At 46.0% G+C, this 249,556-nt stretch overlaps 3 protein-coding genes across 6 annotated transcripts; 1 reads left to right on the forward strand and 2 right to left on the reverse strand.

Moving 5' to 3' along the window:
• Positions 1–44,414: 44,414 nt before the first annotated feature.
• Positions 44,415–56,481, forward strand: LOC147112243 (uncharacterized). 2 transcript variants are annotated; one of them, XM_085996329.1, is made up of 3 exons: positions 44,431–45,060; positions 51,918–51,970; positions 56,123–56,481. In XM_085996329.1, exons 1-3 carry the CDS (start codon positions 44,551–44,553, stop codon positions 56,223–56,225), a joined length of 666 nt encoding a protein of 221 aa, XP_085852455.1. In that variant the 5' UTR covers positions 44,431–44,550; the 3' UTR covers positions 56,226–56,481. The 2 variants fall into 2 exon arrangements, with proteins under 2 accessions (XP_085852457.1, XP_085852455.1); XM_085996331.1 differs by lacking the exon at positions 51,918–51,970 and having other exon boundaries at positions 44,415–45,060.
• A 7,612-nt stretch (positions 56,482–64,093) lies between these two features.
• Positions 64,094–83,788, reverse strand: klf11a (Kruppel like factor 11a). Of its 3 annotated transcripts, none has more exons than XM_085996333.1 (4): positions 83,545–83,788; positions 67,384–67,641; positions 65,968–66,931; positions 64,094–64,803 (listed from the first exon to the last, which is right to left on the reverse strand). In XM_085996333.1, exons 1-4 carry the CDS (start codon positions 83,593–83,595, stop codon positions 64,499–64,501), a joined length of 1,578 nt encoding a protein of 525 aa, XP_085852459.1. In that variant the 5' UTR covers positions 83,596–83,788; the 3' UTR covers positions 64,094–64,498. The 3 variants fall into 3 exon arrangements, with proteins under 3 accessions (XP_085852459.1, XP_085852460.1, XP_085852458.1); XM_085996334.1 differs by lacking the exon at positions 83,545–83,788 and adding an exon at positions 73,871–74,693; XM_085996332.1 differs by lacking the exon at positions 83,545–83,788 and adding an exon at positions 68,821–69,040.
• A 14,427-nt stretch (positions 83,789–98,215) lies between these two features.
• grhl1 (grainyhead-like transcription factor 1) lies at positions 98,216–225,152 on the reverse strand. The gene is made up of 17 exons (XM_085996335.1): positions 224,882–225,152; positions 195,635–195,821; positions 191,793–191,860; positions 188,360–188,482; positions 177,068–177,449; positions 170,077–170,153; positions 166,723–166,879; positions 165,704–165,815; positions 158,516–158,610; positions 126,277–126,435; positions 122,359–122,446; positions 121,199–121,326; positions 119,923–119,960; positions 117,153–117,238; positions 112,687–112,772; positions 109,974–110,038; positions 98,216–102,363 (listed from the first exon to the last, which is right to left on the reverse strand). Exons 1-17 carry the CDS (start codon positions 224,899–224,901, stop codon positions 102,249–102,251), a joined length of 1,986 nt encoding a protein of 661 aa, XP_085852461.1. The 5' UTR covers positions 224,902–225,152; the 3' UTR covers positions 98,216–102,248.
• Positions 225,153–249,556: the final 24,404 nt, after the last annotated feature.

The following is a 249,556-nucleotide window of genomic DNA, read 5'->3' on the forward strand; positions in this document are numbered from 1 at the left end:
CAACATGTAGATGAGAAATAGGAGGGAGCCAAGGATAGATACCTGGGGGACCCCAGAGGTAATGGTGCGGGAGCGGGAAAAGAAACCATTGCAGGTGTTTCTCTGGCTATGATTAGATAGACAAGAATGGAAGTGGACTCCACCCAGCTTGGGTGATCCGATGATTTAATTAACAATGCAGGTCTCTCCAGCCTGCTGCCCCACCACCCCCCCCCCAACCCCTGGACCATATCTATCTCTCTACCACTTCCCCTGTTCTCTATTTTACTTTCTCCCACTCCTTCATTCCTCACATTCCTTCTCTCTCCTCCATAATTCCCTCTCATGTCTCCGTAGGGCAGGAAGTGCTTGGGCAGGCAAGATGGAAAGCACTTGGAAGGAGTAGGAAGGCAGGTCAAGATGCACTCGGGTTGGGTGGGTAAGTGAACTAACAGGGAGGCCAGAAGTACTCAGGGCAGTAAAGGGGACAAGCAGGCAGGCTGGGAAACACTCAGGGCACACAAGTAAATGAGCAGGTTCCAGTGGGAATGACTCCAGGCGGGTGGGGCAGGCTGGGCAGCAAAGGCTTTTTTAAAATTCGTTCCTGGGATGTGGGCATCGCTGGCAAGGCCGGCATTTATTGCCCATCCCTAATTGCCCTTGAGGAGGTGGTGGTGAGCCGCCTTCTTGAACCGCTGCAGTCCGTGTGGTGAAGGTGCTCCCACAGTGCTGTTAGGGAGGGAGTTCCAGGATTTTGACCCAGCGACGATGAAGGATCGGCCGATATACCTCTAAGTCAGGATGGTGTGTGATTTGGAGGTAGTGGTGTTACCATGCACCTGCTGCCCTTGTCCTTCTAGGTGGAAGAGGCCGCGGGTTTGGGAGGTGCTGCTGAAGAACTCTTGGCGAGTTGCTGCAGTGCATCTTGTAGATGGTGCACACTGCAGCCACGGTACGCTGGTGGTGGAGGGAGTGAATGTTTAAGGTGGTGGATGGGCAGATTAGTGAAGGATTCTGAACTTTTCAATACCGGTTTTAAGGAAACTAAAGGATTGGCTAAATTACCTGCTGAAAGAGCTTCAAATACTAATTCAGACTGTCTGGAAGGCTGAGAATAACGAGGCTTGAGAGAATGTGAGAAACAGTCGTAAACACCAGGTGTTGTTTTTATAGCAAACCATGGGAACGTGAAAGAGGAAAGTTACTGAAAAGCTTGTTTTTTCCAGCAAGAATGGTGTAAGGGATGTAATATATGTGGGTCGAACAAATGAAGGACAGAGACACCATGAGCTGCTCGTCCATGTGTTTGCTTTACTCGTCCAGAGTGAACTGAGCATGCTCATACCAAACCATGTGACAATACATTACACTGCTTTCCCCCTTAAAAAAAATGTACATATTCCCCTCTCAAATACAAGAAAACTATGGTCCCACCTTTCCCAGCATTACATGGACCACATAACAAAAACTCCCGGCTTTTTTTCTTTTAAATGAACTACAAATCCAGTTTAATAACAGGTTTGCGGAGCCTCCCTGATCTCCTTACAGAAGGTTTTGGTGTTGAACCAATTTTCAGGCTGTTTTGTTTTGGTTCCGAACTCAGAGATGATTCTGTTTCTATCTCAGACATTTTTGAACCTGGTACTTCAGTTACTGAAGTCTGAACAGAGTCAAACTCATGTATGTGTTCCTGAGCAATTGGCTCAAGATCATGTCTTGGTTCATCTCCAGCAGAGATCGTTTGATCTACATGAACACTTTGGATGTTGTCACCAATTTCAATCAAATATCTCTTGGGTCCACCAACCCCTACTATGGTTCCTATATCCCACTTGTGTGAACTCGACTTGCCAGGGGGACTGAGAACACAAACACACTCGTTTTGTTTGAAACTGCGTTCTTTCTAATTGCTGTCATAATAACGTTTCTGACTCAACTGTTTCTGTTCAACTCTTGAGGTCAAATTCTGTTGAACAAGACTCAATCGTGTTCTCAATCTCCTCTTCATCAATAGTTCTGCTGGGGTATGTCCAGTTGTGGTGTGCGGAGTAGTTCTGTACTTCAGCAAGAAATTTGCCAAACCTTGCTTCATGCTGAGTCCCGATCAACCCTGCAACACTTGCTTTTTGAGAACTTCTTTTACTATTCTGACTGACCTTTCGGCTGCTCCGTTTGAAGCTGGATGATACGGTGGAACGAGAGTGTGTTTGATACTGTTCCATTTCATGAACTCTTGGAATAGAGCAGAACGGAACTGAGGGCCATTGCCAGAAACAAGCTCTTCAGGTAAGCCATGACATGCGTAGATAGACCTCAACTCATCTATGGTGCGTTCAGTTGTAGTATTTGAACTCATGTGTTTCACTTCAATCCACTTTGAGTGACTATCTACAAGTACCAGGAAATAATCATTGCTTTCTCACAGAAATCTACATGTACTCTCTGAAAAGGTCTACTTGGCCATGACCAGGGTTGTAGTGGAGTTTTGGGTGGTTTGTTTCTGCAATTTTGGCAAACACTGCATTTGCTGACAAATGATTCAAGATCACTGTCCAATCCAGGCCAGTAAATAAAGCTTCTTGCAATTGATTTCATACTGACGATCCCTGGATGTTCAGCATGAAGTTTGGCTAGAATTCTATCTCTCAAAGAAGTAGGTCCCACCACTCTGTTTCCCCACTTGATACAACCTTGCTCACAAGACAATTCAGTACGACGGTTATGGAATGGTTTCAATTCTGTGTCCATACACTGATCAGTTCATCTATTCAAGGTGTTTTCATACACTCTTTTCAGTACTGAGTCCTTTTGAGTCTCACCTGCAATCTCAGTTGCATTCACGGGAAAGTCTTTGTCAACTGCAGCTAGCGTGAAAATCACACCTTCACTCCCAACATATGAGTCCTCCTGTGGCAAACTGGACAAGGCATCTGTGATTGCGTTTTGCTTTGAAGTGCAATATTCAATCGTGTAGTCATATTGTGACAACAACACTGCCCAACATTGCATTCTTGATGCGGCCATTGCTGGGATGGCAGATTGGGCCCCAATATTGCTAGGAGCGGTTTGTGATCGGTTATCAGGGTAAACTTTCTGCTGATCAGGAACTGTTGGAATTTTTTGATTCCAAACACTATGGCGAGTGCTTCCTTTTCAGTTTGCGTGTAGTTTCTTTCGCTCTTTGTGAGGTTTCGCGATGCAAACGCGATTGGTTTCTCTTGGCCGTCATCCAATACGTGGCTTATGACAGCTCCCACACCATAGCTGGAAGCATCTCACACTAACTTAAACTCACGCTCTGTGTCATAGTACACAAGTAGAGCATCGCTAGAGAGACTTCTCTTACAAGCGTCGTAAGCTTCCTGTTGCGCTTTTGTCCACTTCCACTGGACATCCTTCTTGAGGAACACGTGCAATGGAGCTAACATGGTCGCTAACTCAGGTAAGAAACGTGCATAGTACTGGCCCATTCCAAGGAAAGATCTTAACTCAGACACGTTCTGTGGCTTTGGAGCATTGATGACAGCATCAAACTTTTCCCTAACTGGTTGCAAGCCATTTGCATCAACTTTCAGACCAAGGTTCACAACCTCGGGCTGTACAAAAGCACATTGGCTCCTTTTCAATTTGACATTGTGGGCATTCAACCTTTGAAGCACTAAATCTAACACTTCTAGATTTTCTTCCTTGCTTCTTGTTGTGATCAGCACATCGTCTTGATTGCATAAGCAATTTGGAACTCTTTGCAAAATCTTATCCAGCGTAGCCTGGTAGATTTTGGGGGAGGACTTTACACCTTACGACAGCTTGGTGTATGAGTACAGTCCCTTGTGTGTGTTGATAGTGAGATACCGTTGACTCTCTTTGTCAATATTCAGCTGAGCATAAGCGTGCAATAGGTCAAGCTTGGAGAAAACCTTTAACCCAGAGAGTGCTGCATACAAATCTTGCGATGTAGTTAACGGGTACTGCTCATTGTCAACTGCTTGGTTGATAGTAACTTTGTAGTCACCGCACAAGCGGACAGTTTTGTCTGCTTTGGGCACTACCACAATCGGGGTAGCCCATTCACTTTTGTCAGTTTTTACTAGCACTCCGTTCTCTCTGAGCTTCACTAGCTCTTCCTCCACCTGACTTTTCAACGCATAGGGGACCGGCCTTGCCTTACTATAGACAGGCTTCGTGTTGGACTTGATGCAGATATGCGCGTCATACCCAGGGATGCCCTCATAACTGTCTGAGAACATGCTTTCGTACTTCGTCAGCATTGAGTCAAGTCGCTTCTTTGAAGCATCTACACTGAAGATGTTTTTCCAGTCTAGTTTTAACTTTCTTAACCAGTCTTTGCCCATGAGGACTGGCCTGTTGTAGCTACAATAATAGGCAGCTTTACTGACTGGCCATTGTGTTGAACTGTACATTCCATTTGTCCACATGTCTCTAGGATTTCTCCAGAGTAGGTTTTTAACTCTACGGTACTCTTTGTAAGTGGTACTTGATTAAACTTACTCTCATATGTGTCCTTACTCATGATAAAGCAATCCGCCACCGTGTCAATACACATATCAATATATTGCTCGTTGATCAAAAGTTTTGTACGGAAGTCTTTCTCACGACAGCTGCCGTTGCCACTAGTGGTATAGAAGTTGTAGATGCCTAGTTCTTCAACATCAACTGTGTTCACTTCAATATTGTAAACTCTTCCCTTTTGTTGTCACTGCTTTGCATTAGAATGGTTCTTACTTCCTGGTTTCGATCTCGCTCTGCAAGCTGTTGAAATATGGCCTTGCTTCTGGCAGTGAAAACACTTCGCATTTCTGTATTGGCAGGACTGTGGTGAGTGATTTCCATTGCAGCGATAACAATTCACTGAACTGCTCTCACCAACATGCTTTTGACCCGGTCTCACAGGTTTGGCAGTGGCTTTGTGACTGTAGACCTCAGCTGCACTCGCCACTTGAGTTGGACGGAGCTCCCTAGCATTCTTAGACACCATCTCCATAGACAGGGCAATTTTGCATACTATGTCAAACATTAGGTTCAGAGTGTTCAGTAACTTGGACTGTGCGCGCTCATCCACCAGTCCACACACAAACTTATCCAAAAATCGATTGTCCCGACCCCGTCGAACAGTGACTCAGCACACTACCTGTGTACATGTGAGAATCAACGATGCTGTTGCTGCGTATACATACATGCGAAGGCGAAACACAAACGATTCTGTACAAGCATTAACAGTAAAACATCGCAAAAATTCAGTTTAGGTGTCACAAATTCACCTTAAACTTGCCCAATGGAAGCTTGAATTGTGCTTCCATGATCCCTAAAAATGGCTCTGGGATCCCATCCTTGTCACCAAAATGTAATATATGTGGGTGGAACAAATGAAGGACAGAGACACAATGAGTTCTTAATCCATGTGCTTGTTTATTAGGCCAGAGCGAACTGAGGATGCTCATACCAAACCATGTGACAAACCATGTGATAATACATTACAAGAGCAGCCATTCTAAAATCAATGAACAAGACTGTCCACAATCAGACCTCAAAGACAGACCAGAAGAACACCAAGGAGGACATCAACAAAGAATTAACCTCTCAGTCTCCTGAAACAGAAGAATTGGCCATTCTGAGTATTGAGTTGCACTATGAATCTCTATCTGTTTGTTGTACTTTAATGTTAATAAAACCATATTTTAAAGCCTTAGTTGATCTTGCATCTGATTACCTTAAAGAATAAAGAGAGTTAAAACAAAAGCCCTACATTAGGTTGAGGTAGGGAGGTTGAGGTAGGCAGGTAGGGACTGGAAGCACTGAGGGCAGGTAGGTCTGAAACCACTCAGGCAGACCAGACAGACCAGCAGATGAACTGGAAGCATTTAAGGCTGGCAGGCGGGAAATCTAGCAAGTACTCAGGACAGGCCAGTGAGCTGCTGGTCTTATTGGGGCAGGTCAGAAAGCACTTGGGATGGACAAGCAAGCAGGTGGGTCAGCAAGCACTCAAAGCCAGGTGAGCAAATAGACATGCCAGCAAGCTGAGTGAACAAAAGCAGGTAGGCCAGGAAGCTTCCAGGCCAAGCAAGCATGCAGGCCAGAAACACTCACGCCGAGCAGTCTTGCAAGTAGGCGAGTGAAGAAATCCTACCCAACGTGTCATTCATACTGTTCTGCTGTACTCGTTTACTGCATATCACAAGTGCAGTCAACACATACGGTAGAAGAGCCAAAAAACAGCAACAGCTAATGAGAAAACCAAAGGTGGGAAGAATTGAAGTGGAAATAGCTTCAGGCAAGTTAAGATAGGATAAAATGGGTGGCGAAGAGCACCAGGTAAGATAGACCAAACTGCTGAAGGGAATATGGGAGACTGGGTCATTGGAACTTCAGCAGAGGCAGTGGGGTCGAGCTAAAATAAAGCAACAACGAACTTGCATTTATACAGTGACTTTCATGTCCTTGCGATGTCCCAAAGCAGGTCACAGCTAATGAAGTATTTTTGAAGTGTAGTCGTGTGTGCTAGGCCGATGTAGCAGAGCCTGGTCTCCAATCGTCTTGGATCCCCTTGCCATTGGACCGAGACCTCGCACTGTCAAGCCCCGTGTGGTAGCTGGTGTGCAACGGCCACCCCACGTTAAAAGAATTCACGCACAGGCATCTTCCACCCTTTAAAATGAAGTTCTGGACCTGGAACGTCAGGACCCTCATGGACAACCCCAACAGCGCGCCCCAACCACTCGCCCCTTCAGCCACCATCTGCCCCACCTGTGACAGAGACTGTAGGTCCTGCATTGGACTCATCAGTCACCTGAGAACTCATTTTTAGTGTGGAAGCAAGTCATCCTCGGTTCCGAGGGACAGCCTAAGAAGAAGGTTTCCCTACATCACTGTTGTAATGTAGGGAAACCTGGCAGCCTACTTGTGCACTGACTGCAATGAGATAAATGACCAGGTACTTTTAGTGGTGTTGGTTGTGGGGTAGGCTTTACATGGTTAAAATGGACTGAAGCAGGAGGAGCCATTGTATTTGCAGAAGAAAGAACATTAGCCAAGCTCGTTTCAATAATTAAAGCACCAATCAAGTATTCCACGTAGATTGCAAACTCCTGACATTGGAGTAGGCCTCTCCAAAAAAATATTTTTCAACACTGTACAGAATAAGTATGAGCATTTTATCCTGAAAATTTTATTTTTTTAAATATGCATTTATGTCATACATAATGGGCCGGATTTTCCGATCGGAGGCTTCCTGCAGGCGGACGCCTCCGATCGGAAAAAATCTACGCACTTACCTGCTGGCTCCGTAGGTCCCGGGGCTTCCGATCCTGGGCCTCTCCCGGTCCGCGCGCGCAGAGGCCCAGGTATCCCAGGGGCGCAGGCGGTTCGCAAGTGGCCCTGGGATCACGTGGGCCATGGGGAACCAATCAAAGAAGAGAATCCCCCATCACACTTTTGACAGGTCTCTCCGCACAGAACTGTCAAAAGTATGAATGGGAATCACTTAAAAAAGTTAAACATTAAATAATTTTTTTTTAAATCACGTATTTAAAATTAGTTAAAATAACATTAAATTAAATATTTTAAACAAAAATTAAATTTTTATTGAAAAAAATAATTGAAGTTTTTTATGGGACTAAAAATAAACTTAACTTTTTTTTAAAGTATTTTTAAATTATAAATGAGTGAAAAATGTTTAAATTTTTTTTTTTAAACTCTTATGTTGGTAAAAGCAGGCCTTATGCTTTTACCAGGCGTAAGATTTTTAAAGGTTTTCAGCGGGCGGAGGTTGTGCAGAAAGTGGAACTCTCCCCCCGCGGAGGCCCTTCTCCCTTCTCAAGAATTCTTGACAGAAGTGCCCGGTTTTAGCGTATGCGCTTCGCACGCCTGAAACCGGCACGTGCGAGGCCCCTAGGGTGCGTACACACCTCGTACACACCCGTGGGGGTCGGAATATCCGGCCCATTACTTTTACTGGTATTTTTTCCAGATAGGTGAAAAAGTCAAGCTGATGACTCAATCCAACTTCACAAAATTATTTTATTGGCTGTTTCCTGCTAGCTGACAATTTCAGATCAGTATTTCCTGTTACTTCATAGAATCATAGAATGGTTACAGCACAGAAGGAGGCCATTCGGCCCATCGAGCCCGTGCCGGCTCTCTGCAAGAGCACTTTAGCTAGTCCCACTCCCCCGCCCTTTCCCCGTAGCCCTGCAAATTTCTTTCCTTCAGGTGCTTATCCAATTCCCTTTTGAAAGCCACGATTGAATCTGCCTCCACCACCCTTTCAGGCAGTGCATTCCAGATCCTAAACACTCGCTGAGTAAAAAAGTTTTTTCCTCATGTCGCCTTTGGTTCTCTGGTTCTCGACACTTCCGCCAATGGGAACAGTTTCTCTCTATCTACTCTGTCTAGACCCCCCATGATTTTGAACACCTCTATCAAATCTCCTCTCACCCTTCTCTGCGCTAAGTGGAGAATAACCCCAGCTTCTCCAGTCTATCCACGTCACTGAAGTCCTTCTTCCCTGGGACCATACTTACCAGTTCAGGATTGACAGCCTGCAACAAAAGAAATGGAGAAGCTTGATTGCTCAGCTTTCTGGTGCTCATTCCCTCCTCATCACTGCTTATTGAACTATCTTTGATTCATTCACATTTAGTTCATCAGATATTTGATTAGTGGCTTACTAATCAATCCTGATTTCAGGCAACCACTAATTTTTTGCCCTGAGGTTTGTCACTTTCAGGCGTGGCATCTTTGAAAAGAGTAACGTGGAAAGAGTGTGATTAATACAAGACTTTTAATTATGTAGGTTGTAATGTGTTAAAACTGAATTCAATATATTTATCATAAATTCGAAGCATTTTGTGATAGTTTATAATCAGCTCAACACGTAGGATCAAGACTGAGTTCACAACTCTCAATCTTTGTTTTGTTTGTAATCTCATCAATCATAATTTTCGAAGCGTTATCAGGCGCAGCGGCAACATATTTGCTGCAACAACATAAGGTCAAGTATCCCAGTGCCTTTTGAAATACTACAAACAGACCTCCATTTAAATGTAAAATGAAGACGGGCATTACTTTAGTCTTTTGGCAGCTGCCATGGAAACCAAACTGTTAAATCACTCGTCATAGAATAGACATTGGTACACAGGGATGATAAAACTGCAAGATCTTCCCTACCCCTGAAACAATGGATGTAACAATAGCAAAGCATTGTTCCTGTTTTCTACATTATTTATGAAAAATGATTTGTGTACTATGAATCTCAACATGCTTGAAATAATTCTACAACTTCAATCATTCAGTTCCAATACACTCACTGATGGTTATACCAATACAATATATTTAAATACCAATTGTGCTCAATGTTGAGATAAAATGCAAAAATGTTTTAGCAGCACAGCAAATTAAAAAACAAATATAAAAAGCAATTTGTCAACTTATAAGCTGCTTTTGGTTTAGCTTTCAGCAATCATCTTGAGCTGGTATTCACAAATGACCCAGACACTGTACAGGAAATGGAAGTTTCCTGTATTGGGAAAGAGCAGGGGGTTAGTGGGACTGATTGGAGAGCTCTTTCAAAGAGCCGGCACAGGCACGATGGGGCGAATGGCCTCCTTCTGGGCTATGTGATTCTAGGTTGTAGCACTCCCGAACATGAAATGAGACCCAATTCAACCTAAGACCATGAACAAGGTTTATAACTTTAAAATTACTAAATTCAAAGAGAGATGAGGGAAATTTAAAGTAATTGGATTGGAGGAGAACGTTTAACTACATTTCCATAGAAGGCAAAGGAATACCCAAGATCAGCAAGCTCCAACTAAACAAGTATAACCTTAAATTGATTAACAAGCAGGTTAAAAGTGAAATAATGAACAAAAATTACTCTACAAATCTTGCAGCAAGGAGGGACTCACTGTAAGATCACGCGGAAAGAAGTTAGAAGTGTGATCAGAGAGGCCTAGAAAAAAGCATAGCTGCAGGGGCAAAATTGACAGTAAAAAAATTCTATCAATACTACAACAGCAAGAGAACAGTAAAATGAGCAAATAATCTTGAAACTGAGGATAAGCACAGGATAGTAAATATTCTGAATGATTCTTCCCTCCATGTATTTATAAGGGAACATGTAAATATTATGCCCTCGCCCGCACCCTACCCCTCCCCCCAAAATCAAATGAGAACCAAGCCAAACTTCAGGATTTCGATATAAATGAAATGGAAGCATTAGACAAGCTGTTGGGGTTTAAAACAAGTAAATCGTCAGGGATAGATGGTATTTATCCCAATAGTCAGTGAGACTAGTGAGGAGCTTTGCAAGGCACTGACAGTAATTGTGAGCGAGTCAATGAGTATTAGAGAGAGGTACCAGCAGATTGAAAGCTAATGTGGTGCCTGACATGAATCTTGTCATTCATGTGGAAATGACTTATGAAGTAATACTGGGCGGCCTGCTGGTGGCGCTGTCCAGGGAGAGTATAAATACTCGGACATGGGCCCAGCTTGCTCAGGACATTCTTTAACAGGAACTAGTGAAGGGCACAACTAGATCTCCATGTTGTAAAACAGTTGATTAAAGCCTTGTTTAATACTTGGACCAAGTGCCTAGTAGTTTTCCTACGTCAGTGCCAATATTCAAAAAGGATAACAAAACAGACACAGGCAACTGCAGACCCAATAGTGTTACTTCAATTCCATGTTAAATAATGGAATTGATCAGGAGTAAACTTGAGAATTATCTGTAAAACAACCATCTAGTTAACAGAAAGCAATACAGACTGTAGGCAGTAAAAGGTCCTGCCTGACCAACCTCTGCTTTCTTTGAGGAAATGATAGTCTAAGTTGACTGTGGTAAATCCTACAATGTTGTGTACTTAGGCTTCCAAAAGGCATTTGATAAAGTTCCACAAGAAAGGTCAAACGTTCTGACGAAAGGTCAGCGACCTGAAACGTTGACTTCTGTTTCTCTCCCCACAGATGATGCCTGACCTGCTGCTGAGTATTTCCAGCATTTTCTGTTTTTATTTCAGATTTCCAGCATCCGCAGTATTTTGCTTTTTGCACAGCAGTTCATTTGATCAGTGGACTCAACATCCGCCCTTTCATTACTGGCTCACAGTGGCTGCAGTATGTGCAATCTACAAGATGTACTGCAGGAACTCACCAAAATTACTTGGACAGCACCTCCCTTCCCTGCAACCACTACCACCAAGAAAAACAAGAGCAGGAATGTCAAGGGAACACCACTACTCCAAGTCACATACCATCCTGACTTGGACAATATTACTGTTACTTCACCAACAGTGGGTCAATATCCTGGAATCCCCTACCGTCACCATTATGGGAGCACCATCACCACAAGGACTGCAGGGGGGTAGAAATTCATCTTGGGCCGTAACGCCAGATGGGCGGTATTGCATCGACCACCTGTTATGTGACCTGATGCACCCACCTAATTTTCTGTTCCATTGAAGTCATGATCAAACTATGCAGTGCCCTGATCAGACTGGACCTTGAATACTGTGTCCAATTCTGGTTGCAAAGAAACAAGGGAGACATTCAGGCAACGTTGCCTCTAAGCTGCACAGTCGCGCAACTCTCTGCCAGTCTCACACAGCCCGGGACCAGCTTTTCCAATGTTAAGTTTTGCACTGTGAATGGGCCGCGTGGCCCCTTAAGAATTAGGGAGAACATTGCAATTATTCAGGTGATGGAGGCAATGCAGAGAAAAGCCATGAGGCATGTCCTGAGTGTCAGGAGTTTTAAGTTATGAGGAAAGACGGAAGAGACTTGGGGGGGGAATTCAGCGGGAGGTTAGCAGCGGTGGTAATTGTTAGCGCCCTGTGGCGCTGCGCCGCCAGCAATGACGTCATTGCCATGCGCAGCACCCCGCTCGCGCCACGATCTTCGGTAGCGCCCCCTGACTTACCGCAGGACGCTATATCCGACGGGGTCGGGGGGGCCTACCTGCGGCCGGGGCAGCGCTATTTAAAGGCGAGGTGCCGGGCGGCCATTTTTGTTGCTGGTCGCCTGCCAGCATCTGCCTCCGCTCCCGTCCCCAGCCTCCTGAGCACCCCCCCCACTGCGGAGTGCCGGCCGCACTCCATGAGCCCGGCACTTCTCTTGAGTGCTGGGCTCTTTTGCCGGCACTCCCGATCCCGGTGGCCCAGCTGGGCCTCGGGTCGCGCTGCGCAAGGCCCCTCCCCTTTAAGAAGGGGAGGAAGGCCTGCAATACCACGGCACGTCGCGCCGCAATATTCCCTCACAGCGCCCCAAGAGGGAGGGGGAGCGCTTCCAGTAGTGCCCCGCTTCCCTCTTGGGGCGCTACCACTCAATTTTGGCCACGGGGGCTTTGGAAAGGAGGTGTCTGAAAGTTGATCTTATAGATTGTATGTAGATAATAAATGGTATAAAAAAGGTTAATCCTGAATGCTACTTTAAATTAAACAGTGGGAGTAGGACAAGGGAACACAGGTTCAAACTAGTAAAAATAACTTTAGGGCTAATATCAGGAGGTCGTCTTCACACAGGCTATGATCAATACTTGGAATGGACATCCAGGTAGTGTGGTGGAGGCAGCCTGGAATCATTGAAGAAACAATTAGATGCAGCAATGGATGGATGAGGGGAGTATAGGGTTATCTGGGTGGATGTAGTAAGATGGGTCAAATGGCCCTCCTCCATAAGGATCTTGTGATCTGAGTCTTACCCTCTGCAAGTCTCTCCCTAAACCTCTTTGCCTTGTTATTTCCCTCCCCACCTCCAGAAACCATTTCAAAATCTTTTCAACCATGCTTTCGGCCAACTACCTTAATTATTCCGCTTCTTACTCCATGCTTTCACGGGTAGCAGCTTGGTACGTTTTATTAGGATCGCTATACAAATACAGCTCGTGTCACTTTACTGCAGAGTTTATTAAAACTCAGTAATGTGAATCATATTGGATGCCTGATTGTCAAAAGGTTTCATTTTTTCTGGAGCATTGCTGTTATTCCTGTTGTATTTCTGCAGGGCTAAGGGGCTCTGAAAAATAAAGTTCCAGGTTTCAGAAAAAAACCAGCCAGATGTGGGATATACAATGATGGTAATGATGCAAATCAGTCATTCTGGAGCAGGAGTGGCAGAATCAAAATAACAGCAAAGGGTCAGTCTCTCAGAGGTGGTACCTCTATCTTATGGAAGAGGTCCTCAAACACGCATAGCTGAAATGCACAGTTCTAAAGTATGAAATAATATTCAGTGTAACTAGATCATATATTAGGAATGTGTGTTACTATATTTCACTCTATAGTACAGTTTAAATTCTACATACACTAGATTTTGAGACTAACCATTATGGCACTTCTAAGCTGGGAATTGGAAAAGTTGACTATTGGGGAATATCCTATCTCAGGGTGGACTTCACAATGGGTCAAAATAAATGATGTTTAAAACTCAACAATATCTAACTCTCAAGAACTAAATCTACACTAATGAGGGCCCATTTTATGAAGTGCAGCTTGAGTTCACAACCTTCTAACTTAGAGGCAACTTTACTACAAACTGAACGAAACTAAACTGGCACTTAGAAAGAAGATTCACAGTGGGACTTGTCTGACTGGTTTGTTTGTTTAACCCTTTGTAAACTAGCTATAGATTATAGTACTGCATTGTGTTGTTGGTTACAGAGGAGAAAATAAACCAGGATTCCTACCTGATCAGGCTCAGTTGTGATGCCCTCTGTGGTCAACTAACCCGCTAACACTCGTTGCAAGGCTCAAACATGAATAATAGCCACTTCAGTGAGGTACCAAAGGTTTCCTTATGTGGAACCTTATCCACCTAGAATGACAAGGGCAGCAGGTGTGCAGGAACATCATCACCTCCAGGTTCCCCTTCAAGTGGGAGCTTACTGTGCGTAAATTGGCTGCCGCGTTTCCCACATTACGACAGTGACTACACTTCAAAAGTACTTTGTTGGCTGTAAAGCGCTTTGAGACATCCAGCGGTTGTGAAAGGCGCTATATAAATGCAAGTCTTTCTTTCTTTCACACTGCATCCTGACTTGGACATATATCGACGTTCCTTCATAGTCGTTGGGTCAAAAATCCTAGAACTCCCTACGTAACAGCACTGTGGGAGTACCTTCATCACACGCACTGCAGCGGTTCAAGAAGGTGGCCCACTTGTGATGATGTGCGAATGAATTTTTTAAAAGTAAGGAGTCAATGCCTTCTGGATAGAAGAGAAAATTGAGTGACAGTTTAGGATAACGGCAGGGCTTAGATGGAGCCCTTGGTGGAAAAATACTTGTTTTTTGTGTAACTGGTATCAGGACCTTTGTTACACATAGTGAACATGGTAATCATTTCCTTGGTCTATTCTGGCAGTCTTGGACCATATAATCAGATGTATGTTCCCACTTGGGTACTCAAAAGAATCCCAACAACTGTACACCAGGACTACAAAGAGAAATCTCCTGGAGGGATCAAATAAACATAGATACTCACAACTGATTTTACAATTCAGTAGACACAGGGTTGATCATTAACATATTTTCCTGGTCATAATTGTAGGCCCCATAGTGTGTACTCTGAGATCTTGGATTAATAAACAACCTATACCTATTGTAGTGTGAATCATAAAATTCAACCAGAAAATACTGAAAATGCACAGCAGGTGAATCAGTAGCTGAAAGAGAAAGATTAGTTGATGTTTGGAGGGGAAACCCGCCCACCAGACTGGGGAGGCTGCAAAATGTGGGGGAGATGCTGAGTTGTCCCTGGAAACAAGCCACAAGGTTACCTATTAGCCCTCTGCAGAAGGGGGCTGAAAAAAAATCAGAAGAGAAAAATGTCTTTGAGGTTCCAGACCATGACCCAGGCCTGGACCCCCAAGTGGGTACGACGTGTGCCCCTGCAGTGGTCGGTATGCCTTCTTTCATTGGACTACTGGTCCGCTATTGTTCCACCAGGCTGGGGATGAGGAAAATCCCAGCCTGTGAGTTCCCCTTCTTTGGCCAAGTTACCTCTGGTGCAGGTGACCTTGTTTCGAGTACCTCATTGAGACTAGCAGAAAAGGCCTTGATGCGGTCATTCCACGTTCTGTTCAGAATCAGTTTTGAGTGCCTCTGTTCATTTAATCCCTCCAGGAGATTTCTCTTTGTAGCCCTGGTGTAAAGTTGCTGTGATTCTTTTAAGCACCCAAGTGGGAACATACATCCAGCACTTCCTCTGCACGCCCGTCAGAATTGTGATGGGAGTACTCCAGAACAGCTGTAGCTTTTCAGCCACGATGCATTAAAATGGGATGGATGCTAAAGTGGAGGAGTTCCATTCTTTCAAAACTGTGACCCATTTTCTGGTATTGGCCGCTTAATTTATGCCACTAAAACAGGCGGCCAGGAACAGGAATTCCAGCCTGCATCTTTAAGAACCAGCTTAAGAAATTAAGTTTACATACAGACCCAAAAGAGGGTTTCATTCATGGTTACAATAAAATTGCTGGGATGTTGAATGAACTTCAATCAGGCAGAACAAAAAATGTAGAAAGGCCAAAAGGAGAATTTATAGATGGACTAAGATGCATAAGCAAAGAGTTTGCAAAAGAAATTTCAATTACTCACTTTTAAAAGAGAAACATTTTACTTAACAAATGCTTTATTTATTGCAAATGAAGAAAGGCATGAAACATAGAAACATAGAAGATAGGAGCAGGAGTCGGCCATTCGGCCCTTCGAGCCTGCTCCGCCATTCAATGAGATCATGGCTGATCATCCAAACTCAGTACCCTGTCCCTGCTTTCTCCCCATATCCCTTGATCCCTTTAGCCTTAAGAAATATATCTAACTCCTTCTTGAATGCTTGAGGAACTGCACTTTGCAGCCCTCTGGTCTAAATATTCACTTTAACAACTTCAGGTCTTAACTATAGTTTCCATTTTCTCTCTGCAGGAAGTGCTGGCAATGTGTGATGGGTGTTCCAATATTTCTGGGAATGGGGAGAAAAGCGTGGGCTGAAGCTTTGGGTGGGGTCCTCCCATCGGAGCACTGTGCTGACGGAGTGCTCAGCACCTTTGCTGTTAACCTGATTTTTTTTCTTCTACCAGGCTCCTGGGCCGCTGGATCCTGCTCTGACTTGCCAGTTTCTCCTGGTTCTCTTTCACCTGCCTATCAAACATTCTTTTAGCTATTCATACATTCTCTTGTCTCACACGTCCTTTATTTCTCTGACAGTGCCGCACTCCCTCAGCACTGCACTGGGAGTGTCAGCCTAGCTTTATGTGCTCAAGTCCCTGGAGTGGGGACTGTGAAACCACAATCTTCTGACTCAGAGACGAGAGATACATGATTAAATGCAAAAGATTTAGGATAGAGAGCAGCATAAACTATTTTTACACAGAGGATTGTGAGGCTGTGGAATGTACGACCGGAGTTAATGATTGAAGGAGCAACCATGTCAAGATTTTAAGAATAGGTTAGAAAGGTGGTTGAAGGAAAGGGTATAAAGGGATATGAGAACAAGGTGGGCATATGGGATTAGGACTATTGGTCATGTGGAGGATAAACACCAACACTGATTGATTGGGCCAAACAGCCTGTTTCCATGTTGTAAATTCTATGTGACTTCTATCAGTAGTATGAATATCTTTGTATATTATTTCAATGTTTAACAAAGTAAATAACCTAACATTGAGGCAATCTTTGAACATGTTAAAACTGGTTCCCCCCACAGAAGTCTTTATAATTTAGCATTAGTCCGCAAATAATGGGGTTACCATGACCATGGTCTCGTAATGATTTGTTTAGGGAATGGGATAATTTACCTAATAACCTCTCCCTAGAACTCATTCTCCCCAGTCCACTAGGTCACATATGGAAGAACAGGTCTTACAGCCCATTAAGCTTGTTCTCTCATTACACTACTATCATGGATTCTATGAAACATGTTTAATTTTCTGAAGTAGGTCAATGACCACATATATCAACTGACCACTGACCATTGTGTACTTCTCAATTTTAGATTTTCTGAGTTACTTAACTTCAGTATGTAAAGAAGTCTGTACCGCAATGAGATATGAACATAGGAACAGAATTAGGCCATTCAGCCCCTTGAGCCTGTTCCGCCATTCAGTGAGATCATGGCTGATCTGCGACCTAACTCCATATACCCGCCTTTAGCTCATATCTCTTAGTACCTTTGGTTAACAGAAAGCCATCAATCTCCGATTTAAAATTAACAATTGATCTAGCATCAATTGCTATTTGTGGAAGAGAGTTCCAAACTTCTGCCACCCTTTGTGTGTAGAAGTGTTTCCTAATTCCACTCCTGAAAGTTCTGGCTCTAATTTTTAGACTCTGCCCCCAGTCCTAGAATCCTCAACCAGCGGAAATAGTTTCTCTCTATCTACCCTATCTGTTCCCCTTAATATCTTGAAGACTTCAATCAGATCACCCCTTAACTTTCTAAATTCCAGGGAATACAACCCTAATTTGTGTAATCTCTCCTCATAACTTAACCCTTGAAGTCCGAGTATCATTCTGGTAAACCTGCGCTGCACTCCCTCCAAGACCAATATATCCTTCCTAAGGTGTGGTGCCCAGAACTGCTCACAGTGCTCCAGGTGTGGTCTAACCGGGGTTTTGTACAGCTGCAGCATAACTTCTACCCCCTTGTATTCTAGTCCTCTCGATATAAAGGCCAGCATTCCATTAGCCTTTTTAATTATTTTCTATATATGTCCATGATTTTTTAATGATCTATCTACCTGGACCCCCAAGTCTCTCTGGGCATCCACTGTTTTTAGCCTTTCACCATTTATAAAGTACTCTGTTCTATCCTTTTTAGGTCCAAAGTGGATGACCTCACATTTGCCTACATTGAAATCCATTTGCCACAGTTTTGCCCATTCACTTAATCTGTCGATATTCCTTTGTAATTTTATGCTTCCATCTACACTGCCTACAATGCCGCCTATCTTTGTGCCATCGGCAAATTTGGATATGTGGCTTTCCATCCCATCATCTAAGTCGTTAATAAATACTGTGAATAGTTGAAGCCCCAACACAGATCCGTGCGGGACACTACTAGTCACATCCTGCCAATTAGAGTACCTTGTGGCGTACCGATCACAGAACGGACACAATCCGCTTTCCGGTCCGTAGACTATAAATCAGGCATCATGCCTTTAAGAAGGATCACACCTTTAAGAAACTGGATCTGCAACATAGTTAAGCCCAGAGTGGGGGAGGAGCAGTCGAAGCTGTGCACTGATGAAAGAGAGTTGTACTTGGTGTAGTCTGACTCCATTTTGTGTTCAGCATGCAGCCTCAACAATTAAACCTTTTCTGTTGAACCTCTCCGAGTCCAGTATTTTTTGCTAGGAGTACGTAGACTCCTACAACCTACCCATTATCCCTACTGCCTGTCTCCTGCTGCTCAGCCAATTTCCTAACCAGGTCAATAATTTGCCCTCAATTACATGGGCTTCTACCTTAGTTAATGGTCTCTTATGTGGGACTTTATCAAATGCCTTCTGGAAGTCCATATAAATAACATCCATAGACATTCCCCTGTCCACTACTTTAGTCACCTCTTCAAAAAATTCAATCAGGTTTGTCAGGCATGACCTACCTTTCACAAATCCATGCTGGCTCTCTCTGATCAACTGAAAATTTTCGAGGTGTTCAGTCACCCTGTCCTTAATTAAGGACTCCAGCAATTTCCTGACAACAGATGTTAAGCTAACTGGTCTATAATTCCCTGGTTTCCCTCTCTCGCCATTTTTAAATAGTGGAGTGACAAGTGCAATTTTCCAATCTAAAGGAACGATTCCTGAATTGAGATGCCTGCCATTTGTAAAATACCATAACCCGTCCCTGATGTATCTTTTGTTAGCTGCCAGCAGTTCATTGGAAAGATTTAACAGGGGAGAGAACTTCACAGCAGGGTTCTCCTGATCTCACGCTGAACCTTCAGCAGAACCCCTCAGTCAATCTCTCCTGCCTTCCATTCTGTCACAGACCTTCCCTTTGTTCTTTCCGCCCCTCCTCCCTGCCCCTGCTTAAAAATCTCTCTTCTCTCTAACCTTTTCCAGTTCTGACGAAGGGTCTTCGACCCGAAGCGTTGACTCTGTTTCTCTCTCCTCGATGCTGCCTGACCTGCTGAGTGTTTCCACCTTTTTCTGTTGCTCCCTCGGTATTGTTATTATTTTGTGTGGCTGATGTAGATGTAGAGCAACAACTATAATTTTTGCATTTTGGTGGTTAAGGCAGGTAATTGCGTCTGGAGTAATGCTCCCTGTGAGCTGCGCTTTGTTCTGCGCAGCCTGTTTCTTTTAACGAGTGTTCGCTTTAAATTTCTGTGCACGTGCGGCATTTACAATCTAAAAGCTGGTGAGCGGCCTGCGCGGGACCATTTAGATTACTGCGCAGCTGCGCACGTGCCCCTTAGCGGGAACATTAGCCAGGAGTAGCGGAGTGTAGCGTTGGGCCTGTGATGCCTCCTTCGTACTTGTGAATCGGGCATTGAGTCGTTATATGTTCTGCGGTTAGTTCTGGGTTGACCACAGCCGCACACTGGAGAGTTTTTAATTGTCCATTTGCGCATCAAGCATTTGCCACGGTTTGTGCGGATGCGGTTCAGGGTCGCCTATAAGCTTCGCGGAAGGTCGAAGCTAAGGGGCGTCTGTGTTGGATCTTTCACAAGGTGTTTGTTTGTGACTTCTTGTGAACTTCGCTCAGCTTTCCAAGAATCATCAGGGTTGAAGTCGCACTGTCGAAGTTTAAGCACGTGGGTCCAGAAGGGCTGGCGCGACTTCAAGCAGTGGTGAGGGACGTTGTTGAGATCCTGGTGGATGGGGAGATGTTCGTTTTCCACCATTCGCTGGACTTCCCGGAGGGTTGAGGCATTATGGCGACTGGACAGGGGAGCGATGAGCGTCAGCACGGGCAGCCAGGGTGTTGGAGTTGGCTTGAGGGTTCCAGTGATGCACCGCATTGCAGTGTTCAGTTGGACATCAACAAGTCGAGTGTGGTTACTTCTGGTCCACAGTACTCGGCTACAGAGTACACAAGGGCCATCACTGATGTCCGTAGCACTGATGCTGACACCCCCCAGCTTGTGCTTGCCAGTTTCTGGACCAGGTTGACCTTTGTCTTTGCCTTGGCGGCTACCTTCTTCAGGTGGTGGTGGAAGGTTAGTGTGTGGTCCAGCGTCCCCCCGAAATAGGTCGGAGTGGGGTCATGTCGCACAGTGTTGCCACAGAAGGTCACTCATAAGAGCATAAGAAATAGGAGCAGGAGTCGGCCATTCGGCCCCTCGAGCCTGCTCCACCATTCAATGAGATCATGGCTGATCTTCGACCTCAACTCCACTTTCCTGCACTATCTCCAGATCAATCAATACAACTTGCCTTTTGTGTAATGAGACTAACTAATAAAACGCCATACTTCTCCACGTCAGTGGGTCGTCTTACTTGACATAAATAGAGTAACGCCTAATTAACCTCCTGCATTCTCTTTCTGAGCCTGGCGGAAGCTTTCACTCATACAGCTTTCTGTTTGCCGACTTGTCTGACTGCTTGTCCCTCCGTTCACAGCCAGTAAGGCAGGCCTGCCAGACCACCCAGGATCAGATAGGGAAGCGACGTCAGAGCTTAATTCACTAGTATTTTAACCATCTCAGTACCTTTTCTTAAAACTTCTGTGAATGCATTTTGCTTTAAAAAATCCCAACACTTAAAAGTAACTTATTTTTCCAAATCCTTCCTGTGGAAAATTGTCACAAACAAAAGTCCCAAAACGTGCCAAACCCATTGTAAGAAACACCGTACCACCCATTTCACGATGTAACGTTTTAAATAAATTCTACTGGGGCTCCGCCCTTCCAGTGAGCAGATGTAGTGAGAATACCAGCGATCTGCACGGGTGCATGCTCTTCACATACAGACAGAAGCTAAAGGATAACCAGTGCACACTACTCGCAATAACCCAAGGACCTTATTTCCCCAGGGTTTTCGCAGCGCATGTCAATTTAGGAACGTGCAGTTTGTATGATTATGATGCTCTTTCCCCTGGGCTCCTGCCATTCAACGGTATTACCATTACTGAATCCCCCACTATCAACATCCTAGGGGTCACCATTAACCAGAAACTTAACTGGACCAGCCACATAAATACTGTAGCAACAAGAGCAGGTCAGAGGCTGGGAACTCTGCGGCGAGTGTCTCACCTCCTGACTCCCCAAAGCCTTTCCACCATCTACAAGGCACAAGTCAGGAGTGTGATGGAATACTCTCCACTTGCCTGGATGAGTGCAGCTCCAACAACACTCAAGAAGCTCAACACCATCCAGGACAAAGCAACCCGCTTGATTGGCACCCCATCCACCACCTTAAATATTCACTCCCTCCACCACCGGCGTACCGTGGCTGCAGTGTGTACCATCTACAAGATGCACTGCAGCAACTCACCAAGGCTTCTTCGGCAGCACCTCCCAAACCCGCGACCTCTTCCACCTAGAAGGACAAGGGCAGCAGGTGCATGGGAACACCACCACCTCCAAGTTCCCCTCCAAGTCACACACCATCCTGACTTAGAAGTATATCGGCCGATCCTTCATCATCGCTGGGTCAAAATCCTGGAACTCCCTCCCTAACAGCGCTGTGGGAGCACCTTCACCACACGGACTGCAGCGGTTCAAGAAGGTGGCTCACCACCGCCTTCTCAAGGGCAATTAGGGATGGGCAATAAATGTTGGCATTGCCAGTGACGCTCACTGTACTGAAGTCCTTAAAGTTCTCTGAATACACGTTCTCAAGTGGCGTTCATCAAATCATTTAAAAAATAAAAATAGGGCAATATACTACACTTTATATGGAGCCATTTACGCACTCGCCTCTGAGCCAGGAGGTTGCGGGTTCACAGTCCCACTCCAGGGACTTGAGCACATAAATCTAGGTTGACTCTCCTGTGCAGTGCTGAGGGAGTGCTGCACTGTCGGAGGTGCCGTCTTTCGGATGAGATGTTAAACCCGAGACCCAGTCTGCTCTCTCAGGTGGACATAAAAGATCCCATGGCACTATTTCGAAGAAGATCAGGGGAGTTATCCCTGGTGTCCTGGGGCCAATATTTATCCCTCAATCAACATAACAAAAACAGATTATCTGGTCATTATCACATTGCTGTTTGTGGGAGCTTGCTGTGCGCAAATCGGCTGCCGCGTTTCCCACATTACAACAGTGACTCCACTTCAAAAAAGTACTTCATTGACTGTAAAGCGCTTTGGGATGTCCGGTGGTCGTGAAAGGCGCTATAGAAATGCACGTCTTTCTTTTTTCATTTTATAAGTACGGTGCAGAAACAACTGTGATAAATGAGCTATGCAGCTGTATAAACTATTTGACAAGGTCAACATTATCACTCTAAACATTTGTTTAATAAAAACTGGATCGGGCAGTAGATGTCACTCCTTCCATTACCCGCTACAGTCACTCTCGCTCTCATTCTGTTACTGCGCTGAATTCGGGAGTATATTGGCCCTGTGCATGTGCGGGAAACCGGCATTTCCGTTCCCCTGAAAGAAGAGGTTAAGAGGTGGAACGCGTGCACCGGAGAGGCTGCGCGTGCGCATCGAACTTACATTTTTTTTGCAGGTTTCTCCAGGAGGGTAAGTCTCCAGAAATTAGACATGTAAAAAGCAGTCGCAAGGCCTGCTTTTTACAAGGTAAGTGGTGAATTAATTAAAATTAAAACATTTTTTCCACAGGTTTATTATTTTTAAATACTTTAAAGAAAGGTAAGTTTATTTTTAGCCCCGTTAGAAAATAAAATGATTTTTTTCAAAAATTTAAATTATTGTTTAAAATAGTTATTTCATGTAATTTATAGTTTATTTTAAAAATGTGATTTAAAAAAAATTTATTTCAAGATTTAGTTGTGTTTTGGGCTTATAGTATTTATAGGTTTGACAGGCCTTCCTGTCAAACTTATGAATGAAGCATTCCCTGCTACCGTTGGCTCTCCATGGCCCACATAATCCCAGGGGATGCATCAAACTAACTGCGCCCCTGGGATACGCAAGCACTGCAGTTGGAGGAGGCCCAGGATTGCAATTCCACGGGGGCCCACAGCTCAACGGCCGGCGCGGTAGGTAAGTGCAGGTCGGGGGCTTTATAGTCCAACCCTGGTCTGTTCATGGTCTCGCATTAACTCTCTTTCTCTCTCCACGGATGCTGCCTGACCTGCTGAGTATTTCCAACAACATCTGTTTTTATTATGACCGAAAGAACTGCTGGCGATGAGGATCTCGTTGGCACCGAGTGCGAAGGTTGGCATTGTGATGTGATCTTTTGTCACGGTCCGGGAAGGTAACGGAGGGAACGCGTCCTGCAAGGAAGGGCAGTGCAGGTTGGACTGTGTCAACCCAGGTCCGTTTCAGTCGGAAAGGTTTGTGATCGTCGGCAAACACCATTGACGCACGGCTCCAGCCAACTTGAAAAGCTGCAGCAGGGGTGGAATTTATCTACCGGTTCGGTTGCCTTAGCGTTGTAAAAACAAACTGAATGAATGGCTTTGTCACTGATCTCTGGGATGCCCTTCGTCCCAAGAAGGAATGTGCAACTCTTTCACAAAGAGAAAATTCAATCATTTACCATCGGGACCCCAAGCAACAATTACAATAACTAAGAGCGCACAGCGCTATTTAAATCAGGTCAATAAAAGCCATAAAAGAGAACGATTATACTGAGTATCCTAGCAAGTGTTGCTGGCTGGTCTTATTCGGGTTTAACAAGAAGTGATTCCCGAAAGAAAACACCCCGAAGATTTCTGATTACAATGATAAAAGTATAAACGATTGTAAGATCACACACAGCTGTGGCTGTATATAAGTTAACATTGCAGTTCTATAGAAAAAAAAGAATTCAAATTAGCCATTTGATAACTCAACCATTCCACGCTAAAGCATAGATGTTGGGTTCTATTGTCAGCTACATGTAGCTGTAGCTGCGAAATTGACCTAATACTGGCAGATCTCTTGTGGCGTTGCTTACAGGTAGTGCGGGACCTGGAGGGGAGTACTTGATGTTTCCTGGGGTGCTGCAGTTTAAAGGTGAATGCAATTACATAGGATTACATAAGGCTTACCCCTTCTCTTTAGACTGTGACCCCTGGTTCTGGACTCCCCTGCCATCGGCAACATCCTTCCTGCATCTAGTCTGTCTAGTCCTGTTAGAATTTTATAAGTTTCAATGAGATCCCCTCTCATTCTTCTAAACTCTAGCGAATATAAGCCCAATCGACCCAATCTCTCTTCATACGTCATTCCTGCCATCCCAGGTATCAGTCTGGTGAATCTTCGCTGCATTCCCTCCATGGCAAGAACATCCTTCCTCAGATAAGGCGACCAAAACTGCACACAATACTCAAGGAATAACAACAGAAAATGCTGGAAAAACTCAGCAGGCCAGGCAACATCCGTGGAAAGAAATTAGAGTCGACGTTTCGGGTCTAACCCTTTTTCAAAACTGGAAAGGAAATGAAATAGATTGAAAGGCAGGGCTGGGAGACAACAAAAGAAGTGAAGAGACATTAAGAGGTATTCAAAACGAGACGAGATGGTGATAGGACTAGTGGAGACAAAAGACGGCTCTAGATTAGGTGTGAAATATTCTGGCAGAATGAGAGACAGCTGCCATGTGGGAGAGAGAAAAAAAAGGAAAGGGGGAGGGGGAGGGAAAAACCAAAACAAAGGGGTGGATAAAAGATATAAGTAAAAATGTAATAGGGGCCGAGGTTATGATCTGAAATTGTTGAACTCGATATTGAGTCCGGAAGGCTGCAAAGTGCCTAATCGGAAGATGAGGTGCTGTTCCTCGAGTTTACCAATATTCAAGGTGTGGTCTCACCAAAAATGGCCTCATCTAAATCTATCAGCATAACCCTCTATTCCCTTTTCCTTCATATGCTTGTCCAGCCTCCCCTTAAATGCATCTATACTATTTGCTTCAACCACTCCCTGTGGTAGTGAGTTCCACATTCTCACCACTCTCTGGGTGAAGAAGTTTCTCCTGAATTCCCAATTCACCCATCCATAATACAGTACAGTAAATTTACTGGGCCAATATCTCATATGACTAACTGCAGGTAAAGAAAAAATTATACATCTTATTGATAATGAAAGGCACGCACTTCACAAATCTGTGTGTAATATTATTTACCTACCACTTTACAAAACTTGCTTACGATGCAAGTGACTCTGTTATTCCTTCTCCAAAACTTCTCAAGGGAGATCTTACAAACCCAAATATCTGCTTCTAATGCATGAAGCTCTGTGGCTGGAATGGGAATTCATAAAATTCTGGGATAAATGGGGAATTTTCTGGTTGGCAAACGGTAACTAGTGGGGTGCCACAGGGATCAGTGCTGGCGCCTCAACTATTTACAATCTATATTAATGACTTGGATGAAGCAACCGAGTGTACTGTAGCCAAATTTGCCGATGATACAAAGATAGGTGGGAAAGCAAGTTGTCAGGAGGACATAAAGGGCTGGATTTTATCAGCCCTGAGGAGGCAGGTCTCGAGGCGGGACTGCTGGGAAAATCAAAAAGAATGGGAGCGGGTCCTGAACCCGCTCCCAACCCGCCTCCAACCAATCTTTCCGGCAGCCAGGTCCCCAATTTGCGCAGGGACCCGACTCCTAGTGGCAGGAAGAGGATTACAGCCACTTAACTGCCTGTTAACAGGTAGTTAACAGACAGTTCAGAGGCTTTTTCCCATTTTGAGACTTCTGCTACAGTTTCCCGACATCAGGGAACCCCACCAGGGTAAGTGAGGCGTGCTGTGGGTCTGTTGTAATGTTTGTGTATAGATGACAGCTGCAGAAGTGGTGTGAAGAATGCAATGGGATACTGGTGAGTATCCGAGGTAAGGAAATGTTGGGAAAGTCATTTTTAATGTGTTTAGATTTTTCTGTAGGTGACAAGCTTTGAAGTGTTTGTGTGGCCTCACCTCAATGGGAGAAGTGACAGATCGCTTCTGTACCCTCACCTGCAGCTGCCATCTGTTTTATCCTAAGGACAGAGTCATTGGTGAGCCTGGGTGAAAGGGCTCACCTTTGTACAGTGATTGTCAATGTTTGACAGCACCTCAGTGCTGTCAAACACTGTCAAAAATAAATGGTTCATGTCCCTTTAAGAAAACTGGCAGATGAAGCGTCATCAACTGACATCATCTGACTCCGCCTTTCCCTTAATTGGCCAGCAAGCCCGCAGGGTGGGGCTTAACAAGGCCAATTAGGGGAAAGTAGCGTCTGTGCGTCGGACGTCGCTGGAGGCGGGTCTAGAACCGAGAAGGTAGCAGCCCCTCGTCTCGGCAGGTAAAATCCAGCCCATTGAGTCTGCAAAGGGATATAGAGAGGTTAAGTGAGTGGGCAAAAACTTGGCAGATGGAGTATAATGTGGGAAAAATGTGAGGTTATCCACTTTGGTAGGAAGAATAAAAAAGCAAATTATTATTTAAATGGAGAGAGACTACAAAATGCTGCAGTACAGAGGGATCTAAGGGTCCTCGTACATGAAACACAAAAAGTTAGCATGCAGGTACAGCAAGTAATTAGGAAGGCAAATGGAATGTTGGCCCTTATTGCGAGGGGGATGGAGTATAAAAGTAGGGAAGTCTTGCTACAACTGTACAGAGCGCTAGTGAGACCACACCTGGAGTACTGCGTACAGTTTTGGTCTTCTTATTTAAGGAGGGATATACTTGCATTGGAGGCAGTTCAGAGAAGGTTCACTAGGTTGATTCCTGAGATGAAAGGGTTGTCTTATAAAGAAAGGTTGAGCAGGTTGGGCCTATACTCATTGGAGTTTAGAAGAATGAGAGGTGATCTTATTGAAACATATAAGATTCTGAGGGGGCTTGACAGGGTAGATATAGGGAGGATGTTTCCCCTCACGGGGGAATCTAGAACTAGGGAGCGTAATTTCAGAATAAGGGGTCACCCATTTAAAACGGAGATGAGGAGGAATTTCTTCACTCAGAGGGTCGTGAATCTTTGGAATTCTCTACCCCAGAGAGCTGCGGAGGTCGAGTCATTGAATATATTTAAGGTGGAGATAGACAGATTTTTGAATGGTAAGGGAGTCAAGGGTCATGGGGAGCGGGCAGGGAAGTGGAGTTGAGGCCAAGATCAGATCAGCCATGATCTCATTAAATGGCGGAGCAGGCTCGAGGGGTCGAATGACCTACTCCTGCTCCTATTTCTTACGTTCTCATGTTCTTAAAAACGACATTCTTCCCATTATAACATTTTGGTCTACCTCCCACATTGGATTTGAACTTGCTTCAGATGCAAGTATTTTATTTATTTTGCAAAGGAGATCATTCCCCATGGTTCGAGCCTGGCAGGCTAGCTGACTGTGCCAATAGCATCAGAGGTTAGCATTAAAGTGCCTTACGGACATTGCCCTCTGACCCCCATCACAAATGTCAGTCCCCTTTAGCATCACAAAAAAAAAATCATCCCAAACAACACCATTAACTTGGAACTGGCATGAATTCTTTAAAAGCTGAAATTGTGGGGGGTCAAACCCACCCCATTGATGCCTTAGATTTGTTATTTGTAAATTGTCTGCAGGTTTATCAAAGTACAGGAAACTCTCGATTTACCGGCACGTAAATAACCGGAAATCTCTGTTAACCAGCAAAATTCAGGAGTAGGTTCAGGTAAGTTTTATTTCATATTAGTGGTCGTTCCTGGATCTGTGGCCGTGTAACCGGGGTTCCTGCACCTGTTGCTAAGCAACATAGAAACATAGAAACATAGAAGATAGGAGCAGGAGTAGGCCATTCAGCCCTTCGAGCCTGCTCCGCCATTCAATGAGATCATTGGTCTGTGGCCGGGGTTCCTGCACCTGTTGCTAAGCAACAGGGAAGCCTGGATTTGTTGCTGTGTACGGGGCTCTCGTACCTTTTACTATACCTCTCTGTAATCCGGACTTTTTGATAAACCGGCACCACGCCGGTCCCGTCGGTGCCGGATAAAAAAGAGTTTCCTGTACACTCTGGACATTGTAGTTGCAAAGCCACATTGTGAGAACTGCAGCTTCTGTGATTCATCTTTTTCACGCATACAGCATTTGTCAACAAGAACCAGAACTCTCTAGTTGTTTCCCACTGATGGTCAGGAAATTTCCGTTATCCTTGTGCGCTCTGTCTACAGCAGCCGCACAGGAGCGGGGTGAAAAATACATCTCCCATTGCGCACCTCTCGATCACACACAAAGAAATACACACACGACCCAGGTTCCTGATGGAATTTAATAGTTTAGGAGCTGGGCAATTGGAGGGGCAATGGGTATTGGGGTAGTGGATACTGGAGAGGGCGAGGAGCAGAAGCGGTCTATCCTCGTACTGCACCTAGATGCATTGCTAAGATAACGGCCATTAATTACAATGTTCACATTTTCCGACTATTAACGAAACACTGAGAGGCTTTCAAAATTCAATTACATGTCATTTGTATTTTGTTAGGAAAAAGCAAAATGAATTAAAATTAGGAGCAGGAAAGATACAGTCAGTCAGTCTCTACCTGTTTCTCTCTGTTTAGGTGTCTCCACCTTGTGTTGTCTCTCTGAGCTAAAAATAAATAAACAGTTGATAATAACTGGAATACTGCATACAGTTTTGGTGTCCATACTTAAGAAAAGACATACTTGCTCTCGAGTCAGTACAAAGAAGGTTCACTCGGTTAATCCCGGGGATGAGGGGGTGGTCATATGAGGAGAGGTTGAGTAGATTGGGACTCTACTCATTGGAGTTCAGAAGAATGAGAGGCGATCTTATTGAAACATATAAGATTGTGAAGGGGCTTGATCGGGTGGATGCGGTGAGGATGTTCCCAATGATGGGTGAAACTAGAACTAGGGGGCATAATCTTAAAATAAGGGGCTGCTCTTTCAAAACTGAGATGAGGAGAAACTTCTTCACTCAGAGGGTGGTAGGTTTGTGGAATTTGCTGCCCCAGAAAGCTGTGGAAGCTACATCATTAAATAAATTTAAAACAGAAATAGATAGTTTCCTAGAAGTAAAGGGAATTAATGGTTACGGGGAGCGGGCAGGAAATTGGACATGAGTCTAGGTTCGGATCGGTCATGGCCCTGTGGGTAGTGGAGTGGGCCCAGGGGCCGTGTAGCCTTGTTCTGCTCCTACTGTGTTCTAATTCTGTGTTAGATTTCAGGAGATGGTTTTATTCCTGTTCCTGGCTGGGGTGGAGATCGCCTTTACAGAAGGTAAGTACTGTAGAAAATATAGGGGCAGAGTGATCTCCTGGACCAGTTTCGATCGCCTAGATGGGTCGGAGAGGAATTTCCCAGATTTTTTTCTCCTAAATTGGCCATTGGGTCTTTATCTGGTTTTTCGCCTCTCCCGGGAGATCACATGGGTTCGGGTGGATGCGCAGTGATAGAAGATTTGAGGTTAGGATCAGATCAGCCATGATCTTATTGAATGGTGGAGCAGGCTCGAGGGGCCGATTGGCCTACTCCTGCTCCTATTTCTTATGTTCTTATCTGAAAAATGTATTCTGCAGCTCATCTGGTAAAACTCCAAAATAAATCATGTTATGCCATTAGGATGTATGCTATTCCAGTTATAAATCTGACTGCCATTTACTCTGATAGGATCATACTGATGCATGATAGGAAATTCAGCAAATGCTCAGACAGTGCTATTAAATGTTATGGACAGAAAATCATGCAGGGTGTACTAACCTCCATGCCCAGATTTCTGATATCCATTCCCATTGTCTGAAACTCTGCACTTAGAACGCTAATTTGTAAAATCTACCCCAATATCAACAAAGGACATGGGATGTAATTAGATTTTATCATTGGGGATCATTTATCAGATTTAAACATTCAATGGGTCTTTTAACGCAAAATACACTCAAAAATAAGCTTCCTAGCCTAATAAACACAGAAGACATACAGATTTCACAATTCTATGATTAAAACTGTGCTCGCACAGCTTCTCTTTCTCAGCTTTTATTTCTTTCTTGCTCCCCCTCTCTGTGAAAGATTACCTGAAACGAGTGTTTAAAAAATTCAATCTCCAGAATGATTTGAAAACACAAATGAAGCTGTGAAATCCATTTATTTACACATGGACAGCAGAGGCTACTAGTTGGAGAATTGCAACAAATGATAATTGAAAAGCTAGTGAATGTATGAATCAAATATGAGGAAAACAATGAAGAACTACTAAGTATACATGAAAGCAACAAAGCAGGCATGAGCAGTCACCCAACTCTGCTAATAATAAAAAGAAGCAGGGGGGCCAATAAAATACCACCAAATATTTTTTGAAAATTCTTTTGGTTGCTCTCTCGGTTTCTTCACTAAGCAGAGAACTTACAACTAGAAATAAGGTTAGTAGCATAAAAAAGACGGAAAAAGTACAAGATTTGCAGGAAAATAATTAAACTTACCAGTACTATGGCATTTTCTCTATTTAAAGTAAATCTGAGCAATGGTCCCTGCCGGCGGCCCTGACGTCTCTGATACGCTTAAGCCTAAGGTTTGCGTTTATGGGGTACCCAGAGACCTCAGTGCCAGCTCAAAAGAGGCAACAAGTACAACGCCCAGCATGGAGCTCTGGCTGCAATTCCCGGCTTGCATCAGCACGAGTGTCTGCAGACCATCTCTGTGTTACTCCAAGCCTGGGGAATGTCAGTCTGTTTTTTTTTGCTAAAGATATCAAGAGAAGGTAAATCATGAACTTCATTTGCGCTAAGATTTGACAGGAAAGCTAATTTCAAAGAGTTGTTTATTTACAGAAAGGCAGGGAGCGAGACTGAAGGAGAGAACGAGAGCAACAGTGTTCTCTTTCTCAGCTTTTATTTCTTTCTTGCCCCCCCCCCCCGCCCTTCTGTGAAAGATTACCTGAAAACAGTGTTTAAAAAATTCATTCTCCAGAATGATTTGGAAACAGAAAGAAGCTGTGAAATCCATTTATACATGAACAACACAGGCTACTACTTGGAGAATTGCAACAAATGATAATTGAAAAGCTAGTGAATGCACTTACGAAACCCCAACTGTCCAGCCTTTGGCCCTCCATTCACCATGACATTTCTGCAGCTACTGGTCTGCTCAATCACACCCTCACCACCACCGTTGATGTCCTAGTCCCTATTAAAATAATTACCCTCTCTCACCCTGGCCGTTCCCCCTGGTACGGCTCTCATCTTCGCTCCCTTAAGTCCAAGGGACGCAGACTTGAACGGATATGGCGGACAACTGGTTTAGCCATTCACCGCCAGATCTGGCTGGACCACATAAAGCATTATCGGGTCCTGCTCTCGTCTGCCAAAATTGCTCACTATTCCAGAATCATTCTGGAATTCAAAGATAAACCCCGGCTCCTATTCTCCACTGCTAACAGTCTTCTTAAACCGCTCTCCCCTGTCTCCTCCACCCTCACCTCTGACAACAAGTGTGAGGAGCTCATGGACTTCTTTGTCTCTAAGATTGAGACCATCCGTTCAGCTGCCTCTGCCACTTCCCTTCCTTCCCCTAGCCCACCGAGTCAAACTTCCTCTAAGGGTCCCCCCTGCCCTAGCCCTGAACTCACATCTTTCTCCAGTTTCTCTCCGATCTCCCCTCATGACCTCTCCGCGCTCATCTTGTCCATGAGATGCACTTCCTGCTCCCTCGACCCTATTCCAACGAAACTGCTGACCACCCAACTTCCCTTCCTGGTACCCATGTTACCTGGCATTGTTAACGGTTCTCTCTCCTCAGGTACTGTCCCCCTCTCCCTCAAATCTGCCGTCATCAACCCTCTCCTTAAAAAATCAACCCTTGACCCCTCCGTCCTTGCAAACTGCAGCCCCATCTCCAACCTCCCTTTCCTCTCCAAAGTCCTTGAACGTGTTGTCATCTCCCAAATCCGTGCCCATCTTTCCCGCAACTCCATGTTTGAATCCCTCCAATCAGGTTACTGCCCCGCCACAGTACCGAAATGGCTCTCATCAAAGTCACAAATTACATCCTTTGTGACTGTGACAAAGGTAAACTATCACTGCTCGTCCTTCTCGACCTGTCTGCAGCCTTTGAAACGGTTGACCACTCCATCCTTCTCCAACGCCTGTCCACCATCGTCCAGCTGGGTGGGACTGCACTCATCTTGTTCCATTCTTATCTCTAATCATAGCCAGAGAGTCACCTGCAATGGCTTCTCTTCCCGCACCCGCATTGTTACCTCTGATGTCCCCCAAGGATCTATCCTTGGCCCCCTGTTTCTCATCTACATGTTGCCCCTCGGCGACATCATCTGAAAACACAGCGTCAGTTTCCACATGTACGCTGACGACACCCAGCTCATCCTCACCACCACCTCTCTTGACCCCTCCACGGTCTCTAAATTGTCAGAAATGTTTTCCAATTAAATATTGGGAAGACTGAAGCCATTGATTTCGGTCCCCACCACAAACTCCATTCCCGAGCCACTGGCTCCATCCCTCTCCCTAACATCTGTCTGAGGCTGAACCACACTGTTCGCAACCTTGGTTTCATATTTGACCCTGAAATGAGCTTCCGACCACATATCCGCAGCATAACTAAAAACGCCTATTTCCATCTCTGTAACATCGCCCGTCTCCACCCTTGCCTCAGCTCATCCGCTGCTGAAACCCTCATCCATGCTTTTGTTACCTCTAGACTTGACTATTCCAAAGCACTCCTGGCTGGCCTCCCACATTCTACCTTACGTAAAGTTGAGGTCATCCAAAACTCGGCTGCCCGTGTCCAAACTCGCACCAAGTCCCATTCACCCATCACCCCCTGTGCTCGCTGACCTATATTGGCTCCCGGTTAAACAATGCCTCAATTTCAAAATTCTCATCCTTGTTTTCAAATCCCTCCATTGCCTCGCCCCTCCCTATCTCTGTAATCTCTTCCAGCCCCACAACGCCCCGAGATATCTGCGCTCCTCTAATTCTGCCCTCTGGAGCATCCCTGATTATAATCGCTCAACCATTGGTGGCCGTGCCTTCTGTTGCCTGGGCCCTAAGCTCTGGAATTCCCTGCCTAAACCTTTCCGCCTCGCTACCTCTCTTTCCTCCTTTAAGACGCTCCTTAAAACCTACCCCTTTGACCAAGCTTTTGGTCACCTGCCCTAATTTCTCCTTATGTGGCTCAGTGTCAAATATTTTGTCTTAAAATACTCCTGTACAGCACCTTGGGACGTTTTACTACATTAAAGGCGCTGTATAAATACAAGTTGCTGTTGTTATTGTTGAGGGAAGGGGAGTGAGAGAGAGTGGCATTCTGTGTGAGGGGGAAGCGAATCGGTGTGTATAGGGAAAGACAGACAGAGAGAGAGAAATGGGGATTGCATGAGAGATCATGTGTAAGAGAGATAATGCATGAGAAAGAGACTTGTGTCAGAGAGAGAGAGACATACAAAGAGCAAGGGTGGCATGGAGTTCCAGCCATAATGAGAAAATGAAAAAGAAAGACATACACACTAAAAGAAAGAGAGAGCCAGATAGCAACTGTATGAGAGACAGTGAAGAGAGATTTAGAAAGAAAGAATGAAACAAAGAACAAACAAATGAATTTGCATTTATATAGCACCTTTCCTGATCTCAGGACATCCCAAAGCCTTTCACAGCCAATGAAGCACTGTTGAAGTGTAGTCACTGTTATAATGTAGGAAACAAGGCAACCAATGTGTCCACAGCAAGATTCCATAAACAGGAGTGAGATAAATGACCAGATAATCTGTTTTTGTTTGTGTAGGTTGAGGGATTAATATTGGTCAGGGCACCAGGAGAATTTACGCAAAGGGAATCAGAAGTAAACCCAACAATATGCAAAGTGTGTGAAGTGGACAGATAGAGAGAAAAAGAGAGACAGAACATGTAGAAGACAAACAGGGAGAAGGTGAATGAAAGATTTACAGTGGGAGACAAGCATAAAGACAGTTACAGCGACAGACAATTTTTTCCCAATTTTTTTGCCATGAATAGTAGAGATCAATATAATTAGGGCAAATGATTTATTGTGGCAGAAATTCAGGTCGGTTATGTGGATAAGGCTAAAATCTCAGGCACTTTTTAACACTCACTGCACTTTAATTTTAAGCAGAGGCATGTTTTAAAGTGTCCTTGTTCTACTTCTGTTTATCCAACTGGACGAATTGGCTGCGCAAATAGAGGTAAACGAATATGATTTGGTTGGGATTACGGAAACGTGGCTCAAGGATGGCCAAGACTGGGAACTCAACATTCAGGGGTATTCGATATTCAGGAAAGATAGGCAAACAGGAAAGGGAGGTGGGGTAGCATTACTGGTTAAAGAAGGGATTAATACAATTGTAATGAAGGATATTAGCTCTGATGATGTGGAATCTGTATGGGTAGAATTGAGAAATACTAAGGGGAAAAAAACATTAGTGGGAGTGGTATATAGACCTCCCAACAGTAAGGCGGAGGTTGGGGATGGCATTAAAAGGGAAATTAAAGAAGCGTGCAATAAGGGCACTGCAGTCATCATGGGTGACTTTAATCTACATATAGATTGGGCCAACCAAATGAGTAACAATACTGTGGAGGAGGAATTCCTGGAGTGTTTACGGGATGGTTTCCTGGACCAATATGTCGAGGAACCAACCAGAGATCAGGCCATCTTAGACTGGGTATTATGTAACGAGAAAGGATTAATTAGCAATCTTGTTGTACGAGGCCCCTTGGGTCGGAGCGATCATAATATGATCGAATTCTTCATTAAGATGGAGAATGAAGTAGTTGACTCAGAGACTAGGGTCCTCAATTTAAATAAAGGAAACTACAATGGTCTGAGGAGCGAGTTGGGTAGGATTGATTGGGGAATGGCACTCAAAGGGTTGACGGTGGATAGGCAATGGCAAACATTCAAAGCCGAATGGATGAGCTACAGAGTTTGTTCATCCCAGTTTGGCATAAAAATAAAACAAAAAAGGTGACTCAACCGTGGCTAACAAGGGAAATTAGGGATAGCATAAGATCCAAGGAGAGGACATATAAATTGGCCAGGAAAAGCAATAATCCTGAGGATTGGGAGCAGTTTAGGATTCAACAAAGGAGGACAAAGGGATTAATTAAGAAAGGGAAAATAGAATATGAGAGTAAGCTTTCAGGGAACATAAAAACTGACTGTAAAAGCTTTTATAGATATGTGAAGAGAAAAAGATTGGTGAAGTCAAGCATAGGTCCCTTGCAGTCAGAATCAGGGGAATTTATAATGGGAAACAAAGAAATGGCAGACCAACTAAATTCATACTTTGGTTCTGTCTTCACAAAGGAGGACACAAATAACCTCCCAGAGATGCCGGGGAACATAGGGTCTGATGAAAGGGTGGAACTGAAAGAAATCAGTATTTGTAGGGAAATGGTGTTAGGAAAATTGATGGGACTGAAGGCCGATAAATCCCCAGGGCCTGATAATCTACATCCCAGGGTACTTAAGGAAGTGGCCCTAGAAATAGTAGATGCATTGCTGGTCATCTTCCAGAACTCGATAGACTCTGGAACAGTACCCATGGATTGGAGGGTAGCTAATGTTACCCCACTATTCAAAAAAGGTGGTAGAGAGAAAGAGGGGAATTATACACCGGTAAGCCTGACATTGGTAGTGGGGAAAATGCTAGAGTCTATTATAAAAGATGTAATAGCAGAGCACTTGGAAAGCAGTGACAGGATCGGACAAAGTCAACATGGATTTACAAAAGGTAAATCATGCTTGACTAATCTACTGGAATTTTTTGAGGATGTAACTGGTAAAATAGATAAGGGAGAACCAGTGGATGTGGTGTATTTGGACTTTCAGAAGGCTTTCGATAAGGTCCCACATAAGAGATTAGCGTGCAAAATTAAGGCACATGGGATTGGGGGCAAGGTATTGACTTGGATAGAGAACTGGTTGGCAGACAGAAAGCAAAGAGTTGGAATAAACGGGTCGTTTTCCGAGTGGCAGGCAGTGACTAGTGGGGTACCGCAAGGATCGGTCCTAGGACCCCAGCTGTTCACAATATATATTAATGATCTGGACAAGGGAATTGGATGTAATATCTCCAAATTTGCAGACGACACAAAGCTGGGTGGGAGGGTAAGCTGTGAGGAGGATGTTGTGAAACTCCAGTACGATTTGGACAGGTTGCGTGATTGGGCAGAAACATGGCAAATGCACTATAATGTGGATAAATGTGAGGTTATCCACTTTGGTGGCAAAAACAGGAAGGCAGATTATTATTTGAATGGCAATAGATTGGGAGAAGGGGAAGTGCAAAGAGACCTGGGTGTTCTTGTGCACCAGTCGCTGAAGGTAAGCATGCAGGTGCAGCAGGCGGTTAAGAAGGCAAATGGTATGTTGGCCTTCGTAGCAAGAGGGTTCGAGTACAGGAACAAGGATGTCTTGCTACAGTTGTACAGGGCCTTGGTGAGACCGCACCTTGAGTATTGTGTGCAGTTTTGGTCGCCTTACCTGAGGAAGGACATTCTTGCCATGGAAGGAGTGCAGCGAAGATTCACCAGGCTGATACCTGGGATGGCAGGAATGACGTATGAGGAGAGATTGTGTCGATTGGGCTTATACTCACTGGAGTTTAGAAGATTGAGAGGGGATCTCATTGAAACCTATAAAATTCTGTCAGGCCTGGACAGACTAGATGCAGGAAGGATGTTCCCGATGGCGGGGGAGTCCAGAACCAGGGGTCACAGTCTAAGGATAAGGGGTAAGCCATTTAAGACTGAAATGAGGAGGAATTTCTTCACCCAGAGAGTGGTGAACCTGTGGAATTCTCTGCCACAGAGGGCGGTGGAGGCCAGTTGATTAAATATATTCAAGAAAGAGTTGGATATATTTCTTAAGGCTAAAGGGATCAAGGGATATGGGGAGAAGGCAGGGACAGGGTACTGAATTTGGATAATCAGCCATGATCTCATTGAATGGCAGAGCAGGCTCGAAGGGCCGAATGGCCTACTCCTGCTCCTATCTTCTATGTTTCTATGTTCAAAGAAGTTTCCAACTAGTTGTTTTAACAGCAACCGTTGGGCTCACCAGCACTGTTTAAAATTAGAGTTTGGATTAAATTGTTGGTAAACCAAGTATATGCCGAGTGTGCACGCAATTGTGATAGGAACCAGCTGAGCAGTTTGAGAGAGGCAGAGTATAATGCTGATTGAAATTAAAGTGCCAGTGAGTGGAGAAATGATGGGGAAATTGTGCTCGAGAGTGAAAAGCATGGGCTTTGACAGGGGTTTTGTGCCTCAACACATATTCGCCCTAACCATAGTAATACATGCTACGTTCAAGTCATTATTAACCAACATATTTTAACTTATACAAAAGCAAAAATATTGCGGATGCTGGAAATTTGAAATAAAAACAGAAAATGTTGGAAATACTCAGCAGGTCAGGCAGCACCTGTGGAGAGAAAAACAGAGTTAACGTTTCAGGTCGATGACATTTCATCATCGACCTGAATCGTTGGGCTGGATTTTACGAACCTCGGTGGGTCCGTGTCGGGCGATGTTGGTGGCGGGTCCCGGCCCCGATGTTGGCACCAGGTCGGCCTCTGAAATGAATTTCCCTTGATTGGGCTTGTTAAGCCCGCCCAGCGCATTTCTCAGCCAATTAGAGAAAGGGGGTCTGGTGACGTCATTTGATGATGCGTCATCAGCTGGTTTCCTTAAAGGGGCCACGGCCAACTTTCTTTTGACATTTGTGCTGTCAGTGTTCTACAGCATTGAGGTGCTGCAAACACTGACAAGCACTGCACCGAGGTACAGGGCTGCACCCAGGCTCTCCCGTGACTCCCAGCACACAGAGAGGTCCTCTTCCCTTCCCAGACCTCCCTAGGAGATCAACACAGCCTGGTTGCACATTGCAGAGGAGGACACAAGCAGGGATGTGGTCAGGAGGACCTGGGTGCAGTGCCGCAAACTTTTCAATTATCTCAGTAGATCACGGAACATTAGTACAAAGCCACACTCAACCTCACCCCTGCTGTGCCTCTCATCACATCCCCATCACTCTGCCTTCCCTACCCTACTCTTGCACATCCTTACTCTCACCAACTTACCTTGCACCTCCACCCATCCCTCTCTATCTACATTATCACATCCCCATCTCACTAACCACCCCTCATACTCACCCTCATCCTAGTCCAATCATACCAACTAAGAACACACAAGGGTAGGCACTTGGGGATAGCAAAATACTGCAGATGTTGGAAATCCGAGATAACAACAGAAAATGCTGGAAAAACTCAGCAGGTCAGGCAACATCCGTGGAGAGAAATTTGAGTTGACGTTTCGGGTTGGACCCTTCTTCAAAACTGGAAAGAAAAGAAACTAGATCGGAGGCAGGGCTGCGATCGGACAAAAGAATAAAAGAAACAAAAGAAGTAAAAGAGATTAGAAGCTAGACGAGATGGTAATAGGCTGGGATTAGGTGTAAAGTGTACTGGCAGGGCAAAAGATAGCTGCCAGGTGTCAGAGAGAAACAAAAGGAAAGGGGGTGGGGGAAAGGAGTGGAACAATTACAAGAGAAAATGAAATGGGGGCCGAGCTTATGATCTGAAATTGTTGAACTCGATATTGAGTCCGGAAGGCTGCAGACTGCCTAATCGGAAGATGAGGTGCTGTTCCTCGAGTTTACGTTGAGCTTCCGTGGAACAATACAAGAGGCCAAGGACGGTGAGGTCCGAGTGGGAATGGAGCAGTGAATTAAAATGACAGGCGACCGGAAGCTCGGGGTCACCCTTACGGACTGAACGGAGGTGTTCCGCAAAGCGGTCACCCAATCTGTGTTTGGTCTCCCCAATGTAGAGGAGACCGCATCGTGAGCAGCGAATACAGTATACTAGATTGCGAGAAGTACAAGTAAATCGCTGTTTCACCTGGAAGGGGTGTTTGGGGCCCTGGACAGTGGGAAGGGGGGAGGTATAGGGGCAGGTGTTACATCTCCTCCGCTTGCACGGGAAGGTGCCAGGCGAAGAGGAAGGGCTGTTTGGGGTGATAGAGGAGTGGACTAGGGTGTCTCGGAGGGAGCGGTCCCTGCGGAATGCTGAAAGGGGAGGGGAGGGGAAGATACGTTTGGTGGTGGGATCACTTTGGAGGTAGCGGAAATGCCGGAGGATGATCCGTTGAATGTGGAGGCTGGTGGGGTGAAAGGTGAGGACAAGGGGAACCCTATCGTGGTTCCGGGAGGGAGGGGCAGGGGTGAGGGCAGAAGTGCGGGAGATAGAACTGACACGGTCGAGGGCAGTGTCAACCACAGTAGAGGGGAATCCTCGGTTGCGGAAAAAGGAAGACATGTCTGAAGCACTGGTGTGGAAGGTGGCATCGTCGGAGCAGATACGGCGGAGGCGGAGAAACTGGGAGAATGGAATAGAGTCCTTACAGGAAGCGGGGTGGGAGGAAGTGTAGTCCAGGTAGCTGTGGGAGTCAGTGGGCTTGTAGTAAATATTGGTCGATAACCTATCCCCAGAGATGGAGACGGAGAAGTCGAGGAAGGGAAGGGAAGAGTCCGAGATGGACCATGTGAAGGTGAGGGAAGGGTGGAAATTGGAGGCAAAGTGAATGAAATTGTCAAGTTCAGGGCGAGAGCAGGAAATGGCACCGATACAGTCATCAATGTATCGGAAAAAGAGGTGAGGGAGGGGACCCGAGTAGGACTGGAACAAAGATTGTTCCACACAGCCCACGAAAAGGCAGGCATAGCTAGGACCCATGCGGGTACCCATGGCAACACCTTTGATTTGGAGGAAATGAGTGGAGTTAAAGGAGAAGTTGTTCAATGTGAGAACAAGTTCAGCCAGGCGGAGGAGGGTCGTGGTGGATGGGGACTGGTCGGGCCTCTGTTCAAGGAAGAAGCGGAGCGCCCTCAGGCCATCCGGGTGGGGGATGGAGGTGTAGAGGGATTGTACGTCCATGGTGAAAAGGAAGCGGTTGGGGCCAGGAAACTGGAAACTGTTAAAGTGGCGGAGGGCGTCCGAAGAGTCACGGATGTAGGTGGGAAGAGACTGGACAAGGGGAGAAAAGATAGAGTCAAGATAGGAAGAGATAAGTTCTGTAGGGCAAGAACAGGCTGAAACGATGGGTCTACCAGGGCAGTCCTGTTTGTGGATCTTGGGAAGGAGGTAGAAGCGGGCTGTGCGGGGTTGGGGAACTATGAGGTTGGTGGCAGCAGGGGGAAGATCTCCAGAGGAGATGAGGTCAGTGACAGTCTTGGAAACGGTGGTTTGATGTTCGGTAGTGGGGTCATGGTCCAGATGGAGGTAGGAGGAGGTGTCGGAGAATTGGCGTTCAGCTTCCGCTAGGTAGAGGTCAGTACGCCAAACAACAACAGCACCACCCTTGTCAGCAGGTTTAATGACAATGTCAGGGTTGGATCTAAGAGAATGGAGTGCTGCAAGTTCAGAGGGAGGTAGGTTGGAGTGAGTGAGGGGAGCAGAGAAATGGAGACGGCCGATGTCACGGCGGCAGTTAGCGATGAAAAGATCTAGAGAGGGTAAGAGGCCAGGGGGAGGGGTCCAGGTAGAACGGGAATTCTGCAAGCGGGAGAAAGGGTCAGTTGTGCGGGGGGAAGACTCCTGGCCAGTGAAGTGGGCACGGAGACGAAGGCGGCGGAAAAAGAGCTCAACATCGTACCTCCTTCCCAAGATCCACAAACAGGACTGCCCTGGTAGACCCATCGTTTCAGCCTGTTCTTGCCCTACAGAACTTATCTCTTCCTATCTTGACTCTATCTTTTCTCCCCTTGTCCAGTCTCTTCCCACCTACATCCGCGACTCTTCGGACGCCCTCCGCCACTTTAACAGTTTCCAGTTTCCTGGCCCCAACCGCTTCCTTTTCACCATGGACGTACAATCCCTCTACACCTCCATCCCCCACCCGGATGGCCTGAGGGCGCTCCGCTTCTTCCTTGAACAGAGGCCCGACCAGTCCCCATCCACCACGACCCTCCTCCGCCTGGCTGAACTTGTTCTCACATTGAACAACTTCTCCTTCAACTCCACTCATTTCCTCCAAATCAAAGGTGTTGCCATGGGTACCCGCATGGGTCCTAGCTATGCCTGCCTTTTCGTGGGCTATGTGGAACAATCTTTGTTCCAGTCCTACTCGGCTCCCCTCCCTCACCTCTTTTTCCGATACATTGATGACTGTATCGGTGCCGTTTCCTGCTCTCGCCCCGAACTTGACAATTTCATTCACTTTGCCTCCAATTTCCACCCTTCCCTCACCTTCACATGGTCCATCTCGGACTCTTCCCTTCCCTTCCTCGACTTCTCCGTCTCCATCTCTGGGGATAGGTTATCGACCAATATTTACTACAAGCCCACTGACTCCCACAGCTACCTGGACTACACTTCCTCCCACCCCGCTTCCTGTAAGGACTCTATTCCATTCTCCCAGTTTCTCCGCCTCCGCCGTATCTGCTCCGACGACGCCACCTTCCACACCAGTGCTTCAGACATGTCTTCCTTTTTCCGCAACCGAGGATTCCCCTCTACTGTGGTTGACACTGCCCTCGACCGTGTCAGTTCTATCTCCCGCACTTCTGCCCTCACCCCTGCCCCTCCCTCCCGGAACCACGATAGGGTTCCCCTTGTCCTCACCTTTCACCCCACCAGCCTCCACATTCAACGGATCATCCTCCGGCATTTCCGCTACATCCAAAGTGATCCCACCACCAAACGTATCTTCCCCTCCCCTCCCCTTTCAGCATTCCGCAGGGACCGCTCCCTCCGAGACACCCTAGTCCACTCCTCTATCACCCCAAACAGCCCTTCCTCTTCGCCTGGCACCTTCCCGTGCAAGCGGAGGAGATGTAACACCTGCCCCTATACCTCCCCCCTTCCCACTGTCCAGGGCCCCAAACACCCCTTCCAGGTGAAACAGCGATTTACTTGTACTTCTCGCAATCTAGTATACTGTATTCGCTGCTCACGATGCGGTCTCCTCTACATTGGGGAGACCAAACGCAGATTGGGTGACCGCTTTGCGGAACACCTCCGTTCAGTCCGTAAGGGTGACCCCGAGCTTCCGGTCGCCTGTCATTTTAATTCACCGCTCCATTCCCACTCGGACCTCACCGTCCTTGGCCTCTTGTATTGTTCCACGGAAGCTCAACGTAAACTCGAGGAACAGCACCTCATCTTCCGATTAGGCACTCTGCAGCCTTCCGGACTCAATATCGAGTTCAACAATTTCAGATCATAAGCTCGGCCCCCATTTCATTTTCTCTTGTAATTGTTCCACTCCTTTTCCCCCCCCCCCCCTTTCCTTTTGTTTCTCTCTCACACCTGGCAGCTATCTTTTGCCCTGCCAGTACACTTTACACCTAATCCCAGCCTATTACCATCTCGTCTAGCTTCTAATCTCTTTTACTTCTTTTGTTTCTTTTATTCTTTTGTCCGATCGCAGCCCTGCCTCCGATCTAGTTTCTTTTCTTTCCAGTTTTGAAGAAGGGTCCAACCCGAAACGTCAACTCAAATTTCCCTCCACGGATGTTGCCTGACCTGCTGAGTTTTTCCAGCATTTTCTGTTGTTATCTAGGGTAGGCACTTGGGTGTTTTATGCAATGTTCATGTAAAGTTTCTGTTGATGTGGTGTCAAACATTGAAACCTTTATTTTCAACATTTGCGTTCTTGGACAGATTTGTGTGCACCTTTGGAAGCGGCTTAGTGAGTTGCAGTGAATGGTGAGACATAACGGTAACCCCCACAATGGTGATGAGTGTGAAAGGAATGGCTTGGGCATTGTAGGGATGCTTTATGTTGTTGGTGTGGGGTGGTGCCAACCTGGCACATCATGTGGCAGCCAGGGTGTACAGCATCAAGTGAAGTAAATCTGATCATGGTGAGGCCATCCCTGGTCTCCCGGGCAGCAATGTGGTTGGGTGCTGATGCCCTGTGTCCTGTGCAGCATCAGTTGATTGCGGAGAAGGTTGGTGTTGTTGTTGGTGCTGCTGGTGTGCCTGGTGCTGCTGGTGTGCCTGGTGATGTTGGTGTGCCTGGTGATGCTGGTGTTGGGGCTGATCGTGGTGGGATTCTGAGGACCAAGGTGAGAGAGTTTCAAGGGCACCTATGCTGATGGAATAGATGGCAGGTGAAGTAGAGATGACAGAAGCAATCTGTCAATGGTGGGAGAGGTAATGAGGTCAGACTGGATGGAGACTTGTGTAAGACTTGCAGCATCCTGAATCTGTAGTGGAAATGCAGTTTAGAGAAGCTAGTGGTTAAGGGAACATTTTTCAATCAGCTGGGAGCTTTGACTTGACATTTGAAGCTGTCAATTCATCAGCTGATTCAATGGCAACTGACCTCCCGCCTCAGCTTCACAGACGAGGTCTAGGCACAGCGGGAAACCGGTGGGCGACCTGTCAAATCCAAAAAGCTGGGAAAAGACCATTGATAAGTGGCTGTAAACAAGCCACTAATGATTTTAATTGTCTCCCTGCCGCTGTGTGTCAGGTCTGCTCAGCGCTGACAGACCCAACATTTGGTAAAGACGTGTAGCGGTAGGTTCACAGCGGGGTCCCGACCTGCTGGGGGGGAAACAATTTTCCACCAGACCCCCGCAAAATCCAGCCCTTTAACTCTGTTTCTCGATGCTGCCTGACCTGCTGAGTATTTCCAGCACTTTATATTTTAACTTATGATGAGCAACGCCATGGGAGATAATTTTAATAATCTCGGTTCTCTAAATGAGTTCAGTTTGACTAAAGAAATCTAATTTAAAATAAAAAATATCTCAGCTGGACTGAACGGAAAATTTTCGCCCACCGTTTGAAAGTGGACTTGCCCCGTTAGTTATTGCCGGGAGCCCTGACAATCCGTTAAGTTTGAGAGGGAAGGTCAGAGATTGGGTCAAAAAAGAAGTCTCGGTAACTTCATCTGAATCTCAAATCCGTATAGAAATTCATTGCAGATCTGGGTTCTTGATTGAAAGTAGGAGGCTGAGACACGGAAAATATGGAGCCCTCGTTCATTCGGGTCAGGAACGCATTCAGTGACTGAGATCCGAAGTCCCGCATTCACTAATTTTGTGCATTTTTTCCCCCCTTGTGTAAGTAATTTTTTTTTTACTTTCCCTTTGAAACGCTTTGTTCAGACTGGTGTGTTGGAGAAGGTGACTGCACATACCCTGGGCGCGGAAATACCACATCATTTCAGCCCAGGAGAGCCTCTGAATAATGTGTGTGTGCTGCCGCCGCCTTGTTGAGTGAATGTGATGGAGCCGCAGGGCCAGGAGACTCATCACATCTTGGCCAGAGTGGGAAATGGACAAGTTAGATGTGTTTTCGCGGAGAGGGGGGTGGGGGGATTGGGCCGGGTTAGTTATTATTCTGTCTGCCCCGCCCATGGGCTGGATTGGCGAGCAGAGTCTGACGTGTAGTTGCTCTGTTAAATATCCCCCCTAAAAGCAGAAACAAAACCCACCCCAGTAAAAAGTGAAATGTAGAGGAGGGGGAAGGAATGGAGCGGCGAGTCAGCGGCGCAGCGATTGTAGAATCGCTGTGAGAGAAGAGGACAGGATGGGTGGCGGTAGCAGCAAGTGGAGAAGGATTTCCCTGGGACCCCCGGAGCCAGGTGAGGGCAGAGAGGCGAGCTGGCCGGGGCAAGAGGGCGGTGACCAGCAGCGACCAGCAAAGACCGGCAGGACGGAGGGTGGAAATTCGCAGCTTCACGCCGGGACCAGGAGCGAGGACCGGCGCAAAGGGGACGGGCGCCAATCTCCGGCCGCCGACTGCAATATCGAGCAAGAGCTGGACCGGGTGCTGGCGGAGTGCGAGGACCGGCTCGGCAGCGAGGCCAACCCTCCCAGCAGCGACGCCAACCCTCCCAGCAGCGAGGCCAACCCTCCCAGCAGCAACGCCAACCCTCCCAGCAGCGAGGCCAACCCTCCCAGCAGCAACGCCAACCCTCCCAGCAGCGAGGCCAACCCTCCCAGCAGCAACTCCAACCCTCCCAGCAGCAACGCCAACCCTCCCAGCAGCGAGGCCAACCCTCCCAGCAGCCCCAGGAACCAGCAAAACCTCAGACACGTGAGTTGAGTTCACATAAAAGGGGAGAGAGAGTGGATGCCGAGTGGAAATATTTAAACCATATCAGTGGCTTTAAAAAAAAATAAACGCAGTGATTTCCCTGCCGCATATTTCACTTTTAATGGGAACAGACTGTAGAAGACGTTTAATTTAGTAAAACAATATTCTTAAGAGACTTAAATAGATGTTTTAATTTCAGAAAGACATAATTCGACAGCTTAATAATTGTTTATAACGATTCGAATATATTAAAATAAATTTACTCTTATACTCCAAATCCTCTTGTAATAAAGGCCAACATACCATTTGCTTTCCTAATTGCTTGCTGTACCTGCATGTTAACTTTCAGTGATTCGTGTACAAGGACACCCAGGTTCCTCCGAACACCAACATTTCCCAATCTCTCACTATTTAAAAAATACTCTGCGTTTTCTATTTTTCCTACAAAAGTGGATAACTTCACATTTCTCCACATTATATTCCATTTGCCATGTTCTTGCTCACTTAGCCTGTCTATATCCCCTTGAAGCCTCCTTGCATCCTCCTCACAACTTACATTCCCACCCAGCTTTGTATCGTCAGCAAACTTGGATATATTACATTTGGTCCCCTCATCCAAATCTTTGATGTAGATTGTGAATAGCTGAGGCCCAAGCACTGATCCTTGTGGTACCCCACTAGTTACAGCCTGCCAACCCGAAAATGACCCGTTTATTCCTACTCTCTGTTTTCTGTCTGTTAACCAATCCTCAATCCATGCTAGTATATTACCCCCAATTTCATGAGCCCTAATTTTGTTTAATAACCTCTTGTGTGGTACCTTATCGAATGCCTTCTGAAAATCCAAATACACCACAGCCACTGGTCCCCCCTTATCTATTCTGCTAGTTACAACCTCAAAAACTCTTAACAGATTTGTCAAACACGATTTTCCTTTCATAAATCCATGTTGACTCTGACCAATCCTATTATTTTCTAAGTGCCCTGTTACTACGTCCTTAATAATAGATTCTAGCATTTTCCCCACTACTGATGTCAGGCTAACTGGTCTGTAGTTCCCCGTTTTCTCTCTCCCTCCTTTCTTAAATAGTGGGGTTACATAAGAACATAAGAAATAGGAGCAGGAGTCGGCCATTCGGCCCCTCGAGCCTGCTCCGCCATTCAATGAGATCATGGCTGATCTTCTGCCTCAATTCCATTCACCGGCCCTATCGCCATATCCCTTGATGCCCTTACTAGTCAGAAATCTATCGACTTCTGTTTTGAATATACCCAATGACTGAGCCTCCACAGCCCTCTGGGGTAGAGAATTCCAAAGATTCACTACCCTCTGTGTGAAGAAATTTCTTCTCATCTCAGTCCTGAATGGCGTATCCTTTATCCTGAGGCTGTGGCCCCTGGTTCTAGACTCCCCAGCCAAGGGAAACATTCTCCCAGCACCCAACCTATCAAGCCCTGTAATAATTTTGTTTGCTACCTTCCAATCTGCGGGAACCATTCTAGAATCTATGGAATTTTGGAAGATGACAACCAATGCATCCACTATCTCTATAGCCACCTCATTCAAAACCCTAGGATGTAGGCCATCAGGTCCAGGGTATGTATCGGCTTTCTCCAGTACTTTTTTTTACTAATATCTTTCAGTTCCTCATTCTCGCTAGAGCCTTGGTTCTCCACTACTTCCAGGAAGTTTTTGCGTCTTCTTCAGTGAAGACAGACACAAAGTATTTGTTTAATTTCTCTGCCATTTCCTTATTCCCCATTTTAATTTCTCCTGTCTCAGCCTATAAGGGACCCACATTTACTTTCTCTAATCTTTTCCTTTTTGCATACCGATATAAACTTTTACAGTCTGTTTTTATGTCTCTTGCTAATTTACTCTCATTCTATTTTCCCTTTCTTTATCAATTTCTTGGTCCTCCTTTGCTGAATTCTAAAATCCTCCCGATCCTCAGTCTTACTACTCTTTTTGGCAACATTATAAGCCTCTTTGATCTAATACTATCTTTAACTTCTCTTGTTAGTAACGATGGGACCACTTTTTCCTGTGGGGTTTTTAATGCCTTAAAGGAATGTATATTGACCAAAAGTTCAAACAATGTATCAACAAACCAGACGAATTGTGGTGAGGGGGTGTGGTGGTGGTGGAGGGTAGGCACACTTTCTTTTACTTCTGGAAGCAAGTTGATGCTCACTGTCCAGGGTTTCTGTGTAGCCTCACTGTTGTTGTCGGTACCAGCAGCCGCCGCCAGTAAAGCCGGGGCTCGCCTGGCCGGCAGTGGGCAACGCGCCTGGCGGCTGGGCTTAACCTTCACCCCAGCAAAACTATTCTATCCCCACCTTTGGAGGCATGAGTGAGATCGCTTTTTGACAGCATGGTAAGTGGGCTTAGTGAGTATAAGCACTTTCCATTTTGTTGTCGGAGGTTGTTATTAATTCAGATTAAACTAAAAGGGGCGGGGTTTCCCGCTGTTTACTGCTGGTTTTTTCGCTGGGTGGGTGGGGGGGTGAGAAGTGAGCCGGGGGTCCGTTATCCTCACATCGCCATGCACTTTATCAGCCATCCAATTTTCCAACATCACTTCCGCCCGCTGCTGATAGCACCTGCCCTCCAAATAGGTGAACATATTTAAATCGGGTGATAATGATATATTGACATTTTCTGTCATCACCTTTATCAATGTTGGATGTAAATCATGCTCACTTATAACGGGTGTGCAGCAGTGCTAGGCGCTACAGAAAAGGCAGAAGTACATTTAAAGGGAAGCCTGGTAATAACCCCTGAACTGTTTTCTGCTGCTGACTACTGCTTTGCCATCTACCCTTGTGCTTTCTGTTGTGGAGCTCCCACTCCTCCCCCCGAGCCCTATATTACAGATCGCACAATGGATCTCTCACTGGGAATGTGCCAGTATCCTGTTTTTTTTGTTGGAGGAAGAACAGGCTGGCCAGGCACCATAGGAGCTGCATGATATCCAACCATCGGTACTCCACACTAGGACATATAGACCAAGGTGTTCCTACCTCTACTTGGTGCTTGCGGAGGCTGCGCTTCACAAAGAAAGCCATCAGAGGGTTTTGCCAGATACTCCAACCCAACCTACAGCCCACCTCCTCCACAGGCAGTACACAGCCAATGGCTGTAAAGGCCATAAGCCCCTTGAATGTTTACAATACGATGGCCTTCCAGGCTACCATTGGGGATGTAATGCTTCTTCATGCTAGAGCAAGTCAGTTCCTCCCCCATGCAGCAGCACGACAGGACACTGCAATTTTCACACTGATTGGGTTGCCCCAGATATGAAGCTCCCAGATAACACACACGTGACCATATGTGCTACCTTCATTAGTGCCATGACTTAACATCGACAGGAAAGAATTTACTCTCCCAGTGTCCAACTTGTTTCTAACCAGGAGCACTGCACCAATTAAATGATAGTCTTTTTCTGGGTAGCTGCCACCATGCCTTCATTTTAAGGCAGTCCACTGTGCCGACTGTCTTTCACCCAGAAAAGCAAGTCTCTAGGTGGAGACTGAAAGGTTAAGGCTACACTGTACAACACTGTCCATGTGCCCTGTGTGCTTTTCCGGGTCACCATCTGAGCATTGCTATAACAAGGTCCATTCCGCCACCAGAGTTTTTCATAGAGCACAGTTGGAATGCTGAAGGCATGCTTCAGGTGCCTAGGTCAGTCTGGGGGTGCTCTGCAATACAGTCCAGCGAGGATCTCCGGGATAGTGGTGATGTGCTACCTGCAGCACAACTTTACCTTTCAAAGAGGCCTCATCATTGGAGACCCGGGAGAAGAAGGTCACCCTAGGGCAGGAGAGAGAAGCAGTAGCCTGAAGAGACTGGGGCCAACAGGGAGGGAAAGAAATTTGATTACATTTAACATGTAAAATTTACCTGACTCGGGAGAGAAATAACAAAACGACAGTGTACCTGGGTAAATCAGACCACTGAAGCAGCTAGTGGCAAGAGGCTAGCAACTGCAGTGTGGCCGAGAAATAGAATTTTACCCAAGATGTTTTCCGTTGCAATGTATCGATGTATTATTTTTCCATTATAAGTGTTGACATAAAAAGCATGAAGAAAAATGAGGACAACATGAGGTAAGGGTCAATATGCACAGGATGTGTGCATTGTGTGCAAAACTTGATGTAAAAAAAAAAGACTCCTAAAATGCACCAAATAAATTGTGAAAAATCAAAATGTTCTGTGAGAGCGTGCCCCAGACCTCTTTCCCCACCCACACGCCCCCCCCCCCCCCTTCCCGAAAATAAATATTATACATGAAGTAAACTTAGTCCTACAATAGTCACTAGACTACTGGCGATAATGTAATCCTGAGGTTAAGATCGTTGTCCTTCTTTAGGAAACTCCTCTCTAACTTGAAGTGTGTTTCAATATTATACACACACAATCTCTTATGACTTGGAACCAAGTATTATATTGTAGATGTACACCTTGTACCATTGACTTCATCATTGGCAGCATTTCTGAATTCAGTGTCCTTACCTCGGATGCAGGAATAACATTACCATGCAATTGATCTGCTTTTTGATTTTACTACACGTATAACACTGCATTACTGATTCACTTCAGAATCATATCTGCCAACCAGTTTATCCAACCTGGACCATGCGCTCTGCTCCATCAATATGACAGTGGCGCCCGCCATCGTGGAGGCGCTCCTGACCGCTCTCGCAGCTGCCATGGAAACTCGGATGGCTTCCAGCTTGACTTTGGGGGGGCCACTGTAGACGGGGGGGGGGGGCTCCCAGAGCGTCACATCACTCCTGCGCTCTATTCTCGCGCAGAGCCGCAGGAATGACGAGGTGCAGTCCCAGGAGAGTGGCTTTGGCTCCATGGGAGATGCACCTGCTGGGGTCTCTCAGGATGACGGCATGCCTGCTTCCCCGCCACCAACTCTGCCAGTGCACTTGTTAGTGCCCCACAGCCGGGCCCTCCAGGCCCCACAACCATAGAAGATAGGAGCAGGAGTAGGCCATTCGGCCCCTCGAGCCTGCTCCGCCATTCAATGCGATCATGGCTGATCATCCAAACTCAGTACCCTGTCCCTGCCTTCTCCCCATATCCCTTGATCCCTTTGGCCTTAAGAAATATATCCAACTCCTTCTTGAATATATTTAATGTATTGGCCTCTACTGCCTTCTGTGGCAGAGAATTCCACAGGTTCACCACTCTCTGGGTGAAGAAATTTCTCCTCATCTCTGTCCTAAATGGCTTACCCCTTATCCTTAGACTGTGACCCCTGGTTCTGGACTCCCCGACCATCGGGAACATCCTTCCTGCATCTAGTCTGTCCAGTCCTGTCAGAATTTTTATAAGTTTCAATGAGATCCCCTCTCATTCTTCTAAACTCCAGCGAGTACAAGCCCAATCGACCCAATCTCTCCTCATACGTCATTTCTGTCATCCCAGGTATCAGTCTGGTGAATCTTCGCTGAACTCCTTCCATGGCAAGAACATCCTTCCTCAGATAAGGCGACCAAAACTGCACACAATACTCAAGATATGATCTCACCAAGGCCCTGCACAACTGCAGCAAGACATCCTTGTTCCTGTACTCGAATCCTCTCGCTACAAAGGCCAACATACCATTTGCCTTCCTAACCACCTGCTGCACCTGCATGCTTACCTTCAGCGACTGGTGCACAGGACACCCAGGTCTCGTTGCACTTCCCCTTCTCCCAATCTATTGCCATTCAGATAATAATCTGCCTTCCTGTTTTTGCCACCAAAGTGGATAACCTCACATTTATCCACGTTATATTGCATCTGCTATGCTTCTGCCCAATCACCCAACCTGTCCAAATCATCCTGTAGTTTCTCGGCATCCTCCTCACAGCACACACGCCCACCCAGCTTTGTGTCATCTGCAAATTTGGAGATATTACATCTAGTTCCCTTGTCTAGATCATTAATATATAGTGTGAATAGCTGGGGTCCAAGGACCGATCCCTGCGGTACCCCACTAGTCACTGCCTGCCATTCGGAAAAAGACCCGTTTATTCCAACTCTTTCCTTCCTGTCTGCCAACCCGGGCCCTCCAGGCCCCACAGCCGGGCCCTCGATCCCTCACTACTTTGCTATCTGAAGTGTCCTCAATGGAAGCTCGGACGCCTCCTACCTCCCAAGCTGTAGCCACTGGGAAAACACTGAGACCACGAGGATAGGTAAATGGTTAAAGAAGATGGGCACCGAGGGCTTGCGCTAGGGTGATTCATAATTATTTCTGTTAACTATTCGCTACAGATGAAATTAAGTTGTTTGATCAATTTGTTTTTTGTTCTGGATTTGGTATTGGTGTTTATATTTGTGATGAAATGAAGACAAGATCCATAAGGCTAGACAGAAGGAAGGCAACCAGATGGTGGTAGTAAAGACCGTGGAACGGATTGTGGAGCTGTTGGTATATTAGGGGATGGGTGAAGTGCTCTTCGATGAGCTGCTCTCTCTGAGCTCTGGTAGCTAGGGGCACTGGTGATCAATGCCTCTCCTGCTCTTCCTCCTCCGCCTTCTGCACTTCCTGCTGTCCAGGTGGTGGTAAGGACTGGTCCCTCATGATGGCAGAGTTATGGAGCATGCAGCAGATGACCACGAATCTGGATACCCGCTGGAGGTGCCTAATGCAAATTTTCTCCTAAAGTTTTTTGTTCACCCCTCCCAATATCTCCTCCTTAGGCTCAGTGTCCATTTTATCCTTACGCCTCTATGAAGCGCCATGGGATATTTTTGCTCTGTTAAAGGCACTATGCAAGTTATTGTGTAAATTAAGTGGATGTTTACAAGCTTCATCTAATTTGTGCATAATTATCTTTTAACTTTCCAGGATTTACTCACTATAAGTACACAGGACATAGAAAATAACAACTTTGCAAATGGGTAAGTTGTATATAAACATGTCAGCCTGTAACACTGGTGTGGGACCTTGGAAAGCTAAATATCTTCTTATTCAATTGCCTATCAAATATGGAGATTGGAGTTCAGTCTCTCTCCACATTGTCCTCCGAATTACCTTAGTCCGTGTTAATAGCAAGTACGTTATTAACCATTCAGAGTTAATTTTTATCTCCACAGCTCTCCCAAGTATAAACATTTTAAAATAAGCAGTTTAGGATGAAACTTAAATAAGAAGTTTGTGTGCTTTCCTGCAGTCAATGCTATGCTACAAAAATACAAATTAATTAAGTGCCAGAAAGTTAGGGAACTGACATTTTAAGTAGCTTATTGGCAAGAGTTTAGCACGTAGTCTTGTTTGGGCAGTAATCTAGGCTGACACTCCAGGGCAGTACTGAGGGAGTGCTGCATTGTCGGAGGTGCCGTCTGCTCTCTTGGGTCAACTTAAAAGATCCCATGGTGCTATTTTGAACAAGAGCAGGGGAGTTATCCCTGGTGTCCTGGTCAATATTTATCCCTTAATCAACATAACAAAAACAGATTATCTGGTCATTATCACATTGCTGTCTGTGGGAGCTTGCTGAGGGCAAATTGGCTGCCGTGTTTCCCACATTACAACAGTGACTACACTTAAAAAGCACTTCATTAGCTATAAAGTGCTTTGGGATGTCCTGAGGTAGTGAAAGGCACTATAGAAATGCAAGTCTTTCTTTAATTTTTCAAGATAGAGCACAAAGTCTTCTGGCAAGGGATGGAAATCACTTCACACAAAGATAAAATAAGTAGTGAGAAAGGATCTTGGCTCGGAAGATCAGGAAGTAGAATCAGTATGGGTGGAGATAAGGAATAACAAGCGGCAGAAAACACTGGTGGGAGTAGTTTATAGGCCCCCTAACAGCAGCTATACCATTGGACAGAATATTAATCAACAAATAATAGGAGCTTGTAGCAAATGTAATGCAATAATCGTGGGGGACTTTAATCTTCATATAGACTGGACAAATCAAATTGGCAAAGGCAGTCTGGAGGAAGAGTTCATGGAATGCATTCGAGACAGTTTCCTAGAACAATACGTCATGGAACCAACCAGGGAACAGGCTATTTTAGATCTTGTATTGTGTAATGAGACAGGGTTAATTAGCAATCTCATAGTAAAGGATCCTCTGGGGAAGGGTGATCATAATATGATAATTATTTCACTCTCAAACCCAACGTGAAACTCTAAGTCCGAAACTAGAGTCTTAAACTTAAATAAAGCCAATTACATAGGTATGAGGGGTGAGTTGGCTAAGGTAAATTGGGAAATTAGATTAAAAGGTATGACAGTAGATAAGCAATGGCAAACATTTTTTTAAAAATTCTCAACGAATATACATTCCATTGAGAAATAAAAATTCCACGGGAAAAGTGATCCATCCGTGGCTAACTAAAGAAGTTACGGATAGTATTAGATTAAAAGAAGAGGCTTATAATGTTGCGATGAATAGTAGTAAGCCTAAGGATTGGGAGAGCTTTAGAAACCAGCAAAGAATGACCAAAAAATTGATGAGGGAGAAAATAGAATGAGAGTAAACTAGCAAGAAATATAAAAACAGATTGTAAGAGCTTCTACAAGTATGTAAAAAAGAGAGTAGCAAAAGTAAGAGTTGTTCCCTTAGAGGCTGAGACAGGAGAAATTATAATGGCGAATAAGGAAATGCCAGAAACTTTTAAACAAATATTTTGTATCTGTCTTCACAGTAGAAGACACAAAAAACATACCAAAAATAGTGTGGAACCAAGGGACTAATGCGAGTGAAGAACTTAAAGCAATTAAGATCAATAGAGGAAAAAGTAGTTGAGAAACTAATGGGACCTGACGGCCTACATCCTAGGGTTCTAAAAGAGGTGGCTGCAGAGATCGTGGATGCATTGGTTGTGATCTTCCAAAATTCTCTAGATTTTAGAACGGTTCCAGCGGGTTGGAAGGTAGCAAATGTAACTCCGTTATTTAAGAAAGTAGGGAGAAAGAAAACAGGGAACTACAGGCCAGTTAGCCTGACCTCAGCTGTCGGGAAACTGCTGGAATCCATTATTAAGGAAGTGATAACAGAGCATTTAGAAAATCATAATATGATTGGGCCGAGTCAACATGGTTTTATGAAAGGGAAATCATGTTTAACAAATGTATTAGCGTTTTTTGAGGATGTAACTAGCAGGGTAGATAAAGGGGAACCAGTGGATGTAGTATATTTGGATTTCCAAAAGGCATTTGATAAGGTACCACATAAAAGGTTGTTACACAAGATAAGGGCTCATGGGGTTGGGGGTAATATATTAGCATGGATAGAGGATTGGTTAACCGACAGAAAACAGGGAGTAGGGATAAATGGGTAATTTTCAGGCTGTAATTAGTGGGGTGCCGCAAGGCTCAGTGCTGGGGCCTCAACGATTTACAATTTAAATTTATGATTTAGATGAAGGGACCGAGTGTAATGTTTCCAAGTTTGCTGATGATACAAAGCTAGGTGGGAAAGTAAGTTGCGAGGAGGATACAAAGAGCCCGCAAAGGGATATGGACAGGCTAAGTGAGTGGGCAGTAAGGTGGCAGATGGAGTATAATGTGGGGAAATGTGAGGTTATTCACTTTGGTAGGAAGAATAGAAAAACAGAATATTTTTTAAATGGTGATAAACTATTAAATGTTGGTGTTCAGAGAGATTTAGGTGTCCTCATACATGAAACACAAAGTTAGCATGCAGGTACAGCAAGCAATTAGGAAGGCAAATGGCATGTTGGCCTTTATTGCACGGGAGTTATTTTAAGGTTCCATTTTACCGTTGGTATTTTGTCCTCTTCCTCCTCTGTGAAAACAGATACAGAGTACACATTTACCATGTCTACCATTTTCTTATCCATTATATTCTTGCCCGCTTGTCTTTAATAGGCTCATATTCCCCTTTACCACTCTCTTTCTCTTATCCCTTGCAAGTTTTTTCATATTCCCTTCTTGCATTTCTTACTGCTTTCTTTGCATCCCTTTGTCGCTTTTTATAATTCTCCCAGTCTGCTGGATTTTTGCTTTTCCTTGAATTTGTGTAAGACTTTTCTCTTCGCTTCATCAAACGACCTGTCTGCTGTCCGCTTGCAGTAGCAAAACCTCACCGCCCTCGGAGCAGGGGTTAACGGTCAATAAATCAATAATTCAATCTTGGCATTCAGATGGCAAATACAATCTATTCTTTTACAGAGATCCTCCTTGCCATGGTAGCAAATGCCTATTCTGCTCTTCAGATGTGCCAAGTTCTTTGGCATGTGGCGAGATTGAAGGAGAATTTTCTTATCCGAGTATAAGAACATAAGAAACAGGAGCAGGAGTAGGCCAATCGGCCCCTCGAGCCTGCTCCGCCATTCAATAAGATCATGGCTGATCTGATCCTAACCGCCAATCTACTATCACAGAACCATCTCCTGAATCTAACAGAATTAGACACACGAAATAGGAGCAGGATCAGGCTACACGGCCCCTGGGCCCGCTCCGCTACCCACAGGGCCATGACCGATCCGAACCTAGACTCATGTCCAAATTCCTGCCCGCTCCCCGTAACCTTTAATTCCCTTTACTTCTAGGAAACTGTCTATTTCTGTTTTAAATTTATGTAATGATGTAGCTTCTACAGCTTTTTGGGGCAGCATATTCCATGGACCTACCACCCTCTGAGTGAAGTAGTTCCTCCTCATCTCAGTTTTGAAAGAGCAGCCCCTTATTCTAAGACTATGCCCTCTAGTTCTAGTTTCACCCATCATCGGGAACATCCTCCCCGCATCCACCCGATCCAAACTGGGGTGTTCACATGGTAATATTGGTCTCAAATATGACAGGATTTCACCATCTTGAGATTGCTACTGGCTTTAGAAAAGCAACACAAAATCATTTTGATTGTGAATGTGGGACTACAGCTACAAAGTTTGATAGGTGGGTAAACCTACCCATGAGCAAGTTGGACCATAATATAAAACATTATGGAATTCCAGGCATACTTTTAAACAAATCATCTTTCTTCACCTCCTGAAATTTCATGACTTTAAAAAAAACCTCTTCTAGCCATAAATACAAGTACCTGTACAATTAGAAATGTGTCCCCTTCTCTTTTGCAGATTCCATATCAATGGAAAAAATCCCTCTCCAAACTCAACTCCAATTCTGTACGATTACTCCGAAGAGGAACTGATGGCCAGTATTGAAAAAGAATACAGCTGACCAGGAGTTAAAACAGGAATGAAACCTCGCCCGTTCGACAGAATCCATGCACTTTACCAAAGTGAAAAGGAATGACTTTAAATGTATTCAAGACTTTGCAACAGTGTTGCAAAATACATCAGTAACATAAAAGCAAAATACTGCGGATGCTGGAAATCTGAAATAAAAACAGAAAATGCTGGAGAGACTCAGCAGGTCAGGCAGCCTCTGTGGAGAGAGAGAGAGAGAGAGAGAAACAGAGTTAACGTTTCAGGTCGATGACCCTTCGTCAGAACTGGAAAAAGTTGGAGATGGAACAGGTTTTTAAGCAAGTGTAGCGGCCGGGAAAGGGGTGGGGGGGGGGGGGGGGGGAGGCAGGAGAGATTAAAAGTCAAAGGGATGATGGTGCAAGGCAAAAGGAGATGGTAATGGAACAAGTTAAGAAACAAAATACTTCATCTAGAGCCATCTTTTGTTTCTTAACTTGTCCTATTACCATCTCCGTTTGCCTCGCACCATCATCCCTTTTGTCTCTTAATCTCTCCTGCCTTCCATCCTATCACAGACCTTCCCTTTTGTCCTTTCCTCCCCTCCCCTCCCCCCTCTCCCTGCCCCGACATTTGCTTAAAAACCTGTTCCATCTCCAGCTTTTTCCAGTTCTGATGAAGGGTCATCGACCTGAAACGTTAACTCTGTTTCTCTCTCCACAGATGCTGCCTGACCTGCTGACTATTTCCAGCATTTTCTGTTTTTACATCAGTAACATAATTGTTTTGTATATTATTTTTTTTAAAGAATAAATGATTGTATAAGGAATATTCATTCAGTATTGGACGTTAACAATTACTGAGTATCAGTGATTGTTTTTCTGAAGCTGGATTTTAAACCGGTTCGTGGATATATTGACGATTAGTAATGGCCAGAGGCAGATACACATACTTTGTGAGGGATGTGTGATCACAGTAGGTGCTTTGTACATACAACCAAACAACAGTAAAAAGCCAACAGTTCACTATTTTAAATGTAAAAGGGCAAGTTATCTGCTGCAGGCAGGTTATTACATTCAAAATGCGGTAAGACCTATTGGCAAAGTAGCAATTTAGTCAATAAATATACCTTGATGTTTACTTCAGAATAATTCACAATTGGACAACAGGCAGTCACTTTGGCTAATCAGTAACTAGGCTGTAGCATGCAATGAAACACAGGCCCGTCATTTCCGATAGGATGTTTCCTGCGTGCGGATGCCTCCTTTCGGAAAAAAATCTACGCTCTTACCCGAGGGCTCCTGAGGTCCGGACACTTCTGCTCCTGGGCCTCTCCACAGTCGAAATGCGCAGGGCCCACGTATCCCAGAGGCGCAGGTGGTTCGCAATCGTTTCTGGGATCAACGTGGGCCATGGGGAGCCAATAGGAGAAGGGAATCTCCCTTCATACACTTGACAGATAGACCCGTCAAATATATGAATGGAGATCACCCCCAAAAACACAGTAAAACATTAAATACATTTTTTAAAAACCATCACGTTTTTAAAATGAGTTAAAATTACAATAAATTAAATATTCAAAAAATAATCAAGTTTTTTATGGGGCTAAAAATAAACTTGCCTTTTTTTTTTAAAAAAGTATTTTTAAATTATAAAGGAGTGAAAAAAAATTTCTTTTTCAACTCTTATGCTGGTAAAAGCAGGCTTTTACCAGGCGTAAGATTTCTAAGTGATTTCTGCGGGCGGAGGTTCTGCAGAAAGCAGAACTCTTCCCCCGCAGAGGCCCTTCTCCAGGGCAGGCGGAGAATCGGTCACGAGCATTCTTAACAGATCAGAAATGCCGGTTTTCAGCGCATGCGCTTCGCATGCCTGAAACCGGCATTTCCGATGTCCCTACGTGTGTGTACACAGCTCGTACCCACCCGTAGGGATCGGAATATCCGGGCCAAAATCTTCCTGTTCCTGGGGTGTGTGACCACTCTCCTTGATCTTTTGATTTCTCTCACAAGCTGACCACCTGCAGTCTTTATGGTAGAAGTGTTTTAGGACAATTGAGAAAATGTTACACACAACCTGAAGCTGCACCTTTCCCTTTCTTCCTTACCCCACCTCCCGCCACACTTAAACATGCACCAGCCACATTGCACCCAGCTTGGTGTGCTTTGTTTTGTGGGAAGACCATTTAAAAAAATGATCGAGTACCCCATCACTATTTCTCAAATATGGAAAATAGGGTCCTTTTTATGAAATACTCTGCACATATTGCTCAAATACGAATCTTTCTCTGTCAACAGAGAGCTGACTTGCCTCCGCTGCAAATATTAACATGCAGCAAATGTTTAATTTGATGGAGAAGCAAATCTACCCTTGGATGAAGTGTAGGCCCCTCATTAACATACGCAACGGACTTAACAGTTTTAGTGAGGAAAATTACCACCTCCCAATCTGTGCCGCTCATGATTTTTAGACGCGTTGACATGGAAATGGCATTGCAGTGTCCTAGGCCCAACTGTCTTCAGCTGTTTCATCAATGACCTTCCCACCATCATAGGGTCAGAAGTGAGGATGTTTGCTGATGATTGCAGTGTTCAGCTCCATTTGCAACTCCTCAGATAATGAAGCAGTCTGTGCCTGCATGCAGCAAGACCTGGACAACATTCAGGCTTGGGCAGATAAGTGGCAGGTAACATTCGTGCCAGGCAATGACTATCTCTAACAAGAGAGAGTCTAACCATCGCCCCTTGACATTGAATGGCATTACCATCGCCGAATCCCCCACCGTCAACATCCTGGGGTCACCATTGACCAGAAACTTAACTGGACCAGCCACATAAATACTGTGGCAACAAGAGCAGGTCAGAGGCTGGGTATTCTGTGGCGAGTGTCTCACCTCCTGACTCCCCAAAGCCTTTCCACCATCTACAAGGCACAAGTCAGGAGTGTGATGGAATACTCTCCACTTGCCTGGATTAGTGCAATTCCAACAACACTCAAGAAGCTCGACACCATCCAGGACAAAGCAGCCCGCTTGATTGGCACCCCATCCACCAACTTAAACATTCACTCCCTCCACCACCGGCACACCATGGCTGCAGTGTGTACCATCTACAAGATGCACTGCAGCAACTCGCCAAGGCTTCTTCGACAGCACCTCCCAAACCCACGACCTCTTCCACCTAGAAGGACAAGGGCAGCAAGCGCAGGGGAACACCACCACCTCCAAGTTCCCCTCCAAGTCATACACCATCCTGACTTGGAAATACATCGGCCGTTCATTGTTGCTGGATCAAAATCCTGGAACTCCCTCCCTAACAGCACTGTGGGAGCACCTTCACCACACGGACTGCAGCGGTTCAAGGCGGCGGCTCACCACCACCTTCTCGAGGGCAATTAGGGATGGGCAATAAATGCTGGCCTTGCCAGTGACGCTCACATCCCATGAACGAATTTTAAAAAATTTGACCTCTATTTGAATATATTCATTAGGTAGCCTGTGGGCCACCCGAACTTCAATCTCAACCACCATCCCCACCCCACCACCAGTTGCTGAACAATTTGCACATTAATAATGGCGAGTGACATTAAACTTTTAGGCAGCAAAATCTGGGCCATTAATTAATTTTATTTCAAACTTTGAAAGCTTATAATGGAATAGGTGCTTCTCAATATAATTATTCCATTATAACTTTCGAAATCTGAAGTAAAATTAATCATGGGGGACTTTAAAGGAATTGTGGGGGACTTTAATCTCCATATAGACTGGGCAAACCAAATTTGCAGTAATAGTGTGGAGGATGAATTCATGTAATGTATACAAGATAGTTTTCTAGATCAGTATGTTGAGAAACCAACTAAGGAACAGGCTATTTTAGCTCTAGTATTGTGCAATGAGAAAGGGTTAATTAATAACCTTGTAGCAAAGGGGCCCTTAGGGAACAGTGACCATATGAATTTTATATTAAGTTTGAAAGTGATTTAGTTAAATCCGAAACTAGAGTCTTAAATCTAAATAAAGCAAACTATGTAGATATGAGGGGCGAGTTGGCTAAGGTAGATTGGGAAACTACATAAAAAGGTAAGACAGTAGACAAGCAATAGCTTGCATTTTAGAATTAATACATAATTTACAACAAATATACATTCCTTTAAGGCACAAAAACCCCACAGGAAAAGTGGTCCAACCGTGGCTAATAAGAGAAGTTAAAGATAGTATTAGATCAAAGGAAGAGGCTTATAATGCTGCCAAAAAGAGTAGTAAGCCTGAGGATTGGGAGGATTAGGGAATTCAGCAAAGGAGGACCAAGAAATTGATAAAGAAAGGGAAAATAGTATATGAGAGTAAACTAGCAAGAGACATAAAAACAGACTGTAAAAGCTTCTATAGGTATGTAAAAAGGAAAATATTAGAGAAAGTAAATGTGGGTCCCTTACAGGCTGAGACAGGAGAAATTATAATGGGGAATAAGGAAATGGCAGAGAAATTAAACAAATACTTTGGACTGGACTTTGCCAATGGGGAGCTTTTGAATGTGGGACTCCCACTTGTCGGGTTTCAGTCCCGCCTCCAACAACTTCTGGCCAACCCACGCTATTTTCCCTTGATTGACCTTGTTAAGCCCGCCCAGCAGGCTTAGCAGGCCAATTAAGGGAAAGCCGGTTACAGAGACCGTCAACATATGACGTTTCATCTGTCAAAATTTTTTGACATGAATTGTCATCATTTCTATGTAGTTTGATGAGTTCTTGAATTCAAGACTCATCAAACCTCTTTCTTTTGCAGAAATTAGATGGTTGCTGCATTGGAGAATGCAACGGCCATCTGTCATCTCTACTGCAGAGATGCGAGACTCTCCGCATACCCAACTCTTGAAGCCTACAGGAAGAAACAAAGGTAAGTAAACTTTTTCTATCACTTTCCACTTACCTCAGATACTTACCTCTCCACACTTGGACCCATCACTTACCTTCACAGCGCACTTTTGCACCCCACAGACCCACTACTCGCCTCGATGACCCTGGTGGGGTTCGGAGCCTTCGGGAAGCCCGCACTTGTGTGGATAATCCTCTTATCTGCCTGTTAACTCCAGGCAAGATGGCACGGAGGCGGGTTGGGGGCGGGTTGGGCACCCGCTCCCAGATTCTGCCATTTTCCCGGTAGTCCCGCCTCCATACCCGCCTCCCCAGGGCTGGCAAGATCACACTCTGTGTCTTCACGGGAGAAGACGCAAAAAACTTCCCGGAAATAGTGGAGAACCAAGGGCCTAGCGAGAATGAGGAACTGAAAGAAATTAGTATTAGTAAAATAAAGTACTGGAAAAATTCATGGTACTGAAAGCCAATAAATCCCCTGGATCTGATGGCCTATATTCTAGGGTTTTGAAAGAGGTGGCTATAGAGATACTGGATGCATTGATTGTCATTTTCCAAAATTCCATAGGTTCTAGAACAGTTCCCGCAGATTGGAAGGTAGCAAATGTAACCCCACTATTTAAGAAAGGAGTGAGAGAGAAAATGGGGAACTACAGACCAGTTAGCCTGACATCAGCAGTAGGGAAAATGCTAGAATCTATTATTAAAGATGTGGTAACAGTGCACTTAGAAAATAATAATAGGATTGGGCAGAGTCAACATGGATTTATGAAAGGGAAATCGTGTTTGACAAATCTGTTGTTTTTGAGGTTGTAACTAGCAGAATAGATAAGGGGGGGGACCAGTGGATGTGGTGTATTTGGATTTTCAGAAGGTATTCGATAAGGTGCCACACAAGAGGTTATTAAACAAAATTAGGGCTCATGAAATTGGGGGTAATATACTAGCATGGATTGAGGATTGGTTAACAGACAGAAAACAGAGAGTAGGAATAAACGGGTCATTTTCAGGAAGGCAGTCTGTAACTAGTGGGGTACCACAAGGATCAGTGCTTGGGCCTCAGCTATTCACAATCTACATCAATGATTTGGATGAGGGGACCAAATGTAATATATCCAAGTTTGCTGACGATACAAAGCTGGGTGGGAATGTAAGTTGTGAGGAGGATGCAAGGAGGCTTCAAGAGGATATAGACAGGCTAAGTGAGTGGGCAAGAACATGGCAAATGGAATATAATGTGGAGAAACGTGAAGTTATCCACTTTGGTAGGAAACATAGAAAAGCAGAGTATTTTTTAAATGGAGAGAGATTGGGAAATGTTGGTGTTCAGAGGGACCTGGGTGTCCTTGTATACGAATCACTGAAAGTTAACATGCAGGTACAGCAAGCAATTAGGAAAGCAAATGGTATGTTGGCCTTTATTACAAGAGAATTTGAGTATAAGAGTAAAGGGCCTAGAAATTCGGTGGGCTGCGCCACCAGTTAGCGCCTAAAGAGGGCACTCAGTAGCTTTAGCGCCACTGGCTGCGCCTCCCGCGATATTTAGCGGGGCGCTAATGGTGGCGTTAGCCCGTAGCGCTGCGCTGCCACCGATGAAGTCATCGGTGTGCGCAGCGCCCCACTACCACCCCGATCGCGATATTTGGTCGCGCCTGCCTCTAACGCCGATCGCAAATCGCGCCCGGTTCACGGGGCCTACCTGTGGTGGTAGTGGCGCAAATTAAGGTGGCGGTGCGGGGCCGCCATTTTTTCGGTGGCCGCCTGCCAGCACCTCCGTCCCCGGCCTCCTGATCCTCCCCCCCCCGGGCAGTGCCGGCTGTGTCCCGAGAGCCCGGCACCACTTCTCGGTGGGCTCTTTTGCCGGCACTCACGATCGGTCATTGCGCTGGTGCAGGCCCCTCCCCCTTAAGAAGGGGAGGAAGGCCTGCAGTACCGCAGCGCGCTATGCCGCAGCGTGTGGCGCTGCGGCACGTTGCGCTGCGATATTCAGTTTCAGCGCCCCAAGAGGGACGCGGGGCGCCTCGAGCAGCGCCCCGCGTCCCTCTTGGGGCGCTCAAACTGAATTTCTGGCGGGCGCAACAGCTCCGTTCGCAGCGGTAATTCCGGCGCCCAGGCGAGCTCGGCGCCCCGTTTGGGGCTCCACTGAATTTCTAGGCCCTAAGATGTCTTACTGCAATTATATAGGGCACTGATAAGACCACACCTGGAGTATTGTATACAATTTTGGTCTTACCTAAGGAAGGACATACTTGCCATAGAGGCAGTGCAATGAAGGTTCTGATTCCTGGGATGGGGGGGGACTGTCCTATGAGGAGAGATTGAGTAGACTAGGCCTATATTCTCTAGAGTTTAGAAGAATGAGAGGTGATCTCATTGAAACATACAAAATTCTTACAGGGCTTGACAGGGTAGATGCAGGAAGGATGTTTCCCCCTGGCTGGGGAGTCTGGAACCAGGGGTCATAGTCCTAAATGGCCGACCCCTTATTCGGAGACTGAGATGAGGAGAAATTTCTTCACTCAGAGGGTGGTGAATCTTTGGAAGTCTCTACCCTGGACACATTGTCATGAATGGGATGTTTTAGACAGATACCACATTTTCTGTGAATTATTCTTGTCCTCATTACAGCTGTAAACCAATGATTTCTTTTCTAAATGGATGGCGCATGCCTGTCGCTATGCTGAACAGGATGCTCCATACAGCTACTCGCAATTTGTCTAATTGATAGTCCTACTGAAAACAACATGTATAATTTCATGAGAGAAAAATGTAAATGTTGGACATCTAAAATAAGGTGTATAATTCCATACTGTCTGAGCACCATTAAAATATATAATTCAATTACAAATCTGTGCATTTTTTAAAGTGTATAATTTCAATTTTTCGCCTGTTAATTGTTGATTTCAGTAGGCTGGAGACTTAACAGGAGTGCGCGCAAAACTTTTTCTTAAAAAAGCCACTCCTGGCAAGAAAACAATTCAATGTTCCTCCTGTATTGGGAAAAACAAAATTAAAATTCCTATGTTTTTCATCTGTTATACATGAAAATTGTTTTATTAAATAGAGAAGTATACAATGTGCATAGCAAATACTATTTACAATACACTTAAATGTTTACAATATGATGATTATTTTCCATGCTGAACATTCGTGGAATTTCCGCCCCCCCCCCCTCGTGCATTACAATTGAAAGGAAAAGTCCACCCTTACGCTTGCCAGATTTTCATGTTCAGCCAGTTTACAAATGTATCTTCTTCCTACTCTCATACATCGGAAAGAAAAATGAACTCATACTTGAGAATCCAGTAAAACATGCAGCATTTAGAATTGCTTTAAAAGTCCATCAGACAACAGCTGCTTGTTCAGTTCCTGCTGACAATTTACTCCATTTTAATTTTCTGAAGACATAGTGCAAAATTCGTCTGTAAGTTACCTCATTTAGGCGGAAGTCGGTGCAGGAATCAATACGCTCGTCATAGGGAGGGCAGGATTCCTGACAGGCGCTGCCGAGGTGGCAATTTTATTCAGTTTATTAACCTCAGCCTGCCAGTTGGGTACCTTCTTTGTTGTCATATGACGCCGAGCGTGTTTTGTGAGGTGGTCACTGCGCATGAAGCGTCGATCACAAACGGGGCACATGAACTTCTTCTCTCCAGTGTGAGTCCTGCGGTGTCGGGAAAGCTCATCTGAGCGTGCAAACTTTTTGTCACACCCTTCCCAGTTACAGTTAAACGGTTTCTCACCTGTAAAAAGATAAAAACCCTATCATTAGTGCACAATTCCAGCCCTTCACCCAAGTTTCTTAAAAGGAATTCTGCCACACCATCTATTAAACGTAAACCATGGTTTAGATTAAGGAGCTTAATTTTGCTTTGCTGAAATGCATTTAAAATTGGTTCGTCTCCCGTGGCAATGTTCACGGGTTGCAAAATAAATATAACAGGGGTAGGTGACCATGTCTTGCTGGTAAGTGGCAGAGTTCCTCTAGACCCATTTAGGCCTCTGGAAGTAAACAATAACAGAGGAATGTGGAATATTAAAAGAGGCAAGTGTATGGGTAACTGTCATCGTTTATGGGGGAATTATAAAATGTTTATTGGCTTGTTATCTTATACATGTTATTTATACAGCTACATATTTAACTTAGAACTAAAAAGTGACTGAAACTAATGAAGAGTTAAAAAAAAGTTTGCACATTCTCCCCGTGTTTGCGTGGGTTTTCTCCGGGTGCTCCGGTTTCCTCCCACAGTCCAAAGATGTGCGGGTTAGGTTGATTGGCATGATAAAAAATTGGCCCTTAGTGTTAGGGGGGATTAAATACGTGGGGTTACGGGGATAGGGCTTGGGTGGGATGGCCGTCAGTGTAGGGACCGGGTGCTAGGGTTTGGATGATCAGCCATGATCTCGTTGAATGGCGGAGCAGGCTCGAAGGGCCGAATGGCCTACTCCTGCTCCTATCTTCTATGTTTCTATGTAAATAGAGATGTTTAATATTGTAGTCTTTCAGGTAGTTGCTTTTTGCTTTTCTGTGGTGTATATGTCAGAAAATTGATACGCTTATACAGTTTATTTGAGCTAATGAGTAAAGCATTACACTTGGGTTTTTTCTTCTACAGACAGATTTAGGTGCTACTTTATACATTTAATGTGTGACGTGCAATATATTAGACTTTTAATTACACAGACAGATGTACATGAATGTTATCACTTAAAAGTCATCTAATTTGCTTCTAAAATCAGTTAATGCAATGGAAGTAAGAACTGCATATGAAAAGAAATTGTAATAAAATATACAATCTTTGAGGTTAAAAAATGTATCATTTACATTTCAAAATTGAGATCACTTACATTGCAACGGCGGATTTTATGACATTGGATTATATTATTATGCTCAAATTAAAGTATACCTGTGTGAGTTCGGAGATGTGCTTTTAAGTGTGAACTCTTGAAGTAGGTCTTTCTGCACCCAGTAAAGTTGCAGATGTAATTACGCCTTCTAGAGAAATCCATCTGTGGCATACAGTTTTGGCCTGACGAGACAAAGACTGGAGCAGGAGCAAGTGGCAGTAACTTTGTGTTGCCAACTGTCATGACCGTCTGGTGACCTGCAGATGGTGGCGTGAGTGCTGGCTGCGGGAGCACAAACATCACAGTCCCTTGTGGCATGGATGTTCCCACCAGAAGAGGTTGAGAAACTGGAGCCGTCTGGGTAAGTGCAGGCTTTACACAGTTGGTCTGTGTTTGGATGAATGCTGAAATGACACCTCCTCCCCCTCCTCCATTCACTGGAAACATCTGACAGATAACTGGAGTGTTTGCCACAGGTACCGGTGGTAAGCGTGCTGGTAAAGACCTGACCACGTTCTGATGTTCAGTTTCCACTTTGTTTGGTACACAAGGCAGTGCTAAGGAGGGCACAGCTCGCTGTTGGTCCTTGGTAACTGGGCTGGTGAAATCCTGCTGCAAACAGCATTTACTTTCAAAATCTGTGGAGGTACGCGTGTCCTTAATGTGCTTACATTGGTTCGGTACTTTTCCTTTCACCTCTGTCCTAAGATCTTGGCTACTTGAGTCTAGTCTTTCAATCACTGGTGATGAAGAAATACGGTTGCAAGGAGAATTATCAGCAGTGTGGCGGATGACACTAGTGGCCACCGACCTGCAGTGATGAGCAACAGTTTGTTCAGCTGAAGGAGGCTTCTTGCATGAAAACTCCTGCATGTTCACTAAAGCAGGCTTTGCAGTCATAGTGCATACTGAGTAGACTCCAGTGTTTGCAGTGACTGTTTTTGGCTTTGTGTAAGTAAGTTGTGGCACTGGGGCAGCATTACCTGGTTCAACAACACCAGGACTGTGTGGTGGTGTCATACACTGTAAAGACAAAGGAAACTTTAAGCTTAGTTTGAAGCCAGAACAAGGTCAATGATGTCCCTTCCTCACCTACTATGCACACAAATATGTTCTTATTCTTTTATTACCTTTGCACCTAAAGATATTACATCAACACCTGCAATTGCAATTACAGTTACATACCAGGTTTATAAGCTCATAAATTGAAATCATTGCCAAGATTAACATGATAGCAAAATACTGCGGATACTGGAAGTCCGAAACAACAACAGAAAATGCTGGAAAAACTCAGCAGGCCAGGCAACATCCGTGGAGAGAGAAAAACAGAGTTAACATTGACTATTTCTCTCTCCACGGATGTTGCCTGGCCTGCTGAGTTTTTCCAGCATTTTCTGTTGTTATTTAGCCAAGATTAACATGTTTGTTTTTTGATTCTATAAAATAGGCATCATTTAGAACAATTGTATACTTACAAGTAAGGAAAATGAGTGGTAATCTCTCGGCAACATTGGGGGTACAGATTCACAGTGCACAGAATCTGTGTCTGAAGCAGGTGTAAGTGGTCGAATTTTTAAGAGATCCCCTTTTTGTGTCCTTTGGCCCCAGGAACTCATACAAACAAGAGCCTCCACAGCTTCTATATCATTCTGTTCCAATGTACTGCCAGAGGACCTTTCACTGTCATGACGTTTCCTTTCTAGTATCGACTCATAAATGTCCATGATTTCAACCTGGAGGCAAAAAAAGCATCTCAATTTTTAAAAAAAAATCAATTGCATATAGGACCTTGAACTGTCAGTCTATTTTGATGGAGTTTAAATTTAGGAAATAAAGTATCACCATTTCTCCATCTGTTGCCATCAGTTGTGCGATTACAATAATAACAACATGCATTTATATAGAGCCTTTAACGTAGAAAAACATCCCAAGGTGCTTCAGAGAAGTGTTATTTAGGTTTTTACCACCCCACCCCAAATGGTCAGAAAATTGGCAGAAAAAGTTTATCATTTTAAATGTAAATTGCATTTATAAATATCAGTATAATCTCAAATTGCAATGCAGGAAAATTAGGTACACAGCCTTAGAAGAGAGTACAACAGCCTTCAGATTTCTTTTCAGACCCAACTTAAAACAAACCATTACATTTGGTTACATTAGTTGATTATTTCAAATTCTCTGCTAATAGATATTTAAAGTAGCGCTCCAGGCCAGATGGAATTGCTACGGTAGTGCCAATGTATAGGGAGTGTGACAACAAGGGGCATTGGGTGCAGGCTAGTTTCAATGACCCTGCTCGCCTCCCACTCCAAATATAGAATCCTGCTCACGTCATCGATTAAGCAGCCATGTGAAGTCTGCATGTCTACAGAGCTTCTACCAGGAAGTCCCCTCCTACAACATCTCTTTGTCCAAGAAAACAAACTCAAATACTGATCTAGCTTAATATGAGATTCAGTTTTGTTCACATTCTTTCCCGACGATACCATTACACCACTCTCGTCTGAATGGGAGACTGAAAGTGTTTTATCTGTTAAAATGCTACGTGATACTATCATTAATTGAATGTGTACGAATGCTTTATTATACATTGCATATTCAAATCCGCAAAAAGGTCTTATTTTCGGGCATGAGATAAATAACATTCGCACCACGCTTAAGAAGGGCTGATTTCAACCAACGGATTTGTAGTTACCACTGGCGGTTACACAATGTACACCTATTAGCCCCAAAACAGTGGTCCTTTGCCGTTGTTGCATTCAAAGCCTTTCCTAATTTTTCCTCCCGGTTTAACATCTTTCTGAAAACGCAGTCTCAGAAAGCATTCGGTGACAGACACAACATTCTCACAACCACTGTTTATTTCAATTTTATATATAAATAATACATGGCTGCACATTTAATGTACTTACGTTACGCGGATCTTCCTTTTCTGCAGTTTGAGGTGGAGAATTGCACCGCATTATTTTTTTTTTGTTTAATCAATGGGAAACAATATAACACTGGGGTGTGGGGAGGGCAAACCAGGCAAAGCTCGCCAAATGATAGCAAGCAGAAATAACAAATTCACTTGCAACACAAAAAAATTACATTACAGCTGGAGCTTCCAGCCAATGGGAGACAAAGGTGTAGCAAGCGCCGGCCAATGGGGGCGCGGCGAGCGCGTGATCAGGGGCTGACCGCTGGCGTGGCCGCGCTCTGTCAGCGGCCTGATTGGCTGGGAGGCCGCGGCTGGCCCCGCCCCCGGCCCTGCCCCCGCCCCCGCCCCCCTCAGCTGGTGTCAGTCCGAACCGATTGAACCTGGCGCTGCAAAAACTCGGGGAAAGGTTACGTGGCGTCGGGGCCTGTGTTGTACATGCTGCTGCTTTGTGCACAGTGTAAACATCAAGAGAGCAGCTCATCCATGGGGCGGGGCGGAGGCAGAGACCGACAAATCAGTTTTTTTTTCCCTTTTTAAAGGCTGAAGTCAGCAAGTTCGTTTTTGCATGGCTTTTTTTTAATGCCACTTCCTCACTGCTGCTTAAAGCTGTACATTTTTTTTTAAAGGAAATAAATCCAAGTCCTTTTTAAAAAAATTATGAGTCAGCTGTGGCTCAGTGGGCAGCGCACTTGCTTCTGAGTCAGAAGGTTGTGGGTTCACAGTCCCCACTCCATGGGACTTGAACACGTAAAGCTAGGCTGACACTCCCAGTGCAGTGCTGAGGGAGTGCTGCACTGTCGGAGGTGCCGTCTTTCGGATGAGACGGTAAACCTTGAAGAAGAGCAGGGGAGTTATCCCCGGTGTCCCGGGGCCAATATTTATCCCTCAATCAACACAACAAAAACAGATTATCTGGTCATTATCACATTGCTGTTTGTGGGAGCTTGCTGTGTGCAAATTGGCTGCTGCGTTTCCCACATTACAACACTGACTACACACCAAGAAGTACTTCGTTGGTTGTAAAGTGCTTTAAGTCGTCCGGTGGTCGTGAAAGGCACTATATGTCTTTCATTGCGCCTTTCACGACCACCGGACGTTTCAAATATACAATACAACTCCTCCTCCTTTTCCCTGCCCCCGCACTTGCTTAAATATCTGTGGCCTCTCCAACATTTTCCACTTCTGACGAAGGGTCATCGACCTAAAACGTTAACTCTGTTTCTCTCTCCACAGATGCTGCCTGACCTGCTGAGTATTTCCAGCATTTTCTGTTGTTGTCTCAAATATGCATTTTTATTTCCAATTCAACTGAGGCTGTCTTTATTTTTGATTAATAAATTCTCGTTGGATGCATTATTTTCCTTTCTGCACATATTGCTTCCAAAAGTGGGTGTATGCCAATTGCTGCTCTTTAAATGTCAGGACCTCAAACCCGGCACCAAGCTCAGTCTACAGAGCAGTAGTAATACTCACCCTCCTGTATGCCTCAGAGACATGGACCTCAAAGCACTGGAGAGGTACCACCAACGCTGCCTCCGCAAGATCCTGCAAATCCACTGGCAGGATAGGCGCACCAACGTCAGTGTTCTCGCTCAGGCCAACATCCCCAGCATTGAAGCTTTGACCACGCTCGATCAGCCCCGATGGACGGGTCACATCGTCCGCATGCCCGATACAAGACTCCCAAAACAAGCACTCTACTCGGAGCTCCGACACAGCAAGAGAGCCCCAGGTGGGCAGAGGAAACGCTTCAAGGACACCCTCAAAGCCTCCTTGAAAAAGTGCAACATCCCCACCAACACCTGGGAATCCCTGGCCCAAGACCGCACAAAGTGGAGGAGAAGCATCCGGGAAGGCGCCGAACACCTAGAGTCTCTTCGCCGGGAGCAAGCGGAAGCCAAGCACAAACAGCGGAAGGAGCGCACGTCAACCCAAGCACCCCACCCACCCGCCCCTTCAACCACCGTCTGCCCCACCTGTGACAGAGACTGTAGGTCCTGCATTGGACTCATCAGTCACCTGAGAACTCATTTTTAATGTGGAAGCAAGTCATCCTCGGTTCCGAGGGACTGCCTAAGAAGAAGAAGAAATGTTCCAGGATTACTTTTCCTGAGATTTGCTTTGTTCTCATGGCTGCCGCCTTCTCCGTCTAGTACATACCGTGACCTCTCCTGCACCCTCGGTGGGAGCAGAAATGCATCTCCACCCTTTCATCACCTGGCGCAGTATCTTGGAAAGAGATAATGCAATTACTGGATAATTGAAGAGTAAAGACATGTCGGAAGCACAGCAGGCTCATCAACATTGGGTCTGATAGATACACAAGCTGCATTCTAACAAAATCTTACATTAAAACTAAGCTCCAAAACGGAGATAAATTAAGTCGAAAGTGGTTGGGAGAAACTGACAGAAAAAAGGGAGAGGCAGTTAAGGCCTGAAATAGTTGAAGTAAAGGGCTACAGAATGCCAAGAAGAAAGATGAAATACTGTGCCTGAAGTTTGCATTGAGTAGTGTAGGAGGTCAAAGATGGACCTATCAAGAGTGGGAAAAAAAGGAAAGTTAATATGGTAAGTCACAAAGAGGTCAGGATTGCATTTACAGACAGAACAGAGAAGTTCAGCAAAGTGGTCGCCCATTCTGCATCTGTTCTTGCGGAAGAGGCTATACTGTGAGCACTGAATATAATATACTGGATTGGAGGAAGCTTGCTTAAGTTGCTGAAAGTTTAGCTCCTTGGACCTGGAAGCAGTGCAGAAAGAAGTTCAATGACCTGATCCGGGCTGCTAAGGTAAGACTCCCATTCAAAGTCTTGCCATTGTCAGCACAGCCCTGCCTACCTCTTTGACCAAGCTTTTGGTCATCTGCCCTAATATCTCCTTATGTGGCTCAGTGTCAATTTTTTTTTTTTTTTTTTGCTCCTATGAAGCTCCTTTGGATGTTTTACTATGTTAAAGGTGCTATATAAAGACAACGTGTTGTTGTTGTAATAGCACCAACAGAAATCTTGAACTCCCCCGCTTTACTTTCCTCTCATCCAATCACTGCAACACCCTTCAGTGGGTCTCCTTCTGTTGCCACTTCCAAACTCTGTCGTGGCGCTCGCAATTAATGTCCTCCCTTGCACACACCTGACGCTTCTTCATAACACCAGACCAAGTATTCTACTCTCACACACACAGAGGTTCAGAACTGCACCGCATGCCACTCACTAAAACACTCCCTTTCCTTTTGGGAACACAATGCCAGGGTAGAGGACCCGCACAGGAGAAGGGACTGTATTGTTTCACAAGCCCTCTGCTGCTGAAGAGGCTGCTGTGGATATCCTGGTGTTAGAGGATTTATTTATTAATAATTGGATGACCTATCTATTCCTCATAATTAATAAAGCTCTTGAAACATTAATGTTATACACTTATAAATTTATTAGTATTATACTATTTACAATCCCACTAGATGATTGGGGAATCAAACACGTTATAGTTCTGAGCTCAGTCTTCAGGTCGGTTAACCCTCCGAATCTGAATCCCCATTACAATACCTTACTTTATATACCTTAATTGCTTAAAAGTTTCTTATCAAAATGTCCTTATATGGCATGCTCAGCATGACCTGCTCACATCTAACTTTACATTTCTGAGCTACTGTAGAACGATCAGTTTCTAATTTACAAGGAGCCTATTGACATGGATCAAAATGACTCAACCTTGAGCCAGCCTGTTTTTCTTAACTTGACTGAAGTAGCCAAGTTCCCCTTATCTTTCCTTTTGAAGTCGCCAGACCATTCTCCAATTAAATTTTTAACGAGGTTAGTAACAGGGAGAATAAATGCCAAGTGGGATCTGCCGTCCTCAGGATCGCCAAAAGTGGGATTTAACAGAGACTGGAATCTCTGTTTCTTGATTTCACTGGAGTCAGCGTTCTTCATTTGAACCCTTTTTCATGCAGGTCTCCTTACACTGGGTAGAGGACGAGGCAGAGCTGGTGCAGAGGGCGAGGCAGAGCTGGTGCAGAGGATGAGGCAGAGCTGGTGCAGAGGGCGAGCCAGAGCTGGTGCAGAGGACGAGGCAGAGCTGGTGCAGAGGGAGAGGCAGAGCTGGTGCAGAGGATGAGGCAGAGCTGGTGCAGAGGGAGAGGCAGAGCTGGTGCAGAGGATGAGGCAGAGCTGGTGCAGAGGGCGAGCCAGAGCTGGTGCAGAGGACGAGGCAGAGCTGGTGCAGAGGACGAGGCAGAGCTGGTGCAGAGGGCGAGCCAGAGCTGGTGCAGAGGACGAGGCAGAGCTGGTGCAGAGGATGAGGCAGAGCTGGTGCAGAGGGCGAGCCAGAGCTGGTGCAGAGGACGAGGCAGAGCTGGTGCAGAGGGAGAGGCAGAGCTGGTGCAGAGGGCGAGCCAGAGCTGGTGCAGAGGGAGAGGCAGAGCTGGTGCAGAGGATGAGGCAGAGCTGGTGCAGAGGGCGAGCCAGAGCTGGTGCAGAGGACGAGGCAGAGCTGGTGCAGAGGGCGAGCCAGAGCTGGTGCAGAGGACGAGGCAGAGCTGGTGCAGAGGACGAGGCAGAGCTGGTGCAGAGGACGAGGCAGAGCTGGTGCAGAGGGTGAGCCAGAGCTGGTGTAGAGGGAGAGGCAGAGCTGGTGTAGAGGGTGAGGCAGAGCTGGTGCAGAGGGCGAGCCAGAGCTGGTGCAGAGGGCGAGGCAGAGCTGGTGTAGAGGGCGAGGCAGAGCTGGTGTAGAGGGTGAGCCAGAGCTGGTGTAGAGGGAGAGGCAGAGCTGGTGTAGAGGGTGAGGCAGAGCTGGTGCAGAGGGCGAGGCAGAGCTGGTGCAGAGGGCGAGGCAGAGCTGGTGTAGAGGGCGAGGCAGAGCTGGTGTAGAGGGCGAGGCAGAGCTGGTGCAGAGGGCGAGGCAGAGCTGGTGCAGAGGGCGAGGCAGGGAGAAGAGTGCCACCAGGTGCTCGGCCCTGCAACCATCCATTTCTTTTATCACTTAACTAGCCCCCTCACTTAATCTACATCACAGCTTGCAATAATTTACCATTGTCTCTAGCTACTCACCATTTTCTCTATTCCCTCTTTCCAGGTCCCGATGAAGTCCCAGGCCCATTGGCAGTAGAAAAGGAGGAAGAATCTGCAACTGAAGATGCACCATAATTCACTCTTATACTTGTATGCACTTGCTCAGAAATTGGCACCCGTAACCTTTAGATAGTGACTTAGAGGGGTCAGCACTGGGGGATGCAGTGCATACACATTGCAACACATTGGAGGAGTCGATTTGCAACTTGTGTGTGGCAGTCACACATGGCGTTGAGTCACTGCATGGAGCATATGGTGGCCTCTCGCTGCAGACTGCAGTTGGACTGTTATCCAGGAGTCCCTGGCAGCAGTGATAGCATCTCTCAGGGATGCACATACTGAGGTCATGAAATGGGTCCACCATTTCCTCCAGCTTGCAACAAAGCATGGACAGGGCCTGCCAAGATCAGTGAGGGTGCGGAGGCAGCTCCCCGTGTGAGTGGCAGTGGCACAATGGGAGAGGTGCATGTTGCCCTCTCTCAGGATGACAGCATGTCTGCTCCCCCCCTCACCGCCTGTGCCAGTCCTGGTGCCGTGAAGCCAGCTGGGCCAGACTGTTGCAGCAGCAGCCGAGGTGCCACAGTCTGCAGCCGAGCCGTCTGAGGTTGCCGGCCAATAGCCATCTCAGGTTCCTTCATTGGAAGCCCAGAAGCTTTCTATATACCATGCTGAGACACTTGGGGAAACAGCTAGTAGGAGCACGAGAATAGGTAGAAGAGTACTTAAGACAGGCACTAAGGGTTTGCACCAGGGTGAAGAGTAATTAATGGCAAGTGTAAGGATCACTTGAAATTTTTGTATTCGAAGAGCTCTTGCAGCTGGCAGGATGGGCCTCGCTCTTCCTCATCATCTTCAGTATCTTCCTCTCGCACATGGACCTCCACCTTCACGTCTTCCTCTGCAGTTGGCTTGATGGATTGGTCCCTCTGGATGGCAAGATTGTGCAGCATACAGCAGGCAGTGCCAATCCTGGAGACGCTCTGGTGGCTCTACTGCAGGATACCTCCAGACCTATCTAGGCAGCGGAAGCGTAGCTTCAGGAGGCCTATGGTCTGTTCGAACAGGGCTCGAATGGAGGCACGGTACTGATTGTATCTCATCTTTGCACCTGTGCTCGGGTTCCTAAGAGGTGCCATTAGCAAGGTCCGGAGAGAATAGTCTTTGTCCTCAAGCAGTCAGCTTCTGACCCAATGCTTGGGGTCAAAGAGAGGGAGGGATTGAGGACTGGCACAGGATGAAGGCATCATGGCAGCTACCTGGAAACCTGGCACAGACCTACACGATGTGTTGCATGTTGTTGCACACCAGCTGGGCATTCAGTAAGTGAAATCCATTCCTATTCATGTAGACTGCAGGCTCTTCTATTGGAACACGCAAGATACGTGTGCAGCTAATGATGCCCTGCACCTGGAGAAAGCATGGAATCCTGTCAAAGTCCAGAGCCCTGTCTTCGTGGCATCCATGGGGAAGGATATTGGCTTTGGCAAAGAATGCACCCATCACCTGGAGAATGCAGACCTGCACAGCCGATCAGCTGATGTTGCAAATGTCACCTGAATGACCCTGAGGCATAAAAGTTCAGGGCCACGGTGAGTTTGACAGCCACAGGTAAGGATGTACATGACTTTTTGCTGGGCTGCAGCAGGTGACAGGGTTCCGTGATGGCACCCCGGTAAAGCGGAGCCCTCTCACACACTGCTCCTCGGTGAGCTGCGGGTAAAAAGTTCTGGGCCTGTCCCCTCTTGTGGGGCAAGGCCTTTTGCCAGCTGCTCTCCTTCTATCTCCTCTCTCTGCAGCTGCCTCTCCCTGGACTCTAGCCTGCTCCTCCTCCCCAGACACAATGGCAGTGCAAGTACTAAACCCATTGAAACCAATCAGAAGTTAGCCAAAACTCTCCTGCTAACTCACCAAATTACTTTCACAAATAATTACTGCTGGTTCCAGAAGCCAAAACTCCCAAAAAAGCTCAAAAGCAGCACACTAGCAGTCTGAATAAACTAACCAGCGATTTACCTGTGAGTAGCTGATAATCTCTTTAAATATCATCAGAAATGGTGCCCTCCAGGCTGTTCGTGCCCATGATTTCTGTGACTGATATAGAGTTGTTGAAAAAGGCTAATCCATAATCAGCATGCTTAAATAGCTGGGTGCGCTGGACGCCTAAATGAATCCCCCTTCAAAGTGGCAACTGGCAAATTCTGCGTGTAAAATGGGCACATGACTTTCAGTGCCTTGGTGCTCATTGTTTGGGAGGTGAAACTGGCATTCCCAAGTTGAAAATTCTCCTGTTATTTCAGGAACGCAGTTGTGCAAACTCCGGTCATCAGATGAAATAGGACGGAGTTGGAGAAACTGTGAGAAAAGGATGGTGTCTTTTCAGTAAGTGGAGCTTGGAAAGACACATAATCCAGTTAGTTGTGGGAGAAAATGGGCTTGTACTCTATGACTGTGGAAAGCCCATTGCTGGAAATGGAGAGAGATAAGGCCCCTAGGAAGGGAAGGGAAGGGAAGAGATGAACCGTGTAGATGAGTGAAAATGGGAAACATAATTAATGACATTGTCAAATTAAGAGCAAAAGCAGGAAGAAGCACCAACACAGTCATCATTGTAAAGGTGGAAGAGGCCAGCAATGGTGTCGGAGAAAGATTGGAACAAGGAGTGTTCCACATATCTCACAGAAAAAGCCAGGCGCAGCTGGGACCCACATGGGTTCCCACAGTGACAAATCATATCTGGAGATGTGTGGAGTTAAAAAAAGAATTTGTTTGGGATGTGAACAAGTTCAACCCAGCAAATGAGAGTGGTAGTGGGTGGGGACTGGGTGTTACCTTGCTCAAGGAAGCAGTGGAGATCTTGAAGACCATCCCAGCGAGGGTTAGAGGCTAAGAGAGAATAGGGGCCAAAGAATCTGAAACTGTCAAAGCAGCAGAGAGCATTAGAACAGTCATGGCCGTGGGTAGGTAGAGGGAATGGAGTCAAGATAAGAAGAGACTAGCTCAGTGGAACAGGATCAAACAGGGGGTCTACGGAGACAGTCCTGTTTAAGACTCTTGGAGAGAATGTAAAAGCTGGCAGTGTGATGCTGGGGAACAGTGGCATCGGAGGAAGATCCTCGGAAGAGATGAGAGTGTTGACAGTTGAGAAATGATGATATGGTGTTCGGTACTGGGGTCATGGTCCAAGTGTTGATAGGAAGATGAGTCATAAAGCTATCAATCAGTCCTTAATGTCAGTTCTACATACTGTTTCCTGACAATCTGGCATGCAGTATGCCCGATGTACATCACACCAATGTGCAATGGGTGTCCAGCTTGTGCGTCAGCAGTAAGTACACTGGAGATCATGGAAAGGATATGGTAATATTAATACAAAAAGAAAATACTGCAGATGCTGGAAATCTGAAATAAAAACAGAAAATGCAGGAGATATTCAGCAGGTCAGGCAGCATCTGTGAAGAGAGAAACAGAGTTAACGTTTCAGGTCGATGACCTTTCGTCATGGTAATATTAAGGTAAGCTTAGCTCAGTCATTTCTGCGTTAGTTTTTATTGTTGGTCTTTCTCCCGCTGACACTGAAGACTAAATGAGAACTTTGTGGCCGTTGTGGTGCATGGTTTATTATTTGCCCCAGCACCATTACTGGCACCAATGGGTTTCCCAAACGGAATCCCCTCTGTTACAAACTCGGGTCATCACGGGTTCAGTGGCATCAGTTGTTCTCATAAGCCATCTGAGCATTTTACTTTCATGGAAGTTTACTCGCGCTGCCCAATATCTACTGGCACAATAGCCCAACCCGGGGATGGCAGGGGAGGGGAGGGGGGTTGTAACAATAGTACCCCCTTGTGACCAGAACTGGATCTTCGTGGCATCTGTACGAACCCTCACATGCCTCTCCAATCTTTCAAATGGTGGGTAAACACTTGTTAAGACAAGTCCAGGTATGAATTATTTAGCTGTTCATAGAGTCATAGAACGATACAGCACAAAAAGGCCATTCGGCCCATCGTGCCTGTGCCGGCTCTTTGGTAGAGCTCTCCAATTAGTCCCACTCCCCTGCTCTTGCCCCATAGCCCTGTAAATTTTTTCCCTCCGAGTATTTATCCAATTCCCTTTTGAAAGTTATTATTGAATCTGCCTCCACCGCCCTTTCAGGCAGCGCATTCCAGATCACAACTCGCTGCGTAAAAAAAATGTTTTCCTCGTGTCACCTCTGGTTCTTTTGCCAATTACTTTAAATCTGTGTCCTCTGGTTACCGACCCTTCTGCCCCTGGAAACAGTTTCTCCTTATTTACTCTATCAAAACTGTTCATGATTTTGAATACCTCTATCAAATTTCCTCTAAGGAGAACAATCCCAGCTTCTCCAGTCTCTCCACGTAACTGAAGTCTTTCATCCCTCCAGTCTGAAAAACAATTGTTTACCACAACTCTCTGCTTTCTGTCCCTTAGCCAATTTTGTATTCATGTTGCTACTGCCCCTTTAATCCCATGGGCTTTAATTTTGCTAACAAGTCTATTATGTGGTACTTTGTCAAACGCCTTTTGAAAGTCCACATACACAACATCAACCGCACCACCTTCACCAACCCTCTCCGTTACTTCCTCAAAGAGCTCAATCAAGTTAGTCAAACATGATTTGCCTTTAACAAATCCGTGCTGGCTGTCATTTATTGTTGTGTTTTTTCAGACAACAAATAAACTTACAGAGAACCAGTTGTAATCAAAACCCACTTATTCTTCTCAGATTCACTTTGTTTCCCATTCTTAAATAAAAATAATAAATTCATCACACTATTCCACATGAATGCACTGCCTTATTCATATTTTCAGAATCATCTAACTTTCTGTACAACTAATGGCTATAAGAAACTGAACCGTTGAATTTTGGCCATCAGTCCAGAGCGGAGTCTCCTCTCCATCGCTCACTGACCTACATCGGCTCCCAGCCTGACAACACCTCCATCTTAAAATTCTCATCCTTCTACCTCTGTAACATCCTCCAGCCCTACAACCCTCCAAGATATCTGCGCTCCTCCAACTCTGGCCTCTTGCGCATCCCTGATTATAATTGCTCCATCATTGGTGGCCGTACCTCGTACCTTCAGCTGCCTGGGCCCTAAGCTCTGGAATTCCCTCCCTAAACCTCTCCGCCTGGCTACCTCTCTCTCCTCCTTAAAGACGCTCCTTAAAACCTACCTCTTTGACCAAGCTTTGGCCATCTGTCCTAATATCTCCTTATGTGGCTCGGTGTCAAATTTTGGTTGTTAACGCGCCGATGAAGCGCCTTGGGACATTTTACTACATTAAAGATGCTATATAAATGCAAGTTGTTGTTGCAGTCTTTTTCTTTCATCAGCCTGACTACCTTTCCTTTCCCCCCCAAGAGCGGAATCGTCCTGGTTCATAACTTGGTAATGACCCCTGCTGAGTTTTGTCCATTTACCTCTGTGTCTAATGCTGCGGGGCCATTAATCTTACCAAGATTGGCAATGAATAAGCCCCCTCTTGCGATTTACCCCTTCAACTTTCTACTTCGTAAAAGGCAGCAACTTTAGGAGCTGTTAACCTAACTTTAGGGGTCAGCACCATTCGGAGAGAAGGGAGGAAAACTGGGTGGGGGGGGGGGGGTGAGGTGGGGGAAACTGAATATTATGTGAAAAATATAAAAATGTCTCCCTTCATCACTATGATTACATGAATTCTTTTGGTGGAATGAAAAATTAACAGGAGGACTGAAAAAGAAATATGGAGATAAATGAGCCAAAACTTTCCTGGCTGGAAGGATTGCAGCGATTAATTTTAAATGCACTATTAATAGCATAACGCAGGGTCCAACCGATTGATTGCAGGTCACTCAAGCAGTCTTGCAGATCTGAGTTGCATACATGAGGGACAGTCACAGTCTGCTACACTCCACATATGTTTCATGTCAGCAAGTATATTGTTTGCGGGTTCTGCATTTACATGGGCAGCAATCCAAGTATTAATTTGTGCTCATACCTCTCGACTAATTGGCTTGCCCTCCATGCAGATTGAAGGCATTGCTCCAGACCGGCAGGAATGCAGAAGTGATCTGTTACTGTGTTCAATTCACTGAAAATTGTGCGTGACCTTGAATGGTTTGGCTGCCCCGGAGCCAACGAAAATTTCAGGTATCACCAACACTTACATACCACAGGTTTAAGATTGGATTTTGAAACCCCCCTCCTTTATGGATCTGATCCAGCTAAAAAATTGGCAAAAAATTCCCCCTCTCCTACTGTGTGATGTTGGTAGATTTGCTGAAAGTAAGACACAGGCCGTGAACCGTGCAATCTGCTCCTCTGACAAATGATGCAAAATGCTTTTATTTCTCTCCCTTGACTACCATCCGTAAGAGGATTTGTTTGCTGTAGGTAATCAGTTTCTAGCTTGCTTATCTGCAGGAGCCCAGTGCTAGTTAAAGTTACTGTCACGGAGAAGTGAAATGGGTTCATTGCAATGAGTCACGAGTCTCACTAATAGGGTTTTAGGGTTAGAAATAATAATGCTGATGCTGGGTGAGCTTTTTCACGCTACTTTTCTCTTCAGGAAAAAAAAAATTAAAATCTAAACACTTTACAGGTTGCACTTATACTGCAAGTGTAGAGTCTGGGTGAAGCAGTTATAGTGTAAATGTGGCCGGAATCCAGAGTCACCACAGCAAAATGGAGTGTAACTCCCTGGAGGAGATAGTCTTACTCTGCTTCACTTCAAAGTCAGTTCGGGCCTTAATGCTTGATTTGCACTCTAGCCAAGCTGTTCCAGTACAGCTACAACACTGGCATCTACCCGACAATGTGGAAAACTGCCCAGGTACGTCCTGTCCACAAAAAGCAGGACAAATCCAATCCAGCCAATTACCACCTCATCGGTCTACTCTCAAACATCAGCAAAGTGATGGAAGGTATCGTCGACAGTGCTATCAAGCGGCACTTACTCACCAATAACCTGCTCACTGATGCCCAGTTTGGATTCCACGAGGATCACTCAGCTCCAGACCTCATTACAGCCTTGGTCCAAACATGGACAAAGGAGCTGAATTCCAGAGGTGAGGTGAGAGTGACTGCCTGTGACATCAAGGCAGCATTTGACCGAGTGTGGCGTCAAGGAGCCCTAGTGAAACTGAAGTCAGTGGGAATCGGGGGGAAAACTCTCCACTGGCTGGAGTCATACCGAGCACAAAGGACGTACAGCCCCAGGACATCTCTGTAGGAGTTCCTCAGGGCAGTGTCCTACGCCTAACCATCTTCCCTCCATCATAAGGTCAGAAGTGGGGATGTTCGCTGATGACTGCACAGTGTTCAGTGCCATTCGCAACTCCTCAGATAATGAAGCAGTCCATGCCTGCATGCAACAAGACCTGGACGACATTCAGGCTTGGGCTGATAAGTGGCAGGTAACACTCGCGCCACACAAGTGCCAGGCAATGACTATCTCTAACAAGCGAGCGTCTAACCACCACCCCGTGACATTCAATGGCATTACCATTGCCAAATCCCCTACCATCAACATCCTAGGGGTCACCATTGATCAGAAACTTAACTGGACCAGCCACATAAATACTGTGGCAACAAGAGCAGGTCAGAGGCTGGGTATTCTATGGTGAGTGTCTCACCTCCTGACTCCTCAAAGCCTTTCCACCATCTACAAGACACAAGTCAGGAGTGCGATGGAATACTCCCCACTTGCCTGGATGAGTGCAGCTCCAACAACACTCAAGAAGCTCGACACCATCCAAGATAAAGCAGGCGCTTGATTGGCACCCCATCCACCACCTTAAACATTCACTCCCTCCACCACCGGCGCACCGTGGCTGCAGTGTGTACCATCTACAAGATGCACTGCAGCAACTCGCCAAGGCTTCTTCGGCAGCACCTCCCAAACCCGCGACCACTACCACCTAGAAGGACAAGGGCAGCAGGCGCATGGGAACACCACCACCTCCAAGTTCCCCTCCAAGTCACACACCATCCTGACTTGGAAGTATATCAGCCGATCCTTCATCGTCGCTGGGTCAAAATCCTGGAACTCCCTAACAGAACTGTGGGAGCACCTTCACCACACGGACTGCAGCAGTTTAAGAAGGCGGCTCACCACCACCTTCGAGGGCAATTAGGGATGGGCAATAAATGCTGGCCTTGCCAGCGACGCCCACATCCCATGAATATAAAAAAATATGTAAGTTTAGAATTAGTGTGAAACTGCAACCACTTCACACTGACATGAAACTTATAGAGGGAAAAATTCAGTATCGCCTCATTTGGGGCGCCATTATCGGCCGTGCGCAAAGTTTAGCGCCTGGTGCTAATTATCGTCTCCAACAGCAAACTTGGCTTTTATCGCCCCTGGAGGTGATTGGAGCGCTAAATCAGGCGCTACACACCTGTCTAAAGGTGCAAAGGCCGAGGAGCGAGGCGCTACCTCACAGCGCTGGCGAAGCAAGGAACGGCAAATTAAAAAAAACCTGCAAATTGCTGCTCAGTACTCAAAACTCCTTCACACAGCGTTGAATCTCTCCAGAAGTCTCTCTCTCTCTCTCTCAGAATGCGTGGTGCAAAACTGTCACCGACAAAAAAAGGCAGGAAGTGGTTGCCTTTAAATAGCGCTCCCCCAGTCCCTTCTTGACTGCAAAACGCTCCCCTCAACCTGTCGTTGCTAGCGGCAGGCGGTAAGGCAGGGGGCGCCACTCAATATCTGGTCCGGGGCGCTACCAGGGCGTTGCGCACTCAACTGACATCACGATCTGCCGGCGCAGGTGATCGTGGCGGTAGTGTTTAGCGCCGCCGCAAAATGTCTAGTTAATTTCGCGAGCAGCGCAAACATCGCCGTGCCCGGGCGCTAGTTGCTTTGCGCCCCATTAGCGCCCTCTTAAGACGCTAAAGGGAGGCGCAAACAACTGAATTTTCCCCCCATAGTGTAAATGCATCCACAGATGAATCCAAACCAAGTTTCTATCTAGATAAATTCATCTGTTCAATTTCCCTACTTTAATTATAAAAAGGGCTTCAAGAATCAGCAAATACATTATATTTTTTTTAAGAATGGCACACCCATAAATGATAAAACCAAAATGGTGGCAATATGCAGTAGGTCTGTCAACATCTCGAAGAGTAACAAGCCAGAAATGATCATCTGTCCGATTTCAGACTGGTAGCAACGTAAAATAATTTTAGGCCACTGTTCTCTGATTGCACATTCTCTGCTATTAGTTACTAGCTTACCCACCTTTTAACTAATTTACTAGAATTTTTGCAGCACATTTTACCACTAAGTGACAAAGGGCTAGAAACTGGTTGATACCACAGACGTGAAATGGGCGCCCCAGCATCCAGTATTGCTGGCAGCGTGCGCGCATATAGTCCGAGCCAGAAATGTGCAGCTAAAGGCAGGAAAAGAGGCATCCAGGGACCTGCGCCTAAAACAGGTATTAGACCCTTTTGCGTGTGCAACCAAGGCGGCGGCGGCGGCGGTGGGCCTAACATCTGTTTGGGGCCCCCTTTTGCATAAATGAGTCTGCCCTGAATGCAGCCGGCTGCGTTTTAGGAAAACGTGGTCGACACGTGGCCGAGCCAGCGGCCCTTAAAAACGGCTTCCACCGAAAAGGTAAGTCTGTTAAAAAAAATACTGACCTGAATGTGGAGCCAGGAGCCTCTTTTTTGCACAGAAACAACTCCAGACATTGTCAGTTCCAATTTCTGTCACGGGTCACAAAGGTTGCAGGTCACGTGGCACGTCTGCTGCAGATTTAAGCAAATCTTCAAAAAAATGGCTGAAAATGTGCTGTAAACAAACCTGCGCATTGAAGAGAAACTCCATTATTAACATTCATTTGGTTTAGAAGACAGAGGAAGGCCGAGCATCAGTTGTTGATTGGTTAGACATTTGACGTTGATTGTGACCCCATAACACCCCTAAATTGGTTTCACATTGGAGAGTAATTGCTGGCCATGTTTATTGTCAAATGTTGAGTCATTCTGTTACTTTTGGCACTAAGACCTTGGTTACCCAGGAATGTAACTCTGGGGGGGGGTAAAGTTTCATCTATCCTGTCAAAGTCTGCCTTGGGAGATCAACTATATATATATATATATGTATATACACACACAATGTAGTAACTACAAATAATGCAGATAGAATTGGATGGTGGATGGGGTGACGTAAGAAAACTACTAGGCACTTGGTCTAAGCGTTAAACAAGGCTTTAATGAACTGTTTTTCAACATGGAGATCTAGTTGTGTCCTTCACTAGTTCCTGTTAAAGAATGTCCTGAGCAAGCTGGGCCCATGCCCGAGTATTTATACTCTCCCTGGACAGCGCCACCAGCAGGCCACCCAGTATTATTTCATAAGTCGTTTCCGCATGAATGACAAGATCCATGTCAGGGTGGAGAGGCCAACGTTGGGCAAATCCGTTGTGTGTGATTTTTCAGAGTTGGGTGTCATCTGCAGTCCCAACCCATTGATGTACACCAAAAACATAAACAGGGTGGAACGCACTGTCCTAATAATGATAACCGAGCTGCACCAAGCCACTGATATTCTTCAATTCTCATGAGAGTGACTGGCTGACATTGTGAGGTCTGAAAGATGGCCGTCCGGCAGTTGAAAATCAGGGCTGGGGCAGGAGGGCGGTAACTCGGCCCCTCCATCGACGGCTGATACAATTATCAGACGATCTGTAAATGGGCGAGCAGCCCACCCGCCTGTTTCTGGTGGGAGGCTGTTTAAGAATGTAAATCAGGGACCGGCGCGGATTGTAGGATCCCGATTGTGATTTTCAGGTACAAATGGGTTTGAAATTTTTTTATTTTGTGTGCTCCATTTTGCTGCTGCCCCACCCACCGCCCCAGGATCACCTCCTCACCACCCGCCCCCCCAGCCCCCCATCAGGCCCAACCAACCAGTCAGTTCAGCGTAGGAGCTGGCTAATTTCCTGCCCCATCGTCAACAACTCCTGAGTAAAGTTAATGGCCCAGAAATTAGTGTCCCAACGCACGAGTAAGCACCGTGCACTCACGCGTGGGCCCGATGGAATTGTCGGTTTTCTGCATGCGCGGGAAACCGGCATTTCCGATCCTCTGAACCAAGGGGTTCAGAGGTCGAATGCGTGCACGCAGGAGTCTGCGCGTGCGCGTTGAACTTCCTTTTTTTTTCCAGGTTTGCCCGTGCGTGAAGGCCTCCACTTTTTACACTTTAAAAAAGCAGACGTAAGGACTTAATTTTAAAAGGTAAGTGGTCTATTAATTAAAAAATTAGAATTTTTTTTCCACAGGTTTATTATTTTTAAAGACTTTACAGTAAGGTAAGTGTATTTTTAGCCCCGATTTTTTATAAAATTATTTTTTACAAAATTATTGTTTAAAATAGTTATTTAAAGTTATTTATAGTTCATTTAAATAGTGTGATGGTTTTTAAATTTTATTTGAAGTTTATGTACTGTTTTGGGCGCCCGGAGTTTTCATGAGTTTGACAGTTCTTACTGTCAAACTCATGAATGAACTTTTGCATCCTCCGATTGGTTGCCCAGTACGCCGCTGGATCACGCAAGCACAGCGCGCTGGGAGCTGGACCGGGCCACAGACTGGAAATCCAAGCAGGCCCAGGCTTCAACTGCCAGCGCGCTAGGTAAGTGTAGGTCGGGAGATTGCACCCGCGGGAAGCCCCCGACACGAATTTCTGGGAAAATGTGGGAGAAATGCTCCCTGAATACAGGAAACTCTTTTTTACCCGGCACCGATGGGACCGGCGTGGTGCCGGTTGATCAAAAAGTCCGGATTACAGAGAGGTATACTTGCCAAGGTACGAGAGCCCCGTACACAGCCACAGATCCAGGAGCCCCGTACACGGCCACAGATCCAGGAGCCCCGTACACGGCCACAGATCCAGGAGCCCCGGTTACACGGCCACTAATACAGTATATAGTAAAACTTACCTGAACCTACTCCTGAATTTTGCCGGTTAAGAGAGATTTCCGGATATTTAGGTGCCGGTAAATCGAGAGTTTCCTGTACCTGCTCCTGCGAAGAGCCCTCCTCCCTCTCCTGGCAGTTGCTTCTGCTCTGTGGTGTCTCCCTTGCTGCTCCACCTCATCCTCCAGCTCCCAAAAAGCAGCCTTTGAGACCACCAGTGTCTGCAGTCAAACTGTTTCTGCGACAGACAGCAACAATGCAACACCTGCTTAATATCTGTTCCATTTCCAGCTTTTTCCAGTTCTGACGAAGGGTCCCAGACCTGAAACGTTAACTCGGTTTCTCTCTCCACGGATGTTGCCTGACCTGCTGAGTGTTTACAGCATTTTCTGTTGTTATTTCAGATTTCCAGCATCCGCAGTATTTTGCTATTGTACCAGCAAAGTCTTGCTCTGTTTAGACAAAAGTGAACTTTCCAGAGTGCTAAAACTCGCCAAAAAAGTCCAGAAGTTAACCAGCAGCTTGAAATGTGAAACCTGCAACTAACCTATAAGTACCACACAGTCCCTTTAAATGTTTCTGGTGAGGGGGCCTTCCAGCCAATTCGCGGCATGTTGTGCTGTGCAAGTCCAGTATGTGGTGAGTGAAGCACTGAGACATTCTAATATGGAAAGTGGGCCCTGCAAGACCCTAATTTGCCCCGTTAAATGTTCCTGACGTGGGCTCCTAACACCAATGCAACCACATTCACCAATATAACGGGCGGCGCACTTCCAGCCGGGAATGTGCGCGTGCTTCCTGCCTGCCATATGGGGACCTTAGTAGGCCGGTTAACACCCCAAAATTGGGCGTTGCACGGCCAAATTGCTCAGCCCTTGTTTTATTTTTCTACCTAGTTTAAGGGCCCTCAGGTTACCAGGACAAGACAGGCTTAGATAGCTGGGCCATTAAACTTTGGAAAATCGTAGACTTCGAGGAGATATGGATTGAGGTTTTTGAAATAATGGAAGGATTTTACTTGGTCGAAGTGGATAAGCTATTTGAGCAAAGTAGATTAGGGAAGACCAGCAGGCTTCAGGATAAGTTACAAAAGTATAGAACTAGGTTAGATGCTACAAGGTCACTGACCTCTGGAACAAGTTTCTGGCATTGCAGTGAGTGTGGATTCACTGCAAGCATTCAAAAGGGACTTGGATGAGTTCCTGAGAGTGACAAACGTGCCTACATATGTAAGTTAGGTAGGTCACTGGGGCGGTGCCACCAAGTAACCATGGTCTCCTGGAGTTTGCCTGATTGCTTTTGGGGGGTCAGAGAGGAATTTCCCAGACTTTCCTTTCTATATAGTTTGGAGATTGTTGCGAGGGTAGAGGTGGGGAGATGGGTCATGCTGTGTGGAGGTTACACCATGTCGTGGATGGGACGGGCTCAATAGGCCAGCTAGTCTGTCTATGTCTTAGTTTGTATGTTCGAAGCAGGTAACCATGGGACAAGGTGCTTTCAGTCAGTCAATCACCCATCAGATATCACAAAGAAGTTTCATACCTGGAAGGATGGGCTTCTTCTGTAATAGAAAAGCCATGCTATAAAGCCCAACAAATAGGAAAGCTTTGTGTTGCATCTCAAAGAGCCAGTACAGGCGTGATGGGCTGAATGGCCTCATTCTGTGCTGTATCATTCTATGATTCAATCTGTCTTGTGCTGTACCTGAGGAGGGAATACTTAGCAGAGTCACAGGAGAATGGGGTAACGATTCATTTCCCAGCATTGTTATCCTTACCTTGCTAATGTATCTGTCGATCTCTGATACATATATTAAAAATCTTACATCTGCAGGCACTTCGAGCAGCTTTTTCCATTGTAAATTACTATGTCTGAAACCTAATTCCCACCTGCATTCCATTCCAAGCTACACTTCCTGACATTAAAGGTTTCGATTTTCCGACTTTGCGTTCCCGGTGGGAAACCTCGGCTGCCAGGACCACATATTGGAAATTTTTGGCACATTTGGTGCACGATTTTCCATTCGCTCGGAAACGCCTATGCAGCACAGGCTGGAATTTCCAATATATCCTCTGGGTCCATGAAGCTCCCTCGGCAGAGGCTCAAAGGTAAAAACATTGTCCCTCGACTGTCGAGCATTACAGATGTCAACATTTTCTGAAGAATCATGACTCAAAGTGGCCGTGGACTTTAGTGAACCTTCACTACAGCTAAATACAGTAAAAAGAAAAAGCAAGGCTTGTATTTATATAGCGCCTTTCACGACCACCGGACGTCTCAAAGCGCTTTACAGTCAACTAAGTGCTATTTAAGGAGTGTAGTCACTGTTGTAATGTGGGAAACGAGGCAGCCAATTAGCGCACAGCAAGCTCCCACAAACAGCAATGTGTTTAAAAAAAAGGATAGTGGATACATTGAAATAATAAAAGTTACCACTCAGTAAAAGACAAGATTGGAATCTAATGGAAGTGTTTGGATGGTAGCGTCAACTACAAGGGCAAAGTTCAAATAGTTTATGTTAAGAACATCAGCAACAACAACTTGCATTTATATAGCGCCTTTAATGGAGTAAAATGTCCCAAGGTGCTTCACAGGAGCGATTATCAAACAAATTTTGACACCGAGCCTCATTAGGAGAATTAGGAGAGACGACCAAAATCTTGGTCGAAGAGGTAGGTTTTATGGAGTGTCTTAAAGGAGGAGAGAGAGGATAAGATTTAGGGAGGGAATTCCAGAGCTTAGGGGTTTGGACAGCTGGAGGCACGGCCGCCAATGGTGGAGCGATGACATTTGAGGATGTTCAAGAGGCCAGAATTAGACATTGGCTATTACCTAATTTCGCTGAGTGCTACCTGATGTTATTTATAACTTACCTTGGTGAATTCTTCACCTATGTTTTATTTTCTACACCTTTTCTGTCAATGCTCCCTAATCTTACAAAATCTAGTGGAATGAGGCTGGTTTTTACAGCTTCTGTTGTGCAGGAACGGGTTATAAAAGCACTTTGAAAATTCCAGCGTTGAACTTACCGCCTCGTTCCCGATCCATCCTCCTCCATTTTGCTGGGAGCCTTCACAAGGCCGACTCAGGCACACATCTGTTTAAGGCGGGAGCCTTGTTACAGTATTCAAATCAGGGGTCCTGTGACATCGATAAGGCCCCGATGCCGTTTTATTTTTTATTCGTTCCTGGGATGTGGGCGTCGCTGGCAAGGCCGGCATTTATTGCCCATCCCTAATTGCCCTTGAGAAGGTGGTGGTGAGCCGCCTTCTTGAAGTACTGCAGTCCGTGTGGTGAAGGTACCCCCACAATGCTGTTAGGGAGGGAGTTCCAGGATTTTGACCCAGCGAAGATGAAGGATCGGCGATATACTTCTAAGTTAGGACGGTGTGTAACTTGGAGGGGAACTTGGAGGTGATGGTGTTCCCATGCGCCTGCTGCCCTTGTCCTTCTAGGTGGAAGAGGTCGCGGGTTTGGGAGGTGCTGCCGAAGAAGCCTTGGCGAGTTGCTGCAGTGCACCTTGTAGATGGTACACACTGCAGCCACGGTACGCCGGTGGTGAAGGGAGTGAATGTTTAAGGTGGTGGATGGGGTGTAAATCAAGCGGGCTGCTTTGTCCTGGATGGTGTCGAGCTTCTTGAGTGTTGTTGGAGCTGCACTCATCCTGGCAAGTGGAAAGTATTCCATCACACTCCTGACTTGTGCCTTGTAGATGGTGGAAAGGCTTTGAGGAGTCAGGCGGTGAGACACTCGCCGCAGAATACCCAGCCTCTGACCTGCTCTTGTTGCCACAGTATTTAGTGGCTGGTCCAGTTAAGTTTCTGGTCAATGGTGACCCCCAGGATGTTGATGGTGGGGGATTTGGTGATGGTAATGCCGTTGAATATCATGGGGCGGTGGTTAGACGCTCGCTTGTTGGAGATAGTCATTGCCTGGCACTTGTGTGGCGTGAATGTTACTGGCCACTTATCAGCCCAAGCCTGAACGTTCAAGTCAGGTCTTGTTGCATGTGGACATAGACTGCTCCATTATCTGAGGAGTTGTGAATGGCGCTGAACATTAACCTGGATTTGTGGGAGTCATGTGGAATGCTGGACCTGCCCAGTAGTACTGGGTGGTATAGGCTGAAAGCAGCCATTGGAAACGTTATTTAAAGGGACACTCACCTGCACGAACTCAGATCATTGGTACCCGTCTGGAGAAAAACATTGCTTGATTCATAGTGATGTTGTTGACTTGGACATTACTGGACTTGTGGTACAACTTGCTTCAAACCCTTCAGGAAGCTCAGGGTGCTTCTGGATACTGCACAACATGCCCGTTGTCTTGGCCACTCCGTTCAAGTTGGTGGAGGAGGAGCAGCAGCAGGAGGGAGGGGCTGTTGGGAGTCCACGAGGGAGGAGGTCAGCTCGCTCGTGTCCATACCCAGCCCAGAGGGTCTATAGGCCCAGAGTTATCTGCTTCCAGTTTACTGAGGAGCAGTGCATAAAGAGGCTGTGCTTCTCCAGAGAGACTTTCACCAACCTGCGCGATCTCTTACAGCAAAGACTTACGGGAGAGCAGACTCTAGGAGACCTCTGATGTGAATGAAGCTCCTATCACTGAGTTTCTGGAGCCTTTTGAAGGCAGTGGAAATGATGGAGTTCAGAGCCTGAATGGCACCAGTTTCAGCTTTGATCTAAGACACCAGTGCTGGTGACACAGACTCCTGGTGTAAGAGCCCAGCTGCAGTGTCCACAGAGGTGATCACATGCTCCCTGGTAAAATACAAAGTCCTGATGCCTTGTGCCAGGACACCACGCAAGCTGGAAGCAGGCTCCTCCATACCGTCAGACATGTTGCGGGCAGACTGTCCAAAGCCTCAACTAATTGTTGATGCACATGAAGACTATTCCTTTTGAAGGCTGGGACTCTGAAGTCAGCATCTCTGTCCTATTCAGCCCAGCTAGTGTCCGAGCCGTCTCCTGGGCTGTCCTTTCCACCTGTACCTGTACCTGTACCTGTTCTCTAGTGCTGGGTGATTCACCTTGCACAGACCCCTCGAATTCGCTTTCCCCACCCGGGGGTGCAGAGTTCTGTACTGCTGCTTGGTGGGGATGGAATCGGAGCCGGCGCTGCTTTTAGAGGGCTGTCCCCTTCCAAGTCTTCTGCTGCAGTCTTGGATGGACCTAACAAAAAGGGGGAGAGGAAGAAGGGTCAATAACAGGAAAGTTAGGCAGTAGAGAAAGAAAGAAAGAAGGAAAGAAAGAAAGAAAGAAAGAAGGAAGGAAAGAAGGAAAGAAAGAAGGAAGGAAAGAAGGAAAGAAAGATGGTACACACTTCCATTTAGTTCCTTTCATGAACTCAGGACATCGAAAGCGCTGTACAGCCTATGAAGTACTTTTGCAGTAACGTAGGAAACACGGAAGCCCATTTGCACATTGTGTGGTGCCACAAACAGCAATAAAATAAATGACCAGATTATCTGTTTTGATTGTTGAGATAGGGATATATTGTGGGCCAGGACACCAGAACTCCCCTGCTCCTCTTCAAATAATACCACAGGATCCGTTATGTCCACCTGAGAAGGCAGTTTAACGTCTTGGTTTAATGTCTCAATCGAAAGGCGGCACACCCTCGACAGTGCGGCACTCCCCTCAGTGCTGCACTGGGAGTGTCAGCCTAGATTTTGTGCTCAAGTCTCTGGAGTGAGGCTTCAACCCACGATCTTTTACAGATTACAGATTACAGAAACCCCACAGTGCAGATAGAGGCCATTTCGGCCCATCGAGCCTGCACCGACACATATCCCACCCGATCCCCGTAACCCCTACACCAACACATATCCCACCCTATCCTGTAACCCCACGTATTTAATCCCCCTAACACTAAGGGTCAATTTATCATAGCCAATCAACCTAACCTGCACATCTTTGGACTGTGGGAGGAAACCGGAGCACCCGGAGGAAACCCACGCAAACACGGGGAGAATGTGCAAACTCCACACAGACAGTCGCCCGAGGCCAGATTCGAACCCGGGTCCCTGGCGCTGTGAGGCAACAGTGCTAACCACTATGCCACCGATCTTCTGACTCAGAACCCCGAGTGTCACCACTGAGCCCCGGCTGACACCATGGCAACACACGAGTGCCAGAGCAATCCAGTGCCAGGTTACTACATTGCCTGTATATGTGACTGCTTGAAGAAAGAGAATAGCAAAGAGAAATAAGATACCCTGCTGTACGAGACCTGAAGCTTTGCTAGCACCAGCATTGTCCATTTTGGCAGGAAGAATAAAAAAGTAGCATATTATCTAAATGGTGAGAGATTGCAGAGCTCTGAGATGCAGAGGGATCTGGGTGTCCTAGTGCATGAATCGCAAAAGGTTACTATGCAGGTACAGCAAGTAATTAGGAAAGCTAATAGAATGTTATTGTTTATTGCGAGGGGAATTGAATACAAAAGTAGGGAGGTTATGCTTCAGTTATACAGGGCATTGGTGAGACCACATCTGGAGTACTGTGTACAGTATTGGTCTCCTTATTTAAGGAAGGATGTAAATGCGTTGGAAGCAGTTCAGAGAAGGTTTACTAGACTAATACCTGGAATGGGCGGGTTGTCTTATGAGGAAAGGTTGGACAGGCTAGGCTTGTATCTGCTGGAGTTTAGAAGAGTAAGAGGTGACTTGATTGAAACATACAAGATCCTGAGGGGTCTGGACAGGGTGGATGTGGAGAGGATGTTTCCTCTTGTGGGAGAATCTAGAACTAGGGGTCACTGTTTAAAAATAAGGGGTCGCCCATTTAAGACAGAGATGAGGAGATTTTTTTCTCACAGAGGGTGGTGAGTCTTTGGAACTCTCTTCCTCAGAGGGCGGTGGAAGCAGAGTCTTTGAATATTTTTAAGGCAGAGGTAGATCGATTCTTGGTAAGCGAGGGGGTGAAAGGTTATCGGGGGTAGGCGGGAATGTGGAGTAATCGGATTAGCCATGATCTTATTGAATGGCGGAGCAGGCTCGAGGGGCCGACTCCTGCTCCTAATTCGTATGTACGTATTGAGCTGCTTGATTTAATTATCTGTAGGGCTTCCCCCTCCATCTCGCAGGGGGTGGGGGCGGTGGAGGGACCACTGTGGCAAGGTCTAATGTGAAAAATAGAGGTATCAAGACATAATAATTCTCACCCTTGATGTCCGGGTAACGTCGTCGAACTTTTTGTGGCACTGCACTCATGTACTGGGGGTGATACTTCTGGCATTCATATTCTCTGCTACCTCCCTCCAGGCCTGTTGCAGCCTCCAGCCATCCCAGGGGAAGGGGGCTTGTCTGTTTGGTCCTCACCTGCTCCACCAAAGCCCTCCACCGCTGCGCGTCACTCAACCTTAAATGACTCGTCTATCGTCTCAAGTCTCTGAATCCCAGCTACTACTGCAGCAGAGTAAAATGACACCTCGCTTTAAGAAGTGCAAGGAGGCTTTAAACAGGCTCCATGGACACCTGAAATCCCGCCCTCCAATTCGGTGAGTTGCCCACCATCGCAGAAAATGCTTGGGCTGCTCGCCAATAAGATTCAAATGCAGCCCGACAATCAAAATGGATTCAGGTCTCGCCTTGATGACACTTCACCCACCGCCTGCCTGAAGTCCGATGAAAGTCAAAATTTGCCCCAATATCTTCCTTAAAGTTCACTACTGATTGTGTTACTTTTTTAAAAATTCATTTATGGGAGTCACTGGCAAGGCCAGCATTTATTGCCCATCCCTAATTGCCCTTGAGAAGGTGGTGGTGAGCCACCTCCTTTTTGTTTTGTAGTGGTTTGTTACAACTGAGTGGCTTGCTAGGCCATTTAAGAGTCAACCACATTGCTGTGGGCCTGGAGTCACATATAGGCCTAAAGGACATTAGTGAACCAGATGGGTTTTTACAGTTTCATATTTACCATTACTGATACTAGCTTTTTTTTTTTAAATTCCAGATTTATTTAATTAACTGAAATTAAATTCCCCAGCTGCTGTGGTGGGATTTGAAGTCACATCTCAGGATCATTAGTCCAATGACATTACCACTACACTGTTGTTGCTTATTGGTTAGGAGGTCTTCCTCACTGCTATAATACAACCTGTATGTAGCATCTCATATTTTAGCAATATTCCATTAATCTGGCATGCCTGTCATAAACTTTTTCAATCCATAGACGAAGCTAATGAAGGTGGAAGACGCCAAAGCTGAACAGGATAAGCTGCTGAAGGATTTGAATATACTCGGGAATTGGGCAGACCGGTGGCAGATGAAGTTCAATGTAGAGAAAGGCAAAGTGCTTCACAAGGGGACAAACAAAATAGTGAGGTAATGCTGCCACTTTATAAATCATTGGTGTGACCGCACTTGGAATATTGTGTACAGTTCTGGTCGTCACAGTACAAAAAGGATATTCCAGTTATTGAAAGGATACAGAAGGGGACGACCAGAACAATTGAGAGGATGGAGGGATTGGCTTATGGGGAGCGATTGTGTAAATCGGGCATGTTCGCATTGGAAAAGAGAAGAATCATAGAATCATAGAAAGTTACAGCACGGAAGGAGGCCATTTCGGCCCATCGTGTCCGCGCCGGCCAACAAAGAGCTCTCCGGCCTAATCCCACTTCCCAGCTCTCGGTCCGTAGCCCTGCAGGTTAGAGCATCCCAAGTGCACATCCAAGTACTTTTTAAATGTGGTTAGGGTTCCTGCCTCTACCACCCTTTCAGGCAGTGAGTTCCAGACCCCCACAACCCTCTGGTTGAAGAGATTTTCCCTCAAATCTCCTCTAAACCTTCCCCCAATTACTTTAAATCTGTGCCCCCTGGTTTTTGACCCCTCTGCTAAGGGAAATAGGTCCTTTCTATCCACTTTACCTAGGCCCCTCAATAAGGTCTCCCCTCAGCCTCCTCTGTTCCAAGGAAAACAGACCCAGCCTATCCAGTCTTTCCTCGTAGCTAAGATTCTCTACTCCCGGCAACATCCTTGTAAATCTCCTCTGTACCCTCTCTAGTGCAATCATATCTGTGGTGACCAGAACTGCACGCAGTTCTCTAGCTGAGGCCTAACTAGTGTTTTATACAGTTGAAGCATAACCCCCCTGCTCTTGTATTCTATGCCACGGCTAATAAAGGCAAGCATTCCGCATACCTTCTTAACCACCTTATCTACCTGGCCTGCTACCTTTTGAGAGACTGAGAGGTGATATGATTGCTATTTTTAGGATTTTAAGAGATTACAAGATAATGTAGACCACAACAAGCTGTTTCACCGTGTCCAGAACAGTAGAGCCAGAGCACACGGCCTGAGCTTGAAGGGGGATAAATTCAGAACTAATGTGCAGGAACAATATTTCAGTGAGCGCGTGGTCAATCAATGGAGGCTCCTACGGAGACAGTGGGAGCGGACAGTCTTGATTCATTCAAACATTCAAATGCAAATTAAATAGATTTCTTGCAGAAAATGCTATTTTGGGATACAGTATAGGAGTAATTTGAGACATGGCATAGCATGCTGGAAGGAACAGGCATCTTTGGACCTCTGGTTCCTCAAGCTTGCCACTACTGGGGTTTTCCTGGCCTCATGTCTGGGTCTGTTGTAGACTCATTCATAGAAAGAAAGACTTGCATTTCTATAGCGCCTTTCGCAACCACCAGATGTCTCAAAGTGCTTTACAACCAATGAAGTACTTTTGAAGTGGAGTCACTGTTGTAATGTGGGAAACGCGGCAGTCAATTTGCACAGAGATTGATCGCTGTGATTGGCCAACAACTCCATTATTGCTTTGATAGCAAAATACTGCGGATGCTGGAAATCCGAAATAACAACAGAAAATGGTGGAAAAACTCAGCAGGCCAGGCAACATCCGTGGAGAGAGAAATAGAGTCAACGTTTCAGGTCGAAACCCTTCGCCAGGACTGAGAAAAAAAAGCAGGAAATGGAACAGATTAAAGGCCAGTTTGGGGGCTGGGAAATGGGGATGAGAGAACAAAAGAGAAGTGAAGAGACATTAAGAGGTATTCAAAACCAGACGAGATGGTGATAGGACTAGTGGAGACAAAAGACGGCTCTAGGTTAGGTGTGAAATGCGCTGGCAGAATGGGAGACAGCTGCCATGTGGGAGAGAGAAAAAGGGGAAAGGGCCAAAACAAAGGTGTGGATAAAAAATGTAAAAATGTAATAGGGGCCGAGGTTATGATCTGAAATTGTTGAACTTGATATTGAGTCCGGAAGGCTGTAAAGTGCCTAATCGGAAGATGAGGCGTTATTGTTATAGCAGGCGGCTAGCAGGATGGTTGAAGGCGAACTTGGTCTTTATTCGTCCAGCGATTCCTATGTTCTTACGCTGCTATATTTTCAATGGAATGAGAATTGAGCGGGTTCTACAATGAGGACAAGTGGCTCCAACAGATTACCCCCCCCCCACCCCCCGCCCAGCTGGTGAAGACGAAAACTTGCCCCCACGGTTTTCACCCACTCAGTTGCTATTATGAAAACAAAATATGCTCATATGTGCCAACTGAACAGGCTCAAAAATAAAGATGATCTCATTGAACAAATAATAAAATCAGCTTCATGCGCACGCATGCTGTTATCAGGATTATGGTTGGTAGGAGAGCAGTTGGTTTTGGAGAGTGAAAATCCTGTTCGATGCCAACTCAATGTAAATGATGAAAACAAATATAAATTGGGAAAATGGAGGACAATAATCGCAAATTCATAGAATGTTTAAGTGTTACGCTAAGACAAGTATGATAGGTGAACATTTTGGCTATGTCAGGAACTGCATATTATAAGAATGGTATATTGATAATGCGGGCTCAGTACTTTTATTGCCTCAGATATATAAAGACTTAGAAGAAACACTATCGATGAAGCTATCATAAGCTTGCTAAGTCATTACAGTTACTCAGTTTTTAAAATACTGTGGTGTCAATAAGTGAAAGGCAGTCATAGACAGGAGTGAATGTAACATAAAAGAGGTGGTTCATAACAGACTCCATTTTTACCAGAAGTATAATTTTGACAAATTGCCACCAGTATTGCAGACAGATCACACTGACTTCGATAGACATTGACCTTTGAAAATGGTTAAAAGTGCCAACATACACACTGACTTATCAAATGGAAAAAATTCCAGGGAAACATGGGAATATGTAACTAGAATGATTCAGTAGTGAGAACAAGAAAAGGAATAAAATGTATCTGGGAAGGACAAACATAGAAGCTTACAGCACAGATGATCATTCAGCCCATCATGTCTGTACCGTCTCTTTATTAGAGCAATCCAAAACTAATCCCACTACCTTGCTCTCTCCCCATAGCGCTCTATCATCCTCTGTTTCAATATCTATCCAGTTTCCCCTAAAAAGGTACAATGGTCTCGGCCTCACCCGCTCCCTTTGGCAGAGCAGTCCCTTCTCTAGCAACCCTCCGCATAAAGACATTTCTCCTATCCTCTCTCCCTTAGTGACTATTTTTTAATTGGTTGTCCCTCAATATTGACTCCCCAACCAGAGGATATAACCTTTCTTTATTCACCCTATCAGAACCCTAAATAATTTTTAAAACCTCTTATTAAATCTCCTTTTAGCTTTCTCTGGTCTAGTGGAAATAGTCCCAGTGACTATAGTTTCCTATCCCCGGTGAATTGACACTGAACATGCTCTATGGTTTCAATGTCCTTTCTATAATGAGGCACCCTGTAATCTAACTATGGCCTGACTATTGCTGTGTACAGATTTATCATCACTTCTTGACTCTTGTGCTCTCTGCCCCTCTTTATAAAACACAACATGCTGTTGGCCTTTACTTACCTGCACTTTCTGGGAATTATGTATTTGAAACCCTATGGCTGGGAATTTCCCCGAGAGCTGCTCCTGCTCTGCTGCCTGAACTTGGCCGGAAGTGTGGTGTGAACCCCATTTACATGCCATAAAGAAAGACTTGCATTTATATAGCACCTTTGATGACCTCAGGACATCCCAAAGTGCTTTACAGCCAATAAAGTACTTTCGAAGTGGAGTCACTGTTGTAAGGGCAGCAGGCGCATGGGAACACCACCAACTCCAATGTTCCCCTCCAAGTCACACACCATCCTGACTTAGAAGTATATCGCCGATCCTTCATCGTCGCTGGGTCAAAATCCTGGAACTCCCTCCCTAACAGCACTGTGGGAGTACCTTCACCACACGGACTGCAGCGGTTCAAGAAGGCGGCTCACCACCACCTTCTCAAGGGCAATTAGGGATGGGCAATAAATGCTGGCCTTGCCAGCGACGCCCACATCCCAGAAACGGGAAAAAAAATACGGCAGTTTTTACATTGATACAAAGTGATTACTGCATTGAATCAGCACAAAGCTGGAATAATAACTATGTTGATGGATCAGAGATCGGTCTTGTTTGAAATCACAGTTTAATATTTAGTTAGGTTTTTACATGGTTTAAAAACAATCAATAACTGTGTGACTCAGTGTACAAATGTCCATATAAAATTTATTCCCTTTGGTATACAATAAAGCTTTGAATACATCTTTTCAAATGCATATCAAAAGTCAGAAAAACACTTCAATAATGCAATAAAAGTAGTTGTGAATAAGCCCTTTTCCATTTTCTTCTGAAAAGTTTTGGATTATAATTATAGGATGTCCGGAAGGTGTTAACGATACTCAATTGTAGCATAACCTCTTACCAAAAATATACATATAGCGATGTATGTCTTTCCTTCTTATGTAATTGTATAAAACTGCAATAATTATTTTCCTTAGCTATTACAGGCCAGGCAGTTATTTACCAGACATTGCGTTTTTAATGTTTTCATTTTCTGAGTAAATTGAATTTTCAAGATTTTGTAACCTTTTGTTTGATTTACATGTTGAAGAATGTCAAAAAGTGTATTTTTTTCGTTAATTCTCTACAATAGTGTGCTGGCAAAAGCATCTGCAAGTAAGGGAATTATTTTGACAAAATATTTCACTATCCTTCTGCTGTGGTCAAAAAGATGAGGTTTGATTAAGAATAACTTGTTGCTCTAACAATTGTAGAGCTTTAAAACAGATCATCTTTAACAGGCAGCAGTATCATATCACTATTCTTCCATATTTGTTTGTCAAAATGTTACACAAACATGTTTTAGTGTATTTGTTTTTCCATCCAATGTTCTCCACTTCTAAAAATGCTGATATTGGATATAGCCCCATGAATAAAGGTATCTTTACTGTGGCCACTCTTCACGTATGACCCCAGACAATGAATGTCAGTGTGACATTCGACCATGGGGACCATCACAGTCGAACCACAGCCTCCCTTTATTTCCAGCAGGGGGCGCTATACAGCAATCTGAAGTGGCAACTCCGGCTGATTTCTTTCCCTTCCTTAGCTATGAGGACTGTGTCCAATTGTCGAGCCCCTCACTGTGACTGAGATCAGCTAACATAGCACAGACTAGGGATCAAACTTGGGACCACTGGGGGGCTGAAAATCTGCACTTCTTCAGGCTCATTTTTACCATAGCCATGACAGGGTGCGCTGGAAGGGGGCACAAATTAGGCCGGGACCCAGAGACGCAGGGCCATCGGGGATTTTGTGGAGCCCTGTCAGGGGCGAAGTCTCTGTCCCCCCCCCACCTTTGCAAGGTCAGTGGGCATAGGAATGGCAAGGGTGAGGACTCCCAATGCTGGGACTTCCCGCGTGCCCAACCGCTCAGTCGGCGGGTTGCACCATCAGCGGCAGTACCAGCCGCCAAATTTCAGGTGTGGGGCCCACTTGGGTTTCCAGGCTAGGATCTCAGCTTGGACCCCTAAAGATAAAAGGTGGCCCCATACAAAAGGGCCACTTGGAGTAATTCTTTTACTTATTTATATGGGGGGGGGGGGGGCAGAAACCCCAGTGGACCTGGCACAGTACGCCACAGTATGTGGTCTCGTCAGTGAGCACTCACCCGAGATGTGCCCAGTTGTACAGGGCCTTGGTGAGACCACACCTTGAGTATTGTGTGCAGTTTTGGTCGCCTTATCTGAGGAAGGATGTTCTTGCCATGGAGGGAGTGCAGCGAAGATTCACCAGGCTGATACCTGGGATGGCAGTAATGACATATGAGGAGAGATTGGGTCGATTGGGCTTGTACTCGCTGGAGTTTAGAAGAATGAGAGGGGATCTTATTGAAACTTATAAAATTCTAAGAGGACTAGACAGACTAGATGCAGGAAGGATGTTCCCGATGGCCGGGGAGTCCAGAACCAGGGGTCACAGTCTAAGGATAAGGGGTAAGCCATTTAGGACAGAGATGAGGAGGAATTTTTTCACCGAGAGAGTGGTGAACCTGTGGAATTCTCTACCACAGAAGGCAGTGGAGGCCAATTCATTAAATATATTCAAGACGAAGTTAGATATATTTCTTAAGGCTAAAGGGATCAAGGGATATGGGGAGAAAGCAGGGACAGGGCACTGAATTTGGATGATCAGCCATGATCTCATTGAATGGCGGAGCAGGCTCGAGGGGCCGAATGGCCTACTCCTGCTCCTATCTTCTATGTTTCTATGGATGCTGCCATTGGGATTCAAAGTAGGGAACCTCCCTGCTATGCCACAATGGTCACCGCGACCAGTGGCAGACATTCCCAGCGGATGTAACCCAGTATTTACACCGCGACCTGCATGCTACAGATTTTCAGCCCTCTTTGATCCGTAAGCCTCAGTTCCACACTATATGGTGCAATGGGGTGGAGCCTGCCTCGAAATTTCAATTTAAAAACAATTTTTAAAACCACTAATCATTCAATTAAAAGCTCAGCTCGAGATAACAGGAATTTAGCAGGGTCCTGTAAACAGACTGCCGCAGATGTTTGGATACCTCAGCCGTCGCAGTCGGACGTGCAGCTGCGCGGGTAACACGGACACGACAAATTTACAACGTGGTGAGAGAAAGATGTGCCATAAAAATATTGAGAGTCACTGAAATTATTGGTTCTGAGATTCAAAATCAAATCATCTGCCACAGGTTAACATGTAAAGTAATTTTTCAGTGCACGTTTCATTTTGGAAGAACAATAAAGATTCCTTCGTACCGTTAGGATGTGGTAACAGCCTGTGCTATAACAAAATTAACGTTCAAATTTCTATAATTACTTCATTATGGCAATAACTTTCTAATCATGATTGCAGTGGCCTATTTATTGATGGTCGCTGTCAGAGCGCGTGCACAATCACAGCCGACCATCTGTTTTAAAGCAAAACACTAACCTGGCCTCAAATTGGCAGATTACTGGAAAAGAAAACTACAGGTTTAATAACCCTTTATATTTTCCCAGGAAACCAAAAAATAGTTTTAAATTTACCTCAACTGTTTTTCTAAAACAAAAATATTGTTCCATCGTAAACATTTAGAAATACAGTTGAGGTTCTTTTTTAAAAAATAAAATTAAACAATACAGTTTATCTGTAAAACTTAAAGACCCAGACCCTCATCCTTAGTAAACCTTTTTTTTTTGTAAATGACAATGATAAAAGGTGGCACAAACTTATATATTTCTGTGATAATATATTGCACTTAATATACACAACAAAAAAACATGGCTTTAATTCTATGGCTTCTTTAGCCAGTCACTGCATTTTCCTGTAGTTAAGGCAGTCCAACACCTATACAAAGGAGTCTTAACCGCCATTTGTGTGAAAATGTCACAAAGGACATTCTTTCAAGTGCTCTGTCTCAAATGTTAATTCCTGCAGTTGATTTTTTTAAGTTATAAAAAGGTAACATTTAAAATTTCTAAAATCTGAATTTAAGACAAGACAAGAATTGAGACAAAACAGTATTTACCTTCCATAATAAAAATATAGGACACACAATTACAAGGGTGTAACGCAACAAGGAGTTCTACTGCTATCACCTGAACCCCAAGTGTAGCTCCAGCTTTGAATGACACTGCTATGCATTTTTTATTCTATATAATATATACAAGACTAACAAGGGCATGGTTTGTTTATATTGCAATTTTTCTTTGGTTAAAATATGTTGACATACTTTATGCATTTTGTTTGAGATGTTGTATGTTTATATCAATGTTGTTATCACAGCGCTGAGGGGTTTAATTGAGGAGGTCAGGGAGAATGACTAGAAAAAGTCTGGAGAAATTTTTGGTGGAAGCCCGAGGATCATAGCATGGGATCAATTGGCTGTTACTTTACTGTGATGTCTTACCTTAGGTGATTATGATTGCACACCGCGCTCACTGGAGTATTACACGTTTTCACTTTGGAGCTCGGTATTGACTTTTGCAATGTGTCTGGTATATATTATATTGTATTTCCACGCTGTCTTTTTTTTCCGTTTATTCCTCGGTTCTCACATTGTAGGTGTGCCATTAGCATGGCCAATAAATGCATAAGACTGACAATGAGCTATAAAATAGTAGCTACTAGTCAATTCTCTTCATATCTCAGCAAAAGTGAGCTTGTAGGATCCTGCAGCCTCTTCAATGCTTAGTTGGAACGTGTCTTCATTAGAATAATGCTTCACAACATTATCATCCATATTCACCAAGATGCTAGCAACAGAATGAGAGCATGTCAATATATACCTTTTGATAATATTCCAAAAATTCTATGAATTCCATTCCGGTGCCACTTTAACACCTTCAGATTTTAAGTGGCAATGTGATCACGAAAGTCCCAGACCCTTAAGTGCAGGGCCACGAAGGTTGAAAAGAGGAGACGACTAGATGAATCAATTAGCATTAAGTAACATCAAGCATAGGCTATGAAAGCTGGCAGATTGTAGGAGGGAGGGAGGACTAAAAGGAGGCAAAACATTCTGCACTTTTGAGGCCCTGAGAAAGAATAAAAGTTACTGTGTTGATAAGTCTCTTCATGTCAACACAGCGAGGATACACAAAGGAGGAAGTGTGTGTGTGTCGGACAGTGTATTCAGAAGGATCAAAGAGGCAGGTTAAGAGGTGCAATGGCCAAAGTAGCATCAATAAAATAGATGGAGGCTGCATCAAGAATACAAAATGGATATTTAAAGAACCAGGTTCTATGCCCAAGGAGGTTGAAAGCAGATTGATATTGTTGGTCTGGGGCTGTAGAAATAAAGCAAAGCGGTTGTGTTGAGGAGGCAGAAAGTTCCTTCAAATGCTCCAAGCACAATAAAGGGAAGAAGGCTGAAAATTAATGGAGCAAAAATAAAAACACAACAGTTGAAATTTTCAAGACGGAGATCAACAGATTTTTGTTAGGTAAGGATATCAAGAGACCCTTAATCAAAGGCGAGTAAATGGAGTCGAAGTACAGATCAGCCATGGTCTAATGAAATGGCAGAACAGGCTCGAGGGGCTGAATGGCCTATTCCGGTTCCTAAATGGGGGGAGGGGAGGGGAGGCATAAATAAAAGCAATCAACAACAACTTGCATTCATAGAGGGCCTTTAATGCAGAAAAAACACCCAAGGCACTTTATAAGAGGAGGAAAAAAAGGAATGGTTGTTAAGCTATGGTGAGCAAGGCTAGGCAGTGACTGAAAGCTTGATTAAAAAGATGGGTTTTAGAAGGCTTTTAAAAAGCGGAGCGAGGACAGCTGGAGGGATTTTGGGAGGGAGTTTTGGACAGAGGGGCTGAAGTCTCTGCCTTGGTGGCACGGAGGGAGGAGGGGATGTACAAAAAGGCACAATTGGAGGACCGCAGGATGCACGAGGCTGTGAAGATTGTGGAGGTAGGGTGAGGTGAGGAACCTGGAGGGAATTGAAGATGACTGCAATGATTTTAAATTCAATGCATTGAGGGATTGGGAACAAGTGTAAATCAGCAAGGTCAGGGATGGTGGATGAGCGGGTTAGTGTGGGACAGGTTACGGGCAGCTGAGTTCTGAAGAGTTGGAGTTTATGGGAGGTGCAGGATGGGAGGTCAGCAAGGAAACCGAGTCTATAGGCGAGAAAAGGATGGTTAAGAGTTTCAGTGTGGTGGGGGTGAAGCCGGGTGGTGTTACAGAGATGGAAGCAGTCTTGGTAATGAATTAGATGTAGGGCTTGAAACTCAACTGTGGATCGAACAGGATGCCAAGGTTTCACACGGCCTGAGTGAGTGGCTGAGGAGGGGAATGGAGTCAGTGGGAGTAGAGCAGAGTTTATGGCAGGGGCTGAAAAACAACAGCTTTGGTCCTCTTGATGTTCAGTTGGAGGAAGTTTTGACTCATCCTCGATTTAATATCAGACAACACAGAGCGGTCATGAGGTGAAAGAACACAACGGTGAGGAAGAGCCGAGTGTCATCAACATAACAATCTAGCCCTGTGCCCACAGATGATATCACCAAGGAGCATCACGTAGATGAAGAAAAGGAAAGGATCAGTAGCAGATACTTGGGTAGCATCGAAGGTGACTATGCAAAGGCTGGAACAGATTCCATTACTGGAGATACCCAAGTTGCATCAAGACAGGCAGGAGTAGAATCAAGTAAGAGCAGTCCCATGGAGCAGGAGAAGCGATGGAACAGAACACCATAGTCAACCATGTCACATACTGGGAATGGTGAGGATGACAAGCAGGGATAACGCACCATGGTTGCAATTACAGAGGATGCCAGTTGTGACTGTGGCCAGAGTTGTCCTAGTGCTGTGAGCTGGGCAGAAGCTGAATTGGAGGGATTTGAACAGGAAGTTGTAGGAGAGGCGAGCATAGGACTGGAAGGTGTTGGCATGTTCAAGGACCCGCTAAAGGAAAGGGGAGTTAGGGATTGGATTGCAGTTGAGGAGCATGGACGAGTCACATTGGGCTTCCTGAAGAGAGGGAAAGGGAGAGACAGCATCTGAGCATAAGAAATAGGAGCAGGAGTAGGCCAATCGGCCCCTCGAGCCTGCTCCGCCATTCAATAAGATCATGGCTGATCTGATCCTAACCGCCAATCCACTATCACAGAACCATCTCCTGAATCTAACAGAATTAGACACACGAAATAGGAGCAGGATCAGGCTACACGGCTCCTGGGCCCACTCCGCTACCCACAGGGCCATGTCCAATCCGAACCTAGACTCATGTCCAAATTCCTGCCCGCTCCCCGTAACCCTTAATTCCCTTTACTTCTAGGAAACTGTCTATTTCTGTTTTAAATTTATGTAATGATGTAGCTTCTGCAGCTTTTTGGGGCAGCATATTCCATGGACCTACCACCCTCTGAGTGAAGTAGTTCCTCCTCATCTCAGTTTTGAAAGAGCAGCCCCTTATTCTAAGACTATGCCCTCTAGTTCTAGTTTCACCCATCATCGGGAACATCCTCCCCGCATCCACCCGATCCAACCCCTTCACAATCTTATATGTTTCAATAAGATCGCCTCTCATTCTTCTGAACTCCAATGAGCAGAGTCCCAATCTACTCAACCTCTCCTCATATGTCCATCCCCTCATCCCCGGGATTAACCGAGTGAACCTTCTTTGTACTGACTCGAGAGCAAGTATGTCTTTTCTTAAGTATGGACACCAAAACTGTATGCAGTATTCCAGGTGCGGTCTCACCAATACCTTGTACAACTGAAGCAATACCTCCCTATTTTTATATTCTATCCCCCTAGCAATGAAAGCCAACATTCCATTGGCCTTCTTAATCACTTGCTGCACCTGCATACTAACCTTTTGAGTTTCGTGCACCAGGACCCCCAGATCCCTTTGTACTTCAGTACTTTCCAGTTTCTTGCCATTAAGATAATAACTTGCTCTACGATTTTTCCTGCCAAAGTGCATAACCTCACACTTTCCAGTATTGTATTCCATCTGCCAAATCTCTGCCCACTTACTTAGCGTGTCTATGTCCCCTTGCAGGTTATTTATGTCCTCCTCACTCACTACTTTCCCTCCCATCTTAGTATCATCTGCAAACTTTGATATGTTACACTCGGTCCCCTCCTCCAAATCGTTAATATAGATTGTAAAGAGTTGGGGACCTAGCACTGACCCCTGTGGAACACCACTAGTTACTGATTGCCAGTCTGAGAATGAACCATTTATCCCAACTCTCCGCCTTCTGTTAGATAGCCAATCCTCTATCCATGCTAGAATATTACCCCCAATCCTGTGATTTTTTATCTTAAGCAATAATCGTTTGTGTGGCACCTTGTCAAATGCCTTTTGGAAGTCTAAATACACTACGTCCACTGGTTCCCCTTTATCCACCCTATATGTTACTTCCTCAAAGAACTCCAGCAAATTTGTCAAACATGACTTCCCCTTCATAAAACCATGCTGACTTTGTCCTATTAAATTATGATTATCCAAATGTCCTGTTACTGTCTCCTTAATAATGGACTCCAAAATTTTACCTACCACAGATGTTAGGCTAACCGGTCTATAGTTTCCAGCCTTCTGTCTACTGCCCTTTTTAAATAAGGGTGTTACATTAGCAGTTTTCCAGTCTGCCGGGACCTTTGCTGAGTCCAGGGAGTTTTGGAAAATTATTACTAATGCATCCACAATCCCTACCGCCACTTCCCTCAAGACCCTAGGATGTAAGCCATCAGGTCCAGGTGATTTATCCGCCTTGAGTCCCATTATTTTACCAAGTACCACTTCCTTCGTGATTTTGATTGTGTTTAGCTCCTCCCCCCCTATAGCCCCCTGTTTGTCCAGTGTTGGGATATTCTTAGTGTCTTCTACTGTAAAGACTGATACAAAATATTCATTGTGTTTTTGCCATCTCCATATTTCCCACCATTAATTTCCCGGTCTCATCCTCTAAGGGACCAACATTTACTTTAGCCACCCTTTTTCTTTTTATATAACTATAAAAACTCTTACTATCTGTTGTTATATTTTTTGCTAATTTACTTTCATAATCTATCTTCCCTTTCTTAATCAATCTTTTTGTTATTTTTTGCTGTCTTTTAAAGTTTTCCCAATCCTCTATCCTCCCACTAGATTTGGCTACTTTATATGCCCTTGTTTTTAGTCGAATACTATCCTTAATTTCTTTACTTAGCCACGGATGGCTGTCTTTTCTTTTACACCCTTTTCTTCTCAGTGGAATATATATTTTTTGAAAGTTATAAAATAACTCCTTAAATGTACACCACTGATCATGTATCGTCTTACCCTTTAATCTATTTTCCCAATCCACTCTACCCAATTCCGCTCTCATACCTTCATAGTCTCCTTTATTCAAGCTTAGCACGCTTGTTTGAGATCCAACCTTCTCACCCTCTAATTGAATATGGAATTCAACCATGTTATGGTCACTCATTCCAAGGGGATCCTTTACTAGGACATTTTAAATTAATCCTGTCTCATTACACAGGACCAGATCTAAGGTTGCTTGCCCCCTGGTCGGTTCAGTTACATACTGCTCAAGTAACCCATCCCTAATACACTCAATGAACTCATCCTCAAGGCAGCCCTGCCCAATTTGATTTGTCCAATTAATATGATAGTTAAAATCCCCCATAATTATAGATGTTCCCTTATTACAAGCCTCAACTATTTCCTGATTGATACTCCATCCAACAGAGTTGCAACTGTTCGGAGGCCTATAGACTACACCCACTAGTGTTTTTTTCCCCTTATTATTCCTTATCTCCACCCAAACTGTTTCATTATCCTGATCGTTTGACCCAATATCATTTCTCTGTATTACAGTGATTCCTTCCTTTATTAACATAGCCACCCCACCTCCCCTTCCTTCCTGCCTGTCCTTCCTGATCGTTAAATAACCTGGTATGTTTAATTCCCAGGCATTGTCACCCTGCAGCCATGTTTCTGTAATGGCCACAAGATCGTACCCATATGTAGTTATTTGTGCCATTAACTCGTCTATTTTGTTACGAATGCTACGTGCATTCAGATAGAGAACTTTCAAATATGTTTTGTGACACTTAGTTCCTGCTTTTGCCCTTTTTATTACTTTACTTTTTACTCCATACCTTCTGCCCCTTCCTGACACGCTCAGGTTTTTAATTTCCCCTCTGCTACCTAAGTCTATGACCTTCTCTGTTGTCATTTTTATTTTTTGCTCTCTAGGAACCTCCCCCCCACTAGTTAGTTTAAAGCCCTCTCTACAGCCCTAGTTATATGATCCGCCAGGACTCTAGTCCCAGCACTGGCCAAGTGAAGCCCGTCCCAACGGAACAGCTCCCTCCTGCCCAAGTACTGGTGCCAGTGTCCCAGGAAGCAAAACCCATTTCTCCCACACCAGTCTTTGAGCCACGCATTTAACTCTCTAATTTTATTTGTCCTAGCCAAATTCGCTCGAGGCTCAGGTAAGATTATTACCCTTGAGGTTCTGTTTTTTAATTTGTCCCCTAGCTGCTCATACTCCTTTAACAGAACTGGCTTCCTAGTCCTATCTACGTCGTTTGTACCAACATGGACCACGACAACTGGATCCACCCCCTCCCACTGCAAGTTTCTTTCCAGCCCAGAGGAGATGTCCTTAACCCTGGCACCAGGTAGGCAACACAGCCTTCGGGACTCTCGCTCTCGGCTGCAGAGAACTCTATCTATCTCCCTAATAATACTATCCCCTACCACTACAACATTTCTATTTACTCCCCCCTCTTGAATGGCCCCCCGTTCCATGGTGCTGTGGCCAGGTTGCTCATCCTCCCTGCAGTCCCTGCTCCTGTCCCCACAGGGAGTAAGAACCTCGAACCTGTTGGACAAGAGCAAGGGCTGTGGCTCCTCCAGCTCTACCTCCTGGATCCCCGTACCTGCCTCACTCGTAGTCACGCCATCCTGTCCCTGACCATGGGCTACATCTGAATTAATTAACTTCATAGGTGTGACCACCTCCTGATACACAGAGTCCAGGTACTTCTCCCCCTCCCTGATGTGTCGCAGTGTCTGAAGCTCAGACTCCAGCTCATCAACACGGAGCTGGAGTTCCTGTAGCAGCAGACACTTGTCACAGACGTAATCACCATGAGTCTCAATGGGGTCCACCGGCTCCCACATCTCGCAACAGTAACACATCACCTGCTCCATTCTATGTAATTAATTACATTTTTTATTGTTAGTTATGGACACCCTCTGCCCGATTTTAGCTGCTAGTATCCCCTTTAATTATTGGATTTAAATTAAATCAATCCCTCTAATTACACCAGTTAAATGGTCAACAGTCACTCTGCCATTAGCCTATCAGTCACTCCAGACCAGAAAGGCCTTATTAACGTTCAGAGTTAAGTGAAAAGAGCACCTAACACCCCACTTACCCTAACTCACACTTAACCAAACTCAAAGCACTCTTTGATGACTCGCACTCAGTGCTTGCTCGCACAAGCACTGGTCTTTTTATACTGTTTGTTTGTTTACAGCCAAATGAGTCACCCATGCTGATTGGGTAGAAAACTGGTTTCCACTGCCTGCTGTGCCAATTTACTCCTACTGCAGTGTAACCTTGTTTTACTCTTCTTAAACCAACAGAATCCCAAATATTTAACTTTTCCCCTTTACTTAAACTGCTTAAGTAATCTTATCAAGAATGATTTAAAGAGAAATAACAATTAAAGAACTCTCACACTTACCCAAACTCACAGCACTCTCTGCTGACTTCACTCAGGGGAGCTATTAACAATGTCGGCAAACATGGGCGCTAGTAAAGGTAATTGGAGTGGTCGGAAGTTAGGGATCGAGGAAAGAAGAGGTGGATCTTATAGAAGAGGTGAGCTTGGAGAGGACAGGCAGAGGGAGATGGGCGAGAAACTGCAGAATGCTGGAGCAATGGGGCTGGAGTGAGAGAGGAGCTGAGCAGTTGTCAGGAGAGGGTGAGGGAGTGGGAAGAATTAGAAGCGACTCCGCAGATGGTCTCAACCTTGGAGAAATCTACAAGCTCTTCACACTGGTTGGAGGTGAAGGGGGCAGGGAAAGGAGTTTGATGAGGACATGTGTCATGGAGAAAAGGAGCCCTGGATTGTCCCTTGTCCTCCAGGATAACCCTGGAGTAACACAATTTGACTGAGGAGAGGGAGGAATGGCAGTCTTTAACATGGTCGAGCCAGACCTATGAATGAAGGATTAGACCATCTTGTATTAGGGGCACTCAAGTTTGCAGCTCTCTGAGTTAATGGAGTGAGGATGGAAGCTGTATCGGGAGACTGGCAGATATACTTGTTTTAGTTAATTAACTTATTGTAGAATGATTTTCCCCAAACAACCAAAACTAACTGCAAAGTAGCATTTACTCACCCTTTCTTGCATTTCTTGTAGACTTTTACAATTTTCTCACAGGGTACTTCATATTTTTCTGAAATCTAGAATGACAGACCAATCAGTCAAGCTGGTCCTTTTAAAATCAATTGCGATTTCATTGAATTATACAGCACAGACAGAGGCCATTCGGCCTATTGTGCTTGTGCTGGCTCTTTGAAAGAGCCATCCAATTGTCCCACTTCCCCTGCTCTTCCCGCATAGCCCTGAAAATGTTTCCTTTTCATGTGTGTGTGTCTATATATATAAAGCGGTACTTCTGTCATTCTGTCTGTCTATCTGTCTGTTATTTCCTGTGCGTGTTACGGGTATGCACTCGAAAGTTACAGGGCGTACCTACGCGCGCGTTACCTCCAAAGAAAGCTTACGCTTCAGAGACGGTTTTAAGCGTATTTACTTTTCGGTCAGACGAAAATTGTTCGCGCCTTATGCAAAAAACCTTCAAAATTAAACTCATTATCTGCTAGCATTGATTGACTGACATCAAGGTTCCACCAATCCTGTTCCGTCACGATTGACCAATCCTACAGTACGGTCCCCTGATGGTTGGCCAATCGGTGTGTGTGTGAGCGGGACTATTCCTTTTCATCTCGGGGAGCTGCCAGCCATTGTTTGACTACCAGTTTCCAGCTCAAATGACTTCACCTTCCAGCTAAAACGACTTTCAAAGTTAGTTTCTCTTTTAAAAATAACATAAGATTTACCAAAAACGTTTTATAAGTACTTTCACTTTTATTTTTCAACCTTTTAAAAGGTAGACATACAGGGACACACACAGGGCCCTAAAGCCTGCCACTCGATTTAAAATGTTGCCCAGCACCAGATTCACAAAGGGACACAGACAGCGCCCCAAAGCCTGGCACTCGATTTAAACCGCCTGCCCCAAAACAGCCCCGGCAATGCCGGGCTCCCCAGCTAGTATTATATATATAGACAGTGCATTCCAGATCATAATAGCTCACTGCGTAAAATAAATTCTCATCTCCTCCTGTTTCTTTTGCCAATTATCTTAAATCTGTGAACTCTGGTTATCGACCCTCCTGCCAATGGAAACAGTTTCTCCTTATCTACTCTATCAAGATTCCTCATAATTTTGAACACCTCTATTAAATCTCCCCTTGTCTTTCTCTGCTCTAAGTAGAATTATCTCAGCCTCTCCACATAACTGAAGTCCCTCATCCCTGGTACTATTCGAGTAAATCTCCTCTGCACCCTCTCCGGGGTCTCGACATCCTTCCTAAAGTGTGATGCCCAGAATTGAACACAATACTCCAGCTGAGGCCTAACCAGTGTTTTATAAAGTTTTACCACAACTTCCTTGCTTTTGTACCCTGTGCCTCTATTAATAAAGCCAAGGATCCAGTATGTCTTTTTAACAGTCTTCTCAACTTGTCCTGTCACCTTCAAAGACTTGTGTACGTCCACCCCCAGGTCTCTCTGTTCCTGCACCCCCTTTAAAATTGTACCATTTAGTTTATATTGCTTCTCCACATTCCTCCTACCAAAATGAATCACTTCACACTTCTCTGCATTAAATTTCATCTGCCATGTGTCTGCCCATTTCACCAGTCTGTCCGCCTAAAGTCTGCTACTACAGGAAACTCTCGATTTACCGGCACCTAAATAACTGGAAATCTCTGTTAACCGGCAAAATTCAGGAGTAGGTTCAGGTAAGTTTTACTTCATATTAGTGGATGTTCCTGGATCTGTGGCTGTGTAATCGGGGTTCCTGCGCTTGTTGCTAAGCAACAGGGACGCTTGGTCTGTGGCCGGGGTGCTTGCACCTGTTGCTAAGCAACAGGGAAGCCTGGATTTGTTGCTGTGTACGGAGCTCTCGTACCTTTTACTATACCTCTCTGTAATCCGGACTTTTTGATAAACCGGCACCACGCCGGTCCCGTCGGTGCCGGATAAAAAAAAGTTTCCTGTATCCTGTTCACTGTTTACTACATTTTCAAGTTTTGTTTCATTGGCAAATGCTGAAATTATGCTCCCTATACTCAAGTCTAGATTTTTATATATATATATCTACAGATAAATATATAGTGAGAGGAATTTAATCTTTGTAGATGTGAATACATTGATAATATGAAGAAAAACTCACAAAACACCACTGGAGGTGGCTAATGGGAATGATTATATTATAAATGAAGCCTTGATGCCCCCTCCCATGGGGTTAGTTCAGAAGTAGATGAAGTGCCTGAACTCAGCCAGGATGGGAGTAAGTGCATCGCAATTGGCTTCGTCAATGCTGAGTTTGGGAGAGTAAAAGAATAATCACTGAGCTTTCTGTTTCAGATGCTGTGCTTTCTCAGCTTTTTATGTTTTTATTGACGATGTCATGTTTATTGGTCCTTTTCGAAATATATGGAAATCTCTCACAGCTTTAAGTTATCTGTCAGCAGATAGCAAGATGATCACTAACATGAAGAAAGCTTGATTCTGTTTAGTACCTATAATGAGAACTATTTTTTTATGAAATAGATATATTTCTTTAAAAAAAAAGTTCTGTGGACACGGCAAGCACAGCATCATCATCTACTACCAAAGGGCCACTAGGGATCCCTCTAAAGTACAGAAGTGAAAAATATCCACGTCGAGACCTGTATTTACTGCGTAGATGGAATAATCAGAAGAAATAAGCGAAAGTAATCAGATGCCAGAACATCAGAACTAGTTTTCTTTTACTTACCGCCTCCATTAGGCCTTTCAGAGAAGGAGTTTTCAACAAGAGTGCATCAAACACCTCTTCACATTCCTTCCTGACGTAAAGCAAAACTGAAAACAGACGGTGAGAGTCTGAATGTAAAGTGAAAAACAGAAAGACCTTCCAGACATTTGTGATCCCTTCTCTGGCACTGTAACTAAAGCACGATATAGCTTGATACAACATAGTCTATGGCCTAGAAATTCGGTATAGCCGCGTTTGGGGCGCTAGTCCTGGCGATGCGCAAAGTTTAGCGCCAGGTGCAATTTAGCGCCACCTAGCACAATATTGGGTTGCAGCGCCTCTAAAGGTGATTGCGGCGCTAAATCAGGCGCTGCACGCTACTCTTAAGGCGCTAACCCGGCGGCGCAACCCAATTTCGCGGTGGCGGGGCGCAGCGAGGGTGCTGTCAATAATCGCTTTCCCTGAGACACAGTGGCGCCGGCCAGCTCTTAAAGGGGCAGGTCAATTGGCATCACCAGACACACTCACTGCCTTGTAGGCCTTCAAAGCGGTGGGAGCCTACCTGTGGCGCACCAGCCTAGCAAGACATGGAAAGGGTGAGGCAGAGGGCGGAACGCTTCACTGATGGGGCATTGGATGCTTTGGTTGGCGCAGTGGAATCAAGGCCAAGGAAGATGGTTGGAATGTGATTTATGTTTTGGACAGTCTCCCGGGTGTGAGAGCCAGTTATGTGTCAGTGTATTAGTTTTGCTTTCTGTTGCCATAGCTTTCTCATGTTTGAAGGAACCACATTTTGTGTAATGAAACACTTTCTTCATTTACAATGGCCATGCCTGCTATTTACATGCATCTTGCCCTTCACAGGCTTGGGGGTATCAGACCGGTTCCATTCCTGTTCTTGGAATGGCAGCAAGCATTCCGTGAGAGGGGCCTAGAAGCTACTTCTGATCAGCCTCTGACGTGCAGCCTGAGAAGAGCCGCTCGCGTAGAAGTTCAGGCCAGCAGCCATCTTCTCAGCCGCCGACAGAGATGTCCTGCACCTATCTGAGGCTGCAGATCTGGCTGAAGCAGCTGGCACAGCTCAGTCACCACCTCCTTTCTAAATCGCAGCCTTCTGACACACTGCTCCTCTGGCATGTTCATGTTGGAAAACTGCTGTTGGATAACCCTGCCAGCGTAAGGTCTGCTGTGGCGACGTCTGTTGGCCCTCCTCCGTCTGGCCATGCCTGCCCCCCTCTCCCAGCGTCTCAGTGCCCTTTCCAGATGATTCAGCAGCAGGACGTTCCCCTCCAATGCAGCCCCCATAATAAGTGCCCAGAGGAAGGTTCCCGTTGTCAAGGCTCACCAACAGCAAGGTGATGGTCAGAAGGCTGAAGATTGTCTGCCTGCGATGGCTCAGTGGTCAAATGGCTCTCAGTGTGCAGCTCAGCAACTCTTTGTAGCTTTCGAGGAAGTTGTGATCCAAAAATGGCTGCCGCTTTTAAACCACACCAGTCCCCTTTAAATAACGCTCCTCCAGCCCGAGAGCGACTTGGTAAGGCCCAGGTAAGCTGTCACTATTAGCGCCAGGCGCTACGGAGGGGGGCGCCACTGAATTTCCAGTCTGGGGCGCCCAAAAGGCGTTGCACACGCAAATGACATCATAATCAGCCTGCGCCCATGAGCGGGCGCTAAGATTTAGCGCCGGCGCTAAATGCATGCTCAATATGGGGCGAGGCGCTAGGCGCCTTGCGCCCGCCCGGAAATTAGCTAACGCCCCACTTCTCGGCCTCTTTAGGCGTTAATTGGTGGCACAACCAACCGAATTTCTCCCCCAATATATATTTTTTTGAAGAGTTTGGAATCGGGCTTGTTAAAAGTATCAGGATTTTATGATATCTGCGTAGGATACAAGCAGCGAATGACTCACGTTAATCACTGTTGTCACATGTGAGATTTTGGTGGAGACAAAGTGGATGTTTCTACATCAACAGGAAACTACTGTTAATCTGGCCAGCTAAATAACTGAAAAGCGGCGTTCAAACTGAGTGAAGGTCACATAGTTTGGAACTTTCCACAGTCCAAGTTTCTGGGCCAGTGCGGGACCCAGTCTGCGTCGCTGTGCTTGTCAACATAGTGTTTGGGAACAGAGTTCAGATACGTACTTACAAAAGTACACTGCACCAGTGCCAAATGCTCTTTGCTCACCATTGTGCTGCCAGCTACTAATATCCAAACAAATAACAATGTTTATATGAAGGGAGCTTGAATCTACTTCTACGTGGTGCATGACCTTTTCTCCTCTTCTCTCTTAGGCAATCCCTCGGAACCGAGGATGACTTGCTTCCACACTAAAAATGAGCTCTTAGGTGACTGATGAGTCAGTCAAATGTGGGTCCTACAGTCTCTGTCACAGGTGGGGCAGACGGTGGTTGAAGGAAAAAAAGGTCGCTTGATCTAGTCTTACATTTTTCAAATTTATTTTATCCATTTTTTTTCTTTGCTTCCCTTCTTTAGCTCCAAAACAGCCCCAAGTCTCCAACCCACACTCCATGCGAATACAGCTCTCCGCTGGGAGGACAGGCTCGAATGACCCGATATATTCCTGGCGCACTCTGCTCTGTGCTGGGAGGAGTAAGGCAGTGGGCCATATTTTGCGCCCCCCCCCCCCACAGGTGCGTATGAGGCGCGCTCGCGCCCGTAGGGGCCGCGCAAGTGCTGGGTTTAGGCGCGCAAAGCGCACACGCTGAAACCCGGCACTTACGCTCTGTAAAGAATCTTCAGATCCTCCGCATCCCTGGGAGACGGGCCTCCACGGGTGGAGAGTTGCGCTATTTACCCAACTTCCGCCCACTGAATGCCCGTGAAATTCTTACACCCGGTAAAAGCAGGCGTAAGGCCTGCTCTTACCACCATAAGAGTTTTAAAAAATAGAAAATTAAATTTTATCACTCACTTATACATTAAAAACCCTGTCCAATAAGGTAAGTTTATTTTTAGCCCTGTTAAAACATATTTTAAACATTCAAAAAATTACATTTTTATATAAAATATTTAATTAAATGCCATTTTAATTAATTTTATATATGTAATTTAATTTTTTTTTATTTAATGTGTTTGTGTATTTTTTAAGTCTTTCTCCCAATCAAATGATTTATCTCCTTCACAGTCAGAAATGTAATTTAAGTGTTGCCTGCTTCAGCCAACTGAGGTCGCTCACCCATGGGAAATTCTCTAATGGATCTCAACTGGTAGCACAAATGGTGCTCGTTAACCTCACAAATCAATTAAATCGCATTCCATTTGTGGCATTGTCAAATAATTTCTTAATATGAATAGAAAGTTTCTGAACAGGTGCAAGAAGTCTTGTGACAAGTGGTTAGAATGCCAGTGAGGAAACACTCAACCACTGGGCTGTGACCCCAAGAATCTCAGCGAGGCTCACATAGCAACACGACTGAGTCATTCTCCCTCGTTCCTACGGTGTCTGGAGTTGAAAGTGTGTCTGGATTTGTCCCCTCTGCTCTGCTATTATCAGGATGGCCTTTATATAGGGCAAAAAGGGAGCATAATGGAGGGTTCCAACAATGGGCCTATACTCTCGGGAGTTTAGAAGAATGAGAGGTGATCTCATTGAAACATACAAGATTCTGAGGGGGATTGACAGGGTAGATGCTCAGAGGTTGTTTCCCTTGGCTGGAGTGTCTAGAACTAGGGGGCATAGTCGCAGGATAAGAGGTCGGCCATTTAAGACTGAGATGAAGAGGGATTTCTTCACTCAGAGGGTTGTGAATCTTTGGAATTCTCTGCCCCAGAGGGCTGTGGATGCTGAGTCTTTGAGTATATTCAAGGCTGAGATCGATAGATTTTTGGACTCTAGGGGAATCGAGGGATATGGGGATCGGGCGGGGAAAGTGGAGTTGAGATCAAAGATCAGCCATGATCTTATTGAATGACGGAGCAGGCTCGAGGGGCCGTGTGGCCGACTCCTGCTCCTATTTCTTATGTTCTTAAAACAAATCCTTCCATTGTACAACAAAGCAAAGAGCATAATAAAATGTGGAACATACAGCTGCCAGTTGTGGGGTGAAGGGAGGGGAGTTGCACAAAAGGCCAGAGTCAGAAGAATGGAGAGTTTGGGAGGTGGGTGTAGAGCAGGAGGAGGTTACAGCGATAGGGAGAGGTGAAGTTGTGAAGGGATTTCAGCACGAGGATGAGGATTTGAAATCTGAAGCATTGGGGGTCCGGGAGACTCTGCTAATATCGCTCAGTGTCATTTCAAGCCCAGAGAATTTTTTTTTTTACAAGAGTGAAATAGAACAAATTACATCTCAAACCAAAACAGGTCCCACTACTTATTGTTGGAAGTCATGTTCATTGTCTCAAAAACTATTTTTAGTTCACATGGACTACACAAATTTGGTAAAGTTGTGACTTCTACCATTCCCAAGAACATTTTTGATGGAATAATATATGCTCCATATCTCCAGTCCACCAGAAACATTTACCTTTCTTTGGCTCTTCTAGCCTGAGGACCTTACTGCGTGAACCAAAATCTTCATCAGCCAGGTATGGCAGCCTCTTTATCCCTGATCTGAAAGATTAATTGCATGTACTGTTCAGAAGACCAGTGTAGTGGTACATTGCTAATCATTAGGAATTAAATGCACAATTTTCTAAAGATTGCTTGTTGATGGTACAGGGACTAGGGGACACAGATTTAAGGTTTTGGGGCAAGAGATACAGGGGGGGATGTGAGGAAAAACTTTTTTATGCAGCGAGTGGTGAGGACCTGGAACTCGCTGCCGACGGAAGTGGTGGAAGCGGAGACACTCGATGTTTTCAAGGGGAGACTGGATAGGCACTTGAGGGAAATAAACTTGCAGGGCTTCGGGGATAGAGCGGGGGAATGGGACTGACTGGATTGTTCTACAGAGAGCCGGCACGGACTCAATGGGCCGAATGGCCTCCTTCTGTGCCGTTATGACTCTGCTTTTTCCTGCATTTCCCCCCTTATGGATTGTCGAAGTTGCAATTTTCATTGTTCGCAACGTATAAAGGGTTTGTTGAAACTGTGAAAATTGCAGATTTGTTGAAAATTGATCACAAACAGGATACGTATGCGTACTGTCATATCGGGCTCTCTTGAAAGGATTGGGTCTGATACTATTTGGTACAGTAAACCGATGTTGGATTTTCATGGCGATAGCTCTAAAGGAGATGCATGTTCGATACAATAGATGTTTCAAATACTGCCAAGAATCCAGGTTGGCCTTAACCTACCTGAGACTGCTTTGATGCCCTGTCCCACCCTGTATCTTAGGCTCAGCTTTACTTCTGAATTGAGGACTGACAAATACATTCAGTGCCAACTAGTCTCCCAGAGCCAGCTTGGTCCTTCGTAAACTGATCTTTCCTGTTCACCTTTGGCCACTGCATTTGGATCCACATAAACAGTGAGGAGTAAACAGTGGCTAAAACCACACAGCAGAGGTGGGAGTTGGCTTTGGTATTGGCAGTGTTGGTGGAGAAGGCAACCACCTCTTGCTCAAGACACGACTCAAACCATCTGAGCGGTCAGAAACACCCAGCGGGCAGCAGATTGCTACTGCTCCAAGAATAACTGCTGCTTCTGTCAGGCCACCTCTGTCACCAGTAACGTTACCGTACAGAGAAACACTGGGTGCGGGCAGGTATGACAGCTCCCTCCTGGCAGTCTCAGCAATAGCTCTTTATTTACAGGGCTAGTAAGTGGTGGAAAGTTATACACTTGGCAATTTTAATGTTAGCATCAGTTGGAAAAGTGATTGATACCAGTGACTATCAGCAGGAATATCTAGCCGATTGTACAGTGAAATCTTCTTCTCTTCTTCTTCTTAGGCAGTCCCTCGGAACCGAGGATGACTTGCTTCCACATTAAAAATGAGTTCTCAGGTGACTGATGAGTCCAATGCGGGACCTACAGTCTCTGTCACAGGTGGGGCAGACGGTGGTTGAAGGGGCGGGTGGGTGGGGTGCTTGAGTTGACATGCGCTCCTTGCGCTTGGCTTCCGCTTGCTCCCGGCGAAGAGGCTCGAGGTGTTCGGCGCCTTCCCGGATGCTTCTCCTCCACTTTGTGCGGTCTTGGGCCAGGGATTCCCAGGTGTCGGTGGGGATGTTACACTTTTTCAAGGAGGCTTTGAGGGTGACCTTGAAGCATTTCCTCTGCCCACCTAGGGCTCACTTGCCATGCCGGAGCTCCGAGTAGAGCGCTTGTTTTGGAAGTCTCGTATCGGGCATTTGGACAATGTGATAGGGGAAGTGTGTATATATACTGCAGAGTGAGAGTGCATGACCACACTGTATGGTGATTAGTCCACATGGTAGTTGGGAAATGTAACTATTAATGAGGAATATGCTATGGGCTTTATCTTCTCAAGCACTACTCTGTAAACGCATCTCTCGAATTTAAAATGACAGGATCACAAAGTATTTAGGCTAAAGGCAGAAAGAAGGAAACTCAAGAGACAACAGTTTGGATAATTCAAATCAATGAAGATAAAAGTCTCGTAAGGTTCCTGTAAAGCTACAATTCCTATTAGATATTTTATTTTATCAAACCACTACTGCCCTCCCCAATTATTGCCCCTGCCAAATCCTGCCCTGCCCCCCACCTCCTGCCCTGCCCCCCACCTCCTGCCCTGCCCCCCACCTCCTGCCCTGCCCCCCACCTCCTGCCCTGCCCCCCACCTCCTGCCCTGCCCCCCACCTCCTGCCCTGCCCCCCACCTCCTGCCCTTCCCCCCACCTCCTGCCCTGCCCCCCACCTCCTGCCCTGCCCCCCACCTCCTGCCCCTCCCCCCAGCCTCCTGTCCCACCCCCCACCTCCTGCCCTTCCCCCCACCTCCTGCCCTTCCCCCCACCTCCTGCCCTTCCCCCCACCTCCTGCCCTTCCCCCCACCTCCTGCCCTTCCCCCCACCTCCTGCCCTGCCTCCAGAATGATGACTTTTCCCCCGAGGTGCTGAAGGTTAGCCACCAGCGGGAACCGTGCTACAGGACAATCAGCACTTCAGGAGGAGAGAGAGAAGAAAATTGGATTGAAAGAAATCTCTGCTTTCCCTCACTCAGCAGAGTTGCTGTATAACCCACACTATCAGACGTGCTGTTGACACTGGCATCTTTATTGCACGGCAGTATATCTGGGACATAGATAAACTCAAATACAATGGAGAATCAAACATACTAAGAGTGAACTATATATCAGCATGAATTTTGAAATGAATTGAATAACAAACTTACCCTTCACCTTCGAGCTCATCTGCTCCAACAGGGTATCCCTGTGAAAAGACACAGGATGCCATCACTAGCTAATCTGACTATAATAAAATTCCAATTGTCATAAAGCTTAATAACTTGGAGTATCCCTGCTTCAGTAATCAACCAACCAATCCACAAGTTCAGAATTAACTAACCAATGGCCTTGGAGAGTTTAAGTTTGATTTGAGGAGCAGAAATCATCTGCTTGAAAGTTCCTGCAATGAAGTATAAATAATTTCTGTAGTTCTAGACACATGGGAGGCAGGTTTTATTTTTATGTGCTTGAGGATATTATATAATATAGGATATCTCTTAAAATCACGTATAAATCCAACTATATCAAGAAAGTATTAATAGTGAACAATTTTTAAGAAAAAAAAGTGTTGTAGCCCACTGAAGTTGAACTCTCTCTTTTTCTGATGAAATAATTGTTTATACCCCAGCTGAAAAGGAAATGTCGGAGGCGATTCTGTTTTTCTTGAAAAGTAACTGACTTTTGCAGCATTGTCAGGTAACGTTACTGCAATGCTAAAAGCGAAATCATAGAAACATAGAAGACAGGAGCAGGAGTAGGCCATTCGGCCCCTCGAGCCTGCTCCGCCATTTAATGAGATCATGGCTGATCATCCAAATTCAGTACCCTGTCCCTGCTTTCTCCCCATATCCCTTGATCCCTTTAGCCTTAAGAAATATATCCAACTCTTTCTTGAATATATTTAATGAACTGGCCTCCACCGCCCTCTGTGGCAGAGAATTCCACAGGTTCACCACTCTCTGGGTGAAGAAATTCCTCCTCATTTCAGTCCTAAATGGCTTACCCCTTATCCTTAGACTGTGACCCCTGGTTCTGGACTCCCCGGCCATCAGAAACATCCTTTCTGCATCTAGTCTGTCCAGACCTGACAGAATTTTATAAGTTTCAATGAGATCCCCTCTCATTCTTCTAAACTCCAGCGAATATAAGCCCAATTGACCCAATCTCTCCTCATACGTCATTCCTGCCATCCCAGGTATCAGTCTGGTGAATCTTCGCTGCACTCCCTCCATGGCAAGAACGTCCTTCCTCAGATAAGGTGACCAAAACTGCACACAATACTCAAGGTGTGGTCTCACCAAGGCCCTGTACAACTGCAGCAAGACAGCCTTGTTCCTGTACTCGAACCCTCTCGCTATGAAGACCAATCAGCTACGGTACAAATCATTCACAAAAAACCTTTTATGACAAACAAGCTGATACCAAACTAAAGGCGAGACGTACCATCACAGGTCTCTGCTGAATGTCAGGAATGAAGAGAACGGGCTGCATGATGAGGTCAGAAATGGATTTGAAGATAGTGGCCTCCGTCTGCTTGTGGTTGGGAATCAACGGTAACTTTGCATCGTGGACTGCAAGCAGGAATCACAAAATGAGAGTAATGAGACAGGATCGTGCAATGACCAACGGCGATGAATTGCATTCGTTGGGGATTTGACCCGTTACATATTAAAGTGACATGGTTGAGGGTTTTTTTCCCCCCAATGTATTTTTGAAAAAGATCAAAAAATCAATCAGCAAGTTTTAAACCTACAGATGAGTAAATGTTAGCTGCCTACAATTAAATGATCATTATTCAGAAGCTGGTTGTTTATAAGATTGTGTCTGTAACAGTACTTTTAATAAGCGGTAGAGCAATGTCCTTAACCTTTGGCATTGGGCCTACGCACTTCTGTAACCTCTCGTACAACAATTTCTCACTGGAATCCCCAACTACAGGAAACTTTCTGGTATCCGGCACCGACGGGACCGAGCTGGTGCCGGCCCATCAAAACTGCCGTATAAACCAGCGCTAATGTTAAAACATACGGAGCTTCTCAGCTCCGTGTGAATCAACAAACCCTTAGCAACAGCTTCAAAACAGTCGGCCGCAGCTTAAAAGCATCTCTGTAGCTAAGCAACAGCTTCAGCTAGACGCTTGGGAGCCACGACTGGGGAAAAAAAAGCAACGAGAAGTAAAAAAAACTTATAGGAAACGGCTCCTGAATTTTGCTGGTAGATAGAGCTTTCCGGACATTTAACCTCTGGTTGAACGAAAGTTTCCTGTATATCCACTATTTATACAATAATCTCCACAAGAAAAATACCTCAAAATCGATAATTATTCCATATGGCAAAGAAACGGAAAGTATGTTTCAATGACCTCCTGGAAAATGCAGCAAATCTACAGTGATAGGTCAAATTGAAAAAAAAGATATTTGCGGAATTCACAGGTGGCTCTTATTTTGAAAACCGATAAACGTCACAATTACCATGTTAAAAAAAATCAAAATGAAATAATCCCCACCCTAAACGCAATCCGCAACCTCAATACCCGTGCACACAATCCAACATGAGACATCGTTCTCCTGGTTTTGTAACTTTTACCAAACTTCAATACTCACAGGTGTTCAGGTGGGAACCGCCATCATTGGATTTGGACTTTTTACGAGATTGCTTGCGCTCCTCATCACGTATCTTTCGCTCGGCACCCTGTCCATCAACGCCATGTGGGGGGGGGGGGGGGTGGGGGAAAAAAGATAATCATCTTACTAATCTTACTGCCGTTTCCAAGATTATTTACGCGGAATTAAAGGAGAAATCGTTTCAAGCAGGTCATCTCAATTCATCTCATCTCAGGACGATTCGCTCGGTTGATTCCTGAGATGAAGGGGGTTGACTTATGAGGAAAAGTTGAGCAGGTTGGGCCTATATTCATTGGAATTTAGGAGAATGAGAGGGGATCTTATAGAAACATGTAAGATACTGAGGGGGCGATGCAGAGGGGATGTTTCCCCTCATGGGGAAATCTAGAACTCGGGGGCACAGTCTCAGAATAAAGGGTCACCCTTTTAGAACTGAGATGAGGAGGAATTTCTTCTCTCAGAGGGTCGTAAATCTGTGGAATTCTCTGCCCCAGAGAGCTGTGGAGGCTGGGTCATTAAATACATTTAAAGTGGAGATAGACAGATTTTTGCAAGATAAGGGAGTGAAGGGTTATGGGGAGCAGGCGGGGAAGTGGCTTTGAGCCCAAGATCAGCCATGATCTTATTGAATGGCGGAGCAGGCTGGAGAGGCCAAGTGGCCTATTCCTGCTCCTATTTCTTATGTTCTTATGTTCTCAATAACACGGCCACCCAACATAGCTCCCTTCACATAGTTTTACTGCAGCACCGGCCCCCTGCATACAGGAGTTTAGTTCACAACACGAGTTACTCAGGGAGCCTTCCTCCCTCTCCCCGAGGTTTGGACACCATTCACACCTTTGACTGCTGTGATTATCTCTCTGCCGAGGTGTGATAAATGGCAGTTGGAAAGGTTACCTGTAAACATCTGACATGATTCTCTGACTATATAAGCTGTGTCGTTATGCATTTCTCCACTTCACCTGAAGAAGGAGCAGCGCTCCGAAAGCTTGTGATTTCAAATAAAGCTGTTGGACTATAACCTGGTGTTGTGTGACTTCTTACATTTGCCCTCTCCCCGAAGTATTGGTAGCTGAATACTGGTCGGATTTTCAGTGAAAAAGTCCCAGGTATTGTACTAGTTTGCAAAAAAAAATATTGCTCCAACAAGCAACTAAAAAGGCAATATACTCTAAATAATAGCCGATTTTTTTGCATTGAGCCATCTCCCACTGGCCTATTGAACAAAGGGTCACAGGGAGACGAATGTGACCATTTTTTGTGGCACATCTCAAGAACAAAGCACAGATGTTGGCTGGTGAATAACTTGGTCAAATAGACTGGAGGAAATTTTAGCTTTGGGCAAGAGTGTAAAACAGGCGATATTGGATCCACCGGCCACTGTACACCTCTCTCGGTTTTCATTTCTATTGACTCCAGTTGATGTGTAATGGGTGGCCAATCCAATAGCGCCCGTTTTACACTCTTGCCAAAAGTCAAAATTAGCCCCCATTATCTTTTAAATAATGCTAAATTTGCCTCGCTGAGGCTGCTACCTAAACAAAGCTAGTATTTAGAGAAGGGCACTGCATTATTCTCTTCCCGTCTATGTGCATTTATCATTTATTTTTCAATTGTATAGGAATGCAAATATGCAATGAGAAAAGGGCACTTTGATCATCAGATAAAGTGCAATTTACCCTATTACAGGAAACGCTTTGGTATCCAGCACCGACGGGACCGGCGTGTTGCCGGTTGATCAAAAATTCCGGATGACGGAGAGGGTTATCTACCGAGGCTATTTTTAACAAAGAAAAATAAAAAAATCAAGAAATGTGTAGTATACAGGAATTGGGTACTCACCTACAGAATGTTGTGTTAAATGGATGGTGGAAGATGCTTGATTAAGTACAGTACTGCCAGTTGAGGGTAATGCAATGCAATGACTACCAGCAGCGTGGGAGACACACAGTACCCCTGTAAAATGGTGGATCAGAAGGGACTACCGGCAGCGCAGGAGAGTCAGGCTCCTGTTACAGGGGGATTGAGGTGTTCCGACTTCCGACAGCGCCAAGAAGCCGAGTAGTGGCAGTTTGGAGAACTACCCCCACTGACTAACTTGGCCACCGCGGGAGACTCGGACTCAGCAACATTGCCGGTTATTGAGGTGTTGTTTTCGGAGTGAGAATTTTGCCGGTTAATAGAGAATTCCGGCTATTTAGGTGCCGTTTAAACGAGAGTTTCCTGTACACTGTGAGCAATGTGCTGGACAAATTGTAACTTTATACGAGATTGCAGAAGTGAGTCCTTATTATACTGTTGCCTGGCTGCCTTGCTGTTTTACCATCTACTAAACGTATGCTGTACAAAACTTTCTTTAACTTAAAGAAAGACTTGCATTTATTTATGTGGCACTTTTTGATGGCCTCAGGACGTCCCAAAATGCTTTACAGTCAATTAAGTACTTTTTTTTTTGAAGTGCAGTCATTGTCTTACAGGTACTTGTGAAGATTCTGTCACCATTGGGGGGGACTTTGCAAGGTGCCACTCCCGACGTGGAGCAAGCGGGTCCATTAAAAGCTACAGAAGAAAATGTCTCCCTTCTGTGGCCCGTGCAATCCCAGACACAGGAGGGGCTGGGAACTAACCTCTTGGTTGAACATCACAGCCAATCCTCCCAAGCACACAGTACAAAATGGTGGAGGATGCAGTGCTGCGGCTCCGTAAAAAAATAATGCACTCGGTCATTTCCTTATTGCTTCTACGTAAGGAGGTGTGTTATAAATTCACCCTACAAGTGTGGAGCGTTACAGTTTAGTGCTCGGAGCAAACTAACCACATGATATTGTCTGTCTTCATTTGATCTATGTTTGATCAAAGAAAAAAAGCACCATAAAGGGTAAAATTAAGCCCCTGATTCCATAAGCCCCTGAGGAAGAGAGCGTTTGAAGACCAGGTCCTCAAACCTGGCACCAAGCTCATGGTCTACAGAGCAGCAGTGATACCCGCCCTGCTGTATGCCTCAGAGACATGGACCATGTACAGCAGGCACCTCAAAGCACTGGAGAGGTACCACCAACGCTGCCTCCGCAAGATCCTGCAAATCCATTGGCAGGATAGGCGCACCAACGTCAGTGTTCTTGCTCAGGCCAACATCCCCAGCATCGAAGCTTTGACCACGCTCGATCAGCTCCGATGGACGGGTCACATTGTCCGCATGCCCGATACGAGACTCCCAAAACAAGCACTCTACTCGGAGCTCTGGCACGGCAAGAGAGCCTCAGGTGGGCAGAGGAAACACTTCAAGGACACCCTCAAAGCATCCTTGAAAAAGTTTAACATCCCCATCGACACCTGGGAATCCCTGGCCCAAGACCGCACAAAGTGGAGGAGAAGCATCCGGAAAGGCACCGGACACCTCGAGTCTCTTCGCCGGGAGCAAGCGGAAGCCAAGCGCAAACAGCGGAAGGAGCGCAGGTCAACCCAAGCACCCCACCCACCCACCCCTTCAACCACCGTCTGCCCCACCTGTGACCGAGACTGTAGGTCCCGCATTGGGACTCATCAGTCACCTGAGAACTCATTCTTAATGTGGAAGCAAGTCATCCTCGGTTCCGAGGGACTGCCTAAGAAGAGAAGAAGATGAAGATCACAGCCAATCTTCCCAAGCACAAAATACAAAATGGTGGAGGATGCAGTGCTTCGGCTCCATAAAAAAATAATGCACTCGGTCATTTCTTTATTGCTTCTACGTAAGGAGGTGTGTTACAAATTCACACTACGAGCGGGGAGCTTTACAGTTTAGTGCTCGTTGCAAACTAACCACATGATATTGTCTGTCTTCATTTGATCTATGCTTGATCTAAGAAAAAAAGCACCATAAAGGGTAAAATTAAGCCCCTGATTCCATCAGCATACCTTGTCACAGAAGACTTTAATCTGGCAGTAAGCCCTGTGGATGGGCTTGTTGCTTCGGGTGTTGTAACTGTACGTATCGATCTGGATGTTCAACGGAAGCCCTTTGACTCCTTTCTGAGATGAGAAGTCTGTGCTGAGGCAGTTGACGGATACGAAAATCTGTAACAGGAAGCGGCCAGAAAGCTTAAGTTGCGCAAGTCAGAGATAAAGTAGTGAAGCAGGCAAACACTTTTAACTGCGCTGTGACAGCAGTAAACACTGGCCCATATTTAGTTTCAATACCACAATGTAAAAGTGGGAGATAAAGAGGTTGATTTTTTTTTTTCGAGGCTTCCGTTTCCAGCCCAGAGCTTCATTAGTAGCAAGTGTGGTGATGAAGACGGCAGCCCACGCTAATCACGAGTGTGGCTCTGTACCAGGAGCGGTGCCTCGCAAAATGACCTCATCAATCAATAGATCAGACGGTGCAATGATTTATCAGTAGACTTGAACTTATGACCTGTATGTCCCTTGGGTGAGTTTATCACATTCAGTATTTACGCTGGAAAGGGTCGATATCTGTATTGATCTATCCCTACAACTAGCACATTAGATGGGCTGGAACACTGAAATGAAAACATGACCAGCATGTATAGAAAAGCACCATTTCTGGTTTCCTACTTGTGCTGAAAACTCCATTTTATAGACCTGGTTTGGGGGTGGGGGGTGGGGGGCGTGGGCAGGAGGGTGAAAGATTTCCTCAATGGGCTACAGGAAATAATAAAATCACAATCCAGAACTGGAGTACAATTTTGTTATACATACGCTACAGAGGTAATCTCCCATACATTTAAAAAACAATTACTGTCTATGTCATGATCAAAATCCTTTGATTACAGAGAATTAAGAACATAAGAAATAGGAGCAGGAGTCGGCCATACGGCCCCTCGAGCCTGCTCCGCCATTCAATAAGATCATGGCTGATCATCGACCTCAACTCCACTTTCCCGCCCGATCCCCATATCCCTTGATTCCCCTAGAGTCCAAAAATCTATCGATCTCAGCCTTGAATATACTCAAAGACTCAGCATCCACAGCCCTCGGGGCAGAGAATTCCAAAGATTCACAACCCTCCGAGCGAAGACATTTCTCCTCATCTCAGTCTTAAATGGCCGACCCCTTATCCTGAGACTGTGACCCCTGGTTCTCGACACTCCAGCCAGGGGAAACAACCTCTCAGCATCAGCATCTACCCTGTCAATCCCCCTTCAGAATCTTGTATGTTTCAATGAGATCACCTCTCATTCTTCTAAACTCCAGAGAGTATTGGCCCATTCTACACAATCTCTCATCACAAGACAGCCCTCTCATCCCAGGAATCAATCTAGTGAACCTTCGTTGCACCGCCTCCAAGGCAATTCCTTTAGACAATAATGGCCCGTATTTTCCGATCGGATACTTCCTGCGTGCGGAGGCCTCCGATCTGGAAAAAATCTATACCCTTACCTGAGGGCTCCCGAGATCTGGTCATTTCCGCTCCTGGGCCTCTCCAGGATGAAGTGCGCAGGGCCCACGTATCCCAGAGGCGCAGGTGGTTCACAAATGTCCCTGGGATGATGTGGGCCATGGGGAACCAATAGGAGAAGGGAATCTCCCTTCATACTTTTGACAGCTTAGACCTGTTAAAAGTATGAATGGAAATCACTCCAAAAACACATCAAAACATTAAATAACATTTTAAAAATTAGTTAGAATTATATTCAATTAAATATTTTAAACAAAAATATAATTTTTTGAAAAAAAAATAAGTTTTTTACGGGGCTAAAAATAAACTTACCTTTTTTAAAAGTATTTTAAAATTATAAATGAGTGGAAATTTTTTTTTTTTTAAACTTTTTAAAACTCTTATGCTGGTAAAAGCCGGCTTTTACCAGGCGTAAGATTTCTAAGTGTTTTCAGCGGGCGGAGGTTCTGCAGAAAGCGGAACTCTCCCCCCGCAGAGGCCCTTCTCCAGGGCAAGCGGAGGATCTGTCAAGAGGATTCTTGGCAGATTGAAAATGCCGGTTTTCAGCGCATGCACTTGGCACGCCTGAAACCGGCACTTGCGAGGTCCCTACGGGTGCGTACACAGCGCGTGGGGGTCTGAAAATCCGGCCCAATGTGTAAAATAATTATGGAAAGACTAATTGCTTTTTTGTGGCTCCTTCTACACAGTTGTCTTGTCTACAGGTGAAAAATAGAGCCATCAAAGTGTGACACATTTTCATTTACATGCAACTAAAAATTTTATTTTTCAAATCAGACAGAAAACACTTGCGTTTAAATAACTTCTCACATCCTCAGGATGTCCCAAAGCATGTTACAGTCAATGAATTACTTTTTAACCACAGTCACGGCCATTATTTAGGCAGACAGGACAGCCAATCTGTATACTAGCAGGTCTCACAAACAGTAAATAAGGTAAGTGACCAGTTAAGAGTTGGTTGAGGGAGGAATGTTGGCCAAGACACAGGACGATCTTCTTACTCTTCTTCCAATTGTGTTACAGAAACTTTTATGTCAGTCTGAACAGGCAAACGGGGCTTCTGTTGGGAATTTCTTTCTTCCACCCCCTGTTTAGCATTTACTATCTCCAACAATGCAGCATTCCCTCTGTGCACTGCAGCGACAGCCCAGATTCCTTCCTCAAAACCTGAAGTGGGGCTTGAACCCCGAACCTTCTGACTCAGAAAATGACAAAATAGGGCCCTCTTAGAAACTTGCTGCGATTTACTCCAGCCCCAGGCTCGAGTTTCTTCTCGATGGGTCCCTTTCTGCTCTACCCTCGGTATCCTCCGTCGTGCCCACTGTGGCACTCGTGGTTGGTTGGCCCAGAGCATCAACCCAATTGCCTCATCCCCTGTTCCCAGCGACCATCCTGCCCAGCTCATTCAGGGTTTAACCTCCTCGCACCATCACTCCTTCCCCCAGCCCCCCCCCACCCACCCCCCCACAGCATCTATCTGACAATGTGAAAGATTGCCCAGGTATGTCCTAGCCACAAAAAGTAGGATAAATCTAACCTGGCCAATTACTGCCCGATTAACCTCCTCCCAATTATCAGTAAGTGATGGGATGAGTCATCGACAGATGCAGGAGCTGAATGCCAGAGGAGGTGAAAGCAGCTTCCCACAACATCAAAACAGCATTTGAGCAAGTATGGTGCCGAGGAGCCCTAGCAAAACTGATGTCAATGGGAGTCAAAGGATAAAACCCCTCCAGGGGCTGGAGTCATACCTGATGCAAAGAAAAGTGGTTGTGGTTGTCAGGGGCCAGTCATCCCAGTCCCAGGACATTACTACAGGAGTTCCAAAGGGAATCATTCCGAGTCCAAACATCTTAAGCTGCTTACCGACCGAACATCATTGTGGGAGCATCAAGGGGTATGGGGAGAGAGCGGGAATATGGTATTGAGATAGAGGATCAGCCATGATCATATTGAATGGCGGAGCAGGCTCGAAGGGCCGACTGACCGGCTCCTGCTCCTATTTTCCTATGTTTCTATTACAAGGGCTCCAGAGGTACAAGGAGAAGGCCCAGCATCACCTTCTCGGGGCAACTAGGGATGGGCAATAAATGCGGACCTGCCAGTATTACCAACACCCCGAGAACAAATAGTAATTTAAAAATTCCGAGCGAAGGCAGCGCTGGAGAGCCCCACTGAGAATAATCCCGACGTATCTGATGGGATTTTACAGGGCCCGTATCCCCGACTGAACATGGCAGTTGTGGTACAAAACAAGCGAAAGAGTTATATAGAGTGAGAAAGTCTGAAAGGAAGAAAGAACATTCAAGCCATAGCATACAAGGCTACGGACCAAGTGCTGGAAAATGGGATTGGATTAGATAGGGCTTGATGGCCGACGCGGACACGATGGGCCGAAGGGCCTCTTTCTGTGCTGTATAACTCTATGACTCTAAGCTGACAAGCCAGCTCCTTCAAATGGACCACACACAGTTTCTGCTATCAGAGATAGTGGCAGACAAACTGAATGCAAATGGCACCAATAAGATAGAGAAAAAAACAGCTTTTGTTTCCAAGCAGAGTTTAATTAGATATAAAGTGGAGACACCCATGAATAAGGTTATCACATAGATGTCACTTTACAACTTTGCAGCCCTAATTGCTCCGATTATAAATGAAAGAGGCCTGGGATACTGAAAGCCACTCAACGTGTTTGGACAGGTCCGCCAAAGAATGGAAACCACCTACTTGTACCTTCTCTTTCAGTATGTGGTGCCCTCTGCTGACAACATGTAGCAGCAACTTCTTTTCTGCCTATTTGGCAACATATTAGAAAGTTACAACCAGAGAAAATGGTAACGTCTCCCAAAATTGACCCTAGGAAATGCAGGGAGCATAGGGTAGCTCGGAGAAACTGTACAGGGGTACCATCAGGCAATACATTTACCATCAGGCAATACATTTACCATCAGGCAATACATTTACCATCAGGCAATACATTTACCATCAGGCAATACATTTACCATCAGGCAATACATTTACCATCAGGCAATAGCTTTTCCACAACCAGACACCTGTTCCTGTATTCTTGGTTCAGTAAGTGATGGTTAACTCTGTGTTTAACCTTCTACTTATAAAGGGACACCATACTACAGTTCTGTGATGAAATGGACACAACTCACCTTAGTCAAAATGATACACATTGACCCAACTACATAGAATATACGGCACAGAACCAGTCCATGCTGGTGTTTATGCTCCACTCGAGCCTCCTCCCGGCTTTCCTCATCTAAATCTATCAGAATAACCCTCTATTCCCTTCTCCCTCATATGCTTGTTCAGCATCCCCTTAAATGTATCTATACTATTCACTTCAGCCACTCCCTGTGGGAGCGAGTTCCACATTCTCACCACTCTCTGGGTAAAGAAGTTTCTTCTGAAATTCCTCATTTGATTTCTTGGTGACTATCTTATATTGATGGCCTCTAGTTATGCTCTTCCCCACAAGTGGAAACATTCTCTCTGTATCCACTCTATCAAAACCTTTCATAATTTTAAAGACCTCTATTAGGTCACCCCTCAGCCTTCTCTTTTCAAGAGAAAAGAGACCCAGCCTGTTCATCCTTTCCTGATATGTATAACCTCACAGTTGTGGTATCATCCTTGCAAATCCTTTTCTGCACCTCTCCAGTGTCTCTATATCCATTTTATAATATGGCGACCAGAACTGTACACAATACAGTACATATCTACAAGATACACTACAGCAGGTGTATGGGAACACCACCACCTCCAAGTTCCCCTCCAAGTCATACACTATCAAAACTTGGAAATATATTGGCCGTTCCTTCATCGTTGCTGGGTCAAAATCCTGGAACTCCCTCCCTAACAGCACTGCGGGAGCACCTTCACCACACGGACTGCAGCGGTTCAAGAAGGTGGCTCACCACCACCTTCTCAAGGGCAATTAGGGATGGGCAATAAATGCTGGCCTTGCCAGCGACGCCCACATCCCATGAATGAATAAAAAAAATACTCCAAGTGTGGTCTAACCAAGTTTGATACAAGTTGAGCATAACTTCTCTACTTTTCAATTCTATCCCTCTAGAAATAAACCCTAGTGCTTGGTTTGTTTTTGTTATGGCCTTATTGTGTCACAACTTTCAGTGATTTGTGTATTTGTACTCCCAGAACCCTTTGTTCCTCTATCCCAATTAGATTCTTATTTCCCAAGTAATATGTGACCTCCTTATTTTTCTTACTAAAATGTAATACCTCACACTTATCTATGTTGAAATTCATTTGCCAATTTTCTACCCATTCTTCAACCAATGTACCTGTTCAGAAAAAATCTTGCACACTTATATGTGGTGGATATTTCATAGACTGGTGTAGATCAATAGAACAATAATCTGCTGTCTTCCTTATCAACTCATGTTCAGAATCCACTCTTCTCGCAATCTGATGACTGAATGTTGAACAAACCATCTTCTGCTATTAATCAAAACTAGGCCAAAAAAAAACCCCAGCAAATTTATCACCACCGTGCAACTAGTCCATGTGAATAGGGTCATTGTTGCTATCTAGAACAAGATAGCATCAGGAGTTTGTCATGGATATTGCGCTCTGTCCATATTTCCATCAATAGCTTCATTATTTTAAGGTTGGAAATGACCCCAAAAAAAAAATTTCACATGGAATTTTTATTCATTAGTGCAGTAAGTCGGTGCCTTGCACAGTCCAGTATCCTAGGAGTTCTGTCCTGATTTTTATGCCAAATGGCTGACTAGCAAAAAAAAAATCATTCGTGCAAACATACTTTTTGCACCTTGCATTTTTCAGTCCATAAATGCCTGCTTTTATGGTGCACAATATTAATATTAATATTGCTGGGTCAACAGGAGGTTGCAGATATTCTTTAGGCGTTCTCTAAATGTTTAAGTGTTAAATACAGAAATGATCTCATAGGGAAGCACGAAGGAGTTCTGTAGGTCTCAGCTACATGTAAAATAATATGTATATTTAATGCCAAAATGGCAAGTGACATGAATCTGGTCATTCATGTGGGAATGACTTATGAAATGATACTGGGTGGCCTGCTAGTGGCGCTGTCCAGGGAGAGTATAAATACGCGGGCACGGGCCCAGCTTGCTCAGGACATTCTTTAACAGGAACTAGTGAAGGACACAACTAGACCTCCATGTTGAAAAACAGTTGATTAAAGCCTTGTTTAATACTCAGGCCAAGTGCCTCGTAGTTTTCTTACGTCAGCAAGTATGGTATCATTTTTGAAGAAACAATGCAGTTGATGCTTTATTTGTCCTCTCAATATTTGTCTTTGTCAAAGGCCTTTCCTGTTTGTGTAATTTAAAAAAATATATTCAACAACAGCAACATTTTGCACGTGTATAGCACGTTTAACATAATAAACAGTTATGCAGGGCATGGGTGAGACCACCTCTGGAGTACTGTGTACAGTATTGGGTTCTTTATTTAAGGAGGTAAATGCGTTCAGAGAAGGTTTACTAGACGAATACGATAGCAAAATACTGCGGATGCTGGAAATCTGAAATAACAGAAAACGCTGGCAAAACTCAGCAGGTCAGGCAGCATCCGCGGAGAGAGAAACAGAGTTAACGTTTCAGGTCGAAACCCTTCTTCACTAGACGAATACCTGGAATGGGCGGGTTGTCTTATGAGGAAAGGTTGGACAGGCTGGGCTTGTATCCGCTGGAGTTTAGAAGAGTAAGAGGTGACTTGATTGAAACATATAAGACCCTGAGGGGTCTGGACAGGGTGGATGTGGAGAGGATGTTTCCTCTTGTGGGAGAATCTAGAACTAGGGGTCACTGTTTAAAAATAAGGGGTCGCCCATTTAAGACAGAGATGAGGAGAATTTTTTTTTCCACAGAGGGTTGTGAGTCTTTGGAACTCTCTTCCTCAGAGGGCGGTGGAAGCAGAGTCTTTGAATATTTTTAAGGCAGAGGTAGATCGATTCTTGGTAAGCAAGGGGGTGAAAGGTTATCGGGGGTAGGCGGGAATGTGGAGTAATCGGATCAGCCATGGTCTTATTGAATGGCAGAGCAGGCTCGAGGGGCCGAGTGGCCGACTCCTGCTCCTAGTTCGTATGTACGTATAAAACATTGCAAGGTGCTTCACAGGGCAAGAACAGACAAATATTGGGAGTAGGAGAGGAGCTACAGCAGGGGACTGTAGATTTTGAGGAGACTTTTGAAAAAAGAGAGAGAGGTAGCAAGAGAGAGTGATTTAGGGATACAGTTCCAGAATATGAGACCACGGTGGCTGAAGGTTCTACCACTGAGGCTGGAGTGGAGAGACCACGTGGGGCTGGAGGAGTTTGTAGAGGTAAGAAGGGGTGATTTCAGGAGGGAAGTTGTAAACGAGGGCAATGATTTGGAATTTGTGTTCGGAGGTGGGGAAAAAAATGGAGCTTGGCACGGACAAGGACGAAGGGGAGCAGGGCACAGAGTGGACTCCAGAGGAAAGCAACGGTGAAGTCAAACCCGGAGGCGACAAAAGGATGAGGATTTCAGTGACACTAGCGGTGAGAGCAAGAGCTGAGATGGCAGTAGTGTGGAGGTGGAAGTAAACATAGAAACATATGAGATAGGAGCAGGAGTAGGCCATTCGGCCCTTCGAGCCTGCTCCGCCATTCAATGAGATCATGGCTGATCATCCAAATTCAGTACCCTGTCCCTGCTTTCTCCCCATATCCCTTGATCCCTTTAGCCTCAAGAAATATATCCAACTCTTTCTTGAATATATTTAATGAACTGGCCTCCACCGCCCTCTGTGGCAGAGAATTCCACAGATTCACCACTCTCTGGGTGAAGAAATTCCTCCTCATTTCAGTCCTAAATGGCTTACCCCTTATCCTTAGACTATGACCCCTGGTTCTGGACTCCCCGGCCATCAGAAACATCCTTTCTGCATCTAGTCTGTCCAGACCTGACAGAATTTTATAGGTTTCGATGAGATCCCCTCTCAATCTTCTAAACTCCAGTGAGTATAAGCCCAATTGACACAATCTCTCCTCGTACGTCATTCCTGCCATCCCAGGTATCAGCCTGGTGAATCTTCGCTACACTCCCTCCATGGCAAGAACGTCCTTCCTCAGGTAAGGTGACCAAAACTGCACACAATACTCAAGGTGCGGTCTCACCAAGGCCCTGTACAACTGCAGCAAGACATCCTTGTTCCTGTACTCGAACCCTCTTGCTACGAAGGCCAACATACCATTTGCCTTCTTAACCGCCTGCTGCACCTGCATGCTTACCTTCAGCGACTGGTGCACAAGAACACCCAGGTCTCTTTGCACTTCCCCTTCTCCCAATCTATTGCCATTCACATAATAATCTGCCTTCCTGTTTTTGCCACCAAAGTGGATAACCTCACATTTATCCACATTATCGTGCATTTGCCATGTTTCTGCCCAATCACCCAACCTGTCCAAATCGTACTGGAGTTTCATGACATCCCAAGTAGGGGATCTTGGTAATGGATAAGATATGCGGTGGGAATTTCGGCCGGTGTAACTTCAGCAGAAGACCAGTGGAAACCCAGATATACTGCGTAAGGGTGTTTCCACCAATGATACAGTGGCCGGGAACTCACCATGAATTTTTAGTTGGGCTGACCTTGGAAGGTTGCTCATGGTCAACCCTTGTGACAACCAGGGGACGTAATGCTCATCGTGATCCACTCCCTCTGCCTCAGGATTTGAAAGTTTATAATAATAGATTCAAAATATATATATATTTTTTTAATTGACGGCAAAAAAATAACTAGTAGGTGGAAAGTGGGCTCAGGTCAAGAAACAAAAAACACTGATTATAGTCCTGAAGGGAAGGAGGAGACTTGCAGCTAGTGTTGAACGGTTAGATCATGTGTTGGAAGCTGGCCTGGACATCCAGATCCCATTTTCCTAAACTACTCCTCTGTCACTTGAAACATCGTCCTGTGTACTTTCCTAATAACTGGGAAAAACAAAACACAGCCAAAAATATTTATTGCAACATTACAAGTGTGGCGTTACTCTTGCTAAATAATAAGTTAATAAATACAGGAAACTCTTTGGTATCCGGCACCGACGGGACCGGGATGGTGCCAGTTGATTAAAAATTCCGGATGACGGAGAGGGTTATCTACCGAGGCTATTTTTAACAAACAAAGAGTCAGACTCTTGTTATTGAGGTGTTCGGACTTCCGACAGCGCCAAGAAGCCGAGTAGTGGCAGTTTGGAGAACTACCCCCACTGACGAACTCGGCCACCGCGGGAGACTCGGACTCGGCAACATTTCCGGTTATTGAGGTGTTGTTTTCGGAGTATGAATTTTGCCGGTTAATAGAGAATTCCAGATATTTAGGTGCCGTTTAAACGAGAGTTTCCTGTACTCTTTGTTATCTAGTCCTGAGGAAACACCATCCTCCGGGTCGTGCCTAGCCCATTATTACCAAGTTGGAAGCTCACATCCACGGAAATAAACCCAGGCCAGCAAAACGGGGGAAGGGGAGGCGATCTCTCTGCAGAACTATTTTTTAGTGCAGCTTTCCTTTGGGCCCCTGGGACAGCGACCCTGGAACAAAACGGCAACTTCCCTGGATTTCTGCCCATTGATGAAAGCAAAGTACAGGTACACTATCCCTTATCCGAAAGCCTTGGGACCAGCTGAGTTTCGGTTTTCGGAATTTTTCGGATTTCAGAAGGTATTATTATAAGACTGGGAAATTTGTATTTAATATAAATTCAGGCTACCTCTCGCGACTGTTCCGTGTCTCATTCCCCTTCCTGCTTCTCTGGAAAGCCGGATATCGGCTGACTCCTACTAAGCTGGCCCGCAAATCAGGTTGGGGGTCGGGTGGGGGGGTTGAAAAGAATATCGGATGGGTCGGGGGGGGGGGTCGGGGTCGGGAGAAAAGAATATCGGACGGGCCGCTGTATTGTTGGGTTCACTCTCCCGGTACCTCCTTCACACTGCCCGGCTCGGCCTGCAATCTCCTGCCCTCTGTGACCCTCTGCCCTGCTCAGCGTAAGTCGTGCGCCACTCTGGTCATGTCGTGCGCACGACTTACGCTGAACAAAAAAACATTCGGTTTTTAGAGGTTTTCGGAAGTTCGGATAAAGGATAGTCTACCTGTATTTGCAACGGTGTACCTGCATCATGCTGTGTAGGCCATCACACCTCTCTGGCCTCCTGTGTACAACATCTGTGTCAGAGTGTCACTGGTTGCTGAGGCAACTCACTCACTCTCTGAAGATCTCCAGCTAAGGAGTGATATTTTATGGAACTGCTGCTTTACATCAACTACAATTATTATATTTTTTGAGTCATCATACATCCAATATCATTTCATCAAAGTGCACAAGAAAGTACGACACAAATGGAAACTGGTGCAAGAGCGGGGGGGGGGGGGGGGGTAAATCGCTACTCAGAGAGCTAAATATTTGGAATAATCTAACAAGCAAGGCAATTGGGGTAATTCAAAATACGGTTGCTTCTTCTTACCATAATGGAAGAGCTAATGCACGAGAGGGGTGAGCTTCAAAGAGGGCCATTCCTCACCGAGAGTTCTTTCTGTTGTCGGTGTGCATTGTAGGCACTTCAACTGGCCAACAGGGGCCACTCATGAACTATTACACAGGAATGAGTCAATTTGCCATCGGCAAGAACGCCAAGGGAGCTAGTGTCGTTGGACAACCTGGCAATTAGTTCAGTGTTACTTGTGCAAAGCAGGCCGATTAATTCCCCTGCATTTTGAAAGAGAAAAAAAAACTTGGAAAGACCGGCCCGTCTGCTTGTTGCAAACAAACAAAATACTCCACTCCTGTGAATGTTGCCTCAGTTTCTCCTTCCTTTAAACTTATTCCTTTAATGACTCAGATTTATTAGATGAATCAGACTCTGGCGTTTTACAGTCAGATCAGTTTTGTAAGGCCCCAGGAAGCGGTACCACTGCACCTAACTCTTCCCACCCTTCTATTTACCAGCTTCTTTTCCACGCAATCAATTCCCCCAAATTACCTTGATCACGGCATACGACTAACTTGAAAAAAAAGTAAAGGAAATTTGATTTGATTTCTGAAACTGATACATGATTCATCTAAATTAACATACAAATACAATGTTCCTTTTGTATGTAAACAGGATGTACTTTATTACTCCTCACGTCTAGTGGATATAGCCGAGAATAACTTTTTATTAATTCTTGAGATGTGGGCGTTACTGGCAAGGCTGGCATTTATTGCCCAACCCTCGCTGCCCTGAGAAGGTGGTGGGGTGGGCCTTTGTCTTAAACCGCTGCAGTCCGCGTGGTGAAGGTACTCCATCCCCCCCACGCGGTTATTCTTGGTAGCGATTTGGTACCACAGAGTGGTTTGCTCGGCCACTCCAGAGGGCAGTTAAAAGTCAATCACGTTGCAGAACACCCTACAGTCTGGGCTGTAGCTTCGACCCATCTGTTGCCACAGGAGTACAAAGTAAATGACTTTTCAGTGTTGCACTGAATCTCAGCTACTCATCACAGTTTGGCCCAGGTTCTTCTAAGCTCTGGGCATATTTGAGTATAAGAGTAAAGACATCTTACTGCAATTATATAGGGCCCTGGTGAGACCACAACTGGAGTGTTGTGTACAGTTTTGGTCTCCTTACCTAAGGAAGAATATACCTACCACAGAGGGAGTGCAATGAAGGTTCACCAGACTGGTTCCTGGGATGGGGGGATTGTCCTATGAGGAGAGATTGAGTAGACTAGGCCTATATTCTCTAGAGTTTAGAAGAATGAGAGGTGATCTCATTGAAACATACAAAATTCTTACAGGGCTTGACAGGGTAGATGCTGAGAGGATGTTTCCCCTGGCTGGGGAGTCCAGAACCAGGGGTCACAGTCTCAGAATAAGGGACCGGCCATTTAGGACTGAGATGAGGAGAAATTTCTTCAGAGGGCGGTGAATCTTTGGAATTCTCTACCCCAGAGGGCTGTGGAGGCTCAGTCATTGAGTATATTCAAGACAGAGATCGATAAATTTTTGAAAATTAAGGGAATCTGGGGTTAGTGCAGGAAAGTGGAGATGAGATAGAAGATCAGCCACGATCTTATTGAATGGCGGAGCAGGCTCGAGGGGCCAAATGGCCGACTCCTGCTCCTATTTCTTATGTTCTTATGTTCTTATTTGATAGTTGGGAGAAAAAGTGTGCAAATGAGTCAAATTTGCATCAAAATGAACTAGCGTGTGATTTTGTCAGTAGGCTCTGGGAGCCCAGAACTAAATATGTCTTTTATTCAAATTAGAATAAAGTGAAATCACAGCCTCACCAGATTATTTTAAATTGCATATTGGAAAATACCACAGAGCTCAGGAAAGGCCATCCATCAATCCGACCCTCACTGGATCGTTAAAAGTTTCTTCTTACATTTAAAATGATCCCTTGGATTCTGGGGTCCAGTTTCACCATTTTCTGTACTGATTGCTATGTGCAGCGGTAAAAGAAAAGAAAGACTTGCATTTATATAGCGCCTTTCACGACCACCGGACGTCTCAAAGCGCTTTACAGCCAATGAAGTACTTTTTGGAGTATAGTCACTGTTGTAATGTGGGAAACGCGGCAGCCAATTTGCGCACAGCAAACTCCCACAAACAGCAATGTGAAAATGACCAGATAATCTGTTTTTGTTATGTTGATTCGGGGATAAATATTGGCCCCAGGACACCAGGGATAACTCCCCTGCTCTTCTTCGAAATAGCACCTTGGGGATCTTTTACATCCACCTGAGAGAGCAGACGGGGCCTCAGTTTAACGTCTCATCTGAAAGACGGCACCTCCGACAGCGCGGCACTACCTCAGTACTGCGCTGGGAGTGTCAGCTGAGATTTTTGTGTTCAGGTCCCTGGAGTGGGGACTGTGAACCCACAACCTTCTGACTCAGAGGCGAGTGTGCTGCCCACTGAGCCACAGCTGACACAGCGGTGGTACATAAAACATGGCATTGAGGTAAACGTTAGCAATAAAGAGGTGACAGGACTGTCTGCTTTTTAATAATATGTGGCCAGTATACAAAAACCACCTTTCAAGACTACAGGACGTCCCAAAGCGCTTTACAGCCAATGAAGTACTTTTCGAAGTGGAGTCACTGCTGTAATGTGGGAAACGCGGCAGCCAATTTGCGCACAGCAAGCTCCCACAAACAGTAATGTGATAATGGCCAGATAATCTGTTTTTGTTATGTTGATTGAGGGATAAATATTGGCCCAGGACACCGGGGATAACTCCCCTGCTCTTCTTCGAAATAGTGCCATGGGATCTTTTACGTCCACCTGAGGGGGCAGACGGGGCCTCGGTTTAACGTCTCATCCAAAAGACGGCACCTCCGACAGTGCAGCACTCCCCCAGCACTGCACTGAAGGGTCAGCCTGCTGATAAACTGCCGCTATCGGAGCTTTTACACAGGACAATGCGGAAAAATGAGGTGAGAACTGCTCTCCTCCATTGCACATTCTGTGCACAGAACGTGAAAGAGCAGCGGAACATCATTCAACAGTTTGACACCCAGGATTTGAAGAGAGGGTTTTTTATAGAAATGGTCACATCTCTTGTAGATTTATATGCACGTCAAGGATTATGCGGTACTTTTGATTAAAATAATTGATGGATGTGAGAAGGAATATTTTAACTGTGGAACAAAAAATGTACGAGGACGTCCATAGGATGATGTGGTCTGAGGTAATGTGTGTTATCAGTTATATACGGCGGCACCAAATGGGCAAGGTAGCCATTTGACTTTTCAAGTTTAAAATAAAAAACACAATTCAATATGCTCAGATTTTGACATTAATTAAAAAATATAAGCTCTGTATTTAAAAAAACTAGAACTCTTTTTGTGGGCTTCACAAATTATGTTCAGTTTCCCGTCACATATTTTTATTAATAGCCTATCTAAACATAGAAGATAGGAGCAGGAGTAGGCCATTCGGCCCCTCGAGCCTGCTCCGCCATTCAATGAGATCATGGCTGATCATCCAAATTCAGTACCCTGTCCCTGCTTTCTCCCCATATCCCTTGATCCCTTTAGCCTCAAGAAATATATCCAACTCCTTCTTGAATATTATTTAATAAGTTGGCCTCAACTGTCTTCTGTGGTAGAGAATTCCACAGGTTCACCACTCTCTGGGTGAAGAAATTCCTCTTCATCTCATCTCAAATTGCATGTTGGGCAGTCTTTAATTTGTGGAGATAGACCAGAGGCTGTTTAACATTAAAACACGCTCTGCACGTTTAATCCTGTTATTAAGCTGCCTTCACCGCGTTAATATCCTTACTAAATGCTTCCCATTAAAATTAATTGCCTTCAATTTTCACAGGGATTCTCCGGTGGAAGCCTTGGAGAACCAACGGTTAAAATGGATAAACACGCAGCCGTTTTCGACATTTCTCCAGGGTTTCTGTCGATCTTCCGCTGAAGTTACGGCAGGAGATCGGGCAAACCCCGGGGAAATTCTCATCCAATAGAATCAAACTACACGTCATACAACAGCTGCATAAGGCACAGAAAAAAATGAGCTGATATCCTAAACCGAATGTTCAGTTCTCGCCAGAGAATGGTGACTGGCAAGTGAAGTAAAAGCAAATGAAAACACTGATTGGAAAAAAATAATACAATGGGTTTGATGATATAAGCCCTGTTTCATGACCCATTGCTGCGTCTAGTTGTGGAACAGCACCATGATGCAGGCACGCAGCTACATTGAAAGCCTCTATGCAGCATGTACAAGCAGTACTAATCGTATGGCAGTTTGGAAGATCCATGAAAATCTGGGCCTGTAATGCTGTCAGAACTCCTTCATACTTGCACTACGGGGAACCGTGCAGGTGCATTAATGGCAATCGGGAGTCTAACCACCGCCCCTTGACATTCAATGGCATTACCAGAAACTTAACTGGATCAGCTACATAAATACTGTGGCACCAAGAGCAGGTCAGAGGCTGGGTATTCTGCGGCGAGTGTCTCACCTCCTGACTACCCAAAGCCTTTCCACCATCTACAAGGCACAAGTCAGGAATGTGATGGAATACTCTCCACTTGCCTGGATGAGTGCAGCTCCAACAACACTCAAGAAGCTCGACACCATCCAGGACACAGCAGCCCGCTTGATTGGCACCCCATCCACCACCTTAAAACATTCACTCCCTCCACCACCGGCGTACCGTGGCTGCAGTGTGTACCATCTACAAGATGCACTGCAGCAACTCGCCAAGACTTCTTCGGCAGCACCTCCCAAACCCGCGACCTCTTCCATCTAGAAGGACAAGGGCAGCAGGCGCATGGGAACACCACCACCTCCAAGTTCCCCTCCAAGTCACACACCATCCTGACTTGGAAATATATCGTCGATCCTTCATCGTCGCTGGGTCAGAATCCTGGAACTCCCTCCCTAACAGCACTGTGGGAGCACCTTCACCACACGGACTGCAGCGGTTCAAGGCGGCGGCTCACCACCACCTTCTCAAGGGCAACTAGGGATGGGCAATAAATGCTGGCCTTGCCAGTGACACCCACATCCCATAAAAATGAACTTTTAAAAAGATCCCCCAAATGCCACAGTTGCCGTCCCACACAGCAGATAACAGAGGAGTGCAGCGTCCTTTACCCATATAGGTGGCAAAAAAGCACTTCGTTTTAAACAAAAAATTTGTTGCTTAAACCCAAAATAAGGCAGTGGAAAATGAAGGCTAATCGGGTACCGAGGCCTATTGCTGCAGCCCACGAGCACTGACTTCAAACTCCCTCCTTCCCCACTGCAGGAAAGTGGGCCGCCTGACCCCAGGGCACTGCGCGACGTGTAAATTAAACAAAACAGAGCCTTCGCTTTCATTTCAGATGCAAGGAGCAAACAGTCACAGCATTCCTACTGTGTCAAGCGAGCTCTTTTCATCCCGCCTGCTCACCAGGAACTCCAGCACACCAACCTAAGCAGTCAGTTAGTGCCCCAAAATGGCCCTTTTTGCACCTCGGAGTGAAAGAAGTAAAACAATGTGCCACCCAATACGAAGAGCCATCGGCTGCACTGGGAGTCGAATTCCACCCAGAAGAGAAAGACTTGCATTTCTATAGCGCCTTTCACGACCACCGGACATCTCAAAGCACTTTACAGCCAATGAAATACTTTTGAAGTGGAGTCACTGTTGTAATGTAGGAAACGTGGCAGCCAATTTGCGCACAGCAAGGTCCCACAAACAGCAATGTGATAATGACCAGATAATCTGTTTTTTTGTTGTTGATTGAGGGATAAATATTGGCCCCAGGACACCGGGGATAACTCCCCTGCTCTTCTTCGAAATAGTGCCATGGAATCTTTTACGTCCACCTGAGAGAGCAGACGGGGCCTCGGTTTAACCTCTCATCTGAAAGACGGCACCTCCGACAGTGCAGCATTCCCTCAGCACTGCACCGGGAGTGTCAGCCTAGCTTTATGTGCTCAAATTCCTGGAGTGGATTTAAACCCACAACCTTCTGACTCAGAGGCGAGTGGGCTACCCACTGAGCCACAGCTGACCATGGTATAAGGGTATAAACACTAGAGTTTTACTGGTGCAGGTAATGCATACACTCTATCTGAAATTAAACAATAGGAAGGGCCAGCTACTGTGCAGAACCCTAAATTATCATAACAGCCACTAAACTGAAACAGTTTCTGTTGAAGTGAAATAAAAATAAAGATGTATAGAGATGGCTGGCCTCCCACATTCCACCCTACATAAACTTGAGGTCATCCAAAACTCGGCTGCCCGTGTCCTAACTCGCACCAAGTGCCGTTCGCCCATTACCCCTGTGCTCACTGACCTACATTGGCTCCCGGTTAAGCAGCACCTCGATTTCAAAATTCTCATCCTTGTTTTCCAATCCCTCCATGGCCTCGCCCCTCCCTATCTCTGTAATCTCCTTCAGTCCCACAACCCCCTGAGATATCTGCGCTCCTCTAATTCTGCCCTCTTGAGCATCCCTGATTATAATCGCTCAACCATTGGTGGCCGTGCCTTCTGTTGCCTGGGCCCTAAGCTCTGGAATTCCCTGCCTAAACCTCTCCGCCTCTCTACCGCTCTCTCCTCCTTTAAGACGCTCCTTAAAACCTACCTCTTTGACCAAGCTTTTGGTCACCTGCCCTAATATCTCCTTATGTGGCTCAGTGTCAAATTTTTTGTTTTATAATCCTCCTGTGCAGCGCCTTGGGACGTTTTACTACGTTAAAGGCGCTACATAAATACAAGTTGTTGTTGTATTGCTCACTGACCATCAGCACCTGAGACCAGAAGAACTGTTAACATTTCAGGTATGACTTTTCAGTGGAAATGGCCATTTTCCATTTTTATTTTAGATTTTTACTGTTTCTTTTTATATCAATTGAAATAAAATGGAAAAACAGGGCTGGATTTCCCTCCACTATACGGCCCAAAATAAGGTGGTGGGAAATGAAGGAAAATCAGGCACCCAGGCCTGCAACAGCTGCATCCCAGGTGCCCCGACTTCAACTTCCCCCCTCCCCGCTGCAGGGAAGTCAGGCCCACTGGATCCCCAGAAACACTGGGATTGGAGGCAAGGCCAAGCCGCTCACCTCATCTCCCTCCTTTCTACCTCTCCTTCCACTGACCACAGGGACCACCAGAAGAGGGATGGCGGTGCAGCCTAGGACAATGGGGAAAGTCCCGCTATTTTGTTGGTCTGGAGGCCAAGGGGCCTAGTAGGGGCATCTCTCCTTTCGTAACGGCCCCAAGTCATCACTTCAACGCCGCAGTCCGGGCAGAGAGAGGCCTCCATTTAAAAATGGTGTGAAGTCTTCGGGACACTTCTTACCCACTTTAAAACGGCTCCTTTCTCTTCTGTTTGCGCAGCGGCAGATTCCCTGTTGTTGGTGGTGGGGGTTCCCACTGGAAGCCTGCCCGGCTTAACTAATGACACCCAGCCCAGGAAAATGGGTTTTGGGGGGCGGCGGGGGGGGGGGTCGCAGTGAGGTCGAGAGGCAGGGCATAAGAACTGGCCTGACCGATTCCTCTGGTGGCAAACCCACCCCAGGGGAAAATCTGGCCCTCTACACTCTCCCAAAGAGCTGTCTGAAAGTAGGGGAAGTGAATTTCCTCGGCGCTCCTCCCACTCCACTGCCGTAACTTCGGTAGGAGTTTGTCAGAAACCAGTAGACAGGGGCGCTGCTGAACTTACAGCAGTGAAGCAGGAGTAGCACTGAGGAAATTCACCTCCTCGGAGTTAAATGCATTTCTTATTCTGTTAGGGTGTGGCTTGTTCATATCAGACAGTCAATCAGGTTGTGCAGGTTTTTGCATCCAGCCAGCATAACTTAGTTGCAGAACAGGTCCCGTCATCAGCCAAGCATCCATCGGTAATTTATCCTTTATTGAGTTTCTGGTATTTTCATTGTTTAGGAAACCATTCTTATCTCCTGATTGGCTCCGGATAACACTAGGGTGAGGTGTAGATGAGCTGGAGTCAGAACTTGGGATAAGCTCAAAGGTAGTGTCAAAACGCTGAGCGAAGATAGAGCTACAATCTCAGTATTCAGGTGATTCCGATTTCATCCAGCTCTGGCTTCGGACGCCACCGGTTCCCAGTTTGAACTCCAGGATTCACCAATGAAACCGCAAAGGAATCTGTTTTTCCCTCTCCAGAACCGATGTCAGATTCAAAAGTCCCTAATCTATCGTCCGAATCACTCAAGACAAAAAACTAATTCCAAGACATTTTTTTATGCCTGCTCGCTGAACGAAAATGTCAGCAGACTAGCGAACGCTGTTTTCTGTGAAGTTGCAGCTAAGTTTTCCAGATTTTTTCCCCCCCGCTCCACCTTGCAGAATGCATTGGGTAGATATTATAATCTGACAATGGCATGAAGGTCCTTTGTTTTACTAACACACTGTTCCACAAGTAGGTCACAGGTTTGTGCCTGGGATTCTCTGCACAGTAACTGAACCGATGATCGACAGGATGAACGTCTGAATCTACCTGGGTGGGGGACTGGACCTGATCTGACCTGTCCTCTCAGCTGGGGGGTGGTGCACTTGGGGGAAGAGAGAAAATTTAAAAAAAAACTTAAAACGTATTGACATTTCCTGATCCAAGATACTAATGCCCATCATGTCTTTACCTCACATTTCGCTTGTACGGCAAGATTCCTTTCCTGCTAAGAAACCTGCCTTTGTGTGCACAGTTCCTCATTCCTTGCAAATTGTGGAATCAACACTAATCATGTGGAAATGTACGATTTTATTCTAAAAATCTGAAGTAGGAAACCACCGTCTCATTTTCTTATCTGACACCCTTTTAATTAGCAGGCGTGCAGATCACAGAATTTTAATATCCTGATTAGTGAGGGACGCCATTGCTCAAATGAAGCAGGATTGGATCAGCTCCCGTCTTTCAGCACACCTCAGGGATGTTCTGTTGCCAGGCAACACTCCGTCTTTCATAACTGTGGCTAAAATCCAAAAAAAACCTTTGCTCTTCAGAATAAAGAGTTTCTTCCTGCATTCCCTGCACTGAAATAACATTAAGCAACAACCATTTGCAATTCTCATTTAAGTCAGAGGCTGTGAGGCAAGCTACGAAATGAGGCATTATGACAGAGAGGGAGCACACCAGCTCAGGGTTGGGCGTTAACAGGTGGGGGTGGGGGGGGGAACATCGAGGGCATTACAGCTCAAAGCATCCCACCCTTCCAGCCAAAATAAGAACTATAGGGAGGAGGAGGTAAAGGCGAACCTTAACCAAAAACAGAAAATGGTGGAAACACTCTGGCCAGTCAGCATCTACATAGAAACATAGAAGATAGGAGCAGGAGTAGGCCATTCGGCCCCTCGAGCCTGCTCCGCCATTCAATGAGATCATGGCTGATCATCCAAATTCAGTACCCTGTCCCTGCCTTCTCCCCATATCCCTTGATCCCTTTAGCCTTAAGAAATATATCTAACTCCTTCTTGAATATATTTAATGAATTGGCCTCAACTGCCCTGTGTGGTAGAGAATTCCACAGGTTCACCACTCTCTGGGTGAAGAAATTCCTCCTCATCTCTGTCCTAAATGGTTTACCCCTTATCCTTAGACTGTGACCCCTAGTTCTGGACTCCCCAGACATCGGGAACATCCTTCCTGCATCTAGTCTGTCTAGTCCTGTTAGAATTTTATAAGTTTCAACGAGATCCCCTCTCATTCTTCTAAACTCCAGCGAGTATAAGCCCAATCGACCCAATCTCTCCTCATACGTCATTCCTGCCATCCTAGGTATCAGTCTGGGAGTTAATGTCTCAAGGTGTGATCCTTCGTCAGAACAGGGCCACGACTGCAGTTAACTCATCTGTTTGCTCCACAGCCGCTGCCTGACCTGCTGAGAGGCCGAATGGCCTACTCCTGCTCCTATCTTCTATGTTTCTATGCTACGTACCGCGGTACTGCAGGCCTTCCTCCCCTTATTAAAGGGGAGGGGCCTAGCGCAGCGCGACCTTGGGCCCAGCTGGGCCACCAGGGATCGGAGTACCGACAAAAGAGCCCGGCACTCGAGAGGAGTGGCGGCTCACAGAGCGCAGTCAGCACCACATAAAGCATTTCAGGAAGCACCTTAAACACGAATGAGGGTTTTGTGCAGATACAATTTTTTTTTAAATGGAATGTTTTTTCAAACAAAGACAAACCACACAAAAACATACTTCATTTGAAAGTCACTGCAACTGCCTCGTGAGAGTGGGAGGAGCTTGTGACTGTGCAGTCAAACACATCTCAATATAATGGCTGAGGTGTGTAAAATATTTGCATGAAGGATATCCTTTTAACCACGGCCACAAATTTCCTGAAACTTTATACAGTAGTTCTTTAAGTTTTCTTGTTAAGTTTTAAAGAACATGCTCCTCAAATGTCAGTTCGACACACACACACACACCATTTTATACAAGACTGTAAGGTGGTCTGTTTAGGAGTGAATTTTGGCAGGACTATTTAAACAATCTAGTGCGTTACTGTCAGTGTTCATTCTTATAGTCCTCTAGTCACTAATGTGAGCAAAAAAAGTCAGTAGAAACTAAAACTAGAAAACCCCATTTTATATTCACATTTGTGAGGTCAAGTAATGATTGTTATTTATTGCATTCATGGCTTTACATTTTTTATAAAGTTCAAAATGGTACATAAAGTAACACAGGCAGTCTTTCCCACTAATTTAGAAATAATGGTTAAAATATTCACATTCGAATGAAATGCTTTGGATAATGTCAATGGGTTGTAAAAGTGTCACTGCATCGCATGTAACTGGCGTCAACTCAACGGTGGCTAAATTTGTTCTGGCCTGGTTTCAGGCTCGTAATGGACAAGGCGCGCCTGAATCAACAGGCTCGAGGACCGTCCGGAATTGATCCTTCAGCCTTATTGTAATATAATCTGAGTGAGCTGCCAGTGGGGGAATCCAGAACGTGAGGGCATAGTCTCAAAATAAGGGGTCGCCCATTTAAGACTGAGATGAGGAGGAATTTCTTCACTCAGAGGGCGGTGAATCTTTGGAATTCGCTGCCCCAGAGGGCTGTGGAGACTCAGTCGTTGAGTATATTCAAGACAGAGATAGACAGATTTTTCAATATTAAGGGAATCAAGGGTTATGGGGAGCGGGCAGCAAAGTGGAGTTGAGGTCGATGAGCAGCCATGATCTTATTGAATGGTGGAGCAGGCTCGAGGGGCCAAATGGCCGACTCCTGCTCCTATTTCTTATGTTCAGGTAAATCCTTAAAGGAGACCGGGAGAGAGGGGAGGCCGGGAGAGAGAGGGGAGACCGGGAGAGAGAGGGGAGAGACCGGGAGAGAGAGAGGAGAGACCGGGAGAGAGAGAGGAGAGACCGGGAGAGAGAGAGGAGAGACCGGGAGAGAGAGAGGAGAGACCGGGAGAGAGAGAGGAGAGACCGGGAGAGAGAGAGGAGAGACCGGGAGAGAGAGGGGAGACCGGGAGAGAGGGGGGAGACCGGGAGAGAGAGTGGAGAGACCGGGAGAGAGAGGAGAGACCGGGAGAGAGAGGAGAGACCGGGAGAGAGAGGAGAGACCGGGAGAGAGAGGAGAGACCGGGAGAGAGAGGAGAGACCGGGAGAGACCGGGAGAGAGAGGAGAGACCGGGAGAGAGAGGGGAGACCGGGAGAGAGGGGGGAGACCGGGAGAGAGGGGGGAGACCGGGAGAGAGAGGGGGGAGACCGGGAGAGAGAGGGGGGAGACCGGGAGAGAGAGGGGGGAGACCGGGAGAAGGGAGGGGGGAGACCGGGAGAGAGGGGGGAGACCGGGAGAGAGAGGAGAGACCGGGAGAGAGAGGAGAGACCGGGAGAGAGAGGCGAGACCGGGAGAGAGAGGCGAGACCGGAAGAGAGAGGAGAGACCGGGAGAGAGAGGGGAGACCGGGAGGAAGGAAGCGGTGGACGGGATCAGGGAGGGTCAAAGTTGCGATCAGGGGTCCGGGGGGAGATGGAGGTCACAATTGGGGGGTTGAGGAGTGGGGGGGGGGGGGGGGGGGTGGAGAGAGAGCGGAAGAACGGTGGTCGGCAGCAGCCCACGTGGTTTGAATGCGGAGAGCTCCTCTTGGATCCATATTCAGGTAAGTCATTTTAACAAACTGACCTTATGGTAGCAGCGTGCAGCGGTCCTATTTAGGAATGCTCGTCAGACGTACATGGACCTGGTTTTCCTGAAAGCCACAACGGCACCGGCTGCCTCGGGGCAACTGAATCTTGCAGTGGGGACTTCAAACAGGAGTTCGGCCCCTTATATGCAAAAAGCCTAAAGCCTGTTTCCAGTGCACGCCCCGAACGTCTATTTCTTTTTGTCTGTACCAACAACAACTACTTGTACTTATATAGCGCCTTTAACATAGTAAAACGTCCCAAGGTGCTGCACAGGAGTATTTTAAGACAACAAATTTGACACCGAGCCACATAAGGATAAATTAGGGCAGGTGACCAAAAGCTTGGTCAAAGAGGTAGGTTTTAAGGAGCGCCTTAAAGGAGGAAAGAGAGGCGGAGAGGTTTAGGGAGGGAATTCCAGAGCTTAGGGCCCAGGCAGCTGAAGACACGGCCACCAATGGTTGAGCGATTATAATACACCAACATGGCAGGCCGCCCGCACTGCACAGCCGGCTTGTAACGAGCGAGCACTTTCTGCCATATTGGAAGTTCAGGCGCCCGCGTAGCCTCCAAGGAACGGCGCGGCGCCCTCAAATTTCTCGGCCTTGCCATTTGTAATAAACTTTTCAACTTTGCAATTATTCTTTATTGCGGTTTCACACAGCCCCGATATGATGGCCGCAGTATCTAAACAATTTCATGAAAAATACGCTCTATAACCTGGCTACTATTTTCTGAAGCTTCGTGTTGGTTTAGTTTTTCTTCTTAAAGCCAGTTTTATGCTAACTCTGATTTTCCTGACTGACCTGTTTGGACACCATTCACACCTTTGATTGCTGTGATTATCTCTCTGCCGAGGTGTGATAAATGGCAGTTAGAAAGATTACCTGTAAACATCTGACATTATTCTCTGACTATATAAGCTGTGTCTTTATGCATCTCTCCACTTCACCTGACGAAGGAGCAGCGCTCCGAAAGCTTGTGACTTCAAATAAAGCTGTTGGACTATAACCTGGTGTTGTGTGACTTCTTACATTTGTCCACCTCAGTCCAACTCCGGCATCTCCACACCACAACTCTGGTTGAGTTTGGATTCCAGGGGCAGGATTTTCATTGGGCTGTGGAGTCGGGATTGGAGGCGTGCGAGAGGGTTAAAATCCCGAAATCCCCTTCCCGCACTGGGACCCGCCTCCATGCCAGTTTCAAAGGAGGCGGGTACCCGCCCCGCACTGGGACCCGCCTACCCGAGGCGGGAAGGGATTTGTGCCAATTAACTGCCTGTTAACAGGTAGTTAACAGGCAGTTTTTAGCCTAATCCCTATTTTTGATGTTGAAGTATGGGATTCCCGATGGCTCCAAACCACGCCAAGTTAGAGGAGTTGGGCCGTCGGGTTGAAGGGCTTGGAGGGGTCGAGATTTCAGTGTTCAGGTGAGTGATGTGTGCATGAGTGCAAAGGTAAGTGTGTTTGGTGTGTCTAAAGTGATTAAGGAAGTTTAAATGACCTTTTTCTTACCTTTTCAGCCTTCCTTCCTTTAGGTTCCGGGAGTCCCTCATCTCACCGGCACAGAAAGCAGAATGGCTGCAAACTGTCAAAAGTGACAGCCTTCAGCTTACTGTGCAGGAGAGATTTCTAACTGAGTCTGTGGAGAAGGACTCAGGTTAGAAGTAAGACTGTCAGTGATTGACAGCTTCAAACAGCTGTGAAACGCTGATATTTCATCTGTCAAAACCTCTTGACAGATGAAATTTCAGTCTGTGACGTCACCTGTTGCCGGGCGGCCCTTAATTGGCCTGCTAAGCCCGCTGGGCGGGCTCAACAAGGTCAATCAAGTTAAAATCGCGCGGATTGGCCGCATCTCAATGGAGGCGGGACTACAACCCCGAAAGTTGTAGTCCCGCCTCCTACCCAACTCCTGAGTTAAATTCCTGCCCCAGGAGTCCGGACATCCATGAATCAGTTCCCCATGTTTACCCTGCTCAATTCAACGCTCCGATCCCAGCAGCAGGGTTGTGGACCCCTGGAAAAACTGGGGTCTGCAACTCTGCTGCTGGGGATAAGGGATTTAGTAATGCAGATACAGGGAGCTGGTTCACGGATATCCCTGCCTAACAAAAATCTATCAGTCTCAGCTTTGAAATTGTCAATTGCCCCAAGCCTCAACAGTTTCTCCGGGGTTAGATTTCCAGATTTCCACTACCATTGTGTGAAGAAGTGCTTCGCGATATCGCCTGTGAATGGCCGAGACGTAATTTTACAGTTATGCCCTGTTGTTCTGGACACCCCGGCCAGAGGAAATGGTTTCTCTCGCTCTCTCTACCCTATCAAATCCTTTAATCATCTTAAACACCTCAATTAGATTCATCCCTTAATCTTCTATACTCTAGCGAATAAAAGCCTAGGCCTAGAAATTCACTTGGGCGCGGGCAGCTCGCTTGCGCCCAAAAGTTAGCGCTGGGCGGGGAGGCATTAGCGCACGCCGTATATTCGTCTTCTGCGCCCCAATTCGGAAGCGGGTGCTATACCAGGGTGTGCCCGCCTCCGTTTGGGGCGCTGCAACTGAATATCGGCGCGCTAATTGCCGCAGCGCCACCCGATGCGGTGCGGCAGGCTGCGGTACTGCAGGCCTCCTCCTTCTCTTAAGGGGGAGGTGCCTGCAACAGCCGGAGCCCCGATCGCGAGTGCCGGCAAAAGAGCCCGGCACAACGGAGAAGTGCCGGGCTCCACGGAAACCAGCCGGCAATGCCGCGGGGGGGGGGTGGAGGAGGCCGGGGAAGGAGGTGCGGGCAGGCGGCCGCCCGCACCTTCCGCTTTAAAGCGCCCCACTATGGCAGCAGGACGGCCCCGTTTTCTGGTCGCTGTTTGCGCCCGCTTCGGAGGAGGCGGCCGCAAATAAATATGGGGATCGGCGCGGTTTCGGGGCGTTACGGGCCACCGCGCACACCGATGACGTCATCGGTCCCGGCGCAGCGCTAACGGCTACCGCCGCCAATACCGCTGCACTCAATTTCCGCGCTACCACCCCGCCGGCGCAAAAGACCTCTTTAGGCGCTAAGTGGGCGCAAGGCCCACTGAATTTCTAGGCCCTAGTCTATACAATCTGTCCTCATAATTTAACCTTTTTTGGTCCCGGTATCATTCTGGTGAATTTCTAGCCCAGTCGATGACCTGCCTCTTGCAGTCTTTGTTGGAACTGACTGAGCATGTATCTTCTTTTTATTACTCCTCAGCACACCGAGTGGGACCTCACCGTCCTCGGGCTCTTGCATTGTTCCACGGAAGCTCAGCGTAAACTCGAGGAACAGCACCTCATCTTCCGATTAGGCACTTTACAGCCTTCCGGACTCAATATCGAGTTCAACAATTTCAGATCATAACCTCGGCCCCTATTATATTTTTATATTTTTAATCCACACTTTTGGTTTGTGACTTTTCCTTTTTCCCTCTCTCCCACATGGCAGCTGTCTCTCACTCTGCCAGCGCATTTCACACTTCATCTAGCGCCATCCTTTGTTTCTTTACTTGTCCTATTACCATCTCGTCTCGCCTTGAATATCTCCTAATGTCTCTTCTTTCTTCCCCTCCCCCATTTCCCTGCCCCCAAACTGTCTTTTGATTCATTTCCTGCCTTTTTTCTCAGTCCTGACGAAGGGTTTCGACCCGAAACGTTGACTCTATTTCTCTCTCCACGGATGTTGCCTGGCCTGCTGAGTTTTTCCAGCGTTTTCTGTTGTTATTTCCGATTTCCAGCATCCGCAGTATTTTGCTATCGGACTTTATTCCTGTTGCCTCCTCCGAGCCTATCCAGCGGTTGGTCAACCTGCTACCCACCCCTCCAAAGAATGGGTCCTCACCAAACTACCCTGATCCCTGCTAAGCTGAGCAATATCAACAATATTAGGTGTGGCTGTGTCCTGGGAGTTCAGACAAGATAATAAATGACTTATTATCCCCAGTGTCGGTGGAACACATCATCAATTCCAGGATAATCAACAAATCAAACTCCACACTGTCATGGCAGGCACAGCATCTGGCTGCAAGGGAACTTTAAACCTTTGCAAATCCACTGTAATTTAAAACACACTACTTAAATGTAACATATTTCCGGTTCCTTTCTGTGGAAAATTAGTCACAAAATCTTGAAACATGACATTTACATTGGCCCTGATTTCCCTCCAACTTTTCATTTTTTTCATTTTCACTTTACTTTTTTCCTAACTAATGTCTTACCCATTCTAACTTTTCGCAAACGATTCTAAAACAGTTAAAGGAGGGCAGTTCAAGGAAAGAGAGAAAGAGAAAAAGAGAGAGAAAGAGAGAGAGAGAGAGAGAAAGGGAGGGAGAGAGAGAGAAAGAGAGAGAGAGAGAAAGAGAGGGAGAGAGAAAGGGAGAGAGAAAGGGAGAGAGAAAGGGAGAGAGAAAGAGAGAGAGAAAGAGAGAAAGAAAGAGAGAAAGAAAGAGAGACTTGCATTTATATAGCGCCTTTCACGACCACCGGACGTCTCAAAGCGCTTTACAGCCAATGAAGTACTTTTGGAATGTAGTCACTGTTGTAATGTGGGAAACGCGGCAGCCAATTTGCGCACAGCAAGCTCCCACAAACAGCAATGTGATAATGACCAGATAATCTGATTTTGTTATGTTGGTTGAGGGAGAAATATTGGCCCCAGGACACCGGGGATAACTCCCCTGCAAGGAAACTAAAATGATCATCCGCCGTGTTTGATTACAGCTCGGGTTTTTGGAATTTGACTAATTCTTGGTATTGCAGTCGCAGTTTCTGATGGCTCAGTAATGGACTCCCTAATCGAATCATTGCTGTGGCCTCCCTGACCAAAGTTTCTTTCAGCAGACAGGGTGGGCCATTATCCAATACACATATAAAACACAACCCGTTTAAAAAAAATACACACCCGTGAGTAGAACTTCTGGTCAATGGAGTTCAGAAAAGGAGGCTTAAGTGTACTCGTGCGTTCCATTGTTCCACAGGGATTAATCCACTAATGGACAATCAGACGTTCTATCCTTAGAGTTACCGTCGTACTTTCCACAGAGTAATTATGCAATAGTGACCATGTTTCCTGAATTTCAGGAGTCTGTATTCTGTGCTGCTCTCCTGACAATTGTCTGTACATCTCACCTTAATAATAATAATAATTCAACTTTGTCATTGTACAATGCTCACCTGTGTATGTATCTCCCGTTTACAGATATTTGGGGCGCAGTCTCTAAAAATTCAGATAACAGTAACAACTGCAGAGTCCTTACCTCTGCAATAACCAGCAAGGGTAGTCTTTAAAGAATATAGGTTAGACGCAGGTTATCTATATTACAAGTATTTTTAAATTCCTATTTTCATTTTATCTCTCATTTTCTTCTATTTTACTTTCCCCCGACCCCCCCATCCACTAACACACGGACTCTGCCAATTCAGGCAATGATGGCCGTGGACAACGCCATGACCTTGATGGCCGTCTCCCAAATGGTGGGATTCAATATTACTTTTATTGTCCTTCTATATGCTGCCAGCCTTCACCACGACTTCTGCTGTTTAAACTTTTCCGCCCCATCCTTTGAAAGTTATAGCTAGCACTATTATTTTAATAGGTCTCTTGGCTCCGAGAGATGTGATGGTCTATTTGCACATTGACATAATCATGTACACCCATGTTTGCAGATACAGCGTTTTGTTTTGCAAGACATTAGAGACCCTTTAAAAAACCACAACCCTCATTTTATTATTTACGTTCCGCTATTACCTTCCACATGTACTAAAGAGTTCCTTCATTTCTCAAAAACCACAAGCCCACACCCATTTTTATCTGGTAACGTCCGACTGTCTCTTTGAGTAACGAGAGATTTTTAGGGCCTCTTTTTAAAAAATATTTAAGTTTTCATTGTCCTTATTTCAATTTTTTTTAATTACAAACTGAAATCAAAACACAAGGTGCTCACAATTTTGCTGCAGATGACTTTGTGTAATGTGAATCTGCCGCGGGAAAGGCACAACAAAGACCAGCCCAGCAGAGCGCATCAGTGGTAAGATTCCTTTCACCGTCCTCAAGCAGCTGAAGAGCAATTTACAGGAAACTCTCGATTTACCGGCACCTAAATAACCGGAAATCTCTGTTAACCGGCAAAATTCAGGAGTAGGTTCAGGTAAGTTTTACTTCATATTAGTCTCCGTTCCTGGATCTGTGGCTGTGTAATCGGGGTTCCTGCACTTGTTGCTAAGCAACAGACGCTTGGTCTGTGGCTGGGGTTCCTGCACTTGTTGCTAAGCAACAGGGAAGCCTGGATTTGTTGCTGTGTACGGAGCTCTCGTACCTTTTAACTATACCTCTCTGTAATCTGGACTTTTTGATAAACCGGCACCGCGCCAGTCCCGTCGGTGCTGGATAAAAAAGAGTTTCCTGTAATTTGCACAAATGACAATTATTTTGCTCATCCAGCTATGGAGTGCAGAGAAGCTTTGAAAAATGGCAGAATGAGAATTGAGGAAAGCGTAGTTCACCGACTAGGGTATGAGGGTCCTGACTGACAGCATTTTCGGCAGCGCGAATAACTATTTGGGCATGGGGGGGGGGGGTCAGAGAAACTGGCACTGGACACAAACAGCAGGGCAGTGCACCACAGACTGGGTCTGTTAGCTAGCTGGCTTTAGGGGGCTTCATTCACCGACGAGAAAACAATATGCGCTTGAGCAAAGTTTAATCCTGCTGATAAGGTAAAATAGTTACCAAACCAAGCTAACTTGATTCTGGGAAACAAGGTCCATCCAGTATACAGCGCTTTGCGCTCAATCTTCCCGGGTCGAATCCAAAGCCCCGCAACAATTTGCCACTTTTTATGAAAGGTCATCGACCTCCGACCTAAACTCAGTTTCTCTCTCCACAGACCTGCCGAGTGTCTCCTGCATTTTCTCTCTATTTCAGATTTCCAGCATCCGCAGTATTTTGCTTTCGACACTTCTTATACCTTTCTAAGCTACAAATCACTAAACTAAATGTCCTTAAAAGGCAGACAGCTACCTCTCTAAAACACAAGGATATAAAATACAAGAACTATTGATTGACTTGGGTCAGATGACTTCATTTGTAATGCTATTTCCCATGTTCTAAACTTCCCTGCCTCTCTAGTGCCAGGCTGGGTTCTCTCTCAGGATAAAGATGCAGTTGCTTATCTTCAATAAGGCTCCAAAGCCTTCCTTCTAATGAATGGAGTATTTCTCTCTCTCTCTCTCTAGTTTTGGTATAGGGGGAGCCTTTCTGCCAACGTGTGTGCTGAAGTTAGTAACGCTTTCTTACCCGTGGCCCAGAGAATAGTGGACCTCTGGATCAGGCTCCCAGCGTGTGCGGTGGACGGTGATTCGCAGAATTCCTTCAAGCAAAAGCTGGACCAGTTTCTGGCTGGGGCGGAGATCACCCCGTACAAAAGCTCAGTACTGGATAGAATTATCAGAGCCAGAGTGATCGCCTGAGGTGGTTGGAGAGGATTTTTTGCCAGAATTTTTTATTCCCCAAATTGGCCTGAGTTTTTTAAAATCTGTGTTTTTTTACTTCTCCCAGGAGATCACATGGTTTCGGGTGGGGTGGAGAGTGTAAGGGCTGGATTTTCATTGAGGAGGCGGGTCTACAACTTTCGGGGTTGTAGTCCCGCCTCCATCGAGTTCTAGCCAACCCACGCGATTTTGACTTGATTGACCTTGTTGAGTCCGCCCACCGGGCTCAGCAGGCCAATTAAGGGCCACCCAGCAACAGGTGACGTCACAGATTGAAATTTCATCTGTCAAGACCTTTTGACAGATGAAATATCAGTGTTTGACAGCTGTTTGAAGCTGTCAAACACTGACAATCTGTACTCCAGGTTAATTCCTTCCTCTCAGGATGGTTTAGAGATCTCCCTGGAACAGAAAGCAGAGGCTGCAGATTTTGACAGCTCGCGGCCATTCTGCTTTCTGTGCCGGTGAGATGAGGGACTCCCGAGACCTGAAGGAAGGAAGGCTGTAAAGGTAAGTACATGTAAGTAAAACTTCTTTAAACACTTTACACAGACCAAACACACTTACCTCTGCACTCATGCACCCATCACTCACCTGAACACCGGACATCTTGACCCCGCCAAGCCCTTCATCCCGACGGCCCGCCTCGCTAACTTGGCATGGTTTGGCGCCGTCGGGAATCCCACATTTCAACAATGAAAATAGGGATTAGGCAAAAAACTGCCTGTTAACTACCTGTTAACAAACAGTTAATTGGCACTAATCCCCTTCCTGCTTCGGGGAGGCGGGTCCCAGTGCAGGGTGGGTACCCGCCTCCTGGGAAATGGGCATGGAGGCGGTTTGGGGGCGGGATGGGGTCAGGACCACCCGATTTCGGGATTTTAAACCCCCCACATGCCTCCAATCCCGACCCCACGGCCCAATGAAAATCCTGCCCTATATACTGCGATGCATAAGGCACCATAATATATGTGGGGCAGGCTGGATGGACCAAAGGATCTGTTCCTGTCCGTCGTCGCTCGCAGGCCTCCTTACGTGTCAGCTCACGGTTGACGGCTGCAAATCCCTATGAGAAGGTCCGGTGATGATACTATTTGGACACCAGAACTGAGGGCCCAAGAGGCTCAACAGATTTGAACTTAAAAAACAAAATCACCATGCAAGTGTTGTGAGGTTGTTGCAGGTTGATGAGAGAGGTATTTCGGTGAGGAAGGTTTTGTTGTGGCACCCCTTTACCATCTGCTAATCCTGTGTTCTTTGTTGCTGCGGTCTTGGGGGGGTTTGGAAGGGAGCTCACAGGAAGGACGCCCAAATTCCCTGATATTTCCCCAGCTGCCAACACAATCCATGCTCGACTCACTTTGCCGGGCATAAGCCGATGGATGGACCTTCTTACAGTGAAGAATGAGAACTGCAGAAGTCTAGTGAGCTCTAGAAGCCCCTTGTAACTTGGCAGTACGTGCTGAATAGCACAGAGCCAGAGGGAGGGACAGACAAGTCTAAATATTCACATTTGTGCCTTCTTGTCTGGTGAAAACCCAATGAAGATAAAAAAACAAACTGAAATAAGCTGCAGTGCCGGAAATACAGTCCTACCTTAGCTTCATCATTGATGTCCCATGTAAAGGAGATGGCATTGTAAGCGATTTCTTCAATGTTACTAATTGTGTTAAAACTTTCTTTGTAATCAGCTGCAGAAAAACAACAGCAATAAGGGACTGATCAGAAAGAGTTTTAATAAGCCATCCCATATTTGAACTGCATAAATTCTGCCTCCACACACACACAGAAACACACACACACAGAAACACACACACACAGAAACACACAGAAACACACACACACACAGAAACACACACACACAGAAACACACACACACAGAAACACACACACACAGAAACACACACACACAGAAACACACACACACAGAAACACACACACACAGAAACACACGCACAGAAACACACACACACAGAAACACACACACACAGAAACACACACACACAGAAACACACACACACAGAAACACACACACACAGAAACACACACACACAGAAACACACACACAGAAACACACACACACAAACAGAAACACATACGCAGACAGAAACACATACGCAGACACACAATATTTTGCCATTAGCAAAATTCCTGTCTGTACAAACGAATCACCGTTTTGCCAGTGGCCACACCACAGGGAAAATGATTTATATTCTAAGGCTGGGTTTTCTGAACCGACGTGGATCTTCACTGAAAGCATATGTTGGGAACTCGGGTGTAGGGCTCAGTGGCCCTGCAGGATTTCTGATGCATCTAAGTTAATGGCTGGAATATCCTGTGGGGGCCCGTGGGCCTCGAGGTCCCCATTCTTAACGTGTGTTCCCAATGTGTGAAACACCACGTCGGGAGCACAAATTCAGAAAATGCATCCTTAAATTTACTTGACCCCAGAGAGCACCCGAAGGGGAACACAATTTAAAACATTGTTTTTGAAGAAATTAAATTTGCACCAAAGGGTCAAAATTCAGCCTCCAGGGGAAGAGTCAGTAATTAAAATGTCCTAACCAGTTTTTCTACAGAAGCTGAATGTACACAAAAAAAAGGATTCCTTACCACTCACCTGAGCTTGTAATTTTCGGGGGATAGGAGAATGAGTGTATGAATAGGGGGTACATTAAGTGCTAATCTGTTCAATTCCCCCTTGTATAATATTTTAGATTGTGTTGCTGCCATCGGACCCATCTGATTTTCATAGAGGTCTTGTTGCTTCACTAAGTGCCCGAGAATTGGCGTTCTCTGGCAGTCTGGCTGGTGGGGGCCATATGTCTGGATTACTCATTCCAAATGGTCGCGGTGAAACTTCAAAGCTGAGGGCCTAGGGGCTATCTGTCCAAAGCATTCGTTTTCCTAGTAGTCTGGAAGAGCTGGAGGGTAAGGGGGAGTTAACTGACTAAATTACACGTTTACCTGGTGTCAAGGAAAGCTACTCATCATTTTGCTGACACTCTAGAGAGGCACTCCCCTCACACACTAGCAATTTGCGTTTCTTAAGAAGTCTAGATTCATTTAATCTGAATATTGGCGTCCAAGGTCTGTGCTAATCTGAATCTTGCCTCTTTATACCTTGCTCCCGGCTCCTTCACTAAGCTAAGTATCTTGTCTAAAACATGTACTTCAGTATACATGACGTATGCAAGGCACTGACAGAGGCTTAAAGAAAGGTTCTAACTCCGTTTACCTTTACCTTCAACTGTAAAGTTCTGTCGCGAAATCAATCCAGGGTTTCACATGAGAAACTATTTTAAAAAAATCTATTCAGGTCAGACTCATGTGACAATAGTCACCGACACCTTGCATGACAACCAGCTGTGTCTAACCTATAATTATTAAAGCTTTGCAATTGGTGTTAGATTACAAGATAAAACTCTGCCTTTCAGCAGTTTAAGTGGTTGAAAGAAAGGAATTAGCATATGTCAGCTTACATCATCAACCTCCTCAAGACTATGACTAGACATCCTCGTTAAAATCCTCGGCCGTGAAGGATCACCTGGTCAAGCCTCCTGAGATGAAGTCATCCTCAGCATGACCCGGGACTTCTGCCGAGCTGCAGCCAGGCATGTTCCCACTCTGGTGACGGCAGTTGGACACTCATCAGTCAAGATTGATTGTCCGCAGAACACTGAACACATCCGACTCTCCGCCCAGACCCGTGCATCTCTACAATCCCCTCCTCCTCCCCCTCTCTCCCCCAGATATCTGCGCTCCTCTAATTCTGCCCTCTTGAGCATCCCGGATTGTAATCGCTCAACCTTTGGTGGCCGTGCCTTCTGTTGCCAAGGTCCTAAGCTCTGGAATTCCCTCCCTAAACCTCTCCGCCTCGCTACCTCTCTCTCCTCCTTTAAGGCGCTCCTTCAAACCTACCTCTTTTGACCAAGCTTTTGGGTCACCTGCCCTAATTTCCCCTTATGTGGCTCGGTGTCAAATTTTTTGTCTTAAAATACTCCTGTGCAGCGCCTTATGACGTTTTACTACGTTAAAGGTGCTATATAAATACAAGTCGTTGTTGTTGTTGATCCGCTATGGAAAAATAACCCACAACCCAAGAAAATCATGTATTCACTAAGGCCGAACCAGGACAACTTTTAAAAAAAAAATCCGATTCCTTCTTCTGGCCTCCCGCCAGCGGCCATTGAGCTTCAGGATCCTGTGCCTGGGCTGTACACCCCCCTTCGCAACTTAAGCACAGCGCCAAAGGTACGCACCTCACCCCACCCGAATACAGTAACTAATAAAACTACGAGGGTCCAACCAGAGCCACCAGACAGCGAGTCTGTGGGCAAGCGTAGCAGTGTAACCTAACACTACCCCCACTCCCTAGACTGAGTCCTCAGACTCAGACACACACACACACACACACGTCAGAACACAGTGAAAGACCCACTCGCTATCACAGAAACATAGAAGATAGGAGCAGGAGTAGACCATTCGGCCCCTCGAGCCTGCTCCGCCATTTAATGTGATCATGGCTGATCATCCAAACTCAGTACCCTGTCCCTGCTTTCTCCCCATATCCCTTGATCCCTTTAGCCTCAAGAAATATATCCAACTCCTTCTTGAATATATTTAATGAACTGGCCTCCACCGCCCTCTGTGGTAGAGAATTCCACAGGTTTACCACTCTGTGGGTGAAGAAATTCCTCCTTATCTCTGTCCTAAATGGCTTACCCCTTATCCTTAGACTGTGACCCCTGGTTCTGGACTCCCTCGCCATCAGGATCATCCTTCCTGCATCTAGTCTGTCCAGTCCTGTTAGAATTTTATAAGTTTCAATGAGATCCCCTCTCATTCTTCTAAACTCCAGCGAGTATAAGCCCAATCGACCCAGTATAAGCCCAATCGACCCTATCGCATTCTACCATACGCACCGCATCTTATTCACTATGAATATAACAAATGTGACATTATATGACAATGTACAATCTACTCCTGATAACTCAAAAGTCATTTTTAGCACCCCCCCACCCCCCTCCGGCAAAATGTGAATTGTCCCAAAACTTGAATTAAGTAACTTTGAATTAAGGGGAGTACTGGAACCAGAGAACAACTGCATATTAAAAAAATCCTCAGCTGTAACTTAGAATGGCTGAGACACCTTGTGTGTGAAGGTGGATTGCACCCGTGGTCTACAGGTGTTTTGTACACAAAGTGAGAGTCATAAAGCCAGGCTGACACTCCAGTGCAGTGCTGAGGGAGTGCTGCACTGTCGGAGGTGCCGTCTTTCGGATGAGACCCCGTCTGCCCTCTCAGGTGGATGTAAAAGATCCCATGGCACCATTTCGAAGAAGAGCAGGGGAGTTATCCAAGGTGTCTTGGCCAATATTTATCCCTCAACCAACGTAACAAAAAACAGATCATTATCACATTGCTGTTTGTGGGAGCTTGCTGTGCGCAAATTGGCTGTCACGTTTCCCACATTACAACAGTGACTACACTTTAAATAGTACTTCATTGGCTGTAAAGCGCTTTGAGACGTCCGGTGGTCGTGAAAGGCGCTACAGAAATGCAAGTCTTTCTTTCTTTTAGCAACGTGGACTCTCCAGCCAGCCAAGGCTCCCACTACAGGTAGACCAGAGCCTTATGGATCTCATGCAAATCAAGGTCGTCAGATGAAATTCAGACCCCTCCATGATTTTAACTGGGAAAAAAAGCTAAAGTCCGGCCCATCGCCTAGCGGGATTGATTCAGTCAGGAGTATTTAAAGAGCTCAGGAGCTGCAGGCACTCAGATCAGTGGCATCTGTGTGTTCCAGATCTCGTTGGGAGTCGGAGTGAGTTGTGACTTTGGAAATTGCTTGTTTGTGATTCTTCCTTTTGGTTAGTTGCCCTCAATAAGCAGTGAGACCTTATAATGGGTGGTGCTCTAGCTGCGCGGTACCAGATCCAAGGTCGTCCCATCCTCTGTCATTGAATTACAGTATGCAGACGATGCTTGCGTCTGCGCACACTCGGAGGTCGAACTCCAAACCATCGTCAACACCTTCACTGAAGCGTACGAGAGCATGGGCCTTACACTAAACATCCGTAAGACAAAGGTCCTCTACCAACCTGCCCCCACCACACAGTACTGCCCCCCGATTATCAAAATCCACGATAAGGCCTTGGACAACGTGAGCCACTTTCCATACCTCGGGAGCCTACTGTCAACAAGGGCAGATGTCGATGACGAAGTCCAACACCGCCTTCAGTGTGCCAGTGCAGCCTTCGGTCGCCTGAGGAAGAGAGTGTTTGAAGACCAGGACCTCAAACCCGGCACCAAGCTCATGGTCTACAGAGCAGCAGTGATACCAGCCCTCCTGTATGCCTCAGAGACATGGACCATGTACAGCAGGCACCTCAAAGCACTGGAGAGGTACCACCAACGCTGCCTCCGCAAGGTCCTGCAAATCCATTGGCAGGATAGGCGCACCAACATCGGTGTTCTCGCTCAGGCCAACATCCCCAGCATCGAAGCTTTGACCACGCTCGATCAGCTCCGATGGACAGGTCACATCGTCCGCATGCCCGATACGAGACTCCCGAAACAAGCGCTCTACTCGGAGCTCCAGCACGGCAAGAGAGCCCCAGGTGGGCAGAGGAAACGCTTCAAGGACACCCTCAAAGCCTCCTTGAAAAAGTGCAACATCCCCACTGACACCTGGGAATCCCTGGCCCAAGACCGCTCAAAGTGGAGGAGAAGCATCCGGGAAGGCGCCGAACACCTCGAGTCTTTTCGCCGGGAGCAAGCGGAAGCCAAGCACAGGCAGCGCAAGGAGCGCACGTCAACCCAAGCACCCCACCCACCCACCTCTTCAACCACCATCTGCCCCACCTGTGACAGAGACTGTAGGTCCCGCATTGGACTCATCAGTCACCTGAGAACTCATTTTTAACGTGGAAGCAAGTCATCCTCGGTTCCGAGGGACTGCCTAAGAAGAAGAAGAACTGGAGGAGGAGGAGGAGGAAGAAGAGCAACAGCAGCAAAAGAGCCCTCAACAATCAGGAGGAGCTGCAGTTGGATTTCTGAGAAGACAGCAGGTGAGGGGACCAAAATAACAACAGAGAATGCTGGAAAAACTCAGCAGGTCAGGCAACATCCGTGGAGAGAAATTTGAGTTGATGTTTCAGGTCGAAACCCTTCTTCAAAACTGGAAAGAAAATAAAATAGATCGAAGGCAAGGCTGCGATCGAACAAAAGAGACAATAAAAGGTAGTCGAAGCCAGACGAGATGGTAATAGGCCCGTGGAGACAAAAGGCAGCTGAGATTAGGCGTGAAGTGTACTGGCAGGTAAGAGACAGCTGCCAGGTGAGAGAGAGAAACAAAAGGAAAGGAGGGGGGTGACGGGGGGGGGGGGGTCGTGAAAGCAGGACCCAAAACAAAGGGGTGGAAAAAATTATAAGTAAAAAAGTAATAGGGCTGAGGTTATGATCTGAAATTGTTGAACTCGATATTGAGTCCGGAAGGCTGCAGAGTGCCTAGTCGGAAGATGAGTTGCTGTTCCTCGAGTTTACGTTGAGCTTCCGTGGAACAATACAAGAGACCAAGGACGGTGAGGTCCGAGTGGGAATGGAGCGGTGAATTAAAATGACAGGCGACCGGAAGCTCGGGGTCACCCTTACAGACTGAACGGAGGTGGTCCGCAAAGCGGTCACCCAATCTGCGTTTGGTCTCCCCAATGTAGAGGAGACCGCATCGTGAGCAGCGAATACAGTATACTAGATTGCAAGAAGTACAAGTAAATTGCTGTTTCACCTGAATTTCTCTCCACGGATGTTGCCTGACCTGCTGAGTATTTCCAGCATTTTCTGTTGTTATTTCGGATTTCCAGCATCTGCAGTATTTTGCTATCGTACTAAGGTGAGAGGACCAGCTGGCCGAAGGGCTCACCCACCCAACAGGGTCTACAGGATAAGGGTGACCTTTCTAGAAATGTCTGAGGAGGCTGCATTTCTCAAGGCAGGTTGTCTCTGACCCTAGCAACCTTCTGCGCCAAGGATTGCCCTGCCTTGCCAGTGGCTGTAAAGGTGACATAGAAACATAGAAGATAGGAGCAGGAGTAGGCCATTCGGCCCCTCGAGCCTGCTCCGCCATTCAATGAGATCATGGCTGATCATCCAAATTCAGTACCCTGTTCCTGCCTTCTCTCCATATCCCTTGATCCCTTTAGCCTTGAGAAATATATCCAACTCCTTCTTGAATATATTTAATGAATTGGCCTCTACTGCCTTCTGTGGTAGAGAATTCCACAGGTTCACCACTCCCTGGGTGAAGAAATTCCTCCTCATCTCTGTCCTAAATGGCTTACCCCTTATCCTTAGACTGTGACCCCTGGTTCTGGACTCCCCGACCATCGGGAACATCCTTCCTGCATCTAGTCTGTCCAGTCCTGTCAGAATTTTATAAGTTTCAATGAGATCCCCTCTCATTCTTCTAAACTCCAGCGAGTACAAGCCCAATCGTGACAACTGCCCTGAGCTTCTTTGCCTCAGGATTGTTCCAAGGTACCACCGTGGACATTTCACGCATCTCAGAGTCAGCCACCCGCAAGTGCGTCAAGGAGGTGACCGATGCTTTATATTTCCCAGGGTGGACCACCAATGCATATCGTTTCCCATCGACGACCGCAGTCAAAGCGAGGTCCACCCTCCAGTCCGCGAGGAACACACACTGCACCACGCCCTCCCAATAAATGATTAGTTCTTTAAAGAAAGTGGTTTATATCTGAAGGCAAGTTTCTGGTTCCGTACCAATGTCAATGCAGCGCTGTTTCGCAGTGTGCTGCCGGGAGTGCCAGTATTTCCAGTGCCGGAGTTGCTCCTCACGGATTTTATCATCACCAAAAACAACCATTATCACGCTCTGAAAACCGAAGAAAATTCAGATTTATTCCTCACGATACGAAAGCAGAAACTTTTACACCAGGACTATTTTTCGCAGCAAGAAAATGATGCGTTTTGTCCCATATCCCTGCAGCCAATCCTTTCAAAAACAAAATTCTACGTAGATTTTGACTTTGTACGATAGTGTAAAACTGGCGACAGTGAATCGGCAGTCCGTTCTGCAACTCTTCCGAAGACAATGGATATTTTAAAAAATCGGGAGGGATGACCAACGAGCTGCCGATTTGCCATCACCTGTTTTACCACCTACTGCACAAAGTCAAAATCCACCCCACTTAGAGAGAGGTCGGGGGTGCAGCTCAGTAATAAAAATATTTCACAAAGTGGATGCATCTTTCAAGGACTATGTCAAGAAGTAAAAAAACATTTATTTCTTAAATAAATTAAAACTTTTTTCACCCAGAGGGTGGTGGGGGTCTGGAACTCACTGCCCGAAAGGCTGGTAGAGGCAGAGACCCTCATCGCATTTAAAAAGTACTTGGATGTGCACCTGAAGAGCCGTAACCTACAGGGCTACGGACCAAGAGCTGGAAAGTGGGATTAGGCTGGTTTAACTCTTTGTCGGCTGGCATGGTCAAGATGGGCCGAACAGCCTTCTTCTGTGTCGTAATGTTTCAAGAAGGATATTTCTTAAGGCTAAAGGGATCAAGGGATATGGGGAGAAAGCGGGGACAGGGTACTGAATTTGGATGATCAGCCATGATCTCATTGAATGGCGGAGCAGGCTCGAGGGGCCGAATGGCCTACTCCTGCTCCTATCTTCTATGTTTCTATGATTCGATGGTGTTACAGTGCTAGTACCGTTAACAATTAGAATTTATTACAACAAAACATCGCCGAAATTCACACGAAACGTTAACACTTACTCTGACTTTGCTGACTGGGTGATGGATTTCTTTGTTGGAACTCACTTCTTTGAGTGTGATGGGATAAAACTGCCCCTTGTTCAGGTACGTCATGGTTCCGTCACCTGTCTTCTGTTTAAGGGACTTGGACGCTTCCAGCACATATTCAAATGTACTTCTGTAAAATAGCAAATAAGAAACTGAACCATATAGCCAATGCTCGGTTACAAAGCTTAGCATTATTCTACTCAGCTTACATGCGTCTATGTATTTCTTCTTGGAAATAATTAACATGGATCTCCAATTCTTGAGAGCATAAGATGTCGTTTCTCGCTGCCCTGGTAGCTCAACTGATGAAGTGACTGAGCAACACAGACCTGGAGAGTTCTGGGTTCGATCCCCTGGTTAGAAGGATACACTGACAGGGTTAGATGAAGAGGGGCGGGAGGAGGCTCAAATGGCGCATAAATGCCAGCATGGGCCATTTACATAGAAACATAGAAGATAGGAGCAGGAGTAGGCCATTCGGCCCCTCGAGCCTGCTCTGCCATCCAATGAGATCATGGCTGATCATCCAAACTCAGTACCCTGTCCCTGCCTTCTCCCCATATCCCTTGATCCCTTTAGCCTTAAGAAATATATCTAACACCTTCTTGAATATATTTAATGAATTGGCCTCAACTGCCTTCTGTGGTAGAGAATTCCACAGGTTCACCACTCTCTGGGTGAAGAAATTCCTCCTCATTTCAGTCCTAAATGGCTTACCCCTTATCCTTAGACTGTGACCCCTGGTTCTGGACTCCCCCGACATCGGGAACATCCTTCCTGCATCTAGTCTGTCCAGTCCTGTTAGAATTTTATATGTTTCAATGAGATCCCCTCGCATTCTTCTAAACTCCAGCGAATGGTCTGTTTCTGTGCTGTGAAAATCGATGTAATTCTACACAATGGTTAGTGCCGAGGCAGCGGGAGTCGGGGCGCTATATTTGATGTCAGCAACCCCGGGCCAGGTAGGGGGAAATTGGTCAGGGTTCCCACTGCTAATTGCTCTCCAGCAAACTCCGCTGGACGTGCAGATGGATGTCATGGGAGGGCAGATTCAGGCTCAGCCTTGATACACTCCACATTTGAACAGCCCGCTGACACTCGCCGTCTAGGCTCGCGTATGAGGAATGGTCGATTGGGTGAGGTACCAGAGGGCGACCTGTGCCGATGGAACTGTTGCCCGGGAAGGAGTTAATGCTTTCAGGAAGGGAAAGGAAAGAGATGGGAAAGTAGGGGAGAAATCAGTGGGGGGGAAAAGTAATTCACAAACACTTATTTTCCAATAAACCTGCAAGAAGTGTAACACTGAGGTAGTCTAACGCTTCACAGAGTAGACCTCGGTGGCTCTTGTACCATCTGTGGAAGGCAGTGGGCAGTAAGTGTGGGGTTGGATAAATATTCTGGTGTTTTCCTTGATTACCTTTGGGGATCAAGGTGCATTTTTGTATGACTTTCCTTCAGCAAATTAAATTGATCGGGTGGAGTCCATGGTAGGGTGATGTCCATGGTAGGGTGGAGTCCATGGTGGGGTGATGTCCATGGTGGGGTGGAGTCCATGGTGGGGTGGAGTCCATGGTAGGGTGGAGTCCATGGTAGGGTGGAGTCCATGGTAGGGTGATGTCCATGGTGGGGTGGAGTCCATGGTGGGGTGATGTCCATGGTGGGGTGGAGTCCATGGTGGGGTGGAGTCCATGGTGGGGTGGAGTCCATGGTAGGGTGGAGTCCATGGTAGGGTGGAGTCCATGGTAGGGTGGAGTCCATGGTAGGGTGGAGTCCATGGTAGGGTGATGTCCATGGTAGGGTGGAGTCCATGCTGGGGTGGAGTCCATGCTGGGCGGAGCCCATGCTGGGGCGGAGTCCATGCTGGGGCGGAGTCCATGGTAGGGCGGAGTCCATGGTAGGGCGGAGTCCATGGTAGGGCGGTGTCCATGCTAGGGTGGAGTCCATGCTAGGGTGGAGTCCATGCTAGGGTGGAGTCCATGCTAGGGTGGTGTCCATGGTAGGGTGGAGTCCATGGTAGGGTGGAGTCCATGGTAGGGTGATGTCCATGGTAGGGTGATGTCCATGGTAGGGTGATGTCCATGGTAGGGTGGAGTCCATGGTAAGGTGGAGTCCATGGTAGGGTGGTGTCCATGATAAGGTAGATTGCACTTGGTCTGTGGTAGAAATGAGCTTGATGGGCTGAATGGCCTTTCCTGATTCCTTGCTTTCCTATGCACATACCTCTCAGAGAAACAAACACTCTTGCTAAACATAACTCAGCTCAGCACTGCCCTAATGTTTGAACAGCCCTGAAAACATCTGCGGAACATCTAGAAACCCTGCGAATCCCACAAAAGAAATGGTCCTCTGCTCGGTGTTCATGTGAAATATTGGTCTTTATTTGTTACAAAGATCAAGCTACTATCAAAGTGTTGGTCATTGTGATAAAGAGGGTACAAGCCCTCGTGAGGGGGGTTCTTGATTATTGCCAGTACATTGCCTCAGCTATGTAGCGACAATGTACTCTGGTCCTGACACCACAGAAAGATCAGCTACAGTTACTGTGCGCGAGTTGCTATGTTTATAGCCAGCAGTCTCTGAGGCCGAGTGCCATTTTGATATTTTGTTGAACAGCTAATGGACCACAGAAAGTAGTAATGATCGGATTCAGTATTCTGCAATAGATTCGTAGAATGTTACGCCACAGAAACAGGCCATTTGACCCATCCAGCCTTTGCTGGTGCTTCTGTCCACATGAGCCACCTGGGTCTAATCCTACCTTCCTGCTTAATGTGAGGTACTATCCATTTATCACATGCCATTGCTGGCTGCATACACTGTATAAAAAGTCCTGTAACTCACCATTGCACACAATGTAGGAACATTTCAGACTTGCGAGTGTTAGCAATTAAGAGACTACTGAAGTATTTGAAATGCAATTATCAATACATATCATTTTTTTAAAATTCATTTTTATGGGATGTGGGCGTCGCTGGCAAGGCCGGCATTTATTGCCCATCCCTAGTTGCCCTTGAGAAGGTGGTGGTGAGCTGCCACCTTGAACCGCTGCAGTCCGTGTGGTGAAGGTACTCCCACAGTGCTGTTAGGGAGGGAGTTCCAGGATTTTGACCCAGCGACGATGAAGGATCGGCCGATATACTTCTAAGTCAGGATGGTGTGTGACTTGGAGGGGAACTTGGAGGTGGTGGTGTTCCCATGCGCCTGCTGTCCTTGTCCTTCTAGGTGGGAGAGGTCACGGGTTTGGGAGGTGCTGCTGAAGAAGCCTGTATATTGTACATGTATATTAAGCTCCCACATAAAGATGACAGGAGCATTTTAAATACATACCTCATTCGATCAAAGGCATACCCCTCCGAACCCATGGTGGTCATTCGAATGTGGTGATCGGTAGGATAGCCAAACACCTGTTGATGAAACAAACAGAGAAACATGGAATGAAAAAATGGCCACTCAGCCCATGACAGCACTCCTTCCACAGACTCTGTACTATTTATCCTGTCGCGGACTCCAATTTCTTTAATCGTCCGAGGGAAAATTCTGTAAAATTTCGCCCTGACCCCAAAAGCAATGATAACCGTACAACCTATGTTAGTGAAGCATATTGTATACCAGAAATGGTATCTTCCTGGTCCCAGCATTCTTGACTAGATCTTCTTCAGTAAGAATGTATGGACTGCATGTGTGTTTGCAGCAATCAGTTTACATAGAGTAGTTTTGGTGTTCTATATGCAATAAAACAGATTTTCTTTATTGCAAAAGTCTTCTATCACATTCTTTATTACACTTTTGCACGGAGCAACTTGTCCTTTTCAATAGCATCTTAACTAACTTCCGTCTGTTTCTGATCTACAAATAGGCTGATGCTGGTGGATAAACTTTAAAACTATTTGACTTTAAATGGTCAATACCCTTGACTAGGTGCAGAAGCACCACTTCTATGTGTGGTCTGTGTACAGACTACTTGCTCGTCCAGGGTGGACACCAAAACATGTTTGTATTGGTACTGTTAGAAGTTTTGCTCCGTTCCTGTGGCGCCTGTGCACTGATTGAACCAAGCAGACACTGTCCCGTCAGTAGCATTCTTCCCACAGAGGCAGGACATTGTGGGTTGAAGCCCCACTGCAGGGCTTCAGGACATAAACGTATGCTGACGTGTCAGTGCCGCACTGAGGAGTGCTGCATTGTCAGAGGTACCATCTTTCAGACAAGATGGTAAAGTGAGCTTCCTGTTTGACTGTTCTTATGGACATTAAGGGGGAAAAATTTGGTTAGCGCCCTGAAAAAATTAGCACCCCTCCGCCTGAAATTCAGTTGTCGCGCCCCAAGCAGGAGGCAGGGCACTACTGGAAGCGCTCCCCCTCCTTCCTGGGGCGCTACAACTGAACATCGCGGCACTACGTGCAATAGCGCCACGTGTGTCGGCACGTAGCGCCGCGTCATTGCAGCCCTCCCTCCCCTAATTAAAGGGGAGGGGCCTAGCGCTGTGCGCACCGGGGCCCTGCTGGACCACCGGGGAACGGGGTGCTGGGAAAACAGCCCGGCACTCAAGAGGAGCGCCGGGCTGAGCGATGGAGGCCGGCACCCCGAAGAAAAAAGGTGGAAAGGTGGGGGCGGGTGCTGGCAGTCGGCCTAAAAAAAATGGCTGCCCGACACCTGCCCTTTAAGCAGCGCCATCCGCGGCTGCAAAAACGCCCCCCCCCGCCGACCCTGTCGGACATATCGTCCGGCGATGGGTTGGCAACCCAAGCTTTTGCGGCGGGACTCTAGCGGGGCGCTGCTCACGCCGATGACGTCATCGCCAGTGGCGCAGCGGGGCACTACCGGCTACTGCCGCCGCTAACCGCCCACTGAATTTCGCGTGAGGCGTCAGCAGCCCCGCGCCCGGGGATTTGCGCCCCGTTAGTGCACCCCGCTAACAAGAGGCGCAAATCAACCCAATTTTCCCCCTGAAAGGTCTCGAGAGAGAGAGAGAGAGAGAGAGAGAGAGAGAGACTATTTGAAGAAAAGCAGGTAGTTTGCTTGATATCCCGGCCAACATTCATCCCACGACCAAAAAGAGTTTAACTGATTATTTATCTCATTGCTGTTTTTGGGGACCACTTAGGGCAAAATGGTTGCTGCATTTGCTTACATGGCAGCATTGACTGCACTTCAAAGTAACTCAGTGTCTGTGAAGTGCCGTATGATGTCCTGTGAGAAGGCATGTCAAGTTCGTCCCTTCTCTGAGTGGTGAGGGATGACACTGTGGGCTATAATTTCCTCTCTCCCATCTGATTTTTGGTAAAGTTAATGGAGTACAAACCAGAAAACATCACCTTTTACTCCTGGCTACTTTTCCACTTAAAAATCACCAAATGGGGCTAAATATACACCCACACGAATTGCAATTCCCCTTCCCATTAGTTGGACAGCATCTTGTCCACCAGCTGTGATTACAGAGAAGAAAACAGGAGTCAGCGTCTGGGGTTTTTCCACTTGCGCGTTCACCGGCCCCCGTGATTATCCTCCCACACATTTTACTAGACGGGGAAACCGTGGGCTGGCGAGAGCGGGAGCAGAAAACCCAGATTTTGTGCGTGCATTTCATACTTTAATCCGAGGTGTCGTAGGGAAGGGGGGGATCTGACCTCAAGGTGCTGTCACAGTGTATGTGCTGGCCTCTACCCCTGATTCTGTGACAGTGCGGAGGCAGGGAAACAAATCACCAGCCTGACTCGCACAGGAAAAAAAAAATCAAAGTCTTTGGGATAGTCCGAGTTTGTGAGAGGCATGATATAAATGCAAGTCTTTCTTTCTTTCTTGTTGTTGGCAACCACTTCAGAATCTTTTTTTAAACAGAAAAGCATTGGCAAAGGGCCAAGGACGGTTGTACAGGACATCGGTAAGATTGAAAAGAGTAAGAGAGAAGGTGAGGCATATCAGGAAGTACTGATTAGATGACATCAAGCACGGGTGTTAAAGGCTTATTTAGGTTGTAGAAGGGATAACAACAGTCCAGGACATTTACCACATAACCTTTCCACAGGTCCACTGTGCTCAGAGGTGAGCACACGATGTTCCAAGATGTTAATTTTAGCTATATTTGAAGTTATAAAGTTATCCTGCTTTTTAAACATAAAAAGGGGTAGAGATTCGCTCTGGACAGCAGTGCAAAATGGGCAGTTTCACATCGTCCGGCTGTTATACGCCCGCTCGATATTCAGTTCCACTGACTTTAAACAGAAGACTTGCATTTATACAGCGCCTTTCACAACCTCAGGAAGTCTCAAAGTGCTTTACAGCCAATGAAGTACTTTTGAAGTGTGGTCACTAGTTATAATGTAGGAAATGCAGCAGCTAATGTGATAACGACCAGATAATCTGTTTTTGTTATGTTGGTTGAGGGATAAATATTGGCCCCAGGACACCGGGGAGAACTCCCCTGCTCTTCTTCAAAATAGTGCCATGGAATCTTTTATGTCCACCTGAGAGAGCAGACAGGGCCTCGGTTTAACATCTCATCTGAAAGATGGCACCTCCGACAGTGCAGCACTCCCTCAGCACTGCACTGGAGCGTCAGCCTAGCTTTATGTGCTCAAGTCTCTGGAGTGGGACTTGAACCTACAACCTTCTGACTCAGAGGCGAGTGTGCGACCCACTGAGCCACAGCTGATCACTGGGCTGATATCTGATACGTGTACAAATGAGAAGGGATAAGATTCATGTTTGTAGACTGAGATTCATGGCCATATTATTGTTATTTTCTCTGTTTGGTGTACTGCATTCATATGTAACATTAATCCATTCTGGTGTGTTGTTTACATGTAACTATGGCAAAGAGGAACAGCTGTGGTGGTAAAAGCTGTTTAGTTATAGAATGTACTAGGTTACTGTAAAAGGTTGTGGTAAGGGCTGTAATGGAGGTTTCTAGTCAGACTAGGAAAGTTCTCGTTAATTATAGCCCTGGTGTGCAGTTGCTCCATGTGATGGTGTAATTGTTCTATATTATGAAATAGAACATGGAAGTATTTAATAGCTGAAAAATGCAGTCAGATCCAACAACATCAACTTGTATTTATATAGCGCCTTTAATGTAGTAAAACATCTCAAGGTGCTTCACAGGAGTGATTATCAACCAAAGTTTTGACACCGAGCCACATAAGGAGATATTAGGGCAGATGACCAAAAGCTTGGTCAAAGAGGTAGGTTTTAAGGAGCGTCTTAAAGGAGGAGAGAGAGGTAAAGAGGCGGAGAGGTTTAGACAGGGAATTCCAGAGCTTAGGGCCCAGGCAGCTGAAGGCACGGCCGCCAAAGGTTGAGCGATTATAATCCGGGATGCTCAAGAGGCCAGAATTAGAGGAGTGCAGAGTTGCCGGAGGGTTGTAGGGCTGGAGGAGGTTGCAGAGATAGGGAGAGGAGAGGCCATGGCGGGAGTGCTGCACTGTCGAAGGTGCTGTCTTTCGGATGAGACGTTAAACCGAGGCCCCGTCTGCTCTCTTGGGTGGATGTAAAAGATCCCCGTGGGCACTATTTCGAAGAAGAGCAGGGGGGTTCTCCCCGGTGTCCTGGGTCAATATTTATCCCTCAACCAACATAACAAAAAAACTGATTATCTGGTCATTTTCACATTGCTGTTTGTGGGAGCTTGCTGTGAGCAAATTGACTGCCGCGTTTCCCACATTGCAACAGTGACTCCACTTCAAAAGTACTTAATCGGCTGTAAAGCGCTTTGAGACGTCCGGTGGGCGTGACAGGTGCTATAGAAATGCAAGTCTTTTTTAATTCATTGTGCTAAGTAAATGCAAGCATTTCTTTCTTAATCAGCGATCTTTAAAGAAGAAATGATAAGCCCTTCATTTTTTTTTTTAGTTATTTTGACCCTATCTATTAGTCCCTTCATGTCGCGTACCATTTTAAGGAAATTACTTTCTCTCCGGCCTCTGTTAATACAATATTTGAGCGAGTGCTGATGCCTGTGTCAACTCACTCCTAGACCCCGAGCTTCCGGTCACCTGTCATTTTAATTCACCGCCCCATTCCCACTCAGACCTCACCGTCCTCGGGCTCTTGCATTGTTCCACGGAAACCCAGCGTAAGCTCGAGGAACAGCACCTCATCTTCCGATTAGGCACTTTACAGCCTTCCGGACTCAATATCGAGTTCAACAATTTCAGATCATAACCTCGGCCCCTATTACATTTTTATATATTTTTTTTATCCACACCTTTGTTTTGGCCCTCCCCCCTTTTTCTCTCTCCCACATGGCAGCTGTCTCACATTCTGCCAGCGCATTTCACACCTCATCTAGAGCCGTCTTTTGTCTCCACTAGTCCGATCACCATCTCGTCTGGTTTTGAATACCTCTTAATGTTTCTTCACTTCTCTTTTGTTCTCTCATCCCCATTTCCCAGCCCCCAGCCTGGCCTTTTAATCAGTTTCAATTCCTGTGTTTTTTCTCAGTTCTGACGAAGGGTTTCGACCTGAAGCGTTGACTCTGTTTCTCTCTCCACAGATGTTGCCTGGCCTGCTGAGTTTTTCCAGCATTTTCTGTTGTTATTTCGAATTTCCAGCATCCGCAGTATTTTGCTATGGTACTGACATTCAGGCCGCTGAGCATTTCAGTGAGCTGCCTGTGGAGGCACGACAGGTGCCAGCAGATCCCGCAATTAAAAAAAAAACATTTTTTAAATGAGGCCCGAGGCCCAATTTCGGGCCAGACTTTGGACGTCCCAGTTGGGATTCGTGCTGCCAGCACAGTGCCAATTCTGGACAGCCCCATTGAGATAGAGATACGAGGGTAACTGGAGACCCAAACTTGCATACATGCCCCCAGAGTGCCGCCTCCCTGAAAGTCACAAATGGCATTTTTTCCTCAAAATCCAATTAAATATTCAGAGACCCAGGCATGCCCCCCCAAGACAAGGAACATTCCTGTGCTCCCAGTTGTTCCCACCGAGGCCGCTTGCAACTAATCACATTTTGTGTAGTTATCCAATTGGAAGCCAGCCGTGCAGCAGGCGGTTAAGAAGGCAAATGGTATGTTGGCCTTCGTAGCGAGAGGGTTCGAGTACAGGAGCAAGGATGTCTTGCTGCAGTTGTACAGGGCCTTGGTGAGACCACATCTTGAGTATTGTGTGCAGTTTTGGTCGCCTTATCTGAGGAAGGATGTTCTTGCCATGGAAGGAGTTCAGCGAAGATTCACCAGGCTGATACCTGGGATGGCAGGAATGACGTATGAGGAGAGATTGGGTCGATTGGGCTTATACTCGCTGGAGTTTAGAAGAATGAGAGGGTTCTCATTGAAACTTATAAAATTCTGACAGGACTGGACAGACCAGATGCAGGAAGGATGTTCCCGATGGTCGGGGAGTCCAGAACCAGGGGTCACAGTCTAAGGATAAGGGGTAGGCCATTTAGGACAGAGATGAGGATAAATTTCTTCACCCAGAGAGTGGTGAACCTGTGGAATTCTCTACCACAGAAGGCAGTAGAGGCCAATTCATTAAATATATTCAAGAAGGAGTTAGATATATTTCTTAAGGCTAAAGGGATCAAGGGGTATGGGGAGAAAGCAGGGACCGGGTACTGAATTTGGATGATCAGCCATGATCGCATTGAATGGCGGAGCAGGCTCGAGGGGCCGAATGACCTACTCCTGCTCCTATCTTCTTTGTTTCTATGTCCACAGAGCGGAAAAGGGGAAAGAATGTGAAGACAGTGGGTAAGGAAGAGTCATAATGATTCCGTGGGTTCAATGGGGCTGAAAGTCATCTCGGGCCTTAGCGCAAAGCAGGCGGTAGCGAACAGCAGCTCGTTTTACCCTCTGCCCCATTATCTTTTCGAGCGGGTTGTCGAACGGGCTGCCGATTCGCTGTTGCCTGTTATTGCCCAAGGTAAACTTCACGCCCAGTGATTTACTGGTCACCGAGTAAACTCAGTAATCAGGTTACATGGTGCGTTGTTAAGATTCAGCTTCAACTAACAAAGCCGCCAGCGACGTGTGTCGTGGTCTATTGTAGCGCCGCTTTATGGCACGGTGGATTGATGGGACACCGGTTCAATTCCTCCCACCCAATTCTGCCGAGTTCTCAACCTCTGTCACGCTGCTGTGGGGTAGCATCAGCAAGGATAGAAATTCAATCATCCCAGGCCCGCTCCTACATACCTCACAGCACAGGCTCGGAGCAGTATTAACAGAGGACTGGGAGGAGATCATCTCCCGCCTGTGCTCGGGGCAAACCGGTGTTAAAATAGAGGGACATCATTCCATCATAAGAGAGGCCAAGAAATAACAAAGTTACGTCATGCTGTGCAATAGATAAGCACACGTCTGGCTTACCTCTTGAGACCCTTCCTTGAATGTCTCTGTGAAGGTGGTGTCTGGAGTCCTTCTTTGTGAAGACTGTGCAGTTGAGGGGAAGTGCTCACCGTGCATATTTCGGTCATAGATGATGACGCGCTCCGGAGGCTCGCTGGAATACACCGCTGGTGGGATTCCCACTGAAAAGTTATTGGGGTGCATTTCCGTTTTGATGGAATGGGGCGGAACTGTTGTGACGGAGGCGGTGACTGTAGTGTCTGGGGCTGTGAATTGGTTCACTTTCTCGTGTCCTATGGGGTGGCTGGGCAACACCAAACTGACCGGCAAGACTCTCAGTGGCTGCAGTCGGCTGTCCACCGTGGAGATGGCTGGATGGTCCGCCGCAGACGGCACGCAATTCCTTGAAAAGGCAAGAAGGTAGTTTCAAAAAATACTGTAATACAACGACGACGTGACAAACCGCTCATTCAACGTTCAGGCGGACTTCTCAAATTGTTCATAAAAAACGCGCAGGTTTTATTTTAACATCGGGAAGATTTTGACCGGCGGAGCGTGCTGGTCAGCCCATTCCGGTGGAGAAGATCCCCCCACTCCGTGATCTTGAGGATCCGTCATAGGATCCTGGCTTCCATATTAAAAGGAGCCTCTCACCTGAATCAAGCAGGTGCTTTAGATATTCGACGGTAGGCCACTTTAAAATGGCGGCGGCTGGGGGGCGGTAAGGCTAACGACCACATTTTCAGCCCATTACTGCCCCATTAACGTCAGGCGAGGCCATTCAAAATTGACCCCATTGTTCTTACTGTTAAAATGTTACCGCTTCCATTATTATTATAGTAAATAAATGAAGTGTAAAGAAAGAAAGACTTGCATTTCTATAGCGCCTTTCACGACCACTGGACGTCTCAAAGCTCTTTACAGCCAATGAAGTACTTTTTTGAAGTGGAGTCACTGTTGTAATGTGGGCAACTCGGCAGCCAATTGGCACACAGCAAGGTCCCACAAACAGCAATGTGATAATGACCAGATCATCTGTTTTTGTGACGTTGATTGTGGGATAAATATTGACCTAGGACACCGGGGATAACTCCCCTGCTCTTCTTCGAAATAGTGCTATGGGGATCTTTTACGTCCACCTGAGAGAGCAGACAGGGCCTTGGTCTGAAAGACGGCACCTCCGACAGTGCAGCACTACCTCAGCACTGTACTGCGAGTGTCAGCCTAGCTTTATGTGCTTCAAGTCCCTGGAGTGGGGACTGTGAAGCCACAACCTTCTGACTCAGAGGCGAGTGTGCTACCCACTGACAAACACTGTGGCTCAGTGTGCAGCACACTCGCCTCTGAATGAAGTGAAATGAAGAGGGAGGCTTCATCAATCTGATTTTAAGTTCAAAATGTGATAAAGTCGTATTTTTTGTTTCGCAAGCCCAGCATTTCCCGAAGGTTTGTTGAAAAATTAGGGCATTCGTAGGCTGGCAAGAAAAGCAGATCAAAACTTTCCTAACTTTCTTTATCACAGTTGTAATGGTTTCTTAAAGAAACAGTTACAGCTGTGATAAAGAAACAATTACAGTGGTGAGGAGGGATGATCTGTTAGAAGGATCATCAAATGAGGCCATATGGGTTGAACTGAAGAACAAAAAAGGGTCAATCACAATGCTGGGAGTGTACTATAGACCCCCAAATAGTCAGAGGGAGATAGAAGAGCAAATATTTAGGCAAATTTCTGAGAAGTGCAAAAACAATAGGGCAGTAATAGTAGGGGATTTCAACTACCCTAATATTAACTGGGATAGAATCAGTGTAAAAGGTATAGCGGGTACAGAATTCTTAAAATGCATTCAGAACTTTTTTAGCCAGTACGTAGCAAGCCCAACAAGAGAGGGGGCGGTTCTGGACTTAGTTTTAGGGAATGAAGCAGGGCAGGTGGAAGGGGTATCAGTGGAAGAGCATTCTGGTGGTAGTGATCATAATTCAGTTAGATTTAGGGTAGTTATGGAAAAGGACAAAGATAGACCAGGAGTAAAAGTTCTTGATTGGGGAAAGGTCAATTTTACTGAGCTGAGATGTGATTTAGCAAAAGTGGACTGGAAACAGCTACTTGAAGGTGAATCAGTGTCAGAGCAGTGGGAGGCATTCAAGGAGGAGATAGTGAGGGTCCAGAGCAAATATGTTCCCACAAAGAAAAAGGGTGGGACTCCCAATTCTAGGGCCCCCTGGATGTCAAGGGGCATACAGGGTAGGGTAAGGTAAAAAAGGGAAGCTTATGTCAGATACCGAGAGCTAAATACTGCAGAAAGCCTAGAGGAGTATAGAAAGTGCAGGGATAAAATTAAAAAGGAAATTAGGAAAGCAAAGGGAGGGCATGAAAAATTACTGGCAAGTAAAACGCTTGATTGTTTTATAAATATATAAAGAGCAAGAGGATAACTAAAGAAAGAGCAGGGCCTATTAGAGACCAAAGGTAACCTGTGTGTGGAGGCAGAAGACGTGGGTATGGTTCGTAATGAATACTTTGCGTCTGTCTTCACAAAAGAGAGAGACAATGCAGATATTGTAATTGAAGAGGAGGAGTGTAAAATATTAGAGGAGATAAACATAGTGAGAGAGGAAGTATCAAGGGGTTTAGTATCTTTGAAAGTAGATAAATCGCCAGGCCCGGATGAAATGTATCCCAGGCTGTTAAGAGAAGCAAGGGAAGAAATAGCAGAGGCTCTGACCATCATTTTCCAATCCTCCCTGGCCACAGGTGTGGTGCCAGAGAACTGCCAACATTGTTTAAAAAGGGAGAAAGTGATAGACCGAGTAATTACAGGCCAGTCAGGTAATTATTGGAAAACATTCCGAGGGACAGTATTAATCATCATTTAGAAAGGCTCAGATTAATCAAGGACAGTCAGCGTGAATTTGTTAAGGGAAGGTCGTGTCTGACTAACTTGATTGAATTTTTTGAGGAGGTAACAGGGAGGGTCGATGAGGGTAGCGCGTTTGATGTAGTCTATATGGATTTTAGCAAGGCTTTTGAAAAGGTCCCACATGGCAGACTGGTCAGAAATGTAAAAGCCCGTGGGATCCAAGGGAAAGTGGCACGTTGGATCCAAAATTGTCTCAGTGGCAGGAAGCAGAGGGTAATGGTCGACGGATGTTTTTGTGACTGGAAGGCTGTTTCCAGTGGGGTTCCGCAGGGCTCAGTACTAGGTCCCCTGCTTTTTGTGGTATATATCAATGATTTAGACTTCAATGTAGGGGCATGATTAAGAAGTTTGCAGATGATACAAATATTGGCCGTGTGGTTGATAGTGAGGAAGAAAGATGTAGAATGCAGAAAGAGATCAATGGACTGGTCAGGTGAGCAGAAAAGTGGCAAATGGAATTCAATTCGGAGAAGTGTGAGGTAATGCATTTGGGGAGGGCTAACAAGACAAGCGAATACACGCTAAATGGTAGGACACTGAGAAGTTCAGAGGATCAGAGGGACCTTGGAGTGCATGTCCACAGATCACTAAAGGTAGCAGGACAGGTAGATAAGGTGGTTAAGAAGGCATACGGGATACTTGCCTTTATTAGCCAAGGCATAGATTATAAGAGCAGGGAGGTTATGCTTCAACTGTATAAAACACTAGTTAGGCCACAACTAGAGTACTGCGTACAGTTCTGGTCACCACATTACAGGAAAGGTGTGATTGCACTAGAGAGGGTGCAGAGGAGATTTACGAGGATGTTGCCTGGGCTGGGGAATTTTAGCTATGAGGAAAGATTGGATAGGCTGGGGTTGTTTTCCTTGGAACAGAGGAGGCCGAGGGGAGATTTAATTGAGGGGCCTAGATAGAGTGGATAGGAAGGACCTATTTCCCTTAGCAGAAAGGTCAATAACCAGAGGACATGGATTTAAAGTAACTGGTAGAAGGATTAGAGGGGAGTTGAGGAGAACTTTCTTCACCCAGAGGGTGGTGGGGGTCTGGAACTCACTGCCTGAAAGGGTGGTAGAGGCAGAAACCCTCATCACATTTAAAAAGTACTTGAAATGCTGTAACCTACAGTGGGATTAGGCTGGATAGCTCTCTTTCGGCCAGCACAGACACAATGGGCCGAATGGTCTCCTTCATTGCCATAAGCTTCTATGATTCTATGAAAACAAGGAATGGAATTATCCCAAATCTGCCACTTGCTACAGAATTGAAACTGATTTAGAAGAAGGAAGCAGTAAATGAAAAATGAGTAGTCTTTCGGAAGGACCTGCGGACAGTGACTGTGAAGCAGCCCACCCCAGGAGGGAGCGCGGACACTGTGATCATAGAATCATAGAAAGTTACAGCACGGAAGGAGGCCATTTCGGCCCATCGTGTCCGCGCCGGCCAACAAAGAGCTATCCAGCCTAATCCCACTTCCCAGCTCTTGGTCCGTAGCCCTGCAGGTTAAAGCATCCCAGGTGCACATCCAAGTACTTTTTAAATGTGGTTAGAGTTCCTGCCTCTACCACCCTTTCAGGCAGTGAGTTCCAGACCCCCACAACCCTCTGGGTGAAGACATTTCCCCTCAAATCCCCTCTAAACCTTCCCCCAATTACTTTAAATCTGTGCCCACTGGTTTTTGACCCCTCTGCTAAGGGAAATAGGTCCTTTCTATCCACTTTATTTATGCCCCTCATAATTTTATACACCTCAATAAGGTCTCCCCTCAGCCTCCTCTGTTCCAAGGAAAACAAACCCAGCCTATCCAGTCTTTCCTCATAGCTAAGATTCTCTACTCCCAGCAACATCCTTGTAAATCTCCTCTGTACCCTCTCTAGTGCAATCACATCTTTCCTGTAATGTGGTGACCAGAACTGCACGCAGTACTCTAGCTGCAGCCTAACTAGTGTTTTATACAGTTGAAGCATAACCTCCCTGCTCTTGTATTCTATGCCACGGCTAATAAAGGCAAGCATTCCGTATGCCTTCTTAACCACCTTATCTACCTGGCCTGCTACCTTCAGGAATCTGTGGACATGCACTCCAAGGTCCCTTTGTTCCTCTACACTACTCAGTGACCTACCATTTAATGTGTATTCCCTTTCCTTGTTAGCCCTCCCCAAATGCATTACCTCACACTTCTCCGGATTGAATGCCATGTAGCCCACCCCAGGCGGGGGAGCCGACACTGTGATGTAGCCCACCCCAGGAGGAGGAGCGGACACTGAGGTGGGGGTCTCAGACATTCTACATAAAATAGCAAGTATTCTAAAACGGGTTCACTTATAAAGCAAAAACCCTGAAAAGTGCGAGGTGATGCATTTTGGACGGGCAAATAAGGCAAGGGAGTACACAATGAGTGGTAGGACCCTAGGAAGTACAGAGGGTCAGAGGGACCTTGGTGTGCATGTACATAGATCCCTGAAGGCAGCGGAACAGGTAGATAAGGTGGTTAAAAAGGCATATGGGATACTTGCCTTCATTAGCCGAGGCACAGAATATAAGAGCAGGGAAGTTATGATGGAGCTGTACAAAACGCTGGTGAGGCCACAGCTGGAGTGCTGTGTGCAGTTCTGGTCGCCTCACTATAGGAAGGATGTGATTGCTTTAGAGAGGGTGCAGAGAAGATTCACCAGGATGTTACCTGGGATGGAGCGCCTCAGCTATGAAGAAAGACTAAACAGGCTGGGGTTGTTTTCATTGGAGCAAAGAAGGCTGAGGGGGGACCTGATTGAGGTGTACAAAATGACGAGGGGCATAGATAGGGTAGATAAAGAGGAACTTTTCCCCTTAGTAGGGGGGTCAATAACAAGGGGGCATAGATTCAAGGTAAGGGGCAGGAGATTTAGAGGGGATTTGAGGAGGAACTTTTTCACCCAGAGGGTGGTTGGAATCTGGAACACTCTGCCTGAAAGGGTGGTAGAGGCAGGAACCCTCACAACATTCAAGAAGCATTTGGATGAGCACTTGAAATGCCATTGCATACAAGGCTATGGACCAAATGCTGGAAAATGGGATTAGACTGGACAGGGATTGATGGACGGCGTAGACACGATGGGCCGAAGGGCCTCTTTCTGTGCTGTAAAACTCTATGACTCTACAAATCAAGCAGAGAATTTGTTTGTTTCCACTAAAAATATTAAAGACGCACAATTAATGTATCAACAATCCCAGAGAACAGACTCAACAACACAATAAATATTAAGAGTCGTGAGTGAGTTTTTTCTGATGCACGATACGAGCATATGGAAATGACGGGCAGGTAAAGATCAGCTGGTCCATCGAACTTACCCCACACCACGATGGCTGGATCGCCATGGCTAAGCACTTCTTCCCCACGCCCTATCCTGCCCCCCAGCACCCTCCTCCCGAACCACCTCACACCCACCCTCGCAACCATGTAATTTCCTGGGAAAAGCAAAAAAAATACAGAAAAAGCCCAGGGAATAAACAAAAAACGAGGGCGGGGGTGGGGGGGAAACAGTCTGAAAAATGTCTCTCCGACCCCTTCTGGCCATCGAAACCAGTCCAGGAGATCACATGAACCAAGTGTTACCTGTAAAGACACTTCGCTTCTAGGTGATGCAGTCTCGGTCAGGAACTGCTCCAGCTCCCACTTGAAGGTATGCAGAGATTCAGCATGATATTGTGCAGTCGGTCAGGGGTTATTCCCATATTACTGTCAACCATTTTAGAAATACTCTTGTCATGGATTACTCAGTCACTATCCTGCGGTGTAATATTTGACTAACCTGTATTTCTAGCTGTCCCTGTTTTTATTTCCCATATTTATCTATATTTATATTTTTTAAATGTCACATTTCAACACTTGACCTCCCAGCCCTCGGGTACTTTGCACAGCTGAGCCTTGAAACACTGGCAGGTAGCAGTGATGGATGTGATTAATTACAGCTTCTTCCTCTGAAAAGTTTTTACAGAGAGTGTATTTTCTGAACTAGTACTTGAAAAATAGTGCTGTTGTAATGACCTTTCCTGGTAATTCCTTTAAATAAAAAAGTCAGGGTATAAAATGGAGATTCTTATCAATATTAATGTAAAGGTTTGTCTTCTCTCGACCCCTCCACGGTCTCTAAATTGTCAGACTGCTTGTCCGACATACAGTTCTGGATGAGCAGAAATTTTCTCCAATGAAATATTGGGAAGACTGAAGCCATTGTTTTCGGTCCCCGCCACAAACTCCGTTCCCTAGCCACTGACTCCATCCCTCTCCCTAACATCTGTCTGAGGCTGAACCACACTGTTCGCAACCTTGGTGTCATATTTGACCCTGAAATGAGCTTCCGACCACATATCCGCAGCATAACTAAGACCACCTATTTCCACCTCCGTAACATCGCCCGTCTCCGCCCTTGCCTCAGCTCGTCCGCTGCTGAAACCCTCATCCATGCCTTTGTTACCTCTAGACTTGACTATTCCAACGCACTCCTGGCTGGCCTCCCACATTCCACCCTCCGTAAACTTGAGGTGATTCAAAACTCGGCTGCCCGTGTCCTAACTCGCACCAAGTCCCGTTCGCCCATCTCCCCTGTGCTCGCTGACCTACCTTGGCGACCGGTTTAAGCAGCGCCTCGATTTCAAAATTCTGATCCTTGTTTTCAAATCCCTCCATTGCCTCGCCCCTCCCTATCTCTGTAATCTCCTTCAGCCCCACAACTCCCCCAGATATCTGCGCTCCTCTAATTCTGCCCTTTTGAGCATCCCTGATTATAATCGCTCCACCATTGGTGGCCATGCCTTCTGTTGCCTGGGCCCTAAGCTCTGGAATTCCCTCCCTAAACCTCTCCACCTCTCTACCTCTCTCTCCTCCTTTAAGACGCTCCTTAAAACCTACCTCTTTAACCAAGCTTTTGGTCACCTGCCCTAATTTATCCTTATGTGGCGCGGTGTCAAATTTTTTGTCTTAAAATAATCCTGTGCAGCAGCCTTGGGACGTTTTACTACGTTAAAGGCACTATATAAATACAAGATGTTGGTTGTTGAGTGGAGTAACACACTTTTTACATTTATCAAAATATTATCTTTGCCCCTTCCATCACAAAGGATGTGACTCATACCGAGGTACAATGCAGAGATGGCAATCATACGCGAGCCTAGAAAGTGGACATCGGCAGGCTGTTGAACTGTGGAGGTCCTCACAGTCGAGCCCAATCTCATTCTTACCTGGTGTGCGTGCACATGCACTTTCCAGCTAGGTTACTGGACGCTATTCAGGAGCAGGAAGCCTGGCTGATTTGCCCTCCTCACTAGCCCTAGGGTTCGGAAGCAAATTTTAGCACCCCTGCCTTTCAATTAAATTACCACAGACCAAGGATCAGACCTCTTTTGTATTTCCCCATTCCCACAATTCTTATCTCGGTATAAGTAGTCTCACCACGTGGTGTGTATATTTCACTGTACAGTAGGGCAGAGGGATTTCTAGCATAGCTGACAGATGTGTCATTATAGCTGGGGGAGCCCGGCTTTGCCAGGGCCGTTTTGGGCCGGGCGGTTTAAATCGAGTCCCAGGCTTTGGGGCCTCTCTGTGTCCCTCTGTGAATCTGGTGCCGGGCAACATTTTAAATGGAGTCCCAGGCTTTTGGGCCCTGTCTCTGTGTCCCTCTCTCAATCTGCTGCTGGGCAACATTTTAAATCGAGTACCAGGCTTTCAGACCCTGTCTGTCTGTCCCTCTGTGAATTTGCTGCCGGGCAACATTTTAAATCGAGTCCCAGGCTTTTGGACCCTGTCTCTCTGTCCCTTTGTGAATCTGCTGCCGGGCAACATTTCTACCTTTTAATACCTTCAAAGATGAAAGTGAAAGTACTTAGAAAACGTTTTTGGTAAATCTTTTAAAAATAACATAAGATTTTGAGCTGGAAGTAAATGGTGTTTTTAGCTTGAGGCAATGGCTGCCACATCCCAGAGATGAAAACGATTAGTCCCGCCCACACACACACACCGATTGGCCAACCATCAGGGGACTGTGCTGTAGGATTGGTCAATCGTGACGGCACAGGATTGGTCGAACCTTGGCGTCAGTCAATCAATGCTAAGTAGCAGATAATGAGTTTAATTTGAAAGTTTTTTGCATAAGGCGCGAACAATTTTCGTCCGACCGAAAAGTAAATACGCTTACGACCGTCCCGGAACAGTAAGCTTTCTTTAGAGGTAACGCGCGCGTAGGTACGCTCTATAACTTTCGAGTGCATAGCCGGACAGACGCACACCCGAGGACAGAAGGACAGACAGACAGACAGACCGACCGATTCGTTATATATATATATATATATATATATATATATATATATATATATATAGAGAGAGATATATATACACATTTCAAGGTGTGCCAGCCAATTTATCTTCCTTATGGGGGTTTCAGAAGAATTAAAAGATTCAGGGCAGGAAATCCAATCTTTTACGGTGAAATGCTTGTAAATTTTTGACAAAGCTGTCGCAATTTTTATTGCCTGACCCGTAAAAACTGCAATACTTGCACCAGATTCAGAGTTACATGAAGTAACTTTTAGAAAGCGTCCTCTAAAGCCCTTCTTTACATCATTTACTCATCATTCCAAGCAGCATTAAAGGTACCCTGACAATTCAGATGGCCTAAGTGTTATTCCAGAGCAAAGACCAATCAAGCAACACCCTCAATAATTAATTGGGAAGAAAGGGAATAATGGCCCAGTAATTCCGGTCCCAACGCGCGAGTACGGACGGTGTACTCACGCGTGGGCCCGTTGGAAGTGCCGGATTTCAGCATGCACAGCGCATGCGCGGGAAACCGGCATTTCCTCCAAGGGGTTCAGAGGTCCAATGCGTGTGCGCAGGACTCTGCGCGCACACGTTGAACTTCCTTCTTTTTGACAGGTTTGCCCGTGTGTAAGGGCCTCAACTTTTTAGAAATGTAAAAAGGAGACGTAAGGACTTGATTCTTGAAGGTAAGTGGTCTATTATTTAAAATTATAACATTTTTTCCACAGCTTTATTGTTTTTAAGGACTTTACAGTAAGGTAAGTTTATTTTTAGACCCGATTTCTTAAAAAATTATTTTTTTCAAAAATTTGATTAATTGTTTAAAATAGTTTTTTAAAGTTATTTATAGTTCATTTAATTAGTGGGATTTAAAAAAAAAATTTATTTAAAGTTTAAGTAGTGTTTTGGGCACCCGTAGTTTTCATGAGTTTGACAGTTCTCACTATCAAACTCATGAATGAAGTTTTCCCTCCCCTGATTGGCTGCCCAGTGCTCACCTGATCCCAGCCGGCACATCGCACTAACTACGCCGCTGGATCAGGCAAGCACAGCGTGCTGACAGCTGAACCGGGCCAGTGACAGGAATTCCAAGCAGGCCCAGGCTTCAGCTGTCGGCGCGCCGGTTAAGTGCATATCGGGGGCTTGCACGCGCGGCAAGCCCCCGAACCTAATTTCTGGGCCAACGTAATGAAAGATTTGTCACTTATGTGTAATTTTCTTTAAATGCCATAAGCATACCTGAAACACCTCGCAACTTCATTTAACATCTCTTTGTAAACCAAAAGTTGTCATCCTTACAGATTGACTGCGTTGAATAAGTAAAACTTGAGCTTTAACAGAATAAGGCATGTTTCAGTAACACAAGTAGCAGTACACTTGCCTCCTGACTGGGAAGTTGCTGGTTCAAGTTTCTGGGCCAATGGATACTCAGATCTGTCTAGGTCACTTGGGTGAGACTTGTTGGTTCTCAACCAAAAGCCTTTCCACCATCTAAGGAGTGTGATGGAATACTCTCCACCTGCCTGGATGAGTACAGCTCCAACAACACTCAAGAAGCTCGACACCATCCAGGACAAAGCAGCCCGCTTGATCGGCACCCCATCCACCACCTTAAACATTCACTCCCTCCACCACCGGCGTACCGTGACTGCAGTGTGTACCATCTACAAGATGCACTGCAGCAACTCGCCAAGACTTCTTCAGCAGCACCTCCCAAACCCGCGACCTCTTCCACCTAGAAGGACAAGGGCAGCAGGCACATGGGAACACCACCGCCTCCAAGTTCCCCTCCAAGTCACACACCATCCTGACTTGGAAATATATCACCGTTCCTTCATCGTCGCTGGGTCAAAATCCTAGAACTCCCTCCCTAACAGCACTGTGGGAGCACCTTCACCACACGGACTGCAGCGGTTCAAGAAGGCGGCTCACCACCACCTCCTCAGGGGCAACTAGGGATGGGCAATAAATGCTGGCCTTGCCAGAGACGCCCAGATCCCATAAACGAATGATAAAACTAAGCTCCTTGATGGAGCGCCACATAACAACAGCCATTGTATATCGGAAGAAGGAAAATATAAAAGCCTGAAGCTGCCAGCTCACCCTGTTTGAATTGTGCCTCCTTCTGGATGACCATAAAGCGGCATTGATGTTGGCTGTGTAGAAGCTGGCATGCCGGTTCGCACTCCCCTTCTAGCGCGAGGGGGATGCATGAGGGTGAGCAATCTTCAATGAGCAAAACAAAATGGAGAGAGAAATAATAACTGTTTACAATTAAAAAAAACAGGATAAACACGTTCATCAGTCAGTTTGGGTAATTATTCATAATCTGCATTCATCATTTTTGTAGCACAGAGGTTTCTGGGATTGCTGGTCAGTCTTTCAAACTAAATTAAAGAATTGAGAGTGGTTGCCAAGTGTCAACAAGTTACGATTCTTAAAGAATAACAAATCAGGCACGATTCAGCCCATCAACTGTGTGTAATTTACCTTTTCATGGGCTCCTCCCAACCCACTCAAACTTCTGCGGGAAACCACAGATGAAACTCTTGTGAAACTTGTACACGGTCTTGGAATTTACTCAACCAAACTCCAGGACATCAACCCAACAGGCCGTTCACCTTTGATCAGCCTCTGTGCACAGAGGACAATATTTCCGTCCCCTTAGGAGGACAGGAACCAGTGTGTTACCGAGAAACTGCTCTCAGCCAAGCACAGCAGGAACAAGACATTTACACCTCTCTTTTTAATGGATGGATATTTCTAAACCTCGCTAGCCAAAGCTGGGACTATTCTACAATTACTCAGTTTCAGTCATATCCCTATGGCTTCGATCCCAAGAATTCTCTTGACAGATCATCCGCCTGCCCGGGAAAAGGGCCTCCGCGGGCGGAGAGTTCCGCTTTCTGCACAACCTCCGCCCGCTGAAAGGCCGTGAAATTCTTACGCCTGATAAAAGCATAAGGCCTGCTTTTACCATCATAAGAGTTCAAAATAACATTAAATATTTTGTTTTCAATCATTTAAACATTAAAAAACCTGTCCAATAAGGTAAGGTTATTTTTTAGTCCCTTTAAAACATTTAAATTTATTTTTCAAAAAATTACATTTTTGTTTAAAATATTTAATTAAATGGCAATTTAAATTAATTTTATATATGTAATGGTTGTTCTTTATTTATTTCAGTGTGTTGGTGCATTTTTGCAGTCATCCCCATTCATACATTTGACAGTTCTGTGCGTACGGACCCGTCAAAAGCATGAATGGGGATTCCCTTCTTTCATTGGTTCGCCTGGCCCACGTGATCATAGGGGACGATTGCGAACCGCCTCTGCGCCCCTGGGATGCGCGGGCCTCTGCGCATTTCCAAGAGGAGAGGCCCAGGATCACAAGCCTCAGGAATCTACGGAACCAGCAGTTAAGTTCGTAGAATTTTTTCCCGATCGAAGGCATCCGCCCACAGCCTCCATTATCTGCAGAATTAGCACAATATAATATTTAACAGCTGCAGGGGGCATCATATTCAGGCTGCTGATGGTCTTCAAAAAGTTTCTGTTGGATATCCCATAGCGTTGCTCACGGAGACTCGGGGGGGGGGGGCGGTGGATTTCAAACACCCGTCTTACCTTTACCGACTAAACTGACCAGTCCCTTTAATGCCACTGATCTAAAATCGACAAATCTAGTTAATCGTAGTTGGTCACAAATTTCCGGTTCCATGTCAATGGCTGAGTTTCTTTCTTTTGTTAAAAAAAAAAGCTTGTTTTGCATCTGCAACAAACTGTAATGACTGGTCTGCGGCACATGGAGCGTGAATGATGCGTGCTCACAGGACTTTTACATAAACAGAAGATATATTAGGGCCGAAAATTTGCGGCTGTTCCGACAGGAGCCCACAGCAATGGCTGGCACCTGGTTAAAGCCAGGTTCCAACCTAGCACCAAAGTTTGCGGCATGACTTTGTGGGACCAGAGTCTCCACCCATCAACGTAAGGGGGCGGGAGTCCCTGCATCCTGCGGCCAGCCTGGTACTATGGGCTGACCCACTTGCGGAGGTCGGGTCTAATGGGGAGGATCGGTCTGGGCGGGTGTTCGGGCCAAGAGTGTGGATCTTTGGAAAGGAGAAAAGAAAATGAGGTGGGAGTCCCATTCAGGATTGACGTAAGAAAACTACTAGGCACTTGGTCAGAGTATTAAACAAGGCTTTAATCAACTGTTTCACAACATGGAGATCTAGTTGTGTCCTTCACTAGTTCCTGTTAAAGAATGTCCTGAGCAAGCTGGGCCCATGCCCGAGTATTTATACTCTCCCTGGACAGCGCCACCAGCAGGCTGCCCAGTATTATTACATAAGTCATTTCCACATGAATGACAAGATTCCTGTCAATGATCACCACTCAGTGGAGCCTCCTGGAAAATGTCCAGGATATTAAACATACACACGAACATATGAATTAGGAGCAGGAGTCGGCCACTCGGCCCCTCGAGCCTGCTCCACCATTCAATAAGATCATGGCTGAGCTGATACTCCACATTCCCGCCTACCCCCGATAACCTTTCACCCCTCCTTGCTTATCAAGAATCTATCTACCTCTGCCTTAAAAATATTCAAAGACTCTGCTTCCACCGCCCTCCGAGGAAGAGTTTCAAAGACTCACGGCCCTCTGTGAGAAAAAATTTCTCCTCATCTCTGTCTTAAATGGGCGACCCCTTATTTTTAAACAATGACCCCTAGTTCTAGATTCTCCCACAAGAGGAAACATCCTCTCCACAGCCACCCTGTCCAGACCCCTTGACGTAATAAAACTCACTACACACTTGGTTTGAGTATAAAGCAAGGCTTTAATCAACTTGTTTCAGAACATGGAGGTCTAGTTGTACTTCACTAGTTCCTTGTCTTACAAAATGTCCCTGGGAAGCTGGGCCCACGCCCGAGTATTTATACTCCTTGGACAGCACCACCAGCTGGCCGTCCAGTGTTATTTCATGAGTAGTTTATGAGGATGAGATTTATGACACCCCTCAGGATCTTATATATTTCAATCAAGCTCATTCAATTAAGCTCGCTTCTGACTGACCCGATGGTTAAACAGGCAACTAATACTTCCTATCTGAGCTCACAGTAAAAGAACAACAGCTTGAGATTTAATAGAGGCGTTGAAAATTATGGAGGGGTTTGATAGAATAAATAAGGAGAAACTGTTTCCACTGGCAAGAAGGTCAGTAACCAAAGGACACAAATTTAAGCTAATTAGCCTAAGAACCAGAGGGAAGTCGTGGAGGATTTTTTTTTTTCATGCAGCGAGTTGTTGTGATCTGGAATGCGCTGCCTGAAAGGGGATTCAATAGTAACTTCCAAAAGGGAATTGGTTATTTGCTTAAAAAGGAAAGGTTTTCAGGGCGATGAGGAAAGAGCAGGGGAGTGAGACTAATTGGATCGCTCTACCAAAGAGCTGACACCGACACAGTGGGACGAATGGCTTCCTTCTGTGATTCTAAACATATGTCAATAGTTATAATACTTCTGCAGCTCTACCTTTTATTGTGCTCCAAGTCAGGATTGGAATTTTTTTCTGGTGGTATAGTCCTCTTCTCCCTGGGAACCTAAAAAAAAAGTGCAAAAAGTATTATTACGATGTTTCCGTATCAATGTGTTATAAACAGCATTTTACTGGCAGGAAGCAGAGCAGGTGCTTTCTGTGAGTAGTCGCCGGAAGTCCAACAAATACCTACTAACGCACAACAGAAAATGCTGGAAAAACTCAGCAGGCCAGGCAACATCCGTGGAGAGAAATTAGAGTCAACGTTTCGGGTCAAAACCCTTTGTCAAGACTAAAGAGGCACAGGGAATGAAATAGATTAAGAGGCCAGGCTGGGAGAGAACAAAAGAGAAGTGAAGAGACATTAAGAGGTATTCAAAACGAGACGAGATGGTGATAGGACTAGTGGAGACAAAAGACAGCTCTAGATTAGGTGTGAAATGCGCTGGCAGAATGGGAGACAGCTGCCATGTGGGAGAGAGAAAAAAAAGGAAAGGGGGGGGGAAAGGCCAAAACAAAGGTGTGGATAAAAAATAAGTAAAAATGTAATAGGGGCCGAGGTTATGATCTGAAATTGTTGAACTCGATACTGAGTCCGGAAGGCTGTAAAGTGCCTAATCGGAAGATGAGGTGCTGTTCCTCGAGTTTACGCTGAGCTTCCGTGGAACAACGCAAGAGGCCGAGGACGGTGAGGTCTGAGTGGGAATGGGGCGGTGAATTAAAATGACAGGCGACCGGAAGCTCGGGGTCCCCCTTACGGACTGAACGGAGGTGTTATTTCGGATTTCCAGCATCTGCAGTGTTTTGCTAACCTACTAACGCACCTCCGCTAGCCGGCCCCTTGAGTCACTCACAGTTTTGGCCAGATTGGACGAGGGGCCTCAGTTGTTAACCTTGAGCTGAACAGAAGTCCCTTTGCTATGTGAGACTCTGCCTAAAGTCAAATACACTTTGGCCCCATCATTTCTGTCAAAAAGGACAGGAGGAATTCCGCACAAATTCATTCACATTCACTCGCTAGCATCTAGGGCATAATTTCAGGGCTTAAAAGTTTATTTTCTTAGACTACTTCCGAGACCTGGTTGAAATTGTACTTAAACGGAAACAGTAACTCGCAAAGTAGGCAAAATTCTTTAAACAGAAACTGAATTAGAATCTGCCCCAGGCACTGCTGGTTTCAGTTACATTTCAAGTCAGCTTCACTCAGTGAGCCAATCACACCATAGCTAAAATCTGATTTAAACTCTAATTTAAAGGCTTTATTTGACATATCCTGGGTGAATGCATACAAATTTCAGTGAATACAGTTCCAATTCCTAAAATGAATTTCGAGCATTCTTTTCTCCTGAAGGTGTTGATCTCCTGCCCCATGGGTGCCAATCCCTCTCCAAGTGACCATTCTTCATGCGTGGGCCTAGAAGGTGAACGTCAGCGAGCATTCAAACCCTTTGAGGCGTCACAGCAACGTGAAACTAGAACCTTGTTGGTCTGCGTGACTTTAGCTATTCACCGGGACAAGCGCACTGGTCCGTCAGGCGAGCTTTCCCGGGATCCCGCTCACGCCCACCGGCAAAGGTGGCGACGCCCATCAGGCTCAGACAGGGGAGTCTCACATGGAAATGAGGCCCGGCAGTTAAAATCTCTCCGAGAACTCATGCGGCTCGGTCAGGCACGCTCTCCGCTCACCTTGCCCTCTCTCACACTTCGAGTTAAAAATCGGGGCTCAAGAGTTTCAAAGTTTTTAGTTTTAATTCAATTTTTTTTTTACATTTAGGGTTAATAGCACAGTGTCTGATATTCTCTGGACTCAACACAGAGTTCAACAATTTCAGGTCATAACCTCGGCCCCTATCACATATATATGTTTATATATATATATATTTTTTCCCTTTTTTTTAATCCACACTTTCGTTTGGCCTTTTTTCTTCCCTCCCACGCGGCAGCTGTCCTTCATTCTGCCCGGGCCTTTCACACTTCATCCAGAGCCATCCTTCATTCCTTGAATATCTCTCAATGTCTCTCAATGTCTCTCAATCTCTCCTGCTTTCTATCCCATCACTGACCTTCCCCTTTTGTTCTTTCATCCCCTCCCCCTTTTCCCAGCCCCTAAACTTGCTTTAAAATCTATCCCTCTTCCTGCTTTTTTTCCAGTTCTGACGAAAGGTCCTCGACCTGAAACGTTAACTCTGTTTCTCTCTCCTCGGATGTTGCCTGGCCTGCTGAGTTTTTCCAGCGTTTTCTGTCGTTATGTCTGATATTCTAGTAGCTCTAGATTCTTCTCACAGTAAATAAACTGGTAACTAGCTGGTCCAGGGAGACAGGTGTTTCCCTGAACTTACCTGCAGTCTAAGAGTTCAAATAAAGAACAAAATATGTTCCTTCAATATTTGTTAATCAATGTAATTTGCAAAAATCAATTTATAAATGTCGACAACAGCAGGACATTCATGTGGAGATGAGTTGTGCTGGACAGTGTCTGTTAAAAATAGCAACGAGCAGAGCCGACACAACAACAACAACTTGTATTTATATAGCGCCTTTAATGTAGTAAGACGTCCCAAGGCGCTGCACAGGAGTATTTTAAAGACAAAAAATTTGACACCGAGCCACATAAGGATAAATTAGGGCGGGTGACCAGAAGCTTGGTCAAAGAGGCAGGTTTTAAGGAGCGTCTTAAAGGAGGAAAGAGAGGTAGCGAGGCGGAGAGGTTTAGGGAGGGAATTCCAGAGCTTGGAGCCGAGGCTACAGAAGGCACGGCCACCAATGGTTGAGCGATTATAATCAGGGATCCTCAAGAGGGCAGAATTAGAGGAACGCAGATATCTGGGGGCGTTGTGGGGCTGGAGGAGATTACAGAGATAGGGAGGGGCGAGGCCAGGGAGGGATTTGAAAACAAGGATGAGAATTTTGAAATAACAACAGAAAATGCTGGAAAAACTCAGCAGGCAAGGGCAGCATCCGTGGAGAGAGAAACAGAGTTAACATTTCAGGTCGAGGACCTTTCGTCAGAACTGGAAACAAGCAGGAAAAGGAATAGATTTGAAATCGAGGCGCTGTTTAACCGGGAGCCAATCAAAGGAAGGAAGAGCGGTTAAGGTAGCACTGGGCGATTTGAGCATGGCCAGAGATTCAGACACGGTATCCATGGCACTCTTTGTATGGAGTATCTCGTCTGCTGGGTTAAGAAGGCAAATGGTATGTTGGCCTTCGTAGCAAGAGGGTTCGAGTACAGGAACAAGGATGTCTTGCTGCAGTTGTACAGGGCCTTGGTGAGACCACACCTTGAGTATTGTGTGCAGTTTTGGTCACCTTATCTGAGGAAGGATGTTCTTGCCATGGAGGGAGTGCAGCGAAGATTCACCAGGCTGATACCTGGGATGGCAGGAATGACGTATGAGGAGAGATTGTGTCGATTGGGCTTATACTCACTGGAGTTTAGAAGATTGAGAGGGGATCTCATCGAAACTTATAAAATTCTGTCAGGCCTGGACAGACTAGATGCAGGAAGGATGTTTATGATGGCTGGGGAGTCCAGAACCAGGGGTCATAGTCTAAGGATAAGGGGTAAGCCATTTAGGACTGAAATGAGGAGGAATTTCTTCACCCAGAGAGTGCGAACCTGTGGAATTCTCTGCCACAGAGGGCAGTAGAGGCCAGTTCATTAAATATATTCAAGAAAGAGTTGGATATATTTCTTAAGGCTAAAGGGATCAAGGGATATGGGGAGAAGGCAGGGACAGGGTACTGAATTTGGATGATCAGCCATGATCTCATTGAATGGCGGAGCAGGCTCAAGGGGCCGACTCCTGCTCCTATCTTCTATGTTTCTATCACATACCTTGTAATAATCATAAAGCAAACCCAAAGCAGCGGCACTATCATCATCGCCATTGATGCTCATCATGGCCTTGGTGGCAGCGGTCAGGGGATTTTCCAGGAATGATTTCCATGCTTCATCTTCGGTGGTGTACGAGCGCCTTTGGGGATAGAGCTGCTCATTCTGTAGAACCAAAACCGCTCTCTTGCTGCAAAGGAGGGGGGGAAGAAAACCTGTGAAAGACTGTTTAACCCCTTCGAGAACCAAGACAGAAAGTGTTTGTAAAAATAAAACTCCATACTTGTGTCATAAGTTTACAAACAGACAAAATGCATTCATCAGTAGTCAAATAAACAAATTAGCCAAGCTCCTTCAAAAATATTGCAAAATCCGTAGTCTTGGAGTTGGTTCCAAACATCTCTTTGTTTTGGAAAACAGGTTTGGCAACAATAGCTTGTGACATCATTTCATATTTCATTGTAATTCTTTAATTCTGTCTTCAGGTGCACAGGATCTCTGAGTCACTCAGAAGGTACGACAGATTCTTAGCATAATGCCCTTCGTGTACATAAAGAAGCTGCATGCAACTTGGACATCGCTACACCGCAAAGATGTCTACAATCTGGAATACTCTAAGTCTTGGATTTATGACTTCATTTATGCATCTAATAATGGCCTACTCCTGCTCCTATCTTCTATGTTTCTATGTTAAATGTGAACAATGACACACCTCATTGTCATTACCTCTTAATTACTTACTGGTCCTAAATGTATACCAAGAGGGTGCGTCAGGGTAGTTCCTGAAGCATCTGTTAACTGACAAACGACTCAAAAAACTTCTCAGCCTTGACATCTAAAAGATTACTCTTGCAGATTGACAGTCCCCATTGGCGTGTTTGGCCAATTCTGTTTTAAATGTGAAGCCAACGCCTCCATTCCATTCTCCCTTAGTTGACAACAGGGAAATCAATAACAGCTTCTGACATACACGGGAGGTCTGAATCGCAGCCTTTCACACAAGATTCACAACTGGGACTGCAAGCAATGCTCACTCCATAAATGATCGCAATAAATGTGCCATCCAAGTGTCAGGCAATGACTATCTCCAACAAGCGAGAGTCTAAACTACCGCCCCTTGACATTCAACGGCATTACCATCGCCGAATCCCCCACCATCAACATCCTGGGGGTCACCATTGACCAGAAACTTAACTGGACCAGCCACATAAATACTGTGGCGACAAGAGCAGGTCAGAGGCTGGGTATTCTGCGGCGAGTGTCTCACCTCCTGACTTCCCAAAGCCTTTCCACCATCTACAAGGTACAAGTCAGGAGTGTGATGGAATACTCTCCACTTGCCTGGATGAGTGCAGCTCCAACAACACTCAAGAAGCTCGACACCATCCAGGACAAAGCAGCCTGCTTGATTGGCACCCCATCCATGTGGTTGATAATGAAGAAGAAAGCTGCAGACTGCAGGAAACATAGAAACATAGAAAAATAGGAGCAGGAGTCGGCCATTCGGCCCTTCGAGCCTGCTCCGCCATTCAATATGATCATGGCTGATCCTCTATCTCAATACCATATTGCCGCTTTCTCCCCATACCCCTTGGTGCCTTTTGCGTCTAGAAATCTATCTATCTCCTTCTTAAATATATTCAGTGACTTAGCCTCCACAGTCTTCTGTGGTAGAGAATTCCACAGGTTCACCACCCCTCTGAGTGAAGAAATTTCTCCTCATCTCAGTCCTAAATGTCCTACCCCGTATCCTGAGACTGTGACCCCTCATTCTAGGCCCCCCCAGCCAGGGGAAACATCCTCCCTGCATCCAGTCTGTCTAGCCCTGTCAGAATTTTATACGTTTCAATGAGATCCCCTCTCATTCTTCTAAACTCTAGTGAATACAGGCCTAGTCGACCCAATCTCTCCTCATACGACAGTCCTGCCATTCCAGGAATCAGTCTGGTGAACCTTCGCTGCACTCCCTCTATGGCAAGTATATCCTTTCTTAGGTAAGGAGACCAAAACTGCACATAGTACTCCAGGTGTGGTCTCACCAAGGCCCTGTATAACTGTAGTAAGACATCCTTGCTCCTGTACTCAAATCCTCTTGCAATGAAGGCCAACATACCATTTGCCTTCCTAACTGCTTGCTGCACCTGCATGTTTGCTTTCAGTGACTGGTGTACAAGGACACCCAGGTCCCTCTGTACATCAGCATTTCCCAATCTATCACCATTTAAATAATACTCTGCCTTTCTGATTTTCCTACCAAAGTGGATAACTTCACATTTATCCACGTTATACTGCATCTGCCATGTATTTGCCCACTCACTCTACTTGTCTAAATCGCCTTGAAGCCTCTTTGCATCCTCCTCACATCTCACAATCCCACCTAGTTTCGTGTCGTCAGCAAACTTGGAAATATTACATTTGGTTCCCTCATCCAAATCATTGATATATTGTGAATAGCTGGGGCCCAATATCAATGGACTGGTCAAGTGGGCAGAACAGTGGCAAATGGAATTCAATCTGGAGAAGTGTGAGGTAATGCATTTGGGGAGGGCTAACAAGGCAAGGGAATACACATTAAATGGTAGGACACTGAGAAGTGCAGAAGATCAGAGGGACCTTGGAGTGCTTGTCCACAGATCCCTGAAGGTATCAGGACAGGTAGATAAGGTGGTTAAGAAGGCATATGGGATACTTGCCTTTATTAGACGAGGCATAGACTATAAGAGCAGGGAGGTTATGCTTGAACTGTATAAAACACTAGTTAGGCCGCAGCTAGAATACTACGTGCAGTTCTGGTCACCACATTACAGGAAGGATGTGATTGCACTAGAGAGGGTACAGAGGAGATTTACGAGGATGTTGCCTGGGCTGGGGAATTTTAGCTATGAGGGAAGATTGGATTGGCTGGGGTTGTTTTCTTTGGAACAGAGGAGGCTGAGGGGAGACTTAATTGAGGTGTATAAAATTATGAGGGGCCTAGAATGGATAGGAAGGACCTATTTCCCTTAGCAAAAGGGTCAATAACCAGGGGGCTCAGATTTAAGGTAAATGGTCAGAGGTTTAGAGGGGATTTGAGGAGAAATGTATTCACCCAGAGGGTGGTGGGGGTCTGGAACTCACTGCCTGAAAAGATGGTAGAGGCAGAGACCCTCATCACATTTAAAATGTACTTGGATATGCACCTGAAGTGCCGTAACCTACAAGGCTACGGGCCAAGAGCTGGAAAGTGGGATTAGGGTGAATAGCTCTTTGTCGGCCGGCATGGACAAGATGGGTCGAATGGCCTCCTTCTGTGCTGTGAATTTCTATGATTCTATGATTCACCACCTTAAACGGAGTGGGCCTTTGGCGTAGCAGTAGCATCCCCGCCGCTGGGCCAGAAGGCGTAGGGTTTCGAACCCCGCTCCAGACAGTCCCGGCAAGTGGAGTCGGAGCTCCGGCTCTAAATTCTGGGTTGACATCCAGCGGGATACTTGCGTCCGTGGGTGTGGGTGGCCCCCCCCCCCCCCCACCCCCCGTATGGGTTGTGGGAGCCCGTAAAACCCTCCCGCCATAGGACTAACCACCCTAATGGCTGGTACGAAGATGGTTACGGTCACGGAAGGAGCGTTAATCGCGGCCAGAAATCCTCCCACCACTTCATACAGTTCCCCAAAGGGAACAGTATGAAGACATGTACGACGACGACCACCTTAAACATTCACTCCCTCCACCACCGGCGCACCGTGGCTGCAGTGTGTACCATCTACAAGATACACCGCAGCAATTCACCAAGGCTTCTTCGACAGCACCTCCCAAACCTGCGACCTCTTCCATCTAGGGCAAGGGCAGCAGGCGCATGGGAACACCACCACCTCCAAGTTCCCCTCCAAGTCACACACCATCCTGACTTAGAAGTATGTCGGCCGTTCCTTCATCGTCGCTGGGTCAAAATCCTGGAACTCCCTCCATAACAGCACTGTGGGAGTACCTTCACCACACGGACTGCAGCGGTTCAAGGCAGCGGCTCACCACCACCTTCTCGAGGGTAATTAGGGATGGGCAATAAATGCCGGCCTTGCCAACGACACCCACACCCCATAAACGAATATTAAAATAATCACTGGGCAGTCTCTTAACACATGCTTCATAGTGCTGGGTTCAACCCGACAGCGCCACAATGGTCCAATATTCATACAAGGCACGTTATGGGACAGTCATGCTTCAGTCCAGCTCAGCTCAGCTCAGTTCATATCATTTCAAAGAAATTACACCTTTATCCTGGGTCCAAAACTATCCAACCCATAACCAGATCATTTTTAAATGCTCTGAAGTATTTTGCTTTGCAAGAATATAAGATAGCAAGGAACAAGAGAAGGTTATTCATCCATCAAGCCTGCTCCTTCCACGGTCCATGTACAATTTTGCTTTATATATTTCACATTTGCGCATTTTTCCCCACTAACAAGTCTACCAATGCACACCGATGTCAAACCTGGCTTTGAGGTAACACCCTTGCCTGATTCAGAAGGCTGTGGGTTCAAGCCTCACTCCACAGACCTGAAGGCATAATTTAGGTTGACATTTCAGTGCTGCCCTGTCAAGAGGTGCTACCTTTTAGAAGAGACGTAAAACCCTCCGGGTGGACGTAAAAGATCCAATGACACTAATCGAAGAGCAGGAACGTTAGCCCAGTGTTCTGGCCAATATTTTTCCCTCAACGAACACCACAGAAACTATTCACTAGAGTTTAGAAGAATGAGAGGGGATCTCATTGAAACGTATAAAATGCTGACAGAGCTAGACAGACTGGGCGCAGGGAGGATGTTTCCCCTGGCTGGGGGGGTCTAGAACGAGGGGTCACAGTCTCAGGATACGGAGTAGGACATTTAGGACTGAGATGAGGAGAAATTTCTTCACTCAGAGGGTGGTGAACCTGTGGAATTCTCTACCACAGAAGGCTGTGGAGGCCAAGTCACTGAATGTATTTAAGAAGGAGATAGATAGATTTCTAGACACAAAAGGCATCAAGGGGTATGGGGAGAGAGCGGGAATATGGTATTGAGATAGAGGATCAGCCATGATCGTGTTGAATGGCGGAGCAGGCTCGAAGGGCCGAATCCTGCTCCTATTTTTCTAAACAGATTATCTGGTGATTTATCTTATTGCAATTCGTGGGGCCTTGCTGTGCACAAATTAATTGCCACGATTCCCTACATTACAGCAATGACGACACTTCAGATGTACTTTATTGGCTGTGAAGTGCTTTGGAACATCCTACAGGACCTGAAAGGCACAATTTAAATGCAAGCTCTTTGGTTTATCTTTCTTTCTTTCGGGAATTAAAATTGACCTCTGACACAAGCATCGACAACTTTCCCTATACTTTTTCTTTCCCCCTCTAACCCAGAGTATTGCTCTTTAGTCGAGAAGGTGGGGCAATTTAGCTTCACGCTTCAGTTTTTTGTCCTGATGGCCCAGTGACCACGGGGCCTCGCACCTACCTAAAATTTGGCGCGTCTATTGTAAAGTGTATCAGGGTGATGGGAGGGGAAAGTGGAGTGGGTTTCAGTTTGCGATCATTTATTTTTTAAATTAAAAGATTAATTTTTCATATTTAATACTGTTGAGATTGTGAGGTGTGGCAAGTGCGGAGTTTTAGAGCAGGGACGGGGTTGAGCCAGATAGAAAATTGCTGCTTTTCAACTCATGTTTAGAATTCTCTAAACTTGTATTTCATTATGCTTAGTAATCTAAGGGATCATGCTCACCGACCTGTCGTAAACGCTTACGGTACAACTGTAGACATTCAGCCCTCTGAGGTTGGTTGAAATACATTGTCTGCACAACGTAAGTGAGGTTTGACCTTGCTGCTGACTACACGAATATTTTTATCCTTTCTAATGAGCGGGTTAGTCCAAAGATGTGCGGGTTAGGTTGATTGGCCATGATAAAAAAATTGGCCCTTAGTGTTAGGGGGATAGGGCTTGTGTGGGATGGCTGTCGGTGTAGGGACCGGGTGCTAGGGTTTGGATGATCAGCCATGATCTCGTTGAATGGCGGAGCAGGCTTGAGGGGCCGAATGGCCTACTCCTATCTTCTATGTTTCTATGTTTAAAATTTTTTTCCTTCCTGAAATGTTTCCCGACAATGGACTGTGCCAGGCACCTGTGTCCACAACCACTGCCGCTGTAGCCTATAGGAGTTGGTGGGGTCGTGGCTGCTCCACGCAATCAGCGGCAGGAGGATACATTTCATCTTCTACAAGGGTCAAAGAAAAGAAACACTTAGGACAATGTCACAGACGAGCGACAACTTCAAACTGGTACTATATCTGCAATAAAACCTCTAATTACAACAGGAAACACGCGTCAGCGAGCTGGAACTCACATGCTTTTGCAGACCATGTAATCAGGCCACGCGACCCCCGCTCCGCCCTGCCCCGCCCCACCTGGTTTAGCCAACAGACAATTTGCATCATTTGATCAATATCACTTTTTGGTCAGTCCGCCTCCGTGGCCAGATTTCCCTTCCTTGCACTAGACCACCAGACGTGGGAGTTCATCCCATTCTCACAGGCGGCTCAAATTCAAACTTGAGCATCTTAATCAAGAGTCCAAATCCACAGTGTGGACAATGTGAATGACAAGTTACTCTCATGCCACTACTCATGAATTTACCAATGTTTTATCACAGTAAAACATATGCAAATTTCTATTTAACTTTTGACAAGAAATGCAACAACCCAAAAGCACCGTGAAACAGGTCAAATGTTGGATGATCAGCCATGATCGCATTGAATGGCGGAGCAGGCTCGAGAGGCCGAATGGCCTACTCCTGCTCCTATCTTCTATGTTTCTATGTTATGGTGGGCATTTTAAGTCATGGCCCTCCTGCTCTGTAGTGAACCGCTGCACCCCATCTCCAATCAGGTGGCATTTTGAAATATCAAACTTTGTCAGCTTAATACACGGATCAACTTTTGGCAGCCATGGCCGACGGGTAGCTAAAAAAACAAGTTATTTCTCCATCTCATTTAAAACAGCAGTGTTTGGACTAATTGAACATTAGAAACTTTATCAGAACCTCACCTCAATGTGTAACAAAACCCGCCAGAAGTGGATGACCCGTTGCACTAAATTAAGGAATTGCTTCTGCAGGAAGGCGGCTAGAAACAGGCACAACAGAGCTGAACCACGAGAGGTCAGGATAGCATGCAGCTGAAGAGAGAGGACCGCGTGACATGGGGACACAGAAAGAGAATACAGACCAAGAAACATATAGCATAAAAGAACATAGGAACATAAGACCTCGGAGCAGGAGTGGGCCATTCGGCCCCTCGAGCCTGCTCCGCCATTCAATAAGATCATGGCTGATCTGATCTTGGCCTCAACTCCACTTCCCTGCCCGCTCCCCGTAACCCTCGACTCCCTTATCGTTCAAACATCTGTCTAATTCCACCTTAAATATATTCAATGGCCCAGCCTCCACAGCTCTCTGGGGAAGAGAATTCCAAAGATTCACGACCCTCTGAGAGAAGAAATTCCTCCTCATTTCCGATTTAAAGGGGTGCCCCCTTATTCTGAAACTATGCCCCCTCGTTCTAGATTCCCCCATGAGGGGAAACATCCTCTCTGCATCTATCCTGTCAAGCCCCTTCAGAATTTTATATGTTTCAATAAGATCCCCTCTCATTCTTCTAAACTCCAATGAGTATAGGCCCAACCTGCTCAACCTTTCCTCAAGACAACCCCTTCAACTCCGGAATCAACCTCGTGAACCTTCCCTGAGCGGCCTCCAATGCAAGAATGAAAAATTGAAAGACTACAATATTAATGATAAAAAAACATTTAGCCCATCATTGCCCATTCCTTCCACAGACCATTGTGGACTCTACTTAGTCCACTCAATCTCCCGGAGGGGAGGGAAGCAAACCACCACAGATAAAGCTCTGTGAACTATCTCTCCAACTCCTGACCACGCTCCAGCCCCACCAAACCCCAAAGCAAAAGTCTAGAATACTAAAACAAATTAATAACCAACAATTACAGCACTGACCACCGATGGTCCCTGCAATGGATAAACCATGTTCTGTTTAGCTTCACCTTTTCATTCCTGTCACTGGTAAAAATAAAGTCACCAACGGTGCTCCCAGCTTCATCACTTGATTGACAAGAGCTTCCTCAGAAGTCCACAACACGGCCTATCCCATCTGAAGGAGGGGAACAGCTGCTTCTACCTGGAGGTTTTTATCCCCCAGGAGGTGAACACTTGTCATTAATAGTGCCCACCTCACCTCAGCGATCTGCGGATTTGTACTCAGCGTGGAAGTAGAAGGCAGTTCACCCTCGAACAACTGACTAACCCAGGCTCACAGAGGCTGAACCTGAGGAGGCCCGAACTCCGATCATGGCAGGCAGCCATCAAGCAAGAGAGCCACAGGCCCCCAGCACCAGCATACACTAGAGTCGTGGGCATTGCGTACCAGCGCGCCCCAGATAGAGTGGCCTCCTCTAACCAGACCACCACCTGATCCCAATGCTGCTGCTTCCAATCACAACCAGAGTCCCTGCCCCCTCGTGCCTCTAACTCAGCCACTGATGCTGCTATCTCTCTTCAATAGATAATGTGCAAATCCTGCTTCAACAAGGAGCAAAGGGATATCAGCCTGGCACTAAGGTAGAAAGAAATGATAATGGGCTGGATTTTGATAATGGAGGCGTGTAGGAGGCGGGACTCCCACTTTTGGGGTTGTAGTCCCGCCTCCATCAAGTTGTGGCCAACCCACTCAATTTTCCCTTAATTGACCTTGTTGAGTCCGCCCAGCAGGCTCAGCAGGCCAATTAAGGGTCACCCGGCAACAGGTGACGTCACAGGTTGACATTTCATCTGTCAAGAGCTTTTGACAGATGAAATATCAGCATTTGACAGCTCTTTGAAGCTGTCAGACACTGACAATCTGTACACCAAGTTAATTCCTTCCTCTCAGGCTGATTTAGAGATCTCTCCAGAACAGAAAGCTGAATGCTGGAACTTTTGACAGCTCGCGGCCATTCTGCTTTCTGTGCCGGTGAGATGAGGGACTCCCGAGACCTGAAGGAAGGAAGCCTGTAAAGGAAAGTAAAACTTCTTTAAATACTTTACACACACCAAACACACTTACCTCTGCACCCATGCACCCATCACTCACCTGAACACCGGACATCTCAAACTCTCCAAGCCCTTCAGCCCGACGGCCCGCCTCGCTAACTTGGCGTGGTTTGGAGCCGTCGGGAATCCCACACTTCAGGGCTAAAAATAGGGATTAGGCTAAAAACTGCCTAACTACCTGTTAACAGGCAGTTAATTGGCACTAATCCCCTTCCCGCCTCGGGGAGGCGGCTCCCAGCACTTGTTGGGTATCCGCCTTCTTTGAAACTGGCATGGAGGCGGGTTGGGGGCGGGATGGGTTCATGCCCCCCGATTTCGCGATTTTAAACCCCCCACACGCCTCCAATCCCGCCTCCACGGCCCAATGAAAATCCTGCCCAATGTCTGAATTCTGTCCATCGACGTATTAGACAGTTTCATTAGGCCTTTTCTCATTCCTATCTTCCTCAGTCATTTTCCAGAGCTACAGACAATGAACGAGAGAGGAAGAGAGACCAGAAAACAATGAGATGCAATGAGATAGAGAAGCAGACTGCACAAAGGAGAGAGAAAAGAAAACTAACATCGCGCAGGACATGTTTGGCAATGTTTAGGGAAATTAGTCACTGGATTTAAGAGATTTCCTTTGACAATCTCTGGAAAATGCTTTTGAAATTTCAAAAAGGGATTTTTTTTTATTTTTTTTTTAATTTGGAGGGAGTTCCAGGATTTTGACCCAGCGACGATGAAGGATCGGCGATATACTTCCAAGTCAGGATGGTGTGTGACTTGGAGGGGAAATTGGAGGTGGTGGTGTTCCCATGCGCCTGCTGCCCTTGTCCTTCTAGGTGGAAGAGGTCGCGGGTTTGGGAGGTGCTGCCGAAGAAGCCTTGGTGAGTTGCTGCAGCGCATACTATCTAAAAGAATCATTTTAAGTTAAGTGACTTTCTTTATCAACATTTTACACTATCACCTTTCTCCTTTTTGAACCTTAAATGCAACTGATATATTTTTAAAAGGCGGATTCCTTTAACGCATATGGAAAAGGGCTTTGCAAGTAGGACCATAACATTACTAAGCATATAATTGGTTACAGAAATGACATTCCATGACCACGCCTCATTTTAAGCGGGCACCCCTAAGCTGTGTCTGATTAATCCTCACACACCGAACAATTTTCTACCACAACTCTCCTCGTTCTCAGCGAGCTCAACACAGCTCCGCATTGCTGCCAATAATGAGTAAACAAAACAATACAAATATCTCGTTTTAACCATTCGAGCGTTTAAGCTAAGATTATCATTTTGATTTTAAATATTCCACTCACTACGTGCTTTGGACAAGTGCACTTTAGTTATCTATTCGCTGGCACTGTGCTTTACTGCGCCCTGCTCCAGATCAGTATCTGAAACATTAAGGAAATCGTAATAGATGCGACCATAACAAAATACCTCATAGATGTGGTATCTTCAGGAATAAATGATCATGAAATGTGCTTCCCACACTGGTTAAAGGGTCTCGCAGGGCACTTTACCAGGTTTACATGAGGTGGAGGAGGGGAATGCTGTGATAGGATAGAAATGCCTGGGGTCACTGATCATATCTGGTACCGCAAATTATCTTTTAATCAGTTTGAATAATAAAGATAAAAGAAAACTATACAGATCAGGCATGTTTCACATTTAATTCTGGTTCCCAAGCGCCTTTCACAACCACCGGATGTCTCAAAGCGCTTTACAGCCAATGAAGTACTTTTGGAGTGTAGTCACTGTTGTAATGTGGGAAACGCGGCAGCCAATATGCGCACAGCAAGCTCCCACAAACAGCAATGTGATAATGACCAGATAATCTGTTTTTGTTATGTTGGTTGAGGGAGAAATATTGGCCCCAGGACACCGGGGAGAACTCCCCCTGCTCTTCTTCGAAATAGTGCCCATGGGGATCTTTTACATCCACCCGAGAGGGCAGATGGGGCCTCGGTTTAACGTCTCATCTGAAAGACGGCACCTCCAATAGTGCAGCGCTCCCTCAGCACTGCACTGGAGTGTCAGCCTAGCTTTATGTGCTCAAGCCCCTGGAGTGGGACTGTGAACCCACAACCTATGGAGTTAAAGTCTATTCCCAACAAGTTTGAAGTCAATCTTTGCACTGAAAAAAAATTAAATTATCCAATAATTTGAATTAAGCAATGTAAATAACTCAGCAAAGTGGGAACTTATAACAATAACTTCTTGTACTTATACAGCACCTTTCACATAGAAAAATGTCGCAAAGCACGTCACAAGAGGTGGAAGCAGAAAATGGACGGAAAGTCAAAAGGCGGCAATATTAGGAGTGGTGACCAGAAGCTTCCTCAAAGGGGTGGGTTTTAAGGAGGGTCAAAGGACAAGTTGGAGCTGGAGCGTTGGAGAGGTTCAGGGAGCAAATTCCAAAGCATGGTATCTGACGTAATAAAACTCACTACGCACTTAGTTCGAGCATAAAGCAAGGATTTAATCAACTTGTTTCAGAACATGGAGGTCTAGTTGTACTTCACTAGTTCCTGTCTTACAAAATGTCCCTGGAAAAGCTGGGCCCACGCCCGAGTATTTATACTCCTTGGACGGCGCCACTAGCTGGCCGTCCAGTGTTATTTCATGAGTCATTTCTTCCTGATGATGAGATTTATAACAGTGTCCTTCAGCTGCCAATGGTGAGGACGAGGGATGCACAAGAGGCCAGAGGAGTGCAGAGTTTGGGGGGTGGGGGGGGTTGCAAGGCTGCTGGACATAACAGAGATTAAGAAGTAAGGCTATGCAGGGATTTAAACAACGGTGAGAATTTTTAATTTGAGGTGTTGGGAAACAACGCAGATCAGCAATGTCAGGAGTGATGGATGAGCAGGACTTGGTACAGGACAGGATACAGGCAGCAGAGTTTTGAACACTGAAGTTTACAAAGGGCGGACGATGGGAGGCTGATCGGGAGAGCATTGGAACGGTCAAACCTGGAAGTGGCAAAGGGATGGATAAGGGTTGTGGCAGCAGCTGGGCTGAGGTAGGAGCGGAAGTGGGCAATGTTCACTGAGGTGGAAGTAGGCAATCTTTGTGTTGGAGAAGACCTGTTATTGGAAGCTCAGCTTGGGGGTGAATACAATTTCAAGGTAGTTAACAGTCTTGTTCGTGCGTAAGGCAGTGGCTGGAGAGGGCGATGGAATCAGTGGCAAAGGTACAGTGTTTGTGGTGGGGGCTGGAGACAATGGCTCTAATTTTAACTCCCCCCCCCCCACCTGGTGGAAACCCGATGGAGAGGGGAGGCCAGTTAAAATGAGGGCAGCGACTATTTACCCCTCCGACCCCACTGTCTCCCCACCATGTCCTGATGTTAAATTGCTCTTTTGAGCAGGTAAGCAGGGACACCTACAGGACGACAGCGGGGTCCTTCTTTAAATACGCAGTTGGGACCAATGACATAATCGGGCGCTGAACTGCGATTTTATCTGGAGACCCGAGCGGGGAAGCAGTGACAGCTTCCCCATCAGACCAGACCTGCCGGGAGGTGGATCATAGGCCAGAAGAGGCACAGGCAGACAGGACTTTAATTTTTTTTAAGATGTCCTTGTGGACCAGGAGGAGGAGCAGGAGGAAGAGCAAGAGGAGGAGCAGGAGGAGGAGGAGGAAGGAGGACCAGGAGGAGGAGGTGGAGGAAGGAGGACCAGGAGGAGGAGGAGGAGCAGGAGGAGGAGGAGGAGGACCAGGAGGAGGAGGAGGTGGAGGAAGGAGGACCAGGAGGAGGAGGAGGAGCAGGAGGAGGACCAGGAGGAGGAGGAGGTGGAGGAAGGAGGACCAGGAGGAGGAGGAGGAGGAGGGAGGACCAGGAGGAGGAGGAGGAGGAGGACCAGGAGGAGGTGGAGGAAGGAGGACCAGGAGGAGGAGGAGGTGGAGGAAGGAGGACCAGGAGGAGGAGGAGGTGGAGGAAGGAGGACCAGGAGGAGGAGGAGGAGAGGGAGGAGGACCAGGAGGAGGAGGAGGAGGAGGAGGAGGAGGAGGAGGAGGGAGGAGGAAGGAGGAGGGAGGAGCGAGGAGGAGGGAGGAGCAGGGAGGAGGAAGAGGAAGAGGAGGGAGGAGGAGGAGGAGGGAGGACCAGGAAGAGGAGGGAGGAGGAGGAGGAAGGAGGACCAGGAGGAGGAGGAGGAGGAGGAGTGCTCCTCCAGGCCCTACAAAGAAGCCTTAGGCCTCCCTTGCCCCGGGTTGCCCCCCTCTTCCCCGATCGCATCCAGAGCCGCCCACTACCACTTATTTGACTGCCGGGGAATTGATCCCGCGTGTCCCCGGCTGCGGCCTCCTGTCACCAAATTCCCGCTCCCGCCCGCTGGTCAGGTACTGGATCTCGCTAGGCACCAAGAATATTTATGGAAATGAGGCCCGACCGGTAAGAGCATCCGGGCCTCCATTTTTCCGGGCTCCCCGGATACGCCGCCCATTTCGGGCCTCGAACGCACCATACACGTCGGCCCTTTAAAATCGGGGGCAATGGCTTTGGGTTTTCCCAACGTTTAGCCGAAGGGAATTGCAACTTATCCAAGGCTGGATTTTTGGCCAAGCAGTCTGATAAGACGGTAGTAGTGGAGGAGTTGAACCAAGCCAGGATAGTCCAACTGAGCTCGACAGAGAAGGGGAATGGTAGGGCTGGCCATGTCACTGGCTGCGGACAAGCGGGGAAGCACAAGGAAGGATAATGCATCATAGTCACAGTCATGGGGGATGTCAGTTATGACTGTTTCGGGCAGTTTTGGTATTGTGTCAGGGGTGGAGACTCAAGAGAAGGGAATCAAACAGGAAGTTGTGGGAAAGATGGGCACGGTTCTGGGAGGAGACAGTACATTCAAGGGCCTCGATTTTCATTGAGCCGTGGAGTCGGGATTGGAGGCATGTGGGGGGGGGGGGGGTTAAATTCCCGAAATCGGGGGTCCCGACCCCATCCCGCCCCCAACCCGCCTCCATGCCAATTTCAAAGGAGGTGGGTACCCACCCCGCACTGGGTAGTTAACAGGCAGTTTTTAGCCTAATCCCTATTTTTAAGCTTGAAGTGTGGGATTCCCGATGGCTCCAAACCACGCCAAGTTGGAGGAGTCGGGCCGTCAGGTTGAAGGGCTTGGAGGGGTCGAGATGTCGGTGTTCAGGTGAGTGATGTGTGCATGAGTGCAAAGGTAAGTGTGTTTGGTGTGCCTAAAGTGATTAAATAAGTTTTACATACATTTTCTTACCTTTTCAGCCTTCCTTCCTTTAGGTTCGGGGAGTCCCTCATCTCACCGGCACAGAAAGCAGAATGGCTGCGATCTGTCAAAAGTGACAGCCTGCAGCTTTCTGTGCCGGTGAGATTTCTAACTGAGTCTGTGGAGAAGGACTCATGTTAGAAGTAAGACTGTCAGTGTTTGACAGCTTCAAACAGCTGTGAAACACTGATATTTCATCTGTCAAAACACCTTAACAGATGAAATTGCAGTCTGTGACGTCACCTGTTGCCAGGTGGCCCTTAATTGGCCTGCTGAGCCCGCTGGGCGGGCTCAACAAGGTCAATCAAGTTGAAATCGCGTGGATTGGCCGCATCTCGATGGAGGCGGGACTACAACCCCGAAAGTTGTAGTCCCGCCTCCTTCCCGGCTTCTGAATGAAAATCACCCCCAAGGACTTTGGAGAGCAATGGGGGGTTGGAGGTGGGGCGGCAGTTTGCAAGGATAGAGGAGCTGAAGGTGTTTTCTGAGGAGGGGTGATGACGGTGGTTTGGAAAGGGGGGGGGGGTGACAGCCCTCCAGGTGTTTCTGGACCCACAAAAAAAAATCACTTTCCTTTATGGAGTCACTTCCTCTTCGCCACCTGGTATGACCAGAGGGGAGTTCACACGGCCCACACGCCGCCCATTTGGAACTGAGCTGTCACCCATTTACACGCCTGCACTGTCACGGGGATGTAAAGGATCTAAAGGCAATATATGAACAGCAGGGGCGTTCTCCTGCCCATTATTTTTCCCACAATTATCACTAAACAGATTACCTCGTTGCTATTTGTGGGAGCTTGCTGTGCGCAAAAATTGGCTGCTGAATTTCCCTACATTTCATTACAAACCGTGACTGCACTTCAAAAGCACTTCATTGGCTGTGAAGCGCTTTGTGATGTCCTGAGGCTGTGAAAGGCGCTACAGAAATGCAAGTCTTTCTTTTCTTTTACTTTAAAGAGCCGTGTCAAACAGACTCAGTGAATAAGAAATGTTTGAAGGTAAGTTAATGAACTTCTGCATGGAACCATCAAGTGGTTAATAACCATCAAGTGGGTAGTAACCATCAAGTGGGTAGTAACCATCAAGTGGGTAGTAACCATCAAGTGGGTAGTAACCATCAAGTGGGTAATAACCATCAAGTGGGTAGTAACCATCAAGTGGGTAGTAACCATCAAGTAGTTAATAACCATCAAGTGGGTAGTAACCACCAAACATGTAGTATTCACCAATGTGAACTTGATGTTATGTAATCTGTTCGACAGTTGACAACAAACCACATGTCGCTGCAGCAAATTCTCTGTTTGATGGAGGGGCAGGAACAGCTACTTTGGGCTGTTGAGAATGGACATGGTCAGGACACAATGGGGGTAATCTTCACTTACAGTGGGGCGGAAAAGTGGGTCGGCAGCCCATTATTACACCCCAGAACACCCTGCCAGATTTTCCTATCCATTGATTTCGATGTATATTGACCTCAGTACAACGGGCGGTCAATCTAAGGACAGTTTTTCCCCCCCGTCGAAAGTGAAGATTACCCCCAATCTCTCCTTGGGCTCCTGTGCTACAGTGACGGCAACGTTTCTGTTCAAGTAATAGTCTTGGGTTACTTCCCACTGACAACCACATGTGCACAAACATTAGAGTCCTGTGCAAATGAAACACAAATGGTATCTTCAAGTCAATATTCTAACAGAGACTTTACATCCTCTTGATTTAAAAAGAGAATTAATATGTTGGATTTTCTGTCAAAACAAAAATGCGCTATATCACCAGTTCAGTTTGTATTAGCGTTTCACAGAGATCGGTAAGAAACTTGGGCCAATACAGACTGGATTCTGACACCTTCAGAACTGCTCCGAGAAATATGCTCATGAATTTCCTGTCAGTGTGGCCAGGGGTAGTCCTCTTAAGGAGGACCTGTCACCTTTCCCAGTGGCTCAGGCTCAGGCTCAGGTGACAGCACACTACGGTCTCGTACCAGCAGGTTTCGAAACAGCTTCTACCCCCAGGCCATAAGACTCATGAACGAATAATTTATTACTGTTGTCTTATTTATTATTACTGTATTTCTATTAGTATTTTTATCATTGCTATGCCATATTTATTCCAATGTTGGGAGGACTTGTAAAAATCAACATTTCATTGTGCAGTACATATGTCTGCTGCATACATGACAAATAAAATTGAATTGAATTGATATGGAAGTGAATTCTAAAGATGAAGGAGGTTCCAAGTTCGATCCCTGACCTTTGTGGAGCTAACTGATCTGAAGTGGTTTCCGATAGGGATGCTACAATTGGTATACTGCCCCTGGGAATGGAGGAAGGAATAAACATCAGATGGGGTGCCTGATGCCATTCGCTAACCAGTTGCTGGAAAGTGTTTGTGTGGCTGTCAGGGAGGACTGGATTGGGTTCAGTGGTAACGCCTCAACACAGAGTTACCAGGAACTGACAGCACAGAAACAGGCCATTCAGCCCAACTGAACTAGGCCGGTGTTTACACTCCTCATACTCTAATGATCTCTTCCCATTCTGCCCCTGTATCCCTGAGTGTCAGCTGTGGTTCAGTGGGTAGCACACTCGCCTCTTGAGTCAGAAGGTTGTGGGTTCACAGTCCCACTCCAGGGACTCGCGCACACAAAGCTAGGCTGACACTCCAGTGCAGTACTGAGGGAGTGCTGCACTGTCAGAGGTGCCGTCTTTCAGATGAGACGTTAAACCGAGGCCCCGTCTGCTCTCTCAGGTGGGCGTAAAAGATCCCCATGGGCACTATTTCGAAGAAGAGCAGGGGAGTTATCCCCGGTGTCCTGGGGCCAATATTTATCCCTCAACCAACATAACAAAAACAGATTATCGGGTCATTATCACATTGCTGTTTCTGGGAGCTTGCTGTGCACAAATTGGCTGCTGCGTTTCCCACATTACAACAATGACTCCACTTCAAAAGTACTTCATTGGCTGTAAAGCCCTTTGAGACGTCCGGTGGTTGTGAAAGGCGCTATATAAATGCAAGTCTTTCTTTCTATTCTCTTCTCCATCATGTATGCCCCAAGCCTCCCCTTAAACATTTCTAATCTCTCTGTCTCAACCACTCCACGTGGCAGCGAGTTCCACATTCTCACCACTCTGTGTAAAGAAATTCCTCCTAAATTCTTTGTTTGATCCATTAGTGGCTATGTTTTATTTATGCCCCTTTGTTCTGGACTCACCCGCAGTTTCTCCACATCCGCTCTATCGAATGAACACCTTCATAATTTTGAAGACCACGATCAGATGTACTCTTAGTTTTCCCTTTCCCAGCCTCCACAATCTTTCCCGAGAGTTACAAAGTCTCAGTTCTGGTAACATCCTTGTAAATCTTTTCTGCATTTTCCCCCCCGAGTGCTTCAATGTCCTTTCTGTAGTTTTGAGACCAGAACTGCGCACAGTACTCCATGTGGTCTAACCAAGGTTCTGCATAAATTTAACACTACCTCCTTTTTGTATTCTATTCCTCTACAAACAGTTCCCACCACTTATAAACACCCACAGTTATGGCAAGCAACCATACCAGACAATTAACGACAATCTTTTTCCATCACCATAGTAATCAATTACAAGGCGCGGCTTACTAAGTATTAGGCATGCTAGTTATTTCAGGCCATTCAGTAAGTTCTTCACACCTCGCAATTAGTTTAATTATTTACCCCTCTGTATCTACCATTTAAAGTCATAGGTTAAAAGGAATAAATTAACTGTGAAGGCAGGTTTCCTCGTCATTTGAAGTTTACTCAATTTGTACAAATCACACAAAAAGAGGTCGAAGCCGCCAGTGCCGCAGGTCAAACAGGCGAAGCTGCCGAAGCTGCCAGTGCCACGGGGTGAACAGCGGCAGTGGCGCACCACCATCAGAGTTCTTGAGCCTGCTGCTCGCCTTTGAAACACGGAAGTTTCGTGTCTCATTTAATAAGGCGGCGAGGCAAATATAATGGCCCAGAAATTCGGGTCTCCACAGGTGAGAACGCATGGGGTACTCACCCGTAAGCCCAATGGAAGTGCCGGTTTTGTGCATGCACTGCGCATGCGCGGGAAACCGGCACTTCCGTTCCCCTGAAAGAGGGGGTTAAGAGGTGGAACGCGTGCGCTGGAGAGGCTGCGTGTACGCCTGGAAGTTACGTTTTTTTTGCAGGTTTTCCCAGGAAGGTAAGTCTCCAGAAATTAGACATGTAAAAAGCAGTCGCAAGGCCTGCTTTTTACAAGGTAAGTGGTGAATTAATTAAAATTAAAACATTTTTTCCACAGGTTTATTATTTTTAAATACTTTAAAGAAAGGTAAGTTTATTTTTAGCCCCATTAGAAAATAAAATGATTTTTTTCAAAAATTTAAATTATTGTTTAAAATAGTTATTTCATGTAATTTATAGTTTATTTTAAAAATGTGATTTAAAAAAAAAAATTATTTGAAGACTTAGTGATGTTTTGGGGCTTATAGTATTTATAGGATTGACAGGTCTTCCTGTCAAACTTATGAATGAAGCATTCCCTGCTACCATTGGCTCTCCATGGCCCACGTGATCCCAGGGGACGCATCGAACTAACTGCGCCCCTGGGATACGCAAGCACTGCGCGCCGGCAGTTGGAGGAGGCCCAGGATCGCAATTCCATGGGGGCCCACAGCTCAACGGCCGGCGCGCAAGGTAAGTGCAGGTCGGAGGCTTGCACCCGCGGGAAGCCCCCGACCCGAATTTCTGGGCCATTAAAAACTCAAGTGTCAGCACTGTTTCTTGTCATTTATTTGATTCAGCCTCCAGTATGTCATATGCTGCTCCCTTTAACACACTTAGATTTACTTTGCAACTTTTAAGGATACCCTCCGAATCCTTTGGCGGGCGTCTGGGGCTATGACGGTTTTATGTCCAATGCTTATAGCGGGCAAATAGTGTTGACATCAACGTGCCCGCTATACTCCCTCCCTAACAGCACGGTGGGAGCACCTTCACCACACGGACTGCAGCGGTTCAAGAAGGCGGCTCGCCACCACCTTCTCAAGGGCAACTAGGGATGGGCAATAAATGCCGGCCTTGCCAGCGACGTCCAGATCCCATAAACGAATAAAAAAAGAATACTTTGTTTGCACTCTTTATGGCCATATCAACTTGTGTTGCTGCTTTTAGTGATTTATGTATCTGTATTTACAGCTCTCTCTGCTCCTCTACTCCAGTTAGTTTCTTGCCTAAGTGGTGGAGGCAGACTCAATCTTATCTTTCAAAAGGGAGTTGGAGAAGTATCTGAAAGAAAAACATTTGCAGGGCTACGGGGAAAGGGCGGGGGAGTGGGACTAGCCGAGAGTCAGCACGGGCTCGACGGGCCGAATGGCCTTCTTCTGTGCTGTAACCATTCTATGATTCTATTCTATGACCTCCTACCGAAATGAACCATCTCACAGTTCGCTATATTGAATTGCATTTGGCAGCTATCCGCCCACTCAGGAAGCCTGTTCATGTCTTTAGTATTTTGGTGCCATCTTCCACATTATAAGCTCTATCCCCAATTTGATATCATCTGCAAATTTTGACACTAGACCTTCAATATCTGAGTCCAAATCATTTGTGTAGGTATAGGACACCACTTTCCACCAGTCCGAGAAACTTCCCTTAACTCCTACCCTCTGTTTTCTGTTTTGTTCATGTTGTCATCTTTCAATTCATTCTGCTACCCCTGGCTCCACAAGCCTCGACCTTTGCCACGAGTCTCTTATGTGACACCTTATCAAAGTCCTTCTGAAAGTTCAAGTATAGCACATCCACCGCAATGTCCTTGTCTACTCTTTCTATTATTTCTTCAAAGAATTCAATAAGGTATGTTAAACATGACCTTCCTTTTAGAAATCCTTTTTTTTAAATTATATTCTCTGTCTCTAGATGTTTTATTATCTACTCTTTTAGCAAAGATTCTAGTATCTTTTCTACCACTAACATTAAGCCAACTTGTCCATAGTTCCCTGGATTAGTTCTCTCTCCCTTTTTGAAGATATGAATTACATTTGCCGTACGCCAATCCTCTGGCACTATTCCTTTTTCTACTGAATTTTTATATACCGTAAGGGTGCCAGTGCCTCTGCTATCTCCTCCTCAGATTCATTGAGTATCTCCGGGTGCAATCTATCTGGACCTGTGGTTTTGTCCTTCTTAAGTTTTGCTAGCTTGTCTAATATCTCCTTTTGTTTTATCATAACTGTTGTAATATCATTCTTGACTTCTTCTACTGTTATCATCTTCTCTTTGGTGGCCTCTTCAGTGAAAACTGAGACAAAGGGCGTGATCTTGCCAGCCCTGGGGAGGCAGGTTTGGATGCGGGACTGCCGGGAAAATGGCAGAATTTGGGGGGCGGGTGCCCATCCCGCCCCCAACCCACCTCCGGCCATTTTGCCAGGAGGCGATTAGCCGACCCGCGCCGGGTCCCGTCTCCTGGAGGCGGGAAGGGGATTTCAGCTACTTAACTGCCTGCTAACAGGTAGTTAACAGGCAGATAAGAGGATTATCCCCATTTTACCCACAAAAGTGCGGGCTTCCCGAAGGCTGCGAACCCCGCCAGGGTCACCGTGGCGAGCAGTGGGTCTGTGGGGGCCGGAGGGGTGCAAAGGTGCGCTGTGAAGGTAAGTGATGGGTGCAAGTGTGGAGAGGTGAGTATGTGAGGTAAGTGGAAAGTGATAGAAAATGTTTACTTACCTTTGTTTCTTCCTGCAGGCTTCAAGAGTTGGGGATGCGGAGAGTCTCGCATCTCACCGGCAGAAATGACAGATGGCTGCTGCATTCTCCAATGCAACATCCATCTAATTTCTGCTAAAGAAAGAGGTTTGATGAGTCTTGAATTCAAGAACTCATCAAACTAGAGAATGTCAGTGTTTGACAGCTTCACAGAGCTGTCAAACGATGACAATTCATCTGTCAAAAATTTTTGACAGATGAAACGTCATACACTGAAACCGGCTTTCCCTTAATTGGCCTGCTAAGCCCGCTGGGCGGGCTTAACAAGGTCAATCAAAGGAAAATAGCGTGGGTTGGCCAGAAGTTGATGGAGGCGGGACTAAAACCCGACAAGTGGGAGTCCCGCCTCCAAAAGCTCCCCATTGGCAAAATCCATCCCGAAGTATCCTTGTCATTTCAGTCTAATTTCCTGTGAGTTTATTTTGCCTTTAGTGGTCCTATCCCCATCTTAATCCTCCTTTTGGCACCTATGTGCTTATAGAATAGTTTACTGCTTACTTTCACATGATATTTTCATGTCAGATTTCCTCTTGGCTTTCCTAATTGTCTTTTGCACCTCTTTCCTAAGATCATATTCCCTTTTGTCATCCTCTCCTTTATTTTTTATGTACTTCACAGATGCCTTTAGATTCAATTTTATTTTCTCTTCATTTATCCATGGTGTTGCATTCTTGACTAGTTTATTCTTATTTTATCGTGGAATATATTTCCCCTGAACTCTATCTATGTCTCTTAAATATTGCCAACTGTTGGTCTAACTTAGTCAATATTTTCTCCAGTTAGCTCCAACCCCATTCCCTCATAGTTGGCTTTATTCCAATCTATAATGTTGGTCTTTGCACTATCTATATATCTCTCAATAATTACCTTAAACCTTATTATATTGCCATCACTAATCCCTAGCTGTTCTCCCACACTTACTTCTCCATCTCTTTGGTTCATTTCCCATGACTAGATCGAGCTGTACTTTGTCTCTTGTTGGGCTTCTTGCATGTTGGGCCAGAAATGAGCCCTGTAGACACTGTAACAAAAAACTCCATCGACATCTCCCCTTTTCACTTCCTCTTCCTTGCAACTTTATTTCGGGATAGTTGAAATCTCCCATGTTTATGATTGTGTTTTTTTACTCATTTCATAGATTTGGTAGGAAGAATAGAAAAGAAAAATATTATTTAAATGGAGAAAGACTACAGAATGCGGCGGTACAGAGGGATCTGGGTGTCCTCATACATGAAACACAGAAAGTTAACATGCAGGTGCAGCAAGTAATTAGGAAGGCAAATAGAATTTTGGCCTTTATTTCAAGGGGAATAGAGTATAAAAGTAGGGAAGTCTTGCTACAACTTTACAGGGCGCTGGTGAGACCACACCTGGAGTACTGCGTACAGTTTTGGTCCCCTTATTTAAGGAGGGATATACTTGCATTGGAGGCAGTTCAGAGAAGGTTCACGAGGTTGATTCCTGGGATGGAAGGGTTGACTTATGAGGAAAGGTTGAGCCTATACTCATTGGAGTTTAGAAGAATGAGAGGTGATCTTATTGAAACATATAAGATTCAGAGAGGGCTTGACAGGGTGGATGCTGAGCGGATGTTTCCCCTCGTGGGGGAATCTAGAACGAGGGGGCGTAGTCTCAGAATAAGGGGGCACCCATTTAAGACGGAGATGAGGAGGAATTTCTTCTCTCAGAAGGTCGTGAATCTTTGGAATTCTCTACCCCAGAGAGCTGTGGAGGCAGAGTCTTTGAATGTATTCAAGGCGGAGATAGACAGATATTTGAGCAACAGGGGAGTCAAGGGTTATGGGGAACGGGTGGGAAAGTGGAGTTGAGGCCAAAATCGGATCAGCCATGATCTTATTAAATGGCGGAGCAGGCTCGAGGGGCCGAATGGCCTGCTCCTATTTCTCATGTTCTTATATTTGCCAACATATTTCTCCAACTACTTCCTTTCCACTATTTGGTGGTCTGAAGTTTACCTCCAACAGTGTGGCTGATCCCTTCCTGAATCCATATGGATTGTTTCTATCGCTTTGTTAGTTATGTCCTTTCTTGCTACTGCCATCATGTCATGTCTAATTAACACAGCTACCCCACCACCTCCTCTTCTTGTTTTTCTATTTTTTTCTAAGTACATTACAGCCTGCAATATTTAACTGTCCTGTCTGCAGCCATGTTCCTGTATCCCTATTACATCTATTTCCTCGCTCCAACCAAATAACCTTGTCAAAGTTCACTGTCTGGACACACACACACGAAGAATAATGTTCTGGGTGAGAAACCAGAGGGCTGACTGCACGAGTCAACACCTTCAGAAGAGGAGGGAAGGAAGGAAGGAAAGAGAAGAGGTAGAAAATCAATTAAAAAAAGAGGCATTGACCTTAGGTTATTTTTGACTTGCAAGGCAGAAAACCGTGATATAAACAAATCACTCTCTCTGCACCATCCAACATAACGGCAGAATGCATGTCCCACAGGTAACTTTACAGTAATATATTTGAAGAGTATAAACAATACATATTTCCAGCCAGAAATACTTAGCGGTGCACGCGGAGACCAGTGCTACTAAAATGATCTCAGCAGACTCACCGTCGACTGCCACATCAACAGTACCATACTATCATTACTGAGAAGTTAAACTGTGGAGACTCGCCCTATCCAACAGGTCATCAACGCCCCTTTAAAGGTCACGTCACTGTTTTCATTCCCGCGTTCTCATGTGTGCAGCGAGTTGCAGTTTATCAACCAACATAGTCGGAGCATGGCAGTATGTGGGTGAAATTATGGAAAGAATAAACTTTGCATAGGGGTCCTCAATGAGTACAAATTAAATGATAATAATAGTGGTTACTGAAGTAATCAGATCAGTTACACCTTTACCTGTGCTTACACAGCTTCTAGTGCAATGATGCATATAACAATTCTGGTCTACTATTTTAATTATCACTGAATGTGACTGTAATTTTACACAGTATTAGAAATTTAGCAAAAGGAAAAAATCTAGAAAGTGTTTTTACATAATGACTAATGAGGTAATATAAACGGTGCTGTTATTAGCCAATATTTTTGAGTTCTCTAAGTCAGAGTTCTAAAAAAATGAATTTAAATAGTGCTTACCACGAGCCAGGTAAACAGAAATACTGCTCTGCTCTGATGATGCCACCTTCCATACCAATGCTTCCGACATGTCTTCCTTTTTCCTCAACCGAGGATTCCCCTCTACTGTGGTTGACACGGCCCTTGACCATGTCCGTTCTATTTCCCGCACTTCTGCTCTCACCCCTTCCCCTCCCTCCCGGAACCACGATAGGGTTCCCCTTGTCCTCACCTTTCACCCCACCAGCCTCCACATTCAACGGATCATCCTCCACCATTTCCGCCACCTCCAGCGTGATCCCACCACCAAACGCATCTTCCCCTCACCTCCCCTTTCAGCATTCCGAAGGGACCGCTCCCTCCGCGACACCCTGGTCCACTCCTCTATCACCCCCAACACCCCTTCCCCTGGCACCTTCCTGGGCAAGCGCAGGAGATGCAACACCTGCCCTTTTACCTCCTCCCTTCCCACTGTCCAGGGCCCCAAACACTCCTTCCAGGTGAAACAGCGATTTACTTGTACTTCTTGCAATCTAGTATACTGCATCCGCTGCTCACGATGCGGTCTCCTCTACATTGGGGAGACCAAACGCAGATTGGGCGACCGCTTTGCGGAACACCTCCGTTCAGTCCATAAGGGTGACCCCGAGCTTCCGGTCGCCTGTCACTTTAATTCACCGCCCCACTCCCACTCCGACCTCTCTGTCCTCGGCCTCTTGCACTGTTCCAATGAAGCTCAGCGTAAGCTCGAGGAACAGCACCTCATCTTTCGATTAGGCACTTTACAGCCTTCTGGACTCAACATCGAGTTCAACAATTTCAGACCATAACCTCGGCCCCTATCCTTTTTTTTCCATGTATTTATTTTTTTCTCTCTCTCACATGGCAGCTGTCGATCATTCTGCCAGTGCCATTTACACCTCATCTAGAGCCATCTTTTGTTTCTTAACTTGTCCCATTACCATCTCCTTTTGCCTTGCACCATCATCCCTTTTGTCATTTAATCTTTCCTGCCTTCCACCCTATCACAGACCTTCCCTTTTGTTCTTTCCCCCCCTCCCCCCCTTTCCCGGCCCCTACACTTGCTTAAAAACCTGTTCCATCTCCAGCTTTTTCCAGTTCTGACGAAGGGTCATCGACCTGAAACGTTAACTCTGTTTCTCGCTCCACAGATGCTGCCTGACCTGCTGAGTATCTCCAGCACTTTGTTTTTATATTAAACAGAAATACTAATTGAAGGTTAATGTTCCTGACATTTTAATAATTAGATTAATTAATTTATTTAGAATGTATTTATTTAGAGTTTAGCAATTTATTTAGAATTGATGTCATTGAAATGAATCGAGGGTATCTGATCAGCCAGCACTTCCAGTACTTGGCTAACATATTTTTGATGTTCTAGCCAAACTAGCTATACAAAAAAGATTCCGCAGGTCAAATATTGTTAACAGAAATCACAGTACAAATGATGGGCCAAAAGTAGAAAATTTAGAGCGATGGTTATCTGTACTGCTTTTCTTTAGTTAGCTGACACTGTTTTTTTCCCAGAAGTTAGAGCAGGATCCCTTAGCAACCTATCAATATTTGCAGGGCGCTGCCACACAGGAAAGTTTGAGCTAAAATCAGAGATTCGATTTAGAAACCAGTGTTATTTTCCCACCTGCCATACAAATTTCAGAATATGCATCCTTCACTTATATTCCCACCGTCCCCCTAGTTGTTGTTTCTCAAAGCATCTCCAACTTTAAACCCTAATGAAAGCCTTGCTAGACTTTAATATCAGGTTATCACTCCACAGTCCCAATCATGAATAAACTGAAGAGTTGTGCAATGCGATGTTAATTCCTTGCAAAAAGCTAATTGTGTGTCTAACTCGAAGGAAGGGGGCGGGAGGGAAATAAAGTGAGAAAAGAACAAGAAAATATTTGAAGTCTTAAGTAAAAAATTAAGATAGCAGAGGGAATGAACAAGAAGGGGGAAAAAATCCTTACTGTCACACGCCAAAACTGAAAGCACAGTGGCCTTTTTTGGCTGACATGTACCGCATCTTGCAGTTGATCTCATTTAAGTGTCAGTGAAACGTTGCCCGGGGTTGATATTCTTCACGGGAGTGTATAAAACCAACCGTGTCACAGGATCAGCAGACGAGTGATCAAAAGACAGGGTCACACCAATGCAAGTTGCTGAATCCTCAGCTCCCCCTCTCCCTTCACCTGCTTCTCCTGACTCAGGGAGTTTAGAGGGATGGCGGCCAACGCCTAGCAGGTTTCGAGTTTCACCCCGGACAAGTGTCTCCACGCCATGTTTCCTGCAAAGTCTCCTCGTTGAAACTAAACAAGAAAACTCTGGCCAAAAGTTAAGAAATCCCGTTGTGCCGCGGGGAAATGTTGCTCTGATTTTAACATCACTGCAATGCCGCAAAACTTGTGACTATAGAATAGGTTAAAAAGGGAAGGGAGAGAGTTCCTTGAACATTATACAGACTCCCCCCACCCCACCGAGCTGGCTGTGGTCTCGCCTTTGGGACAGCAGGTGTTGAACAGGCTGCCCGTCCTGTCCCTGTCCCTCCGGCCATTCTCTGCTGGTCACCCCTGGCTCCCCTCAGTCCCTCCGACCACTCGCTGCTGGTCACCCCAGGCTCCCCTCAGACCCTCTGGCCACTCTCTGCTGGTCACCCCAGGCTCCCCTCTGGCCACTCACTGCTGGTCACCCCAGGCTCCCCTCTGGCCACTCACTGCTGGTCACCCCAGGCTCCCCTCTGGCCACTCACTGCTGGTCACCCCAGGCTGTTCTCAGACCCTCCGGCCACTCTCTGCTGGTCACCCCAGGCTCCCCTCTGGCCACTCACTGCTGGTCACCCCAGGCTGTTCTCAGACCCTCCGGCCACTCTCTGCTGGTCACCCCAGACTCCCCTCAGACCCTCCGGCCACTCTCTGCTGGTCACCCCAGACTCCCCTCAGACCCTCCGGCCACGCTCTGCTGGTCACCCCAGGCTCCCCTCAGACCCTCCGGCCACTCTCTGCTGGTCACCCCAGGCTCCTCTCAGACCCTCTGGCCACTCTCTGCTGGTCACCCCAGATTCCCCTCAGACACTCCGGCCACTCTCTGCTGGTCACCCCAGGCTCCCCTCTGGCCTCTCTCTGCTGGTCACCCCAGACTCCCCTCAGACCCTCCGGCCACTCTCTGCTGGTCACCCCAGGCTCCCCTCTGGCCTCTTTCTGCTGGTCACCCCAGACTCCCCTCAGACCCTCCGGCCTCTCTCTGCTGGTCACCCCAGATTCCCCTCAGACCCTCTGCTGGTCACCCCAGATTCCCCTCAGATCCTGCAGCCACTCTCTGCTGGTCACCCCAGATTCCCCTCAGACCCTCTGCTGGTCACCCCAGATTCCCCTCAGATCCTGCGGCCACTCTCTGCTGGTCACCCCAGATTCCCCTCAGATCCTCCGACCTCTCTCTGCTGGTCACCCCAGGCTCCCTTCAGACCCTTTCCCTCTCCCCAACAAAGTCTCAGTGAACATACAAAGAATTAAACAACATTTACTGCAACTTGGCGCGGAAATGTGTCCCTTAAAAAACTCACAGACGTTTCCTCCCCCCTACCCCCAGTATCGATCTTTGCTGACTCTTCGACCTGGCCACAATCAGTAAAGATTGTAACTTAACACATTTGTTTTTAAAGCGACCTTAACAAATCAAATGAAAATGTTATTCCCGGGGGTGCTGATGCACTCCGGCCGCCACCAGTCGAGGTTCTGCTGTAAATATATTTTCTTCGAGGGGGATTCTCCCGATCGGCCGCCGCAACATCGGCGGAAAATCAACGGAAATGCCGTCTATCCCGGGTTTGCGCCGAAGTTACAGCGGGCCGAGCGGTCTGGCCGCCAGTAACCCTGCATTAATAACAACTGGGAATACTCAGCATGGTGGAGAGAGAGACAGAGTCACCACTTGAGGTCAGTGACCCCGGCCCAGATCCAGAGACTCTCTCTACAGGTGCTGCCTGACCCGCTGAGCGCTCCCAGCATCTTCTGCTGTTGTTTGTGATTTCCAGCATCCGCACTATTTTGCTATCGTATTAATAAAACACCGCCTGCAAAAAATGGGTTTTGCTAAAAAAAAATCACCAACCCAGACTGTCCCCCCGCCCCGCCCCGCCCCCGGGAGCTGCTGCTGGAGCCGGGCCCAGGTTTACTTTGACAGGTGCACCGCATTCCGGCACATGCAGCGCCCAGACCGCGCAGCTCAGCTCAGCTCAGCTCACTCCCAATCTCACTCACACCCAAACTCACTCACACCCAATCTCACACTCACTCCCAAACTCACTCACTCCCAATCTCACACTCACTCACTCCCAATCTCACTCACTCCCAATCTCACACTCACTCCCAATCCCAATCTCACTCCCAATCTCACACTCACTCACTCCCAATCTTACACTCACTCACTCCCAATCTCTCACTCACTCACTCCCAATCTCTCACTCACTCACTCCCAATCTCACACTCACTCCCAAACTCACTCACTCCCAATCTCACACTCACTCCCAATCTCACTCACTCACTCCCAAACTCACACTCACTCCCAATCTCGCTCACTCCCAATCTCTCACACTCCCAATCTCACACTCACTCCCAATCTCACACTCACTCCCACTCCCAATCTCGCTCACTCCCAAACTCACTCACTCCCAATCTCAATCTCACCTCACTCCCAATCTCACACTTTTACTCCCAATCTCACTCACTCACACTCCCTCACTCACTCTCACTCACAATCTCTCACATTCCCTCATTCTCACTCACACTCTCAATTCACTCAGACACTCACTCTCAGAATGGGCGGAAAGTCCAGCTCACAAGCGGCTCCTTTAAGCGGAGCGACCCCTCCTCCTCCTCCTCCTCCTCCCCACACTCACTCTCTCTCACTCACACTCACACTCACTCACTCTCTCACGGCACTGGTCGGCGCCGCTCTCTCCAGGACTCTCCAGGCCAAGGCTGAGCTGGAGCTGTGCTGACAGCCCCAGGACAGAGATCGTTTTCACTCACTTGTCGTGTTCTTGTGTCATCCTCTCCCCCCCGCACACACGGTCGGGTCGGGTCGGTCCAACTGGACTTTCTAGTTGAGCCAACCTGTAGCTAAACCCGAACTGCCGGCGTCTCCGCTCAGCGAGGGAGCAAAACGGGTTTTTCTGAAATGTTTTTGTTTCCTCTCCGTCTCCTCGCCCAGTCGTGTTGCAGCGATTCAGGTGTACAGTGAATTGCGGGTTTCAATGCGATTGGACTGTCGCAGTGTTTCCCCCTCCTGATCTGATGGCTGATGTGATTGGACATGCTAATGGCTCCAGGTAGGCTGGGTGTGAGCTCAGATCTGCGCGGCAACCTGTGCCCGCTTTAACCTGTTGGATCTGTTAAATTCACTCATAACCAGAGCTGCATTGAGAATTCTTGGGGAACCAGGGACATTCTGGGCCCCCTCCAACCATTAAAAATGAAAGAACTTGCATTTCTATAGCGCCTTTCACAACCTCAGGACGTCCCAAAGCGCTTTACAAGCCAATCAAGTTCTTTTGGAATGTAGTCACTGTTGTAATGTAGGAAATCCTGCAGACAATTTGCGCACAGCAAGCTCCCACAGACAGCACTGTAACAATGACCAGATTAAACTCTTTTAGTTGACTGAGGGATACATATCGGCCAGAACTCCCCCGCTCTTACATAAGAACATAAGAAATAGGAGCAGGAGTAGGCCAATCGGCCCCTCGAGCCTGCTCCGCCATTCAATAAGATCATGGCTGACCTGATCCTAACCGCTAATCTACTATCACAGAACCATCTCCTGAATCTAACAGAATTAGACACACGAAATAGGAGCAGGATCAGGCTACACGGCCCCTGGGCCCACTCCGCTACCCACAGGGCCATGACCGATCCGAACCTAGACTCATGTCCAAATTCCTGCCCACTCCCCGTAACCCTTAATTCCCTTTACTTCTAGGAAACTGTCTATTTCTGTTTTAAATTTATGTAATGATGTAGCTTCTACAGCTTTTTGGGGCAGCATATTCCATGGACCTACCACCCTTCTCGCAACGGTGGCCATGGAATCTTTCACGTCCACCTGAGAGGGGCAGACGGGGCCTCGGTTTAACGTCTCATCCGAAAGACGGCACCTCCGACAGTGCAGCGCTCCCTCAGCACGGTAGTAAAATACAAGAAGAAAGAGGCTTGTGGAATGTTTACACACTGCATTAACATCACAATAAACTACGCTTAGTTGAAACTGTTTATTTGCATGCGCCCCACAGGACTGTGGCTTAATCCACCCCTGCTCGTGACGATGGTTTTAGGCTTGAATTTCGCATTGTGTTCAGAGCCAAAGTGATGTAGAAGTTGAAGGAAATCCTTTGAACATTGAACTAAAGTTCTGCAAAGCATACCAGCAAGAAGCAAAAAAAAAGGTTGACGAGTGGAAAGTGCAATCAGTGCTCAACAAACGTCTTCTTTCTGTAATAACAACAGAAAACGCTGGAAAAACTCAGCAGGCCAGGCAACATCCGTGGAGAGAGAAACCGAGTCAATGTTTCAGGTCAAAGACCCTTCGTCAGAACTGAGAAAAAAGCAGAAAATGAAACAGATTAAGAAGCAAGTTTGGGGGGTGGGAAATGGGGGAGGGGGATGAAAGAACAAAAGGGAAGGTCTGGGAGGTGAAGAGACATTAAGAGATATTCAAGGCGAGACGAGATGGTAATAGGACAAGTAAAGTTTTTTGGGGGGAGGGGTAAACAGGACCTAATCCTGAAGTTCTAGAACTTATGTCTAATATATGTTTAAGTGCCAGGTTAGCTTAGGCTGTATGACAATGATGATTGACAAAAAATAATGATCTGTGTGAAGTTCGTAATAAAGATGTGGAGCGACGGGTGAAAATAGAGGATGGTGCAATTTGCTTCACATGAAGAATATTGTACGAGATATTTCAGTGTTATCAAAAAAGGGGCTTTATTGTATTTTCCATTTACAAAATGCTCATTTGTTTTTATTCCAAAATAATTTTATGAACTTGCATAAGGTAGATAATGGTAAGGAAGACCCAATGAGGAAAACATATAATAACGGACACAAAGCGAGGAAATATAATGGCTCTATAATGGCAAAATAAAAAGTTACTTTGTAATATCTATACTCCTGGTTAATTGTCCATTTACTGTAAATAAAAGTTTTTTAAATCAAGGGAACTCTTCTAACATTCATACATTCATAACCAACAAACCAATATAAACGGGCCAATTTTATAAATGCATACTTTCAGCGAGGTTTCCTGCAGACAATACATTTTGTAAAATCAGCCCTAAAGTGCCCGTTAACCAAAAATATAATACAGTATAGTCAGCATGGATTTCAAAAGGGAAAGTCTTGCTTGACTAGCTTCATTGAATTCTTTGAAGAGGTAACAGAGAGAGTAGACAAGGGTAATGCTGTAGATGTACTTTATCTAGATTTCCAAAAGGCCTTTGATAAGGTGCCATATAATAGACTAATGAATAAGATCAGAACATGTGGAGTCAGGGGACAAGTAGCAGAATCGATAGCTAGCTGGCTTCAAGACAGAAAGCAGAGAGTGGGGTAAAGTGTAGCTATTCAGAGTGGTAAAAAGTGGAAAGTGGTGTCCCACAAAGATCAGTGCTGGAACCACTGTTGTGCACAATTTATATTAACAATTTAGACATTGGAATCAAAAACACAATTTCTAAATTTGCAGATGACACCAAATCAATACTAAGGAGGACTGCAACAAATTACAAGAAGACATTAATAAACTTGAAGAATGGGCATATAATTGGCAAATGAATTTCAACACAGTGTGACGTTTTACATTTTGGTAAGAAAAATAAGCAAGTCACATGTTACTTAGAAAATAAGAATCTAAATGGACTAGAGGAGCAAAGGGACCTGGGAGTACAAATACACAAATTACTAAAAGTACCAATGCAGGTTAATAAGGCCATAAAAAAAGCAAACCAAGCACTAGGGTTTATTTCTAGAGGGATAGAATTGAAAAGTAGGGAAGTTATGCTAAACCTGTATCGAACCTTGGTTAAACCACACTTGGAGTACTGCGTACAGTTCTGGTCGCCATATTATAAAAAGGATATAGAGGCACTGGAGAGGGTGCAAAAAAGATTTACAAGGATGATACCAGATGCGAGGTTATACCTATCAGGAAAGGATGAACAGGCTGGATCTCTTTTCTCTTGAAAGGAGAAGGCTGAGGGGTGACCTAATAGAGGTCTTTAAAATTCTGAAAGGTTTTGATACAGAGAGAGTGTTTCCAGTTGCAGGGAAACACAAAACTAGAGGCCATCAATATAAGATAGTCACCAAGAAATCAAATAGGGAATTCAGAAGAAACTTCTTTATCCAGAGAGTGGCGAGAATGTGGGACTCGCTACCACAGGCAGTGGTTGAAGCGAATAGTATCGATGCATTTAAGGGAAGGCTGGACAAGCATATGAGGGAGAAGGGAATAGAGGGTTACGCTGATAGATTTAGATGAGGAAAGACGGGAGGAGGCTCGAGTGGAGCATAAACGCCGGCATGGACTGGTTGGGCCGAATGGCTTGTTTCTGTGCCGTATATCCGATGTAATCCTATGCCAACTATGTTAAGAACAGATTATTAATTGAATGTATTTTATCAATATTAATGGATCTCTCCGTAGCACTTCTTCACACAAACTGTCGTGGAAATCTGCAACGCTCTCCAGAAAAAGCTGTTGAGGTTAGGCCAGTTGAAAATTTCAAAACTGGGATTGATAGATTTTTGTTGGGCAAGGGTATGTAACCAAGGTGGAGAGATGGAGTTACAATACAGATCAGCCATGATCTAACTGAATGGCGGGACAGGCTCAAGGGGTGGGATGGCCTACTGCTGTTCCTATGATCCTCGAGAGCCAGCACAGGACCAATGGACTGAATGGCATCCTTCTTTGTTGTAAAATACTATGATTCTATATAATTCCTCTCATCTTCCTATCAGTTATGTTAAAGAAAGACTTGCATTTATATAGCACCTTTCTTGACCACCGGACGTCTCAAAGCGCTTTACAGTCAATTAAGTACTTTTTGAAGTGGAGTCACTGTTGTAATGTAGGAAATGTGGCAGCCAATTTGCGCATAGCAAGCTCCCACTAACAACAATGTGATAATGACCAGATAATATGTTTCGGTTTTGTTGGTTGAGGGAGAAATATTGGCCCAGGACACCGGGGATAACTCCCCTGCTCTTCTTCGAAATAGTGCCATGGAATCTTTTACATCCACCTGAGAGAGCAGACGGGGCCTCGGTTTAATGTCTCATCCGAAAGACAGCACCTCCGACAGTGCAGCACTCCCTCAGCACCGCACTGGAGTGTCAGCCTAGCTTTCTGTGCTCAAGTCCCTAGACTAGGACTTGAACCCACAACCTTCTGACTCAGAGGCGAGTGTGGTACCCACTGAGCCACAGCTGACAACGTTGTGGTTGATTTAGAGTTTTTCTTATCTGTCTAGTGAATGGAACTAATTTTTGATTGGTTTCAACTGACTAAATGCAAACCAATTAGTATGGTTAACTTGTGAAGGAATAAGTCATAGAACCTATTCAGAAAAATCCACTGTCTCATGAAAGACTTCTAGCCTTATTGAAACATGACAAACTGGGTCTGGAAATCCAGAAACCTAACGATGAAAAAGCTGTGAAAGCATTCTGGCTATAGAGATAAGATAGTCATTGACACTGAATCAATAACCTTATTGAAACAGAAGGTTAAAGGCTCCGGTAGTCTGAACCTTTCAGAATGAAACAATGGTTCACCCTGGATAAGGTGTTCTAATTTACACTTCGTAAAGAAGCACATAAAAGTAAGACACATCTGCCTTCGTAAAAATGACATCTAGTAAAAAAACACACCTGCCGTAACACTGTTTTTTATGGTATACTTAGAACACCTAGAGAGGAGACATAATTCTGTAATGCTACCAGCTGAGGTGACTGTAAGAATTGCAGGGGTCAGCAGAAAAATGACTAGAGATAACTAGCTTACATCAGCAGAAAACCTTAAAGGAAAACTGGAAAAGGGTATAAATATTGAACTCTCAAATGGGATAGTAGACTCGCTTTAAAGGGGCAAAATGATTCTCGGCTTCAGAGGCGGCTCTGTAAGTCTCCAACTCTTTGTACCTCGGGGATCAAAGGTATATGATTTTGGTAGATATCCTGAGTAGAACTTTAAGAACTATAAAACTGTAGCAAAGTTAAGATTTGAGAGTAAGGTTCTCTGATAATAAGATTGTAAGCTTTCTCTTTTTGGAACTGTTAATGTTGCGATTGACTCACTGACTATAAATTACATGTCGGTTCTTTAATAAATCTATATATTTTTAGAATTGTCTCACATAAGACTTCTGTATCAAAAACTTGCGAACTCAATCTCTGTACACTCTTTGGTGAGGAGTTGCAGAATTCTGGGGGAGTTTTCCGGACCCTCATAATATCCGGGACGTTACAGTCTAGCTAAACTTATTAAAAGTGCTATCTGGAGGACGGTAACATTCTCAGGTTGTTCCTTGCCTTTAGGGAGAGATAGTCCAGACCTTTAGACCCAGTTAAGCGCCTTTAGGATTTGGCTACCTAAAACTTTAGTTGAAAGTGAATGTCTGAGGAATATGCCTGATCCAGGGTAGCCCTAAAGGAGCTAGGACTACTAATTATCCCTTCAAACTTAGTGGTTATTTGAATCAATCACTATTTTTTTTTGCGCTATGGGAGATGTAATGTCACTACAGATGCAAGACATTTAATTATATACAAAGACTGCTCCGACTTAAAACAATTTTATCAACATTGTGTTCATTATAATACACACTAATACAGATATCTGTATGAGTTAACGTAGCTATTTGCTTTATGTAAACAATACATTTTGAGACTCGTAAAATTTCTTTGATTGCGTAAGTGTTTTTTGAATATGAATGCATTAGATGGGAATCTTAGATTTAATGACACAATAGAATTCAAAAGAATGAAGTAGAACCTGGTCTGGTGCTGGTCTCCCTAGATTCTTAATTTATTACCTCTCTAACACGAAGATACAAAGAAACAGAAAAATCAGTCAAGAGTCATTATTTTGCTGTATGGTGAGCCTTCCAACAACATATATACCATTCATTTATAGAGTCAAGTTTACAAAATATATGCATATAATGGCCCTGAATTCGCAGTTGGTGATGTAGCTAAGAAGTGCGCTGCCAACATCCGAACGAAATCCGGACTTACCTTGTGCAAACCCCCCCACCCCCCTTCGGCACAGCAAAGTGAATTAAATTTTCTAGTTCAGGGCGAGAGCAGGAAATGACACCGATACCATCATCAATGTACCAGAAAAAGAGGTGAGGGAGGGGACCTGAGTAGGACCTCCATGCTGAGGGTGCAGCAACTCAACATTTAGATTCATGCCATGCTTCTATACCCAAATATTAAGCTAGTACACAAAGATGAATAGACTTACTTTGGCATTCCTCCTGATGCCTTTTGAACTTCTGCTGCTGTTGCCTGGCCTAGTGGGCCTACTTGAGACTGCATTATCACAATGTAGAACCACGCACTTTGGACCTGTGATTTAACGGAAGGGTGGCCCTCTGCTCCTTTCCTGAAACTTGTACAACAGGCCCCTCTGAAAAGGAAGGAATCTTCCCCATGCATTTTGAAAGCAAACAACATCCACACCTCTCCACAGTTAAGACGATTTCTGCAGGCATATTGATAGAAAAACAAAAAAAATCCTCCCATAGGACCATTGAAATTTATTGCACAGAAGGTGGGCATTCATCTAATCACGTCTGTATTGGCCAGTCCAAAATGAATCATTCTGACCTTCTCTCTCCCAATACCCTTGCATCTTCTTCTGCTTAAAATGTTTACTCTTCCGTTAAAAGATTTCAATGGTCTGTGCCTCAACCACCTAATGTAGCACAGCAGCCCAGGCTCGAATAACCTCCAGTGTAAAGAGATTTCTAACGTCTCTCCTCACTCTCTTAAATGGCTATTTTAAATTGATGACCCCTTAACATTGACTCCCTAACCAGAGACAATAGTCTTTCCCTATTCATCCTTCATCATTTTAAAACCTAAAATTATATCTCGTCAACTTTCTCTGTTCCAATGGAAATAGTCCCAGTATCTCAAGTTTCATATAACTACAGGAAACTTTCGATTTACCGGCACCTCAATAACCGGAAATCTCTGTTAACCAGCAAAATTCAGGAGTAGGTTCAGGTAAGTTTTACTTCATATTAATGGCCGTTCCTGGATCTGTGGCTGTGTAACTGGGGTTCGTGCACTTGTTGCTAAGCAACAGGGACGCTTGGTCTGTGGCCGGAGTTCCTGCACATGTTGCTAAGCGACAGGGAAGCCTGGATTTGTTGCTGTGTATGGAGCTCTCGTACCTTTTAAACTATACCTCTCTGTAATCCGGACTTTTTGATAAACCGGCACCACGCCGGTCCCGTTGGTGCCGGATAATAGAGTTTCCTGTAGTTCCCTATTCCTGGTGAATCTATGCTGTGCATTCTCTATGGCTTTATATCCTTTCTATTTTGGGGCACCCAAAATTGTACACAGTGTTCTAACTGCGGCCTGACCATTGCCTCGGACAACTTTATCATCATCTCTTTGCCCGTTACTCTATGTCCTTATTTCTAAAACCCAAAATGCCACTGGCCTTTTTTATGGCTTCATCGTTTCTCTGTTTATCCATATCCTTCAGCATCTTTGTTGAGTTTATATTTCCATTCCTTGTTCCCCCCCCCCCTCCGCCCACCAAATGCATTAACTCACACTTCCCTGCGTTAAATTTAGAGTGTCAGCCTTGGCTCAGTGGTAACATTCTTGCCTCTGAGTCAGAAGGTTGTGGATTCAGAAATTTGAGCACAAAAATCTAAGCTGACATTTCAGTGCAGTGCTGAGGGAGTGCCGCACTGTTGGAGGTGACATTTTTTCAGATGAAGTGTTAAACCGAGGCCCTGTCTGCCCTCCAGATCATAAAAGATCCCGTGGCACTTTTCGCAAAAGGGTAGGGGAGTGCTCCCCAGTGTCCTGGCCAACATTTATCTTTCAACCCACATCACTAAAACAAATGATCAGGCCATTTATCTCATTAGTTTGTGGAACCTTGCCGACCACGTTTCCCTACAACAGTGACTACACTTCAAAAGTACTTCATTTTCTGTGACGTTCGAAGGACACGAAAGGCACCATATAAATGCCAGTTATTTTTTTTAATTGAATCTGCCAGCTGTCAGTACATTTGTTTCTGTCCTCCTAAAGTCTTACAATCCTCCACGCTATTTGTCAAACCTCCAACTTTTAGGACATCAGCAAATTTCAATAGTGTTTTCAAATCATCGATACATATGAAGACATTAGCAAAATACTGCGGATGCTGGAAATCTGAAATAACAACAGAAAATGCTAGGAACACTCAGCAGGCCAGGCAGCATCCGTGGAGAGAGAAACAGAGTTAACGTTTCAGGTTTGGGACCCTTTTCGTCAGAACTGGAAAAAGCTGGAGATGGAACAGATATTAAGCAGGTGCAGAGACGGGGGGGGGGGGTTAGGAGGGGAGGAAGGAATTGAAAGAATATACTGTGAAAATGTTGCAAATGGGAATGGCAAAATCATACAGCATGAAAAATGGAGGCAAGAATTCTTATCTGAAACTGTTGAACTCGACACTGAGTCCAGAAGGCTGCAAAGTGCCCAATCGAAAGATGAGGTGCTGTTCCTCGAGCTTACGTTGAGCTACAGTGGAACAATGTAATAGGCCGAGGACAGAGAGATCAGAGTGGGAGTGAAGTGGTGAATTAAAGTGACAGGCGACCGGAAGCTCAGGGTCACCCTTACGGACTGAACGGAGGTGTTCCGCAAAGCGGTCGCCCAATCTGCGTTTGGTCTCCCCAGTGTAGAGGAGACCGCATCGTGAGCAGCGAATACAGTATATTAAATTGCAAGAAGTACAAGTAAATCGCTGCTTCACCCGGAAGGAGTGTTTTGGGGCCCTGGACAGTGGGAAGGGAGGAGGTAAAAGGGCACGGGAAGGCGCCAGGCAAAGGAGAAGGGCTGCTGGGGGCGACCGAGGAGTGGACCAGGGTGTCGCAGGGGGAGCGGCCCCCCCGGAATGCCAATATATATGAAGAACCCAGTACTCTCCTGTGGCGTGCGCCACTTCCAACCCTTCTTCAATCCGAGCAACGCCCATTAACCCTAATCTTTGTTTCCTGTCCATCGACCAACCAACCATGTTGCTACATTTCCTCATACCATATACCTGAATTTTGTAACAATCCTCCTGTGACACACCTTTTCAAATGCCTTCTGAAAATTCATATTCTCTACTCCCTTCCTGGGCACAAGAACTCAAATAGCTCTTCAAAGGGGTTTTTTGTAATGTTTTCAGGACCTTTTCAGTGCGGCTTTTTTTTCTGAAATTTCTAAGAAAATCATTTTTGGGAAAAAAACATTAGGTGATAATTTGTGATCATCTGTTGAGGTTGATGAGGATAACAACTGAACCGCTTTGTGAGAAAAAATAATTACAATATAGTTTAGCATCAAAATTACAAAGTGTTATTTTTTATTTCGAGAAGCTTTCTAAGTTCGCAAGTACTGTAAAAATATACATGTTGTTGTGGCAAAACCACCAATGATCTTCTGTACAAATGCATAACTGTCTTTAACCCAATGCTACAGCATCTGTGTTTGTTGGCCGAGTGTAAATAAGCTTTCTGCAAAAGCCCTGAAACGACGTGATGACGTCATCACGTTGGTCATGTGATGCCCCGATCGGCGGGAAACGTGATGACGTCATGACGTCAGAGAGTGGGGGGTTCTAAGAACAGACCTCGTGTAACAAGCTGCTGAAAAGACCTGTTTGCTGTTGCTCCTGCATGTTTTTGTTTTGTTCACTTGTTTGATTAAATTCAGCTGAATTATTGAACTGACTCGACTTCAGTGCTTCAGTTAGGGATAGATCGATTCCTACGTTGTGTTATTTCTATTACATACTTGTTCACAGTCTAAGGATAAGGGGTAAGCCATTTAGGACAGAGATGAGGAGGAATTTCTTCACCCAGAGAGTGGTGAACTTGTGGAATTCTCTACCACAGAAGGTAGTAGAGGCCAATTCATTAAATATATTCAAGAAGGAGTTAGATATATTTCTTAAAGCTAAAGGGATCAAGGGGTATGGGGAGAAAGCAGGGACAGGGTACTGAATTTGGATGATCAGCCATGATCGCATTGAATGGCGGAGCAGGCTCGAGGGGCTGAATGGCGCACTCCTGCTCCTATCTTCTATGTTTCTATGTTTCTATTACGGTTTAAGAAATTTGGTAGCAAAGTCCATTAACAAGGTGTTGTTCTGCCACTATTCCATGCCGGCACGGCAAGAGAGCCCCAGGTGGGCAGAGGAATCGCTTCAAGGACACCCTCAAAGCCTCCTTGAAAAAGTGTAACATCCCCACCGACACCTGGAAATCCCTGGCCCAAGACCGCACAAAGTGGAGAAGAAGCATCCGGGAAGGCGCCGAACACCGAGTCCCTTCGCCGGGAGCAAGCGGAAGCCAAGCGCAGGCAGCGCAAGGAGCGCCCGTCAACCCAAGCACCCCGCCCCTTCAACCACCGTCTGCCCCACCTGTGACAGAGACTGTCGGTCCCGCATTGGAATCATCAGTCACCTGAGAACTCATTTTTAATGTGGAAGCAAGTCATCCTCGGTTCCGAGGGACTGCCTAAGAAGAAGAAGGTTCCATGCCAAGTAGATACCATAAAAGCACAGGACAGTAGCTGGAAGAATCTAAAAGTGTTATCTTGTGGCGGAGCCACGAAGGGACTCCGATCAATTGTATATAATTCCCTTTAATAATATGTTAGCTACAGCCTGAGTCTGTATCTTTGTTTTCACTGTTTACATGTACAGAGCGCGATCACTTTAATAGCGCGGGTAAATACAATGACGTCATGCCGTTCATCACGTGATCCCCCACCAGCGGGACAAACATGATGATGTCATGACGTCAGCCACGGGACCACCCAAGCAGTCCTCATGGAGCCTCCGAACTGACTAGACCTATATTCAATGTTCTCCTGTAGTTATCTGTTAAACTCTGTTAGTTTTCATTAAACCTCGTTTATTTGATTGCCTGAGCAGACCTCAGTCTTTTGGATAGGAACTAGACATTCCTACATTGGTGACCCCGACTTTTGCGAACGGTTTTCGCAGAAGTTACTGAACATGGAATCGAACGCCGTTGCTTTGAAGCTACCACAGTTCTGGGAGCAACAGCCAGCCGCGTTGTTCATCCAGGCTGAAGCCCAGTTCGCAATCAGGAACATCGCTGCGGATCAGACCCATTACTATTACATGGTCTCCGCCCTCAACTGCGCCACAGCCTCGCGGATCATCAGCCTGCTTGGTAATCCACCAGAAGATCGCAAGTATGAAACGATAAAGGCGCGGTTGTTACAGGTCTTCGGGCTCACGAAGTCGGAGCACGCCCACCGGCTGCTCGCTATGCCCGGCCTCGGGGACTCCAAGCCGTCCGAGCTCATGAGCCAAATGCTCACGCTCCTGGGCTCCGAACCTGAATGCTTCCTCTTCAGGGAGCTATTCCTCAGCCAGCTACCAGAGCAAGTTCAGGCTGCCCTAGCCAGGTCGGAAGTCACAGACTGCGCGGAGCTGGCTGCCGAAGTGGACAAGATCTTCGCGGTGACACAGCAGTGCTGCGCTGCCATGAGGCGCCCATCCCCCACGGACGCTGCTCCAGCCCCTCAACCTGCGGGGTTGTGCTTCTACCACGCCCGTTTTGGCGCGAAAGCAAGATGCTGCCGCCCTCCCTGCAGCTTTTCGCTCCAAAAAAACAGCAGCCACCCTGTCGAAAGAGGACTGGTTATAACGAGCACCCCGTGGCTGCGATGGCAATCGGTAATTCGGGAAAACTCCTCTTCATCACCGACTCCCTATCTGGTCGACGTTTCCTCTGCGACACCGGGGCACAGTGTAGCATCCTACCCGCCTCAAATCTTGATCTACAAGCCGGGGGGCACGGCCCCTCCCTCGAGGCGGCTAATGGCGGAGCCATTCGGACCTTCGGAAGACGGCGGGTCCAGGTGTGCTTCGGCAGCCAGCAGTTTTACTGGGATTTCATCACGGCCAAAGTCTCTCAAGCCATCCTCGGGGCGGATTTTTTGTGCGCCAACGGCCTCCTGGTGGATGTACGGCACCGTCGGTTGATCAATGCGACCACTTTTCACTCCATCCCGTGCCACCGAGGTAACACCGTGTCGCGCACTGTCTCCTGTGCGTTCCCACCTTTGGATGACTTCACTCGCCTGCTCGGAGATTTCCCAGACCTGACCAGACCCACTTTCTCTTCCACGGCCATGAAACATGGTGTCGAACATCACATCACCACTACTGGCTCCCCGGTCTACGCACGGGCCCGGCGCCTCGAACCTGGCAAGCTCACGGCTGCGAAAGCGGAGTTCGACACGATGGAGCGGCTAGGGATTGTTCACCGGTCGAATAGTCCCTGGTCTTCGCCTCTCCACATTGTTCCGAAACCTGGTGGCGGATGGCGGCCTTGTGGCGACTACCGACGCCTGAACGACGCCACTACTCCTGATCAGTACCCGATCCCTCATATTCAGGATTTCTCAGCCCATTTGGCGGGAAATACCATTTTTTCAAAAGTCGACCTTGTCCGTGGCTACCACCAGGTCCCCGTACACCCGCAAGACGTCCCGAAAACTGCAGTCATCACCCCATTCGGCCTGTTTGAATTTCTGCAGATGCCGTTTGGATTGAAGAACGCTGCACCGGCTTTCCAGCGCTTGATGGACTCCGTGCTTCGGGACCTCAAGTTTCTATTCGTCTACCTCGACGACATTCTCATCGGCAGCCCTAATAAAGAGGAGCGCATCTGCCATTTGCGCACCCTCTTTAGACGCCTCAGTCAACACGGCTTGATCATCAACCCGGCCAAGTGCCAGTTCGGCCTGCAGCAGATTGATTTCTTAGGCCATCGCATCACATCGGACGGCGCAATTCCCCTGCAAATGAAGGTGGAGACAGTTACTTCGTTCCCGCGCCCGCAGACCGTCAAGGCCCTGCAGGAGTTCCTCGGGATGGTAAATTTTTATCACCGGTTCGTCCCTAATGCAGCTCTGCTCGTGCAGCCCCTGTACGAGGCCCTCAAGGGCAAGTCCGGCAAGGGTTCGATTAGCTGGACGGTCGACGTGGATCGGGCGTTCGTCGACACAAAAGGCGCCTTAGCCAATGCAACCATGCTGGCGCACCCGCTGCCAGGTGCCACCATCGCCCTTACCACCGACGCGTCAGACTACGCCATCAGCGCAGTGCAGGAACAGTGGGTGCATGGGACGTGGCAACCGCTGGCGTTTTTCAGCCGTCAACTACGGCGAAACGAACGGAAGTACAGCACGGTCGACCGGGAGTACAGCACGTTCGACCGGGAGCACAGCACGTTCGACCGGGAGCAGCTGGCCCTTTTTCTGGCCATCCGCCATTTCCAGTTCTTGCTAGAGGGACGTCCGTTCACGGCTTTTGTGGACCATAAGCCACTAACGTTCGCTATGGCCAAGACCGCCGAACCGTGATCAGCTCGGCAACAACGTCAGTTGACGTTTATCTCAGAATTCACCACTGACATTCAGCATGTGTCCGGTAAAGACAACCTGGTGGCGGATTGCCTCTCCCGCGCGACCGTTCATGCAGTCCAGCTTGGCATCGACTATGCCCTCATGGCTGCGGATCAAGCCTCGGATCCGGAAGTCCAATCTTACAGAACCAACCCCTCTAGCCTCCAAGCGGCCGACGTCAAATTCCACGCCGCGGGCACTACGCTACTCTGCGACGCCTCGCCCTATCATGGCGGTCGCCTGGCGCCGAAAAGTCTTTGACGCCATACACGGGTTGTCGCACCCTGGCATGAAGGCCTCGCAATGGCTGATGTCGTCCAAATTTGTGTGGCGGGGCATGCACATGGATGTCCGCGACTGGGCCAACACCTGCGTGGTCTGCCAAAAGGCCAAGGTGCAGCGTCACGTCAAGGCTCCATTGGCCACTTTCGCTGTTCCGAAACGTAGGTTTGATCATGTGCATGTGGACCTGGTGGGGCCACTTCTGCCTTCGCACGGGTTTACTCATCTTCTTACAATGGTGGACCGCACCACTCGATGGCCAGAGGCGGTTCCTTTGTCATCCACCACTTCCACAGACGTCGCCAGGGCATTCAACTCCTCTTGGGTCGCCCATTTCGGGGTACCGGCGGATATCTCGTCTGATCGTGGGCCGCAGTTTTCTTCTGAACTCTGGAACGCTGTGGCTCAGGGGCTCGGCGTCAAGCTACATCGCACCACCGCCTACCATCCACAGGCGAACGGCCTGTGCGAACAATTCCACAGGTCGCTCAAAGCCGCACTGCGAGCCAGCCTTCAAGGCGCGGGCTGGGTGGACAGGCTTCCATGGCTCCTTTTGGGTCTTCGTACGGCGCCTAAAGAAGATCTTAAATCGTCCTCGGCGGAGCTCGTATATGGCCAGCCGCTACACGTACCAGGGGATTTCCTTCCGACTCCAGCAGAGCCATGGTCCCCATCCCAGCAGCTCATCAGCCATCAGGAGGCGGCCAGAAGTTTCGCTCCAGTGCCTACGTCACATCACGGCTTGCAGAGCTCCCACGTCCCAGCTGAGCTGAAGAACGCCGCCTATGTATTTATCCGCCACGACGCGCATCGGGATCCGCTTAAAGCCCCTTACACTGGTCCTTTCCGCGTGATAGAGCCGGGAGACAAAACTTTTTCGGTCGATATCGGTGGTAAACCGGACCACATTTCGGTTGACCGGTTGAAGCCGGCTCACTTGGACCTTGACCGCCCAGTCGAGATCGCACAACCGCCGAAACGTGGCCGACCGCCCACAGTCGCCGTGCCAGATCAAACGCAACTGCCCACCAGCTCGCCCGCCGTTCATCAGCTTCCACTTCAAGGCTACAGAAGTCAATCTGACAGGCTTGTCAGGCCTCCTCGCCATTTTACTTTTGCTGTTAAAGACAATTCTGGGGGGGCGCATGTGGCGGAGCAGTTGTATATAATTCCCTTTAATAATATGTTACCTACAGCCTGAGTCTGTATCTTTGTTTTCACTGTTTACATGTACAGAGCGCGATCACTTTAATAGCGCGGGTAAACGCGATGACATCACGCCGTTCATCACGTGATCCCCCACCGGCGTGAAAAACGTGATGACGTCATGACGTCAGCCACGGGACTGCCCAAGCAGTCCTCGTGGAGCCTCCGAACTAACTAGACCTATATTCAATGTTCTCCTGTAGTTATCTGTTAAACTCTTGTTAGTTTTCATTAAACCTCGTTTATTTGATCGCCTGAGTGGACCTCAGTCTTTTGGATAGGAACTAGACATTCCTACAATCTAAGTTTTTCCATTTTTTTTCTCTCTGTCCCACATGGCAGCTGTCGATCATTCTGCCAGTGCCATTTACACTTCATCTAGAGCATCTTTTGTTTCTTAACTTGTCCCATTACCATCTCCTTTTGCCTTGCACCATCTCTTAATCTCTCCTGCCTTCCATCCTATCACAGACCTTCCCTTTTGTTCTTTCCTCCCCTCCCCCCTTTCCCGGCCCCTACACTTGCTTAAAACCTGTTCCATCTCCAGCTTTTTACAGTTCTGATGAAGGGTCATCGACCTGAAATGTTAACTCTGTTTTCTCTCTCCACAGATGCTGCCTGACCTGCTGAGTATTTCCAGCATTTTCTGTTTTTATTTCAGATTTCCAGCATCCGCAGTATTTTGCTTTTGTAAAAGTGTTATGTTTGTTTCCTGGACACACTATGAATTTTATCTAGTTATTCAGGCAAATGAAAACCTAGACGATTCCAGGAGTCAGGACTCATCTTCAAGATTGGTTCATAACACAGTCACCAAAACTATCTAGAGTAACCCAAAAATGTAACAACCATGCCCAGTGTAGACTTGTTACACACACCAGATCACAAGTGTGACTTACACATATACAGTATATAGTAATGAGACATATTATACAGTATATAGTAATGAGACTATGTAAGAAAATAAACATTGGTAGACGAGGAAAGTTTTGAGCGAAAAACAAACGCACGCAAGAGTAATTCGGAAATACTGCACGCCGAACCTGCTTTCTACATTTTTGCTGATGAAAAATAGGAACTACTGCAATTGACAGTGGGGATCGGAGAAGATAGAAAAGAGACATCAGATTTAAAAAGTAATATGCAAGAATCTGAACAAGTACACAGATGTAACAATGTAGAGGGATAACAGCAATCATGCAATTTAAAATTCATCTAACAGCCTCACAGAAACAAGGATCATCAACAATTAGCAAAATGAAGGAAAAACAATAATCACGGGCATTTTAGCAAGTAACAGGTGTCTTGAAACAACAGAATTATTTATTAAAACCATTGAGACATAGCATGCTCATATCATGTAAATACTTCACAATAACAAGATTTGGATTATTTGCCATGGATAAATGGTCCATTTATCCTAAACCCAATAATCCAATACCCTAAACTCAGGAAGGTCCTATCTGGCTAACTTGATTGAATTTTTTGAGGAGGTAACAAGGAGGGTCGATGAGGGTAGCACGTTTGATGTGGTCTACATGGATTTTAGCAAGGCTTTTGACAAGTTCCCACATGGCAGACTGGTCAAAAAAGTAAAATCCCATGGGATCCAAGGGCAAAGTGGCAAGTTGGATCCAAAATTGGCTCAGTGGCAGGAAGCAAAGGCACATCCCGTGCAAGCGGAGGAGATGTAACACCTGCCCCTATACCTCCCCCCTCCCCACTGTCCAGGGCCCCAAACACCCCTTCCAGGTGAAACAGCGATTTACTTGTACTTCTCGCAATCTAGTATACTGTATTCGCTGCTCACGATGCGGTCTCCTCTACATTGGGGAGACCAAACGCAGATTGGGTGACCGCTTTGCGGAACACCTCCGTTCAGTCCGTAAGGGTGACCCCGAGCTTCCGGTCGCCTGTCATTTCAATTCACCGCTCCATTCCCACTCGGACCTCACCGTCCTTGGCCTCTTGTACTGTTCCACGGAAGCTCAACGTAAACTCGAGGAACAGCACCTCATCTTCCGATTAGGCACTCTGCAGCCTTCCGGTCTCAATATCGAGTTCAACAATTTCAGATCATAACCTCGGCCCCTATTTCATTTTCACTTATATTTTTCCACTCCTTTCCTTTCCCCCCCCCCTTTCCTTTTGTTTCTCTCTCACACCTGGCAGCTATCTTTTGCCCTGCCAGTACACTTTACACCTAATCACAGCCTATTACCATCTCGTCTAGCTTCTAATCTCTTTTACTTCTTTTGGTTCTTTTATTCTTTTGTCCGATCGCAGCCCTGCCTTCGATCTAGTTCCTTTTCTCTCCAGTTTTGAAGAAGGGTCAAACCCGAAACGTCAACTCAAATTTCTCTCCACGGATGTTGCCTGACTTGCTGAGTTTTTCCAGCATTTTCTGTTGTTATTTCGGATTTCCAACATCTGCAGTATTTTGCTATCGTAATGGTCGATGGATGTTTTTGTGACTGGAAGGCTGTTTCCAGTGGGGTTCCGCAGGGTCCAGTACTAGGTCCTTTGTTTTTTGTGGTATATATCAATGGTAATGACTTCAATGTTGGGGGCATGATTAAGAAGTTTGCAGATGATACAAAAATTGGCCGTGTGGTTGATAGTGAGGAAGAAAGCTGTAGACTGCAGGAAGATATCAATGGACTGGTCAGGTAGGCAGAAAAGTGGCAAATGGAATTCAATCTGGAGGAGTGTGAGGTAATGCATTTGGAAGGGTAAACAAGACAAGGGAATACACAATAAATGGTAGGATACTGAGAAGTGTAGAGGAACAGAGAGACCTTGAAGTGCATGTCCACAGATCCCTGAAGGTAGCAGGACAGGTAGATAAAGTGGTCAAGCTGATACAGGATAATTTTCTTTATTAGCTGAGGCATACACTATAAGAGCAGGGAGGTTATACAGGAAACTTTGGTTTATCCGGAGGTTGTATGTTTGGAATACTCAATCTAATGGCAAAAAATCAGGAGCCATTTTCTATAAGTTTTTTTAGTTCTCGTTCTTTTTTTTCCCAGTCAGGCACTGCAAGGTCTGTAGCTATAGCAACAGCTTCAGCTAGAGACGCTTGCAGCTGCAGCCGACTCTTTAGAAGCTGTTGCTAAGCAACGGTGTTTGTTGTCAGATACGGAGATGAATACCTCCGTATGCTTCAACATTAACTTTGTATGTCCAGCAGTTTTGATAGATCGGCAACACGCCGGTCCCGGATATCACAAAGTTTCCTGTACTTGAACTGTATACAGCACTGGCTAGGCCACAGCTAGAGTACTGCATACAGTTCTGGTCACCACATTACAGGGAGGATGTGATTGCACTAGAGAGGGTACAGAGGAGATTTACGAGGATGTTACCTGGGCTGGGGAATTTTAGCTATGAGGAAATATTGGATAGGCTGGGATTGATTTCTTTGGAACAGAGGAGGCTGAGGGAAGACTTAATTGAGGTGTATAAAATTATGAGGGGCCTAGATAGGGTGGATAGGAAGGACCTATTTCCCTTAGCAGAGAGGTCAAGAACCTGCAAGGCCACGGACCAAGAGCTTGAAAGTGGGATTAGGCTGGAGAGCTCTTTTCCAGCCGGCAAAAACACGATGGGCTGAATGGCCTCCTTCTGTGTCATAAACTTCTATCATCCTATGAAGACTGAAAGAGCCTCTTAGTTTAGCAATTTAGATGCGCATGGTACATTGATGTTATCACAGGTTTGAGAGAAAGTTGATTGACAATGGACTCTACAAGTCCCTACAGGTTCAGTTTTGTCAGTTCCCACTAATAAGAAACTCCCCTTTCATAAACAAATGATCTTGCCTTGGGGTTAAAAAACATGGGAAAAAAATTACTGTCACTCTGGACTGTCTCTCTAATTTGAAATAAGCCTTAGAACATATCTGTTGGAAGTTGTAGCTGGGCTTTTCTGCTACTGCACTCAGCAACCTGTGACTTTCTGTCTATTAAAATGAATGGGTGGAAAATGGTGGGCTGGCGAGCACAGAAGTGGAAAACCCTAGACTATGAGGGAATCTTAACTCCCAGGCAAGAAGTCGGCCCGCCCGGGAGCGTCAGCATGAAGCAGACCGATTTTAACGGCTAGGCCTTGTTAACGTGTGGCTGGCCGGGCTCCCCAACCAAAACAGCCAGGAAGTTCGGCATAAAGCAGCTACCCAGCCATTAAAAACGTCAATGCAAACTTACCTGAAAGATGTGCGTGTCCCTTTAAGAGGTGCTGACAGTGCCTCCGTCAGTCTCTTTGCACGCTGGGTTTCCCTGGCGTGGTTATGACCCAGCGCTGAACCTAGGGCTAAGGTCAAAGTTGGACGTGGCAACGTCAAGTTGGCATGACATCACCAATCTGGCTTTTTTTTTTGCAGGGCGCCCTTACTGACAGCGCTACGGGAACATCGAAAATGGAGGACGGCGCAGGACCCGCCCCCATTTGGCGCAAGAGCTGTGGCCGCCACTCTTTAGCCATTTTTTGTCAATAATGGGCGGCGTAAAGACCCCGAATTTTTTGCCCTAGGTTTTGCGGAGGCTTTTAAAAGTGGGGAGAATTTACCGAGGGGTTTTAGTGAGGGACAGCTGAAGGTTCTGCCACTGGTGCTAGAGTGGAAGGAGGGGGAATGCAAAGGATGCCAGTTAGAGGAACAAAGGAAAGGACTGGAGAGGTTGCAGAAATATGGTGTGGGCGAGACAAAGGAATGATTTGTAGACAAGAATTTTGAATTCAATAGAGCAGATTTTTCCATCAGTAATGCCCAATTTTCAGGCATAAAGTGGGCATTACGATTAGAAAATTGGGTACAAAAAAATGACTTGCCTTTCTTGACCACTAGACATCCTAAAGCGCTTTACAGCCAATGAAGTACTTTTTGAAGTGGAGTGAGTCACTGTCGTGATGTAGGAAACGTGGCAGCCAATTTGCACACGGCAAGCTCCCACAAACAGCAATGTGATAATGACCAGATAATGTTTTTGTTATGTGAATTGAGGGATAAATATTGGTCAGGACACCGGGGATGGTTCCCCTGCTCTTGTTCGAAATAGTGCCAATGAGATCTTTTACGTCCACCTGAGAGAGTAGACGGGGCCTCGGTTGAATGTCTCATCCAAAAGACGGCACCTCCGACGGTGCAGCGCTCCCTCAGCACCGCACTGGAGTGAGTGACAACCTCGATTTTTGTCCTCAGAGGCGAGAGTGCTACCCACTGAGCCAAAGCTGACACTACAGATCTTTTTTGAGCCGCCCAATTTTGTACGTGCAATTTAAATGGCCTTAGAAAACACCTGGCACTTTGTGGCCAGACGCATACAAATAAGGCCAAAATTATATCATGACCATTGTCTACACAATTTTCTGGCAATTCTTTTGGTATCGAATTTGGTATGTATTGCCCACCCATATGAAAATCAATGACTGTCGCATCAATCTTCCAGGCTGAACCTTACACCCTCCATTTCCTTCTCTTCGCCCTGATCCACTGCTGCTGCTAGCCCTTCAGTTCACATTACAAAGTTATGCAACGTGCAGCATATCATGTTTATCTTGAGACCTTCATTGGGCTAGTGAGACACCTTGCCCCAATGGCACAGACAACTAGATCTTGGTTTCAGCAGACTGACCTGCAAAGAATCAAAACCTTGGACAGCTCTTGCCCCGCCAATGAAGATTTCACAGCGTAAAGCTTTTAAGCTACCGGAATCAGAAGACATCGCCCAGATTAGCCAGTTAGAAACATAGAAGATAGGAGCAGGAGTAGGCCATTCGGCCCCTCGAGCCTGCTCCACCATTCAAGGCGATCATGGCTGATCATCCAAATTCAGTACCCGGTCCCTGCTTTCTCCCCATATCCCTTGATCCCTTTATTCTTAAGAAATATATCTAACTCCTTCTTGAATATATTTAATGTATTGGCCTCTACTGCCTTCTGTGGTAGAGAATTCCACAGGTTCACCACTCTCTGGGTGAAGAAATTCCTCCTCATTTCTGTCCTAAATGGCCTACCCCTTATCCTTAGACTGTGACCCCTGGTTCTGGACTCCCCGACCATCGGGAACATCCTTCCAGCATCTAGTCTGTCCAGTCCTGTCAGAATTTTATAAGTTTCAATGAGATCCCCTCTCATTCTTCTAAACTCCAGTGAGTACAAGCCCAATCGACCCAATCTCTCCTCATATGTCATTCCTGCCATCCCAGGTATCAGCCTGGTGAATCTTCGCTGAACTCCTTCCATGGCAAAAACATCCTTCCTCAGATAAGGTGACCAAAACTGCACACAATACTCAAGATGTGGTCTCACCAAGGCCCTGTATAACTGCAGCAAGACATCCTTGTTCCTGTACTCAAACCCTCTCGCTACGAAGGCCAACATGCCATTTGCCTTCTTAACCGCCTGCTGCACCTGCATGCTTATCTTCAGCGACTGGTGCACAAGGACACCCAGGTTTCGTTGCACTTCCCCTTCTCCCAATCTATTGCCATTCAGATAATAATCTGCCTTCCTGTTTTTGCCACCAAAGTGGATAACCTCGCATTTATCCACGTTATATTGCATCTGCTATGCTTTTGCCCAATCACCCAACCTGTCCAAATCATCCTGGAGTTTCTCGGCATCCTCCTCACAGCACACACGCCCACCCAGCTTTGTGTCGTCTGCTAATTTGGAGATATTACATCTAGTTCCCTCGTCTAGATCATTAATATATATTGTGAATAGCTGGGGCCCAAGGACCGATCCCTGCGGTACCCCACTAGTCACTGCCTGCCACTCGGAAAAAGACCCATTTATTCCAACTCTTTGCTTTCTGTCTGCCAACCAGTTCTCTATCCAAGTCAATACCTTGCCCCCAATCCCATGTGCCTTAACTTTACATGCTAATCTCTTATGCGGGACCTTATCGAAAGCCTTCTGAAAGTCCAAATACATCACATCCACTGGTTCTCCCTTATCTATTTTACCAGTTACATCCTCAAAAATTCCAGTAGATTAGTCAAGCACGATTTACCTTTTGTAAATCCATGTTGACTTTGTCCGATCCTGTCACTGTTTTCCAAGTGTTCTGCTGTTACATCTTTTATAATGGACTCTAGCATTTTCCCCACTACCGATGTCAGGCTTACCGGTCTGTAATTCCCCATTTTCTGCCACCTTTTTTGAATAGTGGGGTAACATTAGCTACCCTCCAATCCATGGGTACTGTTCCAGATTCCATCAAATGCTGGAAGATGATCAGCAAAGCATCAACTATTTCTAGGGCCACTTCCTTAAGTACCCTAGGATGTAGATTATCAGGCCCTGGGGATTTATCGGCCTTCAATCCCATCAATTTCCCTACAAATACTGATTTCTTTCAGTTCCTCCCTTTCATCAGATCCTATGTTCCCCGACATCTCTGGGAGGTTATTTGTGTCCTCCTTTGTGAAGACAGAACCAAAATATGTATTTATAATTGGTCTGCCATTTCTTTGTTCCCCATTATAAATTCTCCTGATTCTGACTGCAAGGGACCTACGCTTGACTTCACCAATCTTTTTCTCTTCACATATATATAAAAGCTTTTACAGTCAGTTTTTATGTTCCCTGAAAGCTTACTCTCATATTCTATTTTCCCTTTCTTAATTAATCCCTTTGTCCTCCTTTGTTGAATCCTAAACTGCTCCCAATCCTCAGGTTTACTGCTTTTTCTGGCCAAATTATATGTCCTCTCCTTGGATCTTATGCTATCCCTAATTTCCCTTGTTAGCCACAGTTGAGTCACCTTTTTTGTTTTATTTTTATGCCAAAATGGGATGAACAAATTCTGTAGTTCATCCATGCAGTCTTTGAATGTTTGCCATTGCCTATCCACCGTCAACCCTTTGAGTGACATTCCCCAATCAATCCTACCCAACTTATGCCTCAGACCATCGTAGTTTCCTTTATTTAAATTTAGGACCCTAGTCTCTGTGTCAACTACTTCATTCTCCATCTTAATGAAGAATTCGATCATATTATGATCGCTCCGACCCAAGGGGTCTCGTACAACAAGATTGCTAATTAATCCTTTCTCGTTACATAATACCCAGTCTAAGATGGCCTGATCTCTGGTTGGTTCCTTGACATATTGGTCCAGGAAACCATCCCTTAAACACTCCAGGAATTCCTCCTCCACAGTATTGTTACTAATTTGGTTAGCCCAATCTATATGTAAAGTCACCCATGATGACTGCTGTGCCCTTATTGCACGCTTCTTTAATTTCCCTTTTAATGTCATCCCCAACCTCTGCATTACTGTTTGGACGTCTATATACCACTCCCACTAACGTTTTCTGCCTCTTGGTATTTCTCAGTTCTACCCAGATTCCATACAGATACAGTTGGCCCATGTATTAAATACAGATCCAGTATTTGCAAGGGGTACCTCCATCACATTACATGTCTCAAGTGGGCAGGTATCTTCCATCAGTTAGCAGGGTTTCAAGACTCCAGGGCATCATAAATAGACCCAATGTGGACATTAACCTTATAGTGTTGCTGAGCTAAAAGAACTTTCATTTAGTTGATGTTTAGATGATGATTGTTGCCACATTACAATATTTTTAAGCAAAGAGAGGCAATTATTGAGATCCAAATATTGCAAAGAGTAAACTGTGTAAGGAATTTTGAGGAATGAAGTGTGGAAAGTTCAGTTTTCTTGTGTTTTAAAAAAAAAGATATCCTTCTGTGGACTTTTTTTCCTGGGAATCTGACCGACTGAAAACAGTGAAGTGACGAGGAGAGAAAAACATATTATAAATACAATTTTACACACTGCAGGTGTTGTTTGTGTATAGTTCTCTCGGGGAAGACCAAAAGAGAGTATGATTTTAAATTTCCTGTCCTTCTTCTGCATTTACATTACCGTCTCTTATACTGGGAAGGGGCTTCATCAATATTGCTATGGATACCTACAGCTACCTGAAGTGATAATCACACTGACTAGAAGCATAAGTATATACTTAAAGTTTTTAAAATAAGTTGAGGATTTTAAAGTAATCTTACTTATAAGGAACATTAACCAATTTGTTAAATATTCTCCAGGTCATAGAGTGGTGCAGGTCTGCTTGGGTATCTCGCCACAAGAATTTTACCTCTGCCTGTCTGTTGTCTTGCTTCCACAACATTTATTGTATATTTATTGCAAACATTACTCCTACGCGAGGCTGTATAATTACAGCTGTCATTTTGTACATTATCCTACTCCCTTAATTAATCCTGTAATCTCTGGGTGCTGCAATTTTATGTAATTATTTGTTAAGGACTTTATCCCCTAATTCTACCTGTCTACATCATTAACATTAGGGCTTTAATTACACACATTTAAGGGGGGGGGGGGGGGAAAGAGAGAGAATCCATCCCTCTACACCGATGAGAAGTAGCAGGGCTGAAAATGTTGGCAGCAGTACGAGTGTTAGGCAGAGTGACAGGTCAGATGTTGACGGTGGCTCATT

Source organism: Somniosus microcephalus, chromosome 9, assembly GCF_052327205.1.
Source record: "Somniosus microcephalus isolate GS21.2 chromosome 9, FLI_Smic_1.0, whole genome shotgun sequence".
Lineage (NCBI taxonomy): Eukaryota > Metazoa > Chordata > Chondrichthyes > Squaliformes > Somniosidae > Somniosus > Somniosus microcephalus.

Bases quoted from the DNA above. Each gene is read 5' to 3' on its own strand.
- grhl1 (XM_085996335.1), bottom strand. From the start codon at position 224,901: ATGACACAAGAACACGACAA. The intron at 177,450-188,359 runs GTGAGCTGGCAG...TGCCTTTTCAAG, and splicing joins GGAGGCACAATTCAAACAGG to GAATTGCGTGCCGTCTGCGG. The intron at 121,327-122,358 runs GTGAGTATTGAA...TCCTGCTTGCAG, and splicing joins CGGTTCCCACCTGAACACCT to TCCACGATGCAAAGTTACCG.
- klf11a (XM_085996333.1), bottom strand. From the start codon at position 83,595: ATGTCTGGAGTTGTTTCTGTGCAAAAAAGAGGCTCCTGGCTCCACATT. The intron at 67,642-83,544 runs GTCAGTATTTTT...TTTTGCCTCCAG, and splicing joins GCTCCTGGCTCCACATTCAG to GTTGAAATCATGGACATTTA. The intron at 66,932-67,383 runs GTAAGTATACAA...TTGTCTTTACAG, and splicing joins ACCACTCATTTTCCTTACTT to TGTATGACACCACCACACAG.
- LOC147112243 (XM_085996329.1), top strand. From the start codon at position 44,551: ATGGGTGGCGGTAGCAGCAAGTGGAGAAGGATTTCCCTGGGACCCCCG. The intron at 45,061-51,917 runs GTGAGTTGAGTT...TTAACTTTCCAG, and splicing joins ACCAGCAAAACCTCAGACAC to GATTTACTCACTATAAGTAC. The intron at 51,971-56,122 runs GTAAGTTGTATA...TCTCTTTTGCAG, and splicing joins AATAACAACTTTGCAAATGG to ATTCCATATCAATGGAAAAA.